General features: G+C 36.2%; 2 protein-coding genes and 2 long non-coding RNA genes across 11 annotated transcripts; 1 reads left to right on the top strand and 3 right to left on the bottom strand.

Moving 5' to 3' along the window:
- Window positions 1-11,441: 11,441 nt before the first annotated feature.
- Window positions 11,442-26,220, bottom strand: LOC115893228. The gene is made up of 4 exons (XR_004053211.1): window positions 25,105-26,220; window positions 16,861-16,982; window positions 16,120-16,272; window positions 11,442-11,534 (listed from the first exon to the last, which is right to left on the bottom strand). It is a non-coding gene; the product is annotated as an uncharacterized LOC115893228 (long non-coding RNA).
- A 2,351-nt stretch (window positions 26,221-28,571) lies between these two features.
- TTC21B (tetratricopeptide repeat domain 21B) lies at window positions 28,572-110,238 on the bottom strand. 2 transcript variants are annotated; one of them, XM_010365301.2, is made up of 29 exons: window positions 110,122-110,238; window positions 106,034-106,163; window positions 105,833-105,943; window positions 101,964-102,130; window positions 99,654-99,776; window positions 97,457-97,614; window positions 89,124-89,208; window positions 87,925-88,023; window positions 86,336-86,528; window positions 85,805-85,902; window positions 85,286-85,486; window positions 80,961-81,090; window positions 75,368-75,525; window positions 73,647-73,871; window positions 71,597-71,835; window positions 69,969-70,041; window positions 68,939-69,049; window positions 67,686-67,824; window positions 64,011-64,117; window positions 58,022-58,210; window positions 56,018-56,128; window positions 54,932-55,013; window positions 46,041-46,191; window positions 45,681-45,842; window positions 43,447-43,642; window positions 38,355-38,579; window positions 35,260-35,380; window positions 30,789-30,856; window positions 28,572-29,459 (listed from the first exon to the last, which is right to left on the bottom strand). In XM_010365301.2, exons 1-29 carry the CDS (start codon window positions 110,140-110,142, stop codon window positions 29,382-29,384), a joined length of 3,951 nt encoding a protein of 1,316 aa, XP_010363603.1. In that variant the 5' UTR covers window positions 110,143-110,238; the 3' UTR covers window positions 28,572-29,381. The 2 variants fall into 2 exon arrangements, with proteins under 2 accessions (XP_010363603.1, XP_030772482.1); XM_030916622.1 differs by lacking the exons at window positions 105,833-105,943; window positions 106,034-106,163; window positions 110,122-110,238 and having other exon boundaries at window positions 101,975-102,077.
- On the top strand, window positions 90,344-104,770 carry LOC104663911. The gene is made up of 5 exons (XR_748190.1): window positions 90,344-90,563; window positions 91,216-91,282; window positions 103,634-103,781; window positions 104,339-104,374; window positions 104,483-104,770. It is a non-coding gene; the product is annotated as an uncharacterized LOC104663911 (long non-coding RNA).
- A 39,533-nt stretch (window positions 110,239-149,771) lies between the features above and the next one.
- On the bottom strand, window positions 149,772-281,413 carry SCN1A (sodium voltage-gated channel alpha subunit 1). Of its 7 annotated transcripts, XM_030916425.1 has the most exons (27): window positions 281,156-281,413; window positions 229,080-229,392; window positions 214,586-214,704; window positions 212,425-212,514; window positions 210,684-210,812; window positions 208,871-208,962; window positions 207,738-208,007; window positions 204,191-204,254; window positions 202,939-203,080; window positions 202,082-202,288; window positions 200,337-200,621; window positions 198,958-199,338; window positions 197,542-197,674; window positions 196,466-196,704; window positions 194,659-194,832; window positions 192,839-193,195; window positions 191,191-191,673; window positions 175,354-175,474; window positions 173,478-173,632; window positions 171,839-172,012; window positions 169,338-169,460; window positions 162,119-162,400; window positions 159,307-159,360; window positions 157,638-157,775; window positions 156,900-157,004; window positions 155,069-155,339; window positions 151,376-153,028 (listed from the first exon to the last, which is right to left on the bottom strand). In XM_030916425.1, the coding sequence occupies exons 2-27, from the start codon at window positions 229,341-229,343 to the stop codon at window positions 151,854-151,856; spliced, it is 6,027 nt and encodes a 2,008-aa protein (XP_030772285.1). In that variant the 5' UTR covers window positions 229,344-229,392; window positions 281,156-281,413; the 3' UTR covers window positions 151,376-151,853. The 7 variants fall into 7 exon arrangements, with proteins under 7 accessions (XP_030772286.1, XP_030772285.1, XP_030772289.1 ...); XM_030916426.1 differs by lacking the exon at window positions 281,156-281,413 and having other exon boundaries at window positions 149,772-153,028; window positions 229,080-229,343; XM_030916429.1 differs by lacking the exon at window positions 281,156-281,413 and having other exon boundaries at window positions 199,042-199,338; window positions 229,080-229,343.
- Between the last annotated feature and the right edge of the window lie 6,945 nt (window positions 281,414-288,358).

Here is a 288,358-nt window from a genome sequence, read left to right as displayed (position 1 = left end):
GTGCACTTCTATTAACAATTTCAGCTTATAACAATGATTCTTTTCCTTTTGCATCTCAGTACACCTGATGTAAACTTTTTCTCCCATCAATAATGGGGATTCATGACAGTCATCATGAAATCTTTCATAGGAGACAATGTTGTCAGACTCTCTCTCTAGGGGAAAGTTGAGAAGGGATTGCATAGTTCGGTATTTTCCTCAGGAGATTCTGATGTGTCCCCCTAGAGGTTATAAACCGTACCCACTTTTGAGAATCACTGATCTTCCTAGGGGTTATAAACCACCTTCTCTTTTGAGAATTACTGATTTCCGAATGAAGACAAAGAATTTATAGTTTTTCTTTAACCCAAATTAACACACTTCTAGAACACAGTGTACAGATGCTAGATACACCATGGGCATTCACTCACTCACATTCGATAGAGCTTGTACTTTGATTTTTTTTCTGGTAGCAATAAAAAGTTTATGCCCATCCACCAGCTTGGTTGTGATCATCATGTAAAAAGGTTGTCTGGGGTTAAGGTACTAGATAGGTCATAGGATAGAATAAAATTTCACTTTGGCTTATTTGCTTAGCAATTCTCACCAAAGCTAATGAGCCATAGATCAAAGCAATTCATTGACAATATTAATGGCAGCCTGAGGTCTAAGTAAATTATCTGACCTTTCACTCTGTTACTTGGCCATCGGGAAGCTGAAAGGAAGAGTTCAAGCCTAGTCTTGGTTGTGACTACATTCGCTAGCACCTGAAATAATGAGTTTTGGTAGCCACAGTCTTTTATATATATACATATTTATTTGATACACACTATTGATACATATTATTATTTGATACATACTATTTGTACATTTTTATGCAGTATATGTGGTATTTTGTTACATGCATAGAATGTGTAAGATCAAGTCAGGGTATTTAGGGTGTCCAGCACCTTGAGTATTTGTCATTTCAATGTGTTGAGAACATTTCTAGTCCTCTCTTCCAGTTATTTTGATATATATACAATACATTGTTGCTAACTGTAGACATCCTACTCTGCTATCAAACATTATAACTTATTCCTTCCACTTAACTGTATGTTTGTACCAATTTATGCCCATCCATTCCTCTACCCATCCACCCACACACACTCTTGCCAATTGGTAACTACTACTTTTAACGTCACTTTTAAATGTCAAAAACTGCAATTACTTTTGTATCAATCTAATATTTCACTCTGTACCCCTATGAGATCCACTTTTTTAGCTCCCACATACAAGTGAGAACATGCAATATTTGTCTTTCTGTGCTTGGCTTATTTCACTTAATATGGTGACCTCCAGTTCCATCCATGTTGCTGCAAATGACCAGATTTCATTCTTTCTTAATGAAAGGTGAATAGTATTACATTGTGTATATATATAAATTTTCTTTATCCAATCATCCAATAGTAGACACTCAGGTTGATTCCATATATTTGCTTTTGTGAACAGTCCTGCAATAAACATGTGAGTGCAGGTATCCCTGTGATATGATTTCCTTTCTTACGGATAAATACACAGCAATGGGATTTCTGGATAGTATGATTTTTGAGAAATCTCCATGCTATTTTTCATAGTGGCTGTACTAATTTACATTCCTACCAACTGTGTATAAGAGCTCCTTTTTCTCTGAATCCTCAACAACATCTTTTTTTTTTTTTTTTTTTTTTCAATAGTCCTTCTAACTGGGGTAAGATGATATCTCATTGTGGTTTTGATTTGCATTTCACTGGTGCTTAGAAATACTGAGCATTTTAAAAATATGATTGTTGGCCATTTGTATGTCTTCTTTAGAGAAATGTCTATTTATGTACTTTGCCCATATTTTAATAGGATTATTAGTGTTTTTTGACTGAGTTGTTTGAGTTCCTTGCATATTCTGGATATTAGTCTCTATCAGATGAATAATTTGCAAATATTTTCTCCCATTCAACAGGTTGTCTCTTCACTCTATTGATTATCTCCTTTGGTGTGCAGAACATTTTTAGTTTAACATAGTCTATTCTTGTTTTTGTTGCCTGCACTTTTGAGATCTTAGCCATAAAATCTTTGCCTAGTCCAATATCCTGTGGTGTTTCCCCTATGTTTTCTCCTAGTAGTTTTATAGTTTTGGGTCTTATTTTTAGGACTTTAATCCATTTGGAATTGATATTTTTATATGATGAGAGATAGCTATCTAGTTTTATTCTTCTGCATATGAATATCCAGTTTCACCAGTGCCACGTACTGGAGTGGATATCCTTTCCCCAATGTGTGTTCTTGGAGCCTTTGTTGAAAATCAGTTGGCTATAAAAATGTGGGTTTATTTCTGGGTTCTCTACTTTTTGTTTTTTTTGTTTGTTTTCATTTTTGAGACATTTTGCTCCATCGCACAATCATGTTTCACTGCAGCCTCAACCTCCTGGGCCCAAGCGATCCTCCTGCCTCAACCTCCCAAGCAGCTGAGATTATAGAAGCAGACCACATGCCTGGCTATTTTTTTTGTTTTTTAGACATGGGGTCTTGCAATGTTGCCCAGACTGTTTTTGAACTCCTGGCCTCAAGTGATCCTCCCACCTTGGCCTCTCAAAATGCTGGGATTACAGGTGTGAGCTACCATGCCTAGCCTTGGGTTCTGTATTTGTTCCATTGGCCTGTGTCTGTTTTTGTACCAACACTGCGCTGTGTTGATAACTATAGCCTTGTAATATATTTTGAAGTCAGGTAGTGTGATACGTCCAGCTTTGTTCTTTTTTCTCAGTATTGCTTTGGCCACTAGCGCTGTTTTTTTTTTTTTTTTTTTTTTTTTTTGTTCTGTAACAATTTTAGAGTTGTTTTTTCTATTCTGGTGAAAAAATAACATTGGTATCTTAATAGGGATTGCATTGAATCTGTAAATTGATTTGGGTTGTATGGTCATTTTAACAATATTAATTCTTCCAATCCATGAACATGGAGTGACTTTCCATTTGTTTTGTGTCTTCTCTAATTTCTTTCATCAGTATTTTGTATTTTTTCTTATAGAGATCTTTCACATCTTTGATTAAATTTATTCCTGGATTTAGTTTATTGTAAATGGGATTTATTGTAAATGGGATTGCCTGCTTGATTTCTTTTTCGGCTATATCATTATTGATATGTAGAGATATACTTTTTTTTATGTTGACTTTGTATCTTGCAACTTTACTTAATTTACTTGTCAGATCTAACAGTTTAATGTCATCAGCAAAAAGGATCAATTTGATTTCCTCCTTTCAAATTTCGAAGCCTTTTCTTTCTCTTCTTTGCCTGATTGCTCTAAGACTTCCAGTACTATGCTGAATAGGAGTGATGAAAGTGGGCATCCTTGTTTTGTTTCCATTTGAAAAAATGCTTGCAGTCTTTCCCCATTTATTATGATGCTTATTGAGGGGTTGTTATTTATGTTATAAGATAACTTTATTATGTTCAGGTATGTTTCTGGTATGCCTAGTTTGTTGAGAGTTTTTACTACGAAGGATTGTTGGACTTTATGAAATGCTTTTTTTTGCATTTATTGAGTTTATCACATGGTTTTTGTCATTCATTCTGTTGGTGTGCTGTGTCACATTTATTGATTTGCATATGTTGGACCACCATTGCATCTCTGGGATAAATCCCACTTGTATTATATTTTTGATGTGCTATTGCATTTGGTTTGCTAGTACTTTGTTGAAGATTTTTGCATCTCTGTTCACCATGTATAGTGATGTGTAGTTTTCTTTTTTTGTTGCACTCTTGTCTGGTTTGGGTATCACAGTAAGGCTGACCTTGTAAAATGAGTTGGAAAGAATTCCCTCCTCTTCAATTTCTTGGAATATTTTGATAACAATTAGTGTTAATTCTTCTGTGTAAGTTTGGTAGAATTTAGCAGTGAAGCCATCTGGTTCTGGACTTTTATTTTTGTTAGGAGACTTTTTGCTACTGATTCAATCTTGTTATTTGTTATTAGCCTTTTCAGGTTTTCTATTTCTTCCTGATTCATTCTTGGTAGGTTATATATGTCCAGGAATTCATCCATTTCCTCTATGTTTTTCACTCTGTTGTATAGGTTTTCATAATAGTATCTGGTGGTATTTTGTGTTCTTGTGGTATCAGTTGTAATGTCTCCTTTTCCATTTCTGATTGTGTTTATTTGGGAACTCGTTTCTTGGTTAGGTTGGTTAGCAGTTTATCCATTTTATTTATCTTTTAGAAAAATCAGCTTATCATTTTGTTGATCCTTTGTCTTAACTTTTTTGTCTTTATTTCATTTAGTTTTGCCCCATCTTTATTATTTATTTTCCTTTGCTAATTTTGAGTTTGGTTTGTTCTTGCTTTTCTTATTTATTTATTTATTTATTTATTTATTTATTTTTATTATACTTCAAGTTCTAGGGTACATGTGCATAACGTGCAGGTTTGTTACATATGTATACTTATGCCATGTTGGTGTGCTGCACTCGTCAGCACCCATCAATTCGTCATTTATATCATGTATAACTCCCCAATGCAATCCCTCCCCCCTCCCCCCTCCCCATGATAGGCCCCAGTGTGTGATGTTCCCCTTCCCGAGTCCAAGTGATCTCATTGTTCAGTTCCCACCTATGAGTGAGAACATGCGGTGTTTGGTTTTCTCTTCTTGTGATAGTTTGCTAAGAATGATGGTTTCCAGCTGCATCCATGTCCCTACAAAGGACGCAAACTCATCCTTTTTTTATGGCTGCATAGTATTCCATGGTGTATATGTGCCACATTTTCTTAATCCAGTCTGTCACAGATGGACATTTGGGTTGATTCCAAGTCTTTGCTATTGTGGTGGGATTGTAAACTAGTTCAACCATTATGGAAAACAGTATGGTAATTCCTCAAGGATCTAGAACTAGATGTTCTCGCTTTTCTAGTTCCTCTAGGTATATTATTGGTTTATTAATTTGTTATTTTTTAACTTTATTGATATAGGCATTTATTGCTATAAACTTCCCTCTTAGCACTGTTTTTGCTATATCCCACAGGTTTTGGTAGGTTGTGTTTTCGTTTTTGGTTTAAGAATTTTTTAAAATTTCCTTCTTAATTGTTTCATTCACCCAATGGCTGCTCAGAGCATATTAATTTTCATATATTTGTACAGTTTCCAAAGTTCCTCTTGTTACTGATTTCTAGTTTTATTCCACCACGGTCTGAGAAGATGCTGGGTATGATTTAAATTTTTAAGAATTTATTGGGACTTGTTTTGTAGCCTAATATATGGTCTTTTTTGGAGAATGTCTCATGTGCTGATGAGAAGAACGTGTATCTACTGTTGTTGAATAAAATGTTCTGTTGATGTTGATTAGGTCCATTTGGTCTAAATTGTGATTTAAATTCAATGTTTCTTTGTTGATTCCTGTCTAGATCATTTGTCTAATGCTGATAATGGGGTGTTGAAGTCTAAAACTATTATTACATTGGAGTCTATCTCTGCCTTTAGGTCTAATAATATTTAATTTATATATAACCAATGTTGGGTGCATATATATTTAGAATTTTTAAATCTTCTCGCTGAATTGATCTCTTTATTATATTTTAATGATCTTCTTTGTCTATTTTTACTGTTTTTGACTTAAATTCTGTTTTATATGATATTGATATAAGTATAGTTACTTCTGCTTGTTTTTTTGTTTTCCATTTGTATGAAATTTCTTTTTCCATCTCTTTACTTTTAGTCTATATGTGTCTTTACAGGCAAAATGAGTTTCTTATAGGTAGCATATAGTTGTGTCATGTTTTAAAAAAATCTATTATATTTAGCTAGTTTATATATGTTAAGTGGAAAATTTAATTTGTTCACATTCAAGGTTATTATTAATAAGTGTGGACTTATCCTTGTCACTTTGTTAATTACCTTCCGGTTATTTTCTATCTTTTTCCTTTCTGTTTTTCTTTCTTTTTCTTTTGTTGTTTATCATTGTGGTTTGGTGTTTTTCTGTAGGGGTAACATTTGGGTTATTTTTCTTCCTTATTTGTGTGTTTGCGGTACCAGTGAGTTTTGTACTTTCATGTGTTTTCATGATGGTAGACATCATTCTTTTGTTTCCAGGTATAGAATGCCTTTGAGCATTTCTTGTAGCTCTGGTCTAGCAGTGATGAATTCCCTCAGTTTTTGCTTGTCTGGGAAATATTTTATTTTTCTTTCATTTATGAAGGACAACTTTGTTGGGTATTGTATTCTGGGCTGACAGGTTTTTTTTTTTTTTTTTTTTTTTTTTTTTTTTTTTTTTTTTTTTTTTAATCACTTTGAATATATCATCCTATTGTCTCCTGGCCTGTAATGTTTTTGCTATATATATTTTTAAAAATCCCCAGTTAGTCTAATAGAGGTTTCCTTATGTGTGACTAAACACTTTTCTCTTGTTGTTTTTAGAATTCTCTTTCGTTTTGAGTTTTATTTTAATATGCCTTGGAGAATAATTTTTTTGAGTTATACCTATTTAGGGATTATAAACATCCCATATCTGTATGTCTAAATCTCTTCCTAGACTTGGGAAGTTTTCAGCTATTATTTTAAATAGGTTTTCCATGTATTTGGTCTCTTCACCCTCTGGAACATCCAAAATTCATGTATTTAGTTGTGTTATGGTGTTCTTACGTCACAGGATTTGTTCATTCTTTTTAATTGTCTTTTCTTCTTTTTAAAAAATCTGACTGGGCAATTTCAAAAGACTTGTCTTCAAGTTCTGAGATTCTTGCTTTTGCTTGCTCTGTTGTTGAACCTCTTGGATGAATTTTTAAAATTTCATTCATTGAATTCTTTCTTTCCAGGACTTCTGGTTTGTTCTTTTTTATTATATCTATCTCTGGTGAATTTCTCACTCATATCCTGAATTGTTTTTCTGATTTCTTTCAATTATTTTTCTGTGTTTGCAATCATAGCTCACTATGAACTCAGGTTCCTACTCTCAAGCCTATCTCAACCTGCTAAGCATTTAGGACTATAGCCTGCAGTGTGCTGCCATTCCTGGCTAACATTTTATTTTTATTTTTAGCACAGACAAGGCTTTGCTATGTTGTCTGGAATGGTTTCTTGTGTTTTTATGTTGATAACTGTACCTCTGGTATAACAGTCACTTCTTCCAGTTTTTTTTTTGAGGGGGGGGGGATTGGCTTTTACAAGGGAAGGAATTTTTCCTGAAGATACATCTATGTTGTTGGTTGGGTAGGACACTAGCTTTGATTCTAGGTGCATGCAGTAGTTTAGTCTCCATATGATTTATTCAGTTGTAAACAGCATCAGTTGTGTCTGTGATTTCCTCAGTGGCTTAGGCTATTGTTGTTAGTGGAGGTTACGGTGAGGTTTTGTTGAGGATGAGGATTACAGGTAGGCCAGTCATCATATTCCAGTCATGGCAGCAGTAGACCAAACATGCCTGGCCTTGGGCTCCCAGTTGGTGTATGCAGTCACCAGTGTTAGTGGGTTGAAACAGGCCAATACTTGGGCCTCCAGGTGGCTCTGGTGCTGCAGTGGTAGTGGTGGGTCAGTCAGGTGAGTGGGTTCTTGGTCCCTGGATAGGCAGGGTAATGGCAGTAATAATGGCAAGACAATTCTTGGGCTCTGAAGTGACACACATTGGTTTTGGTGATATCTACAATGAGCTGGGTAGGTTGGTCCCTTGTTCCCCAGGTAGCATGTGCAGGAAGACTGCACAGATGCCAGTGATTGTGGACAGGGTGAGGCAAGCCCCTAGACAGTGTTCTAGGGCATTGGAGTGGGGGGAGTGCCAGGCCAGGTAGGCCTGTTTCCAGGGACCCTAGGAATGTAATCATGCCCTGGCTATGGTGGGCAGAGTGGAGTGACCCTCAGGCTCCCAGTGCAGAGCTTGGGAGGCTGCAACAACAGGGGTGATGTGCAGGGAAAGCCTGCCATTAGGGCATGTCCAAGTATGCTGCAGACCTGCTGTTGGGGTAGAGGCAGAGTTTCTGACAGTAACTATAGCCACAGGCAGGCAGTTCTTAGGCTGTGTGGGAGGAGGGATGCTTTAGTCCCCAGTGGCAGTGGCAGGGGCAGTGGTATATCAGCAGTAGTAGCAGCAGGGAAAACTAGTTCTCAGGAAATGTGCAAATGTGTGATGGCAGCCCTGCTGCTTGGTAGATGGAGTCACGACCAGTTGCATGTATTTTGCTTCTGGTGGCAATAGTGGCTGTGGCTGGTGATAAGAGAGTCTGTTCTCAGAGTGTGATTGCAGCAGCCCTGCTGCCGGGGCCAGGGTTGTTATATGTAGTAGCTGTCCCAGGTAGGTGTTTCTCTGACCATAGAGAGTATGTGCTTTGGCTTTCTTTGTCCTGGGAGAGCCTCCCTAGGGTGCTGCACCATCCTTTACCTGGCATACAGGGTACTGTGTGTGCTGGAGTGCTGGGGATTCTGCCACTCTGCTGGATCTGACTGGTGTTATTGCTGCTACAGCTCTCTGGGTGGACACAGAAGGGTGTCAGTGGGGCTCCAGGGATGTGAAGGTGCAGGGGCTGTTGGGCCCCAGGGCAGGATGCAGCCCCCTAGTGGGGTCTAGGCTCTCAAAATGGTGAATCTGCTTAGGACTTGGTGGTGTGTTGGACCATTATGAACTCCTTCTCTAGAGCAATGCCTTTGTGTCACCTCTGGGCAGGTCCCTATGTTATTCTCAGAGCCTGTGATGGGGTCCCCGATGGCTAAGGTCTCAGGAGTCCATGGTGGGAATATGGACAGGTGGGAATCTCCTCCTTATCGCTTCCCTGAACTAGGGAGGCTCTATGAGCTCCCAGGTGATCCCAGATGAGCTGACTCCCTCCCTTCCTGCTCCTTCCATGCCTCAGGTGCTTCCTGTTCCTTCTCTGTTGAATTCCAGTATTCTCACTAAGATGCTCTATTTGAAGTTTGATTATGTACTTGCTATTTTGGTTCTTGTCTGTGGAAGAGGTGTCAGATGCCTCCAGTCAGCCTTCTTGAAGTTCCTCTCACATAAGTCTTTATGTCCTTCACGACAATCTTACTATCCCAATGAGTGAATGACTATATGACAAAACAATCTCATTATAGGTAGACATTATAGTGTCACAGTGGATACTATGGTAGGCACCATGACCCTGTTCAAAATCAAGACACTAATTTTCCCAGATGCCAGGAGTATTGACTGCTAATGGCTCATAGCTAAACCCCTCTCCAAGCACTGGCTTTGGATTAAGACTATATTTCCTCCTGAAGAGAGAGTGGGGTAGCCTGTATACAATGCAGGCCAGGAATAGGGTGAAAAACTGGCCTTGAGTGCTAAATGTAAGCAGATGCCAAAAACTCAGTAATCAAAATAAACAATATTTTAATGTAATATTTTAAAAATAAAAATGCAAAGATTCTGTAATTATCAAAATATCACAATTTTAAATAAAGATATAATCAATATGACTGATTTTTCTCTTTGCTTGAGGCTCCAGTATGGCTCCCCAAAACAGTCTATATTAAAGCATTATTTAAAAAATACAAACCAATGCAAAAGTTTACCCTGAATGAAATACTGAAATTTTAAAATAAAGACTGACTTTTGCATTGATTTAGGTTTAAATAACAGTAATGTATTAAAATGTTATTTATCTTGGCTACTGAGCTTTTCGACACCCTCTAAATTTTGTTCTCAAGGCAAGTGTCTCACTCTTCTTATGTAGTCCCAACCCCGGCAGATTGACTCAGGGGAAACCAATGTCTGTCTCCTTTGCCTTAAAGGGAGGCCATGGGAGGCCATCCCATCAACATAGTCCCTTTGGGATTAGCTGAAGCCTTCCTTGTGACTTTATTGCAGTCCAATCCTGCTTTTCTCACTCCCTTACCAGTGTTATTCCCAAGAGTATCCTGCAGGTAAGTCTCTGAGTCTGTTTCCTCTAAGACCTCCCCAGAGAAGAGAGGTGAAAACTGAAGTTCACAGAAGTTGAGGACATTGCCCAAGCTCTCAGGGTTCCTATGAGATGAAAATCCAGGTGAGACTAGGCATGGTGGCTCATGAGGGTAATCCCAGCACTGGGAGCCTGGGGTGGGAGGATTGTTGGAGCCCAGGAGTTCAAGACCAGCCAGGGCAACATAGTGAGACCCTATGTCTTCAAACAATAAAAAAATTAGCTGGATGTGGTGGGTGCATGCCTGAAGTCCCAGCTACCTGTGGGCCTGAGGTGTGGGGATCACTTGAGCCTGGGAGGTTGAGGCTGCAGTGAGCCATGATCTGCACCCCACCCTGGGTGACAGAGAAGACACTGTCTAAAACAAACAAACAAACAAACAAACAAACAAACAAACAAAAAATCCCAGTCAAGTTAGTATGACGTTAAAGCCAGTGCTTCTCATCATAACATTCTATAGGCTGAGGCCAGAATTCGTGGCTACAGTCTAATAAGTCAAAGGTAAAACAGAGATACCAACAATCCCTATGCACTCTCCTAATTGAATTTCCTAATTGCAGACTAGAAATCAGGTTCTCTGATTTCTAAGAAGTGGGCCTCTGATTATATCAGACCCTGTGGTCAGCAGAATAATGCCCCCAACCCCCACTGAAGATGTCCACATCCTAATCCCTAAAACCTGTGAATGTGTTAACTTACATGGCAAAAGGAACTTTGTAGATGTGATTAAGTTAGGGATCTTGAGCATATGCTGCATTATCCAAATAGGCCCAAATATAATCACAAAGGTCCTTATTAGGGAGAGAGGGAGGCAGGAAAGTCAGAGAAGGAAACATGATGACAGAAGTAGAGGTCACAGTGATGTGATCATGAGACAAAGAATGCAGCAGGCCTTAAAAGCCGGAAAAGTCAAGGAACAGAGCCTTCCCTAGAGCTTGCAGAAGGAAGGGAGCTCTGTTGCCCCTTGGTCTTAGTTCTAAGACCCATTTTGGACATGTGACCTTCAGAAGTGTAAGAAAATAAATTTGTGATGTTTGAAGCCACACAGTTTGTGGTAATTTTTAATAGCAGCAATAGGAAAGTAACAGACCCCTAAAGCAGTGTTTCAACCCTGGCATTATGGCATCATCCATGTGGCTCTGAGATGTAATGGATCCCTAACAGAAAACAGGACCACCAGAGCAATTTAATAAAGACTTCTCAGTTGTATTATATTTTTAAAAATTTAAAATGGGCTGGGCGCGGTGGCTCAAGCCTGTAATCCCAGCACTTTGGGAGGCTGAGGCGGGCGGATCACGAGGTCAGGAGATCCAGACCATCCTGGCTAACACAGTGAAACCCCGTCTCTACTAAAAAAAATACAAAAAACTAGCCAGGTGTGGTGGCGGGCGCCTGTAGTCCCAGCTACTCGGGAGGCTGAGGCAGGAGAATGGAGTAAACCTGGGAGGCGGAGCTTGCAGTGAGCTGAGATCCAGCCACTGCACTCCTGGGAGACAGAGCGAGACTCCATCTCAAAAAAAAAAAAAAAAAAAAAAAAAAAAAATATTAAATGAACTTGTGTATGTGGAAGGATTGATGATCTGTACTGACTCCAGATGGTCATGTTCTCCTGATGACAGATGGAAGTCCAGGAGAGGCGGGGCCATCTACAGGAAAGCAGGAGAGAAATGATTGATATAAGAGGCCAGCACAATCCAGGAACTCTTTATACAAGCACAACTTTTACTTTTCTGATTCTTCAGTAGTATTTTTTGAATTATGGAAGGAGATAAACTTTCCTATTATTTTAATATGGAACCAGCTGTATTGTTGTTTCTCCTTCCGTGCTGTGCTAGAAGAGTCTGGAGTTTAAGTTCTTCTTGTATTTGAGCAACAGTTAATGTTTGCAAATTCTTTTTGTTGATTAGACATTTGGGTCTAATGGATCACTAAGGTTTATTATAAAAAAGGTTGAAGTTCAAGGATTTTTCTTCTTTTTACATTAGTTGTAAGGAAGAGGACAAAATGCCTTGGCAAGAAGCCAGAACAAGAGAATTTGGAGCATCAACAAAATATGCTGAACATAAACAAGAGAGTAGGGTTTCACTCTAAGTAAGAAAGTGGTTCTCCCAGGGGGATGAACTAGAAAAAGGGAGAGGAAAGTACTATGTGTTTATGAACAGGAAGATGTAGGAAATGGGGAAGGGGGAGGTAGTCATAGTTAAGTGGATTGGATCTTAAGCAACTTTGCCAATGATATTTTTACCCCAAGTGTATGCCAGCAATATATGGTTCTACTGCTAGTGACCTCATAGAAGCAGAGTCATCACTGGAAAAAGCCATAGCTCTCATCCCGATGGGCATCTCCTGCCTCTGAGGCCTCAGTTAGCTGCACTTGCCTTCTGCATCTCCTGGGGATTTCACTCCATCAGTTAGCATCTTGTTTGCTGACTTCCCTAAAGAAGCGTTATGTATTAATACTAGTCTGTTATAATGTTGCTATAAAGATACCCAAGACTGGGTAATTTAAAGAGAAAAGAAGCTTAATTCACTGAAAGTTCTGCATGGCCAGGGGCTTTCAAAATGTACAATCATGGTGGAAGGCAAAGGAGAAGCAAGCTACCTCCTTCACAAGGCAGCAGGAGAGAGAGCAAGCAAGCAGGGGAAATGCCAGACACTTGTCAAACAACCAGATATTGTGAGAACTCCCTCACTATCACAAGAACAGCCTGGCGGAAACCACCCCCATGATTCAATCACCTCCCAACAGGTCCCTCTCTCGATATGTAGGGATTACAATTTGAGATGAGATTTGGGTGGGGACACAGAGCCAAATCATATCGTGATGCCTATCCATTTCTTTGAATTTTGTTTGGTTCTTGACTGACTTATTCTTACCTCACAATGCCCCAGGATATATGTGAGCCCCCCAAAAATGGGATTAAAATCTGAAAGACTTAGTAGCGTGGCCTAACAAAGAATCCTTGGGGCTAACTGGACCCAAACTGATTTGATACCTTCCCAGCATCTCTTCTTCTTTTACATGAGCTTGGACAATGGTTAATGGCTCCTTTTAGAGAATAATTTAAAAACATGTCAATATAAGGGCCACCTAGAACATAAAGAAGGAATATAAAGGTCAAAGGTCTTGTTATATATCAACATGGTCTTTGAGAATTGCTTATACTCAATTTTGATGAGCCCAGCTCTTTATGGCTGCTGCTTCTGTGTTTTGGAAAAGTGCAAGCCTGGGCAACTCACTGATACTCTCAGCAGCATAGATCCAACTAAACTCCTAGTTTAGTTGTGGTAGTACCTAGTGGTGGTACCACTATGGTGGTGCAGCTCTTGGTACTGTCCTGGTTTGAGTTTCTTGGACATTTGGAGAAATAAAACAGATGGGAGAATTATGATTTTGAAGAAATAACTTACCATGTTGCAAATTTCTTTATCAATGAAAGTTCAGTAATTTTCCACATTGTTTAACTAAAAGTTGTGGGTTTTTAAATGTAGGTGTTTAAGCTAGCACTTGAGTGAATTTAAAAAAATGGACTAAATACTGTGGAGGGAAAAGTGCAAAAGGATCAGATAACACACTGCAGTGGAGCCTCCAGGCTGTCTGCCCAGCAACCTTCTGATCCATAGATGTGGGCCTGGGTAACCTGTGTCACCTGCTGGCCTCCCTCCTTGCCAGAGTGGTGGTGGGGTTAGGGACTAAGAAACTACACATCATTCTCTGCATGTGGCCAAACTTACAACATGGGAGTAGTGAAACGTCTGTGAGAACTAGTGTATTAGTCCATTTCCACGCTGCTAATAAAGATACCCAAGATTGGGTAATTTATAAAGAAAAAGAGGTTTAATGGACTAACAGTTCCACATGGCTGGGGAGGCCTCACAATCATGGTGGAAGCCAAGGAGGAGCAAGTAATGTCTTACATGGATGGCAGCAGGCAAACAGAGCTTGCACAGAGAAACTCCCCCTTATAAAACCATCAGATCTTGTGAGATGTATTCACTATCACGAGAACAGCATGGGAAACACCTGCCCCCATGATTCAATTACCTCCCATGAGGTCCCTTCCACAACACGTGGGAATTCAAGATGATATTTGAGTGGAGACACAGCCAAATCATACCAGTCTCTCCCTTGCCCCTCCCAAATCTCATGTCCTTACATGTCAAAAACAATCATGCCTTCCCAACAGTCTCCCAAAGTCTTAACTCATTTCAGCACTAACTCTTTTAAATGTCTATAGTCCAAAGTCTCATCTGAGACAAAGCAAGTTCCTTCTGCCTATGAGTCTATAAAATCAAGAGCAAGTTAGTTACTTCCTAGATACAATGGAGGTACAGGCATTGGGTAAATACAGCCATTCCAAACAGGAGAAATTGGGCAAAACGAAGGGGCTACATGCCCCATGCAAGTCCAAAATCCAGCAGGGCAGTTAAATCGTAAAGCTCCAAAATGGTCTGCTTTGACTCCTTATCTCACATCCCGGTTATGCTGATGCAAGAAGTGGGTTCCCATGGTCTTGGGCAGCTCTGCCAGTGTGGCTTTGCAGGGTACAGCCTCTTTTCTGGCTGCTTTCATGGGCTGGTGATGAGTGTCTGTGAGTTTTCCAGGTGCATGGTGCAAGCTCTCAGTGGATCTTCCATTCTAGGGTCTGGAGGATGGAGACCCTTTTCTCACAGCTCCACTAGACAGCACCCTAATGGAGACTCTGTGTAGGGGCTTCCATCCCATATTTGCCTTCCACACTACCCTAGCAGAGGTTCTCCATGAGGTCTGCCCCTGAAGCAAAGCTTGTTCCTAGACATCCAGGCATTTTCATACATCCTCAATTTTCACAGTGGAGGTTCCCAAATCCCAGTTCTTGACTCTGTGCACTCACAGGCTCAACATCACATGAAAGCTGCCAAGGCTTGGGGCTTGCACCCTCTGAAGCAAGAGACTGAGCTCTACCTTGGCCCCTTCCAGTCATGGCTAGAGCAGCTGGGATACAGAGCACTAAGTCCTTAGACTCTACACAGCAGAGGGACACTGGGCCCAGCCAGTGAAACCATTTTTCCCTCCTAGGCCTCCAGGCCTGCGATGGGAAGGGCTACCTTGAAGACTTCTGACATGCACTGGAGACATTTTCCCCATTGTCTTGACAATGATTCATATTCAGCTCCTCGTTACTTATGCAAACTTCTGCAGCCAGCTTAAATTTCTTCTCAGAAAATGGGATTTTCTTTTCTATCACATTGTCAGGCTCCAAATTTCTGAACTTTTATGATCTACTTTCTTTATAAAACTGAATGCCTTTAACAGCACCCAAGTCACCTCTTAAATGCTTTGCTGCTTAGAAATTTCTTCCACCAGATACCCTAAATCATCTCTCTCAAGTTCAAAGTTCCACAAATCTCTAGGGCAGGGGCAAATTGTTGCCAGCCACTTTGCTAAAATATAACAAGAGTCACCTTTGCTCCAGTTCTCAACAAGTTCCTCATCTCCATTTGAGACCACCTTAGCCTGGACTTTATTGTCCATATTGCTATCAGCATTTTAGGCAAAGCTATTCAACAAGTCTCTAGGGAGTTTCAAACTTTCCCACATTGTTCTGGCTTCTTTTGAGCCATCCAAACTGTTCCAACCTCTGCCTGTTACTCAGTTCCAAAGTTGTTTCCATGTTTTTATGTATCTTTTCAGCAGTGCCCCACTCTATTGGTTCCAATGTACTATATTAGGCTGTATTCCTGCTGCTGATAAAGACATACCTGAGACTGAGAAGAAAAACAGGTGATATGGTTTGGCTGTGTCCCCACCCAAATCTCATCCTGAATTCCCACATGTTGTAGGAGGAACTCAGTGGGAGGTAACTGAATCATGGGGGCAGGTGCTGTTCTTGTGATAGAGAATAAGTCTCATAATATCTGTGCTGTTCTTGTGATAGCAAATAAGTCTCATAATATCTGACAATATTATAGGAGGAATTTCCTGCACAAGCTCTCTCTTTTTGCCTACTGCCATCCACGTAAGAGTTGACTTGCTTCTCCTTGGCTTCCACCATGATTGTGAGGCCTTCCCAGGCATGTGGAACTGTAAGTCCCATTAAACTTCTTTTTTCTGTAAATTATCCAGTCTCAGGTATATGTCTTTTACCATTAGCATGAAAATAGACTAATTCAAGAGGTTTAATAAACTCATAGTTCCACATGGTTGGGGAGGCCCCATAATCATAGTGGAAGGCAAAAGCTACTACTTACATGGCAGTGGCAAGAGAGAATGAGAGCCAATAAGTCTCACAAGATCTACTGGAGAAGACCAGCTCTGTCCGATATGAGGGCTTTCCCTCTGCCTGGCACAGTGCTTGGCATAGAATAGGTCTTCAGTGAGTATCCGTCAAATGGCTTGGATTCCTAAACGGATGGATAGGTGAGTGAACACCAACATGCAGAAAGTATCAGAGGAAAGGCATAGAGTCCTGCCCACATTCCAGTCCCTGGTTCCAGTTGCTTCCCACCTTTCAGCTCCAGTACCAGCTTGAAGACTTACATATAACTCAGGCCATCTGAAGTTGGTTTCTGCGACTTGCAAATTATAGAGCAATCAATGATAATAATGGTCTCTAGTTTGGGGGAACTTGGAGTATACTTTTAGACAACTTGAAAAAAAAATTATGTATTTGTATAACTGATTCCTTCTATTTACATATGTGTGTATTTATACATGAATGTGTGTGTAGGTAAATGTATATATTTATATGGTATTATTTTGGGGTGTATACATATATATATAAATGCATATATAAAAATGAATTGGACAATTTAATCAATGTGCTGAGCTCCCTTTTAATCTCTAAAATGAAAGGTTTCGATTCAATCATCTAACATTTTAAAAGTATATGCTTTCCAGGAATTATGTAATTGCTTTGTTAGAAAGTCACCAGAAGGTGTACTGTTGCTACAAAAGAATGCCCAGGGAAGGCACTTTGGGAATTCACTTACATTCTATGTTTTGCCATTGCTGGAAACAGTTTGGCAGCTCCTTCAGGAAGTATATTCGGAGGTATTCACATATTCTTCATGGAGACAGACGTCCAGTCTAATGATTGTGATGACTGAGGGTGCTGGTAATGACAGTTCAGGTAGAAAAGCAAAATTTAGTTATGAAACAGCGGTAAGAGTTTTCCCTGCGAACTGGCCACGGAGGTAGGCCCACAAGGAGTATCATGTCACTGTCACTAAAGATAGAACATTGGTAAGGATGACATACCAAACCTTTCTGAAGCATCAGAAAGGTAGACAACCTGCAGTTGCAGTCCCCAAACTTGGCTGCCCTCTTTTTGGCTGGGACCTCAGTACTCTTCTCACATCAAGCATGGGCATGTATCCAGGTGTTCAATCAGTACTGAGTGGTCAGTTAAGCAAAATTGATTATAACAGTCATCAGTGTTTCAGTCAGGTACTTTTATGTATATTTTCTTACTTCACACTGGCAACAATACTCTTTTTAGTTTCTTTGTGAAAATTAGAAAAGTGAGACCTAGACAGCTTATGGAACTTGCCCCAAGTCACACTGTTAAGTGGCAGAGAAGGTCAACCTCCTCTCTATTCTCAGCCATAATTAGAGGCAAATGAGAATAGAACAAAGCATTTTTCCTTATACTTGTTTTAACTTACAACAACCCTCCATAAAGCATTATCCATTGGAACCACAATATTCTTCTGAATAACATCATCTGCCTGGAAAATAATGTGATAGGATTATAAATGTTTCAAAAAATGTACCTAAGTATTTTCACAATCTGGAAAATACATGTGGTACTCTGTATTCTCAGAGACATCTGAAAGGGCAGTGCATCTTCTCTGCACTGTTCGCCAGCTCTCTCAGCTGTTCGTGTGGGTTTCACTGGCATGCACCATTGCTCCCCCTTCTCCTATATGCCTGAGGTAGCGCACTTCTACCACCCACTGAAGTTTGGTTCTAAAAAGGTAACAGCTTTAAGGGAATAGCAGAGGGGTTAGTTATTTTTTCAAATGAGTGTGGAGAAAAAGCAACTGAGCAGGCTCTTCCCAGATGCCTGATTTCTAGTCAGCAGGCTGCTTGAATCCCCTGGTTGAACACATTTCAGTCATCCTGTGCCTAAGGAGAAAAACACCACTCCTGGCTCTCGTCGCTATGGTAACTGATGCTCAGCAGGCAGTTGCGGTTTCATTTAATGTAACTGGCTTTTAGAACTTGAGGGGTAACTATGCTTTCATAGAAGGGAAAAGGGAAGACGAGTGGTTTAATTAATGTGTCTCAATTTAACATGAAGATACAGGTCACTTCCACTGTTTGACCATACAGTGTCTAGCTCCCTTTATATCTGTATCAGATCTAAAGCATAAAAGGATGTAATATTTCTCTCATCATATGTGAAGTGTACAAAGTGGGCAGAGGAGGAGAAGCAGGGGTTGTGTTAGACCCTTTGCGAAAGGTTTTTCACTTTATAAAAATCATCTCGGCTTGAGAGTGTATAGAAGAATCGCTTTCTCTTCTCTCATCCACAAAGGAGGCCTGAGAGATGGGTTGCTAGGCAACCTCACACCGAAGACTGGGGCACTGTGGAATTAACATAGCTGACCTCCCCATCAGCTCTGCAGCTCTGCTATTCAAAATGATTTTATGAGGCTGTAGGACTTAAGAAAATAGATATAAAATGTAAATACAAAAATAAAGAATAGAGGATATAAATCTAACTTTTTCAAGCAAAGACCAGGATTCACTCAATAAGAAAAGGAAGCAGTTGGAAATGGCAGGTTGAGGGGAAAAAAATAGTATTAGTTGCTATAAACCAGAAGCTTGTATTTTGAATAATATAGGAAGAAAATTTTCCTATTTCTTTAGAAATGTTTATGGCTGACAGTTAACCTATCACAGTAAAAGTGCTGAAAATACTTAAGGTCAAACAGAAAAATCAGTTTATAATAATGTAGATCTACAACATATTTTTAACAAAAAGCTCAATTCTCAATCCTTACCATGTGATGGTTTGTTTAAGCTCCAGAGCCCCCTACTCTCCTTCCTGTCACTACATCATCAATATGGTTGGCGTGGGAAGGGATGGCATTTATTTTGCAAGTAGATGAATATTTGGAAGGAAATTGCAAAGCTGGTCCATGAGACAGAGCACACACTCTTATCAGCAATAACTAATTTAGTTTTTTTTTTTTTTTTTTTTTTAAGACAAGTTTTGCTCTTGTTGCCCAGGCTGGAGTGCAGTGGTGCAATCTCGGCTCACTGCAACCTCCACCTCCTGGTTTCAAGCAATGATTCTCCTGCCTCAGCCTCCTGAGTAGCTGGGATTACAGGCGCCCACCACGATGCCCAGCTGATTTTTGTATTTTTAGTAGAGATGAGTTTTGCCATGTTGGCCAGTCTGGTCTCAAACTCCTGACTTCAGGTGATCCACCTGCCTCGGCCTCCCAAAATGCTAGGATTACAGGTATGAGCCATTGTGCCTGGCCTAGTCTGATTTTTAAAATACATCATACTATTGGGAAATGGTTCTGGTAACATTTTAAGAGAGATTGTTAAATTTATCAACAATAAATTAAAAATCAACCAAAGTTGGTGGCATTGTGGGAGGTGGGAGACTGAAAACAAACTCTGAACTCGTTTTTGTAGATTTTGTAGACTTGTTTTTGTTATAAGTGTTTGGGTGAAGCAATTCTGAAACCATTTTAGGTAGATTATAAGGTTGAAGAAATGGACAAATAGGTTGAGGTTGTTAGGATCCAGGATCACACTCTGGAAAAGGGTCATACAAATAAGAACTAGAGGTCAGTGTGTGTGAGACTGTGTGTATGCACAGTATTCATGCAAACACCTGTGTGTCTATGAGTATATTTCTGTATATGCATATGTATGTATGCATGCATATGTTTTCCATCTGCTGAAAGGATCTAGAAGCAATTACACCCTATCAGCAATGAACAGACTTAGCACTCGGATCTTCATCTCTAACACCATTCTCAATAAAAGGAACCAGGGCTCCTCAGAGAAATGGCTGACTCCAAGATTGAGGCAGGGAAATCAGAAGTTGAGCCTGAGATACTTTGTTAGGATAGAAAGTAAGAAAGTGCTCAAAAAAAGAAAAATGAACAATGAGACCATGTCACAAGGACACAGGAATAAGCCTGAAGAGGCTCCTGCTGGACAAATCTGAAACAATTTGAACACCAAAATAATTAAAGACATTAATGGATGATGAAATATTGAAAAAATAGAATTTCACAAGACTGTATGATGTTAAATATTTTTAACAACAACAAAAAGCTCAAATCCGAATCCTTGTCATGTGCCAGTTTGTTTAAGCTCCATAGTCCCCTATTCTCCTTCTATATTAAACAAAAAATATAGAATAGAATAGAATAGAATAGAATAGAATAGAATAGAGTAGAATAGAGTAGAGTAGAGTAGAGTAGAGTAGAGTAGAGTAGAGTAGAGTAGAGTAGAGTAGAGTAGAATAGAATAGAATAGAATAGAATAATATAGAGTAAAATTATTTTCTCCAGGAGGAAAAAAAAAGCTCAACTCTCAGTCCTCACTATATGATAGTTTGTTTAAGCTCCAGAGTCCCCTACTGTCCTTCTATATTAAATAATGGATAAAAATTAAAAGCAAAAACAATAATAAATAAGCAAAGGTGGGGCTCCTGCTTATGGTAAAACACTGAGTACTGACTGCTGGGTACATGTGGAGCCTTTATTACCATCACAGTAAAGATGGGGACTAGGCAAGAATCATGATCAATCTAGTGGAAAGTTTTGAAGAGGAGCAGGATATTTGATTTACAAGTGTCTCCTCACAGATTGCTTATTAGTTGCAAGAAAAAAATAACTATGTAGTGGAGACGTTTGAAGGAGTAATCAAAATTAATTCACAAGTGAGGGCAGATAAGTATGTGTGTATCCGTATGTGATACCCTGAGGACACATTATTTACATAGCATTATGGCCAGGGATGTTTAGCTCAAATTGAATCATGATGAAATATCAGATGAACCCTAAATGAAAAATATTCTACTACAAAAAAAGAGGGTGAAGGACATTTTCTTAAAAAAATGTCTATATTGTAGAAGACAGAAAGGCTGTGGATATGCTCCAGATTAAGCAACAATAAAGAGACATGACAAGTAAATACAATATCTGATTCCAGAGTGGATCTTTGACTGGAGGAAAAAAAGGACTTTATTGGATCAATTGGTGGTAAATGATGTAGATTAAAGTATGTTAAATTTACTGAAGTTGATAACTACAGTTTGATTATATAGGAGTGTACCCATATTCTTCGGAAATATCACCGAAGTACTTAGGGGTACAGAGATGTGTGTGATGCTTGCGACTTACTTTCAGAATCTTCAGAAAAAAAATCATATGTATATATGTGTGTATACATCTGTGTGAGTGTAAATGTATACATAAAATTCGTATACTCACACAGCACAAATGATAAAGCAAATGGTCTAAAATATTAGCAATATTGTAATGTTTACCTTAGTATATATGGTCTTTGCAATCTTATTCATGCAATTTTCTGTAAGTTTAATTTTTTTCCAAATAAAAAATTTAAAAAGTGTTTCCTTTTTGTAGAAACAAAAACATTTTTATTGAAACTTTAATAGTGAATATTAGGCATTTTAAAAAATCTACAAAAACAACCACCCAGCACATAGATTTTATAAGAGGCAGTAGATTTATGTGTTTAACACAAGTAAGTGACATCAGGATCTAGACACGTCGTTTGTCCCATTTCCTCACCTTGACTCTTCACATGGTACGTATTCAATCATTTTAACTTTGCACTTGCGATTTCTCAATGTCCTGCGCTTGCCCCCACCCAGAGTCCCCCTTAATCTATCCTCTGCAATTTGTAACTTAAGTCAATGTGAAAAATTGGACAAAAAAATTCTTCAGGAAGCTATGTAAGGGAGGAGTTTTTATTTATTTACTAGAGCAACTTCATATATTAAACTTAAACTATATGAAAAGAGCATTTTTGTAACTGCTTACCATTTTAGTGCATTCTTTTTCCTCAAAGTTCTTAAGTGTGTTTTTCAAAGAAAGTTGAATCTGTAACTATTGAAAAGGACCTATTGCCCTGACCCAAAATAAGTAAGGACACTACTGAACACTTTGCAGCTCTGTCCTCTGTTGCAAGTGGTTTTTTAAAGTTCTTACATCACTTACCCATTAAAAATAAAACTAGGCTGCTTTTGGTGAAAATGGAAATAGTAATTACCTTCTTAAAATACTCCCTTAAAAAAAAAAAAAAAAAAAAACAGGTTTTATTTTACATTGCCAAAAGAATTTGTTTGAAGGAAGATAAAAATAACATACAGACTATTTGAAAGCAGCCTGGTTTAAGGATTGCCATTGAGTCTCATGTTATACCACTCAGAAGTAAGACATTTAGAACCTGCTCATTACTCCGCATCCTTCATTTATGGGATCAGATTGCTTTTATGGGCATTGTGCCAGATTCACTGATGTGCACTGTAAGGCAGATTGCAGAGTGAAACATTTTTCTGGAAAACATCTGGTTCTTAAGAAAAGTATTAGAAGGGGGTAGCACATTTTTGCTCATAACTGGGACTTATCATGTTACAGTAACTCCCCTCTAATCTGGCAGGCTGACTTCCAACAACCACAACCAGAAACCTAGATATAAGTGAAAAATGCCTTAAGAGTTCAAAGAAAGCAGAGGTCCAAGATCTTATGCATGTGAAGGAGTGGTACTGCCCTTAGCTCAAAGACAATTTTATTCATTATAAAACTACTGGAGCCAATTAGCATAAGGGCTCCTGAAGCCACCTTTTTATCAGTGACTCTTTCTGCAGTTCATTTGTTCCTTCACTCCCCTTGCAAAAATTGTGCACCCCCTGGACGCCACCATTTTTCTACTCAGGTTTTCCCCTCCACTCTTTCTTGTACCTTCAATATTTACTGGCTTTTTTTTTTTTTTTTTTTTTTCTCCGTAGATGCCCAAGTAGCTCTTATCTTAAAAGACAGACTTCTCACACCCTTATGGACACATCACTCTTCACCCTCAGCCTTATTTCTAAAAACTTTTCTATACCCACTAGAGTTCCTCGCCTTCCATTTGCAGGGCTTCCACTAGCCTATGAGAAAGTTGTATTCAAATTAGAAAAGGGAGTCCTCCTGCATGGGGATGCAGTTGCAGATTGGTAAGACTTGGAGGATTTCTGCCTCCATCTCCTGCGCCCTTAGCTGGGTCACCCTCTGCAGTGCACACACCACATGACCACACGTGGAGGCTCGGCAGGTTTTCAGATATTTCCACTGGCTTCTAATTTATTATATTTGGTAGAATCATCATTAAAACTCTGTTACTGGAATAATGGACTAAAATTACAGAGTACTGGGTTTGCTCTCAATTCTTTATGTAATTGCAGGACTGTGCTCTTACACATTCCCTCTGGAACTCTTAAGTTCTAGTACCACTTCTATTACCACTCCTACTACTACTTTCTCGCTGTCTTTTTTTCTATCTTCCACTTTCTGAATCGCTATCGCTGGCCATTGAAGTAATATAGATTACATTTTGCGTTAACAATTAATAGTAAAGTGTGGTATCGAGAGTTGAAATGTCAGCTTTTGTTTAGCTTTTTCTCTTAGTCTGTGTTCAGAAAAATAACTTTAAACAGCAAAAAGCAAGTTTGAGAAGACTGTTCTCTAAAAAACAACAAAAACCTTTTTTTTTTTTAGTGCAGAATATATGTTAATTCCAGTTAACCTTTACAATGGTAAATAAATATTTCATCACTCAGATATAACTACGTTAACAATTGGGTTAGTTTCATCTAGTTTCATATATTCTTATATGCATCTATATTTTTGGCAAATGGATATATTATTATTTGAATAGTTACATTTTCCTCTTTTTTCACTTTTTTTTTTTTTTTTTTTTGAGACGGAGTCTCACTCTGTCGCCCAGGCTGGAGAGCAGTGGCCGGATCTCAGCTCACTGCAACCTCCGCCTCCCGGGTTTACGCCATTCTCCTGCCTCAGCCTCCCGAGTAGGTGGGACTACAGGCACCCGCCACCTCGCCCGGCTAGTTTTTTTTTTTTTTTTTTTTTTGTATTTTTTAGTAGAGACAGAGTTTCACCGTGTTAGCCAGGATGGTCTGGATCTCCTGACCTCGTGATCCGCCCATCTCGGCCTCCCAAAGTACTGGGATTACAGGCTTGAGCCACCACGCCCGGCCTTTTCACTTATTTTGTGAGCATTTTAGCAGTTAAAATCTTTCAAAAAAAATTTTTTTTTTGAGATGGAGTCTTGCTGTTGCTCAGGCTGCAGTGCAGTGGCACAGTCTCAGTTCACTGCAACTTCCACCTCCCAGGTTCAAGCAATTCTCCTGTAGCAGCCTCCCAAGTAGCTGGTATTACAGGCGCACACCACCATGCCCAGCTAATTTTTTGTATTTTAGTAGAGATGAGGTTTCACCGTGTCGCCCAGGCTGGTTGCAAACTCCTGAGCTCAGGCAAACCACCGCCTCGGCCTCCCAAAGTGTTGGGATTACAGGCATGAGCCAAAAAAATTAAATACATAAATAAACCCTTGAAATAATTTTCAAAAACTACCTAGTACTATATTATTGGTCAAATCTTACATATTTGACAACTTCATGTTGGATGTTTTGATAACCAAAAGCAGCAAAAATTTCACTGTTACAATGTTTAAAATTGGAAACCTTTGAGAAAACTTCGGAATATTTCCTGTGGTAAATTTCTCTACATGGGATCACTTGATTAAACGACAGACTCTTATTTTGTGCTGCCAAATTCCCTTCAGGAAGGCTGTGCTACACTTCGACGAGCAGCGTCCGAATGTGGTGGTTTCCTTGCACCTTTGCCAACCTTGCATTTAAAAAAATCTATCAGCATGAACGCTGTCATATGATCTAATTTTAAAGCTATTCACTTGTCATCTCCAGTCACAAACTAGGATTGCTCCTGTCAGATTCTTAATTGGTCTTTTGGTTTCCATAGTGATTCCATTATCCACTTCTACTCTAGTGCAAAGTTCAACCTGCTTCCTCAGCTGTCCATGCATAAAAGCCTTCCAGATTTGCTCTAGGTTCTTGGCTTCTGGGGAAGAAAGCTATTTCCTCTTGGGACCCAGTTCACCATACTAGCTGAATTAAGGTCAAAAGTACATTAAATTTACAACTGCATACTTACCATGAGGGGGGCAGGTGTCCAGATCTCAGATCCACAGAAAATTCTTTCATTTCTGCTGTGTCCCCCTGCTTCCATCCTGAGTGTAAGTCCCCAAACTTCCATTTAACATGTCATGGGCATTAGTTCCTTGAAATACTAGTTTAGAGGAGTCTGGAATCAAGACTGCCTAGTTTGAGCTCCAACTGTCACAGATCTTGGGCTTGTCACATGAGGCAATCAAATCCTTAAAGAAGACAAACATCAGAGGTAGTAAGTGTTGCACAGAGTTTAAAAAGGATAATATGATACAGAATCACAGGATGGCTACTTGAGATTATGGGCCTGGACATGAACATGGCCTCTTTGAGGAGGTGGTGATAAAGTGACACCTGATGGAAAGAAGGAGCAAACTTGGAGAAGGAAGCTCAGAGTAGGAAGCAGGGGTGAAGGGAGGGACAGGAGGAAGAGAATTCCACAGCGAGAAGAGCAGGGCAAAAGCAAGCTCAAGGTGGATAAAATGACATGCTGCATGTGGAGTCTAGCATAATATTTGGTGGGTAGAGAGAGAGGAAAAGAGGGAAGTAGTTGAAGCAGAAAAATGAGAAGGGAGGGAAGGAGAGAGGGTATGAATGAATGAGAATCTCAAATCCTGTTGGGCTGAGCTCTCTAAGGGACTTTACTCACCTTTTTCATCTTGCTTTGAACAGCATTTTCTCTTCTCAGTTGTAATTACTACTTGGCCCTGTTCTGCTTATAAGAGGAGCTACTATTTATTAAGAGCCTAGTGAGTCAGATTCATTATAGGTTTTATGTAAGTTCCCTTTAATCCTTACAACCTGAGGCAGGTTATTATCCTTATATGCTTGTTTATGAGTGAAAAAACTGAGGCTGAGAGTGTGTAACTTGGAGAAAGATGAAACATCTGGGTAATGGTAGAGCCAAAACTTAAATCCAGGCTGGTCTGATTTCAGATCCGTGCTCTTGACTGCTACACTACACTGCTCTTCAATTAGACTGCTCTTTGATAGTTTCTCCATTTGTAACAGCTGTTCATTCCACTCAGTTCATCTTGTTCTTCATTACTTAGCTATCTCTGTGATACACCAGTCAGTTTCTTCTGCTAGCCAGAGGTAGACAGGATCACTTTTTCTTATAGAAACATTATCTCTTAGTTACAGAAGGCATCTTATATAATAAATAAGGTAGAGGCTTTGAAGTTGACTGGGCCAGTATGGAATTCAGGTTCTGACACTTTTCTCTGTGACCCTGGGCAAATCATTTAGTCCAGGTCTTATCTTTCTTATCTGAAAAGTGGGAATATTATTTCTCTTAATAGCTGACTGAAAATTAAAAGACATAAAGTAAGGAAAGTCCCTAAAATAGCATCTAACAAATGGCAGGTGCAAAATAAATGGCTGCTTAAAAAACAAACAAAACCTTCTTCTCCTCTTACAGATAGGAAAACTGATTTGGAAATGTCTTGCTGAGAGAACAGATGCTCTATTTCTCTATCCAATTTCCATGATTCTAGCATCCCATGATGCAAGTTCATTGGAACTACCAAAGGCATTCTGTTATGTGATTTCTGCCCAAGTCAGCTCCGGCTACAATAATACCACAAACCGGTGGGCTTATCAACAAAACAAATCTATTTCTCACAGTTCTGGAGGCTGGAAGTCTGAGATCACGGTTCCAGCACCACCAGGTTCTCGTGAGGGCCCTCTTTTGGTTGCAAATAGTTGACTTCTTATTGTGTCCTCACATGGTAGAAAGATAGCTAGAGTACTCTCTGGGGTCCCCTTTATAAGGGCACCAATCCCACTCACAAGGGCTTCAGCCTTATGACATAATTATTTCCTAAAGCTTCACCTCCCAATACTATCACATTAAAGATTAGGATGTCAACATATGAAGTTTGGGGGGACACAAACATTCAGTCCATAGCATTGTCCTTAAAAATGTCCACTCACAGGCTGGGCGTGGTGGCTCACGCCTGTAATCCCAGCACTTTGGGAGGCCGAGGTGGGTGGATCACAAGGTCAGGAGATCGAGACCATCCTGGCTAACATGGTGAAACCCCGTCTCTACTAAAAATACAAAAATTAGCCAGGTGTGGTGGCGGGCACCTGTAATCCCAGCTACTCGGGAAGCAGAGGCAGGAGAATGGCATGAACCTGGGAGGTGGAGGTTGCAGTGAGTGCCACTCACTGCATTCCAGGCTGGGAGACAGAGCAAGACTCCGTCTCAAAAAAAAAAAAAAAAAAATGTCCACTCAGGCCGAAAGATATTTCTCTACCTGAATTAAAGAAAAAGAGGTAATGTTTCATGATTCCAGATTTATAAAACAGGGATAATAATTCCGGCATTATAGGTTTGTTAAGATCAAATGTAAGAAATATAAAAGCATTTTAACATATATGAAGTGCCTTATAAATGCTCTTATTATTAAACATTTCTATGAAATGCCATAAATAAAAGCTAGGTGACAAGGCAGCCAGATCACTTGAGGCCAGAAGTTCGAGACCAGCCTGGCCAACATGGTGAAACCCCATCTCTACTAAAAATACAAAAATTAGTCAGGTGTGCACCTGTAGTCCCAGCTACTCAGGAAGCTGAGGCAGGAGAACTGCTTGAATCCAGGAGGTAGAGGTTGCAGTGGGGAAGATCCCACCACTGCACTCCAGCCTGGGTGACAGTGAGACGCTTTCTCAAAAACAAAAGCAAAAACAAAAAAAAAGCAAACACACACACACATAACTGTTTTGCTAAGTAAAAAGAGGAATATTTGGAATTTTATAACATAATTGAAATGAAAAGGATTTTGAAAAATGGGAGAAATGATAGGAAACAAGAGAATGTCGTTCAAAACAAACACAGGACATTTAATAAAAAGCAACAAATGACTTACAAATACTGTTTATTGTAAATGCAAATAAAATTGAGGACTGTGTTTACTACAATTTTAAGGAAAATTGAAAAAGATGTAGATGAGAAATTAAAAATAATGCTAAGGATTAAGTCTAGATTAGGTTAAATTTAGTGTAAGAGTGAAAGCTTCTATGCCAGGGTGCTGTTAGACAGAGCTGGGGAAACTGTTGCCTTCACATGGTGTGCTTTGTGACTCCCTGCTGACCAAAAGTGTTTGGTCAGCCTTTACCATCAAATGTTACAGTGTCTGAAATTACACCTGCAGAACAAGTTTTCTAGGCTAAGGTTAAATATCCCTAATAAGGGACCTATTAAAAATTGAGATTTCAGGTCCTGGTTATTTCTTAAGACCACAGCAGCCTTGAAAGCAGGAAGAATGAGCTCAAGAAAGGAAAGGGAAACACACACTCTTTATCCTCTTCCAAAAAAGATTTTTTAATGAAAGTTACATTTTCTGCAATATAGCACCACCCATTAACATTACAGAATGCAGGGAAGCTTACCCTGATTTTGCAAAACTTACCACGTCTTTTGAGTTCCAAGAGGAATATAAACCATACATTTATAAAACCTTTATTAAAATATATATTTAAAATATATATATATTGTCTTTTTCATGAGTTATTTGCAGGCAGATTTATTCCAATCTTTGAAACAACACAGAATACAACAAAAACAGGCTGGGAGCATGGGCTCGCGCCTGTAATCCCAGCACTTTGGGAGGCCGAGGCAGGCAGATCACGAGGTCAGGAGATCAAGACCATCCTGGTTAACACGGTGAAATCCTGTCTCTACTAAAAATACAAAAAATTAGCTGGGCGTGATGGCACATGCCTTTAGTCCCAGCTACTCGCGAGGCTGAGGCAGGAGAATCGCGTGAACCCAGGAGGCGGAGGTTGCAGTGAGCCAAGATCGTGCCACTGCACTCCAGCCTGGGTGGCAGATCAAGACTCCATCTTAAAAAAAAAAAAAAGAATATAACAAAACCACTTTAAAAGAGAACAATGCATTTTAAATATATTTCCTGAAATAAACAATATTCCTTAGAAAGATACAGGGTATTTAATTACCTAGATTTTAACAAAATATTCTTTATAGAAATAATTATAATCTTTACCACAGAGTCACCAAATCTGTACCTAATCAAAACAGAGTCAAATAGACCAGCTCTCATTCAACTGCATTAGGAAACACCAGTCTCACATAGTACCACAGTATTTCTCTTGATGTACAGCAGCAACCTCTGCTGGACAAAAAAGAGGATACTTCTAATAACAAAGCACTGAGCTCAAACCTGTTTTGAACAGGAAGAACTTGAAGTTAGATTTATTTCATTTCCTGTTAAACCAACACCTAAGTTAAAATTATTTTCAAGGTCTTAAAGATGCATGGGCTTTATCAAGTATATCCTTTCTGATTTTTGGATAAGTTGGATGTGCTTCAAGAACCTGCAAAACAAATAAAGAACCCACAAAAACTTGTAACTAATGATCAAAAACTATGGAGCTACAAAATTTACTAGAAATGAGCATTATAGTTAAGATTTCCTTGTACTAATACTACAACAGCTATAACACTTTTTAATGGTGGCATTTTAAATGTAACATGATGATTCCTTTATATTAACGGTAGTTAGATGAGAACAATAGAACGTGAATATCAAATGTGGAAAATATAACAAATATAATTGCTTAGCTAATAGATGAGTTGTATAAAACAATTATGAATCAATGATTTAGAATAGTTTTGTAATTTAGCTTTTCATTCATAATATTTGATAAACCCTTAGAAAGTGACTTTTATACAGCAGCCCACATTAGCTTTACCTGAAATGATCTTGAGATATACATATTTCTAGATCTACTGAGTCTAAGAGTGGGGAGATACTTGTTTGTTTTTTTAAATAACTCCAAAAATGATCCTAATATATAGCCTTACATTAGCATACAACCCTAACCTGACTGAAATACTGCTTTACAGAGACTCAGTAACTAACCGCAATTACTAAGGCCAAGTATTTACCGTAATGATGCTAACAGATAGCTCTGTGGGATAAGGGGCATTACAAAATTCTTTTCTAAGGAACTTTTCTTGGAGGTCCTCACAATGTTTAATAGAATGTCTTATATGGAATATCAATGGGACAATGTATATATAAAGAGATTGCAAATTCTAAAACCATAATTTAAATATTTGTCATTTTAGTAGGTGATCATTTCATAGGGGATGAATTACAGAATGTAACTGAATGACTTCTAATAGAATTCCTTTTTATCTCTAATTGATCAATCTGAATTCTCTAATAACCAGATTCAGACACATTCACAAGAACTTCTAATCAGAACAATGATCTGGAGAATCTATACTGTCTTCAAATATCTGCAAACTTAAAGACTAAATTATGTTTCTCTCACTGGTCCTTTTTATTTATTTATTTTTAAAGTAAAAGTCTCTTTTACTCCACCTCTTTAATCCTACTCCTTTCCATACATGTAAATATTCTATGGTTTATTGTTTAATATGTACCCTTCAGTTGTCCTTGTCTTTAAATTGACATAAACATTTTATTATTTGATCTCAAAGTAAAAACATGTTTTTTATTCAGGTGAACATCATTTTCTAAATTTTGAACATGGATAATCTTCCTAAACATACTTGATAAATTATTTAACTAAAATTATATATCCTCTACTTCTATTCACATACATCTGGAGATTTTAAAAAGTAGGAAATTGTGCATCTGAAAAATTTTAAGGAATCTAAATTTAAGTGTTTACCTGGTGACATATGTCAATTGAATCCACATATCTTTTTGCTTTTAAGTAATTAAATGCCAGTTTGTATCCTGTTAAGACAAAAACCATAAAACAGAATGATGGAGTACACTGCTACTATTACTTTTCCTTGCCTCCTCCTCTCTTTGCTTACTCACTAGAGAATCTGTAAGGGAGGCTGGTGAATGAACAATTAAACTACACTGTACAGAGAAGTTGTGTGATAATAGAAGGCAGAGTGACACAAAAGAAGTGTAAGAAGAAAAGAAAGTGGAGTTGGAAAAAAGGATCACGGTGAATACACTGATTGGTCAGAAAGCTGCCATTCCACAACTGTGGTTTCTATAACTTACTAGAAAAGTCTCATTTATTTCAGGTTATAGTAAAAACTCATCATAAGGCAGTAAATGACAACACAGCCATTGATTTATACAGTACAGATTTATTTAGCACTTACACAGGCAAACTGATGCCTACAGTTATGAGGTTTGCATTCTATTAGGAGAAAAAATACATTTTAAAATAATTTCTTGAGTAAATAAATAATTTCAAAACTGAGATAAATGTTATGAAAGAAAGATCCAGGCCAAGAGTTACCATAAAGAACCTGAATCAGGGAAGAAGAGGGTATCAAGAGATGTCTGAAATCTGAAGAATGAGGCATAAACTAGCCTAAAGTGGGAATCAAGGACACTCTCAGACAGAGAAAACTGCGTGGATTAAGGCCAGTGGTAGGACACATAGGGAGCTGATGAACTTGGAGTATGGCAAAAAGACAAAGCACGTAGGAGGGCAACACAGAGGAAGGCAGATTAGTCATCAATGACTGGTAAGAATTATCACAATTACTGATAGTGAAGTGCCACATTTCTACTATCAACAATTAGAAGAATGTTTAAGACATTCCTTTTAATGGATGTTGTTCTCCTGTAACATGCTATAAAAATGAGAAAAGAAGACAAGTAAAGTAACAGTAGCTGTGCACTCAGTAAACAAGATATAATGCAATATAAAATAATGTGTAATAATAAATATCTCACTCTACCTCTTAAAAATATGAAATAAGAAATGTGAATAGTGCTCTTGGGCTCTAATAAAAGTACCAAACCAAATGTTTAAAATTTTAAGTGTTTGAAAATAATTACTGGCTAACATTATCAGATGGTAGTAAAAAGAAAGAAATAGAAATGATCTAAAATTCATACTATTTTATACAGTCAGGCACTGCATGATGATGTTTCATTAACAACAGATCACATACATCATGGTGGTCCCAAAGATTTTAATACTGTATTTTTGCTGTACCTTTTATACATTTACATACACACACTGCTTATAGCATTCAGGACAGTAACATGCTGTACAGGCGTGCAGCCTAGGAGCAATAGGCTATACCAGATAGCCCAGGTGTGTATTAGGATCTACCACCCAGGTTTGTGTAAGTATACTCTTAAGATGTTCACACAATAATGAAATTGTCTAACAATGCATATCTCAGAATATTTCCACTGTTAAGCAATACATGACTGTATATATATATATATATATATATATATATATATATATATATATATCTACACACACACACAGGCACACATGCACAGGGCCTATGACAGAATCTCACAGCTCAGATTTTAGACAAAAATACGACGTTCCAGAGAGGTAAATTTGATGTCATTACCAACAAATTCTAAAATGAACTAAAAGGGTTTGTGACATTCAAAAAGAAAAGCAATTTTTAAGATGTCAGGCCAAACATACTTACATGGAAACCAGTCAAGATGTCAGTTTTGGTTTGTGGCTTCCTGACTAGCTTTGGGATCTTATGCAAGTGGTTTGAGCTGTCATTTTCAGGTTTCCTCATTGCTAAACCAGGAATAACAACTCCTCCTTCTAACTCTTAGTATAATTTTAAAAATCACATAAAATACTTGTGAAATGGTTTTTTAAAACCTTAGAATACCACAAAATATTAGCATTTTTTATATGTAAACATTCAATATATTATCATCACAGAATTTTAACACTGGAAGAAACTTGATACACGACCTAGTACAAAAATTTCAGAGGAAATAAAGAGCTCAAAAGGGGAAAGAAAATGTGCACTGCAGCTGTGCTATACCTGCCACACTTACTAGAACTCAACCACATGCAACCAGGAGAGACAGAGAGAACGCAAACATTGTACACAGTCTAATGACTGTCACGTTACCTGAGAATGGGTATGAAGGGGGCAACATGAATAGTTTCTTCTCTCATTGGATCTCAGTTGTTCCTAGTGTGTTTCTTTTTTTCCTCGTATATATTTAAGGTATACAAAATGATGTGGCTGTGTATATATGTATGTGTATATATATTTATTTATTTATAAATAAACTTTTGCAATTTACTGCAGTCAAGCAAATTATCCATTCATCATTCATCCTGGTGCCTCTTATAATGACAATATTCAATCCTGAAATCTATGGAAAGAGCATGAGCATGATTTTTTTTTTTTTTTTTTTGAGACAGAGTTTCACTCTGTCAACCAAGCTGCAGTGCAGTGGTGCGATCTCGGTTCACTGCAAACTCCGCCTCCCGGGTTCAAGCAATTCTCCTGCCTCAGCCTCCCGAGTTGCTGGGATTACAGGTGGCTGCCACCATGCCCCGCTAATTTTTGTATTTTTAGTAGAGATGGTGTTTCACCATGTTGGCCAGGCTGGTCTCGAACTCCTGACTTCAGGTGATTTGCCCACCTTGGCCTCCCAAAGTGTTGGGATTACAGGCATGAGCCACCGTGCCTGGCCATGAGCACGATTTTAAGGGTTTTCTGACAACTGAAAAAGTGAAATGCATTGTTTATTTGGCAGGCAGGTTGAGGAAGTTAGATGCAATGACAATCTTAAGGATGAAATTGAGGAATTAATGGAGAGCCTTAGAAATAAATGTTTACCAAAGCAAAGTTGGAGGAACTGATAAAATAATCTACAAAATACAATGATGATACAATGAAAGAACTAGTCATTTGGAATCTCTTTATTTGTTGAGGTCTTCCAAGGAATGGAATATATAAATAATTTAACTTCTATGTGCATTCCTTCTGTGGAATAAAGTGTCAAAATTAATATTTTAAGGATATTTAAGGACTTTTTATTTTATGAGGTGACTTTATTCTAAAAGATATGTCACACCTTAGAATAAAAAATACTATAAAATCATTAGTTCTTGTGCTTTGTACAAGTCTAGTATAGTATAAGAACAGACTCCAGGAAACTAAAAGATGAGGGAAGACCTGAGCTGACAGCAGTTAGTGTGAGGGTGACTCATTTGACTGCAAATCAAAATTGAATTCACACTGTGACATGGCTGCTGAAAAGACTGATGCCATCTTAGGCTGAATTAACAACGACAAAATGCCAAATCAAAAGAAAAAAATAGCTTAATTATAACTAGCCAAATCATAGTTAAGAGGTTTTTCATTTATGGTACAACAGGTCAGAGGGGCATGGAAAAATAAAGCAGCACTTTCCAAACTTACATGGCCATGGCATCTACCACCTTCATACTCCATTCTGTTTAATTAAAAAAAAAAATAATTATTAAAATCTCCCCAAGTGTTCCAAAGCACAGTTTGGGAAACACTATTTTAGAGCTTCCAGGAGACAGCAACAAGGAAGATGAGAGACTCAGACAGAATTCAATCTTAGGAAGAATGGACGAGTAACTGCAGATGGCTTGAAAAGAAGCCCTAGGACACAGGACTGAAGACTGCAATTTAAAGGGTCATGATCTGTAAGAGGGAGGCATTCTGTAGGTTGCTCCGGAAAACAGACTTGGGCAGTTTCAAGGAGACATATTTCAACCCAACACAAAGAAAGAGTACACAAACATGAGGATGAGCTCCCTGGCATGAGGGGAGAGGTTGGTCATGACATATATTCTGATGCCACCTCTGTTAGGGACACTGTAGATTAGCATTACTCAAACTAACAGCCTATAAAACACTGGGAGTGGATGATGTTTCTAGATGCTCAGGAGAAAAAAAAATGGCCCATGGTCAAATAATTGTGGGAAACACGGCCCCTCTGTGATATCCATCGCAATATACATTAGTGTTTAACAGCTTTGAGAAGTAAAGAAACCTGTGTAATTAAATTTAATGCAATGTTTTCCTAACTTACTTTACAATGGAAACATCTTTTTCCATGGCATTCCCAATTTCAAAATAGCACCTCCTTTTAGAAGGAAGAGAAGGGGGCAGAATTAGACTAGATGTACACTGAGGTGACTGAGGACAAGTTTGGAACTCAGGAAATTGAACTATTAGTAGCTAATAATATATTATAAATATAAAATTTATTCTCCTTTCGGAAAGGTTGACAATGAAAATTGACTCAATGTTTATCGTTTTGAAAAAAATCAAATGCATTTAAATGAAAAGTAATAAATAAAACATAATTTTTCTGTGAAAAATCTAGGTGATTGCCAAACTCACCTACTGCTGGATTTGTCCGATTGCTATATTTCCATGCCATCTCATAGTTCAAGGCGGCATCTGTATACGCTTGCTCTTTTTCCATAATGTATCCCATGTATTCATAAGCTTTGCAGCAAGACTGAAGAAAAATGGGAGACATCAATAGATTAAACCTGATATCACTAAGATTTTATGGGATGTTTGTGACTATAGAGGTCAATCATATTAACCCATTTAAATGACAAATCAAACAATGGTTTTCAACCTTGGCTAGGCAATCAAATTTTTTACTGAACTTAATAAATGATTCTGATGGCAAGTCTCCATTACAAATCTGCAGGATCAGGGTTTTCTTTACAGAATCAGAAATACACAACAGGGCATTTGTATTTTACACAAGCACATGTACACTATTATGAGTAATTTCAACACACACAAAAACGGAGATAAGAGCATAATGAACTCCACAAACCCTTATCTTCAACAATTATTTCGTGACTAATACTGTTTCACCTCTATCTCACAAACCTACCCTTCTGTATTAACAGAAAATATCCTCAGATATTATATCAACTAAGTCTAAATGTGTTAATGTGCATCTCTAAAGATGTTATTTAAACAGAAACAATTTTATCTCACCTAAAATGTTTACGACTCCTTAATAGCACCAAATATCCAGTACTGTCCAAATTTTAATTGTTTCAATATAATTTGTTTTTGTTAGATTGAGGACTGAATAAGGACCAAACATTGTAAGTAGTCAATGTTTTGATCTAGTCTTTTTTGATCTAGAGGTTTCCCTTTAGTATGTCTGTCTGTCTCTCTGTGTCTCTTTTCTTGAAAAGAAATGCAATAGAAATGAACATTTATCGCCAAATTTCTCACAACGCAGGTTTAGTTGACTGCATCTTTGTGGTGTTTATATAACATATTCCTATGTCACTGACATTTTCTGGAAATTGTAACTAGAGGTTTGGATTCCATTTTGATTCTGGAGGGGAGGGGTGAATCTACTTCTAACATCAGTGCCATGATAAGCCACACTGGAGCCTGAGGCATAAAAACATGGATGTATGTTTTTGTATATTTCTTAATTGTATTTTTTTCCGAGAATATGATTTAAAAATATTGAAGAATCTGAAAGTATATATTAAAAATCACTACATTTAAGACGGAACATTTTATTTATACCTAAACTTAATTTCTTATCATTTTACTTTTCTCACTTTAATGGAAGAAATCTCACCAGCAATATTTTCATTAAAACTATTACCAATTACCCATTTTTAAAAAAACATAAAAATATGAATATAGGAATGCACATATTCTCTTTTGACTCAGGCTCCAATAAAGTTCAGCACAGCTGCATTAAATTATTATTTATCTTGACTACTGAGTGTTTCACTTGTCTCATCCCAACCCTAGCCCTGCCACTGATGTATGTTCTTCTATTGGGAAGCACAGAATGTCTGATTCTCCATCTTTTTGTGATGTTATATCCATATATAAATTTATCAGGGTTGAAAAATGGGGACAGTCTATCAGTCTTTCTTCATTTGTTAGCTGGAAAATGTCTATGATGAGAAACGTCTCATTGACTATTTGGTTAACCAATTCTGTATAGAAAAGGCAGGATATTTATTTGCAAGCTTTAGAAATAGCAGTCTGTTCACTAGCATACTGTAGTGGTCACCAATTAGGTTTTTTGTTTGGTTTTTTCTATTTTGGATCTTTGAGAAGTCATGGATTTAAACAGATTTTATGTGTTTCAATATATTGCAGTTATCATTCTTATCGATACTCAAAGTATCCCAACTTCGGCTGCTGCAGGTGTCTTCAAGTTGGCCCCTAGATCTTTGACACAAACTCTAATCATCATGGATAGCTTCCTTCATCATCTGGTACAGCAAGACAGTCTAGTGTTGTCTTGTACATTTCCTGCCCCAGATATGGATGACTTCCATTTTTTAAATTATGTAATTCAAGGTTCCTAAGCTTTAGTTCTTAAATGTCATGCTTTCAATATCAACATATTCAACCAGCAGGGCTGAATGAAGCTTCTAAAGCAGCCATCATGTTCAACCATGCAAGGTATCGTTATCAGCGTTCTGGCAAACTGAAATTCTGTGTGCACTGAAATTCCCATGCAATCTTGGTTAATCCTAGACTAGATATGAAAGGATAAACTATTCAGCAGTTTAGATTTTCAAAGCCTATTAATGAGCATTCTACTTTTCAAAGCCAATTTAATATAAAATTTATGTAACTAATCATCTAGAATAGTTTATACATTGATAAATGCTTGGATCATTCAGGTTCTTAAGTTCCTAGGAAAGAATCTTAATAGTACTAGATAATCACAATGCCTCTTTAAAAAATAAATGGTCCATTTGTAATCTAATTTGCTCAAGGAGAATAGAACAGATTTACTGTGATTAAGATTTTGAAGTAATTGATATGAATATATGAAGATAAATATCATTTCTAAGTTGTGTGCAATTATTTCTCAACAAAAAAATAAATCTTTAAAGAACTGCTATAATGACATCTTTTGTAATTAAGCATCAAAATGTTAGTAAAAAGTCTTAAATTCTAAGGACTTTATAATATTCAATTTTATACCTAAAGATAAGGAATTTTTATTAAACAAACAAAATTAAAAGCTGAAATTCTTTCTCCCACAAAATATATTATGCATAATAGATTCTAATAATGAGAAAATGACATGCAGCTGCAGTAAATTCATCAAGCGTATTTCTTAAAGGGAGGGACAGACGTCCGCAATTAATGTTCTTCTGCAATTTTCATTAGTTCTGGGATGAGATGGATAATCACAGGCAAACGTTTGACATTCCAAAAACACCTTCCGTTAAGTGGGGCATCACTAGAGCTGAAACTTGAAATTGCATAAATCTTTTTTTTTTTTAAACTTTAAAGGACAAACGGCTTTTTTCTTATTATTAATGCTTGTTTCTTGATTGTGGTAAGAATAAACATTTAATTTTCAAAAATCACACAGGAATCCTTGGAAATGGACTAACACTCAATGATATCTATATGGAAAGCTCATGCAGCAAAGGTCAATAATTATTTTCTACTCTTCAATCACCTACTCTATTATGACGTAGGCATCGTTTTAATAGTTCTTCTGCCATGTCATATTTTGCTGATTGAATGTAAATATCAGCAAGTAGCAGCCAACTCTTCTCAAATTCTTCGGCATCAATAGCGTTCCAATTCATTTTCGCAATACGTTTCAGCTGGTTTCTGGCTCGTGGAGTCTGTTTCAAGATCATATAAGCTGTTGCCATTCCCAAGAGTGCTGGGATATGATCCTTCTATAAGAAAATAAACTTTTAGACCACAAGATGCACAAACATAAATGTCTCAAAAACATACAGAAAGCAGAAAATGCTACATGAGAACTAGTTTGTGGATTCTATTTCTAGTTCCATTACAGATAACTGTGATTACAAGTCATTATTTAACACATCAAGTACCCTCAAGCTGCTATGAAGAAACTTGGTCAAGCACTGTGTGGTCAAGATAATTCAAGACAATGACAACTATTCAGATGCCATATGCACACAATTACAATAATTAGTGAGATTTTATCTTTAATGGGGTTCAAATAGTCATGTTTTAGTTTTGTATAGAAACAGAAAAAATAAAACTGTTTCAGTAAAATCTTTATTGAGCAGTTTGTATTTCAGATTTAACATTTAGGCTCCTTACTTCTTTCACCTGTCAAAGACGAGTAATAATAATTTACCTGATGATGGTCCCTACCCATTATGACTTCTATTGCTTTATTCCCCTCCCTTCTCCTTTTATCCAAAAACCTCTTCTCCCAATAAAGTTTGAACAACGGAATGTTAAAAATAAGGCACATAATTAATTCACCACTTGGAAAGTACATGAAATAAACTCATGCCTTAAATTATGCTTTTAGATTTGGAGTCTGCAGCTTCCTAAAACAAGCTATATGATATTCTTTTGGATCGAGTTTGAAGTCAGAGAATGTCACTCTATGAAACCAATAGGTTAATGAGAATTCATATAAAATGGAGGCCATTAGTGATCTATCCAGACAACTAACTTTCATAAGCAATAATGTGTATGTTCCTGATTAAGGTAGGATGCTTCTTAAATTTCAGCAGAGGGATTACGATGCATTTATAAAGAAGCCTCAGCTTAACATACAAATAAAGGGGCCAGGTGGGCAGCTCACGTCTGTAATCGAAGCACTTCAGGAGGCTGAGGCTAGTGCATTACGAGACCTCGCCTCTACTAAAAAATAACAAAGAAAAACTAGCTGAGTGTGGTGGCCAGCCCCTGTAGTCCCAGCTACTCAGAAGGCTGGAGTGGGAGGAGCTCTTGAGCCTGGGAGTTCAAGGCCACAGTGAGTTATGATCATGCCAGTGCACTCCAGCATGGAAGACAGAATGAGACCCTGTCTCAAAATAAAAACAAAAACAAAGGGTAAGAAATTGTGACTGAGGACTGGTGATATCATTACTATAGTAGAAGTATACTATAAGATAGCAAATTTGGGTAACTGATAAGGAATATTGCAAAAGGAGAGTGGTAAAATGTTCAACATCCAACTGATCACGGTTGGAAGTAAGAAATAACTCTGGAATAGAGAAGGGCAGTACATCAGGGTTTTATAAAAACAGCTTTTATAAATATAAAAACTTCCTTACCTCAAATTCTATGTCTATCAATAAACTTCCAAGATGTAATCTGTTCCTCTAGGTAAGGGGTGGCAAAATGGTTTGAGTGTTAAATCCAACTAATTGGTTGTAGATTACGAAGACGTGTAGGATGTTACCAATAACAGAGCCTCTCCCTCTCCCCAACCCAGCCCACCTCAGGTGGGCCAGGAGAGGAGAGAAAATAGAGGTCTGCTATGTATTTGTCAGCGAGGCCCTAGGACAGCCTAAGAGGAGGAGGGTCCTATTAAAAGGTCTCACATTCCCCCTACACTACACAAATAAAAATAACCTCTCTGACTTACACTTTGAGTTTGATTAGAATCTACCAGTTGTTCACAACTTGATCACTCCTGCGTGAACTGAAGAACAGTTTCTAAATGCAAACCTGAGTTCTAATCCCTGTATTAGGTATTTCTTTCTGGTGCAGACATCCTAAGACCTAGAGCCAGCTTCTCTCTCTGTCTCTCAATAACTCGAAATTGCGGTAACTTTAGATTGCAAAGGACAAGACTCGATGTGGACAATACAGCTGTATTACAAACATCTCATCTTTATGGTTCGAGGTGATGCAACGAAAGCAAGTGGAAACACTTTAGCTTGGGTTTAATGTATCTTCCAGCATTTCCTCCATGATTTCCTGTCACATACCTCTTTTTCAGTCCCTCTGAATGACACACAGGATTGTGAACATATCCTATGTTTTTCTGCCTCCCTGACTTCGTTCACATTTTCCTCTTCCTCTGGAACACACCGTCTTCACTTCTGCCTCTTAAAATGCAATTTATCCTGGTTCTTCAATCATACCTGTTTCTTAAATCCTACTTTTTCTTAAATCATACCTTCTTTACAAAAAGGTCCCCCAACTCTCCTTATACTGTCTCCTACAGCATTTTTATTTGCAATTCTAGTAAGGAATGTAACGCATTTTGCTTTGTATTAAGTCATCATAGTCAGTATGCTTGCCTTGTCTTCCATAGACTATGAGAAACTTGAAAAAAGGGACCATACATTATTTATCTTTGTGTTTCCCACTATGCTTAGCACTTGCTGGCTGCTTAATGAATATTCATTATATTGAATATATGCAGCCTATGAGTTAAAAGAAAAAAAAATGTGAGATAAAATTTGATGCTTATGAAACTTCAGCTCAAATATCATTATCTTTTGAATAATATGGTTCGTAAACAGATCTGAAGATAGTATTTTACTAACCACATACGTAAGGATGATTAAAAAAATAATGCAGTCTCATCAACAGAAAGCAGGCATAGTCTTTCTAGGAAATAGCTGTAATATCATTCACTGCTTTTGGCTTTTTTTCCTCTCTTAAACTTCACAGTAGGGATAATGGATTTAGTCAAAATAAACTTTCTCATTGTTATGAGATAGAATAGCACATCACAGCATTCAGTAGCTATGGCACTTGACATGAGACTGCGCTTCCTCATGTTCCTAGAGATTCTCTTAGATGTACATGATTGCTCTACTTCTGCTCTGTCTTCATTCAGCAGCTGTCATCCATCTGCTCCACAAAGCCAATTCAACAGAGCATGACCCCTGAGCACATTACTTCAATGTGTGCAGAAGGGCATTGCTTTGGAGGGCTGCTGCTGACATGCTGCCCTGCTCTTTTGTTCCAAGTGTGGTAATAAAGCTGCCATCTAGGATACTTGTACCCAAGCCACAACATGAGTTGCAGGTCTCCCAAACCCCTGACATCTCAATCTCCTCCAGGGCCCCGGAAGGTGAGGGGAAAGAGTTCACCGTACAGGGCTTTGGGTAGTTTATTGTTGCCACTGTGACCACTGAACCACAAAATTCTGTGTGTCCTCTGAGAGACACAAAATGAGCTTCCAGTGGCCTACAGCATCACTGAATGGAAGAACAAACATGAAATCCAATGAATATGCTTAAAAGTAACTTACTAACTGCTGATGGGAGGGTATCTAGAATTCCTTTCTTAATATCAAGTAATTGAAGAAATAAAGTGCTGTGTGAGGGAAGGAAAAACAGTATCTACAGAGTAAGAAAAAAAGTGGAGGAGGCCGAGGTAGGTGGATCACCTGAGGTCAGGAGTTCCAGACCAGCCTGGCCAACATGGTGAAGCCCCTCTCTACTAAAAATACAAAAAACAGCCAGGCATGGTGGCAGGCACCTATAATCTCAGTTACTTGGGAGGCTGAGACAGGAGAATTGCCTGAACCTGGGAGGCGGAGGTTGCAGTGAGCTGAGATAGCGCCATTGCACTCCAGCCTGGGTGACAACAGCAAAACTCCATTTCAAAGAAAAGGAAAAAAGGTGGATTCAAGCACAGCGAAGAGAAGAAAGCCTCTGATTTTGTAAGAATAATACTATGAAAATAACAAATCTGAAAAGATTGCAGGAGGTTATTTCAGTGTTGCCAAAGAATATCATTATTTGTGGCCGGGAGCGGTGGCTCACGCCTGTAATCCCAGCACTTTGGGAGGCCGAGGCATCACGGTGAAACCCCGTCTCTACTAAAAATACAAAAAATCAGCTGGACGTGGTGGTGGGTGCATGTAGTCCCAGCTACTCGGGAGGCTGAGGCAGGAGAATGGCGTGAACCTGGGAGGCGGAGCTTGCAGTGAGCTGAGATTGCGCCACTGCACTCCAGCCTGGGCAACAGAGTGAGACTCTGTGTCAAAAAAATAAAAAAAATTAAAAATTATATAATTATTTGTATGACTAAGTTATAAGCTGTCAGTATTGCTCTCATGTAGCTATATAGCTGGAGAAATTCCAAGTTCATGTAAGTGAAGAGGTAAGATACCAGGGCAGCCAGGTGTTTACTTCCACTTAGTAAGTTAATCTTGGCTACATCTACAACACAGAAATTCTCCAGAGGATAAAGTGGCTCCCTTGAGAATTAACTTACATACTTTTGAAGAATTCCCTTTCTCTGGAATTTAACATTCCAGTAGAGAGAAATACATCAACAACACATGAAAACAGTAACATCGTCTCTTCTGCAAAGAAGGGGACATTGTATATGCTCAACTATATACCTAATTTTTAATAAAAGTTAAGCTGGGCGCGGTGGCTCATGACTGTAATCCCAGCCCTTTGGGAGGCCGAGGTGGGTGGATCATGAGGTCAGGAAATCAAGACCATCCTGGCTAACACAGTGAAACCACATCTCTACTAAAAAATACAAAAAATTAGCCGGGTGTGGTGGTGGGCCGCCTGTAGTCCCAGCTACTTGGGAGGCTGAGGCAGGAGAATGGCGTGAACCTGGGAGGTGGAGCTTGCAGTGAGCCGAGATCGCACCACTGCACTCCAGCCTGGGCTACAGAGCAAGACTCTGTCTCAAACAAACAAACAAAACAAAGCAAAACAAAACAAAATACCAAACAAAACAGGTAATTAAGCCAATCTTTCTTCAGAAAATAAACAACTAATCAAAATACATGTTTCTACACTACCAAATAAAGATAACATACGAAGCTGAAAAAGAAAATCCACTAACCTCAGATGCTGCTATTTCAGTGAAGGTATTTAATGCTTGTTCAACATTAGATTTCTGTTTGGTAGCCATTAAGCAATAGTTTTCCATTATGCGAAGCTGTACGTGACCCTGAACAGTCTGAGGTTTTAGTTCCTTAAGAAGTTTTTCTGCTGTTCTTACTGCCAATTGCACAGATTCTTGCTTCTCAGTTGAATTACTGTATATAATTAAAAATAAATCACTTATGTCTCTTACTCATGATACAATTCATTGAGATTAGAATTGGCTTTTGCACAAAAAAGCTCTGGGCATTCTTTTATACTCTTTTTGTCATTCATTTAAAAGTAATCTTTTGTGAAGAATGTCACTCATTCTCTTCTAATACAAAGTGAAGCACAGTTACAATGCATTTTAAACAAAATTAATAGGGACTCAATAAAACACCATTAAGCATTAATTTCCTCTAGAATGAAGACAAAAGTTAGACAATATCTACATGTTGTAAATGTGTGCATTCCAGCAAATATAAAACTATAAGTAGAATCATAAAATTAACATACATCTATTCAAAAAGTGAAAGGAAAGAAAAGGAGGAGGAAAAAGTGACAAATACTGTATTATTTCATTCTATGTTTAATCCATTTTACATACAGGAAAACTGAGGCTCAAACAGGTAATTTGCTAAACGTCACGCAGCTAATAAGTGGTAAACCTAGGACCTGAATCTAAGTTCATCAGACATATAAAATCTACTCTGTTCTCCTCACCACATTGCCTATCAGACTCTCAGAAATTATGTGTGTCAAAAAGTAATTTCAAGTGCAATTTGAATATTTAATAGCAATTTTCTTGTTTTATACACACAAACACACACATATACACAAATCAATTAATAAAAGGAAATTAAACACTCGAAGTCCAATCACTAAAGCCACTGGTCTTCTTCTCAGACCTTAGGCTTATCTTACCTAAAACATGTCACGCTGTTGACTACCATTTTCAAAGTTCTTCTCCCTTGGCTTCTGTAACACTACACCGCTTTAGTTCTCTTTCTACCATGTTGATTGCCCTTTTCTGACCTTCCTTCCTCCTCCAGATCCCTTAAATGTTAACAAACTTAACACTGAGTTCTCAGATTTTTGTTACTTCATTCTACCACTTTCAAAGAGGCCATTCATGGAGTTCCAACTATGCACTCTGCAGATGTCTCCCAAATCTCTATCCCTAGCTGTGACTTCTCTTCAGAGTTTTAGTTTTGTATTTTGAATTGCCTGCAGAAGATTTCCACTTGGATAGCTTATAGTTCCATAACAGTAATGTTACCTCAACCTTCCTAAAACAACCATACACATGTCACTTCCTTGCTCTAATTGGTCTCTGTAATCCAAGCATTAAAATCTGTCATTGAAATCTCTTGGCAATATAGTATTAATTTTCTCCTGCTCCTCCATGTATCTTCCCCTGAATACTATGCACTGCTATGATTCCTATCAACTCTGACAATACTTAATATCCATGTAAATCCATTTATGCTTAGTTGCAGATTGAAAGGTTTCAGATATTGTCTTGCCTCTTAAGTAAATTACACACTCCTGAAGGCAGGAATTACCTCATATTCCCTTTATGTCCTAATACATTCCCCACATGCCTTGCCCAAGTCTAAAGAGAGACAGGCTACTAATGCAGGTTGATAAATAACCATTGACTAGCAGTATACCACACTAACAGCAGTCAGGACTCAGTCTAAATCTTGTCTCCATCATTACTATCACATTAAACAAGTTGACTCAGCTTATTTTGCAATACTGTTGTAGAAAACAAATGAGATAGTGCATAGAAAGTAGAGAGGACAGGGTCTGGAAAATACCTATCATTTGTTGTATAGAGGACAGGGTCTGGAAAATACCTATCATTCGTTAAGTAGTTACTATTATAGTGTGGATAATTTTTGCCATAGTTGTCAAATTCTACAATTAGGGGAGTGTCTTCATAACATGTCTATTATTATCTAGGAAACCTAAAAACATTTCATGCCTGTTTCAGAGAATAGTTATGGTAGCAATAACTAATCTATTGAATAACTATTCAATTTGCTAAAATAACTATTCTCTGAAACAGGCAATGAAATGCCTATTTATTTTATTCATCTGCCCTTTCATTATTGCTATCCTAGAATTTAGTTCTTCTGTATAGTATCCTGTTTATTATCTCCAACAAGTGTTTTTTAAAAAAGGATAATATGTCAAATAACTCACCCCAGGTCTCCATCCAGGTTTTCAAATACTTCACCTCCAATAGTTTCATTATCTGGATTCAAACAGATTTCTATCATATTATAAAGGGCATTTTGGCCCCAGTCACGATCTTTCCGAGCTTTATTAAAATGTCGAAGGGCATCATTTGGTTCTCCAGTGTACCTTGTTAGATGTTTAAAAGAATTATTTATTTCAATCACTGACTACAAAACTTATATTAGTTTATAATCTGTCTGGTAAATAAAACTGATGAACTATTTTGAAACGTACATTTTTTTTTTTACTACAAAGCAAAGCTTATTCTACTTGATTTACAATGAGAAAAAAAATTATGTAGCATTTATTTGTCAATAGATTTACCAAAGATATAGTCCTTTACAATACTGAAATCCTGGCTCCAACTTTGCTCTGGAGTTACGTTTCTCAGCCATTGAGAAAAATCTTGGGACATCCTCGAGTTTTCCACATCTTCTTAGGAGATCAATCAAACGAGATAATGTCATATAATTATCTGGAAATAAATAATACTTCAGATATGGGCAACATTTTATATTGTTTCTTTTGTTGGTTATAATTCTACTTCATTAGCGTATAATTTACTTATATAAAGTACATTTTAAATATAAGTAAAAAATGCCTCAGGGTATAAGTCCCTAAAGACGCTGTATGGCCAACTAGATGATCTACTAGATGATATAGTTTGGGCTGGGTTGGTCACATCTACATAGGCAAATCTGGAAAAATGCATATTTCTTGTAACTTTTCTACTGTTTGGGGGACCACAACCTTAGAGAAACAGCCTCTACCTAGGTAATCTAGACTTTCAACTGTGTAGTTCAGGAATACCGATTTAATTGCACAGGGCAAGTTCACTGTAGGTCTCTGAGAACCCCTCTCCTACTTACTCTTGCTAGGAAGGACGTGGGAACAGTACAATTGACAAAATAATGTATGGGGTGGGCAATAAGAAATTTTTCTCCAGTCTCTCTTTGATATGTACATGTAGCTAACATACCATATGCTAACTTACCATACTAGAACCTTAGCATATTAGTTCCCATATTTTAATCCTGTTTCACCTTCTTCTAAAAAAAATTAATTCATTAATTCATTCCTTTGATCTCAGGTATAATTTCCTGGCAGGTTCCTAGAAAGCCTTCTCCCAATTCTATCTAATTCTCTCTTATCACTAACAAACTAAGTTTGAGAATAATTTAATAAATCTTTTTTAGGATTGTAAAAATAATGTATAGACACTATAGAAAATAAGGAAAAAATATAAAAAGTATAAAGAAAAAAATCAATATATTTCCAGCTAGAGATTAGCACATTTTGGTGTGCTTTCTTTCATATATTTGAAAACCAACTGATATATAAATGTAAGCAAAGATACGTTATTTCTTTGTTTACATTCATACAAAATTGACGTTTATTTACATATATACAAAACTGGAGTCACATTTGGGGTTTTGATTTTGATTGGTTTTGATTGGCTTTAATGTTGATTTTGATGAACATTCAACAGTAAACATTTCCCCATTGTCATTAAAGAATCTTCCAAAACATGATTTTTAATGGTTGCATAAGGGCCTACTTACTGATGATTCACATTATTTATTTCTTTATAGTGGTGTCTTTTAGATGTTTGGGTGCTCAAGTTTCAGTTAGCACAGGACTAGGGATTTGTAGGGGACTTGCAAAAACCCTTACATAGGCTATTATCAACATGTTCTTAGGTTGAATTTCTAGAATTAAAACACAAAAACAAAAAAGCTTGTTTTAAAGCTATTTATCCTTGACTCTATTTTGCTATTTGAAAAGAGATGACATCATGTAAATCCAGCAATTTTCCTGAGTATATACCCAAAAGATTAAAAGCAGAGACTCAAACAGGTATTTGTACACCAATGTTCACAGCAACAACCTTCACAACAGACAGAAAAAGTGGAAAGAGCCCAAATGTCCATTGCAGTTGAATAGATAATCAAAATGTAGCACGTACCTATAAAGGAATATTGTATATTGTATGTCAGCCATAAAAAATAAGAAAATTTTGACATACACTACAACATGGATGAATTGTGAAGACATTATACCAAGTGAAATAAGCCAGACACAAAAGGACAAATGGTGTGTGATGCAGCTTACATGAGGTGCCTAGAATAGTTAAATTCATAAACACAGAAAGTAGAATGATGGTTGCTAGAGGCTCCGGGAAGAGGAATGAGGAACTGGTGTACCGACTTACAGTTTGGAACGGTAAAAAAGTTTTGGAGATGGGTAACAGTGATGACTTACAAAACAATGTGAATGCATTTAATGCCACTGAACAACACACTTAAAAATGGTTAAGATGATGAATTTCGTGTTATATACGTTTCACCACAATACAAAATATTCTTTAAAAAAAGAACTTCTGGAAACGCTGTATCTACTCAATTACAGGATGTTAAACTAATACAGGTTGATAGTATCGTTTGTCCCCTTGACACACAATCTTGAGTCCAGAGATTCTGTTCATCACACCTTTTAGCATCACTAAAAAGGGCACAATAAGAATATGATTTCAGAAAAAGACAACTCAAATACTGGTCGTGTCGTTTAGCTATGTGAATTCAAACAAATTTCTCAAATTCTTTGAGTCCAATCCACTTATTTTCTTAAAATAGGATTATAATATTGACTGTAGGAATGCTGCTATATAAATAAAGCCACAAAAAATATTTATAAATTATAAATGTTATTAATAATATTTATACTTCCAAAAATTTTGATAAGAAATAGAATAACTACCCCATAATAAAGCCACAGCATCTGGAAGCTGTACTGGATTAAGGAAGAACTAAAGGTTAAAATTTCTGGTTAAATTTTTTTTGCATGATAATGCTAGTATTGTCAACATTGGGAAGGCAATTTCTAGAATATGTCTTATATACTATTGAAATGTATTCATTATTAGTTCAAGTTATAATTTCCAGTGACAGATTAAATTACATTCACTTGTCTTTTGGTTAACCATGACATTTGCAAATTTCTGCACTTAAGAAATCCATTAAAAACTAAAATGTGTATTACCCTCTAAAAAACTTAGCTGGTCCATCTTTATTGATGGATAGTAAGAAGATATCAAAATAGTTATAGGGTGATGAGATGTGGCAAGCATACAATGCTATGGTATGGTATTACAAAGCACAGGATTCCGAACTTTGCCTGGAGGAGTCGGGAAATTTCACATAGGAGTTGACCTTTGAGCAGCCTCAAGGATAGGAGGAAGATCTTACTAGACAAAGGCATTCCAAGTAGCAGAAGGCATGCGCCAAGAGGGAAGCAGAGAACAGTGTGGGGAGTGTTCATAACTTTGATATTATTAAAGTGGAGGAAGAGGGATAAGAAATATAAATGGTCAAATAATTTGGGGCCATATTATTATTAAAATAATGCTATGATGTCAGATGTTACCCTGAAGCACTATCTTATATTTTAAGCAAAGGGATACCTTCTGATTTTTAGAAGTGATATGCTAGTCCTTTGATGACCTGGAGCAGCCAAAACCTAGAGGCTGGAAGATGAGTTGGGAATCTGCACTAGTTCAGATGAGAAGTGATAAGGGTCTTCATGAGAGCAGTGGGTTAGGATACGACAGACTGGATGTGTTAGCTAGCTATCAAGCAAACAGAACTAAGGAGACAGGTTAACCGATTAGTATGAAGGAAGGGGAAAGCTCAGGGCGATCTGGAGATTCTGACAGAGAAAAGGGGCAATCTGTCATGACAGCAATAATTAGATCTAGAAGATGAATTTTTCAGCTACTTAAATTAAGTCAAATTTGTACTTAATTTAAGTAGTTAGCTTATTACATTTACATTATAATATTTAGCTTATTACATTTCTGAAATAAGCTAAAATAGAGCCTTAATCTAAAGTACAAGATGAGTTACTGAGGATAAACAATAATGTACACATAAAATGAATGTAGATACATATGTTTTAGAGTAATTCCAACAAAATAGATCTGTGGATAAGTATGTAAGGTACTAGTAAGAATAAGGCATACAACACAAGATTAAAAACTCTTAAGATTAAAAATATCACATAGACAATAAAAATTTACTGAAAATTTTGTGGTTGTTTCTGAGACCGAGTCTCACTCTGCCATTGAGGCTGGAGTGCAGTGGCGTGATCTTGGCTCACTGCAACCTCCGCCTCCCAGGTTTAAGCGATTCTCCTGCTGTGTTTTTAATTGACTTGGTGTTTTACAGTCGTTCACTGATCCATTCAACCAATAAACATATATGTTGCCACATTCATGTGCGTGGCATTTTGTCTGATATTGGGAATATAAGATAAATATGGTGAGTTCCCTGAACTTGAGGAGTCTACAGTCTAATAAACAACACAAAAATGCACATATTTTTAGTAAAATACTATAAGTAATAAATATGTATGGACAAAGTAACCGAGGATTAGGGTTACCAACTCATTCCAGTTTGCCTGGGACTTTCTGTTACCGTGGGAAATCTCGCATCCAGGAAAACCCTTCGCTCTGAGGCAAATCTAGGATGGTGGGTCATGTTACCCAGCATCACCTAAGACATTTTTTAATGTAGGTGGTGGTAGTGGGATGCAGATTTACTTTTGTATTTTCCCCCAAGAGGGATATATTTTAGATTATGTGTTTGGAAAGAGAAAAGAGATAAGGAAGCTAAAGTTCATTTTAGGCAAAAGGAAAAAACCCAAGCAAAGACTTGGAAGCATGGTTGTATGTCATTTGGTGTTGCTGGAATACAAGATCCTTATATTGCATTTATAAAAAATTGCTTTTATATTTGTTTACAAACAGTCCAAAGCAGTCAGTCTACTCAGCCAATTTTTTTGGGAAAAAGGCTGCTGCCAACTAACAGAAACTTAAGTGAAACAAAACCCACAAGACACATGAAGGCTTCTTCAAATCTTAGAAAACTATAATGTGTGAGATTCTTCAAATCTTAGAAAACTGTAATACTTTTAATGACTTAAGAATATTCACAACAGAAGAAGTTTGTTTTTTTAAGAAATAAAGTTAGATCATTGTCTCAAAGGGAAAGACTGTGAAATGGGAACCGCTTGAGATAGAATGAAAATATTATGTATATTACTTTCAAATGGTAGTTTAGAGAAGAAGAATAAGAGAAAACAGTGTGGAACACAAGGTAGAAATGGCAGGGAAAAAAACGACACAAGCCTGAAGAAAATAAAAGTAGGTTTGGGCAATGTGGGTGGCAAGATGAGCCCATATTTTGCACCCAGGGTGAGTGGAAGAGGTGAGATGGTCAAGTAATTCACAGCATTCTTTTAAGTAACATCTAAGTGCACTCTGGAAAAGACAGGGCAAAAAACAAACGAAATGGCCTCTGGTAGTCCCAAGGTGGAAAAAAAATTAAATAGTAAAAATAATAAAGAGAAAGTATTGATATTACTGTAAAAAACAGATCATATTTTTTCCTTTCAATTTTTGTGCTAACTGGGGATATTTTATTTCTAAGTATGAACTGATGTTCTCTAAATTCAAACGTCTTTTTATTAAAAGCATTAGTAGAGGTAGCCTGTAGAGCATATCTAGTTCTTTGAGTTGCCCTGCTTGAAGGATTGCCACCTCTGTGTCTCTGTGGCTCTAACCAGGCAGCTCTGACTGGGGTTTAGAAGAACTGAAACACAGCTCTAGGACTTTCTCTGCCATTTCCAACTCTTTTTAGTAACACAGGTAGTAACATACAGTCATCTATTAGTCAAACAGTTCCCACCTCTCTTTCTTCTTTTCCTCTTTCCTCTCTCCCTCCGTCCCTGCTTCCCTTTCTTCCTTTTCTCCCTCACTCTTCTTTCCATCCAGTATTTGTCGAGTACTAACTAGGCCAGGTATCCTTCTCAATTCTGGAAACACAGCAGTGAAGGGCAACGTTTCTGGTCACTTGATGCTTCTGTTCTATGATTTATAGTTTTTTTGGTTTTGTTTCACAAGGGCTACACAGAACCCAAAAATCCTAAAAAAAAAAAAAAAAAAAGCCAAACCCCAAAAACCCAACTGAATAGAAAACAGGATAAAGGGATGGGGAGCAAGAAGTGGTGCTACTTGATGTAGGCCAGTGAGGGAAAGGCATTCTAAGGAAGAAGCAGCACCAGAGCAAAGGCCCAAAAGAAAATGAGGCAGCAGCCAGATGGACCTTTGGGAGGAGCACATTCCGGGAAGCAGAAACAGCAAACAAAAAGGCTCAAGGCTGTAACTGGCTTGGGCTTTTGCCTACCTAGTTTCTGTTATTCCTTTCTTCTTTACTATCAGAATTCTGATTTTATTCTATAGGGTATTAGATGCAGCTAAAAGATAACGGTTCCCACCTTTTTTGCAGCCACGGAGTTGATATTACTAAGGGTTGGGTTTTATTTTTTTGCTGGTTAAGCCCTTTCGTCCAGCTCTGCATCCACCTTCCCCATCTGGGCCCTGGAACATCAATGCCCAGCACCGCAGTGATCATCTTGAACCATGAGGTGATGCTCAGGCAAGTCAAAGTAACAACGTAGAACAAAAAGAGAGAAGGCTCTGGTTTCCTGAAGATACCACGGAACTGCCATACCAATCCCTACACAGTGTACTTTTAGATTTCTTTTACAGACAGAAAATTAAAAGCCGTGCTTTTTTAGCCTAGAATTTTCAGGGGCATCTCTGCCATTTTCAATGAAAGCATTTCTAAAGTCTTTGTAGGCTAGGGATGGAAACAGAGATGAGTTATGACGATGTTGCAATAATCTATGTGGAAGATGGCAATGGCTTAGACTAGGGTGGCAGTAACAGAGGTGGTAAAAAGTGATGGCATTCTAGGTGTACTTTGAATGTAGCACTAACAAGGATTTGCTGATAGACTGGAGGTGATATATGAGAGAAAGATGAGACAAAGATTAACTGTGAGGTCTGGGCTGGCATAACAGTGAGCAGTGATGCCACTCACTGAGGTGAGAGGTGGGGCTGGAGCAAACTTAGAGGGGAGGGAAAGATCAGGTGTTCTATTTTGGACAAGTTAAGCTTGAGATACTCCTAGACATCTGAGTGGGAATGCAAAGAGGCAGAGGTGTACATGAGTAAGGGCTGCAGATAAATGTTTAGGACACATCAGTACATACATGGGATATAAAGCCATGCAGCTGGACAAAGTCACCTAGGGGGTGAATATATAAAAAGAAAGGAGGTTCAGGAACTGAAGCTAAGAGTGTTCTGATATTTAAAGGTCATACAGAGAAGAGAACTCCAACAAAGGAGACTGAAACAGCGGGCAATGGGGCAAAAGAAGAACCGAGTGAGTTTAGGATCTCAGAGACAAATGAAGAAAGTCTTTCATTGTGGAGGGGGATAAACTGTGCCAAATATGATGACAGGTCAAGTCAGCAGAGAACTGAGAACTGAATCTGATATGGCGGTATGGGGGTCACCGACCACATTGCAGAAGCGACTTCCCTGGAGTGCAGCAGTGGATGAGACAAAGTGAACACAGCATGTTTGAAAATCCTTCAGAGAAAAATTTGTTGTCAAGAACTGAAGACGGGCACAGTAATTGGGAGGGGATGAGAGTTAAGAGTTGATTTTTATTGACTGATTTATTAGAGCAGGAAGATGTCACAGCACAGTTATATGTTGATTAGCAAAAATTGAGAATTCAAGAGAGAGAACCATAAGAGTAAAGCCCTTTGGTAGGTGAGAAGCTGGACAAAGGCGGGATCACAGCCTGGGGAGGACAAAGGCTGAGGAGTGGGTAAATTTAGCGACAAAGAATGGGGAAGTTCTCTTCCAGGTGCAAGTATTCTCTTAGTGAAGTAGGTGGCAAGGCTTTTAATTGTGGGCAAGAAATGGGGCAAGGGTGTTGGAGGTTTGTGTTGCAGGAAGTCAGGGATCCCGAACACAGGGACTGGTTGAAGCTGTGGCAGAAGAACATAAACTGTGAAGATTTCATGGGCTTTTATTAGTTCTCCAAATTAACACTTTTATAATTTCTTATGCCTGTCTTTACTGCAATCTCTGAACATAAATTGCGACGATTTCATGGACATTTATCACTTCCTCAATCAATACTCTTATAATTTCCTGTGCCTGTCTTTAATCTCTTAATCCCATCATCTTCATAAGCTGAGGATGTATGTCACCTCAGGACCCTGTGATGATTGCATTATCTGTATAAATTGTTTGTAAAACATGTGTGTTTGAACAATATGAAATCTGGCCACCCTGAAAAGGAACAGGATAACAGTGATTTTCAGGGAACAAAGGAGATACCATAAGGTCTGACTGCCTGCAGGGCCGGGCAGAACAGAGTCATATTTCTCTTCTTGCAGAAAGCAAATAAGAGAAATATCGCTGAATTCTTTTCCCAGTAAGGAATAACCCTGGGAAAGGAATGCATTCCCAGGGGTGGGTCTATGGACGGCTGCTCTGGGAGTGTCTTATGCGACTGAAGATAAGCGATGAAATACGCTCTGGTTTCCGGCAGTGCCCTCAGGCTTGCTAGGATTAGGATATTCCAGCCTGGCGAATTCTAGTCAGACTAGTTGTCTGCTCTGGAACGCTGTTTCCTGTTAAGATGTTTATCAACGATAATGTGTGCCCAGCAGGACATGGAACCTCATCAGTAATTCTAATTTCACCCTGGCCTTCTGATCTTGCTCTGCCTCTCTGCCCTTGTGATCTTTTATTGCCCTTTGAAGCATGTGATCTTTGTGACTTACTCCCTGTTCACATCCCTTTCCCCTTTTGAAATCTCTAATAAAAACTTGCTGGTTTTGCGACTCAATCAGCATCATGGAACCTACCAACAGGTGATGTCACTCCCGGAGGCCCAGTTGTAAAATTTCTCTCTTTTGTACTCTTTCTCTTTATTTCCCAGACCAGCTGACACATAGGGAAAATAGAAAAGAACATATGTTGAAATACTGGGGGCTGGTTCCCCCAATAGTTTTCAGGAGACAAGACAAAGTGGGAAAAAATAGAATCAATGAATTCATTCTTGGAATACAGTAGGATTGCCAGGTTTGTGCTCATAATTTAAAGTGAGACCAGTCAACAGTGTTGCATTTTCCTTATGGCCATTTCAGCTATTCAAGCCCATGTGTGGAATAAGTAGACAGTCTGATTCAACCAGGGATGGAGTTTGCCCAAGGGCAAAACGACTAAACAGAAGAAAAAGGAATAAGGGAGGGGTGACTGCACTCAAAAAATACTATCAGTGGGTATTTACCTGGCTTACGTTCTAAAAGCTGCTGTAAATGAAACACCGCTTGTTCATAGTCTTGTTTTCTGAACATGAGATCAGCCATCATCTATAAAGATAAAAGTTGGTTCTAAAAATATTGCCATGTGTTTTACACAACATATTCTTCCAATCAAGATTTAACACTAGAAAAACATAGAAGATAAACATGAGGAAGGGGCAGCATTTTATAAAAAGCAGGAATTTAAGGTTCAAGCCCACCTTGAGCAGAATAACTTGGAGATCAGTGTAACAGAAGATAATCAAGGATGCAAAACAGATTGCTCTGCTTGCAAAATTGTATTTTTAGCAAAAAATATGTTCCTAGCAGTTGTTTTAAAAACAGAAATTTGAAAGGATTTGCACACTGTATGTGCTATTGTAGAAAAGATAACTCACTGAACCTGACTAAAATAACAATGAGAAGATTCAAAAACAAAACAAAATTTAAATCATAACTATTTTGAAAAATTAAAAATGAGCAAGACCTACTGAGATTTTTCTTATTATGTGCTGTAAAATGCAGATTTCATATATTTCTTTTTAACCACAATAACTTTAAATAAACCTCACAAAATGTCATCCACATAGCTGTCTGCACAGCTAACAAATATTTTAGTCCACGTAAAAATAAGAAAAAAAAAACAACCAAAATTCTATTCAAAACAGAACATCTCAGACTGATATATGAAGTTTTTTTTCCCCTGTAACTCCAAAAATTCCACCCAAACTCTTAAATATGTCCACCATTCCTAAGTACTTAAAAGTTAGTTCTTAGCAAATTAGTGTTACCACATGAACTCCACCTAACCAAGCATCCCCTTAGGCATAAATAAAAAAGTAACTAGACCCAAAAGGGCATGTAAAAACCTGACCTAGGTTTATCTTTCTTATAAATAAAACCCTAATGATTCTGGGTCTTTATTGGTAAAATGTAGTAATGTTAGAAAAACGTTATTTCTTCCAAAAGCCAACATGAGCCATGTCTCATCATCTAGTAGTAGTTCCACGGGGTAAAATTTAAAACTTATAAAACACAACTGCTTTTGTTGTACTGAAGTTCCTTGGACTGACCATGGTAGCAGCTTCATTATCCTGGTCACTCTGAAGCAGTAAAGCACACTGCCGCAGGCAGGAATCAGGGTCATCTTGTGCCAGGTATAATCGTGCCAGTTCCAACATAATCTGTAGAGTAAAAGGCTAGATTCATCAGACACTGTATAAAATAAAAAGTGAATGAGGAAAATATGTGGACACAGATTAAACTTTAGTTGACCAAAAGTCATTGCAATAAAAATGCCAAGTATAATAGACAAAAAAAAAAAACCCATAAAAAACTGTACGTATACCATCTCTATTTTCTCTTTCACTAGAGAAAAAAACAAAGCAAGCAAGCAAACAAACAAACAAAAACAGAGAAATAGGTAGTAACTCGCTTCAAAAGTAAAGCGACATAATGCATTGTGAAAAGAACACTGGTCTTAAAACCAGATTGGACTCTAGTCCCAGCTCCTCCATGACAGGGCCAAGTCAGGTTCCTTCTACATCTCTTAATCTGCTTTCTCATTTGTAAAATAAAAAGCTTCAAGCAGATAATCTCTAAGGTATGCCTCAGATTTAAAAGAAGGATTTCAACTCTTTTAGCCACCACTGAAAAAGGTATCTGTTTGGTTATGCCTTGCTAAAGGTTGTTTTTGCCATTTATCTGAAAAAATTATATTAATAAAAATGTTCAAATTGGTCATTAAATTCTAGAGGACAGCTGTCTCTTGTACATGATCACCTACTTAAGTGTTTAGGCATTAATTATTTTCAAAAATTAATAATCTCTCCAGATCTTCTCAGATCTTGACAGAGTTAAAACATTTTAGTTTTTATATAACCAATCATGTATGTAAGTGAGCTACACCGAAATTATCTTTACATTTATTCTCCCACTGTGCCATATGAGGTCATAGATTCAGCCTAGCCATTTTTGCATCCTTAGTACTAAACACCAACTGAAATACAGAGTGTACAACAGCTGTTTAGTAAAAGGAACTGAATTATCTAAATCCAGATATTTGTGATAGAGAAATTATTTAAATTATTTTAAAATAATTTCATGTATTTTGATAAATTAAATTGATAAAATAAATTAATTTGAAAATTATTTGTTATTTTGATAATTAAAAACATAAATATTAAAACAATTTGCAGGTTGCTTTATATTACTTATTCCATTACAGTTTTTAAATTGTAATGTTCTTTTTTTTTTTTATTTTTTATTTTTTGAGACAGGGTATTGGTTTGTTACCCAGGCTATAGTACTGTGGCATCATCATGGTTAACTGCAGCCTTGACCTTTTGGGCTTAGGTGATCCTCCTGCCTTAGCACCCTGAGGAGCTGGGACTACAGGTACATGCCACCATGTCTGGCTAATTTTTGTACTTTTTAGTAGATGAGGGTTTAGCCATGCTGCCTAGGCTGGTCTTGAACTCCTGGACTCAAGTGATCTGCCTGCCTTGGCCTCTCAAAATGCTGGGATTATAGGCATGAGCCACTGCATCTGGCCTTAAACTCTAATATTCTTAATGTAAGGCATCATGTAAGATTTTGAAAGTTTTCGAGGAATAATATTAATCTTTTAACTTATATTTTTGTTATATTTCTCTGTAAATCTCCTTCTTTTTTTCTATTTTATTTTATTTTTTGAGATGGAGTCTTGCTCTGTTGCCCAGGCTGGAGTGCGGCAGTGTGATCTTGGGTCACTGCAACCTCCACCTCCCAGGTTCAAGTGATTCTTCTGCCTCAGCCTCCCAAGTAGCTGGGATTACAGGAGGCACCCCCACACCATGCTGGCTAATTTTTGTATTTTCAGTAGAGACAAGGTTTCCCCATGTTGGTCAGGCTGGTCTCAAACTCCTGACCTCAGATGATCCACACGCCTCGGACTCCTAAAGTGCTAGGATTACAGGCATGAGCCACTGCACCCTGCCTACATCTTCTTTTAAAACAAGCTGGTAAAAATTTTACATCTGAGGAGATTAGAGGACATCTGGAATAAAAGGTACTTAAAATTTTATAAAGGTACTGACCTTATTATCTGTTTCACAGTGAACCAGAGCCTCTCTATAAAACTTAATTGCTTTTTCATAGTCTCGCTGAGCAACAGAATGTTTTGCAATCTTTGCACAAATTTCAGCTGCTAAATGTTTCTGTGCAGGAACTGCATCTGGCTGTTCCATCTGAACACGTTTTAGTACCCGAGCTTGTAATTCTCGAGCCTAGAAAAAATCAGGATAAAAGGAATAAAAAAAATAAAGAAAGGAAATTAAATTCTCTATAACTCACACACAGCATAATTTTACAGATTTATTTAAACATTACAAACCCTTGATCTAACAAATCCTGATCCAAAGAAAATGTATTCTTGAGATCTCAAGCATGTACGTGTTTGCAAATGAGCCAGCATGCATATATCTTTCCAACAAAACACTTACGGAATTACTGAGTCTTTTCCCACTGTTACAAGCATGTGTATAAGAAGTGCACTAAGGAGGAAATACAACCTTGAAACAAATACAAAGAGATAGGGCCTTCCTCAGGGTAAGAATGTAGAGTAGATTGTTAAATTGGAAGAATATCAGCCTTTCCACCCATCCATCTGGTTTCTGGAACATTGAGATGTTCCTTCAATAAATGGTAAGAACTCCCATGTTTTAGGTCTTCAAAAATAAAATTCACGTTTCAGCTATACATAATGATTCACTAATGAATGCGTTCATTTAACAAATAGTAAATGCCTACCACATGCAACATATTATGCTACACACCGGGCACCCTTCTTGGGAGTCTTGTCAAAATGTTAGCAAACAATTGCTTTGAAACAGGTTTTCTTTTTTTTTTCTCTCAAGCCAGAGGTTTAGAGAGTCATAACAGCATTCTCTTGCAAATGAAATAAAAATATAAGTGTATATAGCATGTGGTTAACATTAAAACTGTTTCATGAAATTTTTATTTTGGTTATATTAATATGTGTTTAAGTATGTCAGTATATGTACCTTTGAGTGTTTTGGATTACACATATGCATACATCTGTTCATGTTTTTACATAGCTATACACATATACACACACTCATGCATGTGCTCCTAGTAAAAAACCTGAAAACAATTGGTTTAGATAGGATGATCTCTGTCTTGCAGGAAGGCATCCTTGTATCCCTGAATTCTTGTACCTCTCCATATCAAGATGTCCTCCTCTGACATCACTTAGCCAACAGGAAAGTAGAAAGCAGGGAAAGACCCTGGGGCCCATTCCTAGCACCTCAGGGGTAAGGGTACCATCCCAAGGACACAAGTTTCCAGGTAGCAGCCTCCAATAATTTTGTTAGAGATGTCCCATCACTTATGGCCCTATACTGTTTTACATCTGGACTCTGAATTGCAAGTGTAGGAAAGAAAGTGAAAATTAAAGAGAAAGTGGAACAAATATTGGTGACAGAGGCCCCTGGCAAACTGCCCCCAGAGGACAGTTGTCCCTTTTCAAACAAGATAAGTGGAAAATGCTATTGCCATGGGAGTACATAATAGAAAACCTAACTCAGTCTTGGAAGTCAGGTGAGAATTAAAAGAAGGGCTAGTAGTTACACCCTGGTGAGTTGGGGAAAAAGAGATGGCATGAAGAGATGGAATGGCTCATAGGCATTAGGAATCACATGTGAAGGAAAGATAATAAGGGATATAAGGGATACACGGTTTGATAAAATAATTAGAAGAAAAAATGGCTGGAAAGATATACAGAATATACAACAGGTAAGCCTGTTAAATAATCTACATTTTATCCTAGAGGCCATGGGAAGCTACTACGTTTATAAGCATTGGCATGACAGGATCAGGTTGTCTTTGGGAATCATCACCCTGGTGGCACTGTGAAGAACTGACTAGAGGGAAACGAGACTGGAAGAGGATGGGATCAATCAGGAGGATACTTCAGGACTGTAAGCAAGAAATAACGATGGAGTCGGCTAAAAGATGACAGAGAGGGTTACAGAAATGCAGAGTTACTGGAAAAGTCTGAAATGTTTAGAAAGCAAAATTCCGAAGACTTGAGATTTCCCTAAATTTACCATTTCTGTCACTGCCCAAAATGTTTAGCAACTTTGCAAAAACACTATGACGGACCCCTAAGTTACATAATGTGGAGAATTAAGCTCAATAAACGGTCGCTGAATAAATGAACAGAAAATATCAAAAACTTTGACTCCACTTACAGGTTTCTGTTTAAATTGCATCTTAAGATTTGTCTCTTTGTCATTCAGAATATACAGCATTGTCATCATTGGGAAGAATGTTATAGTTCCTCAAACCTTATTAAAGATGAATAATCCCTGGGCTCTAACATATGAACTCAAAACTGATTACAGTTTGGGGTGCTGGTATTGTCTAGCCATGGCATGCTGTTTTTTGATGTTGCTTCATATGTCTGCTTTTATAACACAGGGCCTCATATGACCACGGTGACTGGGACTAATGATATTCATAAAGGAGTGAACTAAGCTAAATTTATTTCTAAAATGTTTTAAAAGTCTACACTTACCAAAGATTACACTTTCCTTCTAGCTTCTGATAGCTAACCTATTGCTGGGTGCAATTCTCTATCATGTGATTCAGAAAATAAGAACTAAAATGTACCAACAATTAAGGACAAGACATTAATATTGTTTAAGATTACATACTTCAATGATATCATAAACTTAGATGGATATCACAGAATCTAATAATCCAAGCTCAATTCATTCACAACTAGGACAAAAAAATTGTGGGACTTTCTACTGAAACTTGGGTAAGCACCCACACTCATGCACATACACGTGCACACACACATACACATGCCCCTGTCGGTTAAATATCAAAACCAAAACACTATAAATTATTTGCAGAATGCAGAACTCTTCTGGGTACATGGGAATCAAGTCGAAAGGTGACTAGTACAGTATCCCGGAAAGCACAAAGGGTTAGGACTGAGGCATCTGCATTCCACTTCAAACTCTTCTAGTAACCAGCTGTATAATCTTAGACAAATACTCTCTGTGGGAAAATGAGCACAGTAATACATAAACTGCTTGCTTACCTCAGAGACCTGTTGCTTCCAACATACCACAGGAGCTCACAGACACAGGATAAATAGAATGAGATAAAAATAATGGAGGTCTTTTTTAAAAAATATCAAGTATGAGGAAGGCAAGAGATCATTTCACAACTAGACAACTGCAAAACAAACCAATATTATGGATCCCATCTGGGGAACAGTAAAGTGCCTCCAGGGAACTTGGGAAGTAAGATTATCCCTCTCAGAAGTAAGCTGCAAAATCAACACAAAATAGATAGAGAAGACAGGCAAAATTGCTTAAATGAGATGGAGAACCTAGAAGATTTACTTAAAAATCTTCCAGTGTCTGATACTGAAATAAAATATATCACATTGTGTTCCCTATAAACAAACTTTCAAACAACTAATTTAAAATGCCTGACAACAATAATGGAAAAGGCAAAAGTAGAATAACAGAATTTGAATAAGAAGAAATGTGTGTTGTAATGTAGCTAACACTGAAAAATAATAAAAGGAGGTATAAATAACACAATAATAAAGGGTAAAGTGGAATAAGAATAATTTAACTCATAAAAGTCAAGAAAATTCAGAAAAAAATAAATTGTAAGATGGCAAATCCAAATATAATTCATAATTATATTAAATGTTAAAAAATTACAATAGATTAAGATTGTCAAGAAAAAAATTATATGCTGACAGATCTTCAACAAAAGGACACGGAAAATTGAAAGTAAAAGAATGCAGGAGATATACCATGCTAAAAGGAAGCTGGACTTAGCCATATAAACACAAGACAGAGGAGATTTTAAAGCAAGAAGCATTACTAGAAATGAAGAAGGCCATTTTATTATTTTAAAGAACTTAATTCACCAGGAAGATAGTGTAATTCTAAATCTGGATCATTCAATAATGTATCTTCTAAATAAATGAAGCAAAAATACATAGAACTAAATGGAAAAAGAGAAATCCACAATCACACTGAAAGACTTTAACATCCCCCTCATACAAACAGACCAAAACTAAGAAAACAAATAACAACCAAACCCTAAGAACAGGGAAGATGTAGAGAAATCAATCAACAAATCCGACCTAATTGACATATGGCTGAACTAAGTATTTATTAGGTTGGTGCAAAAATAATTGTGGTTACAGTAATGCTAGAAACACATTATTTCAAGTTCACATGGAACCTTTACCAAAATTGATTATAACGTGGGATGTAAAGCAAGCTTCAACAAATTGCAAAGGATTGAATCATTCAAAGTATGTCTTGGCCCAGCAGAAGTGTACTAGAAATCAGTATCAAAAAGATAACAAGCAAATCAGAACTCCATAAAAATTGAATGCTACACTTTTAAATAACCCACTGGTCAAAGAACCAATCAAAGTGAAAATGAGGAAATGTTTTACACTAAATAATAATAAACTTGTGGAATGCTGATAAACCAGTGTTGAGGGAGAAATTTATTGCTTCAAATGAGTAAGAAAAGAACAAAAGCTTGAAATCCATTACCTAACATACTATTTCAAGAGGCTAAAAAATAAAATAAAATAAAAATTAGTAAACCAAACCCAAAGAGTGTAGAAGAAATTATGAGGTTAAAAGAAAACATTTCATGAAGCCAGAAAAGGCAAACGTTGACCCTTCAAAAATATTAATAAGATAATGAACCCCTAGCATAATTGATTATCAAAGAAGAAAAATAAAATTACTAATATCAGGTTTGTAAAAGGGGACCTTTTTCACTGCATTTGTAGACATTCAAAAGAAAAGATATAATAAACAAGTTTATGTTAATACATTTAACGATAAACTGACTACTTAAAAAAATCCAAAATGATATAAGAAGCAATTTGAAAATGATCAGTCTGAAATCTATTAAAAACTTTCCTTCAAAGAGTTGGGTCTCAAGGTCTGGAACACTGAATTGTTCCAAACATCAAAGAATTAGCAGCCGGGTGTGGTGGCTCACACCTGTAATACCAGCACTTTGGCAGGCCAAGGCAGGTGGATCACCTGAGGTCAGGAGTTTGAGACCAGCCCGACCAACATGGTGAAACCCTGTCTCTGCTAAAAATACTAAAACTACAAAAATTAGCTGGGCATGGTGGTGAGCGTCTATAATCCCAGCAACTTGGGAGGCTGAGGCAATAGAATCACTTCAAACTGGGAGGCAGAGGGTGCAGTGTGCTGAGATCATGCCATTATACTCCAGCCTGGGCAACAAGAATGAAACTCAGTCTCAAAAACAAAAAAAAGAAAAAGAAAAAAGAAAAAAAGAATTAGCATCAATTTGTTGAACACACAGATGTAGAAATCCTGAACAAAATATTGTAAAACATCTTTACATTCCAGCAAATCTTTTAAAAAATTATATCAAAGTGACATTTATTTCAGTGATATAAGCGTGGTTTAACATTTGAAAATAAATCAATATACCACATTTGAAAAGAAAAACGGGACAAAAGACATATGATCATCTTGACAGACGCAGAGAGTATATTTGATAATAATTTAAGTGACTTATAAAGAAGTTGTTAGCAAACCAGAAACTGAATCATCAAAAAAATAAATCAACCACTTGGGAACATACTTAGGGAAATCTGTGTAAAACCTCTATGTTGAGAACCACAAAATATTAAGAGAAAAAAGAACATCTAAATAAATGGAGGAAGAAAGCACTAAGTTCAAATCCTGATTATGACACTAGTCATATGACTTCACACAAGTTATTCAACCAAGTCTCCTCAGCTATAAAACAGGATTAAAAAATTCCAACCTTTCCTAATTGTTATAATAGTAGTAATAATATATTTAAAATGTATAATCCATAAGCATTCAATAAGTATTTTGATTTTGACATATTTTCTGCAGCTGTTTGGCCGAAACAGATTGCTTTCCTCTTATACATGGCATATTTCCTTCTGCATCCATCTCCTACCTCATGACCACACTCACAGACAAATGCACTTACCTGTTGTAATGCAGTGATCGCATCACCAGGTCTTTCCATTTTACTATAAACTTTTGCTAGAAGAACTTGACAACGTCCATCCTCCATGAGAGCGGACAGCTCATTTACTATGAAAGAATGGAATGTAATGGAAAAAATTATTCATCTTGAATAAATATTCACATTTTTCCAGAATTTTAAAAACTGGGCTCTAGAAAAAATGATTTTGAAAAATACTGAATACAGTTAAAATTTTCTCAGTCAGTTACCTGAAGAATGGCCAAATTAAAAAAAAAAGAAAAGAAAAGATTTAGGATAAACACTGGCTGGATGAAAAGTTAAAGAACTGGTTAACAACTAGAGGCTTTTCTTAGACATATATTAAGAGATAACAATTTAACCCCACAATAATTTCCAGTTTTACCCTTAAGTGTATAAAAATTTGTTTGCAGAAATCATTAAAAGAAGATAGGGTAGTTGCTATATGCAGTTAAGAAGATAACTGCTCTTTTAAAAATCAAAGATACGGCCGGGCGCGGTGGCTCAAGCCTGTAATCCCAGCACTTTGGGAGGCTGAGACGGGCAGATCACGAGGTCAGGAGATCAAGACCATCCTGGCTAACACGGTGAAACCCCGTCTCTACTAAAAATACAAAAAACTAGCCGGGCGAGGTGGCGGCGCCTATAGTCCCAGCTACTCGGGAGGCTGAGACAGGAGAATGGCGTAAACCCGGGAGGCGGAGCTTGCAGTGAGCTGAGATCCCGCCACTGCACTCCAGCCTGGGCAACAGAGCGAGACTCTCAAAAAAAAAAAAAAAAAAAAAAAAATCAAAGATATTTGATAAGCAATAAAGTACAGTTATTAAGAGCACTGACTTTGATGTTGAACAGTTTGGTTTCAAATCTAGGCTTTACCATTTACTAGCCCTTTAATTTTGAGCAAGGTACTTAACCATTCTGTAATTCCCTCTCATCTGTAAAATAGGAAAAATGATAGCACTTACCTCACAGGGTGGATGTAAGATTTTAAAAGCTAATAAGTTACTAAATAAGTTAAAATATGCAAAGTAATGAAAACAAACTCTGGTACATGGTAAGTGCTTTTTAAATATTTGGTTAATGCCAAATATTTTGTGTCTAAGAACAATAAAAGAACCCTAGATAATTAACAAAAATGTTTCCTCCACCATTTGTCAAGTGCATAGTTCATGACACGCTGTGCCATTTTGCCAACTAGGTAGTTTTGAACGTATCAATAAAACTGAGTTTCAGATTGCTAAATTTAAAATGGGTATGATTATATCTGCCTCAAAGATGAATATGAGTCCTGAGGAGATAATGTATGAAATGTATATGAAGGCATTTGCGTATGTCATGGGCATGCTCAGCAAATATTAAATGAAAGAATTTATGATACATAAATATAATATACCCACTGTAACTAAAACATACGATACTTGAATCTCTCTCCCCCTATAAACTTTTCAAAATGTATATCCACATTTAGGCCTTTCAAGTGTTTCAAAAGAAGATCTGATAAATCCATGCATATACTTTTATGGAACTAATAATACTTCATACAATAAATACGTTTATAATTAGAAGAATTTAAGCACCAATGTCATCAAAGTTAAACTAAAAGATCATTTTGAAAATACCAGGTAACTTACAATCGGCTTCTCTCATCATGTGTTCAAATGTATTTTAAAGCTACACTATACATGTTGTTGGCAAAAGGAACATACACAATACACAATGGAATAAAATAAAGATTCCTATCATCAGAGTAATGTATATGAAGGAGTTTATTATAAAATAAAGGAGGCAGTTCCATAAATGGCATGAAAATAAAATTGGCTATCCACTTTGGAAACTATATAGTAAAACTTGTATGTGGAATAAAGTACATGGATTAAAGTTCTCAATATAAAAATTAAAACAATATAAATGACAAAAATATATGGAAATACTTTCATAATGTTAGGATTAGGGAAGAACGACAAGAAATTTTAGAGAATGACAAGAAATTCAGAAACAAAAAAAAAGACATGAAAAGCAGATATATGATCATTAAATATTCTACTTGATCAAAGATACAATAAACAAATCTGATAAAGAAAAGACAGCCTGGGAGGAAGTATCTACAACATGAATATTAGGTAATAGATTAAAGACAAAGAATATAATTAAAAATTCCTAGAAGAAAATAAGATACATAAAATACCTAACCTTATCACTCATCAAATAAATGCAAATTAAAATAAGTTTATTTTTCATGACTAATACGACATAATGTCAGGAAGTTTTTAGCCTTAAGAAAGAACAATGGGGCCAGATTTAATTCTAGGGAGTACAGAGAGGTATATGTATATAAAGAAGGATTTTATCTCAGTACTGCTTCCAACTATTCCCCAAGCTAAATGTCTATTCCAATATGAGACTCATCAAGTCAATTATGGCATTAACATATAGTGGAATACTCTACATATGCTAAAAAATAAAGAAGAGCTATATTTCTAACAAGGAAAGAAGTTATTAAATGAAAAATGCATACTGCAGAATTATAGGTGCACTATAATCTATTTAGATAGAAAAAAGTGGTAGGTATAATAATTGTGTATATATGAGAGAGGTAAAGATGGGGGCAGGGAGACTGATTATCATGATATACAAGTTGTTAAATATGGTTTTCTCTGGAGTGTGGGAGAGGACACAACTTTTACTCACTTCTGTAATCTTTAAATTCTCGCAATGGGTAATCACTAGAATTTATTGAAAAATAAAGACCTTTAAAAAGCAAATTTTTACAAACTTGAAAGGTAACTTGATAGTATCCAAACAAATTTTAAATGTACAAAATCTTCAACTCAGCACCCTACTCTAAAAAATACATGCAAATGTACACTAAGGAATGATGCAGTGATATTCGTTGTAACACAGATTACAATATCGAAATAATGGAAAACTAAACATCCAATAATTTCAAGAAAATTAAGTAATTTATTGGCATTATGGAACATTGTGATGCCTGTAGATAGAATAATATGAATAAAATTCCTAGAAGAAAATAAGATACATAAACAAAATAATACCTAACTTTATCACTCATCAAAGAAATGCAAATTAAATGCATGATGTACTGACATCAAACTATCTGGGACATGTATGTGGAAAAAATTGCAGAAAAAGAAGAATAACAGTTTTGCACAGGAAAATCACATTACATTTATATATACACAAACATATATAGAATATTAAATTACAAGCTACTAGGGAGGTAATTTGAGAACAAGGCAAATGGAATTCATAGGAGAAACAGATGACTTATGCATTATATTCTTTTATAGAGTTTGAATTGTAAAAAAGAAACATGCTACTTTTTTAAAAAGTAAAGATTACAAAAATGTTAATGTGTTTAAATATGAGGTAGTTGTAATTTAAAGATAACTTACTTTATATTATTTTGGGAAGTAAGCTATATTTCTATAACACAATTAACTGTTTCATAAATCTGCTACTAGGTTTTAAAATACCACATTTTAGTAGAGTGGCATTCTGATAAAAGAAAAAATATGCATGTATTTATATAACCAACCACATATAAAATATTGAGAATACAAATACATATTTATGCAATATAAAAATAAAATGGATCAGACTTATCAGACTTTTTTCAAACCAGAAAGACTTTCATACCAGGTTCATGAGCCAGAGCATGTTGAAGAACTTTTTCTGCTTTGTCATACCATTTCAATTTTAGTAAGAGCTCAGCCAGGTCATAGCAAAGATAATTCTTTTGTCCACTTTTCAGAGCAGTTTCATAGTAAGTGATTGCCTAAACAAAATTCATTTCATTTAAGGGAACAAGACAATGAGAATGGCATTCAAGCATAGCTATTTAACACATTATAGACTTAAAGCATAGGTATAACTAGAAATAACCAGGAAGAATTCTAGGCATATGCCTGCCTGTCAATTAAGTATGCCACTCCTCTCAGAGAATAGATCATCACATGAAACAACTAACATTTCTTTTTCTTTCTCTTTTCCTTTTCTTTTCTTTTCTTTTTTTTTTTTTTTTTTTTTTTTTTTTTTTTTTTTTTTTTTTTTTTTGAGACAGAGTCTCACTCTGTCACCCAGGCTAGAGTGCAGTGGTGCAATCTCAGCTCACTGCAGCCTCGGCCTCCCAAGTTCAAGCACTTCTCCTGCCTCAGCCTCCCAAGTAGCTGGCATTACAGGAGCCCACCACCATGCCCAGCTAATTTTTTGTATTTTTTTGTTGAAATGGGGTTTCACCATGTTGGCAAGGCTGGTTTCAAACGCCTGAACTCAAGTGATCCACCCATCTTGGCCTTCCAAAGTGTTAGGATTACAGGCGTGAGCCACCACACCTGGCCAACAACTAACATTTCTTATGATAAGTAACTAAAGAACAGTACTTGGCAAATAATTTTTTTACAGGTTTTATGAGGCCAGTGAACCTTATCAAAGGCATACATTTTGCTAGCTGTTGTACATATGGTCAACAATTACCAGGAATAGGGCAAGAATATAACAGTTAAAGAAAAATCTGTTTCCCCTACTGGAAAAAAAAAAAAAAAAAAAAAAAATGAACTCAAAACACATAGCTTGCAAAAACTGGTGCAACAGAAAGAACATTTATCATGTTTTGTTACATAATGAAAGAGATATAAGAATAGTAACTTTACAGTAATTGATTTGATAGCAAGGATTCTAGCTGCAAGATGAAGCAAGCTCTAGGGTCCAAATAATCTTCACAAAATGAAGCAATGAAGAATCTGAGATACTTTAACACAAATCCCAGTTCATAAATACAAATTTGGAGTTTACAACCATTAAAGATGCAAATGGTGCTTGCTGAAGCTTCTCGAGAACAGGGTGTGATAAATTTGATGCAACAGACATATTTCAAACAATAAAGTACTTACCATTGAGTAGTTATGAGTTTTGATAAGTGCTTTGCCCATTTTACTTGCCAATGTCCCATCTTTCGGGTTCTGATTTAATGCTTGCTCGTATGCTACTATGGCTTCTTCAGGCTAATATTGCCAGGCACAAAAAATAAGCAATAAAAAATAGCATAACTGGGTCCCATTAAAGGGCAACATTTCTATAATTAAGCTCTACAGTTGGAAGATTACATAAGACTAAGCATATATTAAAGCACAGGAACTTTAACAATTTCAAAAAGGTGATAAATGAGAAGAGCAGGTATGGGTAGGTATAATTTATTAGTATAATTCTACCCATATTAATTGTGCTCTTATCTATATAAATAACAATATGTGAACTAAGAGACACCATCTTGACTGTTCATTTCCAGAAGTCATTATAACTGCCAGTTATAGAGGGCTGGAGGATTGGTTCCCTTTGAAGAAAACACCATCTTAGTCTGTAGCTCCCTTTATCTTTTGGTAAAAAGAAGAAGATTCCTAACATACTTTTGGTATCACCTCTACTTTTTTTTTTTTTTCAGATGGAGTTTTTCTCTGTCACCCAGGATGGAGTGCATGGCGCAATCTTGGCTCACTGCAACCTCCACTTCCCAGGTTCAAGCAATTTTCCTGCCTCAGACTTCTCAATAGCTGGGACTACAGGCACGGCTAATTTTTTGTATTTTTAGTAGAGATGGGGTTTCACCATGTTGGCCAGGCTGGTCTGGAACTCCTGACCTCAAGTGATACGCCCGCCTTGGCCTCCCAAAGTGCTGGGATTACAGGCATGAGCCACCGCGCCCAGCCTCATCTCTATTTCAAATAACAATAGTGCTGAATTTCTGTATCAACTTAAAAGAGAAAAATCATTTTTTAAAAATTATAATGGATATCTCCCTTTTATTGTGATGACTGGATCTTCAAATATTAAACATTATTTTAAAAAACATCCTTTTAATAGGAAGTTGTACTCATCACAAATAATTTTTTAAAAATTGCAGTTCAGTAACATCAGAAATTTTACCTCTAGAATATTCATGTATGCATCCCCGAGGAGAAGAAAAGACCGAGGGTTGGCCATTCTTTCAGCAATTTCTCTGGAAATCAGACCAACACTACTTAGTATACTGAATATAGATATCTTCTTCCAAAAATAAAATAAAATAAAAAATAAGCTCACTTATTTCAGTTAGCCAGTAGCCTTCAGAGTATCTCTATATATCCAACAGTGTAATATTATAAAAACCTCATGCATACCCACACCCAAATTGTTTATGCTAGATCAGTTATTTCTGTCACTGAATCTTTCCATTTTCTGAAATGCAGGTAACCGAGTACAGATAGATAGTAAATATCTAAGTTCTCCTTGTCTGGACCTATACATTTTGTTATGTTTACTTCTGAAATGATGTGGGAGTGAAGGTACCAAAAAAACGATGGGAGAATAAAATTTTACTGTCCTCCTATGCATCTTGAGCTCTGACACTCATGGCATAAATTATATGCTGAAATAAGTTACCTTAAAAAAATACAAAGTCTTTTATTTCAGTATTTGTTGCTTACATATGACCTGAAAACGTAGACTACTAAAGGTCATATTACCAAAGTTATTGAAATAACAACATGGTGTTAAATCTTTAACATAGAGTATTTCATCTAATTGGTCCAAAAATTCTTGAAAATTATCTCGGTTTTATAGATGATGTTAAGAGTTGCAGCTGATGTGTCAGATCTTCATGAAACAAAATCTATGCTTTTAACTATTACATTATGCTACATCAAAAATAAGTCAACCCTATTTTGAATTATTTTCATATCATTAGAGATGACAGTGATGATCTTTTGGAAATACCTTAGAAAATACAATCTAGGAACTCCAGTCCATCCATCTAAACATGCAGTGCTGCTCAGTTTCTTTGAATCACTCAGCATTTAAAAGAATCTGAGCAACTTTTTGAGTTTGATATAATATAGGTGAACCAATACTGAATTACTTCATCAACAGTTTAATATGATCTCAAGAGCTAAAAATGTTAATTTTCTCTTACATAGAGTGTATGCTTCTATGTTTACCCTTCTGTTTGGGGAGAAGAGGAAGAGCAATCTCTCTCTTTCTCCGTGTGTGTGTGCGCGCGCACGCGCATGTGTGTGTTGTGTATCCCTATAACTCATAAGGGCATCAGTGTGACATACTTTTAAGGTCATGCTCTTCCACCAAGAAATATCTGTAACCCACATCTTAGCATGGTACATACTAAAATAATTTTTTTTCTACAACTACTATATTAATAAATATGCCTGCCTGTCCCCTGGATTACTGTTACATTACATGATGCTGTTAAGTTATTAGAATACAGGGTACACTTTCCCTTCTCAAACAGGAAGATCCAGGGTCTAAAAATAATATTTGATAAGGAGAGCTGAGAAACTACAGTAAGCCAGTTTGAAGGAATCATAATTATGTTTTAGGGAGAGCGAACAACTTGGTTAGGGTGATTGTGGTTGGTGGCAGAAGGAATCAAGACCACATTCAGAAAACAATCTGCAAAGTATTTGCAAAGCAGTTGAACAAAGTTAAAAAAAAAAAAAAATTGGGAATCAATATTAGTGGCTAAATGTGTCAAAATATAATGGGTTGAGACAATTACTTACCTAAAACAAGTGATATATAACATTTTATCTTTTCTGTGCTTCAGATAAATATCTGCCATTTTTTCTCTGGCCTCTATAAAATAAGGCTGTTCGGCTGTAACATTTTGAAGGATGCTTAAAGCCCGTTCAATATCTCCTTGGGCTAGAGCTAGGTCTGCATTAGCAATGGTAACCCGCACTTCTTCAGATGTTCCAGAAAATTCATGGATGGCATCTTGTAAAACTTTGGCTGCCTCATGCTGTAAAGATGAAATTAAAATATCATTCTTCCAAAATAGTGAACAAATAACACTAGAAAGAGAGATTTTCTCATAACACAGAATAAATGCTAGTACATTTATAATATTTATGAAATAAATTAATAGAATTTTCTGAAACCTCAAAAATTTAAAACTAAACCCATGACCAAAATCAGATGAGGCTGTAAATACTGTTAGCTAGATAAATGTTTTCACACTTAGGACAACAGCAGCTGCTACAGAGGGTCACTGCTACTATATTAATGAGCACTTACTTAGCATCCAGCATTGTATAATGAAGAGCTGTATACACTGGGTCTTCATTAAGTGGCAGATTACTTTATTCCCTCCACCAGAACAACATTGTTGCTACACTTTAGGTGAATATTCTACCTTATTTCCAAATGTGTACCTTGATGAATTGAAAATGTCATTTAAGAGACATCTCAACTTCATAGATTATAAGAATTCCAGAAATGTTAAAATGTAATTTAAGTGTACCTTAGAATCAACTATATAGGGCATAATTGGCCTTACTTGTTCAATGTACTTTAAGTTAATTAGTAAAACAGAAATTCTCTCACACCTGTAATTCCAGCACTTTGGGAGGCCGAGCTGGGTGGATCACTTGAGCCCAGGAGTTTGAGACCATCCTGCATAATGTAGGGATACTCTCTACAAAATATTTTAAAAACTAGCTGGGCATGGCCCAGCTACCTGAGAGGCTGAGATGGGAAAATCCCTTGGGCCCAGGAGGTTGCAGTGAGCTATTATTGTATCACTGCATGCCAGCCGAGGAGACAGAGTGAGACCTTATCACTAAAAAACACAATAAATAAATGGAAATTCTTTGTGATCTGGCAAATATTTAGAAATACAGCCTTCTTAATTTTCATTAAAATATGAAAAATAAGTGATTAGCAAGTGCTGCAACCTAAAACAACTGATACAAATGACTTTGAGTTCCTCATTTTCTACAAAGTTTAATTCTTCCAGAATTACTTTCTATCTTATCTGTATATATTATTATTTTTAAAATATCTGACTTTATAATATTCCTATGAGTATTCATTCAAGTATTTATTTTGTTTCCTCATCTACTAGAATTTCAGGTTGGTACTTTCTTTTTATTTCAGTAGTTCTAGAGTGTGCATAAATGTGTGTTTGTGTATATGGGTGTAAGTCTTTTTAGGGATTCATAGGATTATAACTGCATTATATTATTACATTCACAGTAACCAAGAGAGTTGTACATCATGTTATTATGTTCCATTGTAGTCAACATGAGCACACTGATACTTTAGGTCACCCAGGAGCAAATTATGTTTAACTTTCAGGAGCTTACAGGAAGTTTATGTTTTAGTACAAGGTAATGAAAAATAAATTTTTCTAAAGTTTACCACTTGGTCAAGGGAATACATTTAGCTTTTCATTTCTTTCTTTTTTTTTTGGAGTCTCGTTCTGTCACCCAGGCTGGAGTGCAGTGGCATGATCTTGGCTCACTGCAACCTCTGCCTCCTAGGTTCAAGCTATTCTCCTGCCTCACTCAGCCTCCCGAGCAGCTGCAACTACAGGCACATACTACAATGTCCAGCTAATTTTTGTGTATTTTTAGTAGAGACAGGGTTTCACCATATTGGCCAGGCTGGTCTCAAACTCCTGACCTCAGATGATTCACCCAACTCGGCCTCCCAAAGTGCTGGGATTACAGGTATGAGCCACGGTGCCCAGCAAGCTTTTCATTTTCTACTAATACATATGTTAGAATAAGAAAGTTCACATCTGAGCCCTTAAATTAAAACTTGACCTACCTGCTCTCCATTTAAGCGGTGAAGCTCTATCAATTCAAGAAAGATCGATAAACGATGGCTTGTATCAACTTCAGTTTTCCTGTCTTTTGATTTTGTGGAAGCTCCAATTCTTTTCATTCCTGGTAAACTCGTTGCCATGTGCAGTGTTTTAATTGCATCTGCTATTTCTCCCATTTGCTTTTGTGACTGAGCTTTTATCAAATGATATAAAGGATATTCTCTCACCTGAAAAATAATATTTAATAATATTTCCTTGGAGTGCCTACAACATCAACACATAATTTACAATCCATCAAACATTAAAATAATGAGATCACTGAGAACAGTCCATCTTTGATTGTATGCATGAAGTCTATCTCTGCCCTCTTATTAACTCTCTGATTATTTATCATATTAAATTGGATTCAGGAAAATTGCTTCTCCCCGCATCCTTTGAGATGACAAAGAGGTTGATTACATATTTCTCCTGTGACAGAAGAGAAAGTGTAAACAAGGTTTATAAGGCTAGCAAATACATTCTAAGAGATTACTTGAATTTTCAGGAAAGGAACTTCTTTATCCGGCACTTCTAGGACTGATACAAAGTTATCAGATTTCTAGAAACACTGTTTTTCCCCTTTTTTAAATTTGAAGATTAAAAGTTTCAGGACATTTTAATGAAGCATTGACCTTCCCCTTTGACACTACTCCTAACTATATAGTTCTAAAGCTTCCATCTTTACTTCAGCTATCAACAGTATATACAGAAAACATAAGAGAATGATAAAATGAGTTGGGAAAAAGAAGTAAAAGGGAAGGACAGGACCCAGAATGAGGTGACATGGCAGTCACCTAGCAATTAGGGAGTCTATAATCCTTCTGATGCTGAAGTTCTCAACCTTAGGCAGCCTGGACATTTGCTTACAGAGCTTCGTGTGAGACTCACACTCGTGCTCCTTCCTCGGAGACTTTGACTCAGTAGAGGTGTGGCACCAGCACTGGGGCTCTGACATACCCCTAGTCTTGAAAACCACTATCCTAAGAAGCAAGTGATATTTTCTGCAAATCTTAATTAGGATTCTCTAATTCACTGAAGGGTTCTCCCTTAACAGGGTTCATGACCCTGTGAAGCAAAGCAAAAGCTATAAGAGCTCCTTCATGACTCGAGGTAATACAGGAAGCAACTGAACCTAGGATTTTCCCTAACGTTGAGGAGGTACTGGATGTAACACATAATATCTGGGATAGAAATGTACTGTGTTTATATCCTCAAACCACAAGATTACTTTCAAAATGACAAGATGTTCTTTCACAATGAATCCAAAAAGAAGTTATTAAAAACTAAGGCCCAAGAAATAAACAATTATTATCTTTATACATAAAAATATTTGACATAAGGATCTAGAGTTTATCATCATTTTTATATACCTTCATTACTGCCTTTAATTCTCATTGTAACAGCAGAGTATTAGTAAGTGAGTTTTACAGAAAAGAAAACTGAGGCTCAGAGAGAAGTGAAAGACCAGACATTAACCTCAGGATTTTTGTCACCAAGTCCACACAGTTTTTTATCCATACGTGTGTTGCCTCAATTTTTCCTTCTACTGTTTGTGAGTTCAATTTTTTTCCCATTAAACATGCAACTGTTAGCAAAATACTACAGGCTAAAACACAAAATACTTGAATATGTAAGCTTTCAAGGAGGGTGACATGTCTTATCCACTTCAGTCTGGAATACTTACCTTAAAATCATAGCTCAGACAAAGTTCAAGAGACTGAGAACACAATTTGACTTTTTCTTGAGACAAGTAAACCTGAGCTAGCAGCAGATGAGCATCGGCATAAGAGGGATTGTGTTCTAAGCAATGCTGAAGGTTATTAAAAGCTGCTTCAATATCACCTAATAAGAAAAACAATGCATTGTTATAATTCAAATGATTAAGAAATGGAGATCTGAGAGGCAAGAGGAAGAAGACTGTTTAGTTTACGGAGAGCCCTAGTGTTTGTCAACTTAAAGTTTGCTGTTCATAGGCCATGGTTTAATTCCATCTGCACTAGTTAGCTTCCTTCTAGTCCACATGAATGAATACACCTGCAAGTCAGGCAAGCCCTTGATCCTAACGAGCAAGCCAGGGAAAGCAGGAAAGGATGACAGCCAAGCACTGGCGTTACTGAGAGGCCAATAAACCGACCTTTATTTTCCTTGTCAAAAAAAAAAAAGGTTTTATTTATAATTTCATTAAAATAAATTATGCATAACAAAGACATTTCATTTAAATAGCTAGAATTTTGTAGTGTCACTTACATTAACAAAGAGCATATTAGTCTAGTAATCATTCTTGGTCAAAAATTCTATTACTACTACACATAAAATAACAAAAAAGGCCTAAGGATATACTTCAGAGATTCAGAAATATGAGTTATAGATTTAAAATACCTTTAAATACCAACTGAAATAATGCCAGTTATATATCTGGGAGTCTTAAAATAGAAGGAAATAAGATTAAAGTGACAGGAATCGAGGAATTGACCTTGGGCTGACAGATGTGGTAAGAAGAGGCTCTTCAGAGGAAAACATTGCATTGATTTTAAGTCTTAGAAGTTTCTCATGATGTAACCCACACTGATCTGCACTTAGTCACCTCATAAATGGGCCTTAAGAAGATGTAAGCAGAACAACTCCCCATTCAACCTTGCTAGGAGAATGGGGGAAGAAGACAGCCTAAATGATTTTCTGTTGAATTATGCCCCTCAACCTCACCTGATGTCAGCAAAATAAGGCTCAACTTACTGGTAATAGAAACGCACTGAGACTGAAAATGTTCTTCTCAGAGATGAAGGATTAACAGAAAACTAACTGGCTGAGAAAGCATAATAACTTACTAAACACAGCATCAAAGTATAGCAATCAAACGTCAAGCATAATTTACGATGCTAGATTCTTTATTGTGATACAATCCAACACTCAGAACTGCACAGGTAAAAAAAGGAAAAGTTAGGCATAATAAATTTGTGTGAAAATTATCTTAGGAAGGAGAAGGCTTAAGGCGATAATTTGAAGAAAGAGGTTGTACTAACAGGAGAAAGTGCATAGAGAATTAGGGTTTGCAAGTAAGAGACTGAAGAAAATGAGTACTGTATGAGTAACAGAAATGAGAATCTTTGTTTCTTTTAAGGGTGAGGAGATGGATATGTAGGGTAGGAAACTAAACATTTAAAATATTTTAAAATATTTAAAATATTTAGAAGGATACTAAATATTTAAAAATGAGAAGTGGGTCGTTACCGTTAAGGAAAATAGACCACGTCTCCAGAGATCAACACCAACATCACATTCTTTCTAAGAGCAGTCCAATTTCCCTTGAGTGAAACTGAAGGACATTTCAGTCCTGTGTATCTGTCTTTGTCAGAGTTATATGTAATAAAGCATTTGGCTGGCATTTGTCTTGGGTTCCTGGAAGGAGTCTCTAACTCTTGGAATTTCCTTCACGTTAGGGATGTCTGTATTTATTACTCTTTATGGACCCTGATAGTTTATCCTAATGAAGAGACTCATGGTACGCCCCTAGATAGTTTATGCTAAAGATAAGACTTGAAATGGGGGCTGGCTGTGCCAGAAAGACCAACCCTGTGATTAGCGGGTTGGGGCTTAGAGCCACATTATCAGTCGGTGGGGACTGGAGATTGAATTCAATCATATGGACAATGATTTAATCCATGTCTACTTAATGAAATCCCAGTAAAAGCTATGGACACCAAACCTTGGTGAGCTTCCCTGGATGCTAATACTCTGATTGTCACACATCGACATGTCAGGAAGTCTCCTGACTCCATGGGGAGAGGACAATGGAAACTTTACATTTGGGACCCTATCAGACCTCACCCTGTGCATCTTTCCCTGTTGCTGATTTGGGTTAGTATCCTGTTGCTATAATAAAACTGTAATTTTAAGCCTAGTGCTTTCTTGAGTTCTGTAATTCATTCTAGTAAATTAATGAAACTGAGGGACTTCCACATTTGCAACTAGTCAAAAGCACAGGAGGCTCTAGGAATGCCCAAATCTGTGGCTGGTGTCTGAAGTGAGGGCAGTTTCATGGAAGACTGTGCCCTTAACCTGTGATGTTTGGCCCAACTCCAACTAGTTGGTGTCAGAAGTCATTTCAGTTGGCAATTTAGCAAAAATACTACTATTTAGACACATGCTAGCAGTATTTCACATGATTTAAGGGTGCTCTTCCTTTTTTTAACTTTTGGTTACTAGAAATTGTATTTTTTATTTCAATAGGCTTTTGGGGAACAGGCGGTATTTGGTTACATGAATAAGTTATTTGGTGGTGATTTCTGAAATTCTGGTGCACTCATCACCCAGTCACTGTATCCAATGTATACAGTCTTTTTTTTTTTTTTTTTTTTTTTGAGATGGAGTCTCCCTCTGTCGCCCAGGCTGGAGTGCAGTGGCCGGATCTCAGCTCACTGCAAGCTCCGCCTCCCGGGTTTACGCCATTCTCCTGCCTCAGCCTCCCGAGTAGCTGGGACTACAAGCGCCCGCCACCTCGCCAGGCTAGTTTTTTTTTAATATTTTTTAGTAGAGACGGGGTTTCACCAGGTTAGCCAGGATGGTCTCGATCTCCTGACCTTGTGATCCGCCCGTCTCGGCCTCCCAAAGTGCTGGGATTACAGGCTTGAGCTACCGCGCCCGGCCTAATGTATACAGTCTTTTATCCCTCCCTCACTCTCTTCCTGCCCTTTCCCCAAGTCCCCAAAGTCCATTGTATCATTCTTATGTAAGACTGTTCTTAAAAATGGGATTAATAATAAGAAATTTTCATGACTAGAGACTTTAACGATTAAGTATTACTAGATTGTGACTTATTCATATAAATTTTCACAATATAAAATAAACACTTAATAAATTATAGGAATCAAAGTCCCAGTCTAATTATATAGTGGGTGATACCCCTTCCAATTAGGAGAAAAACTGAAATATCCTGTGGTTTAATGGTACAATTCAATCAGAAGGTATTAGTATCACTTCTTACAACTGAAATATTTTAGAGGTAAAACAACCCTCTGACATCATCTAAATGTTTTTAACAGTTAAAACAGAAGTCTGTAATTTCCACAATCTATAAGGAATCCAAACAAATCATCAAGAAAAAAAAAATCCCATTAAAAAGTGGGCAAATGACATGAATAGACATTTCCCAAAAGAAGATACACAGATGGCTAACAAACATTTAAAAAAATGCTCAACATTGCTGATCATCAGGGAAATGTAAATTAAAACTATAGTTAGGGACCACCTTACCACAGCCAGAACAGCCACTATTACAAAGGCAAAAAAAAAAAAAAATAATAAAATAAAGACGTTGGCATGGCATGGATGTGGTCAAAGGGAACACTTATACATTGCTGGTGGGAATGTAAATTAGTACAACCTCTTTGGAGAATAGTATGAAGATTTCTCAAAGAACTAAAAGTAGATTTACCATTCAATCCAGCAATCCCACTACTGGATATCTATCCAAAGGAAAAGAAGTCATCATATCAAAAAGTCACCTGCATGTGTATGTTTATTGCAGTACAATTCATAACTGCAAAGATATAGAACCAACATAAGTGTGCATCAACCGATGAGTGGATAAAGAAAATGTGGTATGTATACACCATAGAATACTACTTAGCTGCAAAAAAAAAAGAGAAAGAAATAATGTGCTTTATAGCAACCTGGATGGAACTGGAGGCCATTACTCTAAATAAAGTAACTGAGGAATGGAAAACCAAATACTGTTACGTTCTCACTTATAAGTAGTAGCTAAGCTATGGGTGTAAAGGCAGAGTGATATAGTGGACTTTGGAGACTTAGAAGAGGCAGGATGGGAAGAAGGTGTGAGATAGAAAGCTTCATATTGGGTACAATGTACACTACTCGCATGATGGGTGCACTAAAATTCCAGTCTTCAGCACTATACAATTCATCCATGTAAGCAAAAACTATTTGTACCCAACACAAATAAAAAATTGAAATAAAAAATTAAAAAATAAAGAAAACAGAGGTCCAAAGAAGCAGTAAAGGCAATCTCATCACTCCATTATGTAACAGGAAATAACTTTATGAAAAAACCTTTTAAGCTGGTTTCTGCTCTTACAGTTTTACAAACTTTTATAGCATTCAGTTGGCAAAGGTACATATAGACAAGCATGATATGATGGTCTTTTTTAATTTTTATTTTTTTGAGACGGAGTCTTGTTCTGTCGCCCAGGCTGGAGTGCGGTGGCGCTATCTCGGCTCACTGCAAGCTCTGCCTCCTGGGTTCAGGCCATTCTCCTGCCTCAGCCTCCCGAGTAGCTGGGACTATAGGTGCCTGCCACTATGCCTCACTAATTTTTTGTATTTTCAGTAGAGACGGGTTTTCACCATGTTAGCCAGATGGTCTCGATCTCCTGACCTTGTCCTCATGATTTGCCCACCTCTGCCTCCCAAAGTGCTGGGATTACATAGGCGTGAGCCACCGCGCCAGGCTGAGTCTTTTTTTTTTTTTTTTTTTTTTTTTTGAGACAGGGTCTCACTCCCCTCACCCACACTGAAGTGCAGTGGCGTGATCCCGGCTCACTGCAGCCTCAACCTCTCTGGGCTCAGGTGATCCTCCCACTTCAGCCTTCTGAGTAGCTGGGACTACAGGCACGTGCCACCAAGCCCAACTAATTTTTGTATTTTTTTGTAGAGATGAGGTTTCACCATGTTGCCCAGGCTGGTCTTGAACTCCCAGGCTCAAGCAATCTGCTCACTTTGGCCTCCCAAAGTGCTGGGATTACAGGTGTGAGCCACTGTGCCCAGCCATGATGGTCTATTTCTATGTGTAAAGTCATGTATTTCTCTGTGCCTTAGAAAACTAAGGTTATAACTGAGTCATTTTTATTTTAAGCTATCCATAACTATTCACAGAAACTAAACAAGAATTACTCGGTACTTTTCATTAGGGCCTGAAATCTGGCAAATGTTGCATTTGGTTATAGCAGTAAGAACACAACCATGGATTAATGACTGTAAAATCTTATTGCTAGTCTCCAGTAATTTCTGACAGACTTTTTTTAGAGTGGTACAACTGCATTTTCCCAGCAATTCACTTAAGCCACACAAGTTTATAGTAATTTTTAAAGGATTAAATAGTAAGTTATGCAATTCTATTTTGGATTAAAATTACTTATCTATGCATATACAAAATGTACATTTTATGTGACTATTCTCTCTATATACAGAGTGCTTAATTTATTCACACTTGTTTTTATCAACATCAGAATAAAAAGGTTAAAAGTTTTTAAGGTATACTCTACCTGACAAATATTTCACTTTTGCTATTAGGAAGACAGTTTGCAGAAGACCTGGAACAGTTCTTACTACAGTCTCCAGGACTGAGACACAACGCCTGAGAAGTGGACAAAGAGGTTGCCCAGGACTTGCAGGCTAAACAAAACAAATCAGCAGATCATTTTATAAGTGTAAAATAATATTTAGCTAAAAATAAACATATATTAATTTTAGTATGACTAACCAAACTATACATATTTTTCTAAAATTTCTTTGATTTCACTTATTTCATAATATTTTTACTATGACTTAACTAATACTAATTTATTTCCCTGGGATCTATGAACAGACAATACAAATAATGGCTCTTATTCAGCAAAATAATTATGAAACTATTATACAATTACTAAATGGATATCAAGTGAGTATATCTGTTCAAAAGTTTTATCAGAGAAATATATCTGTTAAAGGAAAGATAACTGAGAGGTAAAGTTTCTTGCTAGAATTGACACAGTCAAGGCAGTAAGTGTTCAAATTCTAGATATGCCTTGTGATTTGCTCAATTCAATTACTCTCATTATCCCCTAGAATACTGTGAAGCCAGTTTTTAAAGAATTCAGATTTCCCCCACTGGTAAACAGAAGGCAGAACACTCACTATGCTAAACTAAATGTCTCATACCTTTACATTCCCCACTTTTCAGCCTGGCATGTTTTAGACCCTCAAAGTTTTCCTTTCAATTAATAATGAGTATGATAATTAAAGTGATACTAGAACACTGCTTTATTCTTCTCACTGTTTCTTATTCTTATAATGGCTGTCTACCCAACCAACCTTTATCCAATGGTCATCCAATCACAAATTTAGTACTGTGATATCAGAATTTAAATATAAAATGTTCATCCCTCCTGCTTTGCCTTACTACGGCTGTTTCTTTATATGAGGCTGATCCTCTCCACCCCATGCCCCCTGACACATAAAGATCTTTAACTGGACTGTGCCTTCTTATGGAAAATCACTCCTATAATGAGCCATTATTACTAACAAGAAAGTGCTACAACTTACACACACACAATGTATCACTCAAAAAGATAATCAGAATATGACTACTATTGCCTAGAATACTTCAATTTCTTTAAATTCTTCACATATAATCTATATAATAAAATTTAACACTCCATAATACCTATACAGTTCTACTGGTAGTTTCGTATTTAGTTTTGCTTCTTTTATAGGCCTAAGGGTTTTTATGTGTCTTGAAGATAAGATTTTTATGCTTCTTTGCACAATAATAGATACATAGCAAATAGTTTAAAAATGTGTATTTTTTTCAGCCTAAGTAAAAATAGTGAAAGTGTAAGTGATGGTGAGGTTCTGATAATGTTCTTTGTCACCTGCTAAGAATGAGTTATTGAGAACCATCATTTTACTGCAAACAATTTCAATGTGCAATCATAGAAAAAATAGTTATGCAGACAATCTTTAAGATATTATTTGTTCAACTAAAATTCTAAACAAAACTATGTCTATAAAAGGGTCAAAGAAGTAGGAACAGAGCTAAAGAGACAATTCTGCCTTTCTCATATTTCCCTGTGAAAACAGAATCATATACACTGATTACTTTCTATCATGCTGGTAAAGGAAAACAGAATTTCCTGGTAAAGGAAAATAGGATGTCTAGTTGAAACTAGAGACCCAACTACCACTTAATGCATTATTTCTTGTTCTATTACAGTTTATTCTCAGCACATCTGATAGAGAAATCCATTAAAACATTGGGTTAAAGTGTTGACTTGCATCATGCTGGAAGCCTTTTGGTGACTCCCCATTGTATCCCATTGTACTCAGAATTAAAGCCAAAGGAGTTATAAGAACTGCTATGGCCCTACCTGGGCTGGTCTCCTGTGGGATAACCTCATCTCTGACTACTCTCCTCCTCCTCACCCTGCCCCAGCCACATTTGTCTCCTCGTGTCCCTTTGGGCTTCTGTACCAGCTGCTCCCATTGTCTGAAACACTCTACCATATTTTCACATGTTCTGTGATGGTTAACACTGTCAACTTGATTTTACTGCAGGACGCAAAGTCTTGATCCTGGGTGTGTCTGTGAGGATGTTGCCAAAGGAGATTAACATTTGAGTCAATAGGCTGAGGAAGGCAGACCCACCCTCATTTGGGTGGGCACTGTCTAATCAGCTGCCAGCATGGCCAGAATATAAAGCAGGGAGAAAAACATGAAAAGACTACACAGGCTTAGCCTCCAACTCTGTATCTTTCTCTCATGCTGGATGCTTCCTGCCCTTGAACATGAGACTCCAGGTTCTTCAGCTTTGGGACTTGGACTGGCTTCTTTGCTCCCCAGCTTACAGACAGCCTATTGTGGAACAATGTGATCGTGTGAGTTAATACTCCTTAATAAACTCCCATATGTATATAAGGAGTATATATATAAAATCCCATATATATACATACACATACTATTAGTTATATACACTATTCATTTTATATATATATATATCCTATTAGTTTTATATATATATATACACACACACACACACCCTATTTTTCAGTCTTTGTTCAGATCTTACCCTCTTCATGAGGCCTATCCTGACCACTGTATCTAAAATCACCATCACCCCACCATGCTCTATTATTTTCTCCTGTCATTTTCTAAACATAGTATACAATTGACTTAATTATATTATCTGTCTCCTCCCGTTGGAATACATGCCTCAGGGGAAAGGAATGTAGTTTGTTTTACATGGGTATTTCCCCAGCTCCAAGTAGAGTGCTAGGTACTCTATAAACATTTGTAGAATGAATCCTGAATACTAGATTAATACTGAAAAAAACATATTCCAACTTCCAAGCAAGTGAAAATGGATTATGACTGGGGAGTCTGAGGTCAATCCCAGGTACAATTCTATGAGGGTTTAAGTTTAAAAAATAAATAGCAATGAAAGCCTAGAAAAGGACATGATAATCGAAAAGGCTGTATGGGTTCCCTAAGGGAAGGTCATTTTCCTTATTTCCCATGTTAACACAGTTACCAAAGCTGTAGATCAGGGAGAATGCTAAGAAGTTTGCTTTCAGCAATGGAATGCTTGATAGTGCCTGCCCTGATATCCCTGTGTTGAATATGAGCTGAATACAGTAAAGTTAGGACGTCTGTATCTGCTTACTATCTGTAATAAGAGTGCTGACTAATAAATCCACATCAATTTGGAAAGAACTCTCTGGTAGTACAACATAGGGTTTTATCTTCAGGTCTACTCAGAACTGTTAATACTTGGAAGAGAACATTATAGTAATAGTTATCTCAGAGCTAGATAAAACAGATGACAATAAAGATCCATTTAAAATAGGTGACAATCATGATCCACAAGGAATATGATAACATGGAATGGATATGATAACATGGAATGGATATGATAACATGGAATGAATCTGAATTCATTTCATGAGATGAATCTGAAAAGATAAAATTTCATAGAATAAATGTAGAGTCCTACATTTGAGTCCAAAGGTACAACAAGAGACCGAAAGTCTTTAATTAACTGTTAATTCAATAGAAGTAATTAATGTAATGTGATTTATAAAAAGAAAGTTGAATGGACTTCCGAAATAAGGGAGGAAAAGGTCTATTCTAGTTCTTGCAGGTCAAATCCACATCTGGAATAGTGAGCTTAATGAGAGGAACAGACAAAATAAAGAATATCATCAGATTCACAAACAGAATTCTCAAAACTATTTCATATAAAAAATAAATGGCTGGAAACCTAGAGTTGTTTAGTGGAACATGAAAACTAATTGCCAATATCTGAAGGTCTGTTTAATGAATGAGGAATGATCCTTGCTCTAAGCAACTGGACTTGCTCTATGTCAATCCAGGGAGCAGAAGGAGGACCAGTAAATGGTCCTTTTTTTTTTTTTTTTTTTTTAACCAAAAGCAGAGTTTGACTTAACACAGGAAATACAGGCTAACAATCATAGTTATATGATAAGAACTTCATTTCTAAGTGTGTCTAGATGTGGGAGGGGCACTTGACAGTGATGTTACAGACTGGATGCAAATATAATGTAGGTGTCTGAATTAGATGACTTTTAATATTTCTTTAAACTGAAGATTTTAAGATTTTATGAAATACAGATGAATATCTGCAAACCAATACTTTCAGTAGTTGACAGCAGTCATTACTAAAAACAGTCTGATTAAAAGCGATTTCAACTAACATAGATACAAATACTACCATTTTAAGATGCCGATATAGTCTAATGCATCAAAGAAAACTTTTAAGTTCTTTCATAAAACATCATGTAAATGCATCCTTGAAAGTAAGTCCCACAATTACCTGCATTGGGCAGAAGCTCAGATATTCCATTACAATTTCTAACAAGAAATCAGGATTTAGCTTTTCAAAATACTGTATGCCAAGAGGCAAACCTTCAATTTGTGAAAAATGAGTGTCCAGGACATCATTTAACAAATTAATAACTTCTTCTTGTCGTTTATTTTTCTTCATGGCAAGAACTGCATGTAAATAGATTAATTCCTAGAAAATAAGTAGTTTTCATAAATTATTCCATTTAGCTATAAAGCCATTTATTTCTACTCAGATTTCAAATGCATATAATGTGCTATTGATACGCAATTATTTGTTCAAACTCAAGTATTAGCTTGAATAGAGTTTTAGAATCATTCAGAAGAATAAAGTTTCATTTTGCATGGACGTAAATTAATAAATGCAATTACATATTAAAATTAGTGTACACTAGTGCTTTCCAGCCATTACAAAACAATAAGACTGATTTATAATTTCATATTTTATAAACAGCTAGCATTGACCATCTGATAAAATAAAATACTGTACCGCAGATTTTCCAATGGACTGCTGAATTTCATTTAAAAATTCTAGCTGCTGATCTGCATCCTGTAATTGCCCTTCTATCAGCTGACATTGGATAAATCCTAAAATCAAACAGGAGAAAGACAGTCAAAGTCCACACCAATTCAGGCATGCACTCTTCAAGCTAACATGACAACATTAATAAAACATGTTTTCCCCCATCACAATACTTTAACATTTTAGATTAAAAATAACAGAAAGAAAGAAAATGAAAAGAATGAAAAAAAATAAAATGGGTAGCCTTGGACCTTATAAAATCATGTACTGAAGAATTCATAATATATAGGAACCACCTTATATAAACCTGTTCTCTCAAGATATTATTTGTGAATTAAAAATTTTATTTTTAAAGACATGACTTTTTCTAATCTGGGCAGTAGAGAACAATTTAAGTTTAGAAAACCACAAAATACTTGTGTTCTTCTCTAATGGCAAGTTAAAAGCAATTGCTACTTGTATCTGTATTATAAATATTTATGAAAACAGTTGTCATACCAACTAGGGCAGACACACTAGTCTCATCAAGTGTCATGGCGGTCTTATACCACTTCAGTGCCTCTTTAATTCTTCCTTGTAAAATCATTTGGTATCCAAGTTCTGCAGCAAATTCTGATTGCTGAGGGTTTAAACTAAAAGCTCTCTCAAGTAACATTTGAATTTTTTGAAGAATGAGTTGACTACGTCCACACTAAAAAGAAAAAAAGATTATGTAAGATTTCAAAGTCAAACATTTCTACCAAGACTGAAGGATTATTTTTTCTAAATATATATATTATTTGTACTTCACAGCAGTGATGAAAAAGAAAAAAAATAATAATTAAGGAAAAATAAAACTTTCCCATTATCTATACAATGCATCAAGAGTTTATATTCTATCAGAACTTATATATCCTAATGAACATAATGCTTTTACAAAATAGTATGAAAAGTACACTTCTAATGATGTCACTACACAAACATATTTTTTTGAACTCCTTTTCCAAGCTGTCTCATGACTGTTTTATAGATTAAACAAGAAAACCATTATTTTATGGTTACGTGTGTATGTGTGTGTGTGTATGTGTGTGTGTGTATGTGTGTATAATATACGTATGTTTTTTCTTATTGAATAAAAAACTAGGACTAGGATCTGTTTTCCCCCTAAACACTAGCTATGCCACCAGTGAGAATATTTTAAAAGATCATGCCTTAGAATCTTCTTGAAAAAGCTTTCAAGAAATAGCAGTGTTGTTAGAATAAGTACATCACTTTTCAAGACAACAATCTTTAATAGTAAAATACTTATTCAAATGTTTGAGCCAACTTATATAATTTTTATAAGCTTAGTAAAAAAGTAATTGAAATAATGTGTCTAGGACTATGGTAAGCGAAAAAGGTAAATACCTCCTTAATTCAAACTTTCGTTATAGCAGGGAGTTTTCTTCCTTTAAAGTTCACACAATCTGATATCTTTGTTTTTAAATAAGAAAATTCAGTATAGTCATGTCATTTAACAATTAATATCCTTTATTTTTTTCTTTCAACTTTATGCTTGCTAATTATTTTAACCTTCTTAGTTTAATGAACTTTTCAATATTGTCATTCCTTGTATTGATTTCGAGATTCTACTCTATTTTTCTATTTTATTCTTGATTACCTTCTTTTTACTGGGAGCTTATAATAAAAACATTTCTTTCCTATTGTTTTTTAAAAAATAAGCTACCAACCATTTCCTCCACCAAAATGGTCTTTTATACACTTTAAAAGTTTTTAAAAATAGTTTTAAAAAACAAAAGCTAAGAGCAATCCTGGTCATAAATCTATGCTCTGATGAAAATAAACCACCTTCTACTTCCTTTGCCTGGAAGGCACTTGGCTATGCTTAAAAGATCAATAAGTGGCATTTCCTCCACGAAGCCTACATCAGGGGTTCTTATAGCTGGAAACCACATCTCCTCTAAACTGCCTTTCTTAGGAGTATGTCATATATTTAAATACATATTTGCACTCTAGGCCATATGCTCTTCCCTGCTTCCATCTTTTCCACTTATTTTATGTCCTCTACTATAGATAACAGAGCTCTGGTATATGGTAGGCACTCTCACAGTTCTGCTGAAGGCGAGTGTAATGTTATAGAAAAGTTGAGCATTCTGTGGTTCCATGGCATCCAATGCATTTCCCAAGTTTTCCAGCTTGGTGGAAGCCTAAAACAAAAGCAACTGGTATTAACTTTAAAATACACTAAGTAAAAACAACATAATACATGCACATATACGCTAACAAAGCATAACCCGACTAGTATTTTAAAAGACCTTTGCTTTTATAAATTCCTCCTCCTCCAATGGATGATTATATGTTATAAAACATATTTAAGGTTCTAACAAGCTCAGTAATTATATATGTGTTTTAGAATGTGTTTCTTTAATACTTATTATTGAATGGAAACCTTTGGATAGGCAAAGACACCCATAATATTTCATTAACTGTACATGCCCAGCTCCCCCTCCAACAGTTAATTCATGACACAAATGAAATACGAATGATAATGTATTTACAAATTATATGAGATCAGCCCTTCAGTTGCCTCTATAGACTGGTTTATAATCAAAATATTTTCTAGAATAGAAAAAATTATTACGGTACTTAGTACAAGTAATTTCAATGCCTGGAAAATTTACCCCTACTAAGATACTCCTAGTATTTACTGAAGTATCTATCAGGCACCGTCACATTAACCAATCTAACCACACTAAACACAATGCAAATCTACTACATGTTATACTAATACTATTTCCTTCAGATTAGAGTTTGGCACTCCCTGATCTAATCTATAGTCAATGTGTTCACTACTACAGAAACAGATATACTTTATTATAAGGTACAATTAGATTTTATCCTAAGCCCATTTAATTTTTGCAAATTCAGTTAAATTGTAAATATACTATAAATTACATTTTGCATACATATTTTTTCATATCTAGTATCACTGGTTACATTAATCATATATATTACTACACAGTTTCATACAGAAAGCCATATATACTATAATTAATGATTTAAGGGATTTTCAAGGGTAATGTTAATCGTATAATATTTTTGCTTTACTAATAGATTTCAGAAGCTGACTTCTTTGTTAAGGTATAGTCTAATAATCAACTAAAAACTACCATGACATATAGTCTAAAAGAGAACTTCAAGGCTTTAATGTATATGCACATGCACACACATGTGTGTGCGTATGTAGGTGTGTATGTGTAATGAAATATATTTTTTAATATAGGAAACTTAATACAATGCCACTTACCTTCTCTATATCCCCCTCCCTACACACATAGTAGAGTGCCTGCATTCTCAGTGCTTCCACATTTTGGCTATCTTGGAGCAGCAACCTGCAGGAAAACAATTTAGTTAATGTCAAAATAAATTTATATATTTTCTTTTATTTGAGGGCATGAAAAGTTGGTTTGCTTGCCTCACTATTCCACTGATCAAAATAAGTAATTTTCATTAGTAAAATGATACCTGCTTTGTGAAACTTATCAACTTTATTATTTAAACAAATAAAAGTCTCTGGAATTTAATTTTTAATATGTTTTTAAGAGATATGAATAGGGCCGGGCGCGGTGGCTCAAGCCTGTAATCCCAGCACTTTGGGAGGCCGAGACGGACGGATCATGAGGTCAGGAGATCGAGACCATCCTGGCTAACATGGTGAAACCCCGCCTCTACTAAAAAATACAAAAAACTAGCCGGGAGAGGTGGCAGGCGCCTGTAGTCCCAGCTTACTTGGGAGGCTGAGGCAGGAGAATGGCGTAAACCCGGGAGGTGGAGCCTGCAGTGAGCTGAGAAGATCCGGCCACTACACTCCAGCCTGGGCGACAGAGCGAGACTCCGTCTCAAAAAATAAAAAAATAAAAAAAATAAAAAAAAAAAAGAGACATGAATAGATTATACTAGTCTCATTAAATCTTGTGGCAATCCTAAATAAAGTATTAGCTAACTATATACAACAGCATAGTAAAAGAATAATTCACTTTAACCAGGCTGATTTATTACAGGAATTCCAGGAATGCAAAGCTGGGTCAAACATTACAATACCTACTAATGTTATTCACAACAACAGATTCCTATGTGATAAAAACAAATGAGAAAGTATTACATTAAAAAATCCTATTACTAAATGGAACAAAAAGCAAAAAGAAAAAAAAAACAAGCATAAACTTAAGAAACATGCAAAAGCTATAAAATTCCTATGAAACTATACTCAGGGACATTTTTCAAAAGAATTGAACCAAAAAGGTAATGCCCTAGACTTCTCTTATCATGGATGATGTGGTATACATCACAATTACTGGTTCCAGTTTTTTAACCCTCCCTGAGAACGTGTCTTCTGCCATGTAACTAACTACAAAAGTTGGAGTGTACCCTACTTCTTCTTGACTAGGGACTTGGACATTTTTCTTATATTGGCCTATGGAATGTGGGCAGGAATAGCAGTGTACCAGCCTAAATTTAGAGGCACTACATATTTCTGTTTGTTCTCTTGCACCTGCTATCAGTATAGGAAGAATTCCCTCTGAGTAGCGGCTGCCACTTGTTGTGAGTCCAGGGAAAAACACTCTTGGAGGTGACAAGAGTCCAAACTGCAATGATGTGCCACACTCACCCAGCTGGATCTGAGCTGAAGCAGGGCCCCAGTCAAGCCCTGCCTGAGATCAGCAGACCCTTGATGACCCACAAAAATGTGAGGAAAGAATACTTATTATTATATGTCCTGACATTTGTGGTTGTTTGCTATACACCAATAGCGGCCTGATATAATAATGCTCATTTTTAGTTAAGAAAAATTTTGTTCCCACAAATGACTACAAATGTAATGCAATTCAAACCAAAATCTTCTATGGTTTCTTTTTTATTATTTTGTAAATTGATTATGAGAGTCAAGAGCAAAAAAAAAGAGACAACAAAACTGTTATAAGAGAAACATGGTGAAACCCTGTCTCTACTAAAAATACAAAAAAATTAGCAGGGCGTGGTTATGGGTGGCTGTAATCCCAGATACTCGGGAGGCTGAGGCATGAGAATCGCTTGAACCCAGGAGGCCAAGCTTGCAGTGAGCCAAGATCGTGCCATTGAATCTTGCTCTGGGCAACAGAGCAAGCTTCTGTCTCAAAAAAAAAACCACAAAAAAAACAAAAAACCATGATGGAGAACTTGCGATAAAAATTATCAGAGTCCATAAAAAAGGAGAGAATAGGCTCACTTAAAAAAAAAAAAAAAAAAGCATATTTAGAACCAGTTATATACCAAAGAAAAGAGCTTTTAGCATATGAAAAGTTGCTCAATCACAACACAATAAAATAAATGAAAATAAAAATAAGACACCTCTGTTTCAGACGGCTTGGAAAACAAAACAAAACAAAAACACACACACTGAAAATGGCCAGAATTGGTGAGGATAAGGTAAGGGAACATTCAATACACTACTGGTAGGAGTGTAAATTAGTACGATTTCCTCGGAGAGCAATGTGGCAGTGCCTATCAAAATTTTAAATTTATATACTTGAGGCAGAGACTACAATTTGTCTCCTCAAATCCATTCTCTCCTTATTTGTTTGGGCATGTGGCTAGTCAACACTTCCTAGACGTCTTTGTATTTAGAGGTGGTCAACGTGAAATAAAATAATACATTCCATTTTTGGGCCTGGGCTTTTATAAAAAGTGGAATGACTTCTCTACATTATCTTTCCCTTTCTGCCAGCTGTTATGAGGTCTTAGGAGATGGAAGGATTGCAAGATGGAAGGAGTCTAGGTCTGTTAAAAACAGTGTGGAGCAAAGCTGCCTGATCACTTCTAACATTTACCCAAAACAGTTACATATGGGAAAACATTCTTCTATTACACTGAATCATTATATGTTTAGATCTATTTTTGTAGCAGTTTAGCCCACCCTAACAAATACAGTATCTCGGATTCAACAATCTCTCCTTTGGGAAACTTCTCTGCATATATAGTCCTACCTGTGTTCAAAGAGGTATGTGTGTATGCGTGTGTGCACACTGCACTATACTGAACAGTGAAAAATTGGAAATAGCCTAGGTGTATACCAATGGGGAGAGATTAAATAAATTATTTGTGTTTTCAATTCACAGATTGCTACTCAGTTTTAAAATGATTAGGGAAAGGAAGAAATAAATAGATGTTCACAGATGACAGGAACATCTATGTAGAAAATCTAAAAGAATCAATTTAAAAAACTCCTGGAATCAACAAGTGATTATAGCAAGATTGTAGGCTATGAGGTTAATATATAACATCAACTGCTTTCCTATGTGCTAGCAATGAACAAGCGGTATATGAAATTAAAAACACAGTAACATTTACATTAGCACTCCTTAAAGTAAAATACTTAGGTACATATAAATCTAACAAAATATGTGCAAGATGTCTATGAGGAAAATTTTTAAATTCTGACAAAAGAAATCAAAGAAAAACCAAATAAAGGGAGAGATACTCCATGTCATGGATGCAAAGACAGTATAAGATGTTAGTTCTTCCCAATTTGATCTATAAACTCATTCAATGCAATCACAATCAAAATCCCAGCAAGTTATTTTGTGGATATTGACAAACTGATCCTAAAGTTTATACAGAGTGGCAGAAAAACCCAGAACAGCAACATACTATTGAAGGAAAAGAGCAAATTTAGAAGTCTGACATTAGTTGACCTCAAAACTTACTATAAAGCTTCAGTAATCAAGACAGTAGTGTGGTATTGGTGAAAGAACAAACAGGTCAATGGAACAGGGTAGAAATCACAGAAATAGACCCACATAGATAGTAAACTGATCTTTGACAAAAGAGCAAGGACAATGCAATGGAGAAAAGACACTCTTTTCAATAAATGGCACTGGAAAAACTGGACATCCACATGGAAAAAATGAATATAGATGCAGACCTCACCTTCTTCACAAAAATCAATCTGAAATAGATCACAGAGCTAAATGTAAAACATAAAACTATAAAATTCCTAGAATATAATACAGGAGAAAATCTGATGGCCTATGGTTTGATGATGACATTTTAGATACAACACAAAAGGCATAGTTCATGAAAGAAAGAGGTGATAACCTGCACTTCTTTAAAATTAAAAATTTCTGCTCTGTGAAAGACAAGCCACAGACTGGGAGAAAATATTTATCAGATAAGGATACACCTGATAAAGGATGGTTTTCCAAAATACACAGATAACTCTTTAATCCAAAGAATAAGAAAACAAACAACCAATTAAAACATGGGCCAAAGACTTTAATAGACACCTAACCAAACAAGATATACAGACTGCAAATAAGCATATTTAAAAATGTTCCACATCATATCACCAGAGAAATGCAAATTAAAATTAAAATAACAATGAGATACCTCTAGAAACCTATTAGAATGGCCAAAATCCAGAACACTGGCAACATCAAATGCTGATGAAGATGTGTTAAAGCAAGAGAAACTCATTCACGGCTGGTGGGAATATAATATGGTATAACATCTTTGGAAGACAGTTTGGCAGTTTCTTACAAAACTAAATATGCTCCTACCATATGATTCAGCAATTATGTTCCTTGGTATTTGATCCAAAGGAGTTGAAAACTGATGTCCATACAAAAACCCGCACAAGGTTATAGTAGCTTTATTCATAAATGCCACAATTTGGAAGCAATCAGGATGTCCTTCAATGGATAAACTGTGGTACATCCAAACAATGAAATATTATTCAGTACTAAAAAGAAATGAGTTATCAAGTCATGAAAAGACATGGAAGAAAGTTAAATGCATAATACTAAATGAAAGAGGCCAATCTGAAAAGGCTACATATTGCATTATTCTATATTATAGACACTCTGGAAGAGGCAAAACTATAAAGGCAGTACAAAGAGCAATGATTGCAAGGAGTTGGGGAGATGGAGGGATATACAGTGGATACACAATAAAGATAATTTTTAGGGAAGTAGAAATATTCTGGATCATACTATAATGGTGGATACATGTGATTACACATTTGTCCAAACCACTAGAATGTACAACACCAAAAGTGAACTGTAACATAAATGATGGGACTTTAGGTGACTATGGTGTAAGTTCATCCACTGTAACAAATGTACTACTCTGGTGGGAGATGTTGATAATTAGGCAGACTATCTATGTGTGGAGGCAGGAATGTATGGGAAATCTCTGTACCTTCTGTTTAATTTTGCTGTGAGTCTAAAAGTACCCTAAAAATACTGTTTATTAAAAAACAATTTGGTGTATCTATGTGAATAGGTACAAAATGATATCTATGAAACACTCTCTTAAAGAGAAAAACAAGTTTAAAAGTACACTATGAGTCTATTTCTTATTTTTAAAACACCCTCTATTAAAATATAAACATATTTTTAAAATATATAGAAACCACACACACACACACACACACACAGTGCCTAGAAAAAAAAATCTTGACAGATACATACATCAAAAAATTACTAGTGCCCAAATTGTGGCTTTCAAATACCATTCACACTAAAGGAGATTAGATTGCCCTGGACAAATGACTGATACCTACTTGGGGAAGTAATACACAAAATGAGCCTGGACAGCTTGTCATACCAAATCGCAAAGTAACTATCAAAGACTACTAGGATCATGTCAAAAGGACTTAAGAACAACTTGAAGCAGCTCCTAATAGTCAGAGATAAGACTGTACAATTATAATGACTGAAATGTCCAGAAGCACTCATCTAAATCCATGGCACGTAAAACAAACAAACCTAAGCCACTAATCAATTACCAATGAAGGATGCTAAGGAATTCTTGGCATTTTTTTTTTAAACCTGGAAATAAAGGAAAAGACTCAAGCATCTTATCCTATTTTTCTTATATGAACTACACCACTCAGTCACTAACCAGGAGATGAGAAGTTTTTCTTTATAAGTATTCTAGCTAAGAAACAAAGTATGATAGAATTCAAATGTAATCCTACTATAATCCCTAAGAATCAAGCACCTAGGTATTGAGCATGAATAACTGCTGATACCACAAAGAGAGACAAGCAGACATTCTGTCACTGTGATGAAACACAACAGTACCACTCATGAAGAAATTGCCAAAACAACAAAATTGAATGTGAATTTAACCAAACCTCTAGATCCAACTACCAACTACAGAGGATAAAGCAACAAGTTGTACTACACCATGGCAGACAAACAGCAAAATCCAGATCATGGAAAATGCTACAGGACAAAATACTGGTTTCTTTAACTTAAAAAAAAGGCAAGAAGAAAAAGAGAAGAGAAACAGGGAAATAGGAAGGCAGGAAGAAGGAGGGAGAGAGAGGGAAGAGGGGAAGAAGAGAGATAGGAAGGGAGAAAGAAAGAGTGAGAAAGAACTTACAGAGACTGGGAGAGAGCCTAGAGACTTTAAAGATATAAACCAATCACAATATGTAGACTTATTTGGATCCTGATTAAAAAGTAATTTATTTAAAAAACACAATATGTGAGACTATTGGTAAATTGAACACTGGATATTTGATATTAAAAAACTATTTTTAATTTTTTATATGTGATAATGACATTGTCATGTTGTAGAGGGAAAAGAATTATCCTATTTTTTCAATGCATCTTGTGATATTTACAAATGAAATGATTCAGAGTTTTGAATTTGCTTCAAACTGAAAATTAAACCCAGGAAGCAAATGGGGGTTTAGTCATGTGGTGATGGTAGCTGGGGGCAGGAAACAGATCAGAGTACCTCATGATGCTATTCTGTCTGCTTTTACATAAATCTGAAATTCTCCATAATAAATGATAGATGATCTTAGCAAAGATGTTACCAAGATGTTCGGTCCTGAGATAGCCATTAATATTTTGCCAGATATGGATGAAAGTTAGACATGCTTGCAAGTCATTTATTCTGAAGATTCTAAGACTAGAAACCTTGATCCACACTGAGGTAAAGGTGTCTTTCTACGCAATTTATACTTCATTTGTATCTTGAAAGGATCTCACCTATTGTTTGCATGAGAAGTTCTATTAAGACATTCTGATTTTAAAGGTATATTTGTATTACCTATGAAATTTACTTTTCTGTGATTTCAGTATTAAGTGACATGAATTCATCCATTAGAAAGTATTGATTTGTGACTCATTTATTCTTGATCTCATGGCTTTAAATCACATCTATGTGTCAGTGACTCCAAAATATTAGCTATAGCCTAGGCCCCTCTCGAGAACTCCAGATTCAGACATACAGCTGCCTGCCCATACATCCATCTCTACTTTGACTTCTCATAGGCATTTTGAAATTACAATGTTGAAGGCTAAACTCCTTCCCTGCCCTGAAACCTTCTTTTTCCATAATCATCCTGTCCAGCTGAAGCAAACTCCATCCTCTAGTACAAGTAGTGGGTAAGAGCACAGAGTCTGGGACTAGAGTGCTCTGGATTTGAATCCTGACTCCACCACTAAGTAACTGCGTGGCTTTGGAGAAACTTCTCAACCTCTTTGTACCTTAGTCCATTCAGTTGTAAAACAGAAATACTAATAGTACCTTCCTCTTAGGGTTACCCTGGGAATAAATAGATAGCACTTCCTATGAGCCAGGCACTCTGAACACTTTACAACAGTTCATTATCATCATTGTTGTTGTTATTCTAGCAGTTCAGGCCACAAACCTTGGAATCACCTTAAACTATTCTTTCTCTTACTCCTAAACAAAATTGCTACAGGCCCAGATTCCAATCGCTTCTCAAAGCACTTCCACCACAACTATACCGGGCCAGCCCCCACCATTTCTCAATGACGGCAACAGCTTTCTAAAGGTTCTCCCTGCTTCTTCCTTTGCCTGCTCGCCCACAGTCTGTTTTGCACATAGCAGAGTGATTCTTTTAAAACAGAATTTAGCTGACGGCACTCCTCTACTCAAAACCCTCCAGTAACCTCATGCTTCAGAAGAAAACCCCAAATCCTTATATGGCTGACAAGACCCTTCATCATCTAGCACGGGCTCACTCCCACCCTTTGTCTCAGACCTCACACCCTACTCACCTCTCTTACTCCTTGCCACTCCTCAAACATATGACATGTGCTCCCACCTCAGGGACTCCGCATTTGCTTTTCCTTCTTTCTGCAAAGTCTTCCCTCAAATATCTGCATGGCTTACTCTCTTACCTTTTTTAGAAGATGGCTCAAAGGTCTCAGCCGTCCATGACCATCCCATAAGACCAAACTCCTCAACACTCCCCATCTCTTTCTTGGTTTATCTTTTCCCCATAGCACTTATACTTTCTAACACATACTACAGAATATACTTATTTGGTGTGCTTAGTATATGGTTCCTCTCACTTGAATATAAGCTTCATGACCACAGGGATATTGGTCTGGTTGCCTAAATAGAGTGTCCGTCTTAAAACAGGAATCAAATGTTTATGTGAATCAATAAATTCTATGTTTAAAAGCAGTGTGACTTTAAGTATTTCCTCGGTACCATACTGTTTGAAAAAAATCAAATTTAAAAACTCTTATGAAAAAAATTCACATAGATTTCGCTTTTTCTCAAAATTATAACCAAATCCAAAGAGACTTGTGTCAACTTTTATTACTTAACCTTTGTGCTGTCTCAACCGTCTGGTCCCAATCCTGCAAGGCTAGTTGTAATTTCATTTTCTTAACAAAAGCGGGAAGGAAGCTCGGAAAGTTCACGATTATCTGGTTCACAGTCTCCAGGGCACCTGAATAATTCTGGCGCATCTCAAGGCATTGTGCCTAATGGAAGAGAAAAAAAAGTGATATCCAAACTGTGATCTTTCATATCAAAGTTCTCATAATGCAGAGCAGGCAGACAATGAGCATTTAATACTTACTGACTTTTCTGTGAGGAGCTGTTATCACTTTTAATGAGAAAAACAGTAAGTTTTTATCAAAACAAAATTTTAAAACATCACAGAATAATACAAATATATTATATAAGCTATTGTGTTTTAAAATCTACTTTTAAATGGCTGAAAAACATGATTAAAGGATAAAATTTTTAAAAATGTTCTCGGAAATAGCATAAAATAATGTTTCCATTTAGAACAGGAAAATTGTCATTTTAGATTAAAATGTTTCCAGGAAATGTTCAAGTAGTATCTAAAATTTTAAGAAATTTTAGACATTTTGCATCTTTTTTAAAAAATTATTTTCAGGTTAAAGAATATACGATTTTAAAGAACAAGCAAAATAAAGTTCAAACAAATCCCTCTACTTCAACATTTTCACTTCTATGAATTATCTGAAGGAAACAATTGGAAGAGACCACAAGGAAGTATTAGATGATATTTATGGCAGAATTGTTTATGTATAAAATAATCCCAAATGTACCTAGAGGAGAAAATTATAGTATATCTATTTAATAAAATGTTAAGTAATCATTAAAAATGATGACCTAAATTTGTAGACGTATATTTACTGACATGAAGAGATATCATATATAATAGTTTAACTGGTTATTTCCAATGGTGATGTTCATTTTGTCATTCAGATGTTACTGTATTTTCTAAAAAAAGTTTTACTATGTTCATTTATTACTTTCATAGTCAGAAAAAAAAAGCTACAAATATAGTTAGTACATTAAAAAGAGATGAGGAGGAAAATTTTTATCAAATAGCTTTTCTTTAAGAGAAGAAAAATGATCAAGACAAGTGTATGGCCAATTTCTACAGCAGTGCCATTAGGTAAAACTTGAGGGTGGTGGGCCTGAACAAGATGTCCAATGGGCTTACTGTCCACACAAAGTGACAGGAAAAGTGATGTGGAGACATTAACAAAAGTCAACACATGAATCCTCTCCCCTGTCTTTTTTATCCCTCCAAATTACTGCTTATCTAACAGACTGTTGTTCCCAACATATAATCTCTTTTGGCTGAGTCAAAAAAAAATTAAGGCATTTACAAAGCATCAATGGGGACTGAAGAAAGGGTCCTAATTAAGTATTTCCACCTATCAATGTGTTCTAATGACTCATCCCTCAAAATGTATGTCCAATCATGTTATTTCTCTGTTCAAAACTTTGTATTGGCTGCCTGTCTCTCTAATTGAAGGTAGAAGCCAAAGGCCTCACAGAACAGGCCCACCACTCCTCCTCATCCCCATCCCACCTTTCTTCCTCAGGCCTTCACTTCTGTTCTCTTTACTCAATCCACTTTGGCCTCCTTGCTAACCCTGAATACGCCTTAAGGTACTTGAACTCATCATCTCCTCTATTTGAAATACTTTCCCCAAGATGCTTGGAGGGCTTTAACTCTCACCTCCTTAAATGTCTTTGCTCAAATGTCACTTTCTCTGACCACTTCATGTAAAATTGGAAGTTCATGCCCCAGCTTTTCCAGCTGTATTTTCCATTGTACTTATCACCTTCTAATATATTATATAACTTACTTATTTTGTTTATTGTCTGCCTCCATCAGTAGAATATAAGCTCCATAAAAACAGGAGGTTTTCTCTTGCTCAGGGTTTCTAGTATCTAGAGGGACGCCTCACATACATAAGACACATAATAAATGCTGAGGAAAGAATGTCTGAACCAAAATAACAACAACAATAACAGTTACAGCTGATCCAGGATTCAGGAACTTTGGCAGGGAATACATTTCTCTAGTGTATTGCTCATCGTCTTATACAAATGCCAGTCCACCTTACAGCTGTGAGCTGACAACAGTATCATGAAAATTATCAACTTTTTTGAGCTACTTGGTTTTGTTAGGTTTCAAATATATTATGAATACATTTTGAAACATGATTTATTTACCCTAATTCCAACTCACCTTACCCAGCAGAGCAAAAGTATCATTCCCATCTTGGAGTCCCTCTTCAAAATACTTCAGTGCTTTTTTAGTGTAAGGGTCTTTTCCTCTTGTAATATCAAGCCATGCTTTCAAAACATGTCCCTGTAAAATGAATAATTCTATTTTTACTTCTTTAGAAATGAAAAGAAATAAATGTTAATGAAAGAGCCTACTGTCATTTTTCTGGCAATTAATAACAAAAAGGACTCTATCAAATATGTAATGAACAATAAAATTCTGTTAGTGAAATCACTTTTGAACCCTTGCCAGCCTAGTGTCTTGGGAACTATATTACAAATTTCAGCCTTTAACATTACTATTGAGCTCAATATTAAAATTAAGAAGCTTATGAAATATTCCATTAGTGTTAAAACCATTATTATCTCTGAGACTTTGCTAGTAATTGATGAATAATAACACTTAAACATGTAATTCAATATATAGATGAGAATTTGTTGTCTCTTTTTGGGCAAACAGTCTAAATGGACTAAGATGAAATAACAGAAGATGTCTTGCTTCACATATCTTAAAGATTCAGATGATCTGGCAACTATCTTCTTAACCTCTTTGATTAGTCCGTTGAATTTCAAATGACAGGTGAACAGCCTGAAAAATTAGAAACTGAAGAACTCATGGATATTTATCTTTACACAAGTCAGTGGGCCAACAGGTTGTAAGACATATAGGATTGAAAAGAAGACAAAAACTGGTTATTTTTCTGTTTAAGGTCAAATAAAAAACTGTGAAATATGCTCTTCTATTTAAAAAATCTATGTTAACTGACAAATTTATAAACGTTTAACCAAGACTATATTCACCTCCCTGTATTTCACCTGAAAATACAGATCAGAATCTTAACCAATGCTATGCACTAAATCAGTGCCATTATTTGAATGGTTTTAACTACTGTCTCTGTGTAGATGATTCCCAACCTATATTTCTAGCCCAAAACATCTTCTAAATTTTTCTTTTTCCAGAAATGCATCTGCTATCTCCATCCTACTGTTCTGCCAGAACCAGAAATACAGCATGTCTTAAGTCAAACAGATCACTTCCCTTTAAGATTAGTTTCTTATGCCAATGTATTTTCTATTTATGCTAACTGGTCTCTAATTTATTTAGGCTGAAAACCTCAAAGACATCCTAATACGTGACAACTTGTTATCTTTCCCAACCATTTATCATCAGTTCACAGGTCCTGTGGGTATTTAAAAATTCTGAACTTTGTACTTACTGTACAATATTTTAGTGTCATGCCTCAAAACCTTCTGCAAGAAAGTACTATCTTTTTTATTTTTGCTGCATTTCAGTTTATCCTCAAGCCACTTCATCCAAACCGTTGCTAAATTAATCTTCTGGATTTGCACTCTAATAAAATCACTACCATAATTAAAAGTCTTCAGTAGCCTCTCAATGCATGTCAAATCAGACACAAATATTTCTAACTAGCAGTCAAGATCCTTCAATTTGTCTCAGTCTACTTCTCCAAGCTTTTCTTCCCTTCTCATTACCAATGTATCCTATGCTCCATCAAATATGAGTATCTCAGTGTACACTGAAGTAACATGTCTCATTTCCATCTATTATTTCTCACCTTGGGAGTATCTACTTCCCTTTCCCATAATCTTTGCCTGTTGAAATTGCATCCTTCTTTCAGGTTTTAGTTCAAATGCTAGTTCCTTCAAAAAAATTCTTTCACATTCTCTTAACACTTATGCATGTGATCTCTCCTTAATTTAAAACAGTACCTAGCACAAATTAAGCAAGCAATAAATGTTAGCTATTATTTTCTTGCATACTTTAATCACTTATCTCTCATATCATCTATCATTTTTCTCACAATATTAGCTGGGGATGTGCTGTATGCCTCTACTGGATTATTCATTCATGAAAGTGAAGTTTATGTACTATTTTCCTTTACATTATTAACACTACAAATAATGGTGCCTTGTATCTAGAGCTGTTCAATAAGGAGAGAGGGAGAAAAGGAAAGAATAAAATATGGAAGGAAGAAAAAAAAGGGAGAGAAAAAGAAAGAGAAAAACAGAGGGAAGGAACCAGGCAGGGATTGTTGAAGAGTTAGTAGCATAAAACTAACCTTAGAGAATCCCTATTCTACAATACACTATTAACCATATTGATAACCATAAATGGGTTAAAATAAAGCTATCATTTACAAAGTGGCAATAGAGTGGACAATAATAAAGACCTAAACCACAGATACTACTGGATATATCAATAACATAAGCATTTTTAATGTTATTATTTTAAAATCAGAAAAGTAGCTACCTGTTTCCTACCATCTGACGTTTTGATCATTCTGTCAATATATTCTCTTGCTTTATCATGGCGACCAATGTGCCATAAAAATAAGCCTGCATGGTATAAGGCTTTCTCTCCAGCTCCTTTACGTTGTTCCTTCACTCTGGCATCTGATTCCAGAATAGCTTCTCTATCTGGGAGGGGAAAATGATATTAAATAAAAATTAAATTCTAGATCAGGTATTTATAAAAGGTCAGATAACTAACAAGGCAAAAAATTTACTTCTCTCTATAGTGAAACTGTCTAATAGAAATAAAATGCAAGCCATATATATAACTTAAAATTTTCTAGTAGCCCTATCAAAGAAATGGAAAGAAAACAATTAAAATTAATCTTAATGTTTTATTTAACCCAATATATCTAAGATATAATTTCAATGCATCATCGATAGAAAAATTAATGAGATATTTTGCATGCTTTTTTCTTACTAACTGTGAAATGTGGTATTTCATACTAACAGCACATCACAATTAAGACGCTAAATTTTGGCTGGGCATGGTGGCTCATGCCTGTAATCCCAGCACTTTGGGAGGCTGAGGTGGGTGGATCATGAGGTCAGGAGATCGAGACCATCCTGGCTAACACGGTGAAACCCTGTCTCTACTAAAAATGCAAAAAACAAAAATTAGCCAGGTGCAGTGGCATGTACCTGTAGTCCCAGCTGCTGGGGAGGCAGAGGCAGGAGAATGGCATGAACCTGGGAGGCAGAGTTTGCAGTGAGCCGAGACCGCGCCACTGCACTCCAGCCTGGGTGACAGAGCAAGATTCTGACTCAAAAAAACAAAAAAAAAAGCTACATTTTATTCAAAAATACTTGATTTGTAGTTTTCATAAAACATGGCTGAAAAGCAGATTTTTAGGCTCAAGTTATTGCGAAACAAGTTTTCTAATAACTGAATCAAGTATCATTTTTAAATTTAAAAAGTAAATTAATTAGAATTAAATCAAATTTTAAATTCAGTTCCTCAAACTTACTAAAAAAGCTGTATATGGCTGGGCATAGTGGCTCACACCTGTAATCCCAGCACTTTGAGAGGCCAAGGTGGGTGGATCACCTGAGGTCACAAGTTTGAGACCAGCCTGGCCAACATGGTGAAACCCCATCTGGAAAAAAAAAAAAAAAATAGGTGGGTGTGGTGGTGGGTGCCTGTAATCCCAGCTACTTGGGAGGCTGAGACAAGGAGAATTGCTTGAACCTGGGAGGCGGAGGTTGCAGTGAGCCTAGATCGCACCACTGCACTCCAGTCTGGGCAACAGAGGAGGTATATGGTCAAGGATCACTGCAATGCACAACACAGCTATAGAGTTTACATTACTTCCAAAATAGAAAGGCTGTATAGGCTAATATTTTTTAATAATAAGACTTGTAAAAATGTATAATGGTTCTAACCACAACTATTAGGAACAGGTCCACTACTGGTACTCAAAGTATTAATACTTCTTAAATACAATTCTAAAATATATAAACATGCCAGTTACTGTTACGGGTCAGTAAAATGATGGCGTAATTGCTGATGTAGTTTAATACTGACTGCTCCCTTAAATAGATAACTCTATTCACTTACGTTAAATCTACATACTCTCTCTCTCTCCCACTTTCTTTCTCTCTCTCTCTCCATATATATACATATAAAAGTATCTGCTTAGGACACAGAAGTCAATTATACCCAAACCCTGGATGGAATCAGAATCAGAATCAGCCATGCAATGAGGAAGAAGAAATGTAAGTTGAGGCCCATGATTCCAACAGTTCTATCTTCCTGGAATGGCTACCAAGGAGAAAGGTATGTGACTCTTCCTTTCAACTCTAATAATATAAATTTAAACGTGAAATTAACAAGGTACAATCTAACGAGTTAAGGAAACAAAACTGTTTCTGTAAGTCTACAGATTGCTTAGCAAGAAGACCCTTTTCTCCTCTCCCCACTCCCCACCCCTACAACCCCTTCAGAAGTGTTCATTCAACAGTCATGATACAGAAACAGAAAAAGAGAAAAAAAAAAAAAAAAAAACAAAACAAAACAAAAAAACCTCACCAGGCAGGAGCAGGTATTGTACAGGAAATCTTTCCTACTCAGCTTCCCATCACGTCCCTAATGAGGTATCAATTAGCTCTAACACTGTCTGCACAAAGCTGTTGCCAGATCTCAGCCTTTTTATAAGCAGGGTTTACGTCAGCATCCTGGAAGAACGTATACTAACAATCTAGGACTTTCCTAGGTGGTATTTACAGACATCTGGGCCCCTACTAGAGCTCGAGTCCATTCAGCATTATCCTTGGTGCAAAGTAGAGTTAGCACTCAGGTTCCTCTAAACAGTAATTCTGATTCCATCATTTCAGTGTCCTGCAAATCAGTTTCCAACAGAATCAACACTGGTAACAATAACCAATTAAATAAAAACTTGATTCTAAAAAGAAATTTTTTTTACTAATTTCTTTTATTTATACTGACTGCAGCTCTCCCATGAAAATTCTCTGCTCTAGCTAAACACACTCCCACTGGAGTACAGAGAAAGGGGATCCACAGAAGAGCCTAATACTGAACCACTTCCATGTATTTGCCCATCCATTTCTCCTCTCTGGCCATACTCTTTATATTCAAATTCTACCAGTCCTTCAAAGATCAGATTAAGTTACAAACTTTCAAAAGCCTTCTCAGCCTACTCTTCCAAATTAATAGTGCATATCAACTTCAATTAATTATAAACTCATTTGTTTCATTTTGTATTATTTAATAGAAACACTGGAATTTAATCTTTGTGGTTTTTACATTTTGTTTTCTCCACTAGATTACCAACTTGATGGCATGAACCACTTATTACAATTCTTTTGTAGCTTCTCACTGTATTAGGCACAGTTTCTTGAAGAAATTAAGCACATATTTACATGTTTTAAATAACTTTGTATTGATTTGCGTATGTGTGAAGGAGGTATGCCATACTTGGCTTTAGAAAAAAGTCTCGTCTAATATTCAAGGAACCAGTCTACGACCTTTGTTTATTATCTAATTTTTTGAAACACAATCTATATTTACAATCCTATTAGCTGTTACTAGATATATATGGAAGAATATAACACTACTTCTTCTTTATTACATATAATTGGGAAACTCTTCTGCCTTCGCCACTAAGTTAACTATACATTAAGACAGTTCACATAACTTTATTTTTTATTTTCTGTTTTTTTAGAGATGGGGGTCTAACTATGTTGCCCAGGCTGGCCTCGAACTCCTGGGCTCAAGTAATCCTTCACCTCAGCCTCCCAAGTTCCTGGGATTACTGGTTTGAGCCACTTAGCCTGGCAGTTTACACAACTTTAATTGCTGGTTTATGTATAAATTTCCTTCTATAATCTAGTCATAATCTAGTCAACCTACTATTGGATAAAAATTTGCTGAGTATCTCCCAAGATATAGCCCTTATAAAGGGTTTTAAGGCTCTCAAGAAGCTTAATATACAGAAATAAACTGCATTGGCTGTATATTTGCACAAAAGTTGTAAACTTGGCTGCTGCAGAGCAATTTATGCATATACAGTACCTGTTTTTTTGTATAACAATTACTAATATACATTCCCCTTTAAGTTGTCTAAAAAAAATCCCTATGTACTAATGAAATCTCTGCCACAGGATATAAAGAACACGAAAGTAGTATAAGACACATTTCTTGTGCCTGATGAATTTATACCCTTGTCAGGAAGATAAATATATGTATAAATTGTATCTATAGAAAATACATAATATAGTGTGATCAGACTGAATGACTTGATAACTGAGAAAAATCAAAATAAACTGAATAGGAAAAATTGTCCTAAGCATTGTATTTAAATACCATACCTGGATTAGGACTCATTTTATGGGCATATATCAGTGCAATTAGAGAACAAAGTGATACATCTTGTTTATTTTTAATAGCCTCAAATTCTCGAAGAGCTTCTTGAGTTTTACCTGGAAATCAAGATTATGATATGAAAAACTGTTCTTAGTACAAAGCAAGAATTTAAAACTGATAGAACATGTTTAATGATTAACACGTACCTTCCATTAATGTGCCATAGGCATGATAAAACCTGAAGACTGGATCACTTCCATACCTCTTAATTCCTTCACTGGCAACCAGTAACACATGATGGAAATATCTCTCTTGACAATAGTAATTAATCAAAGTCTAAATGGAAATAATGAAAAAATGTTATAAAGGAATTCTGGTGCTCTGAAATACTCTTAAGAAGCAGATATTAATCTAACATCTAGAATAATGTAAAATTTAGGCAATATGACCTTTTTCTTCCAAGTTTCTTAAAATACTGTTAATGGCTAGAACTTAATGCTAAGAATTGCAGAACTGAATGATCATAAAATTACTGAAATAATTCAATGTTTTCTAATAATTTAAATCCTTTTTCCTAAAGTTTTTGTTAACAGCATGGAAATGAGGCTGCTTTCGCCATTTTTCCTTTGCCCACATTTTCTTGAACGTTTTAGAACACAGAAAGGCAGACAATAAACAGGAACTAAAAAAATAGAAATTAAAATTAAAATAAAAAAAAAGACAAAAGGTTTCCATTGCCAGACCATAGGTTTCTTTAAAAAAACCCTTCTTTTTAAAATATCCAGTATTTTATTACAGCATTACAAAGTAATGACAAATTAAATTCTTCAACGTATCATCAAATGTTATCTTACTCGGCTTTGAGTTCTGTGACAACTAAATTGTCAGTTAAAAATAAATAAACTATTTTTCAATGAAAATGGTTGTCTTTAAGCTTTTTCCAAAATTATATTATTTCCATATACAAGACAAAACTATCAGGACCTACTAACTTCTGAATAAAAATGGGCCTGTGCTGTCTACCATTTTTCTTAGGATTATGTCTAAGGCTTGGTTGCTAACCTAAACAAAGACAAAAACCACACTTTCCTGCCATCACTACGATACACCTGATTCACCAGAAAGCAGTTTGGGCCACCCCATACCTACCTACCTGTACTCTGCAGCTTGTTCAGCAGCAGTGAGAAATACAGGTGACTAAGTGACACAACTGAAATCTAAGGGTGTCTAGACAGCTCTGTTTTTTTGTTTGTTTGTTTTGTTTTGTTTGAGATTGTCACTCATGCTAGAGTGGTGCAATCTCTGCTCACTGCAATCTCTGCCTCCTAGGTTTAAGCGATTCTCCTGCCTCAGCCTCCTGAGCTGGGACTACAGGCACGCACCACCACATCTGGCTAATTTTTGTATTTTTAAGTAGAGATGGGGCTCCCCATGTTGGCCAGACTGGTCTTGAACTCCTGACCGCAAGTGATCCGCCCACCTGGGCCTCCCAAAGTGCTGAGATTAGAGGCGTGAGCCACCACGCTCGTCCGACAGCTCTGTTGTATATCGTCTCTTGCTTTTGGAGGGCTATAGTCCATGTACTTCTCTAGATCAGTTAGGTGACTGTTCTCTGTAATTTTACTCTGCCTCCCTCCTTGTGATCACTGCTCCCTATTCTCCTTTTTAGCCACGTTTCTTAAAAGTGTGACCCACACCCCATCTCCAGACCCCCACAACACACTTCAGTGAAGCGCAGTTTTCCTTCAATGCTCCATTCCCTAAAGTTGCAAAATAACCTCTTACTTTGCCACAACTAAGGACACATTTAATACGTTACTTGACTTCTGCACACTATCACTAAGCATCTATAATCCTCCTGAAAGGCAGTGGCATAGAACCATAAAAAGGACAGGAATTTAAAGGCAAAAAGACATGGCTTCAAATCTCTAGTCCTTCTTACAATGTCTCAGTCTGCTCATTTATAAAATGCTGTTAGTAATGCAAATATACAGGTCACTGTGAGAATTAATTAAGATATCATAGTATAAGAGTTCTATTCTGAAAAAAATAAGTTCCTCTGATCCCATATGTCAATGGAATTAAAAAAAAAAAATGTGTCCTGCCAAGACCTCTTGTCTATGTTCCAGATTCATATTTCCATTTTCCACCTGCTACCCAAGTCAGGTACTCTGCTACTCATGAATCCTCCCTTCCTATTTGCCCAGTCTCTTTAAGTCGAACCATTCAGTAGGTTCTTCTATTTCTCTAGTCTACCTCCCACTAAACATACCTAGTGCCACTGCCTTGGTTCAGGTTAGATTGTTCAATCCAAAACATTTACTGACTGCCTACTAGTACCCAGGCACTGGGCTAGGTACTATGAATAGAAAGATGAGTAAGACACGGTTCCTGTCCCACCAAAAAACTTATATTTTTCAGATGAGACTGTAATCTGAAGACTAATTGAAATACAATGTAGTAAATGTAAGAAAAGAGCTTATAAATTGCTTTGGGCATGTGGGATAGTAACATTTGGACAGCTTTGAAAACTGAATGTGGCGTGAGGGGAGGATGGATGACTAAAATCAAGGGAAAGATTATTGGGGAGGATTTCAGAGCTGACTCTTGAACTGCAAACCCCTCACTCTCCCTCCACACACATACACACTCTATTTCCTTTTCATGATTCTTGAGGAAGGTATAGGAGTTAGGAAGAGGAACTGCAACAACATAGATAAGAAATCATCAATGGTACATTGGGATGGTAGTGGTGATGAAGATGAGTAAAAGCCACTCCGTACTCTAGAGCAGGGTTTGGCAAACCACAGTCTGTGAGCCATATCTGGCTAGCTGTCTGTACAGCCAGTGAACTAAGAATGGTTTTTATATTTTCCAGCTGTCAAGAAAAAAAAAAAGAAAAATATTTCATAACGTGAAAATTCATGAAAGTCAAATTTCAGTGTTCATAAATAAAGTTTTATTGAAACACAGCCATGCTCATTTAAGTATTGTCTATGGCTGTTTTGAATGACAATGGCCAAATAGATGTGATAGACCATATGGTACCTAAAGTCTAAAATGTGTACTATTTGGCCCTTTGTTGAGAGAGTTTGCCATTCCCTGCTCTGGAGGCTTAAGTAAGACAGAGAGTATTGGATGATGAGGTTGGAGAGGAAGGTGGGGTGAAGAGCCTCATATTAAGTACTTGGGCTTGATCCTCAAGTCTAAGTGATGAGGAACCCCATTTTTACATTAAAGTGTTTTTATTAGAAAGTTCATTTGGGTGGCAGTGCAAAGAATACATTTAAGAATGAAAAAATTTAAGGATATAGGGGGATAGCTAGAACAGAGGATAATGTAAAACTTCAGGCAGAAAAACAAGACATTTCAGCATTCCCTAAACTCCCGCACCGCCAAATTGTCCTCCATCCACTTATCACCATCTCACAGGATACATATCTTATTTACCTATTTGTTGTCTGACTCCTCCTACTCAAATGTAAGCTCCAAGATTGGAAGAGTTTTTCTTGGTTTTATTATTTCAGTGCGTAGAATAGTGCTAGACACATAGGAGGCATTTGATAAATACTTGTTGAGTCAACTGAATTCGGGTTTTTCCCCAGCATTAATTAGCCTGTAAAATCTGAGAAGGCAGAAACTGTTCAGTTTTGCTCACTGCCATCTCCAGCTTCTAATGGACATACAGTAAACCCTTCATAAATATTTGCTGAACGAGTGATTCAGTGAACAAATGAATAGGGAAGACCAACATCCGAAAAGTTATTTTATTTTCAAGCCTCGTGTCTTTAACTGTTTTATATCAGCCTTAAGTTGACTGTCATTGCTGAATGGATGAGTCAGTGATAAACAGATTAGACCATCACCCTAAAATAACGACTCCTCCACTTTTAAGTCTCACGTCTTTAATGGGTTTCCTATAATCTTTCTGGGCTCTTTTTACTGTCCAGTGTGGGAGCTGACACTAGTTTGCCTTAAGACCTTAAAAATCGCACCTGGAGGCGCAGTGTCATAGGTAACCCAAGCTTTCCTAGTAAACATGATGCAAAAGTAAACACAACCAAGAGCATGGGGACTAGCAGCAATTCAGAAACCGCGCGGGCGGGCTGCCCAGAGCTGGGCTTCCCCAGCAGGGCCCGCGGAGACCCGCCGTAGACAGAGGCTGCAGGCCCACCCTGCAACCCGAGCGGCCGGGGCATCGCAGAGAAACAGCGGCCTAGCGAAGCCACCCGAGCTCCCTCCGCGCCCCTGGGCCAACTGGCCACAAAGGAACTCCGCCCTCCCGCCCGGTCACCTTCAATTCCTGCGAGTCCATGGCTCCCCCGAGGCTGGGCCGCGGGGCTGGGGGGCGTTGTATCGCCGCAGCCCAAAAGAAGATGCAGAATTCAGTGTCCCCAGCCGAGACAGCTAACTCCCCGGAACCCGGCGGGAGGGGCGGGGTCGCGCCGCCATTGGCTGTCGGAGGGAGGGGCGGGCCTGTGTGGCGGGGATCTTGCTGTAGTGGAGAAGGCGGGGCGGGGACCGGGAGGGAGAGCTGCGAGGGCGACCTGGGAGGATTCGGGCTGGGAAAAGGGCCTCCGTTGGATAGTGCAGCTGGAAAAGGAGGTCACACTGGGAAACAGCTGTCTGAGGACAGTGGGTGGGCGGGCCGAGGAAACTGAATTAAGGAATAAAGGAAACTAAGTAGGAAGAAGGGGAAGTCTGTTTCCTGTCACTGGTTGTAAAGGAAGATACCATTTTCTGCACGTTTGTCTGGAGGCCGATTCCCGCAGTGCGGCTCTCCGCAAGGCTCTGCCGGCGCGGGAAAAAGCGGTCAACTTTCACGTGGGCAAGTTGTTTTATGGCCACAAGGTGGCGCAGAAAAATCACCCGTTTTTAACAGAAATGCGATGAGCTTGGGCCCGTCTTTGCAGGCGTTGCTGCAATCTTTGTTAGAATGCATGTTCAATTAGCCCGTTTTTACCAGCCCCGATAATAAGAGGGACAAATAAGTTAAACTTCCAGAAAATTAGTGTCTGTGTTTTAAATGATACTGTTGATTTTAAACTGAGAATAAAATGAATCCCAATGCAAATTTTTAGGTTTGCACCCAGTAGGCAACTCAATCAGTTACACATAGATTTCTTAAGTCCAGGAAATTAAATGGAAATATAATAGACTAAGAGATTTTCTATTTCTGCTTAAATAAATATTTAAAATAGTGCTTAAGGTCTGAGATTTAAGTGATCTTCGCAAAATCTTTCACGTGGATTCCAAATTTTGATCTTAGTGTTAATTATCTTACTTTAGTTGACATGATACGTAGTTGTCTTTTTCAGATTTTAAGTTTCTTAAGGAGTTTATAAACTGACTTTTTCCCCATGCCAATAGGTTATGTAAGGACAGTCTTGAGAAAAAAAGGTAGCTACTATCCTAGGCTTTAAGGTGAAGCAGTATTTCTCACTGGTTTCTTTTTAAAAGAATTCACCACATATTTTCATGAGCATTTTTTTTCCTTTCCAATATTCGTAGTCCAGCTAAATGTCTGTGGTGATGAACAACTGGTGATATCTGTTTGTCTGATTTTCAAAGCTGCGGATTAATCCGCACTTGGTATACAGCACAGAATGCCACAAGGCCAGGGTGCTCAATGAAGTGTGTAATCTTGAACTGTAAAACCTTTGGTTATAAGACAAAAGTTCATCTGTAAGGAAATATCTCAGGATCATGGTTAACAGAACAGATGATCAACCTACCTTTTGAAGCTCTTTAAAGTCATATTAATTTAGCCTTGTATTCTCTTCACTGAATTTTGTTCTAAGGTTGAATTATTTAGCATGAAACACCAAGCCTGATGTTTCATAAATGTTTGTTGGAATAAAAGTACTCTGAGATTTGTTTTGACACTCACAGTGACTTGGTGTGCCCTGTGCCCTGATTAGATCTCATGTAAGAAATTTATTTTGGATCTCAGGTCAGGAAAAACTCTTGTCTTCCCTGAAAAATCGATGTGTTCCTTAGCAGTAACATTTTTATCGGCTCACTTTTACTAGCTACAAACTTTGGAGTCTGATATCCAAGACCCTTCACCTCATTGTCTTTTCAAGCCTTATCCTCTACCTCCCCTTCAAGGAGCCTTTATTCCGGCTCAGTGGGACAAATATTCCTTCTTCTGGGAATGCTTTCCCCTACTTTGTTTTGAGGTTTTCTTCACCTGAGAAAATCTCCTTCTTCTGAGTTCTTTTCAAATTTCATGAAGTCTTTAAGGATACCATAACTGGATGGGTATAAAAATATCACAGTGTAGTGGCAAGAATACCCTCTCCTGCATCTGAGGTGGAGCTCCTATTATGCTATCTACTTTTGTGACTTGGGGAAGTAATTTCCCTAAACCTAATTTTCCTTATTTACTAAAGAAACTGAATGCCTTACAGACATATTAAAAGTTCCTGACACGTAATAGGCATTGTATAACCAATAGTTTCCATTAAACATGTAATGCTCTATAGCAGCGGTCCCCAACCATTTTGGCACCAGGGACCAATTTGGTGAAAGACAATTCACAGAAGATAAATTTTCCATGAATAGGGGTAGGGGGGATGGTTTTGGGATGAAACTACTGCACCTCAGATCATCAGATTCTTATCTAAGGAGCACGCAGCCTAGATCCCATGCACAGTTTATAATGGGGTTTGCATTCCTACGAGAATCTAATGCCTCGCTCATCTGACGGCAAGTGGAGCTGGGGTAACGCTTCCTTTCCTGCCCCGCAGCTCACCTCCTGCTGTGTACCCCATCCTGCTGCGTACTCCATCCTGCTGTGTAGTACTGGTTTGCAGCCCTCAGATTGGGGACTACTGCTCTATAAGACTTATTACACTTGCATAGTCCTTGTATTATAGTTATAGCATATTTTTATTCACTTGTTTAATGTTCTCTACCAGATGATGAGCACTATAAAGCTAGATAATATAATGTAGCAGTTAACAGCTTGGTCTCCAGAAATAGGTCACTGGCGTTCAGACCTTAATATTACTATTCACTAGCTATTCAGTTGGAAAACTTACTTAACTTCTCTGTGTACTTCAGCTGTAATATCAGACTAACACCTCAGAAAATTGTTAAGAAGACTAAATAAGTTAATATTTAAAGCACAGAGCAGTATTAGGGGTATGGGAAGTACTGAATTACTGTTACTTGTAATCACTTATACTCCCAACTACTCCAAACAGAGTACAGTATTGATCACAGAAGTATTTAGAAAGTTTTATAGCAGTGATAGTTTCTTTTAATCATGTCTGTGTTTGATTTTCTCCTCCTCCAATTCTTATGCTGATCCACTTGTAGCTGTATTATTTTATATATTCAAATTAAAGAAAAACACTTAAGAAAACTGGGGAGTTTTGGTAACAAACAAAATAAAAGTAAACACACTAAAAATAAAACAGAGGTAAGTACATGTCATCATTAAATTTGGGAGGTGAAAATAACGTTAGCAGCTTGAACAATTTTATTTTACAAAAGAGTAAGATGAAGCCCAAAGCTAAGACCAGTAGTTTTCCACCGTCCAATCTAGCCTGCACAACAATTGTGAATAAGAAGAAGAGTGTTTGCCTTTTCTCTCTTTTGAAGGCTCATTAAATTAAATTAAATTTGGCCTAAAGAAACCTTCATACACACTGCACCATAATCTATACGTAAACAAACTGAAATGTAACTAAAAGTGTATTTTTTAAACAACCAAGTTTTGGACAATCATATCAGCCAATCACAAGTGGCAAACTGCTCAGACATGTTCTAATAAGGCAAATACCAAACTATAACCAATCAGGCTGTTTCTGTATGTTCCTTCCTTTTTCTGTCTGTAGATACTACCTAAAGAAGTTGCTGGGTAGACCTCTCTGAACCTTGACTGGTTCCAAGTGCTGCCCAATTCATGAATCATTTTTTTGCTCAAATAAACTCTGCTAAATTTGTCTCAAAATGTCTTTTTAACATTATTACTATAAAATTGAAATGATATATAGAAGTTAAAAAGGTATGAAATCCAAACAAACTAGCACATAATTCAGTCTCAGAGGCAACATCATGGAACAGTTAGAAGATTAACTGAAATCAGAATTGCTGAGTTGTTAGAGTTCTGTCCCTCAATAACTTTGCAACTTTGGGTAAGTCATAAACTTTAAAAAAAAAAATTATTTATTTTAGGCTGGATGCAGTGACTCATGCCTGTAATCTCAGCACTTTGGGAGAGTGAGGTGGGCAGATCACTTGAGGTCAGGAGTTCAAGACCAGCATGGCCAACATGATGAAACCTCATCTCTACTAAAAACACAAAATTTGCTGGACATGGTGGCAGGTGCATGTAATCCCAGCTGCTGAGGCGGAGGCAGAAGAATCGCTTGAACCGGGAGGTGGAGGTTGCAGTGAGCTGAAATCACACCACTGCACTTCAGCCTGGGCAACAGAGTGAGACTCTGTCTAAAAAAAAAAAAAAAATGTATTTTATTGATGCGTAATAGATATTTATTATTTCAGTTACATGAGATAATATAGATTCATACTTCATAAAGATCTAATCAGTGTGCTTGGGATCTCATCACTTTAATTATATGTCCTTTATTTATGCTAGAACCATTCTAATTATTCTAACTATTTTGAAAAGCACAATTGAATATTGTAAACTTTACTCACCCTACTGATCTGTCTCACACTAGGTCTTATTTCTTCTGTCAACTATATATTTGTACACATTTATCAATTTATCTTCTTTCTGCTCCTTCCATACTCTTCATGTCCTCTGGTAACCACCAATCTACTCCTTATTTTCATGAGATTGGTTTTTTAGCTCCCACAGGTCAGTGAGAACACACAATATTTGTCTTTCTGTGCTTGACTTATTTCTCTTTAATATACTGACGTCCAAATCCATCCATGTTGCTGTAAATGACAAGACTTCATTGTTGTGGCTGAACAATATCACATTGTGTATATATACCAAATTTTCTTTATCCATTCATTCATTGATGGGCACTTAGGTTGATTCCATATTTTGGCTCTTGTGAATAGTGTTGTAATAAACATGGAAGTGCAGATCTTTTTCAGTATACTGATTTTCTTTCTCTTGAATATATACTCAGTGGAATTGGTGGATCATATGATAGAATCATAGTTCTATTTTTAGTTTCTTGAGGAAACTCCATCCTGTTATCCATAATGGCTGTACTAATTTATATTTCCACCAACAGTGTATGAGTGTATGAGTGTTCCCTTCTCCACATCCTCACCAGCATCCGTTATTGCCTGTCTTGTTGATCAAAAGCCATTATAACTGGTGTGAGATGATATTTCATTGTAGTTTTGATTTTTATTTCTCTGATTATTAGTGGTGAGCAATTTTTCATATCCCTGTTAGGCATGTGTATGTCTTCTTTTGAGAAAAGTCTGTTGAGATCTTTTGTTCATTTTTAAATCAGATATTTTTTTTCCTATTGAGTTGTTTGGGCTCCTTAAGTATTCTGGTTTTTAATCTCTTCTCAGATGGAGAGCTTACAAACATTTTCTCCCATTCTATGGGTTATCTCTTCACTGTGATGATTGTTTCCTTTGCTGTCCAGAGGATATTTAGCTTGATGTAATCCCATTTATCTGTTTTTGCTTCGATTGCCTATGCTGTTGAGGTTTTACACATAGAATTTTTTCCTATATCAATGTCCTGGAGCATTTCCTCAATGTTTTCTTCTAGTAGTTTCAAAGTTTCAGGTCTTAGATTTAAGTCATTAATTAATTTTGATTTGATTTTTGTATATGGTGGGAATTTGGGGCCTAGTTTCGTTCTTCTACATTCGGTTACAGAGCTTTCCCAGCACCCTTTATTGAAGAGACTGTCCTTTCCTCATGGTGATCTTGGAGCCTTGTCAAACATAGATTGACTGTAAAGGCATGGCTTTACATCTAGGTTCTCTGTTCTGGTCCATTGGTATATGTGTCTGTCCTGTACACATTATATGGTCTATGCCCACACAATACTGTTTTGGTACTATAGTTTTGTCATAAATTTTGAAGTGAGATAATATGATGCCTCTAGCTTTGTTCTTTTTGTTCAGGATTGTTTTGGCTATTAGGGGTCTTTTGTGGTTCCAGGTAAATTTTAAGATTACTTTTTCAATTTCTATGAAGAATTTCATTCTTATTTTGATAAGGATTGCATTGAATCTGTAATTTGCTTTGAATAGTATTGCCATTTTAACAATATTATTCTTCCAATCTATGGGCATGGAATATCCTTCCATTTATTTGTGTGTCCTCTCCAGTTTCGTTCATCAGTGTTTTACCATTTTCCTTATGAAGATCTTTCACATCTTTGGTTAAATTGACTTCTAGGTATTTTATTTTATTTTTATTTTTTAGCTATTGTAAATGTGATTGCTTCTTGATTTCCTTTTCATATTGTTTGCTGTTGGCATATATAAATGCTACTGATTTTTGTGTATTGATTTTGTATCTTGCAACTTTACTGAATTCATTTGTCAGTTCTAACAGTTTTTTTTATGGAGTCTAGGATTTTCTAAATATAAGATCATATCATCTGTGTTCAGGGTTAATTTGACTGTTCCTTTCAAATATGGATATCCTTTATTTCTTTATCTTGCCTAATTGCTCTAGTTCCAGTATTATGTTAAAGTGGTAAAAGCAGGCATCTGGCCGGGCGCAGTGGCTCACGCCTGTAATCCCAGCACTTTGGGAGGGTGAGGTGGGTGGATCAGGAAGTCAGGAGATCAAGAGCATCCTGGCTAACACGGGGAAACACGTCTTTACTGAAAATACAAAAAATTAGCCAGGCCTGTTGGCGGGCGCCTGTAGTCCCAGCTACTCGGGAGGCTGAGGCAGGAGAATGGCGTGAACTCGGGAGGCGGAGCTTGCAGTGAGCTGAGATCGCGCCACTGCACTCCAGCCTAGGTGACAGAGCGAGACTCCTTCTCAAAGAAAAGAAAAAAGAAAAAAAATAGGCATCCTTGTGAGAGGTGACAACGTGCTAGCAGCCCTTGCTCCCGGCGCCTCCTCGGCGTCTGTGTCCACTCTGGGGGTGCTTGAGGAGCCCTTCAGCCCTCCACTGCACTGTGGGAGCCCCTCTCTGGGCTGGCCTAGGCCGGAGCCGGCTCCCTCTGCTTGCGGGGAGGTGTGGAATGAGAGGTGCCTGCGGGAACCGGGACTGCGCACAGCGCACGTCCAGGCTGCCGCGGGGCCCCGCACTCGGAGCGGCCGGCAGGCGCCTCTGGCCCAAGGCAGTGAGGGGCTTAGCACCCGCGCCAGCAGCTGCGGTGGGTGTGCCAGATCCCCCAGCAGTGCTGGCCCACCTGCCCCGAGCTCGAGTTCTCCTCTGCGCTAAGCTGCCTCCCCGCGGGGCAGGGCTTGGGACCTGCAGCCCGCCATGCCGGAACTCTCCCTCTGCGGTGGGCTCCCGCTCTACCTGGGCCTCCCCGAAGAGCACCGCCCCCTGCTCTGTGCTCTGGGTCCCATGGACTGCCCAGGGCTGAGGAGTGAGGGTGCAGGGTAGGGAACTGGCGGGTAGCTCCACCCGCAGTCCTGGTGCAGGATCCACTGGGTGAAGCCAGCTGGCCTCCTGAGTCTGGTGGGGACTTGGAGAGCTTTCATGTCTGGCTGAGGGATTGTAGATACACCAATCAGCACTCTGTGTCTAGCTAACCTAGTGGGGACTTGGAGAACTTTCCTGTCTAGCACTGTGTGTCTAGCTAAAGGATTGTAAAGGCACCAGTCAGCACTCTGTGTCTACCTCAGGGTTTGTAAATACACCAGTCAGTACTCTGCATCTAGCTCAAGGTTTATGAATACGGCAATCAGTACTCTGTATCTAGTTAACTTATTGGCGACTTGGAGAACTTTTGTGTCTAGCTAGAGGATTGTAAATGCACCAATCAGCACACTGTCAAAACGGACCAATCAACTCTCTGTAAAGTAGCCCAATCAGTTCTCTGTAAAATGGACCAATTAGCAGGATGTGGGTGGGGACAGATAAGGGAATAAACACAGGCTGCCAGGAGCCAACCAGCAGCAACCCACTGAGGTCTGTTTTCGCATTGTGGGAGCTTTGTTCTTTTGCTCCTTGCACTAAATCTTGCTGCTGCTCACTCTTTGGGGCCGCACTGCCTTTATGAGCTGTAACACTCACCACGAAGGTCTGCAGCTTCACTCCTGACAGCGAGACCACGAACCCACCAGAAGTTAAAAGCTCCAGACACATCCGAACATCTGAAAGAACAAATTCTGGACACAACATCTTTAAGAACTGTAACACTCACTGCGAGGGTCGGAGACTGCATTCTTGAAGTCAGTGAGACCAAGAACCCACCAATTCCGGACACCCTTGTGTTATTTTACATTTTAGAGGAAAGGCCCTCAATTTTTCCCTTTTCAGAGCAATGTTAGCCATGGATTTGTCGTATGTGGTGAGGAATGTTCCTTCCATACCCAATTTGTTGAGGGTTTTTATCATCAAGAGAAGTCTTTTTTTGTTGTTGTTGTTTTTTGTTTTTTGTTTTTCTGAGGCAGAGTCTCACTCTGTCACCCAGGATGGAGTGCACTGGCGTGATCTTGGCTCACTGCAACCTCTGCCTCCCGGGTTCAAACAATTCTCCTGTCTCAGCCTCCTGAGTAGCTAGGATTACAGGCGCCCGCCACCATGCCCAGCTAATTTTTTCTATTTTTAGTGCAATGCTTTTTTTTCCATCTGTTAAAGTGATCATATGGATTTTGTTGTTGATGGAGTTAATGGGAGGTATCATGTTTGCATATATTGAATCATACTTGGATCCCTGGGGCAAATCCCAGTTGATTATGGTGAATGGTCCTTTTAATGTGTGGTTAAATTCAGTTTACTAGTGTACTGCTGAAGATGTTTCCCTCTTTGTTCATCAGTGATATTATCCTGTGTTTTTCTTCCTTTGTTGTATTCTTCTCTGCTTTTGGTAGCGGTATAATGCTGGCCTTGTAGAATGAGTTCAACAGTATTCCCTCTTACTCAATTTTTTTTTTGAAGAGTTTGAGTAAAATTGTTATTACATTTTGTTTAAATGTTCGGTAGAATTCAGCAGTGAAGCCATCAGGCCCTAGGTTTTTCTTTGATGAGAGACGTTTTCTTACTAGATACTAGTTTGTTGAAGTTTTGTATTTCTTCATAGTTTAATCTTACTAGGCTGTATGTGTCCAGGAATTTATCTGTTTCTTTTAAATTTTCCAAGTTTGGCATATAGTTCTTCATGACAATCTGTAATGATTCATTGTATTTCTGTGGTTTCGGTTGTTATGTTCCCTTTTTCATTTTTTATTTTATTTATTTAGGCTTTTCTCTTTTTTTTTCTGGTCTAGCTAAAGGTTTGTTGGATTTTTATCTTAAAAAAACAACTTTTCATTTTGTTGATCTTCTTTTTTGTTTTTATAGTCTGAATTGTATTTTTTCCTGCTCTGGTCCTTATTATTTCTTTGTCAACTAATTTTGGGTTTGATTTGTTCATGCTTTCCTTGTTTCTTGTGGTGCATCATTAGGTTCTTTATTTGAAGTCTCTCTCCTTTTCTGATGTAGACATTTATTGCTAAATTTCCCTCTTAGAACTGCTTTTGCTGTATTCTCTAGATTTTGGTATATTTCCATTTTCATTTATTTCAATAAATTTTCTAATTTTCTTCTTCATTTCTACATTTACCCATTGTTTTTTCTGGAGCATGCTGTTTAATTTCCATGCTGTGTAATTACATTGAAGCTTCTGAGGTTTCTCTAATTGATTTCTACTTTTATTCTACTGTGGTCAGAAAAGATACTTCATAGAATGTCTACATTTTTTTAAATTTTATTTATTTATTTATTTATTTTGGAGACAAGGTCTCACTCTGCCACCCAGGCTGGAGTATAACGATGTACAATGATGGAGTACAATCATAGTTCACTGTAACCTCGAATTCCTGGGCTCAACTAGTTCCCTTCTTCTGCTTTGGCCTCCTAAATAGCTAGACTACAGCCCCAAGATACTACGCGGAGTTGTTTCTACATTTCGAATTGGTTGGAAGCTGTTTTGTGACTTAAGATATCATTTATTCTGGTGAATGTTCCATGTATTAATGAAAAGAAAGAATGTTATTCTGTAGCAGTTGGATGAAATGTTCTGTGAATGTTAGTTAGGCCTACCAGTATGTAGTTTTTCTCCATTATTTCCTTTTTTATTTTCTCTCTTAATGATCTCTTCATTTTAAGAGTGGGGTGATAAAGTCCCCTACTATTATTGTATTACAATCTATCTCTCCCTTTAGATATATTAATGTTTGCTGAATATACTTGGATGTTCCAGTGTTTGGTGCACAGATATTTATAATTGTTATATTTTCTTTCTGAATTGACTCCTTTATCGTTATATAGTGACCTTTTGTCTCCTTTTACAGTCTTTGATATGTAGGCTATTTTATCTCATATAAGTGTAGCCACTCCTGCTTTTTTTTTTTGGTTTCCAATTGCATATAATATATTTTTCCATCTCTTCACTTTCAGGCTGTATATTTATAGGTGAAGTGTTTTTTTCTATAGGCAGCACATAGTTCGGCTCTTCAGCCACTTCATGCCTTTTAATTAGAGAATTGAGTCCATTTACATTGAATGCTGTTGAGTAAAGACTACTGCCATTTTGTTGCTTGTTTTCTGGTTGTTTCGTAACTCCTTCTTCCTTTCTTTCCTTCTTACTTTCTTCCTTTGTGGTTAAGTAATTTTTCTCTTTTTTAATTTTTATTTTTATTATTATTATGCTTTAAGTTCTAGGGTACATGTGCATAACGTGCAGGTTGTTACATATGTATACTTGTGCCGTGTTGGTGTGCTGCACCCATCAACTCGTCATCACCCATCAACTCGTCATTTACATCAGGTATAACTCCCAGTGCAAACCCTCCCCCCTCCCCCCCTCCCCATGATAGGCCCCGGTGTGTGATGTTCCCCTTCCCGAGTCCAAGTGATGTCATTGTTCAGTTCCCACCTATGAGTGAGAACATGCGGTGTTTGGTTTTCTGTTCTTGCGATAGTTTGCTGAGAATGATGGTTTTCAGCTGCATCCACGTCCCTACAAAGGACACAGACTCATCCTTTTTTATGGCTGCATAGTATTCCATGTTGTATATGTGCCACATTTTCTTAATTTTTCTCTGGTAGAATGCTTTAATTCATTGGTTTTCATATTTAGTTAATTATTGGTTTTTGCATTGTGGTCATGATGAGACTTGCAAAAAACATATAAGTTATTTTAAAGAGATGACAACTAGGCCGGGCGCGGTGGCTCAAGCCTGTAATCCCAGCACTTTGGGAGGCTGAGACAGGCGGATCACGAGGTCAGGAGATCGAGACCATCCTGGCTAACACAGTGAAACCCCGTCTCTACTAAAAAATACAAAAAAAACTAGCCAGGCGAGGTGGCGGGCACCTGTAGTCCCAGCTACTCGGGAGGCTGAGGCAGGAGAATGGCGTGAACCCGGGAGGCGGAGCTTGCAGTGAGCTGAGATCCGGCCACTGCACTCCAGCCTGGGCGACAGCGAGACTCCGTCTCAAAAAAAAAAAAAAAAAAAAAAAAAAAAGACAACTTACTTATATCACAAAGAATAGGATAGAAAGAAAGAAAAAAAAAACTAAAAAATCTGCATTTTAAGCCTATTCCCCCACTTTTTGACTTTTAATCATCTCAATTTACATATTTTTATATTATCTCTCTCTTAACAAGTAGCTGTAGCTATTACTGCTTTTGATAGATTTTTCTTTTGGGTTTTGTATTAGAGGAATCAGTGAATTGCACCCCATGCAGTATTACAGTAATCTGGGTTTGTCTATTTACTTCATTTTACTGGTAGTTTTTATATCTTCAATTTTTTGCTGTTGTTTTCCTTTCAGATTAAAGAACTCCCTGTAACATTTCTTTAAAAATGGGTCTGGTGGTGGTCAATTCTCTCAGCTCTTGTTTGGGGAAGACTTTATCTCTCCTTCATATTTGAAAGATAACTTTGCTAATTAAAGTGTTCTTGAATGGCAGTTTTTTTCTTTCAACATTCTGAAAATGTTGATACACTCTTTCCTTTCCTGTGTAATTTCCATTGAAAAAAAAATTGTGGCCAAAGGAATTGGGGATTCTTTATGTTATTTACTTCTTTTCTCTTGCTGCTTTTAGAATTCTCACTTTGTCCTTGACCTTTGAGAATCTGATTACTATATTCCTTGGGGTAGTGTTATTTGGGTCAGATATGTTTGGTGTTCTCTGACATTCCTATAACCGAATGTTTCTTTTTGAAGTTTTGGAAAGTTAACTGTTATTTCTTTAAATAAGCTTTCTATTTCTTGCTCTTGCTCCATTCACTCTTGAACACCAATAATTCTTAGATTTTGTTTTTTAAGGTAATATTCTATAGCTTGTAAGTGTTCTTCATTGCTTTTCATTCTTTTTTCTTTTTATTCTTCTGACTGTGCATTATCCAGCAGACTGTCTTCAAGATTACAGATTCTTTCCCCTCCTTGATCCGTTCTGCTGTGGACAGCCTCTAATGAATTTTGATATTCAGCAAATATATTTCACAGTTTCAATATTTCTGTTTTATTTTTTAAAAATTATTCTAATCTCTGTGTTTATATGATAAATTTCTGAGCTCCTTTTCTGTGTTAACTGGGAGAGCATTGAACTTCCTTAAAGCTGCTATTTTAAACTGCTGGTCAGAGAGCTCACATATCACTATGTTGTTAGGGTCCTTGCTTTGGGGAAATCAGGTTCCCTCTTTGCTGTTGTTTTTTGTGGATGTACATCTACTTCTTTGCATGGAGTGATTTATTATTTATTTCAGTCTTCTTTGTCTGGCCTAATTTGGTTTTTATTGGATATATTTACTTAAAGGTTCTTTACCACTAGGCTGCTGCCTCCTTTTCAGCTGCCTTTGGCACATTAAGCCCAGGTATGCCTTGACTCAACTAAACAATCTCAGTGCTTTCCTTTCCAAATAGAGGAGGCACCAAAGAGGATATCCTGGCAGTATGGGTAGGCTGGATAGGGCTTTGTGCCCAGGAGATCTGTGGAACAAACCTCCTATACTGTGGTCCTGCTGAGCGGCTACTTTGATTTGGTGTTTCCTTTGCATTACAGAGCAGCGTTTCCGGGGCTGAGATGGTAGTCCTGCCTCCCCTTTGTCTCTACCCATCCTCGGGGATATTTCTCCCTTCAGGCACTTGCGATGCTTCCCACTGGTTAAGGCAGGGACAAGTCTCTTGCCTGGGAACCCAATATGGTGGAGAACTGGTTGTGTATCTCAATCTCACTTTTTCTAGTGTAGAAACTGCGTTGGGGAAAATATTTCTGTTTGGTACTGGGCAGAATGGAGGGAGGAGCATCACAGATGTGGAAGTCTGATTTTGTTACCTTCTATATTTTTTTCACTTCTTGGTGGCTCCAGGAACTGTCTCATCTTCATATTTGAGTTCTGGGCACTGTATGTTTGTTTTTTATTTTCTGTGGTAGAGGGGTGACTAAAGTCAGCTTGCTTCTGTGCCACCATTTTATTACTGGAAGTCGAGTCATTAACTTTTCTCTGCTTTAGTTTATATATGTGTAATGGATAATTGGACATAGGAATTTTAATATGTGCTTTGTCAGTGTTTAGACTAAATGATATTATATGAAAGTATTTCAAACATTGAAAAGCCCTGTGTAAAAGTTTACAGCACATTTATAGGAAAGCTTCATAGCACAGACATAGGAAAGCTTCTTAACCAGCTGTTTAAGTATGGGACAAGCCATCTGACTGCTCTGAGGTTGGGATCCTAGTATATACTGTTTATGGCTCTTTTCTTTTCCAAATAAAATAGTACAGATGCATTACACTGTTGAATAGTGTTATGAAGTATAGTAGCTGCTAATGCAAAAAATAAGATACCTGTCATAATCTATCACTTTAAAATTCTTTACATTTGTTCATTTAGATTATGGAGAAGAAGATAATGGTCAGTCATTTGCTGTTTGCAGTTCCTTTGATAAATGGCACTCACTATGATGAAAGTTGAGGATGTAGTCTGAGTTCTAACAATGTATTGTTAAATCATTTGTTCATTTATTCAGTAAACAATTAATGAGTTCCTATGGCAGAGAACAAATTTTTTGTACCTACCCTCCTGGAGCTTAAAGTCTAATAAAGGTAAATAAGCATTAAACAGATCTTCACAAAAGGGAATGAGTAAATTACAATAAATTACAAGTTATGACAGCCTTAATAACTGTTTTCAGAGCTACAATCAAGAGCCTAAAGTGTGTGGTCTCTGCCAAGCTTTAGGGTTTAAGTGACATTCATATCACTTGTTATAGTCCAGGAAATTCTTTGACTGAATTTCTTCAATTGACTTCTTTTAGATTATTGTATGATACTTTGTCTTTAAAAATACTCCAGCAGCTCACATACCTGATGACTAAGAACTTCTGATAGCCATACATTTATTTCCTGCTTACCTGAATTATCAGATGTTGGGAATGTTTCTACTCAAATATCATGATAGTAGCTTACCAGGAGAGTTATTTTTTTTCTTGATTTTCTTAGTTAGATCTTGACATTTTATCTATGCAAAAGTAGGAGAGAGAAGACACAGAAAGATACATTTAAGAGTCTGTTCTTTTGAAATAGAAATAATGAATTATTTAAGTGTTTACAGCTGTGATATACAAGATGTCCTCAGACAAGATGCCATCTATTTTTCCTTCTACTTCTTTAAATAATCATTTTTTCTAATTGATAGAATAAGAATAAGAAATAGTGATAACTCCTCCCCCTGCCTGGTGTGACATTCAGATAAACAGTACAATATTTTAGATTTTACTGTCTTAAGTCCAAGTTCACATATGAAAAATCTTACCCAATGTCAAATTCACAACATATTCCTTTTGACTGTGAGAAAACCAATGTTCCATTCTCATTTTTGTCTTAAGTTTGAGAAAAAATGCGGTATTGATATCTGATTCTTGGTAACTTTGTTTATAGCCGTGTTTCCAAGTAGTCATCAAACTCTTTAGAGGAAACATATGCTGATGCCAAATGTTTCCTCTGAAAAAATAAAGGAGTAGATAGAGACTTCAGTAGAACTCAGGTTGTGAATTCTGTTATGCTCTAATGTGATCTTCTTTGGGTACATTGTATCTAATTTTTCTCACTGATCTTCCTTTCCCTGACTTTCTCTTTGGTTTCTCTCTTCCCTGCATCCATTTCAGCATGTGTATTAGTAGCCAATATAAAATGCTGCTGCTTCACTGAATTAACTGTAGGAGAGTAAAAACTTTACCTCTACCCTCTTAGGTTCTTTGGCTGATCCTGAGAATGAATTTAGTGTAAAACATTAACAAGAGAGAAGCATGCAAACTGTTTAATATAAGTTTTATGTGACATGGGAGCCTTCATAAGCAAATGAAGACCCCAAGAAGTAGCAAAAGCTAAATGCTTTTATACGAGGTTTAACAAAGAGAGACAATTATAGAAGAGTAACTTATGTAGAGAGGCTAAATGGAAGATAAGAACTATTTTTCAAAGGTCTGTTTATACTGAATTCTCTTGGCTATCACTCCCTGTTGAAGAAGGCTTCATTTCTCTGGGTACAAGGAGGACATCGTTCACATGAAAGTTTTTAATCTCCTGTTTTCAGGAAGAAAAGGGGAGACTACCATGCCCTTTTACATCTACTGCTTTTCAAATGTCTTTAGCTCAGTAATAATACTATGCCAAAGTGGCATATTTTGGGGTGGCACACTGTGCCACCCCTCCTGCCTCTGATCAGCTTGTTGTTTCAACTCGCTTGCCCTAGATACTTCTTCTGCCAGTTAGACATCTATCTGCATAAGAGGCCAGAAGCTCATCCACGTATCACTTCACACTGACGCAGCATTCCTCTGTCCTCATGACAGCATCCAGATTCCATCTCCCTCAGGAAGAGAATCCCTTCCATTCAGAGTAATGCATGGAAGCAGAGGTTATGCTTCCCCCTACCAGCTGAGAAGGTTTTTTGTTGCCCCCCGCCCACCTCCATGGTGTCCAGGCTCTTGCTTTTTTTTTTTTTTTTTTTTGGTAAGACAGAGTCTCGCTTTGTCACCCAGGCTGGAGTGCAGTGGTACGATCTGGGCTCACTGCAAGCTCCGCCTCCCGGTTTCATGCCATTCTCCTGCCTCAGCCTCCCAAGTAGCTGGGACTACAGGTGCCCGCCACCACGCCCGGGTAATTTTTTGTATTTTTAGTAGAGACAGAGTTTCACCGTGTTAGCCATGGTGGTCTCGATCTCCTGACCTCGTGATATGCCCGCCTCGGCCTCCCAGAGTGCTGGGATTACAGGCGTGAGCCACCGTGCCTGGCCCAGGCTCTTGCTTTTTATCCAGCTCTTGCTTTCTCATGCACTGGGTCTTCCTAATCAGTCCATCCACTTGTCGGAATTAGCAAAATGAAAACAGCTGGAGCTCACGCCTCAGGATCCCTCTTCAGAAATTTATTTATAACTGTGCTTTAATTTGTGGCAGGATGTTTCTTTCCCCAAATGTTTATTTTGAGAGTATTCAAACATACAGAAAAATTGAAGCAGAGTATAATGAATGCCTGAAGCTCATCACTGGAGAACATTTTAGAAGCGCTGTTTTGTATTGCTTTCTACATTTTTCATTCTCTGTTTCAAGTAGATAGCGAGGCTATTTGTGTTTTTACAGCAGGATAAAAGAAAAAGCCTACTGTGCTTTAAAACTGTGCTGCCTCATAAGGTAGCCACTGGCCACATGAGGCTGTTTAAATTTTCATTAAAATTAGATGTAATTAAAAACTGATTTGTTGCACTACCCACATTTTAAATGCTCAGTGGGTACATGTGGCTAGTGGCTCCTGAATTGGACAATATAGGTATGGAGCATTTTTATCCCCTTAGGAAGTTCTACTGGATACCACTTTAAAAGACATTTAGGTCTTTTGTAAAAGACTCAATTTGTTAAATAAGTAAATCTGCGTTTCTTGAAGGGCAGGAAGAGATAGAGAAGTACCTCTGAAGCAACAGAGAAAAGAGCAGTTTCCAGGAACTGGGAAAGGGAGAAAAGCCAATAGGTACTGTAATGTTTAGGGATCCAGCTGTTGATCTGTAGCAGTGCACCCAGAGGAGACAAAATCTCAGATAAATGGTTGCATGGTATGCCCAGGAGAGCTGAATCTAGGACACAAACCTCAAGGGTCCGCTTTAATTTGGCAGTGGGGAGTCCACCAGAGGCTCTAATAGATGGAAACGTCAAGAAATTTATCCCATTTTCTAAGCACCGAGTGATATGGTTTAGCTGTGTCCCCACTCAAATCTGAACTTAAATTGTATCTCCCAGAATTCCCCTATATTGTGAGAGGGACCCAGGGTGAGATAATTGAATCACGGAGGCCAGTCTTTCCCATGCTATTCTCGTGATAGTGAATAAGTCTCAGAAGATCTGATGGATTCATCAGGGATTTCTGCTTCTGCTGCTTCCTCATTTTTCTCTTGCTGCCACCATGGAAGAAGTACCTTTCACCTCCTGCCATGATTCTGAGGCCTCCCCAGCCATGTGGAACTGTAAGTCCAATTAAATCTTTTTTTATTTCCAGTTTTGGGTATGTCTTTATCAGCAGTGTGAAAATGGACTAAGACAGTAAACTGGTACCAGTAGAGTGGGGTGCTGCTGAAAAGATACGGAAAAATGTGGAAGTGACTTTGGAACTGGGTAACAGGCAGAGGTTGGAACAGTTTGGAGGGCTCAGAAAAAGACAGGAAAATGTGGGAAAGTTTGGAACTCCCTAGACACTTGTTGAATGACATTGACCAAAAGCCTGGTGGCAACATGGACAATAAGGTCCAGGGGTGGTCTCAGATGGAGCTGAGAAACTTCTTGGGAACTGAAGCAAAGGTGACTCTTGTTATGTTTCAGCAAAGACATTGGTGGCATTTTGCCCCTATCCTAGAGATTTGTGGAACTTTGAACTTGAGAGAGATGATTTCAGGTATCTGTCAGAAGAAACTTCTAAGCAGCAAAGCATTCAAAAGGTGACGTGAGTGCTGTTAAAAGCATTTCATTTTAAAAGGGAAACAGAGCATAAAAGTTGCAGCCTGATGAATGCAATAGAAAAGAAAAACCCATTTTCTGAGGAGAAATTCAAGCCAGCTGCAGAAATTTGCATAAGTAGCCAGGAGTCTAATGTTAATCCCCAAGACCATGGGGAACATATCTCCAGGCCATAGCAGAGACCTGCACAGCAGCCCCTCCCATCAGAGGCCTGGAGGCCCAGGAGGTTTTGTGGGCCGGGCCCAGGGTCCCCATAAGTATGCAGCCTAGGGACTTGGAGCCCTGTGTCCCAACCATTCCAGCCATGTCTGAAAGGGGCCAATGTAGAGCTCAGGCTGTGGCTACAGCTTCCATGTGGTGTTGAGTCTGTGGGTACACAGAACTCAAGAATTGAGATTTGGGAACCTCTGCTGGATTTCAGAAGATGTATGGAAATGCCTGGATGCCCAGGCAAAAGTTTGCTGCAGGGGCGGGGCTCTCATGGAGAACCTCTGCCAGAGCAATGCAGAAGGGAAATGTGAGGTCATAGGCCCCACACAGAGTCCCTACTGGGGCACTGCCTAGTGAAGGTGTGAGAAGAGGGCCACTGTTCTCCAGACCCTGAAGTGTTAGATCTACCGACAGCTTGCACCGAGCACCTGGAAAAGCCACAAACACTCAACACCAGCCCGTGAAAGCAGCCAGGAGGGAGGCTGTACCCTGCAAAGCCACAGGGACAGAGCTACCCAAGGCCATGGGAAACCACCTCTTGCATCAGCGTGACCTGGATGTGAGACCTGGAGTCAAAGGACATCATTTTGGAGTTTTAAAATTTGATGCCCTGTTGGATTTCAGAATTGATTGGGCCCTGTAACCCCCTTCTTTTGACCAATCTCTCCCATTTGGAATGGCTGTATTTAGCCAATACCTGTACTCCCATCATATCTAGGAGGTAACTAACTTGCTTTTGATTTTATAGGCTCATAGGCGGAAGGGATTTGCCTTGTCTCAGATGAGACTTTTCGATTGTAGACTTTTGAGTTAATGCTGAAATGAGTTAAGACTTTGGGGGATTGTTGGGAAGGCGTAATTGGTTTTGAAATGTGAGGAGATGAGATTTAGAGGGGGGAGGGGTGGAAAGATATGGTTTGGCTGTGTCCCCACCCAAATCTCAACTTGAATTGTATCTTGCAGAATTCTCTCATGTTTTGAGAGGGACCCATGGGGAGGTAATTGAATCATGGGGGCCAGTATTCCCTGTGCTATTCTCATGACAGTGAATAAGTCTCACAAGATCTGATGAGTTTTTCGGGGGCTTTGCTTTTGCTTCTTCATCATTTTTCTCTTTCTGCCACCATGTAAGATGTGCCTTTCACCTCCCACTGTGATTCTGAGGCCTCAACCATGTGAAACTGTAAGACCAATCAAACCTCTTTTTGTTCCCAGTTTCAGGTACAGGTATTTCTTTATCAGCTGTGTGAAAATGAACTAATACACCAAGTAAGCCTGTGGATATGGTTGATTTCTAGAGAGAAAGATATCATGATACTGAGTAAGAATTAGTTTCTAGCCAGTCTAGTGTCCGTTTGGGATTTAATTATGAATAAAGAGAAGAAATTTGACAACTGAATTTCAATCCCACTTAAAAACATAATAAAAAATTATCTTTGGAAATTATTTTAAACACAGTGTACAAACATATTTACATAAAAAGATAATGTACATATTTGTCGCCACTGGGGAACATTGTTCCCTCATACAAAAGACAAAGAAGATTTTGAAGCAGTGGTTCTCAAACTTGAGCATACATCTGAGGACATTTCATCTGCTTTCTTAGCATTTTTCAAGACTATGATATATTGTTAACTGCAGTCACCTTGTTGTACAATAAATTGTTCTCACCACAAAATGAAAAGTATGTGAGGTAATGCATATGTTAATAACTAGATTTATGAATTCCACAATGTATATATACTTGAAAACAATATGTCATACATGGCAAATACACATAATTTTATATGTCAAGTTAAAAATTAAATAAAATAAGAAAGATAATGGACATTTTAAAAAATCACTTGAAAGGCTTGTTAAAACACAGACTGCTGGACCTCTACCTCTAGAGGTTCTAATTCAGTGGAGATGCTGGGAAGGAGACAAAAATATAAATTTTTAACATGTTCCCATGTGATGCTGTTGCTGTTGGTCTGGGGACCACACTTGAAAGCCACTACTTTACTAAAAATTTTAAAATATAGTATTAAGACTATGTATTGATCAAACTTACTTCACCACGAGAATATTATAATGAACACAAAGAACAATCTGGATGTACTGATAGGTGGCCTTTATCTGGCATAAGAAAAATGTGTGCAATTATACCATTTTTGGATGGCAATAGTACTATAGAGCCCTATAGAAGGTTATAGTTTCTATATAGTTAAAGAGAAGGTGTACAGTGGATGGGGCACAGCAATGATGTGCAAGATCAAAAAACAGAACCGCTTCTGAGACTAAATTAGCTTAGGTTTTAGACAGAGCCTGGTCCCCAATATACTGGTATAGGAAAACATCTCAAGGTGTGTACCTGGGAGACTTCCTGTTCCAAAATGTTTGTGCAGACACAGGTTTCCTTCACTCTTCATTCCCCCTCTGCGACAAACCAAAACAAATATACAGCCCTGAAATTTCACCAGCAAATTCCAAAAATTCAAATATGAGGATAAATCAGTTCCTGGGAACACAAAGAAGTTAAAAAAATTCTGAGCAGATGGTAAGAGAATCAAATTCTCATATGTGAAATGCCCCTTACTAATATCTGCTCAGTGCCAATTTGGAGAAAATGTCCCCTGATTCACAGTTTCTGCACTGGATAAGGTGAGATCAAGATGAACAACAGCTTTCCTACCATCTTGGATTCCCTGGCAGGAGACCTATTCATGCCTCAATCCACAGTAAGTATTGTGAGTGTCTGGAAGGAGAGAACAGCCAGAGACAAGGGGAGAAGGTGGAACTACCATTCTTAGTACTTGAAACCCTACTCTGTACTTAGGCCAAAGGAGATGCCAAATTACAGTGGCTGTTCACCAGCACCATGCTGTAGGAGGTACATGTCACAGGTCCCCTGAGCACACATCCCCAGCCAGCCTTTTTATATGACCAGGATATCCCCTTTCAAATTTCCCAGTGTAGATGGGCAGTGCTCTGATTGTTTGCTAGTGCTCTGATTGTTTGCAAAGGCAAACCTGAGTTTAAGGTGCCATCTAGTCCTGAAAGGAGGAAGTGACTGAGAAAAAGTATAAGATACTGAACAGGTAATTTAAGAAGAATCTCTAAGTTAACATCCCATCCCCAATTAAAACCAAAACAAGCCAGACAGAGAAGACTGAAATAATTCTTTAATGCAAAGACATAAATATACATCCACAAGAAACAACAGGAAATGGGAAACCATGAAAAACACAAATGGACAATGTAAAGAACCAATGATTGACCCTAATGAGATGGCAATACATCAAAATTTTTGGTCAAAATACATCTGACCAAGACTTCAAAATAATAGTTTTAAGGAAACTCACTGATATCTAAGATAACACAGAAAAGGAACTCAGAAATTTATCGGAGAAATTAAACACGGAGGTTGAAATAAAAAAAAAAAAAGCTAACAGAAATCTTAGAACTAAGAAATATATCTGTGAGTTGAAAAATTCGTTGGAGGCTCTCAACAACTGAATGGATTAAGCAGAGAAAAGAATCAGTGAACTAAAAAACAGGCTATATGAAATCACAGAGGAAAAAAGAATGAAAAGCAAGATAGAGAATACTACACAGGGGAGCTGGCATGATGGCTGAATAGGAACAGCTCCAGTCTGCAGCTCCCGATGAGACCAACACAGAAGGAGGGTGATTTCTGCATTTACAACCGAGGTACCCAGTTCATCTCACTGGGACTGGTTAGACAGTGGGTGCAGCCCACGGAGGGTGAGCAGAAGCAGGGTGGGGCATCACCTCACCTGGGAAATGCAAGGGGCTGGGGAACTCCTTCCAGTAGCCAAGGGAAGCCCTGAGGGACTGTGCCATCCAGCCCAGATACTATGCTTTTCCCATAGTTTTTGCAACCCACAGACCAGGACATTCCTTTGTGTGCTTATACCACCAGGGCCTGGGGTTTCAAGCACAAAACTGGACAGCTGTTTGGGCAGACACCAAGCTAGCTGTAGGAGTTTTTCTTTTTCATACCCCAGTGGCACCTGGAACTGCAGTGAGACAGGACTGTTCACTCCCCTGGAAAGGGAACTGAAGCTAGGGAGCCACGTGGTCTCACTCAGCAGGTCCCACTCCCATGGAGCCCAGGTTTCACTGCCAGCACAGCAGTCTGTAGTTGACCTGGGATGATAGACCTTGGTGGGGGCAGGGGCGTCTGTCATTCCTGAGGCTTGAGTAGGCAGTTTTCCCCTCACAGTGTTAAGGAAGCCACTGGGAAGTTCAGACTGTGGGAAGTTCAGATTGTATGAAACAGCACGGCATGGCAAAGTGCCTGGGGCCAGATTGCCTCTCTAGATTCCTCCTCACTGGGCAGGGCATCTCTGAAAGAAAGGCAGCAGCCTCAGTCAGGAGCTTATAGGTAAAACTCCTATCTCCCTGGGGTAGGGCACCCAGGGGAAGGAGTGGCTGTGGGCACAGCTTCAGCAGACTTAAACGTTCCTGCCTGCTGGCTCTGAAGAGAACAGCGGATCTCTCAGCACAGTGCTCGAGCTCTGCTAAGGGACAGACTGCCTCCTCAAGTGGGTCCCTGACCCCTGTGGCTCCTGACTGGGAGAGACCTCCCAGGAGGGGTTGACAGACACTTTATACAGGAGAGCTCCTATTGGCATTAGGCAGGCACCCCTCTGGGATGAAGCTTCCAGAGGAAGGAGCAGGCAGCAATCTTTGCTGTTCTGCAGCCTCTGCCAGTGATACCCAGGCAAACAGGGTCTGGAGTGGACCTCCAGCAAACTCTAGCAGACTTGTAGAAGACGGGCCTGACTGTTAAAAGGAAAACTAACAATCCAAAAGCAATAACATCAACATAAAAAAAAAAAAAAAAAAAAAAAAAAAAAAAGGACGCTCACACAAAAACTCCATCCAAAGGCCATCATCATGAAAGATCAAAGGTAAATAAATCCACAAAGTTGAGGAAAAACCAGTCCCCAAATGCTGGAAATTCCAAAAACCAGAACACCTCTTCTCCTCCAAATGATCGCACCTCTTCTCCAGCAAGGACACAAAACTGGATGAAGAATGAGTTCGACAGATTGACAGAAGTAGGCTTCAGAAGATGGGTAATAAGAAACTACTCAGAGCTAAAGGAGCATGTTCTAACCCAATGCAAGGAAGCTAAGAACCTTGATAAAAGGTTACGGGAACTGCTAACTAGAATAACCAGTTTAGAGAAGAACATAACTCTCAACCTGATGGAGTTGAAAAACAGCACAAGAACTTCATGAAGCATTCACAAGTATCAATAGCCAAATTGATCAAGTGGGAGAAAGGATATCAGAGATGGAAGATCAACTTTATGAAATAAAGCGTGAAGACAAGATTAGAGAAAAAGCAATGAAAAGAAAGGAACGAAGCCTCCAAGGAATACGGGACTATGTGAAAAGACCAAACCTATGATTGATTAGCGTACCTGAAAGTGACTGGGAGAATGGAACCAAGTTGGAAAACACACTTCAAGATATTATCCAGGAGAACGTCCCCAACCCAACAAGACAGGCCAACATTCAAATTCAGGAAATACAGAGAACACCACTAAGATACTCCTCAAGAAGAGAAACCTCAAGATGCATAATTGTCAGATTCTCTAAGATTGAAATAAAGGAAATAATGTTAAGGGCAGCCAGAGAAAAAGGTCCGTTTACCTCCAAAGGGAAGCCCATCGGACTAACAGCGAATCTCTGTGCAGAAACCCTACAAGCCAGAAGAGAGTGGGGGCCAATATTCAACATTCTTAAAGAAAAGAATTTTAAACCCATAATTTTATATCCAGCCAAACTAAGCTTCATAAGTGAAGGAGACATAAAATCACTGACAGACAAGCAAATGCTGAGAAATTTTGTCACCGCCAGGCCTGCCTTACAAGAGCTCCTGAAGGAAGCACTAAATATGGAAAGGAAAAACCAGTACCAGCCACTGCAAAAACATACCAAAATATAAAGACCAATGACGCTATGAAGAAACCGCATGAAAAAAATATGCAAAATAAACAGATAGCATCATGATGACAGGATTAAATTACACATAACAGTATTAACCTTAAATATAAATGGGCTAAATGGCACAATTAAATGACACAGATGGGCAATTTGGATAAAGAGTCAAGACCCATCTGTCTTGACCCATCTCACATGCATCAGGAGACCCATCTCACGTACAAAGACGCACATAGGCTCAAAATAAACGGATGGAGGAATATTTACCAAACAAATGGAAAGAAAAAAAAAAAGCAGGGGTTGCAATCCTAGGCTCTGACAAAACAGACTTCACATCAGCAAAGGTCAAAAAGACAAAGAAGGGCATTACATAATGGTAAAGGGATCAATGCAACAAAAAGAGCTAACTATCCTAAATGTATATTCACCCAATACAGAAGCACCCAGGTTCATAAAACAAGTTCTTAGAGACCTACAAAGAGACTTAGACCCCAAACAATAATAGTGAGAGACTTTAACAGCCCACTATCAATATTAGACAGATCAACGAGACAGGAAATTAACAACTGTATTCAGGACTTGAACTCAGCTTTGGACCAAGTGGACCTAATAGACACCTACAGAACTTTCCACCCCAAATCAATGGATTATACATTCTTTCCAGCACCACATGGCACTTATTCTAAAATAGACTACATAATTGGAAGCAAAACACTCCTCAGCAAACGCAAAAAACAGAAATCATAAAAAACTGTCTCTCAGACCACAGTGCAATCAAATTAGACGTCAGGATTAAGAAACTCACTCAAAACTGCACAACTACATGGAAACTGAACAACTTGCTACTGAATGACTACTGGGTAAATCACAAAATTAAAGCAGAAATAAATAAATTCTTTGTAACCAATGAAAACAAAGATACAACATACCAGAATCTCTGGGACACAACTAAAACAGTGTTAAGAGTGAAATTTATAGCACATTAAATATATGTGTGTATATATATATAATATTATATATAGAGAGAGCACTAAATTTACAGCATATCAGAAAGTGGGAAAGATCTAAAATCGACACCCTAACATCACAATTAAAATAACTAGAGAAGCAAGACCAAACAAATCAAAAAGCTAGCAGAAGACAAGGAATAACTAAGATCAGAGCATAACTGAAGGAGATAGAGACACAAAAAACCCTTCAAAAAATCAATGAATCCAGGAGGTGGGTTTTTGAAAAGATTACCAAAATAGGCCACTAGTCAGACTAATAAAGAATAAAAGAGAGAAGAATCAAATAGACACAATAAAAAATGATAAAGGGGATATCACCACTGATTCCACAGAAACACAAACTACCATCAGAGTATACTATAAACACCTCTGCGCAAATAAAGTAGAAAATCCAGAAGAAATGGATAAGTTCCTGGACACATACACCCTCCCAAGACTAAACCTGGAAGATGTCGAATCCCTGAACGGACCAATAACAAGTTCTGAAATTGAGGCAGCAATTAACAGCCTACCAACCAAAAAAAATAAAAAATAAAAAATAAAAAAACCCAAAGCCGAGGACCAGATGGATTCCCAGCCAAATTCTACTAGAGGTACAAAGAGAAGCTGGTTACCATTCCTTCTGAAAGTATTCCAAACAATAGAAAAAGCCCTAACTTATTTTATGAGGCCAGCATCATCCTGATACCAACCTGGCAAAGACACAACAAAAAAAGAAAATTTCAGGCCAATATCCCTGAGGAACATCAATGTGAAAATCCTTGATAAAATACTGGCAAACTGAATCCAACAGCACATCAAAAAACTTATCTGCCACAATCAAGTTGGCTTCATCTCTGGAATACAAAGCTGGTTCAACATAGGCAAATCAATAAACGTAATCCATCACATAAACAGAACCAATGACAGAAACCACATGATTATCTCAATAGATGCAGAAAAGGTATTTGATAAAATTCAACACCACTTCATGCTAAAAACACCCAATAAACTAGGTATTGATGGAACGTATCTCAAAATAATAAGAGCTATTTATGAAAAACCTTCATAGCCAATATCATACTGAATGGGCAAAAGCTGAAAGCATTCCCTTTGAAAACCAGAACAAGACAAGGATGCCCTCTCTTACCACTCCTGTTCACCATAGTATTGAATTTCTGGCCAGGGCAATCAGGCAAGAGAAAGAAATAAAGGATATTCAAATAGGAAGAGAGGAAGTCAAATTGTCTCTGTTTGCAGATGACATGATTGTATATTTAGAAAACCCCATCTTCTCAGCTGAAGGACTCCTTAAGCTGATAAACAGCTTCAGCAAAGTCTCGGGATACAAATCAATGTGCAAAAATCACAAGCATTCCTATACGTCAATAACAGACAGACAGCCAAATCATGAGTGAACTCCCATTCGCAATTGCTACAAAGAAAATAAAATACCTAGGAATACAACTTACAAGGGACATGAAGAACCTCTTCAAGGAGAACTACAAACCACTGCTCAAGGAAATAAGAGAGGACACCAAAAAGTTGGAAACACATTCTATACTCATGGATGGGAAGAATCAATATGAAGTGACCATACTGCCCCAAGTAATTTATAGATTCAATGCTATTCCCATCAAGCTACCACTGACTTTCTTCGCAGAACTAGAAAAAACTACTTTAAATTTCAGATGGAACCAAAAAAGAGCCTGTATAGCCAAGACAATCCTAGGCAAAAAGAACAAAGCTGGAGGCATCATGCTACCTGACTTCAAACTATACTACAAAGTTACAGTAACCAAAACAGCATGGTACTGGTACCAAAACAGATATATAGACCAACGGAACAGAACAGAAGCCTCAGAAATAACACCACACATCTACAACCATATGATCTTTGACACACCTGACAAAAACCAGCAATGGGGAAAGGATTCCCTATATAATAAATGATGCTGGGAAAACTGGCTAGCCATATGCAGAAAACTGAAACTGGACCCCTTCCTTACACCTTGTACAAAAATTAGCTAGAGATGGATTAGAGACTTCAACATAAAACCTAAAACCATAAAAGCCCTAGAAGAAAACCTAGGCAATACCATTCAGGACATGAGCATGGGCAAAGACTTCATGACTAAAACACCAAAAGCAATGGCAACAAAAGCCAAAATTTACAAATGGGATCTAATTAAACTAAAGAGCTTCTGCACAGCAAAAGAAACTGTCATCAGAGTGAACAAGCAACCTACAGAATGGGAGGAAATTTTTGCAATCTATACATCTGACAAAGGTCTGATATCCAGAATCTACTAAGAACTTAAACAAATTTACAAGAAAAAAATAACCCCATCAAAAAGTGGGCAAAGTATATGAATAGACACATCTCAAAAGAAGACATTTATGCAGCCACTAACATAAAAAAAAGCTCATCCTCACTGGTCATTAGAGAAATGCGAATCAAATCCACAATGAGATACCATCTCACACCAATTAGAATGGCGATCATTAAAAAGTCAGGAAACAACAGTTGCTGGAGAGGATATGGAGAAATAGGAATGTTTTTACACTGTCGGTGGGAGTGTAAATTGGTTCAACCATCGTGGAAGACAGTGTGGTGTTTTCTCAAGGATCTAGAACCAGGAATAGCATTTGACCCAGAAATCCCATTACTGGGTGTATACCCAAAGGATTATAAATCCTTCTACGATAAAAACACATGCACACACATGTTTATTGCAGCACTATTCACAATAGCAAATACTTGGAACCAACCCAAATGTCCATCGATGATAGACTGGATAAAGAAAATATGGCACATATACTCCATGAAATACTATGCAGCCATAAAAAAGAATGAGTTCATGTCCTTTGCAGGGACATGGATGAAGCTGGAAACTATCATTCTCAGCAAACCAACACAGGAACAGAAGACCAAACACTACATGTTCTCACTGATAAGTGGGAGTTGAACAATGAGAACATGTGGATACAGGGAGGGAAACGTCACACCCTGGGCCTGTTGGGAGGTTGGGGACAAGAGGAGGGAGAGCATTAGGACAAATACCTAAGGCATGCGGGGCTTAAAACCTAGATGACGGGTTGATGGGTGCAGCAAACCACCACGGCACATGCCTGTTAGAATGGCTTTTATAAAAAAGGGAATAATAGATGCTGACGAGATGTGGAGAAAGAACCTTTTATACCATTGGTGGGAATGTAAATCAGTATACCCATTATGGAAAACAGGATGGAAGTTCTTGAAGAAACTACAAATGGAAGTACCATATGATTCAGTGATAGCACCATTGAGTATGTATCCAAAAGAAAGGAAATATTTATATCAAAAAATATCTCCCACCCTGTTTATTTCAACACTATTTACAATAGCCAAAATATGGAATCAACCTAATTGTCTATCAACAGATGAATGGATAAAGAAAATGGATCTGGAGATCATCATATTAAGTGAAATAAGTAAAGAACAGAAAGAAATATTGCATATTCTTACTCATATGTGGGAGCTGAAAAAGTGCGTCTCATGGGGGTTAAGAGTAGATTGGTGGTTACCAGATGCTAGAAGGGTAGGGGGAAGTAAGGCATGAAGAGAGTTTGATTCACGAGTACATATGTACAATTAGATAGAAGAAATAAGACCTGGTGTTCGATAGATCAGTAGGTTGACTATAGTTTAATAGAATGCATATTTCAAAATAGCTAAAAAAATAATTTGAATGCCCTAGAATAAAGAAAGGTAAACATTTAAGATGATAGATATCTCAGTTATCCTGATTTGGTTATATAAGTGTAGCAAATTGTTACATATATGACTAAAATAGTTACAGCTATTATATATAAAGAAAAAAGATGTGTATCTGAATATGGCAGGCCTTAAAATTCAGTAATTTATTTCCAAATTGTTATTCAGACAGTATCAAAGAGTCTATATTTTTCAGGATAATCTAGAATTAGGTCCTATTTTAGAATTTAATTAGAGGCTGAAACGTGAGCTTCCTGATGACAAACGCACAGCCTTGAAGGGCAGAGTAGAGGAAAATCACCTTTCACAGATTCCTATCATCTTCCACAAATTCCTGAGAATTGGATCTCTTCTACAATATTGGTATCCTTTTTCCTCTCATAGTTATTATACCAAAATCACTGTATAGACGGAAGTTATACCTTGTCAGGAGAAACCCTTTGTATATTGTCTTAAAAATCTATAAAATTAATGTGAAGTTTACTTGATTCACTAGGTTAATTATGATAATTGTTTTATGCTGCTAGAAATCGTTTTTACTCTCTGAAAAATAATGTTTTGAAACGAAAATGAACCTTGAAAGATTTTATCTTTCAAATGCTTCATTTTGTAAATGAGAATTCAATGTTCAGCAAAGTTAAATAATTAGCTCAAGGTGTTAGCAATTTTACTAGATGAACAGTATTTCTGGTTTTCTGAAAGAGTGATTGAGAAACAGTAGCTTAGGAAGTTTGAAAAATTAAGTAAATTTTTTTTCTTTTTTTTTTTTTTTCCTGAGACAGAGTCTTGCTCAGTTGCCCAGGCTGGAGTGCAGTGACATGATTTCAGCTCACTGCAAGCTCCGCCTCCCAGGTTCACGCCATTCTCCTGCCTCAGCCTCCCGAGTAGCTGGTACTGCAGGAGCCTGCCACCACGCCCAGCTAATTTTTTTTTTTTTTTTTTTTGTATTTTTAGTAGAGATGGAATTTCACCGTGTTAGCTAGTATGGTCTCAATCTCCTGACCTCGTGATCCACCCACCTGGGCCTCCCAAAGTACTGGGATTACAGGCATGAGCCACTGCGCCTGGCCAGTAAATGTTTTTGATCTAGTTTTACATATACTTACAACTCATGAAAAAATATGAACTAAGTTTTACTAGTGTTTATGTTTTGGCTTCTCATTTCCTACTATGTGAATGTCATAGTCTTGTTTTGTTACAACAATCAAGACTAATTTCTATTTCAGAAATATCTTTTGCAATCTCTTTGAATGTTTTAAAATAAAACCTCTACTGCTAAGATTAACTTCTTGTAACTATAATTGTTCACAGATAATTAATGTTTTTTATTAATTCAAATGATAAGAAAGAATTGAGTAACATCAAATGTGCTAATAGTATTTGCCATATGCTATAGGCTGAGTGTTTATTGCTAATAGCATTTGCCATATTCTATAGACTGAATGTTTATATCTCCCCCGAACTCATATATTGAAACTCTAACCTCCCATGTGATGGTATCGGAGGGTGGATCTTAGGGAGGTGTTTAGGTATGATAGCAGAGCCCTCATGAGTAAGATTAGTGTCCTTATAAAAGTGCCCAAACATCTCCCTCTCTCCTTCTGTCATGTGCGGACTCAGTAAGAAGACCATTGTCTACGAACAAGGAAATAGTGCTTCACGAGACATCAAATCTTCTGTGGCCTTGATCACGTACTTCCAGCCTCCAGAACTTTGAGAAATAAATTTCTGTTGTTTTTAAGCCACCCAGTCTATGGTATTTATTATAGCAATCTGCATGAACTAAGGCAGAAATTGATACCAAAAAGTGGGAGTGCTGGTATAATAAATACCTAAAAATGTGGAAGCTGTGTTGGAACTGGGTAATGGGTAGAGGAGACTGGAAGAGTTTTAAGGTGCATGCTACAAAAAAGTCTACATTACTGTGAAAGGGGAATGCCATAAAATTCTAAGATGTAGCTGACTAGTTTCATACTAAATTTAATACTATTAATGTCTAATGAATTTTATTTTAGAAAATCATAACATATAATAAATGGAAGAAGCTCTGCTGTAATAATGTCATTCCTCATTCTCTTCTTTGAGAGAAATATTCGTAGATACTCTAACCATTCCCCATAAATCCTATTATCAACCTTCTTACATATTTATACATTCACAATCTTATGGTTCCTACATTTTGTTCTAGCATTTCACCTGCCTCAGGTTATCAATCAGTATAACTCAATAGATGTTTCCCTTAGGTAGGGCAAATGGCTGCACTTACGACTAAGGCTGATCAAAGGCACAATTTGTTTGCCTTTAGAAATTTTTGTTTTCCATGACTGCAAGAAATACTGCTGAACAAGACATTTCTTCACCATCCTTGACGAAAGATGAACATTAATAATGCAGATAGAAATCAGGCCAAGTAATGTTGAAGAGAAAACAAGGTCCAGTAGCACTACTTCCTTTTAGAAGATAAGAATAAACAAATTTAAAATGGCAAGCTCAATAATTTTACCCTAACAAAAAATGAGGTGAGTACTATATAACCCTTAAATTCTAAAGAGTTTAAAATCAATTTATGTACTCATGTCTTGAAAATATTTATGTATAAACATATCTATGCTTATCTATATCTATGTCTCTTTCTTTATAGATAATAGATATGGTATGCACTCTTATGCATGTAACACATGCTCTTTTAAATATGAGTCATATATATCCAATATTACTGTAATATACCAAGGTCAATTTTCATTTGTAAGTTTTGTGATATCTTATTATTTTATGCATCTTATATATAACGGAAGCCCTCTGATATTCTGCATAAGAAAAAAGATTTCAGAGGGGTAAAAATTTCTTTAAATAACCACTTAAAGCAATACTAAAATTTAATTCAATTGCTCATTTACTAAATACTTACTAATCATTTTATGTATGCCAAGCACTATAGAAGTTCATTTCTGCCTATCAGGCAGCTGATATGTATTTTCTTGTGACAGAGTAGAAGTAAGGGTGATAAAAGGGAGAAATTTACATTCCAAAATACACATAATGGTGGATTAGTAACCCTCTGTCCTGATGTGCCTGTAAGAGTCCTGGATTGTGCCTGTTTTAGCACAGTTGTTAATATTGTCCTCTTTCACTCGCAAAAGTTTTTGGGTTTGAGTATTTGGATACATGTCCAAACCCTGACACTTTTGAATGAATCCCACAGAGATTCATAGGAGAAAAAATTATTTTCCGGTAATAAGAAACAAGCTGTCTCCGAATCCTGAAGAATGGACTTGCTTTCACTGGGTAGAAAGAAAGAAGATATTCAAGGGCTTATGTCTCATCATTGCTTGTGTTTTCCCAGTAGCTTCCTAAACTTTGTCCCTGATTTCTGTTTCTTTTGTCTTCTGGTTTTCAGCAATTGCTTCTTATTTATTTATTTAATTTATTTATAATTTCCATTGCTTTAGTGGTACAAGTTTTTTTTGTTGATGCGTGGGTGAATTGTATAGTGATGAAGTCTGAGCTTTCAGTGTAGTGATGTAGTGATGAATAGTGTACATGGTACCCAATAGGTGATGTTTTATTCCTCATCTCCCTCTCCCCCTCCCTACTTCTGAATCTCCAGTGTCCATTATAGCACTCTTTATGCCTTTGCATACCCATAGCTTAGCTCCCACTTGTAAGGGAGAACATGTGGTATTTGGTTTTCTATTCCTGAGTTACTTCACTTAGGATAGTGACCTCCGGTTCCATCCTACTGGCTGCAAAAGATGTTTCATTCATTTTTATGGCTGAGTAGTATCCTGCCATAAATACTACTATTTAGTCTTCAAGCTTGTCCTGCCTAATTTTATTGTTCTTGTTCTGTTTTGTTTTGTTTTAGACTTTAGAAGCCTGAAGTCATGACTTTTAGTTTCTGTCCCTAGTGATAAGCAGAAAAGGGAGAGGAGGAAGGGGCTTTACTGGCCCAAGCAGAAATAGAAACTAAGAACCTATGACTGTATTGTCTACCTTGGACACCCCTGATTTTCTTTATCTACTCTCCAGTTGATGGACACTTATGTAGATTCCATATCTTTGCAATTGTGAACTGGGCTGTGATAAACCTACAAATGCAGGTGTCTTTCGGATATAATAACTTATTTTCCTTTAAGTAGATACCCAGTAGGGGGATTGCTAGATAGAATGTTAGATCTCTTTTAGTTCTTTGAGAAATCTCCCATACTGTTTTCCATAGAGGAAACATAAACTGTATATAAATAGTACATAAATTGTACTAATTTATGTTCCCACAACGTGTAAGCCTTTCCTTTTCGCTGTACCTCACCAACATTTATTGTTTTTTTACCAATGTCATTTTTCACAGAATTAGAAAAAACAATTATAAAATTCACATTGAATATTTCCTTTGTCTTGAAGTCAAACACTGCTCTCACTGACTTTCACTTCTTTTACAAATTTCTGAATGGGTCTTCATCACCAAGACCCCCACCCTGCATTTAAAGCCCTTTTTGAACTGAATCTTGCTTGTCTCTCAGTCACTGTCATTGCTCACTTTTCACATTAGCAATAGCGAACTCTTGAAAATGCTCTGAACTGTCCATTTTAGTGTCCAAGGTAGACAATAGAGTCATGGGATCTTAGTTTCTATTTCTGCTTGGGCCAGTAAAGTCCCTTCCTCATCTCCCTTTTCTGCTTATCACTAGGGACAGAAACTGTAAGTCATTTTCTCATTTTCATATGTGTCTTTGATTGTCATCATTAGAACAAAGACTTACTTAGTAATTATATGCCTGAAACTGTTGATCTGAAAGCTTTACTTCCGTTAACTCATTTAGTCCTCATAAGAATTATTATTACCATTTTTACAGATGATGAAATTGAGGCAATGAGAGGCTAAGAAACTTTTGTAATATCAGTATAGCTGATATTTGAATCCAGACAATCTGACTCTAGAGCCTGTGGTTTTGGCCATTGGTCTGATATTTTTGCTCTCCTGGCTGTCCTACCCCTCTTATTCTTCAAAACCCAGATCAGAAGTTATCCCATTATAGGCTTGGCATGGTGGCTCACACCTGTAATCCCAGCATTTTGGGGGGCCAAGGCAGGCGGATTACTTGAGTTCGAGACCAGCCTGGCCAACATGGTGAAACCCCATCTCCACCAAAAACACAAAAATTAGCCAGGTGCAGTCGTGGGTGCCTGTAATCTCAACTACTTGGGAGGCAGGAGAATCGCTTGAACGCGGGGAGTGGAAGCTGCAGCGAGTCGAGATCACACCACTGCACTCCAGCCTGGGTGACAGAGGGAAACTCTGTTTAAAAAGAAAAAAAAAGAAAGAAAGAAGTTTTCCTATTATATCACCTTCCCTTGTATCCTCACATAGCATTACTCATTTGTTCTTCAATATATCCTGTAATTGTACTTATTTATTTTGCTAAATTAGAAAGATAACTTGAACAATAACAGATATGGGGAAAGCAGGTTGACTTCTGGCTAGTTTTGTTGATGGCTGATAGGGATAGCCTATAAAGGGACTAGTTTTGGACATATTAAGTTTAAGGTGATAGCTGAATATGCAAGTACAAAAGACCAACAAACAGGTGAAGATGCAGCACCAACTCAGCAAAAAAGCTGTTGCTGCACTACAAATCTAAAAGGAGAAAAAAAAATAAATGCAAAGAATCAAAGATATAGGCCGGGCACAGTGACTTAACACCTGTAATCCCAGTACTTTGGGAGGCGGGGTGGGTGGATCACGAGGTCAGGAGATCGAGACCATCCTGGCCAAAACGGTGAAACCACGTTTCTGTTAAAAAATACAAAAAAATTAGCTGGGTGTGATGGTGTGCTCCTATAGTCCCAGCTACTCAGGAGGCTGAGGCAGGGGTATTGCTTGAACCAGGGAGGTGGAGGTTGCAGTGAGAGGAGGTTGTGCCACTGGACTCCAGCCTGGCGACAGAGTGAGACTCCATCTCAACAACAACAACAACAACAACAACAACAAAAAGAATCAAAGATGCAGTGAGAGGCCTAGGGTGCTCTAGTTTTATGGAAGACACAGTAAGATGCAATTTAAAGAGGCAGTTGATGATCATCATCACCATCGAATTCTAAAAAATCTGCCAGATACGATGAAGACTGAATAAAGATCAAATGTAGCTAATTTAGAGTGGTAAGAGTAGGAGCCACGTTTGAGACCATGAAGAAGAGAGAGAAGGTGCTCTGGAAGAGTAAGATTCAGCATTGGGCTGGTATTTGAATTTGAGTCACAATTTATTTCAAACAGTTTGAAGAAGGAAAATAAGACTTGTATCTCAATGCTTTCCAACAAAATATACACATGCATAATGGCAAATTTAATTAACACAGGGGTAGTCAGTTCATAACAACTTAGAGGAAAAATTAAATTTTCTGTAACAATATATTTTTTCATAATGAATTTATCCTTAAAATTTTTTTCACAAATTTATTTTAGGGACTTTCTGGTCTCCATATCCCCATAAATAAAGTTGCATTCTGTGGGGAGAAAACAAACAAAAAACCCATCACACTGAACAATTGAATTGCTCTGTGAACATCATGCCTTTCTAAGCAAGCATTGAACATAGAAGGTGTATTTATGACAACCAGAGACAGAGTATGTATAGCTTGGCTCCATAAGGATAATGTTCTTGGTTCCTATATCTACCTTTTGTACTTTCCAGCCCTTCCCTCATAATGTTATTGGGAAAGTTAACAGCTAGCATAACATTTTGAAAATCCAAAGTGTTTATACCAACAAGATTATTCACAGTCAAATTTTCTCATGAATATCGCTGAGACCTATATTTATTTTAATTTTAACCAAGAGTAAAGGTAATGAATATAGAGCTCTGGTTTTAGAAACCAACCTTTAAAAATAATGAGATAATGACACAGTGAATAAAATGCATCAGCGTTGAGCAAAGTTATTTTTTAAGGTTAGAAAAACTGATTTTGAAAATGCAAAGGCAGACACAAGATCAGTCAAGAGGGAAAGAATAAAGATACAAGAGAAGGAGAAGAAGTCATGGAGCAAGGTATCTGAAAATGTAGAAATGAATGGGAAAACCTAATCTGAAAAGATGTAAAAGGACAGATGGAAGGAAGGAAGGAAGGAGAGAGAAGGGGGAAGGAAGGGAGAGAGGGATAAAAGGAAAAAGGTAGGAGGGGGAGGTAAAGTAAGAAAAACTAAGGAAGGAAAAAGAAAGAGAATGGAAGGAAAGAAAAGGGAAGGGAAAAGGGACTTAGATAGTTTTCACTGGATAGGAAAGAAACTGAGGAAGTTTATAATGATGTACTCTTGTTTCTTGCTGAGGTGAGGGGCTGAGTTATTCGCAAATATGAGGAGTGTTCTAAGGGAATGATAAAGGACTCGAGCAATTGAGTAAAATCAATTGATATTGCAAATTATCCACTTGTGATTTTAAGAATGTCTTGGTGATGCAACTTTCCCATCTATTCTTGATTGTCTAGAGTATTTTCCTCCCCTAGTGCCTTTGCTGCCACACTGATTAAATCAATATTGATTGACAACCTCAGTGGGATATTTCCATGTGCCAGGAAGAATAGTACTATCAGCTGTACCCAGTTCATGGTGATTTAGAAACACATTTATTTTCTTATATAATAAGAAATTCCAGTGCACACATGAAGAATATGCAATTACCAGACATATTTGCTGTCTTTAGTGTGACAAGTTTATATAGTTCGAGTGTCTGGGTTTTGTGATACAGATATACAAACATACAAACTTATGCAGTAGAGTTGTCTATCCCAATGGTTACTAGACTTCTGGATTTCATGCACCAGTAAAATACAAATGGGAGGACTGACACCAGGTTGCCAATTTTACACTTGGCCAAAAATTAAAACAAATAACTCATTATCACATATTCTCATCATCATTTCAAAAGAACATTTAAACATGGTATTAGTCTTTAGAAAATAATCTAAAAGACACAATTTTAGAATAAAGGTCTTTAACTTGGGTATGTTCAGTTTTATAAATATTTATGGCATTATTCTTAATTTTCTGGCTTAACTATAGACATGTGAAAACTTTGTCATGGGGTGCTGCTCTGTGGAGCTGTGTTTGGAATTACTATTTACACCCACAGTGTCTGGTCCCCAGCTTAGACAGCAAAGCGCCACCTTCTGTTATTGTATAGAAAGAATCACCAGAGTGTCTATCACAATTCTCCAAATAAGATCTATTTAGCATCAAATACTGGGGCCTTAACCACTATGCCACAGATCTTTTCTAAAATATTCTTATTTTAATTAAACAGTGACTATTATGAAGAACAAGGAAGGTAATCATTTCGTGACTTTTCAGGAAGATTACTGCTAGGCAATGAGAATAGTAGTTAAAAAACCAGTATACATTGAATTAATTACAAACAGTAGATCTAATTTTGAAGGTAGAAATTATAAAGTCCAGGGCATACAAAATATGATAGTGTGAACACACAGGCATAGGCACTTCAATAATACACAGCCAAAAAAAACCTCCCCTTTCTAAAGACACACAGACATCTATACTTTTATCTATTTCTGTTTACATACATACATATATATATATATACATGTAACTCATTTTTCTTTGAACTGATTCAAGAATGAGTTGCAGACATTGTTGCATTCACCCCTAAATATTTTAGCATGCATTTTCAGAGAACAAGAACATTTTCTATTTTCATGGAATAGGCACACTAGTCTTAACAAAATTGGGAAAATTAGCACTATTATAATACTAATAACTAGTAAATAGTCCATATTCAAATGTATTCAGCTTTCCCAATAGTATTATTTATCTGTTATTTTTTATTTGATATTCCATCCAGAATTGTGTTTAGTTGTCATAGTTCTTTGACCTCATGGAATTCTTTAGCCTTTCTTTGTCTTTCATGACATTGACATTTTTAAAGAGTTCGGTCCAGTTATTTTATAGTGTGTCCTCAATTTGGTTTTCCTTCTGGTTAGATTATGGTTAGAAGTAATGTGGCCCTTTCAGTGTATTTTATCAGGAGGCACATAGTATCAGTTGGTCTCATAATTGATGATATCTTTGAAGGTATTGTCTGCTGTGTTTCTCCAAAGTATATTTTCTTCTTTTTAAATTTTTTATTTAATAGAGAAGAGATACTTTAAGATGATGTAAATATCCTATTCCTCATCAAACTTTTACCCATGTTTTAATACTCATTGATGATTCTTGTATGAATCAATTGTCATTAGGATGATTGCCAAATAGTGATTTTCTAACTCCATTATTTCTTCTACAATTGTTAGTTAGCATTCAACTGCAAGAAACAGATTTGTATTTTTCCTTATTTATTTACATCAGTATGTTTTTGTTGATTCTTATTTTATTCAATGAATTATAATCTTTTACTATCATTTATTTTTATGCTCAACTTGCCCCAGATTTGGTCAGTGGGAAGCCTCTTCTACTTGGTTCCTGCGACTTACTGACATGACCTCATCATTCTTTGAAGAATAATTACTTCGTAGCACAGAAAATATCATGCCAAATATGTCAAAATGAATGTGGAGATTTATATGATTATGTTTTACCATTCTTCTCTTTGTATTTGGAAAGGTAACAGTGAGTAATGGCGTGGATGGGTAGTATAAAAATTCTGCAGAGTTTATCCTATAATTCTTACCTACCTTTGTTGGAAATGAGAATTTTTTTCAGCTACTAATATATCAGAATTAATTGAGGTGTTGTTTTAGGATTGTGATGTTATGAAGAGGCAGTCATTCCATTGTACAAGGATGGGAAAAGCACTTTTAATTACTGTCCCTTTTCCAGTTGAGGCTATATTCTTCTGGCTTCACCTGATGACAAAGGAAGGCTTCTCATTCCTCAGAAATTTGGATAGATTTACTTAGACTGTTAATTTTACTATCTGGACCACCTGAGTAACCTTTCCATGATAGCTATGAATTCTGCACTGGACTTCATTGTGGTTCCCCCAGTTACTATTTTTCTTTATCTGCAAAAGTTAACAAGATTAAGACCCCAAGCTGAAGCAAGGCACATCTTTGCTTCCTGCTGACTTTCATGAGCTATTGAATCACCTTGTATCAGTCAGGCAGGAGACAAATGGCATGCTGAAATGAGGCATATAGAAGAATTTCATGAAGGGGACATTTACAAAGTTGTCAGCAATGTTAGGAGAAAGCTACAAGGAATTCAAAAGCACTCTCAATGCAGCAGCAGACCTGAAGGAGCAAGGGGAGGGGTGATTACTAGACCTCAGAGAAAGCAGCTTCAGTTGTATGAGGGTCAGTCTGATTGGAGTATGACTTTTGGGGGAGGAATGAGTCCAGTGCCAACCCAGGGCAACCCAGCAAAGAAGGAATTGGAGAAGAAATATTCCTATGTCAATCTTCTCTCTCTGGTGCTTTCCCACTGGTGCTTCTCATTTGCCAAACCAATTGGGAGCTCAAAGGTAGGAGAGCCCATTGATACAGTGTGTAGAAGTCACCCTTCTGGGACACACGGAATGATACAGAAGCATAGAGAGTGGCTCTGGAGGAGCAAACACAGTATCCTACACACATGGCAACTCTAAATTTTTAAATGATGATTTAAGAATTTATTTTCATAGCTCAAGTGGTCATCCACCGTCACTCTGGCTCCCATACTTGTCTTCCTCCTGGAATCACTAGCTATCCTCTGACACCAGTTCTTCCTCCTAACAGAGAACACACCTGCTGCTTGTAATTCTGGGAGTAATTACCCCCTACCCCCAGTGACATATCTACCCTAGTTTTTCTTGTCAACCTGGGTATGCCTCTGTGTGTGTGTGTGTGTGTGTGTGTGTGTGCGCGCGCACGCTCCCCTTCTCCCCCAGTTTGTAATGTAAAAAATCTCCATATCATTATAATATTCTGTTAACAAAAAGTGACTGGGCAAACAATAAAATAAAAAATGTAATCTTTATTAGTTTTGCACATTTTAAATGTTGGTTAGCATTATTTAGCATAATAGTAGCATTTTCCAGCATGCAGTTCACAAATACAATTTATCTAAGTAGTTTTAAGAAAAAGAGGAGCCTATGGTTTGCTTCTGTAAGAAACACAAAATGTCCTGATGTAATTGACTATATAAGTTGACTACTCTGTTTTTGTGAAAAAAAAATTATGAAACCCACATTATATTTAGAACAATCTAGAGTAGCATTGCTCCAAAGAAATGAAAACATAAACCAAAGTCAGAAAAAAAGAACAAAAATAAAATAAGCACTACCTTCAATTCAGTTAGTACAGGTACTACCAGAAGTACAAATAAAATTTTAAACCCTTTTGCAATTGCAAAGCATAATTTGGATATGAGTCGTGAACCTATTTTGCTCCTTAAAATTGTGAAATAATCTAAAATTAGCAAATGTAATTAAAAAAGCAGAAATCTACAACTCCCCAGTCTTGTTTTCATGTCTTATTTAGCAAATTTCTTTCATGAAAAAGTACTATGGACAGAAAGTAAGAAAAGTGATTGTGATATCAACCTGAAGATAATTTCCTCTTCATATTTATGTACATAATGCTGAAAAATAAAATGACTTTTTACAGTATTTATATTTGCTTGTAAAATTCTAAACACATTTTTAACAGGTTAAGCAGTGTGTTTTTTTAAACGTGTCTGTACAGTCTGGCTATATACCATATGTTATCCACTTAAAATGTAAAAATAACCAAAAAGCTGTTAAAGTGCTGCAAACTATTGCTTAATGACTTAAATAAATGAGATCTGTTGAACAATTTCCTTGACTTTACCACTGACATATGGTTTCTCATAAATAAGATTCTGAGCAGGGAGAGAAACCAGATACAGCAGCACGGTAATATAAACATGCATTGATAGCATCCAAACTATCTATAAATGGTACAGAATACATTTTATTATCTGTGTAAAGCTTGCACTCTACATTTCTTGTGGTACATATTTGATGCAATAAATACTGTGCTTAGGTCATTATTTTTTTGCTCAAACGTGCACCACAGGGCAAAATGACTATTTACATAATAAATAGCATTTCATTAACATATACAGTGTCAACCTTGCTGAGAGCCAAAGATGGCTAAACAAAGTGCAGGATAAAGCAGAAATTTATAAAGAGTTATTTTGGTCAATTCAGTCTTCTGGCGGTGGAGGGTGAGGGGCAATATTCACTATTCAGTTTTTTTTTTTTTTTTAATACAACAAAAAGAAACATAACATTTATGACTCCAGACATTTGAATGAAGTTTGCACCTGCTAAGATTTACTGGCCTACCCGCAAACTATCTACTTGGTCTAGGGGCTGGATTTCGCAAAACAAGATCAACAAAGCACCTCCACTTATCACCCAATTACCCTCCCAGAAATATGGTGAAATTTAAGAACTTGTGTTTCTTGTGACATTTTCTCATGCATGATCTCTAAGTGCAGCATGCCCTCATGCAAACCACGACTTTGTGTAGCTGGGAGGGCCATGTGGTTGCCATACCCCCAGGTGGCATACCTGTTATAGAGGTCCTTAGCCTATTTCTCAACAGAAACTTCATTTACAAAAATAGTCACATATAATAAACACATGGATTAACAAAAAGATGAATCCACTAACAGATTCCGTAAAAATGTGACAAATGTGGCAGTTGAAATGCAAACAGTGGATACAATTACTATACTAAAGTGTTTCATGTTAAACAACCCCAACATTATAGGTTTGCACCCCTTGAAACTGGTCCCTACAGTCTGACTAGCCATTGTATATCTTATCTTCAGCAGTGTCAGCTGGTAGTGAGAACAGTAACCTCCTGTCAAGGTCGTCTCCCCTTTACACAGAGTCACAGTTTACTGACAAGGGGTCACTGTCTTATTGTAGGCACTGACCTTAAGGAGATTTGTGTAAAAACAGTCAGTTTGGCATTGACCTCCTAAAGGAGTCCTGTTGATAAAAATACATCACCTTCACAGGCTGTAAACAATTTGTCACCCAATTATTTTTATTGGTTTTCATTTATTTCCCTTTGGCTTTTTCATCTTTGCCTTCTTGCTCATGTTTTTCCACAATTGGCTTTGTCACCCGGTCATAGGAAGGTGGACAAGCTGCAGTGGACATGGTCAGATCAGTTTTTTCTGTAATAGAGTTTTCATTTATTCTGTCAATTATCATGTCTTCTTTTATAAGATTAGCCCCACCTTTGATTTTGTTTTTATTGTATGTAAAGGAAGCTTGTTTTACAGTTCGCTTTAAAAGGTGGCGTCTGTAAGCACGCTGAATAATAACAGCAGATACTTCCTCTTGTTTTCGTTTTAAAGTAGTAGTGATTGGCTGATAGGAGACCTTGGAAGGATTGGAAGCCATGAATCGCTCTTCCATCTGTATTCGTAGAGCATCCATCTCTCCACTCTCTCCTAGAACCCGCTTTGTAAAAGCAAATAAGATATCTAGACAGTGGATCCGGTCACCACTCACCATGGGCAAATCCATGGCAATGAGCTGGAGTTTGTTTGGTTGTGGCAGATTGAGAGGCGGTTCAAGCGCAGCTGCAAACTGAGATAATTTTTCAAATTCCATGAACTGAGTTGCATCGGGATCAAACTTCTCCCAAACCTCATAGAACATCTCAAAGTCATCCTCACTCAGAGGCTCTGCACTTTCTTCAGTAGCAACACTGAAGTTCTCCAGGATGACCGCGATGTACATGTTCACCACAACCAGGAAGGATATGATAATGTAACTGACAAAAAAGAAAATTCCAACAGATGGGTTCCCACAATCTCCCTTAACTGAGCTTCCAGGGTTAACTTTATTAGGGTCACAGTCGGGTGGCTTACTGTTGAGAATGGGTGCTAGCAATCCATCCCAGCCAGCAGAGGTTGTAATTTGGAACAGGCAGATCATGCTGTTGCCAAAGGTCTCAAAGTTGAACATGTCATCGATCCCAACTTCCCTCTTAACATAGGCAAAGTTGGACATCCCAAAGATGGCGTAGATGAACATGACCAGGAAGAGCAGGAGGCCGATGTTAAACAATGCAGGGAGGGACATCATCAAAGCAAAGAGCAGCGTGCGGATCCCCTTTGCTCCTTTAATCAGACGTAGGATTCGGCCAATCCTGGCAAGACGGATCACTCGGAACAGGGTAGGGGACACGAAATACTTTTCTATCAGCTCGGCGAGAAACATACCTAGAATAAACAATGAGAATACCAACCAGTGAAGAAATCATGCGTTAAAAATAAACATATGTTTCTTTTTTTTTTTTTTTTTTTTGAAACGGAGTCTCGCTCTGTCGCCCGGGCTGGAGTGCAGTGGCCGGATCTCAGCTCACTGCAAGCTCCGCCTCCCGGGTTTACACCATTCTCCTGCCTCAGCCTCCCAGTAGCTGGGACTACAGGCGCCCGCCACCTCGCCCGGCTAGTTTTTTGTATTTTTTAGTAGAGACGGGGTTTCACTGTGTTAACCAGGATGGTCTCGATCTCCTGACCTCGTGATCCGCCCGTCTCGGCCTCCCAAAGTGCTGGGATTACAGGCTTGAGCCACCGCGCCCGGCCACATATGTTTCTTCTAAAGCTCCAAGGTAAAGTTCAGAGTCCTAAACTCAGTTATATTATCTTAAATATGGCAGCTATATAATATATATATATAATTGCATATAATATATATTATAAATAAATCTGAATTTTGAAATTCAGCAATAATTTCAACTATAAAGATTACAGTACTTCTTTTATCTTTAAGAGATGTTTATAAACTACTTTTAGTTTACGTAAAGTCCCAAGTCAGAATTTAGAAAGAAAATAAGTTAAAAACGCACATTTGACTGAACAGTAGCGGCCCAACAGTGTAGGTACAAGTTTATATGTATACAGTGACATTTTCTGAAATTGCCATATTCTAAATTCTCTATTTACTCCTTTTCCATCTGAAAGTATTGGTAGCTTTTGATGCTACTTTCACCTCCCCATGATCTTGGTACTTACTTAAGTTCCACTCTAATATTTTTATATGCTTATTTATGTATGTTCTGGTGCATTTCTAAAAGGATCCCAGGTTGATGCTCTTTTTAGTCTCCTGTACTTAATGTTGTATTTCAATTCTTTTTGGTCTCCTGTACCTAACACTCAGTCTTCTTATTTTAACCTTCTCTCTCCGTTTGCTTTTTAAATAAAAACTGTATTTGTAAAGTTAAAAAGAAGAGCTCAAGAAACTAAATGCCTTCAAGTTTAAATGCCTCATTCTGAAAAGACGAAGTGTAAGAGAGAGAGTGTGTGTGTGTGTGTGTAAGAGAGAGAGAAGGAGATGTGTAGGAATACACCTTTATACCTTAGCCACACTAGTTATAACCAAGGATTATAATTAGTGGGAATCAAAGGCTATATACAATGAGTTGGATATAAGGCCAGTTTCTTCAGAGAAGGGAGTAGCATGAAAATCTGTCCAACAGAGGTGCCTTGTTTTGAATAGCAAAATATTGACCCAGTCATATCATCCTATTTAGGGAAGAATGAATAGTTTAGGCCCACAGACAGATGCTTTTCACTTTACTAGAGCTTTAGTTGTGTCTAATGAAATGAGCTATTGCTCATGAGGCTAGTTATATGTTCCAGGCTTTGAAGTATAGTACTGATGATGTCCCATGCCATCTTATTTCCCTTGTGCATCATTATTATAAACCATTTTTAAGGTAGTCTAGAAAATCTCTACATGACACCCGTAAAGAACCTACTATATGCATTTGCTAATAATGTTTCGTCCTTGTCTTTATTCTCCTTTTACGCAATACTTTTCCTTATCTTGAAACCACTTTCCACTAATATCTATATGCTGGTGACTCCATGTTTATTCTCTAAAGCAATTTTCCTGAGTACCAGACTACATTTCTAGTCTTGTTAATGGAACCATCTAGATACTGTATTGGTTCTTCAATCTCAACATGTCAAAAACATTTTTATCTTACTTAATAGCACAGGTCTATTGACTGTGCTATTAAGTACAGTCAAATGACTACATTTACATTAAGTATATTATTCTAAATGGATAGAATAAGAAACAATACTGACTACAGTAGGAGACACTGTGTTAAAAAACCAAACACATCTGGATAAAATGTATCAAAATATTTACAGTAATTATCTCTGATTGCTGGGATGATCTCGAATCTAATCTTGATTGTTTCAACTTTCACTTCTATTTAACTGAATTTAAGAACTTTAAATATTTCTTACCTACAATGGAGAGAATGACAACCACAAAATCAAAAATATTCCAGCCAATGGTAAAATAATAATGGCGTAGAGAGATGAGCTTCAGTACACACTCTCCAGTAAACAGCACAATGAACACCAGATTGATTCGTGACAAAATGGTAGTCACATATTCACTCTGGTCATCTGTTTCCACCATCATTGTGACCATGTTAAGACAGATGAGAATCATGATGCTTATGTCAAAAACTTGTCTGGTTACGAAGTCAAAGACCATTCCTTGAAATTTGTTCTGTAGAGAAATAGAAATGCTTTTAGCAATAAAGGAGTTTTCTCATGTGCATTAGCATCAAATACTTTCTGCATTAATTGACTGTCTAGTTTCTTGCAAAGTAGTCATTGACCCTGATTTTTGTAAGAATGATTTATAGCATATTAATTGTTAAAATTTGGTTAAATTGCCATTTACTAATGTGCATTTCTCAGAATAACAATTCCTTGTCCAAAGAGGGTTTCTGATAAAACAACAACAACAAAAAAAAACCAGAACACTCGATACTGCATATTTCTTCCAGAGGTATGCAATGCATATCAACATTTTAAGATTATGAGAAGGTAAGAACCCGTTTAATTTTTTTTCAAGACTTTCCAATGATCAGCTGGACCATACATCCATTTTAAAATATAGTACTCTTTCACTTGTTATATTCTCAAATAATTGTTAAGAAGAATTTGGAATTTCCAGGACACATCTATAACATTATACATTTAAATACCATATCAATATTCATATTCTTCTACCAAATAGCCTTGGCTAACATTGTCAGACACAGAATGCTGAACCTGCACAAGGATAATGGGACCAGAATGACATTTCTTATATGTTTATGTCAAAAAAATTCATGTTCTTTGTCATTGATCTGTGATTCTGCTTCCCAGTTCTGCCACTGCTAGTCACTGAACATCATCCGCAGGCTTATTTCTTTGGGCCACTGAGGAATTCTGAGGGCATTTTCTCACATATTTTTCCTACAAATTGTTGGTTCTTTTCTACTTTCAGTGCTAATTTTAACAGAGAAAGTACATATTTCTCATCATTCTCAGGAAGGCAATATTCAGTCATCACAATATGAATATTTGCTAGCATTTTTTCCTTGATGCACCCTAGGAGTTACTGAAACCTCTCAGGTCATCATCATAAACATCTTTAGAGTGTGGGATAATAGCTCTCCATTTTAATAGCAGTTTGTTTGTTTCATCATGGAAGCATGAGTATTGTTATTTATCATCATAAACTGTAATTACTGACCCTGACTTCTGCAGACATTAGTAATATCTAACTCTGTAGCCATATATATGAATAGTAGATACTGGAATTCTTTCCTCCTTTAAAACACTTAGTATCTCTAGTGAAAAATAAAATAGAAGTAAGGTGCTATTTCCCTCAACACTTCATCCATTTCTTAAAATATTAGAAAACTGCATTTCTTATAGCCCCATCCAAAGGTTTACTTCTTTCCCTGATATTACTTGGCAACCATTCTTGAGTTGTGTGATTAACTTTCTCTTGTGCATATTACATGTGTATGTGTCCATTGGCCAATTAATATGGATTCTAATGGTATGCTTCTAAATCTCTTGAAGTCAAGGGTGCATCTTCTATTTTTTCTTGTTCTTTTTGGTGTTTAATTTTTGTTGTTGTTACCATTACCATAAAAGATACAGACTAATGATGCTCTAAAAGTGAAAGAAATTTTTTCTACTGGAAATGTTAGCTACTTTCGTTTTTGTGAGACAACTATGCAAGTTTTTGTTTTTATATTTTTCCCCCATATCATTTGGTATTTCTTACTCCTGGTCGAGGTATAGGCTTTTGTGGTTTTTTCGATCCTAATTTTTTCATTGCATTATAGTATTTCTTCTGTTCTTCTGTCATAAAGATGTCTTGACCTCCAAAGTATAGAAAAGAAAAATCAAACTGGTTAAAACTGTGTCCTTTTGCACATATTTTTTCAATGTTAAAATAGAAAATGGATGGCTAAAAAAAAATGCAAAATTCAACTGATTAGCATAATTATATCTGTGATTCAAAATGTGAAAAATTGCAAGTTCTCTTTAGGTATGATAATAATATTTAATTCCCTAAATAATTCAAAGCATAAAAATAAACACTAGAAGAAGCTTACATCCAGTTTCCTAATTTCAAAGAATTAGTTGGAAAATATATTTTCAAGGGGGAGTGGGTAGTTGTATGGATAAAATAACAAGTTGTTTTCGGGAAAGGGGCATATTAGGTTGCTTTCTAGTTTTATTCTAATTATTATTATATTTAAGACAGAAAATGTTTCTTGATAATGAATAAGGGAGAAAAACTTTATGAACCTATGCACAAGAGTGTGGAACACAGTTATTCTTAGCTTTCTATAGCTGGAAATATATGGATAGTGAATGACAGAGGGAGAGGAAGGAAAAATCAGTTATAATATATACTCCCATTTGGTTTCTAAATTCAAGTATGCATTTGGCAGAGTAAACACTTCAAGGAATAATTTTCTATCTCAGTGGGAGAGAAAATATTAGAAATACTTATCTTCTTTTTCTGCTGGTTGAAATTATCTATGATGACACCAATAAACAGGTTCAAGGTGAAGAAGGACCCAAAGATGATGAAAATAACAAAGTAAAGATACATGTACAGACTTTCTTCATACTTAGGCTGGAGTTCCACCTACCAAAGGAGATTATTTAGTAAAATATTACCATACATTTTAGTGCTGGAAATGTCATTGGTGCTTTTTCATAACAACAGAAAAAAATTGTTCTTACTAATATGTCAGCATTTTTTTTTTCTGAATCAACTACCTCTAAAAACATCCCTGAAATTAGCCTTTAGGGATGTTTTTATGTGAAAAATGTGGCTACTATGACATTCTAAAATCTATTTTTATAACTATAAATACAAATACTATTCTTCCATTTGAACAGTAATGTGCTAAATTTACAAACTTTTAAGGTACTGAATTTTAGTAATTTTAAAATTATTAATAAAAAATTTTAAAACTGTAAATATCCATAGGCTAGGTTTAGAAACAATCATTCATGTATGCATGAAATAATGTAGCAAATAAGAAATGAGTTGTTCATTCAGACATTTGGCACTATACCCTAATGTGACAGTCACTGAATTTTTCAGATTAAGTAGACATAAATGGAGAGTTCATTTTATAAATCCTCAGTTGATTATTTAATTCCTAGATTGTGCTTATAACAAATGGGCTATTACTTATAATTTAGCAATGGACTGAAAAAGTCACTACAATTTTTTAACAGATTCCTGTCCTTCTAAAGGCAACAAATTTAAAAGCCAACTAAACACACAAAACAAAATATAAGTGACAAAGTGAAATAGAACAACCCTGGAGGTTATCAAAATGATATTCAACATAAAACTAAAGCTATGTGAAATGCACTTCAAGAAAGATAACACCAAACTATCAGGTTGAAGACTGCAGGGACAAAGGTTATTCCTTTATGATGATAAACTAAACAGATGGGACTTCAGAATAGAAAGATGAAGGTTGATAGAAAATATTACGTCTTGCAAAGTTTTGAAGAGCAAAGTTGGAATGAACGTGAATTTCAGTTTAGGTCATGGAGCCTTAAAGAGGCTGAAATCAAATAAAATAGGTTTATACTTTGGTGATATACACTCAAAGGAATCTGTTGGCCGCAGAAATGATTGCAACATCAGTCAATTTATGGAGGCTAAAAATCATATAAAAGCATTCTTTTATTTGGTTTAAAATATGATTATTTGAAAGAAATCAACACAGTAATCTAGGACTGACAGAACAATATCCATAAGTTTTCATGCTGTCTAATATGGAGGGTGACTATACATTTCAACTAACGATAGAAATCATATATTTCTTCAAATTTGGCCCTGCACACTAAAATTACTACTAATTATATAATGTGTGGATAAATAGGAAACAAAATAGAAAATATTTAAAAGAAAAATATTTGTTAGTTACTCAATATACGAATTTCTTACTTTGGTTTTCAAAATAATGCATGTGTTGAATTATCTTAGTAAGAGCTTTCTGATAAACATTGCTGTGCTTGAATACTTACCTGTCACACTTTTTCCGAAATATTTTAAATCAAGATAGAATCATTTCATTTGTTTATATTTTATCCGATTAATTTTACCACCTGGTCAATATTGTAAAAAGACTTAGAATACAAGGAATACTTACATTTCTGGAATCAACTGCTGCATACATTATATCCATCCATCCTTTAAATGTGGCCTATTAAGAAGGACATGCATGTTTTACTTTGGAGTAAAAAATAATTTAGACCTGATGTTTAATAAATATTCTTACTGATATAATTTTCAAAAGGGAATATTTTTGAAAGACATTTCAAAACAAATTTTACATAGATTTTGGACCAAGACAGTATCTTAGTAAGGCTTTTCATTTCTAGAACACATATTGAACAGAATGACCATTTGATATGTCCTCCCGCTTGATAACCATCTCACAAGTACTTTTCAATTCTTTAGAGTTCATGGTATCATAATATTTAAAGCAGTATTAAAATTTGCTGGAGCACTTTTAGGAGATCTTACAAATGCGAACACATGTGTCAATAGCTCTATCAGGCTAATAATTACAACTTAGATCTACGGATCATCTGCCAAAATTTATCTGCAGGGTGATCAAAGTGATTGAAAATTTAAGATTTCTCTTTATTGTAACAATGTAAGGATACATATAGTACCAGGATACATAAAGGCAGGGTTGCAACTATCCTTTTAAGAATTTTGGAGCAAAACATTTAGAAATAATCCCATATTCTATTTTCTTTCTGAAATTCTTGAAGATAATAACTTAATATGAATAAGAAATGTGAACAATAGTACAGCAGACACTTGGCACTCACAGGATGAAGGATACTCAGGCTAATAACTTACAGTAATTTGTTACTTGTCCTAGGGCATGAATTTTGAGTCCTGTGGGCCTAAAAGGATTATTCCTTAGCTAGTGAGGGAGGCTAGCAAAGCCTTTAGCATCTGTATCACAATATATCTTTGTTTTGATAACACTAACCCTTGTGAAGTGGTGAATATCATGAGACAAAAGCTAAGCAAGGGTGTGGGTGACAGCAGTGAAAAGAAAGTAATGATTCTTAGCTAGAAAGTACAAGGCTTTTGTACATGAAAGAGAGATGTGTTAAATATGTCAGTGGCTTAGGTCAATAATAGAACTTGGTATAGAAACAGAAAAAAGTGATTAAAGGGGCCATTTCAATGACTTACTAATCAATAGAGAGGTGATTCTATAAAAGCCAAATGTGAAGCAGTATTTTAGAGGTTTTTTTTTTTTTTTTTTTTTTTTTTTTGGTAGCAGAATTTAATAGCTTTGTACAGGATCATCACTATATTTTCAAAATTGTTTACATTTTAAAGGATTGCTTAAAATTTTTAATATTTCTTTCCTCAAATTTATGGAGGAAGTGGTTGCTTTAGTGATATTTACAAGTGTGGTCATTAGTTAAGGGTTAGAATAAATGCCCAAATAAATGTCATCATGTGTTGACAATTTTTAAAGAAAACATTCTTGCCAGATTTTTTTAACTTTTATTTTTATTTGTCTTTAGGGACAGGGTCTCACTATGTTGCCCCCACTAGTCTAGATCTCCTGGCCTCAAGCAATCCTCCAGTTGTTTTGGCCTCCCAAAGAGTTGGGATTACAGGCATGAGCCAACATGCCCCACCCGTTCTTGCCGGATTTTAAAAATCTCTATTTTAATTGCATGAATATTCCGAGTCGGTCAAAAATGTTAAGAAGATAAATAAGAATTTCCAACAAAAAGGTGGGAAGAATTTGTAAAGTAATTATAGTAGACACCTCTGGAAGAGCTGCAAAAGGATTTTGACTAGCGTTGGTTTGTTTGCTTAGTTAGTCTTCTGGCTGAACAGTTGAAATCATAACCTTGGTGAGCAAAAATTGATTTCTGCCCTAAAGACACTGTAGAACTGCAAGGGAAGAAAGAAATTGTACAGTCTTTTTTTTTTAAGCTGAATTTTCAAATAATCTGAACTCTTATTTTATTCCCTGCTTTGTTGTGGTGCTGCTGCAGCTAGAAGCAGAGTCAAATGAAAATTTTTAAAGGGCTACCTTTTTAAATATAAGTTATAAACTATTTTTCTTGGATACCCAGTCTTAGAGACCCAATAGTGAAAACACTAATATTTAGGATAAAATAGACTTAAATAATGGTGCTGAAAGGTCATTTGAGATAAGATAACAGCTGCTTGTGCTTCATTTTTGTTTCTAGTTGCTTTCAGATATTATTTCCACTTCACTATGGGGATCTAATTCTCTCTCTCTCTCTCTCTCTCTTTTTTGTTTTAGAGGGAGTTTCGCTCTTTGTTGCCCAGATTGGAGTGCAGTGGCACAATCTCGGCTCACTGCAATCTCCGCCTCCTGGGTTCAAGTGATTCTCCTGTCTCAGCCTCCTGAGTAGCTGGGATTACAGGCGCCCACCACCACATCTGGATCTAATTCTAAAACCTGAATGTCATTCCGCAAACGTTGATTGAAATAATGGACCTTAGCAGCAGTTAATCCCTACGAATTAATTACAATCCAATTAGGTGTATTAAGTGTATGTGTTTTGGAAGATGATCTATCTGTTAAGTGTATTCTGTTTTGGTAGCTGATCAGTGAAACAAGCCTTCTAATCACAATAAAAACGGCAAAGTTACTGACTTATTTATTAACTTGTTTATATAGAAAGAAAGAGCAATATAGAAACAAAGAAAATACAAGAAAAAGACAAAGAGATCTTTGTTTGGCCTGGTCACTACTGACTATATCTGCAGTCCTTACATGTAATAATGTTTTCACCCATCTGGGCTCATAAACTTGTACTAACAAACTGAAACTTTTTAAATAGAAAGAAATATATACTTTTTCTTAGGTACTAAATAATAGATGTGTGTAATTATTTTATTATTCCAAACAATAAAAATATTCAGAGAAAATAGTGTTCACTTACAACTTGAAGCAAAGAGAGATACCCAAATCCTACATTATCAAAGTTTACTTTCACATTTTTCCATCGAGCAGTCTCATTTCTTTCTATTAGTTTTAGGCAATCAGTATGATTATTCACGTCTTCGATGTCAAACCTGTCACCAGTTGTGGTGTTAATACAGTGGTAGAATTTGCCAGCAAACAAATTTACGCCCATGATGCTGAAAATTAGCCAGAATATAAGACAAACCAGAAGCACATTCATGATGGATGGAATTGCTCCTAAAAGGGCATTCACAACCACCTAATACACAAATGGAAAAAAAGAAAAGTCAGAATTCTTATCTGTTAATAAAGAAAAAAAAAATTCCCCTAGTAATCTCTGGCCTTTCCATTTTTTTTTTCTATCAAGGCTATTTATTCTAGGATATTTAAAAGCAAGGTTTTAAAAAATCTTAAAATACATTTTTTTTTCTTAAGCAATACACTTAGGAAAACAACTATAGGCAATATAACCAAGAAATGAAACAAAAACGTTTTTTAAAAAAAGGGAGGGAGAAGCATTAAAAGGTTAAAGGAAAAGCAAAATCGGAGGAACTTGCTGCCAGATGAAGTTAGAATTGTGTTGTTTATCAGAAAAAAGAAAAGTTAAAAAGCCTATGCAGAAGTTTTAACTCATTTTAAAAAGGCAATATATTAAAGAACAAAACTAAAACATTTGGACCTGAGTTGATTTGACCAATATAGTTTTAAAATAACTTAAAAATTCAGATGATGAATATAAAAAATTATTAAATACCTAATATAATTGTCTTTAATTATTCATGCATTGCTATGACTAATAATTTTTGCATAAGAAGCAAGACAATTTGCATTATGTATTTCATTAGATCATCACATCGTTTATTTCAAGCTCCAGTCATGTTAGTTGTTTCATTTACTGAGTTTAATTCAAAAAACTTATTTCAAATGAAACATAATAGAAATCATTTCTTAGAAAAATAAGAAAAAGAGGGATGCTATACATAGTTCTCAAATCTGATGTGATCACATGAAGTTCTGTGTTCAATTATTATCTACTTTTTTTTTCTATAGAAGGATGTTTTCCCCCTCTTTATTTCTGGACCACTAGCTAAAAATCTGAGTGTTCATGTTTTCAACAACATAGGGGTGGCTTCCTTGCTTTCTCCTCCATCTCTCCCACTGGAGCTGCACAGGAGTGGCTAAGAGGGAAGGTAAAAACAGACCCTAAAATGCTGGTAAGGGGCAGCTGCCTCAAACTTGGACATTAATAGCTATGTTTAATTCCACCTATGTGCTTGTATTATTCTCGTCAATCTGATCCGAAGGAAGTAGTCATCAAAACATCTTCTATTTGCCATTTGATGCATGTATTTTTAGAACTATTTTTTAACTGCCTGTCTGTAATACGTGAGCCAATTTCTTATACTTCTGAGCCCTGTTTAAAGTCCGTAAAGAACTCTAGGTCTTCTGGGGAATATAAAACAGTGTGATAAGTGGGCCAAAGAAAATAAGAATAACAGTAATGACAAAGATGGAGGGGATGAGTATGAAAAATTAATTTGGTTGAGTTATCCAGGCAGAACCAAATGATGTGGCCTATGCAACCTACCAAGCTGACAGGTGACACTTTGCCATATCTCATCTGACTATCTGTATTAATACAATGGGCTTCATAAATTCTTGTTTTATGATTTATTTTAAATGAATGGATGGAATTAGATTTCTTTCAGATTAGAGATTTGGAAATTGAAATCAAGTTACTATTTCTTTCCCTTCTTTTCTGAATATTTTGTCCACTATCCAGATTACAATGCTGTTTCTAGTGTGTATACACAGAGTACTAATTAAAATATGTATTTTGCCTTCAACACCCAATTTAGAGTATGAGCAGAACACTGGTTATCTATACCACTTCTTGATTTTCTTTTCACATTACCTGTCTCACATTTTTTCTTCGAAACATTTCTCAGCTTTGTCACTTCTTTTCCATTCTCACAGTCACCACCTAGAACTGCCCTCTGTTATTTCATACTTGTACTATTGTCAGTCTCCTAAACTTCTCCTTCATTTAATCTATGTAAGATGAATTAATCTTTCCCAAGTCCCACTTGAAAGTTGTTTATTGGCTCTCTGGTAACTACCAAATATTTTTCTTACCTTGCTATTCACATCACTCCACAATCTATATTTCCAGTTTTAACTTCCCTGGTCATCTATACTTCATGCCACTTCAATTAATATAACTATATGCTAATATAATTGCCAGCTAATTGAGATGTCATTTACCTTGAAATTCCTTGTCTAATAGCTCCTTTTCTGAAATACTCTCCCCTCTCAAAGGCTTTAGTTCAAATAGCACTTCTTTCATGGAGCCTAAATTTGCCCCCCAGTTTAGCCTCCTAAATAAAGAGGAATGTTTTCCCCTTTGAATTCAAGAATCAGAATTCTAGTACCGAACAGAACTGTAGAGATAATTCAGTATTGTGTTCTCATTTGGCATATGAGAAAAAATGAGGTTAAAACAAGTTGAGTTCAGAAAGTAGTCTATAAATAGCATCTAGTGCTCTTTCCAGTCTACATGGAAGAGTTGCTCCCACTTATCTTGGTACCCATATTACTCTGTACTAGAGTTCAGTGTAATCCTGACAGATTGTAAGGTTTTCTAAAAATTTAAGATGCAAATATATGTTCATGAATCTTCCAGGGCCTTAAGTGTCTTGAATATAGGAATATACCAGAGAGCTTTGAATACAGGAATAAAATAATGGTTGACAAAATGAATGGATTAATGAAGCAAAGTTTAGCTTAGTATTTATTGATTAAAGCATAATTTTTAAATGTTATTTCTGAATATGGCTGAGAATAATTAAGGAACTGAGCACAGGGAGAAGTTTGTGCTTAGGTAATATGTATGAAAGGTTTACTTTGAAACTGGGGATTGATTTAGAGTTAAAATGAACTCTATGGAATTTATGATGCAAGCATGTACTCTGCAGCCGTGCAGCTCAGGATATGATTCGCAAAGTTGGCATACATTTGGCCCAGGGAAAAGTTTTATTTTTTTGTGAACATAAAAGAACCTTATCTTAGAAAACATTTGGCACAGTATTGGGGAATTTACTATACAAAGCTATAGTCATATTTATGATGTATTAAATTAGACAATGAAAGATCATAGAAAAGATTGTCTTTTCCCAAGAGTTCCAAGCCATTCCTTGGGTCAGCAAAGCAGGAGGTGGATTAACTTTTTTCAGTCTCAATAAAACTGCAGTAATTGGTTCTCATGGCAGGAAGAAAGTAGGCAGAATTAGTCTGAATAAATTGGAAAGAACAAACTGAACTTTCAGGTACATGAAAGGAGATGTCCGAGAAAGGAACTATCTTAATGAATTAATACTGTACTAGAGGTTGTTTCTTCTCAGAAGCTGTTTTTCAAAACAAACATCATCAAATAAAGTTTCCCTGCTGTAGCACAACCAATTTGATTTCTGGTTCATTACCTGCATTTTAAAAAATAAGTCTACACTAAATGAAGGCTTGATGATTAAATATGCAAATTCACATTAGAAATTTTCATACATGCAGAAATGTCTTTTTATCTGAATTAATTACTTTTGAACTTCAAATCAACACTATTCATGAATTCTAGTGCTTCTGTAATAGAAATAAAGAAAATATATGTGAATAAAAATAAAAAGTAAGCAAAGTAGGAATTATCCATTTTTAAGTATGAAGAAGAATAATAGAATCTTTTTTAAAAAATCTAAAAATATCATACTGTGGGTTTTAAGACAATTATTTTTGTAAGCTATGATATATCAGTGATCCAAACAAAAATTCTGACTTTTTCTGTCTCTCAAAAATAAGAACTCTTCTTCTTGTATAATACACTTAAACTTTAAGAATAAATAAAATGTAGAGTTATGTTTATGTATGTTTTCACTGTGATATCTTTTAAAATCCTAGAAAGTTAGTTGGGAGTTACTTATTCTAAGAAGTGAGTTTATGCCTCAAATTTTATCTTAATGCTCATGATAAGATGTTTTTGTTTTATTTCTAGGTGTGTATTCTATTCTGCATAATTCAAATAAGTGGATTCTTTTATACTAACTTTTTGTTTACAACACAATTCATATGTGCTTAATTCAACTATTTCTTAATTTATTTTTTGCCTTGTTAACATTTTGAAAATAACCCCATATGAACTTACACAATAAAAAATGAGAATGGTCACAATCAATACCAGTCTTATGAAACCTGAAATATTGCACCTTAGTATCTGCTCATACGTATGAATAATCAATTGATGGTATCTCACTGGTAATTTGCAGGACCCAGACCAATGTACTAAACAGCAGGGGCTGTATGCCTCAAACAGTATCATGAGCTTAACAAGTTAAATTGTGTTTTCACATAATCGTTCTACACCAGGGTCCCCCGCCCTCACCAATCAAGTAATCTCCCCATAAATGGATAACTCCATATACACACAACTAAATCATATTCAATGAAACTTCATAAAGATATCAACCATTGGGGTTAAAATCCACAGAGGGTAAATTCATAAAGGTTTTTTTGTTTTTTCAAATGAAATTTAAGACAATTGAAAAGAGGGGATTAGGATGTAAATACTGTATTTTCCCTACTGTGGTGCAATAATAGTACCCTTCCCAATCCCTCCCTCACCCCACTACACATAAGTCACAGTGCAAGGATTAAAGGTAGCAAAAGGGGTAATACAGTACCCATAATAAAGGGCTCAGGGGAGGAACCAGCGCTCCACCCCATCCAAGTTGGAGCAAGATTATCCTATACAAAATAGAAATATATAGTTTATTATTAGTTAGAAATCTGATATGACAGAACATTTGGTGTTATTTTTTGTTCATGATGCTCTCTGTCTGTTTTCCTATCAATTAAGACTTGAGTTCTTTTGAAAAAGAAGGTATTTAAGATTTCCTAGGTTAGGAAATTAAAAATACAAATTTAAATACAAATTTTATTTTACCCTAGATATTAGCGACATCAATTCACTCAGTTTAATTTTACAAGTTGAAAAATTTGGACTGGAAATTTGAAATACAATAAATGTTTAAAAGCTGTCAGCCAGAAATGTGCATAAAACATGCAAAACACAAAGTGCAACGTGATGATAATTCATTTGTTACCTTCTAACTTCTTATGAAGCACTGTACAACATGCTTTATTCAGTAATGTTGCATAGCACATGCTTTGAAAAAGTAACAGAACAACAAAAATAAAATGAGTGCCTGTGTTACGCTTTGACGCAGCTATTGCGATTTTATGCTGCTAGGGCAAAGAATTAAATGAGAGTTTCTGAGTATGTTCAAATCTCACTTCCCAATCATAATATCATTCTTATATCCAACCTCACCATCACTCGTGATTATATTTTTACAAAATAAAAAAATCCAAACACTAGAAGTATAAAAAATATAATCAAGTGTAAGGTTATTTTGACTCTACAATGCCAAACACGTATTGAAGAGATCAGTCATTTTAGTGCTGTGTATATGCTGTCATTATGAGGAATAGAGCCATATTCATAAATCTGACCATTTAAATTATTAGTGTTATCACGATCAACATTTATAAGGATTTTATGTCTAAAACTCTGAGTTTGAAAAGGTAACCTCTTTTAATATAAAGGGTATTATTGATTAATAATTATAGATATGGTTATTTCTGAGAAAATTAAAAGCATACCCACAAGACCAACTTTTTTATAGCAATGAAGTGTACTGTATGGAAATATCTGAGCACTTGACCAATGGATTTAATAAATTTTCAAACGGTCAGATGTAAAAGGTTTATAATATTTTCGAAAGTTTAGCATTGTTCAGATTTCATGACCCATACAAAATATATTATTTTGATTCAGGCAACATGTTTTCAAGTAGAATGTAGAGAAATGATATTTTTTCTCCAGAACTGAAACTGCTAGTCTGAAACAAAACAAAGTGACATTTAATTGGAAAACAGACTTAATTTTTACATACCCCAGAGAGAATTTCTGATAACATTTTGGTGAAAATGTGAGGCTCACTGTGAGAAATAAAAGAGGACTACTTGTATTTTATTGTACTGAGTTGTTGATAATGAGGAAAAAGTTTTCATATATGTTAGGGAAATCGAAGACAAGTCTTATGTTCTTATGAAGTGACATTTATTTATAAGACTTGAGAACATAAGGCTATAAACAATCTATAAAGTGCAAATGGAAGTCTACAATATAGCTTAGTTTCCATAAACGTAACTAAACCTTAGGAGGTGAAAGAGCAATGATTTTCTATTGGAATCACACAATTTAGTGTTTTGTTTTGTTAATTTTTTTTTAAAAGCAGAACTAATTTTTTATATTATACATCTATAAACTAATGCTTCATGCTTTAACAAAAGACATGGAGAATAACAAGTCAATAATGGCAAAATTTCTAATCTGTTACGAATGATGGAAAATGATTATTGGGTCTTTAAGAAGGATAAAATAAAATTTGTGTGACTCTGACCAATAAGATGTAAGTTAAGGTTAATCTATAAATTATAGTAATGAGTCAAAATTATATTTTCTGTTCATTATAACTGTTTTACTTTATTATCATAAAAATGGTGTGGATTTGTATGTAATCTTTAAGTTAGTATTACTAGTTTTATAAATTCAGTTAACACTTAATATCTAACCACCTAACCTTGAATATATTCAAATAATGCAAACTTTGGCATTATACAGACAAAAATTTTAACAACTCCTTTCATGCTTTTCTTTACACTCATACTTAGGCACATGTGTGATTCACATTATTTTCAGGAAAACTCGTTAAGTACAATATATTGTCACAAAGACTAAGCACCTGATACAGAATTTACTTTAGATTATTATTATATCATTACACACAGTACTTTAATAATGCATCTGCTTTTTTTTGTATATGGATTTGTAAGGAAACTCCCAAGAAGGATTAGGAAATAAAGTCATTTAAATAAGCACAGCAGATAAATGATATTATATCATTTCAAGAGAGGCCTATTTCTCTTGCATATCACCTAGAAGTAAATATGCAACAGATAAAACAACAAAGTAGCAATTTTGCAAAAATTTGCCATTCCTTTTGCATGCATAGGTTTTCCTTTTTCTAAATTTAATTTAGTTTAATTTTGGCTATATGCAATACTTCAGGTTCTTTCATTTTTCTTACCCTCATCCCTTCAAATCTAGATAAGGCTCTTAGAGGTCTCAGAGCTCTTAGTGTCCTGAGAGATTTGATGGCTCCAAGTTCTGAGTAACCCAAGGCATTTGCTGTTAAACTGACCAGTGAAACCTGCACACACAAAAATAATAACAATTGATAAATAGAATCATCATTCAATATGTAGTTGCTATATATAACAAGTATAATTTTTGCTTATAATTATTCAGAAGGTAAATGTTCAGACATTTTCAGTAAACCTTTAAAAAAGTAAAGAAATATTTTCAGTTTGATGCAAATGATGTAACTTTTAGGACATTAATCAAAAGCTAGCTGAAAAAATCCTTAAATGTCATATAATTTATCAATTGAATAATTAGGAAAAAAAACAAAGTAAAAATTAGTAACATAAAAGAAGAAATCAAGGTGGAAAAAAATTCATTGGCTATTCTTCCTTTATTTTATTAAGTTGCTGTTGAATTTATGGCTTTTCTTATAGCTAGTCATAAAATACAAAAACTGCTATTGTACTTAAAAAAGCAAGAAGTTTCTACCATGCATCAGTATATTCAACTAATCATAATTGGTATTCTCAGAAATTAATGAACTACATCAGTTTTGAAGGTGATATTTTGTCTTGGTAATACCTTGCATTTTCACTTGTTTAAAGTTTATTTTTACATAAGAAACTTAGAAAGAAATTCCATTACAAAACTTCCTCAAAAATTTTTACACTAATTTATGGCTTCTGCCATGATACCTGGCCCCAAAGGGCCAATCAATGAATATTTACCAAATACACACAGCAATGAATTTACTTCATTTGTATTCATTTGTAGGTAATACATGAGTAAATGACAAATCTTACGTATCTAATTCTCTAAATAAGGAATTTACCAAAACTTTGCATTCAAGCAAGATTACAATTTATTTAGCTAGGAAGAGGCTAGTATTGGACAATTCCACATATACTGGACACTATTTTTGTAAACCTTTCTTTTTAAAAATGTATTAATTGTATCATATTTAATACACTTCTTACATTATTTGAGATGTGCTGTAATTAATCTTTTTATAAAGTGCTATACTGATCTTCATTAAATAATTAAAACAGAACTTTGAAAATAAAGGTATTATTGTTACAAACTACAAAATTTTCTATAAAATTATTTTCTTAAAATGTTTCAAAAATGTCACTTAAAAACTTCCACCAAAAAGCCGATGTGTAATAAGCGTAATAGAAAGAAACAAACCTCAGGAAGTTTTAAAGGGTTAAATTACATTTAGATTTAAATTATAGTGTAAAAAATTCTGAAATTGAAATATAATGTAACTTCTAATGCTTGAAACCTCAATATTAGAAACTTTCTCCCTTATTGATGTGATAAAGCAATTCTTCCTTTGAGATTTCTCTCAATTGGCTCATTTCACAGGAACATTGTTAAGTTTTTCAAATAGCCTTAGCTTTGCCTTTGTTCAGGATCAAGGAGATATAATGCATGCATGATTCTTAGCTCAATAAACACCTTCCACAAGAAACCCTCACAGTCTTGCTGGGTTAATATCTTTTTGGGGTAAAACAATACGAAGTCAGGATAGTTTTGCTATAGCTTTCTAAAGCTGAAATTTTGCCAAGTTGATAATGGAAAACATGATGCTTAACTTCAACACATCTTGAAGTCAGTCACTTGTTTTCAGTAAATGCAGTATTAATCATTGGGCATGCAAATTCTATAAAGGGCTGTTTGGGCTTGCGTAAATCTAGTTTACATTCTAGGAAAACTTTCACTGCTGCATAAAGTAGACTTGTCTTTCCCTATACTCTGCATACCTTACTCCCTAAAATGAAGTCATAATCCAGATAATCTACCATTTAAATCTATTCTTTAAAAAGTTTGAGTAGATCAAAGGGAATTTTTTTTTTTTTTTTGAGACGGAGTCTTGCTCTGTCGCCCAGGCTGGAGTGCAGTGGCGCGATCTCGGCTCACTGCAAGCTCCGCCTCCCGGATTCACGCCATCTCCTGCCTCAACCGCCCGAGAATTTTTTTTTAAATGACTATAGCACCTAACAGCATCACTGTTTTTATTGAGTGACTTTAATACTGTACAAGTTTGGGGCCAAGAAACTAACTCAGTGGCACAAAATCAGCAAGCGATGGTCCTGGGATACAAACTTGAGTCCGCTGATTCACAACATAAAGGATTTAAGTAATATACCTTTTAAGTTCCCTATTTCACTACTTTCCCTACAAACTGCTGATGTGTTGTTTTTTCTTTAGCTTTCTCAGATAACTAGAGAACTACCATAGCTTCCATCCTCCAATGCTATTTTAAATCAGAATTAAATTAGCCCATGTCCTCCAGAAATGACACTCTCATTGAGTATATGCGTTTAGTGGTTATTATAGTCTGTCAACATAACATAGTGCTCTGAGACTCACTATTTTAGAATTTGTATATAAATAAGACAAGCTACCTTGAACAGAGACAAAAATATGAATGATACCTACATCAACAATTAAGAAGTCCAGCCAACACCAGGCATTGGTGAAATATGTTTGATAGCCATATGCCACCCATTTTAGAAGCATTTCCAGAATGAAAATGTAAGTGAAAACCTTGTCAGCATATTCCAACATTGTCTTAATCGTCTTTCGCTGATCAATATATATATCTTCAAATGCCTATAAAGAAAATGTTACACATTAGCTTTCAAAAGTGATTATACTCAATAAGCTATTTTAAAAACCTAATCATATGTGCATATGACATTTCATTGGAATAGGAGGGCAGAGAAACAATAGTTATTGTTACTTTTTTTTCCCCCTCTCAAAGGTCTTTTACTTATTTCATCAGGGGAAAGACTATTGGTAGAAGAAAAAGAAAAGTATGATTCCAATGAATTAATTTGACTTAGTCAGGAAATAGTTCTTGATGTTGTATCCTGATGTGGCCATTCCAACTTGAAGTTATGTATTCCTTTTGTTTCATTTATTTTGCTTCCTTCTATTCTTTTTTTTTTTTTTGCTATAGAAAGGAGGTTGAAGAAATAATGAAAACTTGTGTTTTCGTAAAGCAGAAATTGTGATTGATCTTCACAGTCTCCAATTTTACTAAATAGTTGAGTTCATCTGCTTCTTTTTTTTTGTTTTTTTTTAAATAGTTTATGTTTCTCAACATACAGCATGACAATGATTAAATGAAATTGCTTTTCATTTAGATTCTAATATATATTCTTCTGTTAGGAACATCTTGATGTTTCACTTCTAAGTATGCATTGCTTTCAACAGTGAAATACTTCTAAAGTAGCATGTAGAAAATATTTCTTTCTTCAGAAAAATTACAGGTAAATATATGTCTGTGTTAGAATTATAAACCGAAGTTAAAGAAACTTGTACTGTAGTTGCATTTTAATCAGGCAAACTCTGTTTCTCTTTCTCTTTCTCTCTCTTTTTCTGTCTATGGCTTAAGTATTTCCTTTGTGTTAGTGTTTCTCTAAAATTCTATCTGTATGTTATATTTATATTTTTATAAATAATTTTCATATAAAAATAAATTGATTCTGATGAAGTGAACACCTTCTTACAAAGATAAACCCATCCTTAAATGAATCTCTTAGGCATGCTGCCCGATATTTATTGTTACCAACTTTCATTATTTCCTGAGTAGCACAAAAATAGTGAGCACACAGTTGGAAAAAGACAGAGAGCGGTCCCTAAGGACTTACTACTGTCCATCAGAGATAATAATAATAAATACTATTTAGAAACAAAATTCATCAGAACTCAGAGAATATATATTCCCATCCCAGGGCTTCCAATAACTCTTTTCTTATTACGCAATGAGTAATCGAATATTTACATCCTTTGGTGTTAATGAATAAGCTGAAGGGCTACACTTTCTGGGCTATTTAATAATAAGCAAAAATTAATGATTAGCTTCTTAAAATTATATTTGCATACATAGGAAAAGTAAATCCAGAAATGTAGAGTTATAGAGTAAATCTATAGTCTAGAGGATACAAGGTAGGATAATTAAAAATGCATGCATTGGATACTAAGACAATGAAACAGAAAGGATTAATGCGTCATCAGTATTAGAATGTTCTAAAGATTAGTGCCGTATCACCTTTTCTTAATATTCACTCACCAGAGCACCGCTACTAAGGAGAATCATGAAAACAATGAAGGTCTCAAACCAGTTATGTTCAACTATTCGGAAACACGTCCTTCTCAGGTTCCACCATTGTTTTCCTCTGCCTTCTTCCACATTGATTTGACAACACTTGAATCTTTGTACACAGCCTGCAGAAATAGTGTTCAAATAATAGTAGATAAAATATCTCTGCTTCCATAATATCCTTTAGCAATGTCCTTGTCTTGTCTTTTTATTACTATGCTCATCTCTGTCTTGCTAGGATAACTCTCTAAGCCTAGAGTAGTAAGAGCACATTCATTAGCTGTGTGAAGTTGTGGAAATCATTCAGCTTCTTTAAATGGGTCCCTAGCGAACAGTATTTGCTTTGTCTGCCTCACAGTGTTATTGTACAAGAAAAACTCTGTAAATTACAAATAAATGTGAAGTAGCTTTTCCTTGTGCCATATCATCCTGTTGCACTCTGTTGAAGTCATTCTAGAAAAGAACTTTAAATTGGACATCAAAAATGGTAAGCAGAAAACTTCCCCCCTTTTATAAAGGATACAGAGTAAAAATGTAGATCTCTTCCAACAATCCTGCATTTCTAACCATTTAGGATTTTTTTGTTATGTGCCTAGAAGGGCTTATGTAATTTGCAAAACTAATTTAGTTCACTAAAATGTAATTTGTATGGTTTGGCTTTGACTTGTCATTGCCTTCCTCACACATTGCTTTCACTTAGTCTAAATGAAATCAACAGGTACTTCTGAGTACCATTGTAAGCACAAAGGTACACTTAGGTGCACACACAAAAAGGCACAGAACATGTACCTAACTCCCAAGAACCTTACCAAAAAAAAAATCTGGTTCTCAAAAAAAAAAAGAAAAGAAAAACAAAAGATATAAATACAGGATCCCTGCTCCAAGGCAAAAAAAGGAGGGGAAGATATGTTTGAAGAAGAAGGAGAAAGGGAATGAATGGAGAAAAGGAGGAAGAAAAGAAGGGAAGGAGGAAAGAAGGAACTAAGGAATGAAGGAATGGAGGAAAAGAAGAGAAAGAATACAGTAAAGCAACATATAACAGTTCAAAACGAGACAGAATTTTCATAGGATAATATATGTTATCAGGTAAATTAAATGGAAATATTTGTTACAGCCATTCAGAGGAACAAGCTGCTCTTCCACCATGGTCAGATGAGGGTAGTTTTGAAAAGGACATTAAGTGATATGCATGATTTATATAGGGAATAGAAGAAGACTGAAGGTATACTAGGCCTACGAAAAAAATAATATCAAATATAAAACATGCATATTTCCAAACCTCAAATTCCCAGGGATATCAGACCACAGGAAATATTAGTTGTAGGAAAAACGTATCTCTTCTATCTATTGCCCACACTGCACCAGGCTTAACTTGTGACTGGTTAGGTATTGAGTTTCAAGGGCAGTATTTATTCCCCATTTCATCCAACAATCATTGGAAACTGATGTTTTCATTAAAGAAACACAATTTAGCACTAGCAATCCATTTAGCTTTAGCAGTCAGAAAGTTACCTTTAAGGCAAATTCTGTGTAGGATCATTTTCACTAGGGTTTTTAAGATGCTAACTTATTGTGAGATCACCATTTAATTTAAAAACATAAGCTAGAAGTTTTGATGACATTAAAATATTTTTCCTCCATGTTCTTAATCTCTTCCATGTATTGGGCAGATATAATCAAAGCACAACGCTAGACTTTAAGTTTTTTGTCTATCAGTATATTAGAGGTAATTGAATTATATCTATTACAAAGTGCCGTTTTATTATATGTGATTTATTTTAGGTGACTAACAGCTAAACAAGCTGCACTCCAAATGAAAGATTAACATTAGGATTCTTTTCTTTACCTTCAGTGAAACAGGCTTCCGGTTCAAGGGTTTCTTCAGGTTCCACTACGGGCTGTTCTTCTGCAGGTGCGCCGATGTCCACAGTGCTACCTTCTGATGAGCTACTGCTTTCATTCAGTTTCTGTAAGTGAGATGGACGTAGAAAGTAAAGTCCTTTCATTTTGACTGCCAAGAAAGGATTATTACTATAAATTTGTTTTTTTATTCTTCTTGAGGTAGAGATATTTTTAGAGAAAAAGAGAGATTGAATAAGAGGAGGAAATCAGAAAATCATTGTCTATGTTAACTCTTTTACCATAATTCACCATGTAAGCATGAAATCAGATTGCTGTGTTATGAGGTTACAAAAGGCCATCAGCCACATGTACTGAGCAAAACACTGCCCTGTGGATTAGAGAAGCAGGGGACAGAGGGAAGAGAAGAGGGAGGAGGAGAAAGGGAAAAGGAACAGAAGAGTAAGGGAAAAGGAGCAGGAGAGAAAGAGAAACCTTACCTTAGAAGATAATAATGTCGTTAGGTTATTCTGCAGTTTAATGTTTGACTTTACATATTTCTTTAACAATGTCTTACCTATGTGTGAAAATATCACCTGTTGTTTTCACTCATGTTACTAAGATTCATGGTTAAGGCATTCAGAGTTATTTACTATAAATGTGCTCATTTGGAGAGAAATTGTTATAAAATATGTTAAAAATTACATCAATAAATAACCTTAGAGATATTAAATAGACATCTTCAATTTCTGGCAAATATTTTAGAGCCTGAAGTGTTGTAAAATGAGATAAACAGTGTGTGGGAAAATTCGGTTTCCTCTGACAAATCATGTTTATGTTAATATGCCATGTGAAGCTGAAAGAACAAAATCTAGTTAAACAACAACAACAATAACAATATCCTTCATGTTTTGACAATAGTGATAGGATACACACTTCTCTTTCTATGGTTCTCAGAAGACAAAGATGGCAGAGATAATAGAAAACATTAACTTACACATTAAGATAGGAAAAACTCATGAACGCTCTTTCTGAAGGCCAGCAAACTGGCTTATAAGTTTTTGGCAAGTGTAATTAATTCATTAATTTATTCAACTAATTTTTTTTGGAACACCAACAATATGCTACAAGCTGAGTATTCACTGATAACTGAAATATCTGTAATCCTTATTGAAGTATCAAATCTAGTAGTGTTTTCCAAACTTTAGGCTTGTGTAGACCCTCCAGTAGGCATTCAAGCGCACACAACAACAAGCCATTCAACCCGTTATCACAATATTGTAAATAGTAAAAATTAAACACAATATTACAATTGTTAATAAGAATTTCACATACATAGAAGAGTGTTGATATTTCAGAAAGAGTTTCACCAAAATATTTGCATTTGCTTGAAGAAGGATAGCTCATATGTCTGGGTCCATATTTAGTTGCCTTCTTTCCTTTCCTTTTCATTTCTTAAAATAGAAAAACTTAACTGACAGCTACAGAAAATTAGGACCTATAATGGTATATAACTCTGTCATAGTTCTGAGAAGTCAGGTTGAAGTTGGCCTTTGAAATTACAAAAATATTTCTCACTGAAGACTAATTTCAACATTCTGACACATATTAAATAGACTTGCATACTACACTAAGAAGCTGAAAAGTTGATTGTTCAACATGATAGCCAGCAGCAAATAGATTATAATCTACTTTTGGGTTGCATTTAGCTTTGATTATATTTGTGTTCTGTTCTAGCATTTGCACTGAATTAAAAGTGTATACAGGAATAAGTCATTGGTTTCTTCCTCTGACAAAGAAAGAGAATCACCTAATGGCAGGCGTTAGTTACATTCTCAGTCAAACTACTCATAACATCACATGGTCTTCTGAAGAAATTCTCAGGTCTTATCCTCAACGTTACACAGATTCATCATTTGGCCGTAAAGTGATACACCTAGGCTGAGACTTGTCACTTCAACAAGTGCCTTCATATTTTAAAAATGACCTTGATTGGCACTCTCTGGGCCATAATAAAATTCATTAACTTATTTTATAAAAACCATGTGAGCAACATTTCATCACTCATTGTTCTTCACTGTAGAAAAGCAATCTTGTGTAAGATGCCCATTCTTCATAAAACAATTAGATAATGGGATTTGAGAATTTTAACAATTTTCACCAAAATTAATTAAGAACTAGAAAGGATATTATTTCCTGTGAATAAATTTGTGTAGAGAGGCATTCAGGTACAGAGAATTATAATAGCAAATCTACTTTTCTCTCTCTCTCTCTCTCTCTCTCTCTCTCTCTCTCTCTCTCTCTCTATATATATATATATATATATATATATATATATATATATATAAAACTGTTATCTGCTAGATCTGATCCCTACATAGTTTTCCAGTCTATATCAAGACTCACAAAATAATAGAATATTAGCATAAAAATCTACTCTTCATCAGTATAGGTTGTCAGTAATCAGCAGAACAAAAAGTTGCTGAGTAATTAATCTTCATGTAAGTGCCACACATAAATGACTGATTCTTTGCACATAAGTGTTTTATCCAATTGTAAGGTGAATTAAATCCTGGCATGAAAAGGTCCATAAAAATTTTTCTTCCTTGATTACTAGTAATATCATGCAATTACTTGTTCTAAGACAAAGACTTATCTGACTTACCTAAGTTATGACTATTTTCTGTGAAAATTACAAGAACCCAAAAGAACTTATGTTACTTTTTGACACATTTTCAAAATGACATTCTCTGAAGAAGACAAACAGATCAACAGTTCAATACATTTTAATATTAAGATATTCATCTTGTATTTCTTATTTAGACATTTATTTTTAGGATGCTTACCTAAGATGGTCACTCTTACAGAATTACTTTTTAAAAATACATGTAGACTTATAGTGTTCTGATGTTTTTGCGTTAGAGTCTCAATTCACTAAAAAAATCTGAGTTTTAAGTTTATATGATTTCCATTCCTATTTTATCTCTTTACACCTATTTTATCTTTACACCAAGATTGTGTAATGATGATATAACACAATATGAGAATAACATCAAAATGGAAAATTGAACAATGTAAGAGTTGGCATGCATTTGGACACACACAAACTCTACCCTGTCTACTAAATGTTAGGAAAGTAAACTTACTACTAATTTCAAGTACATGAGCAAGTGCTTGTAAGTACTCATAGTACATTGGTAACTCTTTAAGAATGTGGTGGATATTAAGAACATTATAAGATTGTATGAACTGTATGATTGTATGAATATTACAAGATAATATGAACTGTAAATTAACTTATGTTTAAAATATGTTAAATGTTTCTGAATACATTTGCTATTTCATGAGGACTACTTTATAAACAAACTGGGACCATAGGCTGTAGATCCAGGAATTGGTGAATAGTGTTACTTCTCCAAATTGTAAAACATTAATGGCAAAGCCAAAGATAGTCACAATGGATGGATACAATATGCTTCTAAGTATGTTTTTTTTTTTTTTTTAATGCATAGAGCTTGGAGCCACTCCATATTTCAGAATTTTTAAGATGATTTAAAAGATGATCAAATGCCCTTATTAGCATTCTAGTGGAATATCTACACTTGGAAAGTTCACAGGTCTAGACGAGTGATCTTCTACATGTTCACAAATTAATTTTAAAGCTTCTTAAAGCAATATAAGTATATTCTACAGTCTGTCTGAACTACGGTAGGAAAGTGGAGGTGTGCCCAATAATGTTCAAACTTAGCATGCTCTCAATCTAAGTAATGACTTTTTAAACAATCTTAAACGTACTTCTTTAACCAAATTCCTGATTCTGCAATATCACTCTTTCAGCACCCAGACTCAAATTTTTTTTGTTTACTTTTACTTATTTCAAACATTGGCAGTAATCAAAAGACAGTTTTCCTTATTTTATCTCTGAAATAACTATTTTCTCAGCCAGATTCCAAATTCCTATGAAATTTCTGTTCACTCTTTTACCTTTTCTTTGTTTATATATATAGTTATTTATATAACTATAAATAAAAATGGCCATCCTCATTCTAGCTTCATGTAACTTAGACCTTTGTGGTCCACAAAGCTTAGTGTATGTATGGTGAATGACTGATAAACATTTAGTGAATGAATGAATAGATGAATATCTCTGTTTCAGATATTAGTGATGGATGAAGTTTTTATTTTCAACTTAGAGTTCCAACCAAATCTCCCAAATTTGTCTTTCACAGATAGAAGCTGTGTGTTAATCAAGGCGAACTTCTTAATGTTCTCTGGCTTTTTCTTAAAGTGATTTTTCCTCCCATCAATGTGAAAGAGTAATAATTACTCTCTTATTTAAACCCCTTTCAACACTTTATAGGCACTACTTTGGGTGCATATTGCTTTTTTATTATAACTTCTCTTCATTCTAATGAACTTACAAAATGACACTTGCAGTTTTCTTAGTAAAATACAATAACTGATGACCTTGATGTGTAAAAATTGCTCAGGTAGTTGGCTACTGCCTAGTATACCTGCATATTTGTATTTTCACCAGCTGAATGGTACGCTTATCAAGAATAAGTTATGTTTATTTTCTAATCAATTTACACTATTCTAAAATACTGTAAGTGTGTAATTTAATCCTGTAGAATTTGAAAAATGCATTTAAAAAGTGTTGTTGTATTTATAAAGACTAAGTCAAAGTCATTGAATAAATGTAATACAGGTAAATCCCCCACATGGATACATGTACATTAAAAAACTATAAAATTAGGTGTGAATAATTATTTTTAAATAGGTACTATTATAAATTTCTAGAAAGAGACTAAATTCAGGTTGCTTTATATGATTCATTAAGATATTTGTCCTCTGGGGGGAAAAAGAAACTAAACAGAAACAATAGATGATGAATTACAAGTGCAGCTCATGCTAAAGCATTGATGTAGCACTCCAAACAATGAACCCATGCTACCACAAGTGGTCTAAAGTGGTATTTTTATATATGTCATTTTTATTTTGTAAATAAATGGAGCAGTTGAATGTTTGGATCCAGAGAAGTGTATACATCTTTCAGGAACAATATATGGTTAAAAATTAGATTTTAAAAATGATATTCATATTTGGCTTAAGCTCCACTTCCCAAGTCAGCATTTTGCAAAGGGAGGCTGGTAAGCCACATCATAGCTAACCCCTATGATAGACCTTGATTCTCATAACAGTAAGAAGAATTTTCCCCTACTTTCAAATCATAATAACACCAGAAAAAGTGACATGTGAATATTAGAAAGATTAAACCATAAGCAACGGGGCTTATGTCAATGAATTACTCTAGATAAACTATGATAACCTGAGAGAAGTGTTAGTGCTTTTTCTGGAAATTTATATATAATGTAAATAAATGAGCATTAGTGTAAGAAAGTAAAGAAAAACAAAATGAAATAAGTACACAAGTGACTGAACTAAACTGTTTTAGCCAAAATATGGGAAACAGCAAAAGTTTTGATCGGCATGTTAAATAAGGAATATCAATACAGAAATTAAAATTAAATTAAACAAATAATAATCCTTTTTACATAGTCAATAGATTAAAATAAATAAAAACATTAATATAAAAGCCACCAAGACCTTCTCAAAGATGACAGTAAGTTTTTCAAAATAAGAAAGGCATTAAGCTTAAACACTTAATTTGTATAAATTATATCTAAAATGCTACATGCTTAGTCATTAATGTACTTTAGAACTTAGAGAAAGTCTATCATCTGCAGATGATAAACTGCACAGCTAAATTTCAATCAACAATTATACCAACATTTAGTATGTATGTTGCAGTGAAAGGCATCTGTCCTACTAATATTACAGAAGAGGTGTTTCCAGCCAATGTTCTGCAGAGATCTCACTCCAGCCTTAAGTGGCTGAAGGCTTTAATTTGAGCAGGGAAGTTCCACTTTCATCTAATTTATGCATGATACATGAAAAAATTTGATTAAAATGTTATTTAAAAGATTGGAAAACTGCCTACACTCTCAGCTACTTGGGAGGCTGAGGCAGGAGAATTGCTTGAGCTTACAAGTTTGAGAACAATTTCAGCGTTATAGCCGGATCCCATTTCTAAAATAAATAAATACATAAATGAAAATTTAAAAAATGTATTGGAAAACCATAATTGGATCAAAATTTGGGGAAATGCATGCCCAAATTTAAAAAGAAGATGTCAAATGAAAGAAAAAATACGTGTGGTGAATATAGGGAAAATTATGTGGAATTTAGTATCATGAATTGCAGTGGAAGAAAGGTGATACAATGAAAAAAGTCTTCAAGATTTAGCAATTTCAGATAAAACAACTTGGCACTAAACTAATGCAAGGAGACATTATTTTAAAAAGTCTCTTAAAGTTTAGAATTTGTCACCAACACCACTAGTAACTGGGGGGTGAGGGGGTTATACCAAATGAAGAGACAGTATCTTTGTGGGCATTAAAACCGTTATTTCAGAGGTTTAATCTATAAACTTGAAGAAGAATTGACAGTATGTTGAATGACATGTAAGAATCTTTTCTTTATGTCTGCAAACATGCTTTCTTCATGACAGTCTGTAGTAAACAGAATTCTAAGATGGTCTCCAAAATTTCTGGCCACTGTTGTCATGCCTTGTATATGGACAGGACCTGTGATTTGCTTCTAGCCAATACAATGTGGCAAAAGTAATGGGATGTCACTCGCATGATCTTGTTACATTGAATCATTTTAGAAAAGTTGCAATATTTTCTTTTTTCTCCAAGAAATAAATAATCAGTAGTTCTGACTTTTTAAGGCTAAGTACCAACAACCAGGCTTACAGAAGCAGCAAAATGTGAAAGCTTTGCTATGTGAAAACATATACTACCAATCAGGTAAAGTTGACAAATTATACTCAGGTTTTTTACTGGAAGCTCAGAGGGACTGGAATTGAATGTGACCTCAGAAAAGTACAATATTCAGATTGGTAAAGTAGATCAGGATAATATAATTGATTTGGCAAAAAACAGTAGGCTAAAAAAAGACTGGGATATAAAACTCTTGACTTTAAAGCTCTTTAAATTCAACATGGTGCCTCTATGAATATTTTATAACTATACATCATTACAATAAGTATGTATGTTGGTCATTTCATTTGCATATATGCAGAATATGTGCATATATTATCATGTGGTAAAATGATCCATATACGGAGTAAGTAGATGATGTAAATGACTTTATACAGCCAAGCCACATCTGTCACTCACCATTTCTGAACTGACTATTCCAAGAATTTTTAAAACAAGTTATGGCCTCCAGTGGAGCCAACAATCTTATTTTTTCACGCTTCTCCTGGCCCAGGCCACAGTAGTGGAAAGAAAGCCACCAACAACAAACTGGAAAGAAACCGAAACCTGGTTTGACCTCTCGCTTTCTGTGTGGCTTTGCTCAAATAATTCTTCCTTTAGCCCATTTTTTTAAATATGTAAAATGAGGAGATGATCTTTAAAGTTCCAGTTTTAATTTTCTATGACTTTGGAGTGTTTTGGAATTTGAAATGATACATTTGGAAAGTCTTAAAGCAAAGAGAGATGTGATGTGAGGACTGATGAGAAGGTGATGAGGGAGCAGATCTGGACTCTGGAGGAGAAAAGGATCAGGAAACTCAGAGTGGGTGTGGCTGTTGGGCCTGCACAGGCTGGGTAACATGCTGGGACTGTGGCTAGAAAAGTCCTGTGATCATCCTGGGCAACATAGTGAGATCCTGCTGTCCCTACTAAAAAAAAAAAAGAAAAAAATTTGGTGTTTTAAATTTATTATTTGTTTATTTATTTTTGATACGGAGTTTCGCTCTTGTTGCCCAGGCTGGAGTGCAATGGCGCAATCTCGGCTCACTGCAACCTCTGCTTCCCAGGCTCAAGCGATTCGCCTGCCTCAGCCTCCCAAGTAGCTGGGATTACAGGCACCTGCCACCACGCCTGGCTAATTATTTATATTTTTAGTAGAGACAGGGTTTCACCATGTTGGCAAGGCTTGTGTCAAACTCCTGACCTCAGGTGATCCACCCACCTCAGCCTCCCTAAGTGCTGGGATTACAGCGTGAGATACCGCGCCCGGCCAAAATTTTTTTAAATAGCTGGATGTGGTGGTGCATGCCTGTAGTCTTAGCTACTTTGGAGGCTGAGGTGGGAGGATGGCTTGAACCCAGGAGGTTGAGGCTGCAGTAAGCTATGGTTACGCCGCTGCACTCCAGCGTGGATGACAGACAGAGTGAGGCCCTGTCTCAAAAAACAAACAAACAAATAAATCAATAAAAAGAAAAATCCTCTGATCATCTCTGACCAAGGAGAAGTAAACAGCTATTCCCACCTTAGAAAGAAAGAAACCATCCACATATAGCTGGGCTCTTAATTTCACTATTAGCTGTACATGAAATATTCAATCACTAAACATTTATTGAAAGGTACCATGTTCTGAGATTTGTAAGTATCTATCTCATGGGTCTCCTTCATCAGCATAATGCATTATTTACCTGGGTTTTTGTTTTGTTTTCCTTTTCATGTGTTGCTTTTGTTTCTTCTTTTTTATTGGCCAAATTGAAAAGTAGAAAGTACACTACCGTTGTTTTGATATTAATTTATTTGATAACAATTAGGAGTAATATTTCTTAAGGTTTGTCTTCCGATTATATTTTTTTATGACTTGTCTCTTTTGACTCTTACTTGTTTATTTATTTATTTGAGACAGGTCTCGTTCCGTCACTCAGACTGGCATGCAGTGATGCAATCACAGCTCACTGCAGCCTCGACCTCCCAGGTTCAACCAATTCTCCTGCCTCAGCCTCCCAAGTAACTGGGACTACAGGTGATATCACCACACCCGGCTAATTTTTGTATTTTTTGTAGAGACAGCATCTGATCCTCAGGCTGGTGTTGAACTCTGGAGCTCAAGCAATTCACTCACCTTGGCCTCCCAAAGTGCTGTGACTACAGGAGTGAGCCACGGTGCCTGGTCTTTTGCCTATTTTTCTATTGGAGTATTAGTGTTCTTATTTGATTGCAATTGCTCTTTACACATAGAAAATCATTTGAGTTTTCCTAACAAGTATTATTTGCCAAATGTATTAGTTTTCTATGTCTGTGTAACAAATGAGCATGCACCCAGCATCTTAGAACAACATACATTTACCATCCACAGTTTCTATAGGTCAGAAGTCTGGCACTGCCTAATTGGATTCTTTGCTCAGGGTCTCATTGGGATGATGTCAAGGTGTTGGCTGGAAATCCAGTTCTTTTCTAGGGCTCAGGATCTTCTTCCAAGTTTACTGTCGTTTGCAGAGTTCGTTTCTCATAATTATAAGACTGGGCTTCCTACTTTCCTGCCAGTTCATGGCCAAGAACCACTCTCAGCAACTAGAGGCCACCCATAGTCCCTGGCCACATGGCTGCTGTATGCAGTTCACAATATGAGTGTTTGCTTTTTTCTGGGCCAGGCAGAGCATATCTTTTCAGCTTCCTCTATGTGATAGCAGGAGAAATCACTCTGCATTTAAAGAGTTTGCCTGATTAGGTCAGGCCCACCCAGCATCATCCTTATTTGTGTAACTTTGACAAGTTTTCCTTTGTTGAAAATATGTTTATTTTTCTCATCTTAAGGCTGGAATAACAGTGTGTCTTATGGCGTAAAGACTGAATGAGACAATATATGCCCTCCAATAGTACTTTGTCCATGGTGAACATTTAACAATAACTGTTATTAATATAACCTGAATTACAAGGACCTCACTGACATTTTTACTCATTATTCTAGAGCTCACTCATCACAAAAACAAGTATATTTCTTTTATAATTACTTTAGTAATATGCCATTTTTGTTCCCAAAAGTATAACTTTAATAACTCAATTTATTTAAAATTTTTTATTTAAATGGAATTATAGTAGTAATTTTCTTGATATCACCTTACACTTTTGAACATTTTTAACTTCCAAATAGCTTTTAGAGCTTCATAACATTTCTATAAGCATCATAGGACAGATACCTCATTCAATAAATTAGGAAACGGGGTAATATAGATTTAGCGATTTGCTCATAGTAGAGTTAAGGCTTATAGGCTCTTAATCTAGTATCCATATAAATCAACCAAAACTCAAAAAATTATTGGGCAACTGTTATGTACCCAGCATTGTGGTAGGTACTTCAGAGGATAAAAATGTTTTTACTATCCATAACCAAAATAAATTTACTTTCTATTTGGGGAGAGAAGATTTTGTATTGTCTTTTGCATACTCTTGGCAGTTTTGCCCAGCCTTCAAAGCTCTCTCAGATCTGTCCAAGTCAACATTCTTTATTATTAATGTTCAATAAAAATTCATATTTCTGGCTTATCATTATTCCTATTATGGCATGAGTCAAGAAATTTTCTGAGGTTTAAAAAAACAATTCCTCAAATTACTTGAATGCACTTTGAAGGATGAAGTTTCTTAGGACTTAAAGAGAGGATGAAATGTGACTCATAGTATTCCCTTTCTTCTTTTGGAAACCAATAGGAGGAAGGTGTAGGAAAAACAGCCCTTAGTTTGCTCTGGAATGGAGGATACTTAGGTGTGACTTCACCACAGATGTAAGAGGCAAAATAAATATGAAGTTCCAGCTCAGCACACCTCTTCATACCAGTCTATTCTTGCTTCCTGGAAACCGAGACTCCTTACCTACATCTCGTCCTCAGCTCCTGTGATTTATGCCCCAGGAATTCCAAACTACTAATTGTCTCCAAATACACCCTCTTGCTTCCTGTCTTTAGGTTTCTGCATGTTAATATTTCCTGATTGGAATGCCCCTTAGAAAAGTAATTTTCTTAAATATTTTAAGGAGCTTACCATATCAAGAATGTAATCAAAACAATTTAAAAATATACAGAAAATATAAAATATATCACCATTCCCAGATAAACTTATAAAACAATTTATTACAGAGAGCAAAAGGCAAACAACAAAAAAAGACAAACAGTGGAATATGTTATGAGTAGTAATTCTTGTAAGAAAACTTACCTGGAACAGTGTGGCATGCAACTGGTAATACTAATAATGATGATTTATCAAATATTCTATATTAGGCACTGTGCTAAGTACTTCATATTTATTATCTCTAATATTCTGCCCCAAAAATGCAGTCAGTAACATTATGCACGTTTTTGAGATGAGGAAACTGATTATTAGATAGGTAAAGTCACACAGTAAGCAGCTAAAATGAAATTATATAACCCAGTATCTAGCTCCAGAGTATAAGCATTTACCAACTTTATAACTGTGGCCTCACATGTCTAAAAACAAATGTTCAGTGTATGAATAATAAACAGTGGGCACTTGTAATTTTATCACAAAGCATTAATATAATTTTGGAGGTATTATAATGATGCATTGCAGATAAGTCATTACTGGAATTCAGGAATGGAAACAATAACATGTTCAAATGAAACTAGTCTAACAGAGGCCATGGAAGGTAACATTTTTGCATTAGTAACATATGTCTCAATATGAAAATTCATACTTAAAGGTTGAAAGTCACATACACACAGATGCTCCTCAACTTACTATGGGGCGAACTCATGATAAACCCATTATAAAGTCGAATCATTAAGTCAAACCATTGTAAGTCAGGGTCCAACTGTAAATACACACACACACACAGAGAGAGAGAGAGAGAGAGAGGGAGAGAGAAAGAGAGAGAAGCAGAGAGAGAGAAAATCATGCCTTATAGCTTATTAGTATACTCCATTATCTAATCTCCCTGGCATATGATAACTGCTAAATAAATGAAAACAGGCAAAAAGAATAAAGGCTAAAACAAAAAGAATCAAAATGATGAGATTAATGTACTACACGCAGCATTTCTAACATAGAGCAAAGACTCTTCATCTATTGGGGCATCTGCTGTCAGCTTAATTCCTCTAAAAGCAGAATGTCGCATAATTTGTGCCTTACTTTGATGAACACAATACAGTATGAGACTGATGAAGCAACGAGGGCAAACAATATTGTGTGGGTTTATTTCTGACCAAGAAGAAAGGAATTGTGAAGTAAAAGTGCCAGGAAATTTGATACAATATGGTAATCTGTAAAAGAACATAAAAAGAAAGCCAGATTCAAAAATGAATAAAAGAAATTGAAATGCATCATTAGGGGATAAATAGAAGTTTCAGTATTTAATTACAAAATTTCATCTGGATGAGATACAACTGCATTTCAACAGCAATTCATGTGGAAAAGATGAGAGATTATTACTTTCTTAGAAGGCTGGTGTAAAGTGACAAGGTAACATGGCTAACAAAAACAAAAACAACAAAACCTAACTCAAGTGAATCTTGAATCAAGAGAAAAATTTGGTCCAAAATAATTGGAATTAAAATGACAATCTCAAGTATGCCCTAATCAGAGAAAGTATTTATGAGAGCCCTTCAAAATGGTTTTATTAACAAGAGTTGAACGAGCTGGAAAAGTTTGATCTGAGTGTCTACTTTGTACCAAACATGTTTAAGTAGGTCACCACATAAAAGGAGAGACATGCATGCATATAAGTAGCTATCCTAAAATATGATAGTACTTTGTAAGATGCATGAGTCAAGAAGATGCATTATTTATTACTATGCTCTATGCCTTGTATCTCTGGGAACCAAAAAAGAAAGCAATCTGTTCTGCCTAGGGTTGGGAAGGCTTCATTACCACTGCCTTCAAAAAGCTGAAACAGTGTTTCTGAAGCTTAAGAACTCCTGAACTTCAGACACTATGCCCATGAACCAAGTGGGTGCATTCTAATTAGACAAGCAACACATTAAAGTTCAGCACAGGCGGCAAAAGCCTCATTTACCAGGACTTCTCCCTATGACATGAAATGTGCTCTAACGTTATTCTATTCTATTTCATTGGCTGGGTGCAGTAGCTCACACCTATATTCCCAGCACTTTGGGAGGCCGATGTGGGCGGATCACTATTTCATTAAACAACAACAACAACAACAACAACAAAAACTGGCCTATTAAAGGGATTTCTCAAGTCTAACTAAACTATGAAGCACAATTTGAGAAGCACCACATTAAATTATCTCTAAAGCTTCTATTACCCTAACATTTAAAATTTCAATGTTCCAAGATATAAAATGCCATGAAGTAGAAAGAAACAGAACTACCCCTGGTGCTTCAGTGGATTGTTGCTTTATAAAAAGGTTAGTGTTGGCCGGGCGTGGTGGCTCAAGCCTGTAATCCCAGCACTTTGGGAGGCCGAGACGAGCGAATCACAAGGTCAGGAGATCGAGACCATCCTGGCTAACACGGTGAAACCCCGTCTCTACTAAAAAAAAAATACAAAAAACTAGCTGGGCGAGGTGGCGGTCGCCTGTAGTCCCAGCTACTCCGGAGGCTGAGGCAGGAGAATGGCGTAAACCCAGGAGGCGGAGCTTGCAGTGAGCTGAGATCCGGCCACTGCACTCCAGCCTGGGTGACAGAGCAAGACTCCGTCTCAAAAAAAAAAAAAAAAAAAAAAAAAAAAAAGGTTAGTATTTCTTTTAGCCTTGATCAATATACAAAAACAGTAAGAGTATGAATCATGTCAAATTTTTACAGAAAATGTATATCTTATGGATGGTCTTTGTAATAAAATAGTGTTTTTCCTTTTTAATATAACAGATAGCATATGGTAGCCATTAGTCTTCATCAAATGCTAAATGTAGGTCTAAAGATTCAAGACAAAGGAAACCAGACTAGGCTATTACTAAATTTATTTTAACAGAAGTTCAGAATCAATTTTATAAATACAAAGACAACAATTTTTCCAAAAATTGGCCTTCATCTGATTCCTCAGGAAAACTCAAATAAACAAAGTCTGAACTGACATAACATTCAAATTAAAAATTCTGTAAAAAAGTCCACAATATTTGATAAAAACAGTCTATTTTTTTTGTACTGAATCTATTTCCATAGACATAGAAATGTGACAGGATCTATCTACTATTACGTCTCTGCACTATATTTCTTTCCCTTCTCTTATCTCACAAATGTGAACTAAGCAACTCTAATGCTAGGGTCAAGGCAACTGCTTCCAGCTCCAATATTAGCCCCATACTCCTACAAGTGGAGGATGACCTAGATTATTCAGAGACTCATTATAAATACTTGAAGCGTCTTTCAAGGGATATAGTCAATAAATCAAAAGAATGTCACATACCTGTGGTATCTTCCATGGACAACCATCAAAATGCAATGGACATGGTGATATCTAATAGAATTATATTTCTAATAAAATGTCTTTAATGTACTCAATCCTTTAAAATATTTAGACTATACAGCCTGAAAGGTGTATTTAGACTATACACCCTGCTGTTTTTGAGATTTCCAAATACTAAATGGGAAGTAAATGTGCTTTATCCTAGACTTCTTGTTAATTATCTTATATATCCGTAGACTTTTAACTTAATATTTTAAAGTAGGTTGCTATGGATTAAGTTTTGTCTCCACAAAATTCATATGCTGAAGCTCTAACCCTCAATATGACTATATCTGGGGATAGGGCCTGCAAGGTGGTGATAAAGGTTAAATGAGGTCATACAGGCTGGACTTTATTCTGATAGGGCTGGTGCACTTGTAAGAAGAAGAATAAACACCAGAGTTCTCTCTCTTTCCATGTACATGCATTGAGGACAGGCCATGTGAGGACACAGCAAGGAAGTGTCTGTCTCCAACCCAAGGAGTGAGCCCTCACTAGACATTGACCCTGCTGGTATTTTGATCTTGGACTTTCCAGTTTCTGGACTGTGAGAAAATAAATTTTGGTTGTTTAAGCCACCCAGTTATAGTATAGTGCTATGGCAGTCCAAACAGGCTAATGCATAGGGCAGTGTAATTTTAGTTGAAGAAGCTACAAGAATATTTCTTGTTGCTAAGTTATCTTCAATGTACATGAGCCAATGTGATGCAACAAACAATAAACAGAACTTGTAAATAAGGGCTCTAAGTTCAACTCTCGGCACTCCCCTCACTAGTTATGGGACCTAATGCTCCCTGAGCTAATTTTCTTATCTGAAAAGTTAACATAATAACATATTTCTTTCCAGGTTATTGTAAGGATTAAATCTGATGATGTTTGTCTATTTGTTGAATCGTTCATTCATTCATCTAACAAATATCCATTACTAAGGATGAGAAAACTCACACATATACTGTATTACCCTTTAATTTATCAATCATTTGCTTGAGTTAAATCTTTTGTTCTTTAGTGAAATAAAATTTTACATGATGTCAAAAAATCTATATGGAAAATATATAATAAGAAATACAGGCAATATAATACATGTATTGTAAATGTTCCTCAACTTACAATGATGTCCTGATAAACTCGTGAGTTGAAAATATTGTACATCAAAACTCATTTAATACACCTAATTACCAAACTTTATAGCTTACCCTAGTCTACTTTAAACATGCTCAGAATGTTTAGATTAGCCTACAGTTGGGCAAGATCATCTAAAGAAAAACATAATTTATAATAAACTGTTGGATACTTCATGTAATTTACTGAATACAGTATGCTGTATGGTGAATATTGGTTGCTTATCTTTGTAATCATGTGGTTGACTGGGAGCTGCAGCTTGCTGCCACTGCCCAGCATAATGAGGGTATATTGTACCACAAATTGCTAGCCTGGGAAAAGATCAAAATTCAAAATTTGAAGCATGGTTTCTAGTGAATGGATATTGCTTTTGTATTATCATAAAGTAAAATATCTTAAGTCAAAACATCATTAAACTGAGGATCATCTGTATGTGTGTATATGTATATATGTATATGTATTCATACCTTCACACATCTATAGAATCTTACCTCTTTGCTTTCTTCCAGATCCGATTCACTACTAAAGTCTTCCGTGTTTAAATTTTCAAAGTCAGATTCTCCTACAGCAATTGGTACAGTCACAGTAAGACTGGGATTGTTTATGAATGACATGTAATCACTTTCATCAATAATGTACTTTTCAACACTGCTGCCAGTTCCTATACCACTTGTAGTTCCATTTACATCTTTAAGATAGTCAAGATCTTTCCCAATTTCTGTTGTATGATTGGACATACAACTGTCTTTCTTGTTGTTTAGATCATCAAGTGGTTTAATTTCATCTAAAATCTTTTGTTTCCTAATGAAGGACTGTTGAATAAATTCATATATTTTTCTTTTCACATAAGCTACTCCTTTGTGCATCCTATCCACAGCAATTTGGAGATTGTTCATTTCATTATCATCATCAGTGGCTGCAAGGTTGTCTGCACTAAATGAGCTCAGAAGCAAGGCCAGAAAGAGATTCAGGACCTTTAAAACAACAAAAACATGATTATAATTTTACACCAATGTAGGGAAGAGCAGATTACAATCACTTATTCTTTTAGGTGTGGAAGAAACTCTAAGTTCTAAAACTTGATGAGAAGGAAACACCACAGCATAGTGATTAGAAGATGGGTGATCTGAATTTGTGACTGGCTCAATAGCACATCCTTGGACAAAGACATGATTTCTATTGCTCTCAAGTTCTCCCATTTGTAAAGTGAAATTGAATGAGCTAATCTAAGGTTTTGCTAACTCTAAAATTTATGAGTAAAAGAAGACAGGTTTATATAGGTACTATACAAGAATTCTTAAAAATCACTAATGTTTCCAATTATGCATGTAAATGCATTCTATAATTTTTTGATAAACAAAGATATTAAATTGGATATTAATTGAAAAATAACTATTATGACTCAGAATGAAGATCAGGAGCTTAACATAGGCATTGACACTTGTTTTCTTAATCTATTATATTTCTCATACTTCATTGTTGACTAAGTAGAGATGTTGATGAATAATCTCTCATATTTCCATGAGACTGGCACATGAATGTACATACCTTTAGAATATTTTATATATTTCTATACTATAAACAGTAACACTCCAAATTTAAGAGAGATAAAGATTGATCAGTTACTCTATTAGAGTAATTTCAGGCGTCATTAGCTATTCGAGAACTGACAAACTCAGGTTAGCTAGTACATCTGCCATATGACATAGAGTGATTGAATATCATATGCTACAATGAGGCAAAGAAATGGCACAATCATTATGAACACTTAAAGACACCACTTTTTAGTCCTGATCTGGATGGTAATTTTGCTCTTTCTCTCTCCACTATTTTTAGACTTCTCTCTTCCTTGGCTCCAAATTTATAAAATGGTCCCAGCACATCCTTTTAGGCTTGTCTTCAATATTATACTCTACTGTAATTCACATAAAAATGTGGTGAAGTGACTGACGAAATAGAATTTGGTATAAAAAATGTAGGGGCACTGCTATATTGCTGTGTTGTTAAAGTGATAATATATCCAAGGTAATGGACTTTTAAACTAATAATCATAGTTTGTTTTTCTTTTTGACAGAACAGTCACCATTCCATTATACTCTTAACATATTTCTGAAATGCGTATCTTAAGTGGGTACATACCACTAGGTTTCCAATCACCATGACCATCATGAAGACAGTAAGGCACATGGCTTGACCAGCAACCTCCATACAGTCCCACATGGTCTCTATCCACTCCCCACACAGCACGCGGAACACAATCAGGAAGGAGTGGAAGAAGTCATTCATGTGCCAGCGTGGGAGTTGACAATCACTGGCAATCTTGCAGACACAATCTTTGTAGCTTTTACCAAAGAGCTGCATGCCAACCACGGCAAAAATGAAGACGATGATGGCCAACACAAGGGTTAAATTTCCCAGAGCCCCCACGGAATTGCCAATAATCTTTATTAGCATATTTAACGTTGGCCAAGATTTTGCCAACTTGAAAACTCGCAGCTGGAAAATAAAATATTAATATATATTTGTATGATTCTTAAAAGCATTATATGTATTGAGCTTTACCTAGAAATGGTAATTAGAATTCAATATCTTACAATATCTGATCTGCCCTAACTCTCTCAGGCTCATGGCTAATTTTTGGACTCCCTAGGAAAAGCTGGATTTTCCATATTTTGACCATGTAGATCATTTTCTCTGACAGTGAATTATTTTTCTTTCCTTTTCTTTTTTTTTCTTTTGTCACCCAGGCGGGAGTGCAGAGGGAGTGATCTCAGCTCACTGCAACCTACGCCTCCCAGGTTAAAGTGATCCTCCTGCCCCAACCTCCCAAGTAGCTGGGACTACAGGCACGTGCCACCACACCTGGTTAAATATATACATATATACACGTATATGTGTGTGTATAGATATAAATATATACATATGTATAGATACAAATATATACATATGTATAGATACAAATATATACATATATAGATACATACATACATATATATGCATATATACGTGTATATATGTATATATTTACATATATATACTAGAGACGGAGTTTCACCATGTTGGCCAGGCTGGTCTCGAACTCCTGACCTCAAGTGATCCACCTGCCTCAGTCTCCCAAAGTGCTAGGATTACAGGCGTGAGCCACCAAGCCAGGCCTCTTATAGTGAATTTTTAATGAGTACTTGGAATCCAACTCTTCTTAATTTGTTTTATAAAGGTGGTTCTAAGACCGGACATTATAATATTAACATCTGAATCTGAAATATCTCTGCTGAAAGATATTAATTTGCCAATAGTGTGCAAAGTAACATCATACTGAGCCCTGATATAAGTAGAGAAAAATGTTCATTATTCATTAATATTCCTTAGGGGTATTCACGTAGCTACATGCACCTGCACTGAAAAACTTGGAATATTTCCTATGATTCTACAATTATTTTCCTGACTTGTAAGGATATATGTGTAAATTAATGGCCATGTTTAGTAATCCTACAGACTTTCTCTCCTTTGACTTTTGCAGGATGCATATTTTCAAGAGACAGAATTAGAGAAAGTTTCTGCATGAACATCTTACATCAGATTTTCATCCACTGCTACAAAGGGCTATATATATTTTCAAGTTGCTATTAAAAGGTGATGCATTTTCATTAAAAATATTTTCTTAGGTCTAGAAATATTAACCGTGGTAGTCTCTAGAAGCAGTACTTAATGAAAACAGCAACTGAGTAATACATTAACCTTTACATAACTATGTTCTTTGAAATAAAGGTTTTTGTAAATAATTGAGAATTTTTTTTCCACATAGGAAAAGTTTTTGACAATGGAAATGTTACAGAAAAACTTAGAATGCTAAGGGTTGTGTGGCAAAAAAAACTATGACATTGCTATGCAAGAACCCTGATGGTTAGAAAGGTTTCTGTGCTTTTTTATTTTTATTTTTATTTATTTATTTTTTTTACCAATCGAAATGAACGGAGAACAGATAATCCTTCCACATTGGCGAGTCCAAGTTCTACCAGGCTAAGCGTCACAATAAAACCATCAAAGATATTCCAGCCTTCTTGGAAATAATAGTAAGGATCCATGGCAATAATTTTCAGAAACATTTCTGCTGTAAAGATCCCAGTGAAAACCTAAGATCAAAACAAAATTACTCTAATTCCACCAGATAATGATAATGTACATGACATAAGATTTGCCCTTAGAACATAATGCTTATGCTATTTTCCCACAGTGATTCTATTACTAACTTAAATTTGTATGGAAATTTGTAGTTGATGAAAGACTCTCATATACATTATTTAATTTTATCCTTGTGGAAACGCTAAGTAGATAATGCAGACACAATTATTACTTTACAGATAAGGAAACTAAGGTCTTCAGATGGGTGAAATGACTTGCTTGATATTATGCAGCAAGAAAATGGCAAAACTAAGATATCAGTACAAGTCATCTTTTTTTTTTTTTTTCTTTTTTTCAGATCGAGTGTCACTCTGTCGCCCCGTCTGGAGTGCAGTGGCGCGATCTCGGCTCACTGCAAGCTCCGCCTCCTGGGTTCACGCCATTCTCCTGCCTCAGCCTCCTGAGTAGCTGGGACTACAGGCGCCTGCCACCATACCCGGCTAATTTTTTGTATTTTTAGTAGAGACAGGGTTTCACTGTGTTAGCCAGGATGGTCTCGATCTCCTGACGTTGTGATCCACCCGCCTCGGCCTCCCAAAGTGCTGGAATTACAGGCGTGAGCCACCACGCCCGGCCCAAGTCATCTATTTTTAACAGTGCTCTTTCCATTATACCAAACTACCTTTTTCTCCAGATTTCATATAACACAAGTACTGACAACATTTTGCCATGAGCAGTTTTATTTCTCTATAAGCTTATTCCTATTTCCCTCAAATCAGAGTTATACATTCTTATCTGTTATTATACTAGGTGCATGTCATTCTTTGTTATGCACATGAAAAAATAAATTTACTTCTGTAGCATAAATAGTAGAACTTCAAAAATATAACTAATAAAATGTCAGTTGTTACATATGATGTTTCTGCTTTCTACCATCAAAAATCCTAAACTTCAAACCAAATATTATGGAAAATGCATATATTACCTTAGATAGCTCTTTCCTTCAGCAAATAAAAGCTAATATTCCTAAGTTGAGTTGACTGGCAAACATTTTAATAATTTATGTTTTTGAAGCACAAAAAGGAAAAATTAAGTGGCAACCTTCACCAAAAATGACCTTCGTAATCATATAATACACAAAATGTACTGGAGGTTTTAAATAGATCATGGTTTTGATATGGAATAGATGGATAAACAATACATGTATGTACTACTTAGATCCTGGAAGAATAAAAGCTGGAGACATTTTTGAGTTGTTAAATTATTTCTTGCAATGATGATGACTAAGAAGGATAAGAGATCCACAATTTTATTTTAACCTTCTACAGTAAGGGAAATTGTAATAATATCTCAAAAAGTGTGTTCTTAAACTATGAGCTACTTCTGGATCTTGAAAAGTTATAAATATTGCTGTTGACTTTTCAAGTAGTGCTGTAGGCCTATGCCTTTTTCAGTTTTTGTGAGCACATTAAGGTCATTATTTTTGGCTAAAAGTAGAGTATAGCCAGCTAGATATAATTGGCATTTTGCAGGGGCCAGGAAGCATGAAGGGTGGTTGAAAGACTGCTATACACAATTAAATGTAAACAGTTTCTCAAGCAGAAAATTTGAAGACTAAACACATTTACCTTCCAATATGCTTACCAAATTTCCTACTGTAAGCACATTATTGAAATGGTCCGTCATTGGATAGTGCTCCATGGCCATGAAAAGGGTATTTAAGACAATACAGATGGTGATGGCCAGGTCAACAAATGGGTCCATCACGACCAGGTTGACAACATGTTTCACTTTTAACCAATATGGAGAACAGTCCCAGATTAAGAATATGTTGGAAAATTTATACCAACAGGGCGGGCATTTCTGCCTGGATTCTTCAAGTTCTAGATTAAAAAAAAAAAAAAAAAAAAAAAAAAAGAACCATCAAAAGGTATATTTTATGCACATGCATTTATTTCATATCCACTAAACTTATTTTTAGTAATCAGCACATTTTTGTTACAGAGGCAACCTTTTTTGTACTTGTTAAAAAAAATTACAGAGTTTACTCTAAACCTCCCAAGGATATTTCATCAGACATACACATAGAGCCCAGGTAACAATGGGTAGTTTTTTGCCTTATGCACTGACATTGTGGCTCAGTGCTTGGCCTCAAGTTATGTGGGTGGTCTTTCACATGAAGTCTCGATGGGAACATGGTTTAGGGTGGTGTAGATACTGTGTGCAACCCTATGTGAATGACTCTACATTGTCAACCTCAGACTATGAGAGCTAGAATAGGGATTGATGTGACCCAAGAATCATCATTTTAACTTGTTTTTATTTAGTGAAAATGACCTGCTCTTCCTCTACAATCTTGAGAGTACTTAGGATGAGGCTGAAAAGGGCTGTACTGCTGAAGTCTTAAACTAATGGAACAAAAAGAGGGTCACTGTGACTAATGAGATTAGAAACCCCTAACAGAAATGCTTTATTCTGCATTTTCAAAGAGTTGCCACACGGTTAGGAAAACATTCTTAGTCCCAGTATCACTGAGTTTAAAATAAATTGTTAAGGCTTCTGGAATATCTGAGTAGATATAACAAATAACAGTTCTTGAATTAGACTTACTGTCTTTTCATCAGAATGCACTATTTCCAACTCACAAATATATTTATTTGAAATGAGACAATAGAAGTTTAGTGAAAATAATTGAAACAAAAATAGAATTTGTTACCAACCTTCCACTGTATTTGTTAGAATGCTGGCTATACTCATTGCTCGTTGCCTTTGGGAAGGATCTTCTAGAAAGTCCATGGAAACATGGAAAGAACTTGACCTTCTCTTTCTCATTTCAGTTTCAGTGGTTGTTCCCTGTAAAAAAAAAAAAAAAAAAAAAAAAAAAAAGAAAAAAAATGCTAATGCGTTAAATGATTAATTTGAGCAATATGACAAGCAAACAACCAAGTGGTGACACAGTGAATTTCATGAAACACATGCATCATGCACTTTCATATTCAATTGGTGATGGCAGATATTTCTGACTTATTGTATCATTAGCCTGGAATGTTCAAACTGTTAACCATTTAGTCATACAGCAAAACCCAAGATTTTAACTTCCTGATTTCATAATTTTATAAAATACAAAACAATTTTAATATAGTTGATAAAACTCTTAAGAGATATATTTAACAGTTATTACCCTTATTTCTGAACTAATAGTAAAAGCCTAGTAACTTAAAAGTCCTACAAGTGATCAAGGCACTTGGTTTTTGAGAAGGTAGCTATTTAATTTTAAGGAAGTATCAATAATTGCAACACACTTAGCTGCCATCTTATTTTCTGGACACAAGATGTAGATGGTCATTGACAACACAAACTCTATGTTGAAAAGAACACACACATGCTGCATGGACAACAGTTTCATCCAGGGTACCAAAGCAATAAGTCATCTAATTCTGACTTAGTCATGCCTCCTCATGCTGATATATTTCCAAGTGAGTAAACAGTCTAAGAAGAGGCAGCATCTGTTTAGAAATTCCTCATCTGGGTGTACATCCACAAACACATAGCATAGCTTTTTACACAGACAATTATTTTATCTGTCTGTATTAATAATGTATTTGTGTCTCTTCATTTAGATTAATTTTGAGAAGACCTATATCAGCATTTTTTTAGTAAGAAAAATATGAGTACTAGGAGTATTAAGGTAACAATGAAGCTATCTACTTAAGCACAGTGTTTTCGAAAATCTAAACTAAAGCAGAGATATATTGAAGAATCCGTTGGAAAGATTTATTATACACCCTTGACACTTAAACATGGGATCATTCATTTACTTTTATATCAGAGCCTTAGAGGATGTCCTGCTATCTAAATTCAGTGTGGGTATATAGCAAATCCTCCAACTGGAGGCAGTAATTATTGTGTCTAATTAATCCTTAGCACTTTCAGTAAGTAAATGCATTCAGGTTTGTGCAGGAGACTGTTAAGGTTTTAAGTTTTAGTTGGTTAGTCTATTAAAGATATTACAAGATGCAGGTGCATTCACAGCGTGACCAACCAGGAATCATTCTCAAGGTTGCCGTTCTGTAGAAACACTGGCTGGTGCAGCAACAATGGGCCAGCCATGCCTGAACTATTTAAAACTTCCTTACATTGTCATCAGTAGCTGGCTTATCTATTATCACCTCTGGCAGAAGCTGTCCAACAGGCGATGTAGGAACTGAAGGTCCACCAACCAAGGAAACCACACCATTGCAATCCACAGTGCTGTGCATCTTCCCATTCGCTGGAAACACTGCCAGCATCCGGGATGACCTACTGGTCTGACTCAGGTTGCTGTTGCGTCGCTCTCCGTGTCGTCGGGGCACAAACAAGGAATCTCTACGGCTCTCGTTATCCTCAAAGGTGCTGTGCTCATCATCTGCAAAGTCATTCTCAGATCCCACATCCTTTGCTCGCCCTCTAAAGCTGAAAAGGCTTGTTCTGCTATTTCGCCTTGGTGAAAATAGGGAGCCACGGATGCTCAACAAAGACTAGAAGTTTGAAACAGCAAACAAATAAAGCCATATTAATATGGTCCTCTGAATGTGATTTCATTTTGCAAGATTAGGTAGAAGAAGATTTCAGCATTCATAACAGAATATGGCTCATTCCTTTTGATTATCATTCTCATTTTATGTGCATTCACATTAAATTAAATTACCTTGATAAAAGGTTTCTAGCCCTTGGGATTAAAGAATGAGGAGATAGATTGCAACCTTAATATATTGAAACACACACACACATACACACACACACAAACACACACACCCTGAACCACCATTTCTCAAGTTCAAAGGGAAATATCCTCGGAATATGGCAATGGACATGGTAAACATTCAGTGAACACTGGCACCATGACCTTAACAAGGCCACCTTGGTTTTCATGGATCTTGTCTTTCAAAAAATTTCAATACTCCTCACGATTTAGTTTACTCCACCTTTCTAAAATCACTTTAATTATTAATTCTTCTTCACCTATAAGGCATCATATTTTTGGAACTCGAAGTTCATACTTCTGAAATTCAGAGCCATGTGCCTTTTGATCAAGTGTACCATGACTAATATTTTCAGAAGCATGTGTGGTGACTTATAAAGAAGTTATGAGGAAAAACAACATAAAATCTTAAAATAACCTAAGGACATTCCTGATCAACAATCCCCAGTTCCACATTTTTTTTTCTTAAAAGTGCTGAGGAGCAAAAAGATTGAATGTCATTAGTTGTAGACAAATATCGGTGGACAGTATCAGAATGACAATCCAGTTCTCCTGACTGTCAACTTGGTGTTATCTTAACTACACTGAGCTGTAGACTTACATATCTGTGGAGTAAAATTTTCGCGTAACTACGTGCAGAAGGGATAGGTTTAAATATAGCACAACAGTGGTCGATTCAATTGATAAAAATTCCTAAGTCCATTTTCTAATTCTCCCCCTCTCTCCCATGTTTTAATTTTCAACCGTGCATCAGTAAACTCAGCAGTGCCATACCTGGTGTGGGGAAGAGTACCTCTTTTCATAAGTCAACCGGTTCCCCTCAATGGAGAAGCGAAAACCTTTCCTCCTGATGCTGTCCTCAGATTCAGATTTATGGAACTCATCCTCATCTTTCTCTTCCCCACCAGACTGCTCTTTCTGTTTTCTTTTCTTCCTCCGATTTCTTCTTTCCTTAGCACTCTTGGAACTCAACTTAGAGGCTTCAGATGAGCTGTCTGAGAGCCTGCCTGCTGCACTGGGCTCTCTGGAATGTTCTGAGGCAGTTGCCGTTGCTGCCTGCTACATTGAAGAGAAATAGTTTTAACATACCACCTGAAAAGACTGTATCTTTCTCTGAAAGGGCTGAAGTATTTGCATGGCATTTAAAAAATATATTGAGCTGACTGAGGATCATCTCACAGAGAAGATTCTCTGCAAGTATAAGAGGAGATTTTTTTTTTTTCCACCTAATGAAGGCTTTCAGAGATAATCTGCTTTTCTCCATGGTAACATTTATGATGTCTGTGTTAGTGCCCCACAAACCACATATTCAAAAATATCCATCAGGTATCAACAAGAACATAAATTCATTACTTTTTGGATTTGATTTACTTTAAAAATTGCTATTTAATTAGTGTTGTTTTCTTTTCTCTGAAAAAGAAACAGTATAGAAGAAAAGCTGATGAATTACTTGAAGTCCTATCTTCAGGCAGGGGAATGGGATAAGGACGTGAGGTCCTTTCTCTAGTTACTGAAATTGGTTTGTCCAATACCCTCAAAATATCATTAATCATATTTATGGACAGTTATAAAATCCCTTTCTCACCCATCCACAATATCCAGAAAAATGGAGAAGGGAGAATCAATAGTTTCTGCTGAGCAAGATAAGACATCCAGTTTTCCAAAAACTGTCCCCACCATCTTTCAATCAGTACTGGTTCTTAAGGGACATGTGGGCATGGAATAATACACTGCTTTTTGATTATAGCTTGTACTGGTATTAAGTTGACACTTTTTAATTATTATCATTGTTCCCAGGGTAACCTCAATAAATTATTTACTCTTGCATATAAATTAATATTTCTGAAACAACTTTCTTCTTTAGTAAAGACATTAAGTTTGTTGGCTAAACAGAAAGATGAGAGTTAGGAGAGGCATTTTATGATTTATCACACTGTGAGGTCTAACACTTCACTATAAAACCAAATAATCCTTTTTAGATGGTCAAGCTCTGTAAGATCGGTGACATTCATATGTCTATTGGATGCTGCTATATCAGAGATCGTTGTATTATTTGATCACTTCCTTACAAAGGAAATAAAGCACCCATGTTAAAAGCCAACATATTTTTAGTTAAAGAAAAAAGGAGACTATGTTTAAGAACTAGAGGAGCAACTCTTCATATGATAACCAATAATTTCTTGTTCTAAGAGAAGATGATTTCCTCCTAATGTCAGTCTACTCATTGAATAAAAGTCTCTCATTTGAAAATACTCCAAAATAACATTTTCCCTTTGCTTTGAGAATCTTAAGATGATTAAAATAACATGAGAGAGTTCTATTGTGGTTATTATTATATACATCTTAAAATAAATAAACAAAATAATTAAACTAAGTAAAAGTAAATGGATGATCAAAATATAGAAATCGTTACTAATTCCTCATATAACCACCTGCCTTTAGGTACTCACTTTCTCTTCAATATTTTTGCAACAATCAGAACAATAAAAGGTCAGTGCCATGAGACAGGGCATCTTTACCTGAGCGGCCTCCTGTTGCTTTTTAAGCTGTTCGATCATCTGCTGAAATTCGGCCTCTTTCTGTTCTGCTTCTTCCAAGGTGGCCTGATTCTGTTCCTCATAGGCCATGGCCACCACAGCCAGGATCAAATTTATTAGGTAGAATGAGCCCAAGAAAATGACCAACACAAAAAATATCATGTATGTTTTCCCAGCAGCACGTAATGTCTGCAAACAAAAATATCAGAATTATTTCTCAATATTATTTCACTAAGTGGTGGCTTCAACTTTCAGTTTACTTGTGTGTCTAGCAAAACTCAGATGTAAATAGTAATTATGCTGGTCACAGCACACTGTACTTTTTTTGATTCTTTGTTTAACTTCAGCTTCTTCCTTCTCTCCTAGCTGATGCGTTCGCACTATGATCTCTAGGCAAGAATTTTTGTATTCACCAAGAATGAAACAGTCAGTAAAATGCCATGGAGTCCTCCATTAAAGATCTGAGCCTTTAGGAAAGTCAAGGAAGACAATAAAGTTATCTTTCTATATCTGCTTCTTCATTTTCATTACCTCCCACCTGAGAGATAATATTTGAGGGGGTAGATAAGACTGAAGGGAGAATGTGCTTTCTGTTGAGTACAATCTGTGTCTGAGAAGGGTAGAGAACAGGTTTTGAGTCAAGAAGAAATGGAAGACAATTGTAATCCTTGGCATCACTCTGCTCAATATGTGTTATAATCAATAGGATAGAGAAACTCAAGTCTCGTTTCAAGTTCTGCTCTTTCTACTATATTATCCTCTGGTTTTAATTTCATAACTCAATTGGTTTTCTTGTATACTTTTACTTAAATGGAGAGTGTAGCTCTTTAGTGTCTCACCAGTTGATAAAGATTTTCCCAGAAGTCCTGAGTCATTAGTCGAAACAAGGACAAAAAAGCCCAGCTGAAGGTATCAAAGCTTGTGTAGCCATAATTGGGATTTCTACCAGCTTTCACACACATATATCCCTCTGGACATTGGCTGCAAGTGGGGCAAAAGAAAGTATTACAAGTGGTTCTGCTGCCTTTTTACTCTGATGCTACGCTAAAATATTGTCTAGCCAGAAATATTTGCTATTTCAAAATAAAAGTTGATAAATAAGTAACTAATCTATTTCCCAACTTTTGACTGCATATAGCCTTATTAGCTACTTGGTGTCATCATTAAAATATGGTGCAGCATTTCTAATAATATTTTACAAAATAACTTTTGTTGATAATTTGCAATTTCAACATCTCCACTTCATTTCTACTACTATGGAGTCTTCAGAGTTAATAGCTCAATATACTTATCTAAAAGAAACAGTACTGTTATTACTATTACCCTAAAAAGGTAGGAACAGGATTACTCCTCTTTTTGCTGTTATATACAGTGGATGTTTAAGAGATATTTTTCTCTTTTTTTATACTTTTATTTGAAGTTCAGGAGCACGTACATGTGCAGATTTTTTATATAGGTAAATGTGTGTCATGGGGGTTTGTTGTGTAGATTATTTCATCACCGAGGTATTAAGCCTAGTACTCACTAGTTATTGTTCCTGATCCTCTCCCTCTTCCCACTTTCCACACTCTAGTAGGCCCTAGTGTGTGCTGTTCTTTATATGTGTCCATGTGTTCTCATCATTTAGCTCCCGCTTATAAGTGAGGACAGGAGGTACTTAGTTTTCTGTTCCTCCAAAAATAGTTTGCTAAGGATAATGGCCTCCGGTTCCATCCATATCCCTGCAAAGGACACGATCGACTTATTTTTTATGGCTGCATTGCATCCCATAGTGTATATGTACCACATTTTCTTTATCCAGCCTATCACTGATGGGCATTTAGGTTGATTCCATGTTCTTGCTATTGTGAATAGGGCTGCAATGAACATATGTGTACATGTGTCTAAAAGTATTACTTCTTGTTTTAGAAAACATAAATCTTACCTAATATTTAAATAATCTCATACTTTATCAAAAACCTTACATATAGCAAATTAATGTCAATAAAATTAGTTGGCTGTTATCTTCAGTTTCTATAAAAAGAGAGAAAAGATACACATATGTACGTGTACACAGAAAGATACACAGATACACACAAATTATTGACTTACCCTGCATCAGAGCTATTTCCACATAGTAGTGCATCTAAAAAACCCTCCAGGAAATAATGATATCCTGTTTGAAAAAAGAAAGTCATATGATGAACATTTGCATTGTTAAAAACACCAAAATGAGAACAGGAAGGTCAGGTTCTTCTTTTAAGTTTGTTGAGTAATTTTAAACATACAATTCATTCAAAGGCACAAGTATTTGTCTCTTCTCCCTCCAAATTCTAGATATTCTATCTAGATACTTTACAGTGCAAAGTATTTCTTCATTATGAAGGAATGGCATTAGATTAGATACAGTGCAAAGATACTTTACATTAGATACTTTATAGTGCAAAGTATTTGCATTAGATACTTTACAGTGCAAAGTATTTCTTCATTATGAATGTAAATTTAGTGATAATGACAGGTACTAACACAATCTTTCAAAAAGGTATTAGCATTTGTCCACCACTCTCATGAAAAAATATTCATTCAGTAAAAATAGACAGGAATGACAGGAATTCATTTTCTCAAAACAGCCACATATTTCAAAATAAAAGAATAGTATATTTTCTGGTCCTCTCTCCTATATTTTTAACACTATACATTTTAATAATTAAGTATAACTTATATTCTCACAGTTTCCAGAATATAGGCAACTTATAGTAAAATATGCATAAACCAGATCAACAACTGAAATGAAAGCAATTTTAAAAAGTCTTAAGTACTAAAGCTAAAATAATGACTATAGGTGAACAGAACATTATCTCAAAGATTCCCGTTTCTTGCAAACTCCTTTGCATCTTGCAACATCCAGTTCTTCTGTAACTTTTTCCTTGATATTTTCAACTTTCTTTCCACTAAATGTTGTCAGAATTAAGAACTCTCCTCATTGTGCTACCAGTAACACATATATACTTGAATTATTCTTATAGTGACACTCGTATACGGTAATTATTTATTTACAAGTATTCCTCTTAGAAAGTCATGATCATTAATTACTTCTGTATTAGTGTTTGTTTGAGACTGGGTAGCCTTTCTGTAAAGTTTGCTGAATGAATAAGTAAATAAAAGACAAAAAGAGGAAAACATGAAATTAAACAATCAATGTCGGATTTTTGTAAGAAGATATATTTTCTAGATGTTAAGTTTTCTGAGGAATTTACTCCATGCATAGTTCCGTACAGTACACAGAACCACATAAGGAAAAATATCATTTTTGTTTCTAATATTCTGACTTATTTGAACCTAGACAGGAAAGTTGACATAGTATTTTCTAACTTTCAATTAAAATTAAACAAAGAGAAACAAAGAGAAAGGACTATAATAGTTTATGGATGAATTTTTGGTATCTCATATTTATAAATGAAGTTTTGCTCATTAAATTCATGATCTAACCTTAATGATCAGCCTTAACCTGAGGAAAATATAATTTTTCAGTTATAATATTTATCCTTAAATTTAATAAACTTAATTCTCTATTACTTTCAAAAATGAACCACTTTATTTATATTTGCATTTGGTTTAAAATAAGAATCATAGATGTTTAGACCTCAGATATTATTTATTTTTTCACTTTGAGTATTGGAAAAATGCAGTCCAATAAATTTTCCCTAGAGAGAATAAATCCTAAATAACCCTCATAGTCAGTATTTTGAACTTAGATAAAACAAACAACAGATTTCAGGGAGCTGGTGATTGAAGTTGACCTACTGGCATCATATCAAGTGAATAAGGAACACGGGTGTATTGCTCAGATATTGTTCTTAATCTAAAGATTAACAACTAAAGATTTAAAACTAAATCTAAAGATTTTCAGCTGTTTGTAAATTATGTATTAGCATATCACTGAATGTCATGGAAGAGTTCATTTGTATCAACCCAAGGTATTTTCCAGATTTATAACTATAAGGAGACACTGATTAGTATTTGCTTTTTAAACTATGCTATCATTACTTTAATAAATATCGAACAACTAGTAACTTTCTGCAATTAATTCTGTTTGTTCCACACAATCAGTCACTGAAGTTTTCTTTCTTTTTTTCCAAAATATTATTCATCACCTTAAAATAATAAAGATATACTATATTCAAGAACATCTAAAAATCTAAGTTGTATAGGTTTAATGTTTTTCCTTAAAAAGGACTTTTCCTTTTCTTATTAATCATGTTCTAACTCTCCTTGCTTTTGAAATATCACTACTAGCAGATTCTAAAATTAAAGAGAGAGGAAACTTACACACTTTTTATTGTCACTTTCAAAAGAGAAAGGATATTAGCACAATTATTACTACTTCTGAGACAGAGTCTTACTCTGTCACCCATGCTGGAGTTCAGTAGCATGATCATGGCTCACTGCAGTCTTGACCTCCCAGGTTCAAGTGATCTTCCTATCTCAGAAGATCTTAGTAGCTGAGACTATAGGTAAATGCCACCACACCCAACTCATTAAAAAAAGTGTATATATATATATATATACATATATATATATATATGTGTATATATATATATAGTAGAGAAGGGGTCTCACTATGTTGCCCAGGCTGGTCTCAAACTCTCAAACTCCTGGCCTCAAGTGATTCTCCAGCCTCAGACTCCCAAAGTGCTAGGATTATAGGTGTGAGCCACTGCACCCAACTAACATTTTCTATTACTCTCTCCTGAAGCTTTATTAACTGTAATTTTTTTCTTTTTGATGTAATACTACTTTTCAAATATATGAATGAGATTTCCTTTTAGGTATCACTTTATTTCCTTAAGGTAACAAAATAATCTATTAAACTATAACACTGAAGCCATGTGTTATCTTCATTATTTTCCCCAGTGTACTACAAAGTTTCTGATACATAAGAGACATTGTATAATTAGTGTATAATGAGTTACATTTGCATAGTACTGTAGAATTCACAAAGGGCATTCACATGTTTTATCTCCTTTGATTATATCAATTACCACAGGAAACAACCAAGGATCCTAGGAAAATTCCTTCTAGCTGAATTCTTCAGCCTTCCAAATGATGATAAAATAGAAAATGGCATTGAGGAGTCAAAACTAGAGTAGTTATGAACAAAATTGTTAAATGTATGTATAAGCCATTGATAAGGTGATTAACAAAATTCTTTAAAATTAGTTCCAGAAATATAAATAATCTATTATTTAAAATCCAGAGGATAGAAATACCAAATAAAATATAATTTTAAATATTGTTAAATAGTTTGATTAGGTAATTTTCTAAAAGATGACGTCTTGTTATGTGATCATTTAAAAACATTTTCATGCCTAGATGGAAGGCACATTAGCAATGAAAAGACTAAATATACATAACAGTAATTCTTTTTTAGAGGGTGTTTTATTTATTTCATTAGTTTTAAATTTTAAATTTTAATTTTTGTGGGTGCAAGGTAGGTGTTTGTATATATGGGGTAAATGAGATGTTTTGATACAGGCATGCAATGTGTACTAATCACGTCATGTAAAATGGGATATCCAGCCCCTCAAGGGTTTATCCTTTGTGTTACAAGCAATCCAATTCTACTTTTTAAGGAAATGTACATAACAATAATTCTTACTTGAATCTTGAATATATGACTTCCAGTCAAACTCAAAGACAGTTTCATTTATAAGTGTACCATTATAATTCACAGTTATATTCTTTTCTATACTATGTTCCTCCAGGGAAGCATTGGTGGGAGGCCATTGAATACATTTATTCCTCAGGTTGCCCATGAACAGCTGCAGCCCAATTAGAGCAAACACGCTCAGACAGAACACAGTCAGGATCATGACATCAGAGAGTTTCTTCACAGACTGGATCAGGGCTCCCACAATGGTTTTCAGGCCTGAAAGAAAGAAGTCTATTACTATGAAGACTTAACACATCTGAAATAATAAAAGCTTCACACAATTTTCTTGAAACATAGATTTCATTCATAAATCCAAGAATGTTTGCAATGCTAATGGAGAAGCAACACTTCATGGAAGGGGGAAGAACTTCTGAAGATGAATTCCAGAAATGTAATGATGTAAACAATGTAATGAAGATTCATAAGCCATTATGTCAAGATAGAGTAATGGAAAGTTCATGTTCTTCATGGAGCCTACATTAAGGAAAGGGCCTTGTCTTTTTCCTTTTTGCTACTGAAACTTGCCTCACATTTTCATTAGGGTCAGAGGTCAGTTTTATGACAAAATACCTGAATAAATATTTTTAAATTCCTATTTATAAATAAGAAAGATTTTGCTGTACAACGGAAAGTGGTTTGCAGTATAATTGTGCCTTAAGATAATAAATCCTCCATGCAGACTCACACTATTTTTTATCTTATTCCCTTCTCTTTTGTTAGCAAAAAATTTAGAAGATTTGCATTGTATACACATAGTCATTAATGACTCTAATGAATAAGAAATTAGAAATTGGTACATTTAAAAGGGAGCAAATTCTTGATAAAATTAACATGGTGAAAAAACAAAACAAAACATGATATTTGTAAGTGCAAATCACCTTGACCTCAAATTACAGTATCTCACATAAGACACTGTTAAACTCCAAGGCTGATAAAACTTATGTCTAAACAATAAGAATCATTTTCTTTGAAACACCTAGTTTTATGATTCCTGATTTTCTATAAAACTGAATGTCAAGCAAAGAGAAGGATGCTGAATCATATGATGGGTCAGTCTCATTGTCTAACCTTGCTCTCACCTGGAATGACTGAAATTGTCTTCAATGCTCGGAGAACTCTGAATGTTCTCAATGCCGAGACATTGCCCAGGTCCACAAATTCTGTGACGTACCTGTAATAGGGAGTTCACACACAAACACAATAACAGGATACAAAGAAAAAGCTGTAGGTACAAGGAGCCTATGCTTTACTCTAATCACTTCTTACCTGGAATTACAGAAATAGTTTTCAAAGCTCTCAAGACTCTGAAAGTGCGAAGAGCTGAAAAATTGCCTAGGTTTACAAATTCTGTTACAAACCTGTAGAATTAAATCAGAGTTATTCAAGATTTTAGCAGGATTTATATTACTTGCATGGGTCTTTTATAAAGACCTTCTTGGTGATTTTAAATGATAAATATTGTAAGTGGCAAATCAGGAATTAGATTTCATCACTAATCCTCTTTTCACATAATTCAAGGCCATTAGCTAACTGTAAACTTCATAAAGTAGGTGCCATTGTTGTCACTTTGGAAAGCAATGCAACCAACATCACGTGTAACTTGTAAAAAGAAAATAAATCTTGGCTATGGTTTAGGGTTTTAGTTAGAAAAAGATATATGAAATCACCCAACAGAAATTTGGGCATGAAAAGGCAGATTGCCTTACTGCTTTTATATATGAGATAAGATTTTCCCAGTGTAACTTTTAGATAAAAGTTAAGCAAATTAAGAACAATACTTTATGAGGGTCCAGTGCTATTATCAATACTTTATGAGGGTCCCCCTATTATCACTGCCATTTTGATCTTAAGAAATGAAAGTACTGGTATGCCTTCTTTTGAGCTGTGGCCAGAGAACCTGGCAAAGAATTGGCTCATCCTGATCAGATAGGAAATTACAACCAGACATGCAGTATTCAGAGTCCTGAGTATATCATTGCCACCTCTCCTGCTCCTCTCCACTACATCACAACTGTAAGAGGCCAAAAAATCAGTTCCTGAAGGAAGGGTGAGGGTAAGTGTTGTTGGGCTGCCTCTTTCTATGCTCTACTCTCACTTAGTCCAGAATGGTTTTCTGTTATTTGTCTGGGTCTCTTCCTGCGGAAGTCTGCGACTAGAAAAAAAAGCATGGGGGTGCATAAACTGTGCATATTACTGAGTGGATATGAATAGGAGATAAGGATAAGGAAGTTTATGTTGAGACTAAAGAGATGAAGAAAACCATAAAAGGAAAGAAGAAAAGAAGAAAGAAAAGGGGTCAGGAGAGAAACAGAAAGGCAGAGAGAATGTACTCCTCTACAGGTCTTAGAAATCAGTAATTTAATATATTAAAAACATAATATTTCAAGTATCTTCTTTCTTCTCTTAGTTTGATTTGTCAGATCATTTTGATGCTAGTAGATAGATTATTCTACCAAACCAAGAAAAGAAATTGTGTGTAATATGAACAAGGTCATTGCAAATTTGTGTAGCCAATAGAATTGTTTTGTGGCTATAATTTTCAAAGTGATTTTCACAGATGTATTACAAATATGCTTGTGTTTTGATATTAGATTGTGTGTGTTCATATGTGTTTGTGTATGTGTGTTGTGCATGTGTGTGTGGAAGAGTGGCATATGTGAAATTTTCTGACGGATGCTACGTGTGAAAATTGTAGTTTTCAACTACTGCAAAGCCTTCATGCCATAGTGAAATCCCACTTAGACCTTTGTTGTGCTAAATTGAAATCCAGAGTTTGAATGTATGAATCACACCAAAATATTCTACAGGTAAAGCAAGCCTATTCTTAAAAGCATAAGCACTGATGGAAAACCAAACTATGTTCTCTCTTAAAGTTTTAAAAAAGGCACTTACGCAAATGTAATGACAGTGAAATCGAGCCAGTTCCATGGATCCCGAAGGAAAGTAAAATCTTCTAAACAGAATCCCCTTGCAATAATTTTTATAAGTGATTCAAAAGTATATATTCCTGTGAAAGTGTATCTGAAAACAAGCATCCAACAAATTTGATAAAGTAACAATGTTTTTTCATAGCATACCAATTTCTTATCACTCTATCAGCAGAATAGATGAATACTAAAAAAGAAAACTAAGCAGATGGATTTTATTTTCATACAAATAAAACATAGCCCTAAATTTAAATTCAACTTTCTAACACACAAAGAGTTGTTTTGTAAAGCGTCTTAAGAGTAGTATGAGAAATACAAGGTATATTAAATCTATCTAGACATTGTCTGAAATGTCTTGGTATTTACATAAATAAACATGGTCTCCTGAGAAGTATTTAGTATGTTTATATTATGGAATAGCCAATCAATACTATTGCAGAAGCATGAAATGATTTCCTTTTAGGGAAAAAAAATCTCAATTTTAATGGTGTTCCAAGAATGAGAGGGAATTGACAAACTAGCATGTCTTTTTTTTTTTTTTTTTTCTACAAGATAATTTAACTTACTTGGAATAAGGACTTCTTTAAAATCAAAGTAAATATTTCTAGGGTTACAAAAAGTAAACATTTAATTTAGAATAAAATTCTTGTGATAATTCAGAAACTTAGGTGTTTCCAAAGTTTAAATCTTCTACTCAGAAATTGGGGTGTGAGAGTGGCATAAAATCACAAAAAAACTAGGGCAACAGAAAACCTGTGGGGCCTTCCATATTAACTTCAATACTTTAGAATTTTTTGTATATAAAATTTATTATTTTCTTCAAAATGTCACTTTTCTTATTGGTTTCAGCCTGGAAGTGTCTAGGAAAGGACATACTCTTGGAAATAGGTTGGTGCAAACATTACCTTCAACTGAAGGTAACGGCAAAAACCACAATTATGTTTATACCAACCTAATACTTCTGTAGTCGTTACAGGTCAGCAGCTGTATAGTAACAGGCACTACAAATAGGAAGTGTGGGCAGGTGAGCAGCTATGGTTGGAGTAAACCAACTTCAGTTATCACAAATCTGGCCTCTCTGCCTCGAAGGTATCCCCAGAACAGAGACACCATCAGTATAGTTAGTAATGCTTCTGGTTTCTGAAAGCTCTACAAAAGGTTCCACTTCTGTTAGTTTAGTCTTCAGTCTACCGAATTTTCAAGTTCTACAATCCTGAAACTTTGGATCATTTTTCAATTTGTTGGTGAACACGCTTGGAACTATATCGACCCGACATGAAGTGAATGTGCCTGTTGGAAATGAAAACTTTGTGAGGTTCGATATGGCATTTGTAACTAACTCTTTTTGATTTTCGACTCAATGAATTTATCTGGAATTTAACTGGAACCAAGGTCTACCATACTGGCTCTTTTCTGCAATTGCTTTGACCACATTTGGTTTGGCTACTGTAGATTTTAAAGAAAAAGGAGTAAATGTCCAAGAGTGGTGGTCTTCTGGTAAACACCAGGTACAGGCGAAAGAGAGTAATAATCAGGTATAATGCCAGCAGGCCTGAGGGCCAATGAACATTGTCCTCTTGCTGAGTAATTTTGTCTAGAAATGACTTTAATAAAATGCTCTTCAGTTTTATTTTTAAAACTACAATAAGACACAGTTTCAAACTCCCAAATGTATATATGTTATTAAAAATATAAGTTGAACTTACTCTACATTCTTTGTCCAATCAGGAGGGTTACTCATTGTCATAAACACACAGTTTGTCAAAATAGTGCACATAATTAGCATGCTGAATAATGTAGGTTATTGTTAAGGAACACACAAAAGAAAATCGAAATCCAAGTGTTATATTACAAAAAGCTAACATTGAAAAGCCCAAACTGCAGCTTAGCCAAAATTCAGGGATAAATGTATTGTGGTCAAGTCATCTAATCTCTTTAAATTTCAATTTCTGCGTGTGTAAAATGTGGGTAATAATATCACCTTCACTGAGTATTTGTATAGATTAAATGAGATAATGTATATAAAAGCATTATATCAGTATAAGGTGTTGTTTCTACAGCTATTATTAAATCAATATATTCACCTCCCAGAGAACTTCCGTGGGAAGACTATTTTTGTGCTACCTGGAGTTGCATAGTTTTTCAACAGAAAGTGTTGACTTGAGCTCATTCAGGCAAATAAACTAGTAAATTGTTGAGGAAGACCACTTATCTGCAATACTGTAATTTCTTAAACACATCTTATCCAACATAGTTCAATGCATGAAAACAATTCGTAGTCAAAGTACGGCACGATGCTAATTGTTCAGCTGCTCTATTTCGACTGAGTTTATACAAGTGCAGCAGCATTCGGTAACATTAAAAGTGAGTATTCTTGAAGACTGGCACTTAACATGATGGGAATGTAATTAAAATTCAACATAGCAAAGTGATGTTGGCCAAGTGACTCAACCTCTCTGTGCCATTGCCTTGTATCTCCTCCTACTTCTCTACAATGGAGCTAATAATATACTCATTTTGTAATGCACTCATTTTTACATGCAGATTAAATGAGTTAATATATTGGAAATGCTTGGAACAGTCGCTGTGCATAAGTAAATATACTCTAAGTGGTAGCTAAAACAAATGAACAGACATAACAGAATTATAAAACTGAAAGGGACCCTAAAAAATTAGTTTTATCACTATATTTTAAAAATCAGGGAAATAAGGCCTTACTAAGCTCTAGAGGAATTAGATAAAAGGCTCAGGACTAGAATATAAGTTTCCTGCATTAAGATCCAATATTCTTTCCACTATAGTTTACTGCCAAAACAAAAATTTTCCATAATTGAAAAAGAAAGTTTTCATCAAATGACCACATGATGGCACTACAAATACAAACTGGGATAAGGAAACTTCCGTAAGTGTAAAAACCCTGATCATATGATTTTTATGTTTCAAATCTTTTAATTTTAGTAATAGCATATTTATACCACTAAGAAATTTCTTGCTATCATATTAAAATTAGAATGGCTTTTTAAATTTTAGAATCCTTTAAAAAATAGTATGAGCTTATGATAATTATAATGATCTTTTAATATCTATTATTGTCAAAGCTATCAAACAAGATACACACAGAAATGAATTGTTTTGCTAAATTGATCAACAAATGAATGTAGTTGTGGAGTCCTTTTTAACACCAATGGGAATCATGAAACCAAATCCCTTAAGACCATTTGGAAATATATGCCAACTTCTCTCATTAACTTCCAGAGTCTTTACTAAGCAATCAGTTTTGCATGGCAGCCTCATAACTCATGACTTGAATTTGAAATTCAGCCAACATTCCAGTACTTCCTTCACAAAAATCATCAGGAAATTTCAAGAATTAACTAAGTACTGGCCAAAGACTCTTGACATTCTCTGACAGAAAATATACTTAAAGATTTATTCTAAGATACACTGAAGTGTTTTATATCATAACTATGGATAAACTTGGGTGTGGAAGTAGATTTTTCTGTTATTATATCATTGCTCACTGCAAATTCTACACCATCACAAACTTTGTATACAGATGGTAAAGGTAAATATGGTTATCTTACTTTAGATTTGTAGGATTCAATACATATAAGTGTTTTTAGACAGATAACAGAAGTACATAAATACATGTTTATACATGATATATAAAATGTTAAAGACTGAATGTCTCAGTAATGTGTATGTGATTAATGAACTTTAAGAATGAGGCTTATATGACAAAGATGCAAAATGAGAGTGATGAAAACTATAGAATATGGACATTTCCCAACTTAATTTGATATTTAGCTACAAAGTGCTTACAGATTATGTACAAATAGTTAATATTAATCACTTGAAAAAGGATATGAATGTACCAAAATCTTAATAGCTATTTTCCTAAGAGGATTGAAGGGAGTTAAAATGTACAGGGCAGAGGTGGCACTGAACCGGAAGATGGCCTTCCCTTTATTCAATACTATAAAAGTCTGTAAGACAGGAACACAACATACAAGTATGAAAGTATAAACCACTTAAACTCTGTTATCTACTTTCTGTTACTTGTCATAGTAAATTATTCTAAAGTTAAATGAGAAAGCAGCACAATCACAATTTCTAATGTGCACCATGAAAACAAACTGTCACTGGATCTCTTCTTAATTAGAGAGGAAATCCAATGATACCACTTACCTTTTACCTGATACTTACCCTCAAGGTTATTGTACATAAGACAATTAGCCAAAAGAAGTCATTTATTTTCTTGATATTTTAAGTGTCTGAGTTAAATGAAAGTCTTAAATGGGTGCACATTTCATTTCATTCCAAAAAACTTAAGGTACTACATTCTTTTTATAGTGATTTCAGCTTTCCCAATTCAAATATCTTGAAAATTAATCCTGTGGAGTGCAAAATCATTCAATAGAACTGATACTATTTTTGAAATAAAGATTGTTTTTACCATCTATCCTCATAAAATAAACATTATCACTCTCTCCATAATAGAAAATAAAAACAGTCATCATCAAACCCACTCTTGGGTTAGATGGATGTAATCCAATAATTGATTTCCGGAGGCCAGGTTCCCTGGAGAGCATCCGTTGACCAGGAGTGCTAAATTCTGTACTGGGATTTCTGAGTTAGCTGACATATTGAATTCTAATCCCAATTGACTGCCTATCTTACGTGGTGCTTTCTTATCACAGAGGAAAAGTTCAAACCTCCTAAAGAATCCAGGATCCATGAATGTGAATGAAATTCCTTCCAAAAATTAGACTTATTTGAGATCAATTGGCAGTGGGCAGATAAAACATTAAAGAAGCAACATGCAAGAGTGTAAAAAGAACTCCGGCTCAGTGTTTCCCAAGGTGCTTACTTATATAGACAGAGCCAGGGAGAAAGCCTTTCTCTCTGTGAAGAAGATATTTGTGGAAGGAAATTTTAAGCATCTTCATTTTAAATTCACCCATTCTTCAAAAGCTCTCTTTTTTAAGCCTTAGGATGCATATGTGCACAGATCATGTTATGATATAGCAAGCATTAACTTTATGTTTGTTTTCTACTAAGAATCTTTGATAATAGTTAATTGTCTGTAGTCTTAGCTCATTAACAGATTTCCCCTATACTTGCAGGATTTTCTAAATTCAAGTAAAGCAAACCCACCCTCCCACCCCTCTACCCGCTAAATATTTATGGAGTTGGTTTTTTAAAATTAAGCACTTTCTATCTGGTATGGGTAGAAGTGTCCTAAACTGGCTGTGAAAGTATGATCCCCCAACCGGTACTGGTTAAGTAGAGATATGGAGAGTCCATGTTTAGAAATTTGTAAGGCAATTTGACCAATTAATGTTATGTCTGTTTACTCTAATAATAAAAAAGTAAGGGGATGTTGTTGTGGGCCTGTTTTTCATTTCAGTTTTCTAGAAATTAATTTTTACTTCATTTTATAGAAGAATAGGGACCTCACCTCCTCAGCAGAGTTTGAGAAGCACTGCTCCAAGTCTCAACTCTGCCTGCATTCCCTCTATCATCTTTGAAGGAGTATGAGTCCAGAAAACAGAACTTTACCACAAAGTCCATTTGAAGGAAGGGAGAATTTCACCTGTGCTTACTAGAAGAACAATCACCTGTGTCAACAATACTTAGCCCTCTTTTCCTCTGTTTCATTCAGGGATTCTGTCCCTGAATGACATTGTGAGATAATCGTAAACCTGAACAGACTTGTGCAATGCAGATGCCTTTGCCGTGGGGAATATGAGCACGTAAGAACACAGAAAGGTCCAAAGTGAGCTAGCTCAGGACTAAATATGATTCACCTTTCAAACGTACTGCATATACTTCCTTTCCCCCAAAATATGGTGAGTAAAATCTGATAGAAATATTAGGGGCTGAGACGGCCGGGCACAGTGGCTCACGCCTGTAATCCCAACACTTTGGGAGGCCAAAGTGGGCAGATCACCTGAGGTCAGGAGTTTGAGACCAGCTTGGCCAACATGGTGAAATCCCGTCTCTACTAAAAACACAAAAAAAATTAGCTGGGCCTGGTGGCGGGTGCCTGTAATCCCAGCTACTTGAGAGGCTGAGGCAGGAGAACAGGAGAATCGCTTGAACCCAGGAGGCGGAGGTTGCAGTGAGCCAAGATCGTACCACTGCACCCCAGCCTGGGTGATGAGAATGAAACTCTATCTGAAAAAAAAAAAAAAAAAGAAAAAAAGAAAAAGAAATATTAGGGGCTCAGGTAGGAGAACCAGTCAAAATATAGCACAGAATATATATTTTTTAAAATAAGAATGTCTTCATTTTTAAAGCTAATTTTGAAACAAATACTAGTGATACAAAGAGATCATGAGAAAGAAATGAGAATCCATAGATGGCCTAAATCATGGGCTGGAGTGTGAGGATAATCAAGATGGTACTGTTTGTACCACCGTGGATAAGGAAAATAACCAGGCTCATCCTAAGGAGACAAGACCATACTTAGAAGAAAACACCTGTGATGCTGGCTCCTCGGCCACTGTTCAGCCCAAACCATGACCAGAGGTAATAGATGACCAAAACAAAAAAGACAGACAAGGAGTGGCAAAGTAAAAAGAAAAGCTAGAGATCTAAAAGAAGGGAGGGGGAGTATTTCTGCCCTGAGTACTAAAAAGTAAAAGAGGCAAGATTCAGAAACCAAACACGAAAGGGTCCAAAAAGGGAGTCGGCCTAGAAGTAAAAAGAGCGGAGGATTCTAGACAAAAATAGGGGAAAGGTGGGGACAGAGATAAATCTGTGAAAGGACATAAAATTACAGCTAGATAGGAGGAATACACTCTAGCTTTCCACACCACTGTAGGATGACTATAGTTAACAATAATTTATTATATAGTTTCAAATAGCTAGAAGGAAAATATTGAATGTTCCCAACACAAAAAGTGACAAATGTTTGAGATGATGGATATGCTAATTACTCTGATCTGATCACTATACATCATATGTATTGAAGCCACTATATGCCTCATAAATATGTACCATTATTATGTGTCAATTTAAAAAATAAGATAAAAGGAGGCAGAAACTTAGCAAGGGTGAGTTTAATGAAACCAAAGCACTCCCAATGCTTATATGTGATTCTAAATCTAAAAGTCCTTTGACATAGATAAAATTAATACTTTGACACAAAAGTTAAAAACAAATGTGTTCAAGCCTTAGATGAAAACATTTACTGATTTTACAGTGTATTCACTTTATTCATTTATAAAATTTAAAGAATGTGTGGAAGATTATTTTGTAACAAGATTTATAAATGCAACGGAAAACACTTGCAAGTTGAATTTATAAATGGAATTAGTAAGGTTTTACTGACAACAGTATTTGTTTTGCTTTAATTTTTCATAAGACATACTGTTGTGCAAGACATCCTTGCTACCCAGGAAGCTAGCAATAAGGCCAACAGTAAAGGACCATTTTTCATAGGATTTCTTCTGTGAGAACTCCACTTTTCTCAGATTGAAACATACACGCTTATGTGCAAACTTCATAGATGTAGCTTTAAGGTGTTGATGGATTTTAAACAGCCTTCCAATAAAGCAAAAGTACCCAGACATGTACAGCAACCCAATATGTATAACTTTAAATATGATAGCACTTTCATGTCAGAGTAAGTTCCATTTGGAATGTCAATTTTATTATTTGTAATTGATCTTATGTCTATTTCCTCAACTGTCTGTATCTTACCTCCTTGTAATTGCTTATACAGCCAAGAAGCCAATCATTCAGTTTGTAAGTGTTAAGAATTAATAAAAGGATACTTGTTTCCAAGGACTCTCAGATACAACTTTCTCGCACTAGTGGTATTGATGATATTTGAAGGCAGGGAAGAGTCTGAAGGAAATATTGTTTACTTACAACAAATACTTAAGTAGCTCTAGAGTTTTCAAATATATGGATATTTGCCTTCCCTGCTATACATATAAGAAAGGGCTCCAAGAGGGAAGAGTTCAAAGACTAGCTAAGATATTGCTGTACCTTAAACTGTATAAACAAATATTATGTAGCTTTAAGCTAATCAAGATTTATGAACTATTAAACTGGGTGACTTTTTAAAAACTTTTTAAAAGAATGTATTGGTTAGCTTATTATAGTGAAGTATCTTAGCATCCTTTAAATCTAATTAGTTCAAAAAACATTTCATTAATACAACTTATCAGGAAAATTTTTATTCCATTAAGTCATTTGAATAAAAAAGAAACAGTTCAAAGTTGATGGTGGAGAAAAGGTTTATACGGTAGTATCTAGCTGGAAACAAACCTCTCTTTACCACCCAAGGTTCATAGGAACATTGACATGACCGGCTCCACTTACAAGCGGCAAGACTTTGTGGTTTAGTACCATTCAGGCACACCTATGATTATTCTTAATATTTGTCCTTCCGTTCATTTGTTATAGGGCCAAAACAAATGCTTTAATTGCAGTTCTACAAATAAATAGAATTGTTCAAAATTAATAGCATCATTTTAACACGTGGATAATTTTCTGTTTCAAAACAAATTTTGAAGTATGGCATTGTGACTGAGGTAGCAACTAGATTTTATATATGAAAAATCACTTTATGGACTTATTTGCAGGAATGTAACATTCATACAATAGGGATTGCTGTACCTTGTCACTTATGTCTTTATATACAGGTACCAAAGTTATTGAGCATATATACAATAAGTTGGTAATTATCTATGAGCATTGCAGACATCCGGAGATGAGCAGGGACCTAGTTTAGGTCCAACTGTTAATTTCAACTGATTTCAATTCAAAATACGTGTATTAACTGTTTAGTACAATATTTGCAATGCTCTGTGCTACAGTCTAAAGAGAAAACAAAGATACATAGGTTATGACACCAAGACATTTATAAACTAGGAGATTCTCAACTATTCGTTTTAATAGAATATAGAAGAATTGATGAAAGTTTACCTTGACCAGCACTTTCCAACAGAAATATAATGTAAGCTACAAATCTGAGCTACAGGTATGATTTTAAATTTTCTGAGAGCCACATGAAAAGAAAAACAAAGCAGGTGAAATGAATTTTAACCCAACATATCTGAATTATTATCATTTGGGAATACAAAAATTTTTCTGAGATATTATGTATATTTTTATACTATCTCTTAGGTCTTTGAGATCTGGAGTTACACTTACATATTTCAAGTACTCAGTAGCTACACAAGGCTAATTAATCTCCGCTGTATTGGGTAGCACAGACCTAAACTTAAACCATCCATTGTTCAGCAAGCTCATACCTTCTTCAGCAGTCCTTGCCATGTAAAAATAATTTCTAGTTTTAAAGAAAAAGCAAGAAGTAAGTTATATAGAAAAATTGGTAATAACTCTGGTAATTAACAGTTTAATAATCTGGGAAGCAACATTACAAAAATATAAGTGTGATTTGTTTTATCTTATATTAAGAGTGCAAACTCTGAAATTAGATTTCTGGTTCAAAAGCTAACTTTGCTGCCTTCTAGCATTGTGATCCTCAACAGGTTTCTTAACATTCTGTGACTCAGTTACCTCACTTGAAAACAGAATAAATGTACTTAGCTCACAGACTTGAAGTGATTCCAATTTAGTCGGTCAGATTTTGATATCTAGTTTTTATACTTTAAATAAGTAATCCAGATGATTCTGTCATAGCAGGGCTGTTAATCTGTTTTTGTTACCTAATGGTTATAAAAAATCACAAGCCATTGCCCAAATATCAATGATTGTGTTGCACATGTGGATTGAAATCTTGCCCCTTGATCTAACTGAATAGTTACTAAGAAAATGATTGTTATAATGATTTGGTAGAAATTGCTATTTATGAAACTATATTTGTTATTATCTAGCAATCTTGTCTTGTTTCTGGGCTTAGAGAAAGTGATTTGTTTACGAACTTTTCCCATGATGGACACTGAATTTAACAAGCCATGGTTTTCCAGTTTCTTTTTTTCATTTAAATATAGCCATTACCTTAACTTTTATTTCAATCTGGGCACCATATTCTTCTAAGTACATAGTTTAAACATAAGCTCTAACTTTGTGTTTCGTCTAAACATTATTGAAACATTGCCAATTAACAGGACTGACTCCAAATTTATTGCACTTTCCTACTCTTCAAGTAAATCCACTGGCAAAGACAAGAAATAACACAGGAAGGTGAGCTATGATGATGAACAACACACAAAATGTAGAATGTACTACTGGTTGGTTAAATTTATCCTTTAGCTTCAAAGTTTAAAATAAGCAATTTCCAACTTGTACATGAGCTGTGCTCCAAAAATGCATTTGGAAGTCAATTGTTTGGAAATGTGAATATATATGTGTGAATATATGTGTATCTGTGAATATTCTTGCAGATACACATATATTTCTAGATCCACAAGTCTATCAAACTGTTAATGAAGTACAATTCTGAATTAATGGCACTGCAAAACTTTATCACTATGTGTAAAAAAGTGTTACTCTGAAAAGATAATTTCTTTCCTTGAAATAGCCCTGGAAGTCAGACCAGAAAAATTATCTGGCTCTAGCTCCTACCCAGAAGTGCTATTAACTTCTTTCATAGTTCTAAGCTGCTGGCTTGGGAAGAGGTTCCAGCATGAAGGGGCAGAGTTAGAGCCATGTTGCAAGAGGAGAGATGCTTCAAAGTTTTGGGTGTGAAGAGCAGCATAGATGGTCAGGAGATTCCATTAGTATAATACATACCTCTGGGGACATTTCTTATGCTGGGCCAATTCCATGGTATATAATTTTTTTCCCAAGGACATTAAATGGTCTCACCTACTTCCCTTAACATTTATTATAGCCTGTGAGTTCAAGCCAAGATTTTCTTCCTTTTCTGGCTCACTGGGGGATGAAAAGTTTTCTTGCAGGCTTTCTACCTGACTCTGAAAAGAGTATGCCATATTTAATATTTTTTTATCTCCTGGTCTCATTCAATTTTTTCCTTTCAACCAGGGATAATCAGACTAAACAACAATCTGTGTCACTTGCCTACCTGTGTGCCACCTAGCTTTAATATATAGCCTTCACCTAATGACAGATGTGGTCCTTAAGCCACAGATGACAAATTAAAATGCCCACAGAGGCTAAGTGACAGTAGGTACCTGCCAGTTTTAGGCATATAAGTCAGTGATGCCTGAACTGATATTTCAAAAGAAATCCTTAGATGTATAATTTTGTGTGTGTGTGAAAGATTTTCTGATATATAAATGCTAGAAAATAATTCAAAATTATAAGTAATTTTGTTAGTTTAACAAAACATGTCTGTGAACTCCATGCCTCATAGTCAGTTTTTAAACACTGTTGCCATAAGCTCACACAAAAGAGAAGAATTTGTACCTAAAGAAGAATCTGTAAAATTGCTTGTTCCTAAGCTTTAGCTGGGTGGGATGGGGGAGGGTTGGGGCCAGTGGAGGAGATAACTCTGCAGAAGGTGCCTCGCTAGAAAGTGCCTAACTAGGCTTTTGTCAGCCAAGGCTGCAGAGCCCTCAACCTCTTCTTCAGCAGAGAAGAAACTATAACCATAAGGAAAAAGAATAAAATCTGGAGCTGAAACATTTTTCAGTCCTATATCATCAGAATGTACATACCATGGATCCGCTATGCTATTATATGGTCAGTTAATTTTTCTTTGACTGGAAAGAACACATTTGAGCCCAGTTTGATTACAAGCTTGCTGTGTGAGGACTATGAGCAAACTATTCCCCTCAATTTCTCCATCTCAATGGAGAAGATTACACTAGTACTAATCTCAGGACTGTTTTGAGGATGAAGTGAAATAAAACATGTCAATGCCCTTAGTGAATTCTAAAGTGTCAATAAAAATATAAGGATTAAAATATTTAATATGTATCTCTGTATTCTAACTCTTAAATATACACATATAAGAACATTTCTGTTTCTCCAAGCATGGCCAATTTTAGTATTGGAATTTTCAGGTTCAATATCTTTCTTCTCAAACTTCCTACCTAAGAAAACGAGGCCATCAACTTCCTTCTGTCTGACACCTAAACACCTCCAAACCCAATTCCGATTCTATCCATTATTCTCCATCTCCATGGTCAAAATGCTAGATCAAACATAAAACTCCTAAATTTCTCCATAGAGAAGTTGAGTGATTTTTAACACTGTAAAGTGGACCATGTTACTCCTGTACCCAAATACTTGTTGGGAATTCATTTTGCTTTGAAGATAACCTTCAAGCTCTTTAAGAGGTACTGAAAGATCCCCTTTATGTAGCCCCAGGTCTACCTCCCCAACCTCACCTTATTCTCTTCTTACATATTACAGGTCAGCTTGATTATATGTCTTATTCTATGCTGTTCTCTTTCCTTGGAAGATTCTCCTCTCCCTCCTCCTTTTTAACCTTCAGATCCCAATTTACATACCATTTCCTTATAGAGGCACGCAATTTAAATTTCCTGAACTGATGCTCTTTGAAAATAGATGCTTATCACCCTACTGGAATTTAGTGTGAAAAAAAATTCTAATTAGTTTAGAAGCTAATCTAGATTACTGAGTGTCTAAGATTTTAGTTTTTACAAAGGCAGGAAATGGCCAAGTGGTGAAATGACCAGTAAGGGTCTGGGAAATACTGCCAGCCTAGGAGACAAGAATCACATCTTGCAAAATGGCATGAGTAGGAAACAGAAAGAACAGCTATAGGCTTATTTAGATTCTATCACTGACTTCTCTTTTTTCCACTGCTGTTATTAGTGCTATGACTGCAAATCCAAACCAGCATGACAATGGGCCATGGAAACTCATTGGTCTAGTTTTAAAACTAGTCTCTGTTACTTAATAGTTTTGTGATCTTAGGCAAGTTATTTAACCTCAGTTTCATTATTTTTAAATAAAGACAAGAGCTATCTTGAAAGAATCTGTGGATTTAAAAAGAACAGTAATTGTACTGATATTATATATAGCATGTAGAGTACATAGCTTTTTTTTTTTTTTTCTTTTTTTTTCTTTGTCCGCTTAGGACACCTTTTCTAACAGTTCCTCTTCTCTTCCTTTTGGAGTAAACCTCTGCCCCACTGTCTTCCCATGTTGCTTGGTGGAGCTGATCCACCCCTTGGCAACACAGGTTAGTATGTGACAGAGACCATCCCATACCAAGGAGACCATCACATACCACTGCCCAAAGTGAGTGTTTCAGAGCAGGCCATGTGACCTAACTAGAATCAATTCTAGGACAACTGCTAGAGCTTTTGGAGAAAACGTGAGCCTTTTTTCTTTTTTCTTTCTTGTTTTAGTGAGCAGAAGATAGTAGTTACAAGGCTGTAGGATGTTTGTTTAGCACCACTGGTGGCTATTTCTGCCATTTGTGGAAGAGCCAGCCTGTAAATGAAGCCAGCATAGTTGAAAGCAGAGGTAACCATGGAAAAGGACTACCCTCATGATATCGTTTCAGGTACTGGGTATTTTGATATTAAAACCAGATTTGCTAGACACATTTCCTTTATTTTTCCCCAAAAGTTGTTTCTGTTGGGTTTTGGTCACTTTCAATTGAAGGATCTCCTATTGATATGGCAGATACTCTAAAAATGCCAACCATCATTTTATTTATCAACATCACCATCTTGGGACTGTTTCTGAGACAGAGACAGGGAGGTGACAAAGGAAAAAGAAGCACAAGGAAGAAACAGTGCATAGGGAGGAGAAAGATTGGGAAGTCAACTACAGGGTCATGGATGTAATGGAGAGTCTGGGTGACTTGAAGTTTTAGAGGAGCTGATGATAAGTAAAGAACAACTACACACTGGGGACTGCCCATATGATAATTCGTGGAATTATAAGTTTTTAATAATCATCCACTTTTCTGATTTCCCATTAATTACTTTTGCAAGGAAAACTCCATAATCTCAATTAAAAACAAAACAAACTCTCTCCACCCAGTTTAACAACTAAAAACTCCTGTGGCAGTGATATACCAAACACGAATTTGAAATCACAAACTCATATATGACTTCTCATGCAGCCCAACGAAAAGACAGTGTGCATCTTTTTAGAACAGCTGACAGAAAGAGAGAATAAGTTACTTTGAAATGATCCATAAGACTTTTTAAAAATGAATACATTTCTTCACTTCATAATTAACAAACATCCATTTTTACTACAGATCTAAAATATCTCATTCTATTTCCAGTAAACTGTCACATTGTTAAAATGATATTTTCTTCCATGATAATAATGAGTCATCTGTAATTTTAACAACAACATGAGAAGAAAGACATTTTCTGTAATAAAGAGTGGGTAAAGAATTTGAATGTAGAGCCACATGATACAAAATCAGCCCAAGCTATGAAAGGAAACTGTGAAAAAAAGTTCCATGAGGGAAAAAAAAGGTGTGTTCACAAGTTAAAATGTGCCTTGCTACACAGCTAAAGTAAATAAACAAATAAAGGGAACCCAATCTGGAATCATGTTCTAAAGACCACTAAGTCAGAGCTAACATGATATGAAAAATACTGTCACTGTATTATGATAGCAATTTTTCCCCTGAGTTTTTAACCTGGAATTATGAAGGCTTAAAACATCTGAGGATCTAAAAACCTTCTAATGCTTCTATGCATCAGGAATGTTCATGAGATGGTTGCTACTATTTCTTTAGCTACTACTACAATATTACTGAACATGGATTAAACTACTTCAACAATTTTAGTAGAATATTTGAACATTATATAATTTGCACATCTTAAACTGGGACAAAGAGGATAAAAATATGTGGGCATATGCCATTGGAAGATACACCCTCAGCAGTGACATTTTTATAAGCTCACTGACATTGCCTTTGTAAAAGATTACAGAGAGCTTCAGTGTGGTGGTTGTGTTGTTTTTATTCACAAAAATTCTTTGCATGTACACTACTGAACTTTAACGTAAAATATAACATAAGGAATTGATTCTGTAAATATTTTTACGTTGGCTTGTTTTGTTTATTCTATATAGTTGAGAAAAAAACCAGAGTCTTTGTATACTGATGCAAAGACACATTAACTATTGTACTAGAGTCCAACGTTAGGGAAATCACTAGTCTAACTGCATATGCCATTTTACTCAGGCAAACCTAATCCACACCCCCAATGTCAGCATTAGTGGAAAATCTCATCCTAATAAACATTTTCTCTGGTGACATTTCCACTATTTGACCATTTAACTGTGTCAAGGATACTGTACATATGTACTGCATTGTTTTAATGAAGATCACCCAGCCAATCGCTGGTAACCCAGTCACTAAAATAAAATTAGTCTTTGAATATTGAAAGAAATATTCATTTTTTAAAAAGGTTCAGATTTTGCTAAGCATTCCAACTTTAGTCAGAGCAAATTAATTCAGTTTAAGAATATTCTTCAATACTGAAATAATCCAATTAGAAAAGAAAATTAAAGACAGAAAAAAGCGTACAGGCAACTTATAAAAGTCTTAAGACATAAAAACACAAAAGAAGGAAATTTCAAACACACAACTCCATCATGTGTTCTAAGCACACCATGTTAGTTTTTAAGGATTTCAGCCCTGCAAAAAGCTTTATGTGCATTGCTGTTGAATAACTTACATTTGAAGATGTGCTTGGTGTCAGCTCAATGTAAAAGCCATGAATATACCTTACCTTGGGGAAAACTCTTTCCTGATAACAATATTTCTCTTATCAGGTTGTTCTACTTGCACACTGTGATTTGTTCCAAAATGCCAAAATGCTTTTCTTTCCTCATACCATGTCCATTTGAAGATAAGGACAGAAGATGTTAAGAGCAAGTTTAGACGTGAGCCTAACAAAGTTTATAAGGGTTTCCTCAACACAAGAATCTGGCTGTCACTTCATCAGAGTTGGCTTTTAACCCTCAGTTTTAAGATGTTTCTTTTGAGTATTTTGAAAATGTTTGCACGATTTTGATTTACATCTGTCTTTATATCCTTTGCTATATACAATTCATTATAGACCAATTATGGACCATTTTATTTGGGGACATCCCCTCAAGACAACCACTTTTATCAGTCTGAAAGTTCTTTAATTAAAAAAAAGAAGATTGATTGGATGTTCTCGTTTCCAGATGAAGAATGTCTACCTTTGTCAACATGCATTAATTTGGTCTTTCTCAAAACATTCATTTTTTGTTTTACAAATAAAGACCCAGCCTAGGAGCAGAGATACTAAATTTCTTCCCTGTTTGATTAAGGGATAGATGCTGGGTGGCTTTAATAATTTTTAGATGGTGATTGCCACCAAAGAGGTGAGGACGGGGTGTCCACGGGTAGCGAAAGGTCTGTTGAGGATGGAGACCACTAACACATCCCAAGACCAGCCTTTGAATAAACTGGAAGTATCCAATGGCTATAAACACAGTAGCACACTCTATGCTGTGAATGAATTTCTGCCTGGAACACACCAGAGTCTTCACTTCAATACTGAAGTCATTTTAAATGAATTAAAATGTTTAAGCAATTGGATTATCTGCATTTTTACTTTTCTTATGCAAATAAAGTCCTCGTAGTTTGCTTAATTTGGACTTTGGCTTTTCAGATATATTAATTTCCAAAGAGCTGATTAAATAATAAAGTGCAACTTTTCTCATAACTTAAATGGCAGTTATGAGATTAATATCTCTTACCAACTAAGATTTGACAATATGGTGTTCAAAAGCAAAGTTAGAAGAAAATGAAATATATGGAAAATGATCCATTCCTTCCTCTACTGTGAAATGAAAAGACCAGTTTTTAAAAAGGGAAAATATGTTATACTTAAACTGATTATATCCTGAAAAGTTAAAAAAAATCTGAACCTAAGGCTAGTCAACCTTTTGTGAAGCTCTTGCCTCTGAAACTGTAGCTGTCAATCAGAAGTGATTTATAAAACTGCCTCAAATTCACATATTACAAATGCCAAACTTTTGCATGCATTTGACAAGAACTAACTTCACACAGAACTGGGCCAGAAACAGAGGCCCTAAAAGTTTAGGGTGCATTTTAAAGTCCAGGTTCAACAAAAAATTTATTTAATTACAATCTTTGTGCCCTGTCTTTCCACTAAGATTCACAAATGCATTGTGTCAGGTGAAAAAGAAGAAAATATTACGAATCACCTAACGTCATACATTTAATTTAAAATCAATGCAATAATCTTTTTAAAACTTTTTATGTTTTTCTTTTTGGTTTGCTGAAACGACAGTCATAATGAATGGTTGGATGCTTAACATAAGGTATTCATTTCAAGCATGGATATAAAAAAAGCACACATTCAAATATCGTTTATAGGTTCTTCAGGTTATGACATTTTTGTTAATTCTTACCAATATTAATACATTAATACCAAAATATTAAATAACTTGTAAAATTCTAGTTTATGTAAAAAGGTTAATTTACAGGTAAAAAAATTTCTTCAGGAAATTAATTGATTTGTTGTTTATGACATGACATAGAAATTGCAAACCCTTGTGGCATCAAATTTGATTGCATGAAAAATTAGTACTCATATTTTCTGTAGTCTTTATAACTCATGATTTTGAGATTTCCAAGTATTTCCAAGTACAGAAAGTACAAAAAATTGTATAGTAAATCTAATCTGTGGAGAGAATCTGTCAATTTGTAAAATTAGTTGCCCATTTCCTTCCTCCCTTCCTTCCTTCCTCCCTTCCTCCCTTCCTCCCTTCCTCCCTTCCTCCCTTCCTCCCTTCCTCCCTTCCTCCCTTCCTCCCTTCCTCCCTTCCTCCCTTCCTCCCTTCCTCCCTTCCTCCTTCCTTCCTTCCTTCCTTCCTTCCTTCCTTCCTTCCTTCCTTCCTTCCTTCCTTCCTTCCTTCTTCTCTTTTCTTTTTCTTTTCTTTTCTTTCTTTCTTTTTTTTTTTTTTTTGACGGAGTCTTGTTCTGTCTCCAGGCTGGAGTGTAGTGGCGCCACCTCGGCTCACTGCAACCTCCGCCTCCAGGGTTCAACAAGCGATTCCCCTGCCTCAGCCTCCCCAGTGCCTGGGATTACAGGCGCGCGCCACCACGCCCAGCTAAGTTTTTTTATGTTAGTAGAGAAGGGGTTTCACCATGTTGACCAGGATGGTCTGAATTTCCTGACCTCATGATCCGCCTGCCTCAGCCCCTTAAAGTGCTGGGATTACAGGCTTGAGCCACCGCACCCGGCCTCTTTTTATTTGTCATGGTGCATTTGGGACAGTTTCGTGTGTTATGATATAATCAATTCATTTCTCATGTATATGCATAAACCACCCACAAATGTGTTTCATTTCTCAAACAGAAGGATACTTAAGATTTTGTGCTAATTCAGCATGTGTTGGTGCTACAACAGTCCAAGGAATGAAGTAGGCAATTAGCAGCAAAATACGCCCGATAAAATACACTCACTTTCTTATTGATATAGTAGGGGTCCAGGTCCTCCAGGGGCTCTGACACCATCTCTGGAGGAATGTCTCCATAAATAAATGGAAGGTTCTTTCCAGCTTCCAAGTCACTATTTGGCTTTGGGCCATTTTCGTCGTCATCTTTTTTGTCTGGTTTGGGATTCTTAGCCTTTTCTTCTGCAATGCGTCTTTCAATAGCCGCAAGAGATTCTCTCGTGAAGAAGTTGAAGCTGTCAGGTCCTGGTGGTACAAGCACTGTTTGCTCCATCTTGTCATCCTGCACATTTTAATTACCATTTATTCTGCATATGAAATTCCTAAAATAAAAGGAATACAGATATTTTAAAGAGAGGACTAAGAGATGTTAACATAAATAAATTCTTGTCATGAAACACGAGCTAGAGGATTTAAATTTTGCTTTCTCCTTAAATTGAAAGGTGATTTCTAAAGAAAAAATTTTAACACAAATGGTTTCTGTGTTGAGTTTAGTTAAGCATCCCATATTTATTAATTATTGTGCTTTACTGATACAGGAACTGTGCCATGAGTTTTAAAAGTGGCTCAAATATGGCCTTAATCAAAGTACATTAGGCTAATTACCACCATGTCCTAATGAGTTATTCAGTCTGTGACACACCAAGAAGATGGAGACTGTGCCTATAAAGGCAAAGGATAGCTCATTTAACAAGGATGAGGGGAAAAGCAATTGTCTCTGAGAGGACATAAAATCTAACCCTCTAGGTCTGACAAGTGATTCCTGGCCAAGCTAGCCAGGATAGTTTGCAGTGACCAACCTTAATGACCAATAAAATAGTTACTGCTGTCCTGACTGGGCTTTAACCTCTTCTAAGATTTGAGATAACTGGAACTATGTCCTGTTCACTTCATTAGCCATGCATGGTTGGCTTACTTGAACATATAAAGATAAAGACAGTCCACAGTTGGACAAATGTCATTTATGTGAGTAAGAAGGAGAGAAAAACTAGGTTGTAAAGAAATTACTAGATGGAGGTGGGGGTGGAAGAAGATAGCTGTAAGTGCAGGAGACAGCAGGATTCTTCTGTTTCAAGAAAAATGATCAGAAAGAAGTCAGGGTGCCATAAACTCAATAGAAACTGAAGTGCTTTTCTTCACTGGAGCAATAATGAAATTCTTGCTGATTCTATAGTCCTGTAGTGCTAACCATATTATGAAGGCCTGAGGCAAAACCATCAACCTCATACAGCAGAGTCAGACCTGATCTGATGCCAGACGCCAAATCCCAAATGTATTGTTTTAAGGCATATTTAATATGAGCTCAGATTTCACAGATATTACCGAGCCAAAACATTCCAGAGCCTAAGTTGCCACTTGGCCATGAATTTTATTTGGAGACTGCATTAACTCATTAAGGTCAGCAAGCTATGGTACAGTTAATTACAGCTTTGGTGTATATAAACTGCAATAAGAAAATTGCAGTCATAATTATTTTGTGAGGGACAGAGACCTCAAATTTCAAGGAGGTTCTCATTGCTGTGAGGTTTATAACCATATTTTTCAGAGTGGATGATCAGAAGAAGGGAGGACTCAAGTTTAAATATGTATCCTTAGTCTATTAAGTGAGGTTTTCAGAGGTTCTTACAACTTTACCTGCAGTTATTTAGTACCTGCAAGAATAGGTTGCCTGTCAATCAATGAAGACTGAATGTTCTGTCTACAAACTCTGGTTCCCCCACACGGCATCAGGAAAATACATTTATTTTTTGCAAATAAAAGTTTATGAATAACAAATATAGTAACTTTTGTCAAAAGAGAAATAAAATATTCTGATATATATATATATAATTTTTGTTTTTAACTAGCTTTTTAATAGAAAATATATGTAAATGATATAAACGCAAACATCTACAAGAAAATGCGGTATAATGTCTCCTTTTTACCTTGTTTCCCCAGGCCCAATTCCCCTTCCTAGAGGCAACCACTGCTACCTATCTCCCATATATTTTTCCAAGTATGTAATATGTATGTGCTAGAACATGAGTGTATGTATGCATATTCTATTTTAAAATACATATACAAACAATCTTATTATACAAACTGTTTTACACCAGCATTTTTTACTTAAAATGTATATTAGAGTTCATTTATCTTAATTTTTATAGATTTGACTCATACCTATTACTGGCTACTTGGGTTTCCATTACATGTTACGTGCCATAATTGATTTAACCAATTCCCTGAATGTATTTGGGTTGTTTCCAATCTTTAGCTAATATTGAATAAAGTTGCAAGTAATACATTTTTACACACATACTTTCAAATAAATGTGGATATATTTATAAAATTAATTTTTAAAGGTAGACTTGGCTTTGCAAAGAATGAATATTTAATTATGATAGTTACTGCAAAACTACTCTCTATGGAGTTTGTATGAACTTATTCTCCTGACAGCAATGTAACAGAGTGCCTATTTATCCTCACCAATATAATGTGTTATCATATTTTTGATATTTCCAGTCTGACAGGGACAAAGATGAGAGCATATTATAATTTTAATTTGCATTTGTCTTACTATGAGAAAAGTGGAACATATTTTTCTTATACTTAAGAATTATTTTTTATTTTCTTTCTTGCAACTGCTTATTTAAGGAACAGCCCATTTTTTCCTTTTATTTTTTCAATCTATAGCAGCTTTTAAGACAAAATATTAGCCACTTGATTTTTTGATGTGTGGTCTTTTTAAAAATATATGTTTTTTGACTTTATGGTGTTTTGTGCTACAGATTTTAAATGATTTAATTAAAAATGTTAAAATTTTTATGTGATTATCTAATTCTTATTTGGCTTCTGGATACTGCATAATGCTTAGAAAGGCATCCAGAGGGATGGGCAGTAAGGGGTAGGAAAAAGGATATAAAATATATACAGACACACACATGCATATATATCACTTTTTCTTCTTGTATTTTTAGCATTTTGATGGTTTAATGTTATAAGTTTAAATATTTTATCTATTTGGAATTTATTTTCTATATGGAGTGAGGTAGAGATCAAAGAATAACTAAATAAAAGCAGAGATAGTCCATGTCTTTGGACAGGAGTATTCAATATATCAAAGACACTAGTGCTTCCCAACTTGAACTAAAGGTTTAATTCAATCTCTGTCAAAATCCCAGCAGTTATTTTGTGGATATTGATAAACTGATTTTAAAGTTTATATGGAGAGTCAAAAAAACCCAAAAGAGCCACCACAATGTTGAAGAACAAAGTCGGAGGACTGACACTAACCCAACTTTAAGACTTACTATAAAGCTGCAGTAATCAATACAGTGTGGTACTGACAAAAGAGCAGATAAATGGATCAATGGAATAGGATAGTGAGTGTGAAGAAGGCCCACATAATTATAGCCCACTGATCTTTAATAAAGAAGCAAGGTAATAAAATGAAGAAAAGATAGTCTTTTCAACAAGTATTGCTGGAATAACTAGACATCCAAATGAAAAAAAAAAATGAACCTAGACATACAGACCTTACACCTTTCACAAAAATTAATTCAAAATGGATCACAAATCTAAATGTAAAGTGCAGAACTAAAAATCTACTAGAAGATAATATTGGAGAAAACCTAGTTGACTCTAAATTTGTTGATAACTTTTTACTTCTCTGTTTTTCTTGGAAATGTCTCATCTTCATATTTGAGTTCTGGAATATTTCTGGTGATCATCTCAGTGCCATATATATGTTTTTGGTTTTCTAGCAGTGATGGTGAGGAGGAGTTGTGCCAGCTTGCTTCTTCACTGCCATTTTGGAACCAGAACTCAGGTGATGACTTTTTAGATATAACACCAAAGGTATGATCCAAGAAAAAAAAAGAATTGACAAACTAGACATCATTAAAATGAAAAACTTTTGCTCCGTGAAGGATACTATCAAGAGAATAAGAAGGCAAGCCACATGCCGGGAAAAAATATTTGTAAAAGACATGTCTGATAAAGGACTGTTATCCCAAACATACAATAAATTATTAAAACTCAACAATAAGAAAATGAACAATCTGAATAAAAAATGGGCCAAATACCTGAACAGACACTTCACCAAAGAAGACACACAGATGGCAAATAAGCATATGAGAAGATGCCCCACATCATATGTCATTACTGAAATGCAAATTAAAACAATAAGATACCACTATATACTCATTAGAATGGTCGAAGTCCAAAACACTGACAACATTAAATGCTGATGAGGATGTGGAGCAATAGAAGCTCATATTTATTGCTGGTGGGCAAGCAAAATGGTACAGTAAGTTGGAAGACAGTTTAGCAGTTTCTTAAAAACCAAACATACTCTTACCATATGATCCAGCAATTGCATACCTTAGGATTTAACCCAAAGGAGTTGAAAACTTATGTCCACACAAAATCCTGCACACGGATGTATACAGCAGATTTATTCATAATTGCCCAAACCTGGAAGCAACCAAGATGTCCTTCAGTAGGTGAATGGATAAATAACATATGGTACATCCAGACAGTGGAATATTACTCAGCATTAAAGGAAATGAGCTATCAAGCCATTAAAAGACATGGAAAAACTTTAAATACATATTACTAATTGAAAGAAGCAATCTAAAATGGACATGATTCCAACTATATGACATTATGGAAAAGACAAAACTATGGAGACAATACAAAGATCAGTGATTGCCAGGGCAGTGAAAATACTTTGCATGACACTATAATAATGGACACATGTCATTATACATTTGTACAAACCCATAGAATGTACAATACCAAGATTGAATTCTAATGTAAACTACGGACTTTGGGTGATTATGATACATCAATGTGGGTTCATCAATTGTAGCTATATACAATACCTAAACACTTTCTTTAAAACAGCTCTTGAATCAAAGAGGACTTTGATTCTAACACATGTAACATAGCACATATGTTAAAATATACCTATATATGATATAGGTATATTTGAACTGCATTTAATTTATTAACTTAGGGAAAAATTCTTCCATTGTATTTTTCTCTTCTAAATAGATTATTTTTACAGTAATACATATGTGCTACTCTGGTGCAAGATATTGATAGTGGGGGGAGGCTCTGTGTGTGTAGAGAAAGGGGAAACTCTGTATTTTTGGCTTAATTTTGCTGTGAACCTAAAACTACTATAAAACTAGTCTATTTCAAAGAGAAAAAATACAATGGAAGAAATGTTCCTAAATATAATGTAAGCATTTGTAAAAACTTTGACTAAATCCCAAAAGTAAATATAAATGGATGGAAAGTTATATCCTATTATTAGATAGGTATGCTATATCATAAAGACATAATTTTCCCTAAATTAATAAATTAAATGCAGCCTTTGAAAAATAATCACAAAATTCATATAACTAGAGAAATCTATTTGAAACTTCATATGGAAAAATAAGCAAACAAGAATAACCAGAAAATTCTTAAAATGAATTTTGGTTTCAAAGTCCTCACTGATGCAAGAACTATTTAAAAGAAAGTGTTCAAAATTTTTGAATGATAGATTTTCCTTCTAATTTTTAAATTTATGTTTAGTTTTATTACATAATGATCTGATAATGTAGTTTGTACCATTTCTGCTTCTTGGAATTTATTTTGATTTTTTTTTATCCCACTAGAGGTTGTTTTTAACAATGACTTTTCTAAGAATATTAAAAGGAAACTGATTCTTTCTTTTAAAGCAGTAGAGTTCAGTATGTCTCAATTATATTGATCTTATTTCTTATCTTATGTTGACCTTCTATGTCTGTACATATTTTTTTCTATTTGATTGCTCCAAGTTGAGAGAGGTGAATTAATGTCTATTTAATGTGTTTTTATTTATTGTGGTTTCTGTCATTTCTGTTCTATGAATTCCAATGCGGTATTGTTTGATGTGTAAGTAACACTTATGATCAGATCTTTGGAGTGAATTGAACCCTGTTCTTCCTTAAATGGCCCTTGTTAATTTTACTGTAGTTTCTTCCCTTTAAATACAACTTTGTCTCATAGCTTATAATGACTTTATTTTCTACTTATTTGCATTTATCTAGTATGTCTTTTTCCATCAATTTGGTTTCATCCTTTTCATTTCACTGTTTCAGCACTTTCCTTAATACGTATATGTTTAGATATCATATATAGGTATATTTTAACATATGTAATCACTACAACAATCACCATCTTTCTTTTTTTTTATTATTATACTTTAAGTTCTAGGGTATATGTGCACAATGTGCAGGTTTGTTATGTATGTATACTTGTGCCATGTTGGTGTGCTGTACCCATCAACTCGTCAGCACCCATCAACTCGTCATTTACTCAGGTATAACTCCCAATACCATCTCCCCCTCCCCCCTCCCCATAATAGGCCCTGGTGTGTGATGTTCCCCTTCCTGACTCCAAGTGATCTCATTGTTCAATTCCCACCTATGAGTGAGAACATGCAGTGTTTGGTTTTCTGTTCTTGTGATAGTTTGCTGAGAATGATGGTTTCCAGCTGCATCCATGTCCCCATAAAGGACACAAACTCATCCCTTTTTATGGCTGCATAGTATTCCATGGTGTATATGTGCCACATTTTCTTAATCCAGTCTGTCACTGATGGACATTTGGGTTGATTCCAAGTCTTTGCTATTGTGAATAGTGCTGCAATAAACATACGTGTGCATGTGTCTTTATAGCAGCCTGATTTATAATCCTTTGGGTGTATACCCAGTAATGGGATGGCTGGGTCAAATGGTATTTCTAGTTCTAGATCCTTGAGGAATCACCATACTGTTTTCTATAATGGTTGAACTAGTTTACAATCCCACCAACAGTGTAAAAGTGTTCCTATTTCTCCACATCTTCTCCAGCACCTGTTGTTTCCTGACTTTTTAATGATTACCATTCTAACTGGTGTGAGATGGTATCTCATCGTCGTTTTGATTTGCATTTCTCTGATGGCAAGTGATGATGAGCATTTTTTCATGTGTCTGTTGGCTGTATGAATGTCTTCTTTTGAGAAATGTCTGTTCATATCCTTTGCCCACTTTCACCGTCTTTCAAAGAGAGTGCCACACTTGGTGTTATCGTCCATGAAGTTGTGTGAAAGGACAGAAACAGTTACTAAAAGCCTTCCTATTATCCAGAAATACTGCATTTGAGAAAAGCTCTCTAAAGAAAATCTCCCTGGTCACTGGCTATCATTTACTGGAGAAATAAACAACCAAGAAAGTAGAAGACATGAATTCTACACTGACAAATATGATCAGTTCAAATGTATTATATATAATTATAAATTACTTAAGATACAGGAATTATATTCATATGTGAGCAATATAACCCACATTATAATGAGAGCATACTGATACTAGAAAAAGTTTTTTTTTAACTCTAAGTAGATCTTCTATTCAAATACTACCTAAAAATAAATTATGTTACAATAATTATAAGAATAAAACCCATTAAAAATCCCATAAGGTTAATTATGAAATACCTAAAATCTGTCAAATATCATTCAATATTAATATTTTTCAGTAATATTATGAAAAATGTTCTAAATTACATTTGAAATCTGTACTTATTCTATTAAAATACAGAAATAAATCATGAATATTCCATTTACACTTACAAAGGAGATTTCACCTCTTTATTCTAAAAAATTATAACCGAAGACTTAATTGTCCTAATTTATGAAAATACATGCCACTAGATATGGGGTAGTAACCTCATAGAATCTGCAGTTTTGTCTTACAGCTTTCTCTTTACATAAAAACCAGCATTTAAATATTTGGTTACATAGAGGAGACCTTGCTCCTTTCAAAAGAGATAAGACAATGAAACTTTCCTAACAAGAGAAGACTTCAAAGAGAGAGGCCTTTTCAAGATGACTATGGTTATGCATTTGGACAAAATAAAATTAAGAAGAGAACTAAGAAACCATAGCTAGGAAGAAAAAGTAACAAAGTGCATGTTAGCAAATTTCAAATCTGAAGGAATTTTTTAAAATGTTGGGAATAAGTAGAGTAGTGGGCAATAGAAAATTGGAAGACAAGAAAAATGCATTAAAAGTGGTATTCAATTAGATAAGAAACCCTAAAGAAGACAGGGAAAAAAGAATCCAAAAGAAAATGAAATGGAAGTGAGAGATCATGGGAAAATAAAAAAGATTGTAAGAAAATGAAGTGGAAATTTTGAGTGGAAAGAAATAGTAAAGTAATAGCAATAACATGACCAATATCAAATAACGTGGACAAAAGAATAATAAGGAAAAATTTGTTAGAATGTACAAATAGTAAATAAAGATATAATCTGGTAATACCTAACTGAAAGAAAAAGAGGGAGATAAATCTGTAGCATTATAATTACAGATTAGGAACACTGTACATTCTTGGGAGATTTTACAAGATCAGAAAGTTAATACTGATAATATTCAGTATCATTTCTAAGACTTTACTAATTTATTACTTATAATAAATGTTTCAGTACTGGATGAGATTTTTGCTTCTGGGCATTATATATCTCTCTTTCCCGTAGAAGAGGACACATATATTACATTCCGGACTTGAGTAGGCGTTTATCACAGCCAAAAGATGTTTATACTGAGGTGACTGGGACTGGTAAACCATATGGCTTTGGTGACCCTCAAGGTACAGATGGAGGAGCTTTATTTAAAGCGATCCTAACCCAGGAAGTCTTAGAATTAAACTCCCTTGGGCATCTGCTTTTCTCCAGTCAAACAGAAATATCTATGATAGCTCACAATGAAGTATTTCATTTTCCCTGTGGCATTTCAACAGAAGTCTTAACTGTAAAGGCAACCTTATAAATGCTTTGTACCTGAAGAAACTGGCATTTTAGAAGTTAATCATCACGCAGTTTCTTCATTTGGGGAGCAGCTCTGTCTGTGACTACTTGGGCCTCTGTGGTTAGATCTGTTTCACTAATGGACTTTGGGCTTTCACACAAAGCTAGGCTCTCCACACAAACTTCTGTGAGATAAAAAGGTGATATCTGTGTTAGTCCTCTGACTAATTTTTCTTTGTTCGGAACCTGAGAAAGATGAATGAAATTTAATGTTTCCCATCACCGAGAGACACCCAACATCCACAACTTCACACTCTGATGCCATTGTGTATTTACGTGAGGAATACCGTAACTGAGATAATGTCTTGAGCCTTTTTTGGGTTCAATAATGTCCTTAAATTCCATGTTGTTTTTAAAGCCTAAAAGAAATTCCCCCTCCTCACTCCCTTGAGTCTCCCTACAACCTGCTGAGACAATTCTTTCATTTTCTCCTCCCAGTTTCCACTGCTATTGTTATAATCTATTAGAATAATTGCTATTATTTTATGCCTTATCTGACCCTAGAAGTGATTTACAGGGGAAAAAATTACTAACCAATTGATTAGTGAACTGAATATAAAGTGCAGCTTTTATGGTTTATTCACAGACAAGAATATATGTAGTCCTTAATATGATAGTATTTTGTTGTTGATGTGGAATAGTGTTAGTCTATAATACAGGCTTTCAGGCAGACAAGACCTAGTTTACCTTGACCTCTGAACTTCTGAAAGGTTGAGTAAGTTATTTTAAGAGAATTAGACAAAGATAAGTAAATCAAAACCAAGAAATGGCAAAGATTTAAAAAACAGAGATTAGTCTATTCCTCTCATTTAATAGAAAACAAACTGAATGAAAGAAAAATGGGCAATTTCTTTGTTTAGAACTTATGTGCTTCCTACTTTCAAAATAAATACGTGATTTCTCCCAGGTTACACAGCTTATTAATGGTAGGACTTAAATCAGAACTTTTATTTTCTAACTCCCAAACCAGTGTCTGCCATGCCGTAATAGTTATGAAATATGTTTTTAAAGTTAAGTAAAATATATAAAAATATAAGTAGCTGTGTTACAATAGTATTTATCTATTATAATTGATCTAGGCCTCTCCAAGGAATTTATATTACTTTGAGAGACCCAAAACAAATACAGTAAATAAAGCATTCTGGCAAAAATGGAGACTTCAAAATTTTGAAAAATGAGAGACACCAAAATTAAAAAAGAAGATGATTGTAATATTCAAGTTTAGAATTATATGATGCAGATTTTAATCCTGCTGAACTATACCTCCACCATCAATTTATGTTTTACTTCTATTACGTTTTATGTATTGCTAAACTGGATTATTTCTAGTTACTAACTGAGCAGATGACTTTATATAATTTACCTGTAACTCCAAAGTTTGATATAGTTATGCAACATTGATATATCTTGATCACCTTATAATATATAATCTGATGTGGAGAAAAATTATATATCTTCAATTCTGTCTATAAAGCAGTTTAATATCCATACTGAAGAGAAACCAGAAAGACTTCTGCCAAAATGCTTGCCATCTCCTTGTAAAGAGCTATTACTATTCTGGGGACATAAACCATCTGGGCACGACAATTTGTGAAGTGTTTCAGTTCGTTTTGTAGTATTCTTGCCACCTACTTTACAAAAGAATGTTACTGCCAATAATAATAAAAATAACTAGATAAAATGTTATTCTTGCTGTTGTGATCTCACATAACTATTTTTTAGCAGCCAAGAAAGAAATTGGTTTTTACATAGAAATCCTAAACCTAGAAAGTATTGTTTTATAAATTTATTTTCTAGAAATAATTTGATTTGGGATAATTATAATTACAAAAATATTTCATTTGATTTTTCAATAAGCCAATTTTTAGTAGGTTGGGGTTAACTAAAACAACATATTTCATCCAAATGTTTAAAACTTTTACATTTAAAAATAACTTTATTATCTACCCTTAGTTTTTCATGCCTTATGTAAACTGCAGTTAAAATAAGGTCAGATATTTCACATATGTCTGTATCTACATTTGTATACTTCAGGGGTGTTTTTCAAGACACCCTAATAATAAACTAAGAAGTAAAAAAAATCACTCAATCTATTAGTGACTTTGATGACCCGATATCAAAAAACTACTTTGTTCAAATTGAGTGCATCACTTGTTACTCTGTTGTATAGGTGGCCTATATTTACTTCAGATGCTAATGTAAAGCTAATACAAAGAGTGTGATAAAAATGTTATATGTTGAACTAAAATAAAACATTGTATTCTAGGCATGTTTGGAATCAAGTAATATAGATTATTTAAATGTCTTGATAAAACTGCACAATTATTGGGACTCTTTTGCTTTGTTGTATTATTATTGAGTAAAATACCTAGAAAAATAAAATAGGATATAAATTTCTAATCCCATCAGTTGAAGTTAACTTTAAATATAATTCCAGTTTGGCAATATGTGTGGAGCAGTGTTGATGAATAACAAATAGAACTATGTAGCCTCGTTTAAATCAGCTGTCATCTGCTTGAACATACTCTTGTAGCCCAAAGTCTTATACTCTTGCTGGGAAGAAAACTCTCCTACTCAAAAATCGTTCTAATAGATATTATTCTATCTCTAATCTTATTTTTCTTTGTCTTACGATAATTTTTTTTAAGAGATGGGTTCTTTCTGTGTTGCCCAGGCTGGAGTCAGTGATGTGATCATAGCTCACTACAGCCTCAAGCTCTTGGGCTCAAGTGATCCTAGCTAAAGCTAGGACTACAGGTGCACACCACCATGCCTGATTAATTTTCTTACTTTTGCAGAGATGGTGGTGGTGGGGTCTCACTATGTTGCCCAGGCTGCTCTGGAACTCCTGACCTTCCTTCCATCTTGGCCTCCCAAAACTTTGGGATTACAGTTGTGAGCCACTGTGCCCAGCCTGTGTTAAATTTTCTTTGGCCAAACAGTTCATTGAGTCTAGTCTTTTGGGCAATTATTACTTCCCAAATATGCCTTTAACTACACTATCATTTCTTCAATTGATGGCAATTGAACTTCAGCAACAACTCCACCACTGAGCAATATAAGATATATCTGAATGTATTGCTGAATAAAAATATGTCTTGACAGTATGAAGTACTGAAACATATATGTTCTAGACTTGGGCTGAGAGTCTTAGCCACTGAAAAATTTATTTTGTGGTGACATAGTTTATCAAAATATACATTTATGTGTGCTTTGCTTATATTTTTCCCTTTTTTTATTATTTCAAGCAAATTGTGAGGTCGTTATTACCTCAGGAATTTTAGTACGGCGGTAAACAGAAACTGCTTGAAGTCAATGCTTTCTTTTCTCTCAGTAAAATCTTTAACACATTGCAAAAATGATGTTAGAAATCTCAGATCAAGGGATACAATAGTATGGGTAAGCAGTGACACTCTCTAGATGAAGAAGGGGATGGCAGTGACTTAGGCAGATGATAAACATCTCAAATAGGACAACTGCAGAGCTACATCCTAGAGAGCGAAGATCCCAGTCTTGCCAAAGACTCATAGATGCTAGGCATGACAGAAAAACAGCAGATCTTACGGACTTGAAGGGGTGAAACGAGCACCTCCATGGCATTTAGTCATGGTAGACATCCAACCATTTGCTCCTTGTAAGGGATTACACATCTCCACTAACTGCCATGTGACCTGTTGGCCCTCTCAGCAGGTGGCATTCCTAGACTGTACTTCCTTGCCCCTTTGTCAGTTTGACCATGAGACTTGCTTTAGCTAGCAAAATGTCAGATGACACGCATGATCTTCAACCACACAGATGATTCCCATGCAATATTGTCGTTTCTCCCAGCTTCTTGTTCTTTTTCCTCTGCCCTGAGAATGGCATGTCTCAAATAGGGATTGCTCCCTCAGCTTGGATCCTGGAGTAAGAAGACACACGGAACAGGGCTTCTGGAGCAACCAGCAACTACTAGGAGTTGTGAATCACTGAGATTACAGGGTTGTTTTACAGCAAAGCTAACTAGTCTGTCAGTGTGAGCCACTAGTCAATTACCAGACTGCTAAACAGATTAGACAAATAAAGAAATACAATATTTCAGCCAGGCATGGTGGCTCATGCCTGTGATCCCAGTACTTTGGGAGGCCGAAGTGGGTGGATCACTTGAAGCCAGGAGTTCGAGACCATCCTGGCCAACATGGTGAAACCCCAACTCAGCTAAAAATAGAGAAATTAGCTAGGCGTGTTGGCAGGCACCTGTAATCTCAGCTACTTGGGAGGCGGAGGCAGGAGAATTGCTTGAATCCGGGAGACAGAGGTTGCAGGGTTGCAGTGATCCAAGATGATACTGCTGCACTCCAGCCTGGGCGACAGAACCAACAACAAAAAAAAATTTCACAAAGAAAATAATACATAATTTTTGCCTGAGATTCAGATCTGCCATGGTTTATTAGGCTCTGCCTGTAGTTTTCTCATGAAACACATCTGTATCATTAGGATGATTAATTTCATTTTTTTTCCTTACAGAGAAAATTGTCATTAAAGAGTAAGACCATGGATAGCTCACATAATAAATCATGTGAAATTTAGGATCTCTTCTAGGTGATCATAGCATAATTTAAGGGAATTCCTTCGAACAAATGTGATTAGTTTATATCAAGAATATAGTAATGACTGTCATTGTCAGAAAATTATTTCAGTTAAACTCTTTTAGTAAAGTTTTCCTGTTAGAAAATAAGTAATCTTATTGTGTGGGTGAGTAGTCACTAGATAGAGAGATTTGGGAGGATGTAGAGAGTGAAGTCTAATCCTCATGACTGTGATCATTGTTGCAGATTTTGAGATACCAAGTGTGAGGTGATAGGCACTAAAAGCCTAGTGTGGGCCTCCCAGAGCTGTTTAGCTGGCAATGAGAGATGCACTGCCTATATCCAAGTTGTATATGGCTGGTTTTGCACAAAATAAATTACTCGGAGAAGAGAAAGTCTGGTGGCCAGTCTGTTCATCTTCCCCTTTCTCGATGTTCATCTTTTCTCTCCCAGCTCTCCTTTATTCACCATTTTCTTGTTTTTACTCAGCCTCCATCTCACTTCTGTTGCCCTCCTCTCCCCACCCCTTCCCACTCCGGACTCTGCCTCTCCTTTGTAGACATGTCAAGAGTCTATTCTATTTCATTCAAAAATCGTGGTCTAGAAGTAACTTAATGTAAACCCACAAAGATGGAGACAGAATGAATGCCATTCTTCTTGCTGCTTTCTCAGACATTGCAGATCATTTTTGCCTATGGTGCTGGTAAAGGCAGGAGTTATGTAGCTATAAGTAGCAGCCAGAGAAAATAGTGCCTGAGTCAGCAATTGTCTTTTTATTGCTGTGGGACAATAATGGGAGAAAAATTCAGGCTTGGTACAATTCCCTTTGAAGGAAAAAGACGCCAACACTAGCATTTTAACACAAAACCCTGGTTGGGGGTTGGGGAAAGGATGCTTACATTCCTTCTTTGGAAATATCTGCTTTAATAACTACTTTGGTAAAATAATGCAGTATTTTCAGTGTGCATATCCTTTCAGGACTTATGGTTGTATGGCAGATGCACCTGACAGCAATAATTTAAGGGTACCCTGAGAATGACTCTATGGTCTAAAAAGAATGTGTGTTTAGAATTCTGAGGTAAGAAATCTGGCTGGAAGTGGCCAACCTGGAAATTCGTTCCTTATTATTAAGGATTTCCAAAGCCTGGTCCATTCCTTGGAATGTGGCCCATACAGTGGATGAAACCCTTTGTTTGGATTAAATGAATGTTGCTAGAGGGAGAGTGCTAAGTGAAAATGCTATATAAACTGCATGCTTTTTACAAACATTAGTGGTTCTGCTGTCCAACCCACTGCCACTGGACCACCCTGTATATGAGTCCTAGATAAATCCTATGTTTCCCTTGCTAGCTTCAAGTCTCTTCTTTGGTCTCTTGGCCATGGTGCCATCCTTATTGGACTCAATGGTGTTCCAGCATAATGGTATGATCAGACTCTGTTCCTGGGAGACATACAGTTCACTCCTTTGGTAGGATCTCTGTGGAATGTTTAGTTATTAATGTCATTAAGAAATCACAGTTATTTAATTTATGTTTTAAGACTTTCACCTTTCATTCTCTGAGTGTTAGTTAGCTCAGGGTGTGAAATGGTTCAAGAGAAATACTTGAGCTGCTGCAGCCAGAAGGACGTTTATGGTGTTATGCAGGAAATATCCTGCGGAATTCTGTGTGGAATTCTGCTCAGAGGGGTTTCTCTTTAGCATAAACTCAATTTGAAAATACTCTTCTGCTCAAAAGCATTCTTATGAAACCACCTCATCACAAAGCAAAACTGTCCAGGCATAGTTGCTATATGGAGAGATACAGCGTAGAACCCATGGGCAGCGGGGCTGAAGCAGAGAAAAACTACAAGGGAAAGAGAAACAGATCCAGGAACAGGGAGAGGAGAGTGTTAAGCACAAATTAACTACCCTGGGGAATGAGTATCAGGTGTTTGACACTTTCACTTTTCCAAATGACCTGAAGACAAATGAAACTTCCCTGAGTTATGAAAAATTGAGACTAGAAGTATCAGAGCTGCAGGATTCAGTTGGTTCAGATTCTGTATATATAAAATCTAGACATAGAACAATTCTAAGCAAAGGCATATTATCTGCAATGGTTACTATGGATTCTTGTTCAAAGAAGAACCATTTTGGTATAGAGAAAGCTGAAAGAACTTACAGAAAATAGGTCTTGAAAGATGAAAGGCAGAGATAATTTCCTGATTCAGAAGCTCAGTCTATTAAATTTTCCGTATGTTATTTATCATTTATGATATAAAATTATGCTTAATTTATCATGTAAACTGAAAATAAAATTCTAAGCCCCCCGACTGAGTTGACCTTCTCCTGGCCAAAAGGATCCCAGAGTAACCTTGAAGACTAAATTCTCAGCCATGATGGGATAGGGGAGTCAGACATACCTCCTTGTAACCCTTCCCTCACTAACCACTATGAGGCTTTCTTCCCTAAGAGCTAAATAGAAACCAGCCCTTTCAAAAGACTCCCCCACTGACATGGACCAACCACCTGACACTGTCCCTCCATTTGTGCCTCATAAGAGACTACCCACTAGGGAATGATTCTAGCCATTCCACTGAGAATGTGCAGTAAGGATTTTTGTGCCCTCTGCTTCACCTTTTAATGTCAGAGGTTCGAAAACTCTATCCTCGGATTATGCCAATGCTGCCATTTTTTCCACATGGATCCCACGAAGGGGCATGAAGCTCAGTTGAGGATGTGCATGCTTCTCCTCTCATAAATATTCATGATTCCTCCTACAACTTATTGAATACATATTTGGCCACTGTGCTTAGCATAAATTTCTGTTCCCTTTCTCCCTCCCTTGAAGTGTCTGTTTCTGGCTGCTGGCGGGAAGTTATGCTTCCCAACCTGTCAGAAGGTCACACTGCAGGCTGCAGCCCTTTACGAGAAATAAAGTTCTCCTTTCCAAATTTATGAACCTCATCATTCTTCAGGTGATAATCATATAAACGTCTACTTAAGTTTGCTTTCAGTCTGTCATGTGAAGTCAGTCATTCTCACTATATTCCTTCTGTAGCATACTGGTCCAGGTTAAAGAGACCCTCTAGGGATTCTTATACGGTTTTGTCTTGTCTGAGAGCTCAGCAGCTGATGATTATCACAGATTTATATAGAGTGGACACTACCAGATGTCCAGCACATCTGTCACAGCAGATGTGCCATTAAGCCAGGTCTATTTCTGTCTAGGTGTATGACAGTTGGTGCTATAATTTGGATATGGTTTATTTGTCTCCATCACATCTCATGTTGAAATTTGATCCCTAATGTTGGAGGTGGGGCCTAATGGGAAGTGTCTGGGTCATGGGTGGATCCCTCATGAATGGTTTTCGCCTCATCCTCACTGTAACGAGTGAGTCCTTACTCTGTTAGTTCTCATGAGAACTGGTTGAAAACAACAACAACAACAAAAGAGCAGCCTGGCACGGTGCCTCACACCTGTAATCCCAGCACTTTGGGAGGTTGAGGCGGGTGGATTACCCGAGGTCGGGAGTTTGAGATCAGCCTGACCAACATGGAGAAACCCCGTCTCTACTAAAAATATAAAATTAGCTGGGCGTGGTGGTGCATGTCTGTAATGAGGCAGGAGAATCACTGGAACCTGGGAGGCTGGGAGGCGGGGGTTGCGGTGAGCTGGGCATGCCATTGAACTCTAGCCTGGGCAACAAGAGCAAAATTCCATTTCAAAAAAACAAAACAAAAAAAAGCCTGGCACCTCACCCTGTCTCTTGTTTCCTCTCTGGCCATGTGGTCTCTACCCACACAGGCTACCCTTGCCTTCTGTCATGCGGGGAAGTCACCTGAGGCCCTCCGTAGAAGCTGCTTCTGGTGCCATGCTTCTTGTACAGTCTGAAGAAACATAAGTCAAATAAACCTCCTTTTTATAAAAAAAAAATTTACCCAGACTCAGGTATTCTTTTATAGCAATACTAAATGGACTAAGAGACATGGTCTATACAGTCAATTTTGTTCATTTCTTTAATATGTATTGAATATAGAAAATGTGCAAGGCACTGGTGAGAGATGTGGAGACTATGAAGTTGGCAAATGGAGAAGAGTAATATTGAGAATTCTGCAAAGTAACCAAATTCATTGTAGAAGCTCCTTTATGAAATAGACTTTCGGCTTCTTGGATCTTTACTTGGAAATTTAGGTATTCCTGATTTTAACAGATTCATTTTTTTAAGTCCCAGAGTAGAGGAAAATGGAGGTTGAACACTGAAACATTGACTTGGAAAACTGAACATCTCTCTCAATCCCATAAGCCAGTGTGTGTGTGTGTGTGTGTGTGTGTGTGTGTGTGTGTAAGGGCATGAGCTGCAACACAATCTTGAATTATTGTCACCAAATCATTTTTAGAATAATTGGGCAACCATCCATCACATCACCTGTATTCACAATCCCATGAAGTTATCAGACCAGAGTGATTTTTCTCTAATCTAGATGCACATTAAAATGTGCATCTCATTTAAAGATATTTTTGGTACATCAAACTGAATGTTGATAAACATGTGAGACAACAGAACATAAAGTTCAATTCATGTTCTGCATTCTCTCCATCTAACTATTTTTGTGGTGCCAATGCCTATTTTCAGGTGTCAATGAGGAAGAACTGGAAAAAGATATAGTTAAAACAAAAATTGTGAAAGAAAAAAATGCATGCTTTTTTGGATTCATTTCTACTCTTTCATATCAATATGTTTTCTAACATTTCTTAAGTGCTGAGAAAATTTTCCTTTTTGTTTTCCTCAATAGCAGGTGACAGCTGAAATTGTTCAATTATATGCTTTGTTAAAACCTTGTAAAAAATTTAAATACTATTATTACAGTCAGCTAAAGCCTACACTCAAATTACATTTTCTTTTCCCCAGTAAAGTCCCAAAGCCCCTGGGCTAGGTAGGGCATTCTTGTTTTAGAATGTTACCAAGCTGGCCTAGAAGAGTACCTGATTTGTTGGGACAACTGTTGTTGTTTTCTGGGCAGAATGTTGGGTGAAGGAAACATAATGATGTCCAAAGGGTCTGGACTGGCAGATTGGAGGTAGGGAGACCCAAGGTCAGCATTATGACATGGAAGATATGAGTAACCACCATGATGATTTAAGATATCTGAACAGGGTTGCCAGAAAAAATACATGCCACACAGTTAAATTTGAATTTCAGATAACTGATTTTTAAAAGCAAAAGCATACCTCATTCAATTTTTTTTATATTTATTATACTTTAAGTTCTGGGATACATGTGCAGAACTTGCAGGTTTGTTACATAGGTTTACAAGTGCCATCGTGGTTTGCTGCACCCATCAACCCGTCATCTACATTAGGTATTTCTCCCATCCCTCCCCTAGTCCCCACCCCCCGATAGGCCCCGGTGTGTGATATACCCCTCCCTGTGTCCATGTGTTCTCATTGTCTATATTTGGGGCCCACTGCTAGTAAACGTTATTCATTGTTTATCTGAAAGTCAAATATAACTGGACAGTTTGTATGTTTATTTTCCAAATGTAGTAGCCCTAAATATGAAGTCTTCTCTGCTAAAAAAATTATTTTCCTGTTTCCTGAAATTCAATTTATTAGCATTTTCAGTTCAGTTAACAAGGCTTCCTTTTAAAAGACAAGTATCTCTGGGAGTATATGAGTCGTTTATGCATCAATGAGACTACTTACTTCTCAATGTAAAATGCATTTCTCATTGCTGAAGTGGGTTAATCACTCAGACAGAGGGTCTAAGAGTGCTTTTTTTGGTGGATTAAGTAGAGGCTGGGGTTGGCTGGGATCTGTTAATTTCAGTGGAAGAATACATGTGGATGAATTACTTTTAGTGGGGATTTTCTGATGGAATGAATTATCAACATGCCAAGAAAAGACTATATAAAAAGATGGAATGGGCATACAGAGTGTAAGGTGGTAGTGCCAGAAAAAACTCACTCGTTCTAGGATTTCTCTTGAACAATGAAATACTCGTGAGAGGAACCAGTGGTGGGTTTTATTTTTCAAATATGGATGATGATAAATGTTAAAACCAGTGGCAAACAGATTTTCATGTTTCTTTCATTATTAAAAGTATTGATGTACGATTATCCTCAAATATATGAGTAGTACATCTTTCCACATTAATGACTCCTCCTTTGTTGAATTTATCACTTCACTTTAGCTCAGTAGGTCCTATACAAACCAAAGAAATTATTTTCCTTTCTTCCTTCCTTCCTTCCCTCCTTCCTTCCTTCCTTCCTTCCTTCCTTCCTTCCTTCCTTCCTTCCTTCCTTCCTTCTTTCCTTCCCTTCCTCCTTCTTTCCTTCCCTCCCTCCTTCCTTCCTTCTTTCCCTCCTTCCTTCCTTCCTCCCTTCCTTCTTTCCTTCTTTCTTTTTTTTTTTTTTTTGATATGGGGTATTACCCTGTCACCCACGCTGGAGTGCAGTGGCAAGATCATGGCTCACTGTAGCCTCAAACCTCTGGCCCCAAGTGATCCTCACACCTCAGGCTCCTAAGTAGCTGAGATGCATACCAGCATGCCCAGTTGGTTTTCAAATTTTTGTACAGGCAGTGTCTCTCTATGTTACCCAGGCTGGTCTTGAACTCCTGGCCTCAGTGATACTCTTGCCTCTGCCTCCCAAGTTGCTGGGATGACAGGCATGAGCCATTGTGTCCAGCAAAAAAGAGAAAATAATTTAAACTTCTAAAGATGAAACTGTTACACCTGGACGGCCATAACAACAAAGAGAAGAGTGCTCTTAAGCATTTGTGAAAGTCAGAAACCTATAAACTTTTGGGAAACAAAATAAGTATATTTTCCCCTTAACCTTACAAGTCACCACGGTCTACAGCCTTTATTATCTTTACCAGTCAGTAGGCATGAGACATTTTCTTATAAAATGTAACTACTATACATTTGCCACAAACTTCAAACTCCCTTTTCACCTCCCATGGTACCCAGAAGAGTATAGGTACTTAATAGGTCCTCAAAAACTTTCAGTTAATGAATAATTGCTAATTAAAACTCATACTAGAAGCAAACTCTTAAAACATATTCTAAGTACCAAAGTCTAATATTTTATATCTATTGGTTTATTCATATTGTTGTTTGTTACTCCTAATCAAATAGTGCAAAGTTTAAGTTTCATTTTCCTAAGATTTGTGTTTTAAAATAACATGATTTACCCAAGTGATTTCAAACCACAATTACATTCTCTTTAACTTACTGGTATTTTATTGCATCACAATCTGCATGAAACAGATGTCAAGATATAATGAACTAACCTGCATTGCATTTTTCTTTTTGTCTTCTGTGGAACAATGATTTTATAGGAAAGAGAACTACACAGCTGACTGACTGATGGGGAAAGTTACACAATGCATAGCTTTGCAGCAACATACTAATGCGGTAGGGAGATGCCGCAGAGAGGCTAGAAATAAAATCATTTCTTTCCGGAGCAGCCCTGCTTGCTGTTGGCTGAGACAAAAAAGAGATTCCTTTTTTTCCTTTCTTTCTTTTGAAAACTCACATAACTAACGTTAATTCTGTTAAGCACTGGATACACAGAAAGGTGTTTACCTTAGAAAATCATTTAGCAATTTTTAGAAACTACAGATATAATAATTTTAAATATTTTTAACTATCTATCTAATGACCAAAGCAGAGGGTCCTCACAAGAGGGATTTAGATGCTACTGAATTGAATAAAGAAAATATGGATACATTTATTGTATGCCTTATTCAGTTTGAAGTTCATTTTGAGTTTAGAAATAGGGCTATAAAAACATCAGGGGTTAAATAGCATGGGTAGAGGACATGAACCAAACTGCAGAGAAGAGGCTGGCTGCCTGCTACATTTGCAGGCATTACTCATCACTTTTCTTAAACTGATACATCTTGCTGGCTACATAAGCAAGGCAAGACCCTTTTCCCTACAGCTCAGGAAGGCAGAGAAGTCAACTTCAGCCTTGAAAAAGTCAAATACTTTAGTGCAATAATGAAATCAACTAAATGTCTTGTGCTTGATGTTTCATTCTATGCAACATATTGAAGAAACCAAAATGTTTGCCACAGTGGGCTCAGTAATTTTTTTTTGAATGAATGAATAACTTACTGAATTCATCATCAATGCCTTCTCCTAGGTCATCTGCTCAGTGCATGGGCTATAGGAAGGGCAAATATCACTGTCCTTCCCACCCATCTCATTCTAACACGAGTGTTATCATCAAACTAAGGAAACTAAAACATGTAGCCATAAAACAAATGTTTAGAGCTTCATTGAGATATTTTTTTCTTTAAACTCCAAGAATGTAATATTAAATTTTAATTAAATAAAGGCGGCTTTGTGGAGAACTTAAATAATATGGCATATTGCTTTCTGTTTATCTAGCAGACACTAAACTTTGAAAATATAGACCATTGCATTCATAAAAATCATCTGGAGATCTTTTTGAAAACACATAGTCCAAGGTCCCACCCCAAGATTTTGTTTAAGAGGTGGACCTAGGATCTGTATTTAAACTGCTTGTCCAGGTGATTAGGATGTAGCACTCATAGTTAATGAATGGGCAAATTTTGAGAAACACCGTTATAGAGAATGGCCTAGGAAAAGCATCCATTACAAATATAAAAAGCAAGCCTTTGGTACCTAAGGGACTGAGTCGATTCATGCAGGTATTGGTTTGTTGATTAAAGATGTATCCATGATTCAATTAATTTAAATGTTAGAACGGGTCATATCTTTTGGTTTTATTTTTAATTGTTTTGTACAGATGAGATCTCACTATGTTGCCTAGGCTAGTCTTGAACTCCTGGCCTCAAGTGATCCTTCTGCCTCAGCCTCCGGAGTCACTGGGATCAAAGGCATGAGCCACCATGCTCAGGTAGGAACGGATCGTTTCTGACATGGAGATTTATTTTCTCAACCAGGTAAGTTTTGTGATAAGATCATTAGACTTAGAATAAGAATAGTCAGGTTCAAAATTTGGTTGTAGTCCTTAACGAAACTGTGATATTAAAATAGTGCCTTGGCCTGCCTTAGCTTCAATTCTATCATTTATAAAATGTGAAAAATTTTTATAATAACACGATAGGTGCCAATTTAGCCCTCCTTTTTTGAAATTGTCATCCATGTAACCCATACTGAAAGTATAAACTATGTTTATACCATGTGACTATTTCACCCCTTTCCCATGGCCACAGCTTGGTAGGTTTTATGAGGACACTGATCACAGGGGGACTCATCTATAGGCTTAACTGAAACAATAGAATTTGCTTTCTGGGTGTTTAAATGAGGTAAGAGTGAGTGAGTCAGAATGTTATGAGAAGATGCACTACATGACCCAGAGTTGAGGATGAGGAAGCTATGTGTGGCCATAAGCAAGTAGAGGATATCGTCCAAAACAGAAAAAAAAAAAAAAAAAAAAAAAAAAAAAAAAAAAAAAAAAAAAAAAAAACAAAACAGAAATAACAGTAGCCATGCAAGCATTTGGAAAGAATGTAGGCTGTTTTGATATGTTTCTGGACTTCTCGTTCCAGTTTAATCTCTTTATGGCTTACTTGGGTTTTGGCCTATGGGATTTTCAATTGAATGCTTGTAACAAATAAACCATTTTACTTATACCTGCTTAAATGTGCCCTTATGTTTTGAATACAAGTGTTCTAACAAAAGCACAATGTAAAAACACTGAACACAACATGTTCTTAAACTTTTGTTTTAACTGACTACCTTATAGAGAAAAAAATGGAAGTTCAGCAAAGTTAAATATCACAGGTAATAAAGTGATAACCATTGTCAGGAGGAAGTTTGAGATTTAAATCGGGTCTAATCTTTCACAGTTTAATGCTCTTGTTTTAAAACCAGAAATTCAGGCAGCAAGACTGATATTTCATTAGAAACACTCATGACTCCAACACGTTTTCACGTTGAGAAACTGAGTCATCCCACTTTTTCATGAAAATAGGCTAAAAGAATCCTTACCGGTCAAATCTTTCACACACACAAAAAATGATCTTTAACATTATTTCAAGCACTTAGACAAATACCAAGTTGGGATACCAGAGCTCTGTGTTATGAAGGATGGATAAAACATCTGATAAGAAATAAAGAAAGCCATTATTATTACACCTTAAATATTAAATGAGAATGAGCCTTGGAGAATGACTGATTTTGAGAATTGCATACTGATAGAGGTGTTGGAATGGACTACTGGCAAACAGAATCACTGAGCCACTTAATGAGTTGAGTGATTGAAAGTGTCCTTTTAAATGATCAATTTAGACCCCAGAGAATACCTGCCAGACAGAACAAGTTTTAGTGTAGTTGATAGTAAGTTGTGCCCAGAATATTAAATTGAGTCAAATTTATTTTCCACATAAAGTCACAGTTTTATATGTCATTATATAATCTCTTGGCAGAAATAAGGAATAACATTCTGAATGTTGCACTCCAAAATTCAAAGAATCTTAGTATAAAAATATCTAGCATTTTAGATGTTTCGAAGTACGGCCAAATGCAGAAAATAAGTTGGATATGATAAAAATACCAGAAAGTTCTATTCAGTTGGCATCTCACTAGCAATTTCATCTTCTAATAATTTAGTTGCTAAGCATGGAGTAGAATACAATTTAACAACAACAAAAGATCATTAAATGCCAATCAACCAAACAACCAAACACCAAAGGATCTATTAAACTGCAACGATGCTGTTACACACTTGAGGGTATAGGGCTATCAGAGATGGGCAGTGTGCTCCTTTCCTGTGTAGTCTATGGGATCTATCTACATAATCTTCCATGTGCTCCTACCCTTCCCCTTTAGCTGTTAAAAACACAAAGCCAAATTCAGGATCAAACAAAAATTGCTGTTATACTTCTGAATTTGATAACATCTACTTCACCACTCCTTTTAGCTCATTTGGTCTTTATTATTCTGCTTTATATTGTATTTGATGTTGTAAGCCAGATCAAATAATTTTTGGAAATAGAAAATAAACAAATAAGCTCCCCATTGCTACAGTTTATACCCATTTTTAATGATTTATCTTTCCACAGGGATAAAAATTCAATTATGTACCCTCCTTGTGACAAACCTCCATACAATTGAAGGCAGTTATTATGTCTCTGTTTAGTTTTCTCTTTTCCAAGCTGAAAAATTTTCAATATTTTAACCTCATAATATAGGTATGATATAATTATTTGTATTCCTCTTTTGCTCCCTTCTAATTTCTGCCCAACTTCACTAATGTCCTTAGTGTAGAAACTGTAATAGAATAATGATGATAAGAACAGTAAAAAGATGATGTCTGATTTTTGTGTACATTTCCCTTAGTATGAATTACTGTATGAAGTTTTTTAGTAATATAATGCCTTATTTAGCCTGTGACATTGTACAAGCCAGTTTGACATTTTAAAAAAGGGGGATTGAAACAATAAAATTGATCTTTAAATATAAAAATATGCCATGATTATCCTATTCTTCCTGCTATCAATCAGAAACAACAAATATTTATTGATTGCCTGTTAAATAAAAGAACCTTATTGGTTCTACCAAATTTGTGACTAATTAGCTTCTCTGCCATCCTGTTATTTGTATAGTTTGTTCTTGGTTCAAAATATACTACATGCTAACCAAACTTGACACTAGAGTCTTACTTGCCTTGATGGGCCAATTCCTAAAGGTTTCAAAATTATTCTGTTTCCTAGTTATACATTCCTCAGAGCTATTAATATCAGTTTCGCTTAAAATTTATATTTAATTTTAATATCCAGCATGAAAGCTATCAAATGGTAACAGTCTTTAGATTAATTTAGATACGTTGTAATTAATATATTTCTCCAGGATGTCATAAAATCATCATTACCTATCTTGATCCACTTGAACCCTCCCCTAAAAGCAATATGATACAGATGAATAATTGCAGACAATTAGGTCCAGTTTTATTCTAAAGTTTTCAAGAATCCATAATGTCCCACTCTAGTTTTGGATTCATGTTAAATACATGTCTTACAAACATTCATACTATGTTCTTTTAAAATTATACAAATGTAAGTATTTAATAAAATGCAAATTCTCTCAAAGAGTTATTGACTCCACAGAAGACTTTTGAGAGTCAGTGTCTATTGTTACTATCAACTGACACTGAAAGTTCAATTTCTTTCATTCATGTGGTAATCCATAATTCTGATATGAAAATTGGAAATCAGGGATGAAAGATCACGTGTTTTTGTTTTGTTTTTTTTTTGAGACAGAGTCTCACTCTGTCACCCGGGCTGGAGTGCAGTCGTGTGAATTCAACTCACTGCAACCTCCACCTCCCCAGTTCAAGCAATTATCTGCCTCAGGCACCCACTACCACACCCACATAATTTTTGTATTTTTAGTAGAGACGGGGTTTCACCATGTTGGCCAGGCTGGTCTTGAACTCCTGATCTCGTGATCCACCCACCTCAGCCTCCCAAAGTACTGGGATTACAGGCGTGAGCCACCGTGCCTGACCTGAAAGATCACGTTTTTTATAAGAACATATACATGTACAGATATGCAAATACCTTCTTAAAACACAGATAAGTGGTATCCATTATTTTTTTCTTGATCAACATGACATTTTGCTTTAACTCAAAAGAAAATTACATTGATGTGACAGTTTCTTTTCACAAGGTCATAGTGATTTTATTCTATGCTATTTTAGAGGACTATTAATTTTAATATATGTGTGACTTTTTGTTGTTTTTGTTTTGTTTTTATCGAAATTTGAAGACGCTGAGTTAAGATGAAAGTCCTACAGTTCTTTAATCACTTTTCTCAAATATAGACCTCCAAATTTGCCCTTTCGTAGAGTTTACCACTAGATTTAACAAAATACTCAAAGCATTCACCATTAGTGATATAAATCTAAAAATACTATATACTTATTTCTTCTTCTTTATTTTATTTTTATTTATGTTTTTTTTTTTTTTTTTTTTTTTTTTTGGAGACAGAGTCAGGCTCTGTTGCCCAGGCTGGAGTGCAGTGGCATGATCTTGGCTCACTGCAACCTAAGCCTCCCCGGTTCAAGCAGTTCTCCTGCCTCAGCCTCCCGAGTAGCTGGGACTACGGTGCATGCCACCACGCCTGGCTAACTCTTTGTATTTTAGTAGAGACAGGGTTTCACCTTGTTGCCTAGGCTGGTCTTGAACTCCTGAGCTCAGGCAATCTGCCCACCTTGGCCTTGCAATGTTTTCTTTTTTCACTATTTACATATGTACAGTAATTACACTTTGTTTCTATTTTTGAAACTTTTTTCACCTTCCTTCCTGGAAGGGGAAACCTATTAATAGTTCTAGAAATCTCAATGCCTACCTCATCCTTTATTCTTTATTAATTTGTTTTTTCTAAATGCCAGGGTTTGAAAATCAGATAAAAATCATCTCTAGAGATCTGATATATGTTTAAAAATGTTTATATGTGAGATTATCTGGACTTCACTTTGAAGTAAGAGATATAAAATTATATTTGGTATGTTCAAGGTACTTGTATTCAATTAAAAAAAAAATAGTCTTGCCCTGTCACCCAGGCTGGAGTGCAGTGGCACGATCATAGCTCACTGCAGCCTTGAACTCCTGGGCTCAAGTGATCCCTTCCTCAGCCTCCTCAGTAACTTGGAGTACAGATGTGTATCACCTGACCAGCTAATTTTTAAAAATATTTTGTAGAGACAGGGTCTCACTTTGCTGCCTAGGTGGATCTTGAACTACTAGCTTCAAGCAATCCTTCCACCTTGGTCTCCCAAAGTTCTGGGATTACAGGCATGAGCTACCACATCTAGCCTCTATTTGAAGTTACGTTCTAGAGGCCTGTAGAATTAGAAAACTTATATCTAGATAAACAGAGGTCATTGTAGAAATATTTGTGTGCGATCTGCTTTGTTTGGATGACGTTTTCTTCTCTTGCATTTGTAACAATTCACAAGAAATATCTATCTAAATATCTATCTATCAAAACCTGACAGAGGCACAATGAAAAAAGAAAACTTTAAGCTAACATCTCTGATGAACATAGACACAAAAGTCCTCAAGAAAATACTAGCAAATTGAATCCAGAAGCACATCCAAAAAGCTAATCCACCATGATCAAGTAGGCTTTATTCCTAGGATGCAAGGTTGGTTCACCATATGCAAATCAACAAATGTGATTCATCAAATACACAGAACTAAAAACAAAAAACCACAAGATCATCTTAACAGATGCATAAAAGGCTTTCAATAAAATTCAACATCTCTTCATGTTAAAAACCCTCAACAAATTAGGCCAAAGTATAAGAGCCATCTATAACCAACTCACAGCCAACATCATACTGAGGAGGCAAAAGATGAAAGTATTCTCGGTGGGAACTGGAACAAAATAAGGGTGCTCACTAGCACCACTCCTACTCAACATAATGCTGGAAGTCCTAGCCAGAGCAATCAGGCAAGAGAAAGAAATAAAAGGCATCTAAATACGAAGAGAGGAAGTCAAACTATCTCTCTTTGAAAATGATATGATTTTATACCTAGAAAACAAAACCCCACAGTCTCTTCCCAAAGGCTCCTAGATCAAACAAACAACTTCAGGAAAGTTTCAGGATGAAAAATTAATGTACAAAAATCAGCAGTAGCATTTCTATACACCAATAACATCCAAGCTGAGAGTCAAATCAATAATGCAATGTCATTCACAACAGCCACGAAAAGTATAAAATACCTAGGAATACAGCTAACCAGGGAGATGAAAGATCTCTATAACAAGAATTACGAAACACTGATAAAAGAAATCAGAGGCCGGGCGTGGTGGCTCAGGCCTGTAATCCCAGCACTTTGGGAGGCCGAGGCGGGTGGATCACGAGGTCGGGAGATCGAGACCATCCTGGCTAACACGGTGAAACCCCATCTCTACTAAAAAAAAATACAAAAAATTAGCCGGGCGTGGTGGCGGCCGCCTGTAGTCCCAGCTACTCGGGAGGCTGAGGCAGGAGAATGGCGTGAACCCGGGAGGCGGAGCTTGCAGTGAGCCGAGATCACCCCACTGCACTCCAGCCTGGGTGGCAGAGCTAGACTCCGTCTCAAAAAAAAAAAAAAAAAGAAAAAAAAAGAAAAAGAAAAAGAAAGAAAGAAAGAAAGAAAGAAATCAGAGATGACACAAACAAATAGAAAAACATTCCATGCTCATGGATAGGAAGAATTAATATTGTTAAAATAACTATACCACCCAAAGCAATTTACAGATTCAATGCTATTTCTACCAAACTACCCATGTCATTTTTCACAGAATTAGAAAAACTATTTGAACATTCATATAAAACCCAAAAAGAGCCTGACTAGCCAAAGCAATCCTAAGCAAAAAGAACAATGTCAGAGGCATCACACCACCCAGCTATAATACAAGTCTACAGTAACCAAAACAGCATAGTACTGGTACAAAAACAGACACATAGACCAATGAAACAGAAGAGAGAACCCAGAAATAAAGTCACACACATACAATGTTCTGATCTTGAACACAATCGATAATAGCAAGCAAGGCAGAAAAGACTCCCTGCTAAACACATTGTACTGGGATAACTGGCTAACCATATGCAGAAGACTGAAACTGGACCCCTTCCTTTCACGATATACAAAAATCAGTTCAAGATGGATTAAAGACTTAAATGTAAGAGCTAAAACTCTAAACCCTAGAAGAAAACTAAGAAATACCTCGACTAAGGCCTTGGCAAAGATTTCATGACAAAGTCTCCAAAAGCAATTGCAACAAAACCAAAAATAGACAAGTGGGACCTAATTAAAATAAAGAGCATCTGCACAACAAAAACAAAACTATCAATAGAGAAAACATACAACCAGCAGAATGGGAGAAAATATTTGCAAACCATGCATATGACAAAGGTCTAATATCCAGTATCTATAAGGAACTAATACAAATCAACAAGTGAAAAACAATTCCATTTAAAAATGGGCAAAGAATTAAAAAGACAGTTCTCAAAAGAAGACATACACATGACCAACAAGCATATGAAAAAGTGCTCAGCATCACGAATCATTAGAGAAATGCAAGTCAAAACCACAATGAGAATACCATCTCACACCAGTCAGAATGACTATATATTATTAAAAAGTCACGGACTAGGCGCGGTGGCTCGTGCCTGTAATCCCAGCACTTTGGGAGGTTGAGGCAGGTGGATCACGAGGTCAGGAGATCGAGACCATCCTGGCTGACATGGTGAAACCTCGTCTCTGCTAAAAATACAAAAAAGTTAGCCAGGTGTGGTGGCAGGTGCCTGTAGTCCCAGCTACTCAGGAGACTGAGGCAGGAGAATGGCGTGAACCCGGGAGGCAGAGCTTGCAGTGAGCCAAGATCATTCCACTACACTCCAGTCTGGGTGACAGAGCAAGACTCCATCAAAAAAAAAAAAAAAAAAAAAAAAAAGTCAGAAAATAACAGATGTTGGCAAGGTTGTGGGGAAAAGGGACCCTTACACACTGCTGGTGGGAATGGAAATTAGTTCAGCCACTGTGGAAAGCAGTTTGAAGATTTCCCGAAATAACTGAAAACAGAACTACCATTTGACCCAGCAATCCCAATACTGGGTATATATCCAAAGGACTATAAATCATTTTACCAAAAAGACACATGCATGCATATATTCATTGCAGCACTATTCACAATAGCAGCGGCATGCAATCAACCTAGATGTCCATTCATGGTTGACTGGATAAAGAAAATATGGTACATATACACTATGGAACATTACACAGCCATAAGTAAGAACAAAAGTACGTCCTTTGAAGAAACATGGGTGCTTCAGAGAAAACACCATTCAACAAAGTTTCAGTAATATTCTATGCTATTTTGTGGATAATGCACAACTTTCGTACCTTAAGGCATGGTTCAATTCTGTTTAAGAATAAATCATTTTTGAGCTGCCTACTAGATTTCAAGCCTGACTTTGGATTTGGGATATATATATATATGACAGTTTCTGTTCTAGAGGAGCAGGCAGTCTGTTAGGCCAGACACAGTTGAATACCAATAGATTATAATATTGAGGAAGTAGGCTGGGCATGGTGGTTCATGCCTGTAATCCCAGAACTTTGGGAGACCAAGGCAGGCAGATCACCTGAGGCCAGGAGCTCAAGACCAGCCTGGCCAACATGGTAAAACCCGGTCTCTACTAAAAATAAAAAAATTAGCCGGGCATGGTGGCAGGCACCTGTAGTCCCAGCTACTTGGGAGGGTGAGGCAGGAGAACCACTTGAACCTGGGAGGTGGAGGTTGCAGTGAGCTGAGTTCGCACCACTGCACTCCAGCCTGGGTGACAAAGCAAGACTCTGTCTCAAATAAATAAATAAGTAAATAAATAAATATTGAGGAAGTATAACAATAAGTTATCTTTCAGACACGGAAGAAACACAGAAGAGGATATAATCAATTCTTTTGGGATACAATGAGGGGGAAAAATGTGAAGAGAAGCTTCCTAAGTAGGTGAGAGCTGAAGTGGGTTTTGTAAACTAAAAGGAAATTCACCAGGTAGATAAAGGTAAAGGACTGAGGACCTATGAGGCATATAAAATTAATATGATATTTTAGTCACTTAGAAAAAAATACCATAAAGAGCACTAATAGTGTTTAAAGCATCTACTCAGTGCCAAGAATTGCATTATGTATCAGTGAACATAACTTTAGACTTTACAATACAGTGTGAAAATATATATTACTATCACTATTTTACAGACGAAGAAACAAAAGTCAGAAAAAAATGTAGCTAATTAAAGTGATACTGTGTATAGGTAGAGCTGGGATATGAATACCGATTTGCCTGACTCTAACCCTAGTTTCTTCCTATTATATCAATTTCCTGGAAATACATCTCTGCTTATGGCATAGTGCCTGACACTATGCTTAGTAATATCTTTTGAATAAAAGAACCAGTGAGTGATTTGAAACAAAACTAAATTTAGTTAATTTTATTGGTGGTATGTAGAGATAGTAGGAAAATAATTGAAAAGAGACATAAACAGATTTGCCAATACTTTCTAAGAAAAATTATGGAACTAGTCTTTAGTCAAAATGAATGCTTTCATTGTTAGAATTCAACTTTAATCTTTGCAGAATACAAACAAACAAAAACCCATTTTCTGGAAGAAGTAACGGGGAAGAGAGAGTAAGAAAGAGATAATGATGAACATTGTCCAATGTTACAGCATAATCTAGTAAGGTAAGAACAGAACAGAATCCATTGAATTACCAACATAGCTGTCTCTAATCATCTCTGTGAACCTAAAGTGCTATGATATAATAATGATTGTGGTGGTTTAAAAAGTAAATGGGGCTGGGCATGGTGGCTCACATCTGTAATCCCATCACTTTGGAAGGCTGAGACGGGTGTATTGCTTGAGCTCACAAGTTCAAGACCAGCCTGGGCAACATGGCAAGACCCCATCCCTACAAAAAATAATAAAAATTAGCCAGTCATGGTGGTGCGGGCATGTAGTTCCAGCTACTTGGAAGACTGAGGTGGGAGGATTGCTTCAGCCTGGGAAGCGGAGGGTGCAGTGAGCCGGGGTGGCACCACTGTACTCCAGCCTGGGTGACAGTGCCAGACCTTGTCTCAAAAAAATTAAAAAAGTAAATTAAGGTACATTTTATGTATGAGACTATGAGACCATCAAATGATATTTCTCAGCCAACAGCCTTTACAGAAATTTGTCATTGAGTCGATTTGGCTACTTTGTGTTGCCTGTATGCTGTTGTAAGAAAGCACAAGAATGCTTGTAGAGAAGAAAATAATTGGTATCATGGTCTTGAAAAAAGTTATTTCCTCAAGGAATAAAAATAACAAAAGAAATGAAATAATTTTTTAACTTACTTCTGATATGTTTCAAATAACCTCAGTGAAGTCCTAGGGGAAATAGCTTATATCATATATCTTACTCCTTATGATTTTTGCTATAGAGGAAAAAGTGTGAAATTTTTTTTAATTTAATGTTTTATACATATTTGCTTGGTGTACCTGGACCTTACCTGGTGGATACTCTTTAGAAAGTGATGACCATTTTCACTTTTAAAAGGTTTCAGAGTTTAAAGAGTTTAAAAAGAATCATTCATAAAAGTTTAAAAACAACTTCATCCAGGGTTTCCCTTTTGCCAGAGTTATAAGTTTAAAATGAGAGACTGAATTTGGTTATTAACAGGGTTACCACCAGGCCTGAATGTAAATCAAACCTTCGCCAATAGAAGTGAAACAGAAAGAATCAACCAACAATTTTGTGAATTACAGACCTCATACATATTAAAACTTCTACATATGTAGTTATGCTTCAATGAAACCCTCACATTAAAATAATCATCACGTATTTGACCATATGAAAATAGTTTACATCTACCACATTTGGTTTATCTTGGCCAAAAACAATGAATCCTTAGAAAATCTACTATATGAATAACTCAATAATAATCAAAGCACTTGAATTAGAAATAGGATCAACCACACTTTTTTGAAGGAATGCCTAATGTTTATTTCTCAGTGGAAATGCTAGACCATATCCAATATTCACTAGTGAAAAGGCTATCTTCCATGAAGCCAAGTGAGAAGATGACATAAGTTAAATTTGTCCAATTTCTTTTCAGGGATAGCATCAAGAAATTAAGTCTTTACCCCTATAAACTGAAGCATTTGAAAATCAGTAATATTAACTGAGCAAAATAACTTGTGGCAACAGGAATCAGTGTGGGACACAATGCAGATACAGAAACCACAGGCTAATTTAAACGGAGAAAGTATAATATATGAAGAATTATTAAGTACTGATAGGAGAGTAACTATAAAGATGTAAGAGAATCTAAAGGGTATCCTGGAGCTGAGGTAGAAGACTCAGAGAAGAATGAACTGGAAGGATTTCCCATCCCAAGGCTGGGGTCCAAACTTCATTGGGAAATATGTGGTTGAAGCCCTCTTTCTCTACAGCAGAATAGTTTTCTGGGGTGTCCTGGCCAGAGCTCTGGTCTATAGTTGGGCCACAGTTGGGCAAGAAGAAACAACCCTTTAGGGCACAGGTGAGCTAAGGTTGGTGGGTGGGCCTTCAGAAGGAGTGCGGCACTAAAGTGAGGATGTGTCTATGTTGGCAGTGTGCAGTGTCTGTGTTGGGAGAACTGTGGCAAAGTGGTCACTAGGCCCTTATGTAGAGGCTGTGAAGTCATCAAAAGACTGCTCCATCTGGGCATGTGGCTGTGTCACATTTTGGTAATTCTTGCAATATTTCAAACTTTTTCACTATTATTATATCTGTTATGGTGACCTGTGATCAGTAATATTTAATGTCACTTTAGTAATTGCTTGGGGATGGCAAGAACTGCACCCAAATAAGAGTGAACTTAATCGGTATTATGTCTGCTCTGACAGCTCCAGCAACATGCTGTTCCCATCTCTCTTCCTCTCCTTGGGCTTTCCAATTCCTTAAGACACAATAATATTGAAATTATTCCAGTCAATAACTTTACAATGTGGGTGGTGGGGAGGTGGGAATAATTAATGGGTATAAAAGTATAATTAGATAGAGCAAGATCTAGAAATATAGTTAAACAGAATAAGATCTAGTAACACAAAAGTTATCACAGTCAACAATAATTTATTGTATATTGAAAAATAACTGAAAGAGTATAATTGGAATGTTTGTAACACAAAGTAATGATAAATGCTTGAGGGGACACATACCCCATTTACTCTCATGTGATTATTCCATATGATACGCCTGTATCAAAACATCTCATGTAACCCATAAATGTATACACCTACTATGTAGCCATACAAATAAAAATATTTTTTTAATCCCTAAAATTGCCTTTAAATGTTCAAGTCAAAGGAAGAATTGCGTGTTTCTCACTTTAAATCAAAAGCTAGAAATAATTAAGCTTTGTGAGGAAGACATGTTGAAAACCTAGATAGGCCAAATGCTAGACCTCATGAACCAAACAGCCAAGTCGTGAATGAAAAAGAAATATTCTTAAATATTCTTGGAGGAAATTAAAAATGCTACTCCGGTGAACACAAAAAATGATGAGAAAGTAAAATGGCTTTATTGCTGATATGGAGAAAGTCTGACCAAAAGATCGAACCAGCCATAATACTCCCTTGAGCCAAAGCCTAATTCAGAGCAAGGTTCTAACTCTCTTCAACTCTATGAAGGCTGAGAGAGGTAAGAAAGATACAGAAGAAAAGTTTGAACTTAGCAGAGTTTGGTTTGTGAGATTTAGGGAAAGGAGCCACCTCCACAAATAAAAGTGCAAGGTTAAGCAGTAGGTACTGATGTAGAAGCTGCAGCAAGTTATCCAGAAGATCTAGCTAAGATCATTGATATGGTTTGGCTGTGTCCCCACCCAAATCTCATCTTGAATTGTAGCTCCCATAATTCCCACATGTCATGAGAGGAACCCAGTGGGAGGTTATTGAATCATGGGGGCAGGTCCCTGTCATGCTGATCTTGTGGTAGTGAATGAGTCTCAGGAGATCTGATGGTTTTATAAAGGGGAGTCCCTCTTCACAAACTGTCTGCCTGCCACCATGTAAAACATTTCTTTGCTCCTCCTTCATCTTCCAACACGATTGTTTGAGGCCTCCCTAGCCATGTGGAACTGTAAGTCCGTTAAACTGCTTTCCTTTGTAAATTAGCCAGTCTCGGGTATGTCTTTATTAGTAGCGTGAGAACAGACTAATACAATCTTTGATGAAGGTGACTACAATAAACAACAGAATTTCAATATAGATGAAACAGCCTTGTATTAAAAGAAGATGCCATCTAGGACTTTCATAGTTAGAGAAGAGAAGTCAATGCTTGGCTTCAAACCTTCACAGTATAAGTTCAGTCTCTTGTTAGGAGCTAATGTCACCAGTGACTTTAAGTTGAAGCCAATTTTCATTTACTAGTCAAAAAATCCTAGGGCCCTTAAGAAGTATGCTAAATCTACTCTGTGCTCTATAAGGGGAACAGCAAAGCCTGAATGGCAGCACATCTGTTTACAGCATGCTGTACTGAGTGTTTTAAGCCCACTACTGAGACCTACTGCTAAAAAAAAAAAAAAAAAAAAAAAAATTCCTTTCAAAATATTACTACTGACTGACAATGTTCCAAAGAGCTCTGATGGAGATGTACAAGGAGATTAATGTTATTTTCATGCCTGATAACACAACATCCACTCTGCAGCCCATGGATTAAAGAATAATTTTTATTTTCAAGTCTTATTATTTAAGAAATACATTTTATAAGACTATAGCCGCTATAGACAGTGATTCCTCTGATGGATCTGAGCAAAGTAAATTGAAAACCATCTGGATAAAATTCACCATCCTAGATCCCATTAAGAACATTTGTGATTCATGGGAGGAGGTAAAAATATCAACATGAACAGGAGTTTGGAAGAAATTTATTCCAGCTTTCATGGATGACTTTGAGGGGTACAAGATTCAGTGGAAGAAGTAACTGTAAATGTGGCAGAAATAGCAAGAGAACTAGAATTAGAATGCAGCCTGAAGATGTGACTGAACTGCTGCAATGTCCTGATAAAACTTTAACAGAGGAGGAGTTGCTTCTTATAGATGAGCAAAGAAAGTGATTTATTGAAATAGAATCTACTCCTGGTGAAGATGCTGAGGATATGGTTGAAATGACAAAAAAGGATTTAGAATATTACATAAATTTATTTGATAAAGCAGTGGTAGGGTTTGAAGCATTGAGTCCAATTTTGAAACAAGTTCTACTGTGGGTAAAATTCTATCACATAGCATCACATGATACAGAGAGATCTTTTGTGAAAGGAAGATCAATCAGTGTGGCAAAATTCATTGTTGTTTTATTGTAAGAAACTGTCACAGTCATCTCAACCTTCAGCAACTACCACCCTGATCAGTCAGTATCCAATAACATTAAGGCAAGACTCTCCACCAGCAAAAAGATTATATGACTCGCTGAAGGCTCAGATGATTGTTAGCATTTTTTAGCAATAAAGTATTTTTAAATTAAGGTATATACTTTATTTTCAACATAATACTATCACATACCTAATAGACTATAGTATGGTGTAAACATAACTTTTATATACACTGTGAAATCAAAAACCTTGTGGGACTCACTTTATTGCAATATTGGCTTTTTTGTGGTGGTCTAGAACAAAACCTGTAATATCTCTGAGGTGTGCCTGTGTTTGGTCTCAGTCCTTGCTGCCTGGCACAGAGCTCCTACAACCCTTGCTATTTCCTGATTGATATGGGTGATAGCAGCATCTTTCTTATATTTGGCCTTAGTTCCAGTTTCTGACATAAGAGCTTCTATAATCTTTGGAATCTCTGGAGTGTCTTTTTGTATGCTAATGAGATGACAAGTAGCTGAGGGCCCCTACATAGCTTCAGGATTGAGGCTAGTCACTAGAAATACCCCCATCTGCAAGGGGCTGAAGATTAAGACGATCACCAATGGCCAATGATTCAATCAATTATGCCTACATAATGAGACCTCCATAAAAACTCTAAATTATGGGGTTTGGATAGCTTGTCCTATCCTATACTTTCTGCTGTGTGTCTCTTCCAGGCTGTTCCTTTATAATAAACTGGAAATAGTAAACTCTTAAATTCTGTGAGCTGTTGTAGCACATTATTGAACTGGAGGATTTAGAGCTGGTCAGTCAGAAGTTCCAGAGGCCTGGGTCTTGCAACTGATGTTTGAAGTGGGGCAGTTTTGTGAGACTGAGCCATTGACTTGTGGTATCTGAGGACAATGCCAAGTTATTCTTGAACTGAATTGTAGGACACTCAACTGGCTGTCAGACAATTGATTGGTGAGGGAAACAAAAACAAAAACAAAAACAAAACAACCCACACATGTGATGTCAGAAGTGGTGTGGTTAAAACAGTAGTACTTGGGTTTTTTTAAAATTTAGAATCTAAGTACTTAAGAGTAGATATCTTGGCACCTAGTATTAAATATACTAGGTTCTCAATACATATTTGTTAAATGAATGACTCATAAATGAAAAAAGAATGAGACAATTATTTCTTGTTCTGACCAACTTCCTGACTGTTTTACTCTAAGGCCCAATAAATATGAATATTACCATAATAGCTAAAAGAATCCTATTGATTCAAATATTTCCTCTCATTCATCTTTTAGCTTGAGCAACCGATATATGTATATATATATATATATATATCATAAATATAAAATAAAATAATAGGCTTGCTATAATTTTAAACAGCTACTTTTAAAGTTTTGAAATTGTAGATTATTGTCTGAGAATTAGATGCATACACCAAGGTTATTGCTAGAGGGTAAGAATTACTACACTTTAAGATAAAACACAATGGAGACTTGGAAGGGTAGTAGGTGCAAGGTGGGTGGATGATAGGAGGTTGCTTGGCAGATATAACGCACATTGCTCCAGTGATGGATGTGCTGAAGGCCCTAACTTCACCAAAATGCAATATATCAATGTAGCAAAATTGCACTTGTACCACACAAATATACAAAATTTTTAAAATTTTTAAAATAATAATTAAAATTGTTTTTCACACTCTAATGTTACCTTGGTTTGAGATATAATGTGATCCTTAGATCTCATGGAGGATATTAATAATTCTCTTTCTTAGATAATAAAAAACCTGTAACTATTCATATTTGAAAAATAAACTAGAACTTTAAAACTGTTACCACTCCCTTACCTTCCTTCCAGCTATCATATTACTTAGTATGCTCATCAAAGACAGATTTTAATGTATATTTTAAGTTTCTTAAAACGTTTGTATCAAGAACTCTAAGAAGAAAGTTGTTTTCTGCTGGAAAGTGGTAGAAAAATCAGAAATTAGTTAAACAATGCAATGGTTTTCAGAGAGTTGTTCAATGTTAATATATAAATTATTTTGTCCCTGTTTCTGAAAGCAGGAAAACATCTGAGAATATTAAAGAACTAGTCCAAATGGGTTCATTTTGAACAAATGATAAGAGAAGGAGAGAGTGAATGAAAGTAGTGAGCCAAGCTCTTTGTGTGATTTCTACTCCCACTGAGGACCAGAAAGGAGAATCAAAAAGAAAGAGAACAAGCCCAATGCAAGAAATCATGCACTGGAATTGTTTCCTTCAGATTTAAGTGTTAGTCGACTCTATCTTGTGTGTACTACATGGACTTTGTTGGCTTTCTGTTTTCCTTAATCGAGAAAACTCTAAGTTTTGGGCTCTGTTTATACAACAGATGATCTTTCGGCTATTAATAAAAATGTAAAATGCTTGGTATTTTTAATGTGTTATTTAAATTTACTTCAAAAGTAATGATCCAACTAAAATGAAACAAAATTTCCATGATTATCAGAGTAATTAAATAAATGTAAAACTCTATGAGGAAATATTATGAAGCCATTAAAATTTTACTTTTGAATTATTCTGGTGGCATTAAAAAATGTTTAGGATGTAATACGTGCTACAAAATTGAAAACACCATAGGAATCCCATTATTCAAACAGGAAGAGAAATGGTTTTGAGCAAAATATTAACATATTAAAAGCAATATTTTATTACTGTGGGAAAAATCACATAGATTATTAGAGCACAAATACTATTTTCTTCTTTATGCTTTTCTAAATATTCTGTTTTCTATAATATCATTAATGCATTCCATAACTATGAAATATAGTACTTGAATAATTTTCTAATAATTAGACTCAAGTAAAGACCAAAGAATGCCTCAAAATGAGCTAGGCTCAGTGGCTTATGCCTATAACTTTGGAAGGCTGAAGCAGGTTGATCACCTGAGGTCAGGAGTTCGAGACTAGTCTGGTCAACATGATGAAATGCCATCTCTACTAAAAATACAAAAAATTAGCAGGGCATGGTGGCGCATGCTTGTAGTCTCAGCTACCTGGGGGGCTGAGACAGGAGAATTGCTTGAACCCAGGAGGTGGAGGTTGCAGTGAGCCGAGATCGCACCACTGCACTCCAGCAGCCTGGGCAACAAGAGCGAAACTCCATCTAAAACAATAAAAAAAAGAATACCTCAAAATGATAAAAGGAGAAGTAATCAAATTTATCAGACATTGAATAAGTAAAAACGGCTAAAGGTAATAATTTGAAGAAAAAATGCATTCAGAATTACTTTGAAAAGCAGTGCTTAATAATAGTATATATAAGTAGTTCAATACTCCTAGAATATATGAGTTTAGAATAGGAGTTTGGGATTTGCATAAGAAATATAAGAATTATTTAAATTATTATATGCTTCAAGTATATTTTTACAAAAATAGTATTTGCAAAAGCATCCCATAAAATATAAAACTGTCAGGTATTAACATTAAAGGTTAACCCTAAAAATGTTTTTGTTTTGTTTCATTTTCATTGAACAATTTCTATTGAGAACCTAGACACCGAAAACAGACGTAGGCAGTGGTAATGAGATGTAGTCATATCAGACAATAATACGCTGCACCATATTGCAAAGAAGGTACAGTATAGCAGAGGAAGAGAGGGGCATAATCACAATAAAGTGCAGTGGGAGAGATGATAGAAGTCTATACAGGACCTAGGCACAACACAAAAAGAAATTAATTATACTTGGGGAAGAAGAGGTCGTGGCTATTCACCAAAAAAAGAAGCAGTAGCAAAGGCCTAGAGATAGAAACAGCTTTAGGTCTTCACAGAAATGCAATTAGCTCTTCCTGAAGGACTAATGGTAAGGTAGATCGACCATGGGATAAGAAATAAACCTGGACAGCTCATGAAAGACAGCCATGCTGAATAACTGGATAGCTTTTACTCCAGGATATAACTTACAGTCTTAAAAAGTAGAGATTTGGCCCACATGTTTGAAAGGTCACTGGTGGTAGTACGGAGATCAGGTTCTAATTGGGGGAAGGGAGTGGTTGAACATTTAGAAAAAGACCAATAGAAACTTCTTACATTGGTTTAGGTGAGGAAAGATCAAAGTCCTAACAAGAGTATTAGAACGTTTGTATTTTATAATCCTCTGATTTGTTTTGCAACAATTTTTACTCACTTTTCACAGAACTTACTGAACTAAACTGATATGTGCAGCTCATATTACGGTAATGAAAAATGTACTAACTTGTGTAATGTGACAAATATTTTCTCTATCGTGCATAATTCTAGGGGACTCAGTTATCTGTATTATAATAATCTCAACTAATAGAGTGCAACACACATAATCTGAATAATTTATCAGATGATCTGATAATTCATCAGATTCAGTGTCCCGGAATCTGATGAATTGTCAAATTCATGCTCGTCATCATTTTTTTGTCTCAGGACTCCTTTTGATTGTTAATATTATTGAGGAAACAAAAAATTCTTTTTTAAATGAGTTCAATGTATTGCCATTTACCATGTTAGAAAGTAGAAAAATCACAAGCACATCAACTAATAAATTTATAAATTGTAATCATAAATCACATGTCAACAAAATAAATTTCGAGTGAAAATAATCATATTTCTAAAAGAAAAAGATCTAATGAGATGAGTACTCGGCTAAGTTATGCAGGTCCTCAAAATATTGGAAGATTTCATTATTCATCTGTTAATATTACCACTAATCACATCAGAAACCCTTTAAGTTTTGAGAAGCTGTTGAGCTAATGGTGGCAGATACATATTTTCTTTTCTTTTTTTTTTTTTGAGACAGAGTCTTGCTGTCTCCCAGGCTGGAGTGCAGTGGCGCGATCTCTGCTCACTGCAAGCTCCGCCTCCGGGGTTCACGCCCTTCTCCTGCCTGGGTCTCCCAAGTCGCTGGGACTACAGGTGACTGCTACTACGCCCGGCTAATTTTTGGTATATTTAGTAGAGACGGGGTTTCACTGTATTAGCCAGGATGGTCTCAATCTCCTGATTTCGTGATCCGTCCGTCTTGGCCTCCCAAAGTGCTGGGATTACAGGCGTGAGTCACTGCGCCCGGCAGACATCTTTTTCAAAATAATAATTTTATCTTGAAAGGCCAAATTCTGTCACTGACAACAAATATTGTCAAATGTAGTTTTTAAATGACAGTCTCCATTTATTTTCAAAAATTTGTCTTTTCAATATCTGTTTGAATAATCACAATTTGTCTCTTAGTCATTTTTTCAAGTAAAAACAGTATTCTACGGAAGTACAGCTAGTTTAGCTTGCAACTCAAACAGCTACACAAGTACTTTACCTTGAGACAGCCAGCATGATAGTTGATATACAGCAGATGTTCTGCATGTATTCTTTCCATTTCTTCATGTGTACTGAATTTTAAAAATATGTGTACTTAATGGTATCGATTAAATAAAATTAATTTTTAATGTTTCGTCAAAGACATTCCTTTAGTGCAACTGGCTTTAATTTTATTCATGTATTTACTTATTTTTACTGGGAATGAATTACAGTGAAAAATCCAATGGCAGTATGGTTTGTTGTCACTGACTCGGTAAGTGTTAAGGCTAGGGGGTTCATTGTTCTTCCAAATGTCAACACAGTGAAAAAGGCAAATAATGTTTTTGTATCATTATGAAAATAGTTTGGAACTGATAAATCATTTAAAAAGTCTCAAGGGAATGGAAGAGCATCTGTGGACCACATTTTGAAAATAACTGCTAAAATCACATTAAGAATTTTTTGGCCAGGCGCGGAGGTTCACGCCTGTAATCCCAGCACTTTGGGACGCCGAGGCAGGCGGATCACAAGATCAGGAGTTCAAGACTAGCCTGGCCAACATGGTGAAACCCCGTCTCTACCAAAAATACAAAAATTAGCTGGGTGTAGTGTTGTGTGCCTGTAATCCCAGCTACTCAGGAGGCTGAGGCAGGAGAATCGCTTGAACCCAGGAGGTAGAGATTGCAGTGAGCCGAGATCATACCATTGCACTCCAGCCTGGGCAACAGAGTGAGACTCCGTCTCAAAAAAAAAAAAAAAAAAAAAAAAAAAGAATTTTTTGATTTTTTGGATTATATTCTATGTGCATCAAAGACTGAACATTCTGAGAACATGACTGTGAAAATATTTTTTAATATGTTACTGAATGAAATCAGCAGAGTATGCAAAAACAGAGTAAAACAAAATGCCTAGGAATAAAAAAAAAAGAGAGAGAGAGAGAGAGAGAAAGTCAGGGAGAGTAAGATAAAGTTTGGTCCCAGAGAAGATACAGTCAAGATTGTACTTTTTGCTATTCCACAGAGATTTCAGGGAGAAAAATCACACTCCTATTTTCTTTTTCTTTGCTTACCGATTTCCATTTAACTTCTTTTTTTTTTTTTTTTTTTTTCTTTTTTGAGACAGCGTCTCACTCTCTTGCCCAGGCAGGAGTGCAATGGCTAGATTCTTCTTAAGTATGCTCAAACTTCCTTTTTGGAATGTGTTCCAAAGGCATTCTTGCCTTCATTTGTACAAGCTCATTGACCCTCTAAAGGCCTTAAATATTATTGTGCAACCTCACAGACTCCTCAAATCACCTGAAACCTGAAACGCTAAGGCCTAGGTGGCACTGAAATGATGGTATTCTAGACCTGACACCAGTCTACCTTCTCCTTGGTTTTGTCCCAACACACTGACATACATAGCCCAAAATACTACTGGCCTTTTTAAGTGGCATATCACATTCCAGGGTAATATCAAAACTGCTGCCTAGTAGCATTTGTGAAGTCTCAAAGTAACTCTTTCCAGGATTTTCAAATCCACTGAATTTCTTAGATTGAAATACGTACATGACAGAATTCTCTTAGCTTTCTTTCCTCTATGAATATGTAATTGGAAACTCTGAGATCTGGTTTCTCATTTTTATTGGATTTTTTTCTTTAATCTTAAAATTATGAATATTTGCTTTACAATAATCTAGATAAGGAGTCCCCAACCTTTTTGGCACCAGGGACCAGTTTTGTGGAAGCCAATTGTTCCACGGACATTGTGGGAAGTGGGGGCTGGCATTAGAATCTCATAAGGAGCACACAACCTACATCCCGTGCATGCACAGTTCACAAGAGGGTTGTGCTCCTCTGAGAATCTAATGCCTCTGCTGATCTGACAGGAGGCAGAGCTCAGGCTGTAATGCTCCCTGGCCCACTGCTCACCTCCTGCTGTGCGACCCAGTTCCTAACAGGCCAGGGACCAGTATTGGTCCATGGCCCAGGGTTTGGGGACCCCTGATCTGATGTTACTAAGTTACGTCATTAATAATCTGTTTCTCCTCACACAGATTTCTTTCCTCACATCCTCAGCACAAATAATTTCACATCTCCAAATGCAGCATTCCCTAATAATTACCCTTCTTACTCCATTCTGCCACCTCTGGCTCATTTTCACTTGCCATTCCATTTGATAATCTAGTAACTTCATTTTGCCAACTTGATGAATTTGGTTCTAAGTAGTTTAAAAATTTAAGGACATACTATGTCAGTATTTACAGATGCTTCTTATTTACTCTTCAGTATTCTCAAATGTTCAATTTGAGGTCAAGTTTTGCTAAAACAACCCATTGCAAACAGTAGATGTTTTACAAATATAAATTTCTCAAAATTTATGCTGAGTTCTAAAGAGAAAACTTAGGTTACCAAGTAACATGATTTTCAGAACACCACCAATTTGCTATTTCAAGTCTAATTTTATATTAGACCGATTCCCAAAGCTTTTCCATTGTTACAAAATTTTCAAAATGCTGTACTTTTATTATACAAGGTTTGTGGCCTAATTTTATTAATATTCCAAAAGATAAAATATTCAAACATTCAATTATTTCATTAGTAATTTAAACTACATTTACTATTTTGATTTAAGATACAATGAGTATCTTTGCATGAAATAGATTTACTAAATTCGATTTGAAAACTAATGTACACTAACTTTTATTCTAGCTTTTAAGACAAAATATGTTTATTTTGGACTTTTTTTTAAGAAAACATACCAAAACAATACCAAATTGTTTGGTAAGAAAAAAATGCCAAAGAAACAATACCAAAGCATTAGAAAAAATAAATTATTAACAATAATAATTTTGTTATGTAAAATTCCAAGTTATTTCATCATCTTTGTTAATTTATATTTTCCTTTTTGCTTCATGCATTACTTTTGCTTTATGTATTACTTTTGTCATAAGAAAAATAAGATGTAATATTCCACTAAAATTTTTTTGTTTTATGCACTTTATGTTCCTTTTTTATGTACTTTATGTTCCTTTTCCTTTATGTATTACTTTTGTTATAAGAAAAAATAAGATGTAATATTCTATTTTTTAAAACAAACACTTTATAAAGAAGAAAACAGAAATCCTAATTCTATAAGCCAGAGAGAGCTGTTATATTATCTGCAGGGCTTTCTCTAGGCAAAAACCTGTTTGTTTTTTTCCATAATTGGGGCCATTTTAGATCTATATGTTTGTATGGTACTTTCAATACACCGTTATATCCTGGGCAATTTTACATAGAATTAAATATTCCTTGAAACATTAGGTTTAATGGCACTATAATATTTTATCATTTGCATAGACTATGATTTATTTAACCATTCTTTCAACCTTCCAACATTGTGTATATAGGCTATTTTCTTTTTTCTTTTCTTTTTTTTGAGACAGAGTCTTGCTCTGTCATCCAGGCACCAGGCTGGAGTGCAGTGGCATGATCTTGGCTCACTGCAACCTCTGCCTCCTGGGTTCAAGTGATTCTCCTGCCTCAGCCTCCTGAGTAGCTGGGGCTACAGGTGCACACCACCATGCCTGGCTAATTTTTTTTGTATTTTTAGTAGAGATGGGGTTTCACCATGTTGGCCAGGCTGGTCCCAAACTCCTGACCTCAGGTGATCCGTCCACCTCGGCCTTCCAAAGTGCTGGAATTACAGGTTTGAGTCACTGTATCTGGCCTATGTAAACTGTTGTTAATCTCTTCAATTTTGTTTGGGTTGAATTAGTTTTCCTACATAAGGATAGTCTGGTGGAAATGTCAGTCAAGGAACCGTTAGTTAAGTTGACTCTGAACTAAAAGGATCAGATTCATGACCGGAACTTGACCAACCAGATGTTTACTTCCTGGAATTTTGGTGTTAAACATGAATGTCAGAGACAGAAAAAAAAAAAAGAGCCTGAGAGCAGTTGACTGATTCATTCTAGATTACAGCACTTTACAGAAACCACCAAAAAGTCCACCAACTGGGCTATCTGCTCTTACAGTTTTCTCTGCTCCTGGCATTTTTCAGTCTAGATTGTAACCACCCCTTAACTCTGTGAACTGTAATATCTTTTGAAGACATTGCTTTTATACTTAAATTAACCTGAGTCAGTTTTAGTTACTTATTGTAATACTTTAATTTTTTTTTACCAATTCCCCATAAATTCCTAATTTTCCTTATTGAAATAAATGAGCATCTTAATTCTTATCACAGATCATGAATGTAAATGTGACATTATAGGCCCAGCGGTGGAATCAATGTCACCATCATCATACTTCTGCCCCAACTTTGTTAGACATCATGCCTGTAATTACAAACCCAATTAATTGCCTTTATTAGAATCTTAACACATACACAGATAACTCGTTATTATCCAGTAGGAGGAGGGTATGAATAATGAAAATCTATCATTTATAAAATAACCACAACAGTTTCATCAACAACAAAAAAATATCAATTTAACCTTCTTTGCTTATGATTTTAGTAGTCATAAGTATTGCCAAAGACAACTGTTAGGGGCTGAATTGTATTCTCCCCAAATCCATATGTTGGAGTCCCAAACTCCTGTACCTCAGAATGTGACTGTGTTAGGAGTTAGAGACTTTGAAGAGGTGGTTCAGTGAAATGAGGCCTTTAGGGTGAACCACAAACCAATCTGACTGGTGTCCTTAAAAGAAGATGAAATTTAGACACAAAAGACACACCAGGAATGCACATGCACAGAGAAAGAGCCAGTCATCAGCAAGCCAAGGAGATAGGCTTTAGAAGACCCCAAACTTCCCAACACCTTGTTCTTGGACTTTGAGCCTCCAGAATGGTGATAAATACTGTTATTTAAGCCACCCAGTCTGTGGTACTTTGTCATGGTAGCCCAAGTTGACTAATACAAAAACCAACCCTATTTGAATGGCACACCTCTATCTCAAGTTCAGTAGTTTCCCCAATGGTATCTGTGAAACAAAAGCACACTAGCAACATACATTACAAAGAACATGGATAATATTTGTATAACTTTGGGGACACATGTGCAATACAGTAAATATGTTTCTTTGAAATAAATAGTAACCTTTCCTTGGAAATGTTTACTCATTACTGAGCTGTGTATCATTATCTCCTTAGATTTTCAATGTAGTCACAAATGAATATGTTTCCAATAATAAGAAGAAACATTTTGTCCTGAAGTTAGATCAAAAATGTGTTTAATAGTTAAGGGTATATAGACCAGTTTTCTGATTCTTTAAAGTTATATGGATTCTTAAGAATAAAGTATCTCACTGACCTTTTCTTAAAAGATGTATCTCTAGCACCCAGTGTAACAAATAATTGATGCTAAAATCATAAACCCATGGACAACAATGTTAATAAGACAATTCACCGGGGAAAGAATTGTCTTTTCAACAAATGGTGCTGGGACAACTAGGTATGAAAAAAATAAAAGAGTAATCCTGAACCCCTACCTCACATTATATACAAAAAGTTGACTCAGAATGAACCCTAGATCTAAATGTAAGAGCTAAAATTATACAACCAGTTCAAAAATAATAGGAGTAAATTTTTATGACCTCAAGTTAGGCAATGGTTTCTTATACATGAGATTAAAAGCACAAGTGACAAAAGAAAAAAATTAGAGTAGATTCGTCATCAAAATTAAATCAAAGTTTGTAGGTAGAGCACCAAAGGAGAAACAGGCAATATGAGAAGCAAAGATTTTTGACCATTTACAGAGAAAAACTAAAACGTCAGGCTGATTCTAAGTTAGAAGAGAAGCAAATTCACATTTTCTAGAAAAGAACTACAGTGTCCATAGGTAACTGAGAATGAGGGGAAGCAAATAGTGAAAAAAATATAAAAAGATAACTACTGGAATGTGAATTTTGAAGGAATAAAAATATAACAACAAAAGTTTTAACAGAGATGAAAATGAAAGTTGATGTTTATCAAATTATTTTGAAATCACATTCCTACTCATTCATTTGCAAAAAAAAAAAAAAAAAAAAAAAAAAAAGCAAAGAGTTTTTCAAATCCCTCTGAGCAGCTCCTGTGTCCTGGCCACTATAGGGGATGTAAATGCTGCTTTTCATCCTAGTGTCTCTTTCTTGCCTGCACCTGGTCAGTTTATCATTTCTGGAGAAAGAAAAACTAACTGGGTGACGGTATCATTCTAACCAATGATCTCATTCAAACAATTTTTTTCATCAAATAGTACCTTTTCAACATTTTTCAATTTTTAAAAAAGTTTTTAGACTAATCAAGAGCAATAGTGAGAAGAGGGGAAAGAGTAGAACAAGGAGTTTGATCTGTAACTGACTGTGAACAATCAACTGAGATAACTCACTACCTTTGGACCAGTCCTTTTCAACATTTTTGAGGCAATTTTTTTGCATTCTAGGAACTGCAGCACTTTTTCAGAGAACTTTACAAATTGTCAAAACTTTTTTTGTGAAAATGACTGATTTATGTTTTTTTAAAACCTAATAACTTGTTAATATTAAATGTTTTAAATTTATTTGACATAACTCTTTGATTTGTTTTTTATAAAAGTGGGGGGCAATTAGACCCCTAAGCCTAGTCTCTGAGATTGCACAGATCTGGATGGACACTTCGATGGTGCTATTTCTGTTCGTTTCTTCTACTTTCAGGATCACTCACAAGGTTTGTGCCACTCTTCATACCTGTGAGGCACTTCACCCTTTAGGAACTTTGATTCACTCCATTGTTGGCCTCATTCAGATTTCTGCTTAAAAAAATACTTTCTCCACCTCTTTCATTGTTTTCTTTTTGCATGCCCCTCTCATCCTCACTATCTCTTTATCTTGCATTATTTTTCTTCAAAGAACTTACATTTACTGATATTTCTTTGCACATTGATTTGCCTACTGTCTAACTCTGTCACCAGACTGAAAGCTGCATGTGGGTAGGAATTTTGTTTTATTCACCACATTTCGGCACCTAGAACATAGACCCTTCTATCTTCTATTGTACTGGAGAACTTTATTTATTTATTTAACAAATAGCCGGGTGTGATGGCTCACTCTTATAATCCCAGCACTTTGGGAGGCTGAGGCAGGCAGATCACTTGAGGTCAGGAGATTGAGACTAGCCTGGCCAGCATAGTAAAACCCCATCTGCACAAAATACCAAAATTAGCCGCGTGTGATGGTGCTGACCTGTAGTCCCAGCTACTCGGGAGCCTGAGGCAGGAGAATCATTTCGACCCGGGAGGCAGAAATTGCAGTGAGCCAAGATCGTGTCACTGCACTCCAGCTTGGGTGACAGAGTGAGACTCTGTCTCAAAAAAACAACAAAGAAACAAACAAAAAAATGGAGTGGATTTGGGTAATCATTCTAAACCAAACTTTCTGGAATTCTGACATGTCAGAAAGCAGATAAATTATAGCTCGCATGCACGACTGCACCCAACTCGATTCCTGACTCTCCTGGCTAAGCTGTAGCTATAGCATCACATGGATGATGAACAAATGTCAAGAACACAGACGCCACGGCCACGGTGTGGCAGGACTGCTTGGATTCTGCCACTTACTAACTGCATAACCCAGCAAGTTATTTGAACTTCACTGTGCCTTGGTTTTCTCACCTGTAAAATTAACAATAGTACCTACCTCATAGGATTAAATGAGATTATATTTGCAAAGTACTGCTTAGGATAGTGGCTGGCACAGAGTAAATGCTATATATTTTTGATAAATAAAACAATTAATAAATGGAAATCTAGGAATGTGAACAAAATTTAAAAGTTAGAAAAGCAAACTTTGGGGCAGCTTGGGGAATTTTGTCATAACTTCTTTTTCTGATCACAAGTGCAATGAGAATAAATTTCTTCCCACCCTACCCTAAACTAATGCAATCTAAATTGAGCTGGGGAGCATGCTTCATTCACTAATTAGAATTTCAAAGGGAAGTGATAACCTCACAGAGCACAGCCCCAATGACCCTGAGGGTGACTATATAGGACCTTCAATTGCTGATTCTCTCCCCACCCTTCTCTGGGATCTGTTTCTCCCACCATCTCCATTCTGAGGTAGCTGGAAGAGAGTAGGCTTTGTGCTCTTTGGCAAATACAGGGAGAAAGTAGTAGGTTCAGCCTCTCCAACTGACCAGAGAGAAAGCAATACCTTTCAAGATCCCCAGGCTAAATTTTGGAGGGATGCTTTTGTGTGTCACTGTCAGGTTCACACCAACATAAACCCTTGAGAAATGCCTGGTCGGTGACATCCTAGAGGTAACACCAAGCAAGCCCCAGATTTTCCCTTCTTCGTCAGCAGTTCCCAGATGAGGTGCTCTTGTGTTTACCCTCTCTGAATCTCTGGGTTCCCTCATAGTGCCCTTTAAACAAGGATAGAATGTTTCTTACTGGATTCCTCTGTTGGTGGTGACAGAGTTTACCTTAGGTCTCTAGTGGGCCTGGTTGCCCCTGGTATCTCTGATTGGTACAGCAGAATCCTAACTGAGCTCCTCAGTGCCTTCTTGAATACTGTATAATTAATTAGGCCTCCAATTGTGCCCCCCTTGCCCCAACCCATAAATGGACAAACCCTCCTGCCATGTCTTAAAGAGAAATTACCATAATAAATGAGTCTCCAGACAGCACATTTCCCAGCAAGAGGGGGCATGTAAACCAAGCCTATTAGTATTGGCAGCAAAATCCAATGTGTTATTTTTACCAGTATGAGCACTCTGGGTATCCTGGCCTCCTATATAGATATTTGAAACAAAACAAACAAACAATGTGAAGGGAAGAGGAAAAAAAGCCACACAAATTAGTTACAGTGAGTTTAATGAAAACTAATTCCATTGCTGGGTCCGTGTGATATAACCAGCCACTTGTGCTCTGTTCTAGTGGTTTACAATGTTACCTCACCCTCTCCAAGAAATTGGTTTCCCGTAAATCTCTGTGGCCATTCATTCCTGTCTACACATTATGTTCCTAAAATAGATGCCAGCTAAAAATCTCTTCCAGGAGCTTTGTGAAGGAAGGTCTAAATTGCACAACTCCTCCTAGAAGAGAGATGTGATTTTATAATTGCTTCACAGCAATTACAAAAGCAACAATCATAAAAGAGTTTTAAAGGAGTTTTTCACTACAGTTATTCTCCTGAAATGCACAGCTGAGGGAAAGAAAAGTGTCAGACACGCTGGGAACGTGCGGAAGCTCCTAGTTGCATCACCCCGGCGTGCCAGGTATTGCAGCAAATAGGAAAGGTAAGCTACCCACTTCTCTGGGCAGGAGAAACTAAAGCAGGAATCACCAACCTCAGCATGGAATTTTCCTATTTCTGTCTGGCCACATCCTCTTGGGATGATTTAAAGTGCTTTTTGGAGAAATATGTTCTGTTACTATACTAGCGCATCAGAAATACCACGTGAACCTGCAAATCCATAGAAAAAGAAGCCGCATTTCATAGGTGTGATAGCAACAGCACTTGGCAATTTGCAAGTTTGCTACTGCACTCAGAAATATTTAGTCACATGCACATATTGACAGTGATGTACCCTGCCTTGACTTAATTGTTGCATTGGACAGGTGAAAGGCACCTACCCACCACTCCAGACCGATTTGTTAACAATCGCCAGTGAGTAATCAAAGAGAACAAAAAGAAATGAGAAGTAAACGCAGCAAGTGGGTCAGGTCTTTAAACACATCCCTCAAACAGGTAGGAGTCAGGGAATCCATGATAGCAAAGACGTTTGGACAAGCCTCACCCCCACCCAGAAATAATTCTTGTGCTGTTCTGAAAAGCAAGACGGTTCCCACTAGGAACCGAGCAGTATCTGCAGTATCATTGCTGATTGTGACCTCTGTCTAAGTAAAAGTAAGTCAATGTTTCCTATTTGGCATTGCATGGAAAAAGGGGACTCTTTACCACATCCCTCAAGCTCCTTTTTTAGTGTGGCTCAATAGGAGTTAGGGGGGAAAAATCATTGCCCCTTCCTTGTCCAATGCATGAGGCATTTCTTCTCAAAAGCCCAGCCTCAGCCTCAGGAAGCTGAATACCCCTGCAATGCTAGGCTTCGGCAGCAGCCCCACTGCCTTCTTTCTTCCTGTGGAGTTAAAACTGAGATCTAATTTTTGCTCCATCCTTAAGAACAATATGACCTCTATTCACAGCCAGCTAGTCCACTTCCAAAGCACCAGTGAAGGAGGGGGCTTCAATAGGATCAAAAGAGACCTTGAACAGGATGAAGGCAAGCAAAGGCAAGAACTGGCCAGATGCCAAGCTATTTCAGGCCAAAGAATCCCATCTTCTATCAAAATGCTGAACTGCAAAACAAACCTGATTTCAGTTCATGGAAGGTTGAGAGAGGAGGGGGAAGGGGAGGGGAGGAGAAGAGGAGGAGAGGGAGGAGGGGGACAGTTGGTCTGAATACACATACAAAAATGGACTTCCTGCTCTGACCAAACTGAATTTCCATGCACTCTTTTTCCAAAGGAATGATTGGAATTAATAAACTTAAAATCAAGATGAAACAATTAGATGGCTTACCTGATTAAAAGGAAAATTATCCATCTGCAGTGAGGAACAGCATCACCCAAAGACGAGATGATAACAATGTGCCTTCAGTTGCAATTGTTCAGATTCCTTCTTGCAAAAGGTGACAAAGTATTTACAAGGACTGCAGTCTCACTGGGGCAGAACACACAGACACACAAACACACACAAACGCACACATACACACATGCACCAGAGACCTCTGCAGTATCCTCTCGGCTTCATCCTCGCCTCACTCTATGGTACCTAACACAAATCAGCAAATAGCTTGTTTAAAAAAAAAAAAAAAAAAAAAGTCAAGACAGCACCTTACATTACATCGCCATCTAGTGGCTAAATATTAAACACTTTCTCACAATCCAGATTTATGATTTCTTCCTCAACCTCTTTTCTCTCAGCCTCTTTTTTTCCTTTCTTCTCTGTAGTCTCCCACTACTGCTTCTCCTTGCTTCTCTTTCATTCCCAATTGCTATATATTATGAACCTAATGACTCAAAGAGGAAAAAGTTTGAAAGTAAATATAGCTATTTTCAAGTAGTATGTGAAAAACTTCAGTATTATTTTTGTTTGAAAATGTTACTTTGTTCCTAATATGAATCATAGTTATCTACAAAAATGATATATTTTATAAATAAAACTTTGTCTTTTTATTCCACCAGGAGACAATCAGGTGGCCCTTTATTACAGATCTACGGCTTCAAAGTTTTCTGTCTTAATATTGTGTTTTAGGAGTAGATTCCATATTATAGTGAACAGCTCACAGTCACAAAGTGTGAGTTTTACTTCAAGTTCAACACTGATGAACACATGCCTTTAAAAAAAGCCACTAAAGTCTTCTGTGAACATTTACCTTCTTACTATCTTCATCTGTAATTAGAGATTAAACAAGACTTTCAACCCACTCTAAATTTCTATGGTTTCACATCCAATGTTTTCCCATCTTATGGACACAACCTAAAGCTTAATTATAATAACCCATTTTAATAAGCAAATATATATAGAGACAGAGTCCAATTGCCTATTTCCCAAAGATAGAATTATGAAAACCATGAATATCAGGTTTGTCTAAGACAATGAAAATCCATGCTAAACTATTTATAACTCTTGGAACTGAGAGTAGAGATTTCATGTTATATATTGTATTCTAAAATAGAATCAGCCTTAAACATTCAGTCATACATAAAATCACAATTAATTATGTATAGATTAATCGTTGGAAGTAAATATTTCATCCTCATTTTTTTTTTTGCCACCTAACACACTTCTTATTATAATCATTGCATGTGTTTTAGCATTTATCAACATAACCTTCAATATATAATCTTTCTCTTCCTTACTACAGGATGGTGAGATAGATACTATAATGTTATTATAATTATAATTATTCCTATTTATAATTGAGAACACTGAAGCTTTCTGAGACTTATTGAGGTTTATTCAAGGCCACATAGCTTGCAAAGCAATAAAACTAAGGCTCTTGGTCCCAAGAGCCCAAAGAATAATCCATTGTTCTTTGCAACGTATCTAAAAGTTCACCACTTTTTCCTGTTCTAGAATCACATAAAAGTAATTTTGATTTCTATGTTTACAAAACATTTACTAGCCCTTAATTATGGACTAATCGGGTCCATCTTGTGGATCCATCTTTTTATCTATAAAAGAAAGAAATTAAGTAAGATAAATTTCTGCTCCAGCTCAAAAACTCTATCCAGTTCTTTCCCAAAAGCCAGTCAGAGTAGCATGAACACATTCATTTGAAGCTACTCAGTGTCTGGGAAAGGATGATGTCCAGTATTTGGTAGAGTCAGAACAAAGTTGAAAGATGCTGAGGAGACTGGTGATCAACAACTGGTAAACAATTACCAAGATGTTAGAGATGAAAAGGGAGTGGGAACTGCATGAACTAACAGGCGATTTTTTTTTAAGAATAATATATTCCATATGAATAGTACTTACAGTTTAGATATGTAGAAATACAAAATAAGAACATCCCTAGCCACATGTTTTAATGAATTCTAATTGCATATCATAGGTGCCAATTTTTCTGAGTGTCTGCTCTTAACAATTCCCCCAATAGTCCTTCTCCCCTAATCCTTAGTGGTAAACCTACCCTCTTGCTACAGAGGACTAGAGCAGGAGAGGGTATCTACGCAGCTGACCTGGTCAAAGAGAGCCACTACATGTGATTCTGGCAGCTGTGGGGACAGCCTTCCCTTACCATGGGGACTCAGGACCAGGTGGGCCAGGATGCTGAGATAAAGCAGTCACACAGATGTGGAGGAAGAAGTGACAAAAGACAGAGCCAGAAAACTCCCTGGGTTCCCAGTAGCGTTCCTGTTTCCATCTCCAGTCTACTCAAGACCCGAACACTTTCTTGATGTTGAGTTCCATGATAAACTCAAACTCCATTTTTGCTTAATTGAACTTGGTTTCTGTTAGTCTATGGAGGCCTAACCACTTCATTAGCTTCAAGGAAGCTGCCAGTACTGCATCTATCAAGTATTATTCATATTCTGGGCATCTGCCACTTCATTTATTCACTTCTTCATGCACCTGATATATGCCAGGCACTTTTCCAGGTACTTAAGTAACATCAGCGAACAAACCAGATCAAAACCCTCCCTTTGTGGAGTTTACATTGACATGTCAGTCATACGGAAAGGTACAATGCGTTCAGCGTGCACGCTACCCTTCTTCTGCCTTGATGTCTTTGTTCACAACCTTCACTTCTCTTGGCAGACCTTGTATCCATCTACATGTAGCAAATTCTACCAATATTTTAAATGTCTGGATCAAATATTCTGTCTTCTTCAACGTCTTTTCTATTTTCTCAGCAGATAGAATTCTTTTTTCTTTTGTTAATTATGGGACAATTTTATGTTTTATCTTATGAAACATGGTCCCTTGACAAGTTGAAAGCATTGTGCATAAGGAGATAAATGACTATTCTCATACAATCTCTGAGAAAAGGCCAATATCCCAAGCATGGCCCAAAGAGTACTATTAACTAACAGCTCATCATTCTGTACACAGACATTTCATTCATCAGAGCTGAAGCAGTTTTACAGTATTAGTAACTTTAAATATTCCATGTTTAAGGCTAAGCATAAAGGCAAAATATGAGATTTTTATTAAATTAGTATAACATGCACTTAAAATCACATGTTTATTTTTTAAAGTTAGCAAAAGATATTAAAACAAAACTCTGTGCTACCTTATATCGCTACTGCACTTGTCCCACTTGACCTTGTGCTAAGAGTTTTATGTATGTATTTTATTTGGCTCCCAGAATGTAAACTCCCTGTGGAACCAGCTTTACATTTTACTTGTTTTTTTGTAGATTAATTTATTGAGAGATAATTTTGTCTCTTTCTCACTGTTACGTTTCCAACTTCAAAAAACGAAAAAGTAATCTTCCTCTGCCCCCATTGGTAAAGTTAGCCATTCCAGGAAACCCTTCATAATCTTGTTTCAGAAGTTGAAAAAAATTAGCTGTTCACTTCCTAGGTGACAATACTTCCATCTGTGAATGAATGGACTTGCTAAACTGGCCTAGGGGGTGTGGCTGTGGCTTTTTTATGAGAGTTCCTAACAAGGGAAAGAGAATAAAGGCATAAGATGTCATATAGTCTTTGTAAGACTCTGTCTCTGTCCTGAGAACGTGGTTGTTACTTGGTTATTGCTCTGCTGGTTGCACTGCTCAGTGCCAAAACATAAAAGGGAATATTACAGTGGGACATCATCTCTGTCAATAGATCTTGGGTATTAAAGAGAGAGTGAGGTCACTCAGGTGGAAAAAACTGTGCCAGGTAATTTTGTCTGTTAGTTTTAAGACATATAGGAGAGTCTCTTGATTCCATTAGATCTTGAAAGAGTTCAAAGAGAGAACTGCCTCATTATCAGAAGACTGAGGAATTAGTGTAATTAGTATCTGAATATTATTTAATATTTTCTTGCATAGAAATTAAAGGCAATTTGTTATCAAAAACATTCTTTCAAATGTCTATCTCCTGGAGTTGTGGAGTTCTGAAATTTTAGCCAGCTGCCTTATAAAGAGAATTTATTAATTAACTTTATGCCTGCCAAGGAGAAGGAAGCCATTCTTGATTTTTAGCCAAAAATTTCCCAAAGTAATGGCCAAATCATTATGTTTTGGGCTCTGGATTCTCTTGTTTAGAGTTATCAATGACATTTGAGTTTTAAGGCAGAAATGTTTCTAAATTCCCCTGTCATTTGTTTGGGAATCTATAGTCACTGGGCAACATGAAGCTGGGTCTCCCCTCTCTTCCCACCACAGGAAAGGAATCGGAGGCTGGAGGCAAACTTGGGTACCTTGGGGTGGTATCCCAAAGGAGATGGTGGTGACAACAGACAAGTCTAGATGTTAGCAGGTCTTCTGATGAAGTTGGGGAGTGATCCCAACACAGATAGCAAATGCTAGAGTTAGGATTTCAACTCAGACCTTATGATTTTAAATCTACAGGACCACTGTATCACTACAAATCCTGGCTTTGCCCCCTTTTGATTGGAGTAATCAGATAAAGCACACTACTAATGTGATCCTTGGTAAATGTAATTTACTACTTAAGTACTTTGCTTTTGTAGATGTCAATTTCCTAGTTTTCTTTTTTTTTTTTTCTTTTGGTAAATGCAGCATTTTGCAAAAATTTACTACCAATTCCTTGCTCTCACAAAGCATTTACCAACACTGTGCCACTATTTTAGAAATAGAAACCAAATCCTAGCAGAAAATGATAAAGTCATATATTTCCTTTTGAGATTAACCTGCCCTTTTGAAAGGAAGCCAGAAATGAATGTGAAATTTATTTGCTATTAGACAAATAAATGCAGAAACTGCAATTAAGAACTCTTTTTTAGGACTAGAGGCAACTAGTTGTTCTGCAAGTTTCAAGTTACAATGTTTTGATGGCAAAAATTGGCCAACTGATTTCAAAATACTTATAGGTACTAAAGTGGACTTTTGAAACTGTGGTAAAGTCCATACATTCCATAAATTAATAAAACAAATAATCAGCCATTTTTTTCAAATATGATATAAAAATATCTAAGGGCTCCTCCCCTCCGCTGCAACTGGAATTCACTGAATCAAAGCTGTTATAGACTTGCATTTTTTGATGCACAGATAACCACTTTTTAAATCACTTGTAATATAATGAACATAAATAACTGAATTTTTTCTTACAGATTTGATTCTGAAGTATTTTTGAAGTATAGTTAGAATCAATGTGTTTGTGGGCACACATTAAACTATTTAACATTTTATTAAAAGTTTTTTTAAAATCCTTAAAAGACAGAGAATACCAGTTCTCTCTCTCTTTCCGGTAGTGGAGAAGAAAAAATAGTATAGGCTTTTCTTAACTCACCACAATGCAGTAATTAAAAGTGAGAGAGAAAGGAGGGAAGTTGGGGGATTATGATGGAGATAATCAGATTCCCCAGTTGCCCTCTGCCTTCCCCGCTATCGAGACAGGGCATATTCTGGCACAGAAGCCAGAATTATGTCTGCAGGTGATTATTTCAAGGAAGCAGTTACTCCTTGTTGGAATATTCACTGCAATTTCCTTTCAATTACATAGGCAGCCACTGGTGTTGGAGAAGGAAATAACAATATTCCCAAACCAAATAAGTAGGTTTTATGAACAAGACAGAATAATACATGAACCTGATTTCTCGAAGAGAAATTAAGTATATGAATGTCAATCATCTGACGAGATTAGCATTACAATACAGGTTCAGAATGAGTATTAAATCACAAAGTTACTTTTTATCACTTTATATAATAGCATTGCTCCTTTGATTATATCACCAACTGAGCAGCACTTCAAAAATTACTGTGGTGCTCTGTATATATTTTTCATTTTAAATCCTTTATTATTTTGGGGCCTGGTTTATATTTGATCTTTTCTTCTTCAGCTAATGTGTAAGAAGACATTATCAATATTTAGTGAAGATGACACTAAAATGCTGTTTTTCAAAACAAACTCTTCGCCTTTTCCTAAACAAGCAGGGAGCCATTATGCCTTCACTGTTTCACTTCCTTTGTTTCCTCTGTTTGCAGGACCCTCTCTTCTTTGACCGCATCTTCCTCCACCATCTGTCTGTGCACCTCCCCGCTGTCTAACCCCACTCAATAATCTCTTTGAGAGTAAGAACTATGACTTATTTTTTTGTCATTGTTCCCAAAACATATCCCAAGTCTGTGGTAGAATTAAGGTAGTTTCTGGAGAGAACCTGATAACATCTGCTGAGTATTGATGAATAACCATTCCAGGATAGAATTCCAACAAAACCCTCGAGTAGGATAAAATAACTTTGTGAACCTCATAAAAAAGAATGTCAATTTACATAAATCATTACCATTGCTTTATGGATAGAGTTTTGCTAATCATTGAGAAATTATGGAACTGGAAAGTTCTCAGAGATAAACCAGGCAAGGGTTCTTATTTTGGATATGAGGAAACTGATGCCAAGAGAGGTGCAGGGACTTGTCCAAGGTCACATAGATAGTTTTATACCACAAAGGTCCATTCAAGTGTTTCCACAGTTGAACTCTAAAGAAAATTAATATTGAGAAAGATACATCAGCACATAAGAAGCAAAATGGAAATGAGTGAAGTATTTCTAGATATGCCACAATTGATTTTCACTCATGTCTTGACAGAGAGATGGATGTGATGAAGGGTATGATATGAGTGCAGTTACTGTTTAAGAAGGTGATGGACTAACCAACATTGGTTTTAGTGAAGAATAAAGAAAGTGACTGTCCTTCAATCTAGCTCCACACGCTGTTCTTAAATATTAACCACAAAGTGCTCAAGCCAAAGGGCACAAGCTCTGGGTACGCAGAGTGTAGCATTGACAGCTTTCAGGAATGCAGGCCCAAAGAGAGCCCCAGAAAATATCCAGGAAGCAAACTATCTTGAAGTTCTATACTTTCCTTGAAATGCCAAGATGAAATCTAAAAATATTTGTTCTGCTTTTTTAGTCTAATAAACCATATTTATATGATAGTTATCTGTCATATGGGGAGACAAAATTCAACATTTCACATGCCTGAGCTTCATACCCCTCCTTTAAATATATCAAGATTTCATAAAGCTTTGGTTCTTCAGAAAAGATCAAGGTACATCACAGTATTTAAAGCATTATCTCCATATCTATTGCCACAGGAGGATA

This window comes from Rhinopithecus roxellana, chromosome 14 (genome assembly GCF_007565055.1).
Source record: "Rhinopithecus roxellana isolate Shanxi Qingling chromosome 14, ASM756505v1, whole genome shotgun sequence".
Classification (NCBI taxonomy): Eukaryota; Metazoa; Chordata; class Mammalia; order Primates; family Cercopithecidae; genus Rhinopithecus; species Rhinopithecus roxellana.
The sequence above is the reverse complement of the archived record's forward strand: the minus strand, read 5'-3'. Positions and strand labels throughout refer to the sequence as shown.

Excerpts from the sequence above, each read along its gene's own strand:
- TTC21B (XM_010365301.2), bottom strand. The coding sequence starts at position 110,142 with ATGGACTCGCAGGAATTGAAG. Across the intron at positions 89,209-97,456 it reads ACGGTTGAGACAGCACAAAG|GTTGCTGCTCCAAGATAGCC; the intron begins GTTAAGTAATAA and ends GTTTTCCTGCAG. Across the intron at positions 46,192-54,931 it reads GCTTTTAGAACGTAAGCCAG|ATAATTATATGACATTATCT; the intron begins GTAAATACCCAC and ends ATTTATTTCCAG.
- SCN1A (XM_030916425.1), bottom strand. The coding sequence starts at position 229,343 with ATGGAGCAAACAGTGCTTGTACCACCAGGACCTGACAGCTTCAACTTC. Across the intron at positions 200,622-202,081 it reads AGCAACAGGAGGCCGCTCAG|CAGGCAGCAACGGCAACTGC; the intron begins GTAAAGATGCCC and ends TCTTCAATGTAG. Across the intron at positions 191,674-192,838 it reads TGGTGATTGGAAACCTAGTG|GTCCTGAATCTCTTTCTGGC; the intron begins GTATGTACCCAC and ends GTTGTTTTAAAG.